The sequence below is a fragment of the Grus americana genome, chromosome 1 (genome assembly GCF_028858705.1).
Source record: "Grus americana isolate bGruAme1 chromosome 1, bGruAme1.mat, whole genome shotgun sequence".
NCBI classification, from domain to species: domain Eukaryota; kingdom Metazoa; phylum Chordata; class Aves; order Gruiformes; family Gruidae; genus Grus; species Grus americana.
In genome coordinates this window covers 65298675-65551289 of record NC_072852.1, presented here as the reverse complement: position 1 = coordinate 65551289, position 252615 = coordinate 65298675, and the positions used below count along the sequence as shown (strand labels likewise).

General features: G+C 41.7%; 1 protein-coding gene across 8 annotated transcripts; it reads right to left on the bottom strand.

The window, feature by feature from the left end:
• Positions 1 to 16296: 16296 nt before the first annotated feature.
• Positions 16297 to 247103, bottom strand: DGKI (diacylglycerol kinase iota). 8 transcript variants are annotated; one of them, XM_054808342.1, is made up of 34 exons: positions 246741 to 247061; positions 166414 to 166522; positions 155496 to 155591; positions 152200 to 152274; positions 149777 to 149833; positions 148465 to 148530; positions 141685 to 141756; positions 141160 to 141276; positions 134774 to 134869; positions 134398 to 134472; positions 133112 to 133207; positions 131204 to 131286; positions 129678 to 129738; positions 125722 to 125835; positions 125012 to 125149; positions 123731 to 123809; positions 119937 to 119992; positions 118997 to 119059; positions 118703 to 118776; positions 117106 to 117217; positions 114319 to 114518; positions 96880 to 96980; positions 87128 to 87207; positions 85269 to 85313; positions 79893 to 79962; positions 78337 to 78377; positions 76621 to 76748; positions 75922 to 76047; positions 56752 to 56777; positions 39911 to 39948; positions 38252 to 38372; positions 30779 to 30815; positions 28801 to 28900; positions 16297 to 27385 (listed from the first exon to the last, which is right to left on the bottom strand). In XM_054808342.1, the coding sequence occupies exons 1-34, from the start codon at positions 246929 to 246931 to the stop codon at positions 27269 to 27271; spliced, it is 3060 nt and encodes a 1019-aa protein (XP_054664317.1). In that variant the 5' UTR covers positions 246932 to 247061; the 3' UTR covers positions 16297 to 27268. The 8 variants fall into 8 exon arrangements, with proteins under 8 accessions (XP_054664317.1, XP_054664301.1, XP_054664310.1 ...); XM_054808326.1 differs by lacking the exon at positions 166414 to 166522 and having other exon boundaries at positions 246741 to 247103; XM_054808335.1 differs by lacking the exon at positions 166414 to 166522 and having other exon boundaries at positions 141175 to 141276; positions 246741 to 247103.
• Between the last annotated feature and the right edge of the window lie 5512 nt (positions 247104 to 252615).

Below are 252615 nucleotides of genomic sequence, written 5' to 3'. Positions count from 1 at the left end.
GGGGGGGGGGGGGGGGGGGGGGGGGGAAGGAAACCACAAACCAACAGAAAAAAAAAAAAACCACCCCAGCTTTTAATTTCAGCTTGGGCTGAAAGTGCCATGAGAACAACTTTTGTCATGGCGTTTCAACACTTCTGGTTGTAGTGGTTGCTGGAGTTATATCAAGGCTTTCATTTAGCAGCAGGCTTTTCCAACTTTTAGGTTCATTACATCCATTGAATAAGAGTGTTCCCCAGTCCACAGCTTAATTCAAAACTAAGTGGACTTGTTCCAAACTCCAGGCAATTTCTATGTAATTCCCGATCCCCAGAGCAAGTCTCTGCTTTGATTTGAAAGACTGAGCCCATTGACTGCTCGGGTCTCTGCTGAGGTTGCAGCTCACAGCTCCTGCTCCAGGTTTGCACAGAAATCCAGTTCAGATTCTTCTCCTGTTTCCAGAGGAATGAGCTAAAAAAGTAATTTGTCTGGCACTGTACACATTGCATCATCTAACACCTACCATCTGTGACAATGAAAAGCACTGTGTGGCTAGTCCCAGCGTGGGCAATTGCACCCACCTGGAGTCTTTCTTAGTAAAGTAAACTATTCCCTTCCATCCACACCTTGGCATCTTCTTTTCATCACGCAGTTATGTGTTTAGTCCTGGCATGGCTGTTCAGGATTTGCACCACCGGCAGATTTAATGACAGTGATGTAATTTAAAACAACAACTTTGATTCGCAGTGTAAAATGGTGGCTTGAGATGGAGAGAATATTCTTTCTAGCAGCTGGATGAGTGAAAATGAACACTCAATAGTACACTTCATCTTTGTGTCTCAGACTATGCAAAGCTGAATGGATCCTTGATAGCTAGCTTGCACCTTCCTGAGGGCTTCTCAATGAAATCCTGGCATCACGGTGCTAAGCACCACAAACATTGAACATCAAGAGCAAGACACTTTCCATCAAAAAACACCTGGTAGTGGTCGACACTTTAAGCCCTCGGAGTCTCTCTGTACAACCACAATGGCACATTTCAGATGGTCAATCATGTCTGAGTAACAAAGAGAAAGTAGGAAAGAGGACAAAGGCTGATCTGTAAGCTTACCTTGATTGAAACCAAAACAGATTGCATCAAAGTAGGTCAAGAGATTTCTTCCTTTCCTTACAGAAATCTGAGTCTTAGCTAAAACACTGAAAACTCAACATTTTCAGCTTTTCAGAAAACAATGGAAACTTTCTGCAGAAATCAACTGCTTTTCACAAAGACGTGCATGACGTTAGAAGCCTCATTTGTCCACTAAATTTTAGAAGCAATGTCAATAGACAACTTTTGACCAAATTTGCTCACAGCTTTTCTCCATACCTAGTTTTCCATAGCTCAGAAATTAATTTCCTGAAACTGAGTTTCCATGCACAGAAACTAGTTTTGTGCGATACGCCTTGGATTTTGATTCAGAAAGTCCAAAATAAAACTGTGGACGTGGTTAACATAGCTGCTCAGAGGACAAATTATGGTCTGAAGCAGCTATGACTGAAAAAGAAAGCATCTCAGCTTTCAACTGACAAAAAGTAAGTCTGTTTTAATGTTAATATTATTTCTGTCTCAATGGCACCTTGAGGCTTAACTGAGGTTTCCATTGCAATAAACACTGTACTAATACAGAAGGATATTCTTTGCCCCATATTGCCTGCTGTGTTTGATGCCATTGATATTAATGGAGTATAACACTTGAATTTCTTGACTGAACCTTTGCTATTGAGATGGAACTTGTAAAGACATAGAAGGAGGTGAGACGGTGAATACAGCAGTCTTGGGTGGACCAACGTAACTTCTCTTGACAAGAAAAAGTCATCAACTATATATTAATCACAGCCTCAAAGGTGCCTGTTGTGCTGGTTCCCGGTCAGAAAGAACAGGACAGTATGGAGAAAAGGGATTGATGGAAGATAAGCTATGACCATTTACTTGTCACAGGGATATTTTCCTTATTAAAAGAACTGTGAAGTTGGAGAGGTTTATCTCGAGAAATTCTCTGCTCTTTTGTCTGTCCTGACTTTGTTTTCTAGCCAATGCTTTAATTCCTGCATGATCTCTGGAACTACAGCCTAATCTACATTTCTTGTGACATACAGAAAAACATATACTGAAAAAATAGTCTTTGGCTATTACTTTTCTAGGCTGGACACTTGGATAACCTAGAAAGGAGAATTTGCTTGCAGATTGCCAGTGATACCTATTTTTAAAATCCTTGACATTTGTTTACAGCTGCTGGTTCCACTCCAGTCAAAAAACAGAGATGAGGATTGGACTGGCAGATGTAGAAGTCCAATTTCTACTTTCATGCATCCTCTTTACTACCCAAACCAAAGATTGGCAACCTAATGAAAGACAGAGATGGGGCTGAATTTTCTTTTAAGAAGGAAAAGTGAGGGTTAGGGCTATAAGAAGTTATAAAAGGACGAGGCTTTATGCAATTGGCTCCCAAGAAGCGCTTCACTGTTTTTGGTCCCACTGCTGAGTAGAATGAGGCTGTACTTTTTGAAAAGAAAACAGCACCCCTTGTGCACCAGTTAAAAGGTCAGCTCAAGCCGAGTTTGGTTTGTTTGCTTCAGATACACTGTAAATATCAATTTCTTTTTCTCGCCCTCCCTAGCCATCAGCAACAGCAGCTCCAGGAAGATGAAACGCAATTACAGGAAAGCAAAGAAGAGAACTCAACAATAGTTTAAAGATTTTTTTCACGTTTTGCTCCATTGTTGTTCCCAAGCCATTGAGCTGCCAAATCCTGGCGACTGAGTGCCTCGCATCCCCACTCCCGTGCTAAGATCAGATTTCCATTAGTGCTACTGAATTATTTAGTGAATGCATCGAAGATTGAAATCAACTACTTCTGAGCTGTGTACCTTCTCACTCTATCTTTCAAGTCCGCACAACGCCAGGTGTATTGTCACAGAGACCATCAATCCTATAATTAGAATAGAAAAATCCATGGACTTCAAAAATAATAATTCATACCTCACTTTCTAGTATTAAAGTAATCCAGTATATAAAAAAAATCAGATTTCCCAGATGTATGCAGAAGGCAAAAAGAGAGCATGAACCCAAAAGAGTTATTCTTTCATGCACATATGCTAAAAACCTTAAGATATTTGAAAATAAAGTCAGTGTCCCAGAACTTGGTCTTAAGCTTCAGTCACCAAACCGCGAATACACGTTGTAACTTTACACATTTGACTGATTCTATTTTCTACAAGGGGATTAAAGCTCTTGTGCTCAAAATTATTCATGTGCATACATCTGCATGTTGCAGTTTGAAATCCACAAATATAATGTGACACAGCAGGCCTTTCCAGATCCCCAGCATTTAAAAGACTGCCATTCATATGTTGGCTTCTCTGACTATTTTCTTCTTTTGTGCTGGCAATCCTGGGAATGGAAGTTCTACATATCTAGAATTTGAAGTCTATTATATATATATTTAAAAAAAAAATCTTAGCTATGGTAAAAAAATTTATCCTTTGAGTACACTACCACTTTTTTTTTCCTATTTAAACAAACATGTTCATTTCACTCCAGTTTTATTGTTTGGGGTGAAATACAAACCAAAACAAAATGTCATTTTATTTTGAAGGGCTGAGTAAAAGCTACCATTTTTGTTCTGCGTTTTTTGGTCACTATATATGTCTAGGTAAAAATCAAAGCAAAATGCAGAAACAAAATGTTCTGCCATTGAAACAGAACCAATACAACTGACATTTTGATTTGGTTTCAAACTTCTGGCAGAAAATTACTGAACAAACAGAATACAAATTTCCTTTTCAGTTTCTCTCAGGAAGAAATTGATTTGCTAATGTCTATTTTTTCTCAAGGGACTATACCCACGTGCCTAACTACTCTATGAAAGGACTGGCTTGAGAAGTAGAGAAGGTAGTATTTATAATCCCACCAAATCAGTCCTTGATACTTTGTTAAGATGGTCAGCTAGTATCAGTTGTAGTACTAAATAGCTTTCCCCTAGGCACTGAACTGAAATGGTCAATTTTATTCTCAGTGACAAGCCAGCGATAACAACTTTGAGGCACTAACTACATCGCGGGCAAGTGATTGGAGAATGAAAAGCATTCTGATCATTTGCCTATGAGCTGAATCGTAACACACAATCATTTTCCAGTTAAAATTATGATAACCACGTTTTGAAATACATAATCAGTACCTTTCATTCTAATGATGCTTATATAATTAAATAAATATTTCTTGAGATATTCCCTTAAGAATGAATTACTACTGTTGTGGGGAGCGACCATTAGGGCACTATCTGCATCCACAGTATTATGCAACCAGCACAACTCTGAGCTGAACGTATGAACAAAGAAGAAATTCCACTTATCAAAATGTTCTCTTACCTTTTAAAATGATTTGTTTGTCAACTTGTAAAGGGTTCACCTGTGTAATTATGATGCTAAACTTCACGTTTAAAGACAAATATAAGTGGTTTTGACAAGTGTTCCTTATGTGCAATCAAATGATGAGATGATCTCCTCAGTGCAGAACAGACAGCTAAATCCGTGATTATGAATTTTAGTGAAATCACAGCAATAAAAGGAACACTGGGAATATAATATTGACAAGTAATTATCAAACATGCTCAGAAATACCATTACCAAGACTTATTTATAGTGGGCTCTTCCAAGACATCAGTGGCTTAGCCTCAGTCCACACCGTTGAGCTCAGCAGCTGACTGTTTCAGTGGTTACAGTACAAGCTTGCATATACTAAAGGAGGTTTTTTTTCTTCACTTTAGCTAGTAGCACTCGCTGCAGTAAAGTCAAGCCTGCACTGAGACTGACAGTTGCTGAAGTAACAGCAACTCATCCATAAAGTAGGACATAATAAAATTCAGGCCCTAAAAACAGTCGCTCCCGAGGATGATAGGGTTGCAAAGCTCTTCAGGTGATAGCTTGCTAGCTAGCTATTTTCACAAGAGCATAAAATAAAAAGTGAAATTGTATTAAAGTAGTAACCTTTCCCTGCTACTTTTTTTTTTTTAGAAATAACTATGGCAAATGGGAAATTTAGGAGATATATAATGTATCGATATAGTCACACACACATATCATGAGAAACCAACATAAAGGTCTGTTGTTAGAAATGTAGGAACTGGAAGACGAATAGCTGCGCATGTGCAATGCCTCATTAGTTAATGTAATGGCCATGATTTTCCCCCCATAAGAACAAAATTAGGTACATCTGTTCTTAACTTACTGGCAATTTCTTGCTTGAGATTTGAGCCAGTTGCATGGCCCTCATAAAGCACAATACATCTTTGATGGAAATGCCTGTGGGATGCTGTTGGCTTCAACGTCAGCTTGATCTAGGTTTTCACGCTCAGGAGTTTAACAAAACATGGCATCATCATTCACAGACCTAGACCTGGACTGGTTGTTATTAAAAAAAAAAAATGAACACATTAAAACGCTTTAACATTCACATTAAAGATTTCATACTGATGTCGAAGTATGGGGGCGACTGTGGGCAATGCTAGCACTTCTTGCTAAATTATATGAGTTTTTCCCCAAAGACCAAGTTCCCAGCATTATGTGATTGCATTAGACACGCAGTTTTCAATAGCAGAAAGTGAACAAGCAAACAATGGGGAGAATGTCCTGATTCTTCCACTTCTGCTTTTTTACGGGAAAAGAACAGAATATAAATGTTAAAGGCTGTTAAAAAAATCCAAAGGTAATAAAAACATTCAGAATATGTGTTAAAATCTATAACATAAACTTATATATTATAATATATAATACATATAAATGTTTGAAGTTTGGAGCCTGAGATCTTTTTTTTCCACATTTTTAAATCTTGGAACTGTCAATATAGTGAGAAAGACTTAAGAAAATAGCCATACTTACATTACATGAATTTTCTTTTTTTTTTCTCCTCCAGCACAATCTTCACTTTTGCATATCAGGAATTTGAAGGGGGTAGAACACAGGCGAAGATATCTTCCCGTGCAGAATAAATTCTGATATCACTCAATCCTAATTTTAGGCTCATTTTGACAAAGCCACTATAGCTATTGCTCATAGTCATTTTGCCTATATCATTCATTTTTAGAGTGAAATTATGGAGATTTTAAAAGGAGGTGGGTCTGATCCAACATACTTGATTCTACTTTGAGGAGCAGGATCAGTCGGGGTAACTGTACAATCCACAGCTCTTTTGGTCTTCGGGCTTATTATTTCTACTGAGAAATGGATAGGAAGCAGGGTCTCATCCTCCGTCTTCTGAGATCCATCAGGAACTTTATAACTTTTGAAGATCCCGTGATCTTTTAGTATTATATATGCAGTATTTAAAACAAAGGAACACAATCATAGCTAAGGTCTGTAGCCCCTTTTGTCCTAATTTTAGTATTAATGCTAATTAGTGTACACCATTAATGATGAAATTATATTAATGGGCTTGCAGAACCTAAGAGGGCAGATGAACTTGTACTTCAGTAGCAATATTCTTGTTTTTTCAATTTGTTTTTCAACACTACGAGAGATTGCATATACTTCTACTTACAGTTCTTCAGAATTGTTTTTGCCGCCTCAGGCTATTCCTTTTCCAATTATTCGGGCTAAACACTAAGATATTGCAAAGTAGGCCTTTCCAGTTAGACTGAGCTCTGTCTCCCTCTCTCTGCATCTCCAGCCTCTTCAGCACCCTCTTTAAATAACCTGCATCCTTCTCTTTGTCTAAATGATGCTAATATAAGATCCTATTAGGACAGCGTAAATAATGCATATCTAGAAATTGCACCATTGTCAAGGAGTTGAAAGCAGCAACAACACAAGATTTGTGTTAGGAACCACAGTTAACTGCCTAAAGGCAGTATGATATTTAATGAAATGTTTGCAATATTTAACAAAATGCTCATGCTCCTGGTATAATTTGCTTATTTATGTTTCTTCCATCATATTTTTTCAGGAGGTAGAAAACATGAGTCTTTAACGAGGAGCTTGTATGAGTCTATGGCCCTGCATCACTACTGCTATCTGAACTTTTTCTTTAATGACATGGTTTAGACTTTTTTTTTTTTGGTGCGACATCTGTTTTGTTTCAGCTGTCTGGGGTAGGAAATGAGGAGCACTTTCATAGTTGGATTGCCTGTCTTTACTCTAGCATCTACAGGTACCATTCATTTTCCAGCTGAAATATTGTTTTGGAATGTTGTAAAATGATACTCCCTTTATGTCTCAAATTATTCCTACAGTGTTGGTCAAAAAACTGAGAAACACCTAATTTTGAAGCATAGTCATAGGACCAGATCTCAAGTGTAATTCAATGCTCTTTTTTTAATGTTTTTCCCCTGGTTGTTCTGATGATGAAAGAAGTGCTGGGAATTTATGACCTTGTTTAGCAAGCATGGGTTTTGTGTTTTATTTTATTCATGAAATTGAAAAGTGAAGATGGGAGAAGTCCCTGCAAACTGATACACTACCTGATCTGGCCAGGAAAAAGTCATCCTTCATGGAGTCCTGGTTTATTAACAGGGATAACATTTTTATTCAATCCTATATGAACCCTCACAGCTGGATTTTTCCTCACAGCCTGTCATACTCAGATTCATTCTGTAAGGAATGGCCGGATCAGACTGTAGGCAGACATGCATTCAAACTCTCCTTGCTGTGGCACCTTTTCTCACCTATGATTTTCCCCAGTAACATAATAAACCAGCCGTGTTAGTGAGTCAGAAAAATTACCGAGCATTTTGCTAGAAGATCTAGGAAGGGGGTTTAAGGCAAATTTTGCTGGGTTTACGGTTATTAAAGAAAAAAAACCAAAACACAACAGGTAAATTCATTGAAATTTACACCATCTCAGGCTCTGATAGCAACGTGTTCAGAAAACTTCAAGATCGCAGGTACTTGGATTCACTGAACATCAAACTATCGCACAAGATGTCACAAAACCGTTATTGATTCAAACTGTCCTCTGATTACAACTTTTCAAAATTCAAATCTCACCCACTAAGATTATTAAACAGAATTTGAGAAAGTCCAACAATACTGTTTTAATATTCAGGTGCTTTGTTATTTGGGACAGTTGAGAAGAGGAAGAGCATTGAATCTGGAACCACTTCAGAATACAGACCACTGTTAAGCTCAGGCTGTCTAAAAAATGAAGACAAATTAAAGAAAATGGAAAGTGATTTCCTGTTCCCTGTGTGCAGAATTACTTGACCAACATGGTGAAAACTCTAACATTCATAACTGTAAAAGTTATTAACCAAATGTCCTCTAGCTTGAAGAGGTCTTGTTTCCTACGTCTCATCCATGCTTAAGATGTGGGGCAAGACTGAACTGCTATTTTTTACCACCATTCTTATGCCAAATTTTGCACTATGACCTCTGAAAAGCATTTGCTTAAATAACATATGAAGCAGATTAAATCAGTCACTTGTACTCAAGGTTTGTTTCTTTGTGGTAGAGACCAGTTTTTCATGTTTTTTTACTGGTGGTAAAACTGATGGTTAAGAAAAGTTAAATCCAGCATTTTTTTAAATTATTTTTTATTTTTTTAAGATTAGTAAGTGAAATAAGGATAGTAAGTGGATAAGGAATTGGTTGGATGGTCACACTCCAAGAGTTGTGGTCAACAGCTCGATGTCCAAGTGGAGACCAGTGACAAGTGACATTCCTCACTAGTTGGTACTGGAACCAATACTGTTTAACTTCTTTGTCAGCAACGAGGACAGTGGGACAGAGTGGATCCTCAGCAAGTTTGCCAATGACACCAAGCTGTGTGGAACAGCCAACACACTGGAGGGAAGGGATACCATCCAGAGGGACCTTGACAGGCTGGAGAGGTGGGCCCATGCAAACCACATGAAGTTCAACAAGGCCAAATGCAAGGTCCTGCACGTGGATCAGAGCAATCCCAAGCACGACTACAGGCTGGGTGGAGAATTGATTGAGAACAGCACTGAGAAGAAGGACTTGGGGGTGTTGGTGGATGAGAAGCTAAACATGACCTGACAATGTGCGCTTGCAGCCCAGAAAGCCAACCATATCCTGGGCTTCATCAAAAGAACCATGACCAAGAGAGGGTCATGGTCCCCCTCTAGTCTGCTCTTGTGAGACCCTACCTGAAGTACTGCGTTCAGCTCTGGGGCTCCCAACATAAGAAGGACATGGAGCTGTTGGAGCCAGTCCAGAGGAGGGCCACGAAGATGATCAGAGGGCTGGAGCACCTCTCCTATGAAGACAGGCTGAGAGAATTGGGGTTGTTCAGCCCGGAGAAGAGAAGGCTCCAGGGGGACCTTATGGCAGCCTTCCAGTACCTGAAAGGGGCCTACAAGAAAGCTGGAGAGGGACTGTTTACAAGGGCATGTAGTGATAGGACAAAGGGTAACAGGTTTAAGCTGAAGGAGGCTAGATTTACATTAGATATTAGAAAGAAATTCTTCACTGTGAGGGTGGTGAGCCACTGGAGCAGGTTGCCCAGAGAGATTGTGGATGCCCCATCCCTGGAAGTGTTCAAGGCCAGGTTGGATGGGGCTTTGGGCAACCTGGTCTAGTGGAGGGTGTCCCTGCCCATGGCAGGGGGTTGGAACCAGATGATCTTTGAGGTCCCTTCCAACCCAAACCAATCTATGATTCTATGAAATAAATGCTGAGTCTAAGTTCAAGCCTCTGGATGCTAGCTGGCTTCTGTGTGTGTATGTGTAGGACATGAACTGGACACTCCCTGCCACCAGAGTTTCAGCCTATGTATTATGCCCACTCCCATCCCATGACAAACAGCAGCAGCACAGCTTGCTCTTCTGTCTTGTGGCTGCACCAGACCTCATTAGACTCCTTTATTCCATGGTTACACAAGAAAATGATGACATGAACATGACTGAAAGGTAGTGGTGGTTGAGGCCTGAGTCAGATTGCTGAACTGTACCTACAGCATGACACCTGCATAGGAACCTACACCTAATACACTTGTGGCAGGAAGATGAGGAATTACTTACCTGCTTGCCTGGAAATTGCATTTGCTTCTTCCAGTCAATCGCATTGCTTCTCCATGGCCACATTTAGGTAAGCATGAACACAGCTTTACCCTGGAGCAGATAATTTTTGAACTATTACACTTAGTTCACACTGAGATAAAATCATTATTTTGTTGTTGTTGGCCGGTACACTGGTATTTGAACTTGTGGGGTAAGCAACTCTGTCTTATTCTATGGACTAACAGTGGACACGAGCCCTAGACCAGGCTCTGTAGTGCTTTTCAACACTATGCTTGCTTTAAAAGGGACAGAAGAAAAACAAAACAAAAGAGAAAACATTTCCATATCTATTGTTTTAGGGGCTCAGAATCAGACTTTTGCCTGGTGTCATATGTATCAACGGAAAGAATGTGGCAGGGCTGCAGGCTGTCTCCTCCTTCTCCTCCCAGTGTCCATTTAAAGGCCCAACACATTTAAGAAGAACAAATCTGTTTCCTATTTTCTGCACAATAGGGATGCAACTTTTAGCTTCAGGGGACAAAAAAACCCCCAACAACTCAAAGCGAAGTGCGTAAGTTCATGAAACAAGCCTCAGCACAAGAGACACTGCAGAAACTAGAAAATTCAATAGGCGACACATAGTGCAATTAAATTTGCCAGATGTGAAGTTAACGTAGTGGGAGCCAGGAGACTTGCAAGTCTGTTCTTTTTCCTAGCAGTGGGTGATTTTTTTCCCCGTTTCCTGGGTGTCTTTGAGTAAGCGAAAGAAACCTCTCTTTAGCTGGCTGTGGTGTGTTCAAACCCTGACTCTACAACTCACACACATTTTGTGTTGCCTCAGGTTACCAAAGTGGGGGCAGTAACAGTCCATTCATGCTCCCAGTTCCTTACAGCAAGTACTTCTTTCTTTCTGTTTTTATATAAACCCAAGGAAGACCTTGATAGGACACACATAATGGTCCTAAACATGAGGATCTGACTCTGAGCGCCCTGACCTAACTTCAAAGCTGACTCTTGTTTGAGCATGGGGTTGGACCAGTTGTCCCCACCAACCTAAACTAGCCTATGCTTATATTTCATCGCAGTAGAAATTCAACATGTGTTTTAACAAGCAGACAGGTTTGTCATGAAAGTCTGCACATTGCCAGACCGCAGCTTTGGGATCCAGACAGCTTTCTGCAGTTCCTAAAGTCTTCTTGTGGGAGGTTACTCATGGTGACTCCCACATCCATCTTGGGTTCAGCAGGCTCATAGATCTCTGTACAGTTGGTGAGCCATAACCCATCTCTCACATTAAACAGGAGATGCAGTTAAGCCTATTTCTGAGGTGAGATATATAGAAACAGCAAAGACAATTTGTGAAGGCAATCAGTCATGCAGTGAGAGCTAGTCCCTTCCTTCCCACCCAGATAACTGCAGGTAGAGTAACTAGAGATTCTCTGACTTGGAAAGGCTTTGAGCAAGTCTCCAGTGGTGGCAGACCTGGAAACCTTGAGCAAAAAAAGTACTCCCTACAATTAAGAAGCTTGTCTGTACTCAGCAGAAGATGCTACATGCATTGCTTGTGAGCAGCCACCAGACAATATACCGAATTTGTAGCCTCCATCTCCCCTCCCTGTGAAACAATCCATCAAGTGTTGACTAAATGCTGTGGCTGCAGAACCTAAGTGAGCTTTCCTTCTACTTAAGTAGAAAAAACATTTCTTGCTATGTGTCCAAAGGAAGCTCATAGTCACCTGGTTTTTTTTGCTTGCATTGTTTCTGTGATCTAGTGAGGACACATAGCAAAGAGCTGCAAAAACCTCTCATATTGGTTGGGAAAGAAGTGAAGCAGCAACAGGGAGGTTCAATATGTCTGGGTAAGACAAAAGTGCAGATCTGAGACAATTACAACTAAGCATCACAGTCTGGAAGCAGAAAGTTCATTTCTGACACCAAAAAGCTTCCTCTCCCCAAGGTAAGCAAGAAAGAATCTAAAGCAGAAAAGCTACCTTTGGCCAGTCACAATCATGTTTCTGAATTATTCACCATTCCCAGGTCCTTATATCCAAGACCTTCTATAATCATAGAATCGTTTAGGTTGGAAAAGACCTTTAAGGTCGTCGAGTGCAACCATTAACCTAACACTGCCAAGTCCACCACTAAACCATGTCCCTAAGCGCCACATCTACACGTCTCTCAAATACCTCCAGGGATGGTGACTCAACCACTTCCCTGGGCAGCCTGTTCCAATGATTGACAACCCTTCTGTGAACAAATTTTTCCCCTCAGCCTCCCTTTCTCCAGACTAAACAACCCCAGTTCCCTCAGCCACTCCTTATAAGACTTGTGCTCTAGACCCTTCGCCTTACACATACATATAGTAAGTTTTACAGATGTCTTTTTTTTTTTTTGGATGACTGAGTTGAGACACTGAAAAAGGCTGTAATTTAGGAGCATCTGTGAATCTATATTCGGGAAAGATTAATATCGGTGTTTGCTAATAATTTTATTTTTTTTTTAAAAGGATAATCTAGATACTGTATTGCTGGCTTTTCAAAATCAGAATACAGAAAGTTATAGAAACTTTAAAAAATATCTTAAATGTGAGAAGGTTGGAGAGTATTAATATTCCAAATCAACCAGCGCCTTGTAATCCCAATTAGCCCTTATTCTCTTTCCTCCACATATGCACACAAATGCTTAACTTCCAGCTACAGATCTGACCTCCTTCGTTATTAAAGGGTGAAAAAAAGTCTCAAATGATCTGCAGAGAACTGCAATACTGAACTAGGTCTCCCAGGAGGAGATGACTTTTTAGAGATGGACACTACAAGTACAATTCAGCTTGACTAGAAATCCAGTGTAAAAATTTCACGGTGACTTGTGGAGTCACGCGCTCATGCGGCTACAGACATACTGCTCACACGGGTTTGAATTAGGGGAAATTACAAGCTTCAATCTACAAGCTGTCCATTGGTTTACCATAGCATGTCTCTGAATAGATACCAAATTTCAGACCCTCACTGCAACATTAGGTGGCACATAACTGAAAATTAAAATGGAAAACCTTAAGTGACTGGAAAGACTACGGAGAACTTTTAATAGCTGTGTTGCACTGAGAAACCATTAGTCATTGAGTGACCCCTTATTCTGCAATCATCTGATTCAACTGGACACAACTGACTATACCTACCCTTCTATCACATATTTGGTAAAAGGCAGAAGGGAGAAACATGGAAAAAGAATGGACAGCCAGAATAATGACCCCTTGTATTTATATGGAGCCTTGCATCCCAATATTACCTACTTCAGGGATGATAGTGAGACCCATTAGCAAAACTCAGATACTCCTGGAGCTAAATATGTATTCATAAATGGAGTGAGAAAGACCCGAGCTTGTTAGAATATCATCAGTTCTGTCAGCAAAGAAATTTATGTGATACATACATGCATTAACAGAAGCAGGCAGGTAATCACACCCTATTTCTAGCAAACACAATCCTCAGCCTGCTGGCTAATTATGTCAGCAACAAACCCCCCAAATTCTAGCCACCAAACACTAGTCTGAATCACATAACAGCATTGTTTGACTCACAATGGTTCAGGCTAGATGGAGCATCAGGATCCAAAATACCACTTACAGCTACCTTTGTAATCTTACTATTTCATTTTAAAATCTCTTCTTCATTCTCTTATCACCCTTAAAAAACCCAACCAAACAACAACAACCCCTCCAACTGCTCGGTGCCCTCCACCTTTTGTCCAGCATAACAGAACATCCACCTGAGCTGACCTACACCCACTCCTTGGTGAGAAGCTGCCTGCTTTCCTCTAACTTCTGCAGAACGCTGCATCCAAAAGCCAAAAACACTCAAACAAGGGTGACTTACCCTGTGCAGTTTCTTGCCAAGCCATTAGGCACTTTGGTGGCAAATGTAGAACAAACAAGGCTGCAGTCAAAAGTTCTTCTGACAGCAGTGCTACTGCTTTTTGTTAGCTCCCTGATTAGATAGCAAATTGATTACACATATTAACGAGGCAGTGCTTCACCTGGCTTCCTATCACACTACAGGTTGTCCATCTGAGTTTAACGCCCAGCAGGTAGCTCCTGTTTCACATCTGTGGGACACAATAATCTTTATTTTTCTGGGTCTCGGGATTCACAGCTCACCTTCCTACCTGTGGGATTGCTTGTCTTTCTGAATGAGAGCAGCAGGATCCACGCAGTTGACACACTCATACTTTAACTCCACGTTCACTTAAAATCGGTTCCTGACAAACACACGCACTCACACATCCCCAGTGCCGCTTAAGATTATGGACAGGTGGGGCAGAAGAAGAGAGGGAGCAGCTCTGAAAGTTTCCTTGCCCTGTGGTATGCTGCCGTGAGCTAATACGGCTGCAAATATAATACTCATGTATCAATATCAACCCTTGAATGTGAAAATATGAGACCCAACACCTTGAAATTATGGGACCTCTTCCAATATTTACCTATTTTTAAACTTAACAACCTTGGCAACATCTCTTACAAGCATCACTACCTAGTTTAAAAGATCCCTTGTGAGACAGAACCACATTTTAACTGCAGGGAAATACTGAAGTCACTTGGCTGCAGTGGAACTGCAGGGGTTTTGTGGGGTTTTTTTCCAAAGCAAATGATTCCTGTCAGGATTTTTTTTTTTTCTCCCAAGAATGGATTTTTTTCATTGTAGTTACGTTCCCACTATGAAAGGCTTAGCTTTTTAAAGAAACAGTTAAAAGTTATTACATTTCATATGTAAAGAAAGATTGCATGAAAAAGGGAATTCCCTAGCCTATGAGAAAGATATTTATATAAATGTATGTGTGTTTATATATGTACACATGAATTTCACCAGCTTTATGAAAGATTTTTGTAGCATAAGTTGGCTAGAAATCAGCCCTGAAGCAGCTAACATAGCTGAAAAGCTGAGGAACAAGGGCGAATTACAACGGATGAGCGAAGCAACAGTTGGACTCCCTTCAGAACTACATACATGTGCAAAGCCACACACATTCAAGAATTTGGGGTGCAAAACCAGTAGGATGCAAAGCTGTACTCTCTTTTTTTTTTTTTTTAAATGCACCACCGAGCAGCTTGGCCTGCAGGTGGTGGAACACCTCCAGATGTTGCTGTGAGGGCAGCTCTGAGCACATCAAAATCATCTCTTCTCCGCGGACGTTCCCAGAGAGCAGCTGGCAGCCATTTGGTGCAGCTTGTTACTGCGAAGGACCCCAGAGGAGTCAGCGCTTTGTACCACAATGCTGACGAACGTCAAAGCTGTGCTTGGTAGTGCTTTCTCGCTGTGCAGAAAGCTCCAGTGTAACTCATTACTAGGTTACATCCTCATCCAGCTCCAGCCAGTCCTGCACAGGCAGAACAGTTAGTCTTTTTAGCACTATTATTAGTAATAATAATATTCCTAGGCTGTCTGAGGCAGCAGGAAAAGGGGGCTTAAGGTATCCTTTAAAAGAGACAAGCACACAGCTGGCTGCTGGCGGCAGCAGCGCTGAGCATCAAAGGGCTTGGAGTGGAGGGAGTAGCCAGGACCATGTGCGAGGGAGGTGGTTTGGTGGCAGGCGCTGTCCCAGAGAGACAGGGCAAAGGAAACATGGCAAAATGATTCAGAAATACGATGTTGGGATGGGAGAGCAGAAGCAAGGGAACTGTTAGGAAATAACAACTTGCATGGGAAAGAGGTCACGAAAACTCGGTGTCAGAAATGGTGCAGAAGCTCCCGAGTGGGGCAGGGAGGGCAGCTGCTGAAGACAAGAAAGCAAGCAATGGCCATGATAGAAATTTCTTCAATCACACACAGCTGGGCAGAAACAAACAGAGCCATTATATGCTCATGGGTTAGTCTAAAACAGTGCTAAACTGAGAACCTAAGATAATTGGGGAGTGAATCAGAGAGTGTGCTGGAGAAACGGTTCTGAGACGCATAGCTCAGACCCTGAGGTGACCTATATGCTACGTTACAGTCCTGTTAATCTCTGCTGGATCTCTCCTGCACACGCTGTGCTGCACTGACAATCAGCTTACTGAGGGACTGAGATTTCCCTGGAAATATTAAGGGTATCATTAACCTTTTTGGTTACCATGAGCTTGAATTCAGCTTGTCCAGAGGCCTAACACTCCTTTCCCATCCCTCCCCTGCCCTGCCACGCACGCAGAATTTTGACCCTTGCACCCCTGTCCTCCACTCCCCCTAACTCTTCACAGCTTTCGAGTCACACCAGTCTTTTCACTCTGCCAGAAGCAGCAACGCAGCTCCACTGGCAAATAACACAAGGAAACTCAGCCCAGCCAAGGCATGCGCTTCTTCACGTTTATTCTGTACATTTCCACACAAGTCACAATACAGAAAAAGTGTCCAAAAGGAACAGTAACCAGCTCTTTCACTGTATACACATTTCCTCCTTCCCCCAGTTTAAAATCTCCTTGTTTAGCAACACAGTGATCAAGATACTCTGTATAAATAGGAAATGCAAGAAAATCAGGGAAGAAAATACTGTCTCACTTTGTTACAAAAAAACCCCTCCCCCTTCCCGTATCCCCCTTCACTGCTGATTACCTGGACCCTGATTCTCTGTTAAACATATAGCTTCATTTCATGGGTGCTGCTGCATGCCTCGGATTCCTTTTGCCAGCTGGCAGCCTCATGATGCACAGCTCCGGGGCATTATGCACGGGGTCAGGCAGCATAAAAGAGCCCTTTGTGATGTTATTACAACTCCTGGAACAGATGCGGGTTCAGATAATAGGATATGTACAAATACTGGAACTCTGGATGCCCATGAAATGTTGGCTGAATATGCACATTTGTTGTTTGGCTTTACTGCTCTGTTTGGGGGACGAAGCACATTATGGTGAGGTCCAGATTCTGACCTCTATCACACCATGGTTCACCAGGAGTGAATTCAGTGCAGAGGAGATCAGGATCTGTCCTTTATCCTTCCTCCACCATTGCCACGAAGCAGTAAGTGAATATCCACTACATAGCCCAAAGGAAACAGCCTTTCCATCCTGAGCCTGTTCATCACCATCCCACGTGATGGACGACTCCGTCTTAGCCCTGTTCTTTGCAGGCGACACTTCCAGTTCCCTAACTCTTTGCTACCTGTTTTCCTCGCTGGTTGATAAAGATCAATTTTCATCTCTCATTTGCCAAACGGCCGGAGGAGATGCTAAAGTGCCAGAGAGTCTGCTCCCTCAGATGTTTGGCTTCGTTCCCCAGAAACCTTCTGCATCAACAAACTCCAGTGGTGATTTCTGGGCAAAAGATTCTGTGATACCTCTATGGTAGGACAGAGCTGAGAAAAAGAGGTGTTTCTGAGATGGGCTCTCCCAAATGAAACACTCTGTCTCAATTAACTCAATATGATGGAATACAATTGCTCTAAAATTCAGCAAAATATCCTCTGGAGGGAGGGCAACCACCTGAATGCTTTCACTGACTGGAAAAAATCACCTGACTTAAAATTTTTAATACAAGATAGCTCAAACATGGAAATGAAGCATTAGAAGGGCAAACTAGCTCATTAGAAACTTGTCATCTTCCAGCACTCTTTACCATCTCAGTTTAAGCCAGCTAAACTAAAAAGCATGGGACAAGGCTACTCCCACTGCTCTTCAAAAAATGGTTCCAAAAGAAGCAGGATACTATATGGAAGCAACATTATAAGGCATGACAAAAACCTCATAAATAGTTACTATACAGCAGTTTTTGGCCTCGCAACACAAAGCACCTTACCTGTGTGTGTATGGGAAGGTGATAGTATCCTCATTTTACAAATAAGGAGACTGAAGCACAGGAAGGTTAAATGACTTACCCAAACTGACTCAATGACAGGGGCAGGAATAAAACCTCAGTCCCTTGATTTGCTGCCTTCTGCTCTATCCCTTTGACCACAGGACCTCCAGAGAGACATGCTGACGAATTATAACACACAGCACATGCTCTCCCTATTCTGTCACACAACCACGTAACACACAGTTAGACTTGTAAACTGTCATAAGACAGAAGCATATCATTAAAGAGAGTGATCATTTTTTGCATAACCTTTGTGTTTTGCAATAAAACAACAGGTCAGTTCTTGCTCACAATAAATCCCCTCTAAGCTAGCAGTAACAGTCTCATAAACCAGGTTCAGTCCTTATATACATTGCATTTTTATCAGCACACACTTGCAGCTTGATGAATGTTTGTGTCCATAGGAGAATCACGTTTCCCCACAATGCATCCTGGTTTTTCCCAGTGCAAGGGTGCAAAGCCATAGCTGTTGTAAAAGCTGTGCGGAAGCAGAGTAGCAGTAACAGTGGCACAAAGGCAGGCCTGTAGTTTGTAGCAAAATGTTCTGCTCACTGAGTCAGAGAGGACACTGAAACCTCCACAGACTGCCAGAAGGTTTGTGTGGGAGATGCAGAACACGAGTCCTCAGCTATATCATTGGCCAGACTTTCCACAATCTTTCAAAAGCCTCCTGCTTCCAAAAAGCCGGCTGCATCCAAAAAGACTGTCACAGGGTTTACAGCACAAAATAATAGCGGCAGAAGAAAAATAACCTTCGTTTCACACTGTGAAAGCACATTTTATCTTGCTGAGATTTGTACAGAGCAGTCATATTCCACGTTCCCCTCCCCAATGCGCTGCACCCTGACAGGCCAGCAGTCAAGGCTGGCAGCTCCCAAGTCCATTTGGAAAGGGATTTTAACCCTTGATTATTTTCTTTTCCAACAGAGTTACAGGGCACAGAGCATATGCAACCCACGGCGTGAGGGCAGCTAGAGAGCACCCATTACAAAGGGCATTCCCACACGGAGGCGGGAATCCCCATCCTGGGGCTGCCCCCTGCCCCGCACCTGGAAAAGAAACAAAAAGAGCTTGGAAGAGCCCTTAAGAAAGGAAGGCAGCTCCTAAGGGCTTACTGATGTCTGTATGTATTTTACACTCCACCTGGCACACGGTGGAGTGTCTGGAATAGGTAGCCTCCAAAGAGACGTTACTTTTGCCAGTAAGGCGATAGTTGGATCTGTCTGCACATAAAGCATCCCCCCCTTTCCCTTTCCCCAGATCTGTGAGGTGCAGCAGTAAGCTAGAGAGAGACAAAGCTCCCAAGAGCTGCTCAGTGCTTTGAAGGCTCAGCCACTTATTTTCTTTTCTCCCAAAGCTGTTGTATGATCAAAGGAGGCAGATGGAGGAGAATCACGCTGGAGTGACATGTAAATGGAATAAAAAAACCTGATAAGCCTCTGCTATCTCCCTGTGATTTTTCTGAGATACATACTGAGCAGAAAGCCATGCGGTAGCAGGGCCAGACATTTTGCACAAGAGACCAGCACACTCACTCACCAATTGGAAGCAGCTGACACTTCTTACACGCACGTCATGGAGCAACACAATCACATTTGCCCAGGCAAAGATTATTTAACGGGAAAAGCATAAAGGGAAGGAACATGAGAATAGACCCCTCAAAAAATATTTTTTTCCTATTGATATTAAAACTACACCTGAAAGGGTCGAAATCAACCCCTCAGGTGTGAAATATCCAAGTCCATTATGCTTCTCATCTGCTTAATCCTGAGACGTTACAGCTACCCTCAGAGGTACCTTTAGTGCTGCAGGTCCAACTCACCCCTAGTACAGCAGAATTTCAACATTCCCTGCCCATGTCTGGGCATGGCCAGAGGAGATCCAGACATCTATAACTGATCAAGCAGAAGTGTCCCAGAGGCAACCACATGAGCAGGATTTTGACCTTTCCAGTCAAAAATGAAGGTAGCATGAGCTAAGGAAAGTAGATGTGATCAAAGAATAAAGACTTCAGTAAAGAAGGTCTGAAAAGGACAGAGAAAAAAAAAAAGGGAAGGAAAAGCAAAGAGCATGGAAAATTTTTAAAATCAAATTTAAATAAAATTATGTTTCATTTCCTTCCTGCCATTAGCTGCCAGCAAGCTCACTTTTTTCTTAGCTTTGAAATGAATGTAATGCTCCCACATGCCATAGAGGTAAGGAGGCTTTTACAACAGAGGCAAGACGGCAGGAGAGAACAACACACAACTGCACCCATCTCCTATTAAAACAGGCACATCAACAACAGTTTTCCTATTCTGATCAAGAAAAGAGCCCCTGGGAAAAGGGCTGAAGTGGGGGACAGGAGAGGAGAGACACCTATTCACTTTGTTGCTTATAGCAATCATTTCTTTTGTTGTGGCGTGGTTTCCATTAATTTGGAGTGAAAACCTCCAGTACGGCTAAGGAACAAGGAGATGTCATTGCACAACTCGGGGTTCATCTCTCTTCATGAAGCCTCACGCTTTGCAAATGGAAGGGTGTGCCCCACCAGCCTGTGTGGGGATCCCCTCAGGAGCAGGAACGGGATGCCCCCTGCAGATGGATGACATAAATATTGGGAGCAGTGAGCTTGGAGAAGAAATGCACCCATATCACTTTGTTTAAAGTGGATACACCTAATTATGGTACATAATTACTCATTACAGTGATATTCAATAGCTAACCAGAAAATAGCAATGCTTATGGAAACCATTCTGTAGGCTCCCCATTCCCAGGGCCCAGCTTAGCTTTGCTTTTCTAATTTTGCCTTCTTTCGGTTTTTGTGTGAATGGCATACAGGAAAAAAGTCCTAGAAAAGTGGGACTATGTACTAGAGCCTAATTAGCCAAGCAGAAATCACTCTTGTCTGCTGCATCAAGCTCAAGAGCTTCTTGAGCTTTTTCTCCGTACCTGAAAACCTAACTGGTTCCCACAGTTCCTAGGCTCAGGACCTGGATTCCTGAATACATGTAGGAACAGGGACTGCCTTCTTCCTCTGCTTGGCCACAGGCTGAGGAAAAAATTATAATTGAAGGTCATTAAGTCAGTTGGAACCAGAAGGGCATTTTTCTCATTAAAATAAAGTGCAACACTAAGAAATGAATTGCTACTGTGGTTCATGCATTAGTAGTTAGATAATTGCTGCAGCACTTGTCATAACGGAGCACTGGATTGCCACCGCGCACACTTCGCTGAGTGGTAGGTTACACATCAAGCAGCCTCCTAGACAGGGACTAATTGAAGAGCCAGGTGTTACACTTTGCCAGCAAAAGGAGGCTGGCTCTAGATGAAGCAATTATGTATGTAGTACTATATTGCTAAAAGAAGGAGTGCTTATTTCCTGCATGTCAAAATACTGCAGCTTCTACGTACTTTGTATATGAATGCTGTTAACATATTGGTGAACTCTGAAATAGCATTCCCAAATCAGACTTCTGTTTCTAGTGGATAAGGACAAAATAATACAAAGAAATTTCTAAAGAAAGCATATCTTTTGCTTTCTCAGATATTCACCTTCTTGTATATGCGTGTCAAGAGAATCACTGCTGCCTTAGATTCAAACAGTCTCCTCCATGTAGGGAATCCAGGAGCATAAGCTGACTGCTTTTAAAGGGCTGAGCATCAAATTATTTCCTGAATTATAGATGTGTTTATGTTGAAACAATTGCTTTTGTTGCAAGGCATCCCCCTGCTTAGACTCTAGAAGTCGTCACATGCCACATCAGAATGAGGAGTTTTTAAAACAAGCTGCCTGTCTTCCCCGCTCTCTGGGTAACTAGATACATGTGTACTGCATAGAATAGATTGTCTTTTTTTTCTTTTTTATAAAAAAAAAAAAAAAAGCACGGTCTGAGAAACAAGAAACTGCAGCTGAGACTGGAATGTGGCACCTTATAAATAAGGCAGGAGACAAGATGCACTCTGATGGCTGAATACAGTAAGGTTATTCAGCTCTAAGCCTGCCTAATCACTGAAGTCAAATGTAATGAATTTACTGGTGTGATCAAGGCCTGCGGGAGGGAATTTTCCCCTTTTGCAGGAATGGCACCATACGTGGCCAGGAAATCCCTTGTCCAAGGTGGGGGCCATTGCTCCAGCGCACATGTACAGGGGACGAGAGAATGGCGCTCTCTGTGGGCACCACGATGGGCAGCGGTGCTGGAAACATGCTGGGGAAGGAAAGGGAGGCCCCTGAGCTCTGGTTCCTACAGAGGATCTCAGGTAGGCAGCCTGGAGAAGCGTGGGGCCATGGCACAACTTAGCCACGGTCACTGCTTGGACCGCTGGGTAGTCCATCCCTCCCAAGCCAGCTTTTAAATAGAATTAGAAGTGAGAAACTGCCCAAGTACTTGGCTTACTTTTGGGCAGCCCAAGCTAAGTGCCGAGCTGCTGCAGTCTGTCTGCAACCGTAACTCCTCAGCAAAGGCTGAGACATCCTGACCCCTCTGTAGTCTGTTTGCCCCAAGAGCTGGGTGCTGGGCTGGGTTATAGGTCCACTTGAGGCATTTCCACAGTGCAGCCATGATCTGCGCCCTGCACTTCCGAAGGGAGTTAAAGCACTGAAGCTCAAGACACATACTCCACATAAAATTCTGGTCTTCATCAATATGCTAGCAAGTCACTTTTAGCACATTACTGAGTCGCCATTGCAATCAACAGATTTGGACAGGCAGCTCATGGGATTTTAAAGCTGTAGCTATCCATTACTAAGAAAAATAGTTGCCTGCATTGTTGTTAAGAAAGCAAAATGAAAAGATGAGTACCACAGTGAACCCTGTAATACTGTGTCCTATAGCTTCACAGGTATCCAGAAAGGCACAGGTATATGATAAGCTGTTTCCAGGACTACTGAAATGACTGAAGACGCAATGTCACTTTGGCTCAGATTCACTGAAGAAAATAAAGAGAGGAAATAATATCTGATGAATGGAAATGCATAGACGTAACGGAGATGATAGAAATGTTACCTTCAACAAGCTTAAACACCATTCTTATAGAATACTTCTCCATGGATGTCAGTCTGGTGCAAAAGAAGCAAGAAGCGGGGGAAAGAACATAACAGACTTCAAATGGATCAGCACGAGGAACTGCTTCCTTCTTGGAGTACATGGGGTGCAAGGACAGAATTGTCCCTGGAGTGTTTTCAGGGCATTCAAACTCCCAGCATGTCCATACATTTCTTGAGTACTATTAAACCCCCAACAAGCTTAAGGCTACCAATGCAGCTTGCCCATTCCATAGCTTTTGCCCAGAGTCAGATCATCTCAACATGGTCTTGATATACTGAAAGGGTCAACGCATAAACACACCCCACAGGAGGCATCTGAGATGGCTGAAAGGAAATAGCCAGCTTCTAGGTGAGGTTGTGTGTTAGTGACTTTTACTACCACATGTGTCACCATCACAGCAAAAACAAAGACAAAAATGAGCAAAAGAGGCCATTAAATACTACTCAAACTTCCCACGGCCACACCACCAGAAAAACCATGTGCCCCATCTATTCATCCACAACATCACCAGCTCTGCAAATATAACTGGGAAGATCAATGGCAACAAAACATCAATTTTGTTCTATTTTCTTTATGTCTCTGGTGCTTCTATATGACAGTCCTCATGTAGCAGGGGACATTTCCTGCAGTCTGAATCCAGGCTACAGCACCATGAGTTGAGATTCAGCAATTCTACTGCTGCTGGGGAAAAGCAAGCGTGACAGGTGTTAATAAAAAAAACCTACAGAAATCTGAAAGTGCTAAAACACAGAAAAGCCATCACATGAAACAGCGAAAGAGCCACTGGAGTCTAAGGCCTGTTTTGTAATGGGCAAAATTTGCCTTGAACTGCTGTCTTACATGAGTCACTCAGCCTCACACCTCACAATACCAAGGGATGCTACAATTAGTGAGAACTGTATAACATCGCCATGTCTTTCATTTCATTGAAACATGAAATAAGAGTAATTGATGCTATTAAATAACAAAAGTAAGTTTATTTTATCAACGTTATAAATATTTTCTTTCCCTCCATTTAACTCCAAAATGAGATAGTAAAATCAGTACAATAGAACAATTCAGGAGCTCCTCAGTTCTACTGAAAAGGGTCCCCTTTAATAACAAATTAAAATGGAAAATGACATTTCGTCAGTCCAGCAACCCCAGTAGCTGAGCAACCCTAGGTACTTTGTCATTCAAATGGCACAGCTCTAAAAGTGTGCGCGCGTACGTGTGTGTGTGAGTCTATATATATGCATACTGATAATTATAAATATACATATATATAGTAATATACACACGTAAATAGACACAGCCACAGGACAGACACTTTTAGTACATCTAAATGTTTTACATGTAATTTAAGTGGGTTGTCAGCTGCACTGAAATTTGGAACTGGTCTGCACAGTGCAGACACGACGGTACTGTTACTAAGCTAGACCCGAAGTGCTCAAGAGATTCAATACGTACGTGTCACCTTTAACTGCTGGAGAGTCTGCATGCTTCTGGTGGCTGTCCAAAATCGAGAATCCCATGGCACTTGAAAAGGGGTAAGAAATAATCTTGCAGCATTCTGGCCCCAGATTGCTTCCTTCAGTGAACCAACTTCTGATACTCCTGGCTGTGTGTGAGCCATCACAGAAAACAATATACATGCTCTATTATCTACAAATACATCGCCAGTATCTAATGTATTATGTGTGCAGTGCTTTGGGACACCATGAATATCAAAGGCACTACCTACAGCCAGCTCCTGTCCTATCTCCAACGCTGGGGTTTATTTTAAGCCTACAGTAACTGCCTCCTACCGAGCACACAGCACGGGCAGCTTTCCAGAGGCACAACAGGCTCACTCTGATCATAGCATTGTACTCCAGCTGCCAGGGAAAAAGGCAAGCCAGACTCTCTCGTGTTCTCTAAGCTCCTTTGAGCAGTCCGAATGGCACAAAGGAGCTCAGGAAATCTGCCCGTCCTGCCCAGCTGCTCCAGAGCCAGCCCCTGCTGCGGCCGCTCCCCGGGCACGAGGGATGTCTCGCCGAGGGGAGGACCGCTGGGGACAAAGAGGGACCAGACCCAGCTCCCTTGCCATAACTCACATCTGGCCTCTGGAAGCTACCTGTGATTAGGGCAGGCCTTCGCCGCTCCACCTGCTTCACGGGACTAAAGGACCAGGGAGCTGCAACGGGCTCGCTGACCATCCTCTGGCCTCAGCACAGGACAGGACCCGGGCCCTGGTGTTATTGAAGCTTCCTCCGTTTCTCACTTCAGTAAATCAAAGCAAAAGGATATAATTCTTATTTTTCATCAAATATATAGAAATATTACAGCAATGTCTTTCCTCACAGCTGGGAAATGATGCAAGGCCTACAATGAAACCACAGCATGAGGATCTTCCTTGTGGAAATTTCACATACACCAGAATTATACTCTGATTTTTTATTTTAACAGTTGCCAAATTCTGTTCTAATATATACACATACTGATCTTCGCCACAAGCCCCTGGATGATTATCAAGGGAAGGAATTTGGCTTTTATATTTTATTTTTTAAACAAGAAAGGTAAAGACAGAAAATAAGACAAAATACATTTCATGTCGCCATTGATCTATAGATTACAAATATATATAGTTTCCTTCCAGAGGAAGAAATACTAAAGAAATATTTTGCTCATATCAAATGAACTTTTGAAAACAGAAAAAAATAAAAAGCATATTTTTCAGCTCCTCCCTCTCTGCCACAACAATTGCTCTTGTTTAACAAAAAAAAAAAAAAAAGAAGAAAATAATTGCATTCACTTCATTTCCACAACTTCTACCAAGGAAGAAAAACTTATCTGAATAATGACCTGAGTTATTTTCATGGTTTCCAAACTGCTTGTAATCCCAATGATCACCGTCTACCAGAGACCTACACCTAGCAAGGTGTGTGAAAACAAACACCAGTGGATCTTTCAAAACAAACAACAAAGCAAAATTCAGAAATCTATTGCAAGAATTATGCCAAAAGTAGGCCGTGAGCGTCTTCATGGGAACTGGTCAGATAAAGTGGAAGCTCTGCTGTTTCTGGCAGCTGAGTTGTCTGCAGCGACTGAAAACCTGAAGGTGAACATTTTGTGTATGCCTGTGTGTATGTCTGTTTGCTTTCTCTTCTTTTGTGGTTATAATCTTTGAGGTAAGACAGGGAACAGATGAGTAGAGAAGACACGGCTGACCTTTACAGCGTCTAAGCAACTTTACATTTCCGAGCCTATAGTAGGTAACGAGGCAAAGAGCTGCCGCTTGTCCTCCTCCAGTGGGATAGCCTCTCTGAAATTTTGTTCCCTTGGGGACTCAGATAGTTTACAAGTTCAGCCAAAGAAGGTTTTCCTATTCCCAATGCGACCGGGGCGGTGCTCATTCGTTTGTTGATGGCAGCAAGCCTAGGCTGACCACTGATGTTCTAGCGGTCTCCTTCCTACCTCCGGCTGTAATGCAAAGGGGACTGGGTCCATAAGTCAGTCCATCAGAACCCCCTCCATTTTGCACAGATCTCTCCCCATTGTAAACCCCATCTTTTCAAAAGTAAAAAATAGCTATTAACTTTTAGGCAGGCTTGAAATCTGAGCAGAACCAGGTTGGCCTTATACGCACAATGATGGTGTGGAGAAACCTGACTGGTAACTTTCTGCTCTGCCATGCAACATGGTGTATCCCATGTAACTCCTTTCCGTACAAATGACTGTCTCATGAAGATACCGTAACCACATACCCAGCAACAATGAGGAGGCAAAATTTTGTTGCTGCTGTAAATCTAACTGTGCCTCATACCCTAGGAAACAAGGCAATAGGCAGAGTCCTCTTCAAAAGTGAGAAAACTCCCTGGTGATCGAGCACTGAGGACACAGCTTCTGAGCGGACAGCAAGGGAGGGATAGGCGGTAAAAATGTTGGGTTTTTCCTAAGGGCATCCAGAGGTCCTCAAATTTTTTGCTACTGCCTGACCATTTGTGAAGACTTAACACAGAGATAACAGGTATTATTTAACTGATGAGAAGTGAGGGGAATGGGAGAATAAAAGGAATGCAGGAAACTATAGGGATGGAGGAGGGCCTGGGTGGGTGTTTTAATGTCCCAGTTTCGTTCCCCCACACCCTCTATTCTCTTTCCTTTTTTTTTTTTTTTTTTTAAATAAATTGTACAGATGAACATGGGAGAAGTTCATGCTACTTGCTGGAAGCAATAAAGGTAAATTTCCGTGGCCCATGGATTCCACAGACCTTTGAGTGTCTCGCCTCATCCATCATGGGCTAACTTATGGAACCTAACTGTTCCGTGGCAAGACTCAGTAGCCCTTAGAAACTGGCGGCATGTCCTCAGGTATTTTCCACGAGAGTGAGAGACACGTTGATTCCATCAGCTTCTTCTTCACATGATGCCCGAGTGCCTCAGGTGCAGCCTTGCGATTTTTGAGGATCCTCTTTGACATTTTCAGACATCAGACTGCTGTCTCCAGATCCTCGTGGGAAACCATTTGGTAGTTTTGTCGACTCTCCAGGTAGGAGGCCAGATCTGGGTCACCAGCTTGCTGAGCCCTGTCACGAGGGGTCTTACCCTACAATAAAGAAACATGAAGATAAAGTCTTATGCTAACATATGTAGAAGAACAGATGAAAGCATGACCCAGAGAAGGAAGAATAGAAGCAAATTTGGAGAATTTACTTATTTGTTCTACAAGTTGGTGTTAAGTCAAGTTTTTCTATCAGAGTCATGAGATTCTGAAGATTTTCAAAATCCTTGTGTGGTTTAGGACAAATCATGCAGTTCTGCAACAACATGCTATTTGATATATCACGCAGAAAGGCTCACATGCTGGAAGGAAGTGATTTTTCATTCTAGGGTTACAATCCCTATGTGAATGAATACAACACACAGTACTGTAGCTAACACTTGAAAAGTGCACTTCACAGACTACACGCTTTGCTAAAGATGTGCAGAGAGATGCCCAACATTTGAGATGAGTTCAATGTGTCTCATTCTATCTCATGTACAAATCATTCTTTAGTGCATCAGTTTGCTACTCCATTATCTGAGCTACCTTGCGAGTGCTGTTAAATTGGACCATAAGTCTTGAACCTGAACTATGAAAAATTATTGGAAACACATTAATGTATCTCCACGAAAACACTCCTGCGCCTTGGATTTCTGGACAGATGAAGATTAACAAGAAGCCACTTGTTGGGATTTCAGCTGTTGCAGAAATTACCTTTTGCAATGTACAGTATCTCATCTGAAAAAGAGATGCTCTCTCTCCCCCTTATAGGCTACCCCATACAGCATAACATGATAGGAATTGTTTTTGTCTTGCTGCAGCAAAGGTGCTTCTGACTCTGGAACCCAGAGATCCAACCACCTCTCAGCTGCTGACCGCAGGTTGCTTATGTTCAGAAATGCCAGAGGGGCATCTTCTGGACCTGGTTCCCAAGTGATCAGATTGTTGTATTGACAGAATATTCCTGGGCTTTAATTTTGCCTAGAAAACTTTCTCAGCCAAGCGTACACCAAGAGAGGGTTGTGGTTAGTGTCTCATCAGTGAGCACAGGGGCAAGCGAGGGCAAAAGAAAATGGTTAGCCATCCTCACAAAGCAAGGCAGCCACAATAATGAAGCCTCACAGATGCTATGCAATCACAAACCAAGGCTCCCCCAGGTGGTCCTTGCCCACAGGCCTCTCTTTTGACCACACAGGAGGAGGAGGATGCTGTGCCATGGCAATGCCTCATTCACACCCAACACACCAAATAGTTTGAGGCCAAGCTCACCATCGTGAAGATGACCCACGCTGGGGACTGAACTGAAGTTTCTTGTACTTGTTTAAATCAATACAGTTTTCTAAATAAAAATAGCTTGTTTAAAAAGAGCTGCTCTTGGCACACAAGAAGAAACCTCAATCATGCACACAGCGGGGACGGATGCTGATCGGTCTTGCTTGGCTGCAGCATTTTATAACTGGTTGACGGGGCTGGATTACCTTGGAGTCCGTCTTTCTCAGAGAGGCTCCCGCATCCACCAGGAGCTGGCAGACAGCACGATGGCGCTGGCAGGCTGCCTTATGTAATGCTGTCTCACCCCTAGACCAAAGTACAGAAACCAGCAGTAAGACACATCACACCAATGTACATTTACGAAGTATGAGGTGCAGAGGACAGACAGAGAAGGATGCTGTATTTCTGCAAGGTTGCCTCTTGCTGGCAGAAGTAGACTTGTGCACTCTCTCCCTGCATCTACATCCTTTGACTCAGTAGGAAAGCCTGCAATGCACAAATAGCAGACGAAGAATTTCTGAGGGATGGGAAAGAAACATGAACAGGTTTTATGTATTCAAAGCACCGAATGTCACTTCCCCATCCAATCACCAGTTCTGCTAACTGCTGCAAACTAGCCACCTTCTTATTTCACAGTAGGCAACACAGCAACAGTGGTTTTTTCTTCCTGCAATTTCTTTCCTCAACCTCATTCTTGGATGCATCCTAGAAAAATCCTGCCCATCAAAGCCGACTGGTGCACTTGCTGCCCTGGTTCTGATACTGTGCTCTCTTGGATGTATGAGAGCAAGAGCTGTGGTTTTGTTTTCCACCACTGGACTAGTGAGCTACTGGGGAAGCTTGAACACATGCTTTTTAAAAGAGAAGGCTATGTAGTGGGAGCAAATTTATTGCAAAGCTCCTCACTCAGACTAGGGCTATGTGTGATAGGATTCTGAGACTGACTGTAGTACCGAGGTTAAAGAAATCTATCTAGATTTGCCTACAAAGAGGAGGAAAGTATGCTTTGAGTGGGTTGAAGAGCTGTCCTTAATACTAGTGTCCAGCAAGTAGGGCCACTACATAACCTCCAAAATAACAAATGACAAGAAATATGTGTAGTAGGACAAATATTGCACCCACCTACCCAGAAAGTGAGAGTGCATAAAGGAATTTCAGCCTCAGTCCACGACAGGGCAAGTTGAAATATTAACAGACAACCTTGTAATGAATCTGCCTCTACTGCATGGGAACCACATTCAGAATGGGATACCATCTGCTTTTCTCCTGAGGATCAAAAGACAAATTCATGCTGCCAGTTACGGCTTGAACCTTCCCTTTTCAAGAGGTAGCGGCAGAGGGACCTTTGTAAAGGGAAGCCCTCATAGCCATGTTCACTTGCACTTTATTTCGGTGGCTGTGCTGTGCTACTGGATGAGGAGAAACAGGCAGTCCATCCAGACTCCATCACCCCTGGACTGCACACATGTACCTTGTGCAGAACCCTTCTGTCATTCTCCGTTCACAGAGGAGGGCACTGTGGGATGAGGAATGGTAGGTTTAACCCCTACGAGAAAGGCTACTTTTGCTTCCTATATATTCCATGTACTTCCCAGGATTATTCATGTTCTCCTTATATACTCTTTGTGACACCTTGATTATATAACAAGACGTAGAGCAGTTGGTAACTAGAAAGTAAAGTCTTTTTTTTTATAATAACAGAGGTAATCGAGGTTCTAACTACTTGAGATAAATCTTCAACTGTACAGGTTGTGGCCACTTGGCACAGTTAAGGCAGAGCACTCTGGATGAATCAAGAAGGGACTGAAGAAAAGGTGTACAGCAAGAAAAGTAATTTCCTGATTTCTGGAATTTACTTTTCATGTTGCTTCCTCAATAACTGGATTCTGGAAACATCAAAGCACCTTGCAGGATTTGTATTCCTCTAGAAAGATTAAGGAAGTGTGGGAAGCAACAGAGAGGAAGTCTTTTTTGGAGTTCAAGAAATATTTGTTTTAGTTCAGAAAGCCACATATGAGGTGGTTGCTGTTTGGGTTTAGGGGGACTTTTGTTTGCCTGTTTGTTTTTGAAGAGATGTGCCACTTTACCAGCTTTTTTTTATCTGAAAGTTTGCCCTTGAAAAAAACAAGAGAAGTCTGCTAGGGTAATGTATGTGATGTGAAGGGCAGAGTAGATTGTACTTACGTTTCACTGTCTGTCATGTCCAGTAATTCAGATGGACCTGCAAAAGACAGGCAGGTATGTCATATAGCATTTGTCTGCATGACTAGAAGAGTACGACTACGAAGAGAAGATTCCTGGTGCAAATATGTAAGAGAGGCCAACTGAAAGCTCAATTTGCACAAATACACCAAACTTCAAGGTAATATTTGCTTGTGCAAGCCTTTGCACTAGCAAAATTCTGAATGCACAGTCACTGCTGGAGTGTCAGCACCAGAGAGTAGCTGCCTCTAAATTATACTGGGAATGAATATTCATGGAGTTTATTTTCTCACTCTTCACCTTGCTCAATTAAGTGGTTCACATACGTACAGTGCATTGAAAATGCTGATATACTGGAAACCCTGATATATTGCAAGTTAAAATCTATTGTTAGTACTAGAGGGAAAATGTCATTAGGAAGTTGAAATTAGCCAAATTCCGTCCTGAATGACATCTCTGTGCTACTCCATTTAATAGCGTTATACAGAATGTAGATCAGGGTGGAATATTCCCAGCAGTCTTTATATTGATATGCAAATCCTGTACTCTACTGGTTAGCAATGATCAGGAGAGTAAGATTAAGAAAAAAAGAAAAGATTTTTGTTAAGTGGGACTAAATAATGCATTTATGCTAATGTTCTTTTGTCCTTGATATTCTCTACAGGCAGATGTTTATAGCAGCAAATTCCATCACTGAATTACAGTGATATGGAAAGGCTAGGATCTGGGTAGCATTTCAAACGAGAAAAACTTTTCCCTTTGCAGTCTGGCTTATTATTCTTCTCTCCACTGCTCTGGAGCATACTGCCAGATGGTATGGGGCAGTTAGCAAGGGGAACAGTGAAACTTTACAGGAATTTTCCTTCCTGTGCATGAATATTTCTCTTCAGCCCACTTTGACTTTGAAATTCAAGAGTCCTCGAGAGCTTACAGCAAATCTCACCTGAAACTGAGGAATTTCACACTACTTGCTTACAAAGGCCTACACACAACCTCTCTACACTTCTTTCACTCTGAGTGTGTGTCAGAATGGATGAGAGCAGCCTGTATGTCCCTCACTGCTTTTACAACATACGCATGCAGTATCATCAGGGACAGCTGGCTGCCTCAGCTCCTGGAGCTGCAGGTAGCTCCTTCACTTCTGTCATCATGAGAAAGGGGTGGTCAAAAAAGTAGCATGCTTAGTCCCCAGTGCACACAGCATTGCATACCTATCATGGCAATTCTCCAAACTCATTAGCCACTGTCAATTTTTAATGCACAGCACCCTGACTCTGCCGCCACGCATCCTCATCTCCGCACTTGGCAGTCGCGTGTTCACTCCTCCCTATCAAAAAGAAGAAACACTCAAAGCCCCTGAGCTCCCATAAGCATGAAGAAGGATACAGGGGGCTAAGCAGGGCCCCTTGTTAAGAGGAAAGGAAGATAATGCCTGAGAAACTAAAAAGAAAAGGAAAACAGATGAAGAAAAAGACTCCTTTACATCTCCCAGGAGAAAATCATGTTCTCTCAAAAATAGAGGCAATTCCCTATGGCTTGCTGCAATGCCACATCCCAGCGATAGTAACCAGGAATGGCCTGCAGTGTGTTAGAAAAGACACTGCCAAGTAAACTATGGATGGGACAAGGAAGGTTGTGATGCAAAGGTAGAACAGGGCTGGCTGCATTGGACATAGAAGTACTTGCCCTGGTAAGCAGAAAAAGGTGTTAAAACATTAGGAGGAAGGATGGAGAGAAGTTAGAAGAATATGACCTGAGAGGAAGAAGTTGGGGCAGAGCAGGTCTGGAGAGATGGGAAGCCTAGGGTGAAGGAAAACTGGTCTGGAGCAGGAAGAAACAGCTAGGCTAGGACAGAGGAGCTGAGCCCTGATGACTGAGCAGGCAGCCTGCGAGTACAGACCTCAGGAAGTGCCAGGTACATCCTGCCTGTGTGCAAAGGGTGCTCCCCTGGATACTGTCCCAAATAAAGCATTTCATGGGACTGCCCCGACTCCGTTCCAGTCATACGTAAGGGCCAGATACTGGGGTTAATGGATTAGCAGCACAACACGGTACCAGGATTCATTTGTTTCATTCTTTCTGGCCTATCTCTGAAGCTGGAATGTCCCAACTCACACACAGCCTGAGCTGCACCCTTTACTTCTTTATTTTATTTTCACTTGTGCTTCTCTTAAACCATCTCACGCCCTCCTCCTAATTCCCTTTCCCCTCTTTTTTGGACCTCATTTTTACATCAGTCTCCCTGGCGCTGCCAACCGACCATTCCAAATCCCCCTCTGCCCCGGGACAAAAGCTGCACAGATGTGGGAAGGGCTGGCACTGGGAAAGCTAACGGCACTGTCATCCTGGCCCAGCGGGGAGGCGGCTGTTTTACTCTGGGACAAGAGGCAGAGAAAGAAAAGGGGACCAAGGCGCAGAGAGAGAGAGGACAAAATAACCCAATAGAAATCCGGAAGGGAAATGCATGAGTGAGATTTCTATCAAGGAAAACAGCAGGGGGGGAAATAAAAACAAAAGATAGAAATGTGTGGAGAGGTGGAGGGAGGAAAAAAAAAAGGAGAGAGAAAGAGAGAGAGAGACTTGGGGGCTAAAGAATGGCAGGATGGGGACCGGGGGCGGGAGGGGGGAAGAAGTTCGCATGAAAGGAGCTGAAAAGCATGACGCACCGAGGGGAAGCCCAGCTGAGATCCCTCTCTTTCCTTAACATCTCCGATAGACTGTCTGTGTAGAATTATTAACTTTTTTCCTTCTCTCCTTCTGCGCCCTTTCACTCCACCAAAGCCTCTCTCCAGTTTCTCAGGAGGCAAAGCAGCCTGAGCTGGGGATGGGAGGAGGGGAGGGAAGGGAAGGAGACGCTCACAAGCAGCTGCCCTTTAGCTGAGCTCACTACAACATAAAAGAGAGACTAAATGACCATATTTCAGAGGTATTTCCAAAATATACAGCACCATGCAGTCCAAATGGCCTCCAGGCCCGCAGCACACCCTGCCCTCTCCAATGGACGTGGTTACAGCTACCCACAGGAGACCCACAGCCATTAACCCCTGCCGGTCCCTTGTCCTGCCAGTCCTTCACAGAACTGGGGAAGGACGGCATTGCTTTAAGCAGTAATATCAGACATTATCAGAAATTCTGGGTGTTTATCTGTCAAAACCCTCTTTGTTTGATAACTTGATTGAGATTGTTATCTGGGGGACAAAATTGTACTTGGTTCCTTACCTTCGAAGAGGGAATATTTTTAAAATAATAGTAATCTGCAAAGTCAGAACTATTTCAAGCCTTCCCCCAACTCCACATTCCTCATTTTTACCTGATGTGAAGATTAACAGTGTCTGTTTTTTACTGCTAGTGTCTTTTAGCTGAGAATTTCCACTGTAAAATAGAGGGCAGTCACATTATGAGAGCATGCCTTCCATCGTAACTGTCTCTCAACAACATTGACCTAAAATTTGGTAAAGCTGCTAATTAAAATAGATTATTTTATACCTTGTGCCTTCTAAGAAAACTGAGCTGTTTTCTGCTCACCCCTCACAAAAGTCTGGTCAGGATGCAAATCCAAATCCATTGATAGATCTTCACTCTTTACTTTGCAGTGCTAAGAGTAATGAAAGCATCATCTTTTTTACCAGAGGATGCTATATTATGGACCAAGGGCATTGAGGTTTGAGGTCACAGAAATGTTCAGGATGGGATGCTCTACTGACTGTTCCATCAGAAGTTCCCACCACAAACTCCTAAGGCAACTGTAAACACCTTTCCTCTCTTCTGTTTAAAATTAAAATACTCTAAATGAACTACTGAATTCTTGTTTGTCTTTTGAGTCTCTAGAGAAGAGGAGGAGATGAGGAGAAGGCAAACCTTGGAATGTCTTGTATAATGGTTATAAATTATAAATAGTTCAGAACTGCCTGATAAAGACTGCAAGCCAAGTTTGATTCCAAATACAGATGATGATTTAGGAGGTCCTTTTTGTAATGGAGCTTCTTAAGACTTCCTTAATTCTGTTTGTGTTAAGCACGTAAACAGTTAACTCTTCTCTAATGTGTATGCATTAGGGTGTGAGACAGTTGCTGACTGCAGCAATAAGCAGATGTGGTTCTGATACCTACTGAGTTTGGCCCTCAGTTTCAAGCTAAGTGTTCCCTTAGCCCAGCTACAGACAGATCTTAAAAGGTGACCCTCCTACTACAAGCAAAAGACCGCTGGTTTACAAAGGCAGTCTTGAACAACAGATAGGTCTGTGTATCTGCCCTTCCTGCACAGGGGATAGAAAGAAACTGTTTTGCAGGAACAGCAGCCAACACAACTGTTCCTGCAGCAGTAAGCAGCTGTTGTCCTCACACCCACTACATTGGTGCTTCAGCTGCTATTCCAGGCTTGTGCTAGTCCACTGCTAAGTCTCTGGCACCACTGCACAGCAGTCTCCTTGTGTGACTCATCTCTGCTTTTTCTACTTTAGGAAGCATCATTTTCCTCCCCTTAACATCTGAAATCATTCTGATCAAGATCACAGAATAACCTCTTGCTTTAATGTCCCCTGCATGTTTGCAGAAAGCGTAAAGCCGTCTCCACAAAGGACAGTCACAGCATCACTACAAATTTTTCCCTCCTTCATAATCCCAGTGCTATGGGCAGGGAGGGATTCCTCACTCCTGTATTGCGTTCGATTCACCCCACTGGTTTCATACTAGGCAGTTAAAATTCCTGGAATGGTGGGTTTTGTCTTGGTTGGTTGTTGTTGGTTTTTAAAGATATTCAGAAGATTTTCCCTGTGTGATTAATAATGGGTTTTCTGGACTGTGTGCTGGAGGGTATTTTGCAGTGGAACTCTTATTAATGTTAACTGTCTCCAGCCAAGTATGGGAGGCAGAAAAACTGCAGAGGAAGTATGGCTGGGCAGAGGTAATTGCCAGAACAGGAGTAAGACCCATTTTTATCCAGGGTGGATATCAGCAGAAATGAGAAGCTAGGTAGAGGGAAAGCCTCAGATATTAGTAGCATTGGATTGGGTCTTATACACTAATTAATGTTGAGAAGATGCCAGATGCCAGAGAACGCAACAGAAAAACAAGGACATTATGATGATGATGATTCAGCAAGAGAGCTCGTTTGTGACTGAGAAGTGCCCGGGGTAGAAATGAGTTTCATTAATTGCTTGGTGGGAGAAGAGAGGAGGCCTCTATTAGAGCATTGTCCCATGCACTCTCTGATCCCCAGAGAATGTTAAACAAACAATGCATTTGGAGAAGCCCAGAGGACATATGTCTGGAAAGCTGCAAAAGCTTCCTGCCATCCTTGGGGATAAAGAGGAGAGAGAGGAACTGAGCTGACATTTGCTCAACCTTCTGGTTTGTCTTTGTCTAACAGTCCGTAATCCCTCACATTTCTCCATTCACTTCAAAAATTCCCATGGATTCCCTGCTCACATCCTTACCAGCTTAAATGATCTCATTTTAAACCTTCACCAAAGGAATGGTAACTGGGTCAGACTGTGAGTAAGTTAAGCTATATGTGCCCAAGAATAATCCTGGAGAGGCAGCCATGACAGTGAATTGGCACAGGTCATGTGCACTGTGAGGTGAGACCAGAGGCAATAAGAAAATTAAGTGAAATTATGCCTGCCTACGGAATTCAGAGGCATGTATATGCACTGTGACTAACGAGATAGATAATCCAGAGAACTTAAATAGGAGGTAGAGTTAGCACTGGTAAGACTTTTTACAACTGGGGAGAAAACTAGCCAACACTTGGATATAAGGCCAACTGCACTTAGCTACCCGTATGTAGGTATCTATACATGAAAGACTAAAGGAGCAGTTCAGACCCCCTCAGTCAGGTACCTGGGGCACAGTTCAGCTACCCACACACAGATGTTTTGTGCCATTTGATATGACTACAGGCAGGCCTTAGGATGCATTTGGAATGGCAGGGATGCTTGCTTGGGCTCCAGCTGCCAGTCCAGTATGGGTCTCCTACAGGCCTCATATGTTATCTGGTAGACCCATGCAGATGTCCTGGATATCCAAGGGTAAATTACATTAGATAGTTATGTGTAGCTAAATGAATGAAGCACACAGGTAACTGTCAGCTGAATTGCTCGCTGGGCTGCACTGACCACTTTGACTAGGGTTTCCTTTGAGCTAGTCATGCTAGAAGTCTGCTGCTATTAAAGATGCCCTCCTCACTTGCATCTGCCACCGAAAGAGGACAGGTCTCTAGTATCTCTGTCATACAGGAGCAAATGAATTCAGTCATGGATTGAGTCTGTTGACAGTACAGAAACTTAGACCCATAAATTACATGACACTTATATGTAAACACCTAAACTTAGGAGTCAAGCTTGAGCTAAATCCCACTCCAGTTAACACAAATGTTAACAGATGGATTATTGCCTCTTCCTTTCCTGAGTTGTGCTTTCTTCTTCTCTCTGTACAATTTCCGCAGTAACTTTTGAGCATTAGCTGACATTTATTTCAATTGCCAGAGTCAGCCTCTGTGCTTAGTCCTAATACTACTGCTGAAATAATATAGCTGATTTTGATATCCAGAAGTCAAAATAGCCATTGATATTTTGAAGAGGGATCAGAAAAGAGTTACAAGAACGTTTAAAGGACTAGAAAACTTTTCCTACAGTGCAGGAGGCTGATCACTAGGGCTTTAGCTCTGCACGCAGAGCAGTGACAATATTACTGTACCACACTCCAGCAGCCAGTGAACAAGATTACGGTAGTTCAACAGACAGAAACTCCTAAATGTGACTGCCTCAAACGTACATAGACACAGAAATTGCTGCATAGCCTGCGTAAGCATGCCTGCAATCACATTACTGAAAAAGATAAAAAGAGTTGAAAAGAAAAAAGGGAAATGGCATGATTACAGCCTATAAATATAAATATAAAATGGACATCATAAATTGTTGTTATTGTATGGTCTTAGATCTAACAGAGACATAATACTGGAAGGTTGGAAGGGAAGCTAGGCAAATCCAGTCTAGAAATAAATGCACAGATTCCTAACCAGTGTGTTATTAGATACTGAAATACCACCAATGGTTGGATGGGTTCTCCATTGCTGTAAACATTTTAATGGAGATTAGATGCTTTCTACAACGTATGCTCTAATTGAAAAACAAATTCGTTCAGAGGATGCCTATACCAGAGGTTCCAACTAGAGCATCACGCTGCCTCTTCACAGTGCCCCAACTGATGCAACTGTGAAAACACCCATCCTTCTCAAAAGCCATCTTTATTTTTGTTTCCATACTTCCCTTTATCTGGAGCTATCGCTGTCATTGCTACTGTATTCCTAGCCTCCTGCTCACACATGCTGCAGGTGGACATTCTGCTGAGGATGACCACAGATGAGCAAGGGCACTTCCAGCCGCATGGCATGGTTTTACCTGACTGACGCTTGGCTGAAGTACAGCTGTCTGTGGCTTTGCCCACTGTGACTCACCATGCTCCAGGATGTATTTCACAATCTCGCCATGCCCAGTCTTGGCAGCATGGTGCAACAAGGAGCAGTGATCCGGTCCTTGCATTAACAAATTGGCTCCTTTTTTACAGCATTCTATGAACTGGAAAAAAAAGCACACAGAGAGATAAGATGGGAAGAGCAGAAAAACAAATACGCAAGCAAATTATTTACTAATCTTCATAGGAGGTCAGTACAAAATTGGAATAAAATGAAATAAAATATTACTTTAAAGCCATCTTTTAGGCCCCAATGAAAAAATAGCTGAAACTAGAAGTATCGGCAATTATATGGGTTAAGAAGAACAGTTGTATTTCCTAAACAATGAGACATTGCTACTCTACTGGCAACGAATTACTGCTTGCTAGCAATGCTTGCAAACCACTTCTGGTGAAACTGTTGGGATATTTTAAAATATATGTATTTGATAGAAAATTCTTGCTTCTCTACTGAAAATTCCAATTTTTCCTCAGCACATGAGACACACACTTTCTGACTAAGTCAGGTAACTCCACTCAAAAATCCACAGGGAGGTGGGCTTCAGCTGTCCCAGATCTCCCTTCCTACTCTCTGCCCCCTACCTGGGGATGGTGGAGGGGAAAGCACTACATGGGGTAAGAACAGGCAGAAAAGTGCAGCTGGCCAGGTCTCAGAAATGCTGCAAACTCTGGGGGGTTTGCAGTACAGATCACTGCAGAAAAGAGAGAGAGGATTGTGACAGTGAGGCATCATTTATGATGCAGTACATCTGAAGAAGGGCAAGAAGTTTCCCTGTCAGACTAAACAGGCAAAAAGTTTTCAAGAAGCAGAAAGGAGACAAAATTTTTATGACTGCTGGTTGAATAACTGCTCCCTAGATGCTGCAGCCACAAGCGCAAGGGTGGAGGTTTAGAAGGGGCATCTGCAGGCAAAGAGCTGGCCTAACAGTACTGTCATTTTTACAAATGGCTCCAAGCTGGCTTCTCGCAGATAAAATTGCAATCATTAATCACAGTACTCATCCAAATTCGAGGGCATGCTTTCAAATCCTGACTTGGCTACTGAAAAACGTAGCCTGAATAACTGTCAGACATGGAGCTTCAGACTTTGGGCACAAAACATTTTTTTGCATGGGTGCCTTTTCCTCTCAGTAACTAACAATACCAAGACACTACATGTTTTGAGACATCCATCAGACGATAAAACAACAAGCTGAGGTTTGTACTACCTGGTCTGGTGGTTGCCTAGGTAGAAAATAAGAAGTCTCTAGCAACTCTAGGGGCTTGGCCACCAACCTCAGTGCTGTAAAATATCCTTTACTGCGTAAGACTGTGTCAGAACTACGCTGCTGTTCAGTGTTGCATTTGCCAGTATAGTAATTTTCCTGTTAGTAACTGACACATTGCTCTGTGCAGTGCGCTATGAATCCTGGGCTGAAAGGTGCTGTTTTAACACCAGGTCCTATTCACTTGAATTTCATATCTCACCTGACTGATGTGTTCCCCTAATACTCAGGGTTTCCTGGAAAGGCTGTAAAATGGCACTTGCCAGCAGTCCCTACAGCAGTCTATTTATGTTTTGAGCAGAGGTGTGATAAAATTTACAGTATATCAGACCTGCAGAAAGCTGTGAAAAAGTGGACACTCAGTGCTCTGTACTTACCTTCAGCAGATCACCAGCTATGACTGCCTGTAAAAGTGCTGCAAAAAACAAACAGAAAACTAATGTTAGGCAGAAAGCACTATGCGTATAGCCTCACAGCTGCAAACACAGCTCACAGTATGTGCAAGTTAAGACCAATGCCTCAATCCACTTGCATTCTCATATACTATCAAAACCAATGCAAACCCTGCACTGTCAGGCAGGTGGAAGACTGTCCATGTTGCACGAAAGCTCTAGGGACATCAAGCCAGCATTTCCGATGCTGCCCTGGGTCTGTCTGAGTTTTTGCCTTGAGACACTTCAGGGACCTTTCAACAGTGTCCACAGGGTGGGCCCAAGTCTCTGGCACCTGAGCCGTCACTGAAGACGTCAATGTCAAACACAGAGAACCTAAAAGCATCCTCAGACCTCTCAGACTTTATTCATACTGATGATGGAGTGGTCAGTTAGTGTCAAATACATTGAGAGTCTCAAGTTGCACATGATTAGCTAGCAAAATAGAAATTTCTTAATAATTACTTGTATTACAAAGTATTTTGACATGCCAGTGGGCAGCAAGTTCCCAGGTTTGGCAGGCAGGGTCAAACACAGAGCAGGAGCCAGTCCCCACCTTTTTAGCCTTTGTAATTTAAACAGACACAGAAGGAAAGAGACACAAAGACAGGCAAAGTGAACAAAGGCTTACAGCAAGGCAGAACACAGGTGTGCACAGAGCCAGGAGCTGCTCACTATCCACTACTGTCTACCCTGTGCCCATTGAAAAGAAGAAGGAAGGCAAAAGCCTGGGACCGTATTGCCCTCTGTATAGGCTGCATTCAGCTAAAAACACCATGGTGGCAATAATCACAAACATGAGAAGTTATTACAAATCCACTGCTATGCGGCTATTTCCTCCTCTTTTCCTCCTCCACCCTATCATGATATATAGTAAAAAACAATTATGAATAATCTTTCTGAGAAAGTACTTACGTGGTTTTCATCTTAGAAAGCATTAAACATCTGCCTCAGTTCGTACTTTTTCAAGAGTGCCTAAGCCCATTTCTATCTTCGAGTCTAGGCAGTGCAATCAAGTTAAGCATTTGCTCAAGTGCCATCCTTGATAAAGATGCCAAAAGCTCACATAGGGAGGAACAAGAGGGAAAGAAAACCATAGTATAGCCTTGCCTCTGAAAAATAACACACAGGAAACTGCACAGTGTGAATTCCACCAGGAGCTTGTTACGGTTTCAGAAATGACAACACACCCAAGCTAAACACTGTTAAGAGGAGCGGCATGCAAAGACGACTCAACAAACGTCCCTGTCTTTGAAAACACCTGGGGTTGTACGTGGCTTCCTGGTCTCAGTAATGCCTCATGCTCTGGCCACACAGCAGCAGGAAAAGCAAAAACCCAGTCCAGCTAAGTTCTGACTTGGGAAAGCAGTAGCAGCAATTCTTGTGACAGTGGATTTAGGGCAGTTTTACAGTGACCATGAGTTAAACTAAGTCATGCAAATCCCCCCTGGCATCCGTGGGAGGGAGGGTACACAGATTTGAGGAATGGAAAAACACCAGAAGGTAAGAGCTAGAACTGGAAAAATAACATGTACATCTTCTCTTCAGATTTCATTTTCAGTGGTTTATGTCCTTTTTTTCCCCCAATAGTTCTAATAGTAGCTCAGCCCAAATTAATAGCAGAGCAGATTTTAACCCCTGTGTCATTCATTTTATCTTTTTCCTCCTTTTTTTGCCAATCTGGGCTACTACAGTCTGGACTTGTATAAATATTTCGCTCTCCTCACACACACGAAAAACAAATGAACTGGTGACACCAGCTTTTCATTGCCTTCTACATCCAGTGTTTTAAGGCACGGCTTCCCTGAATTTACTTCCTAAGAGGCAGAGATCCATTTTCTTATGCAAACCATGCTTCAGATTATCACAGAATCACAGACTGGCAGCGGTTGGAAGGGACCTCTGCAGATCATCTAGTCCAACCCCCCTGCTAAAGCAGGATCACCTGGAGCAGGTTGCACAGGATCGCATCCGGGTGGGTTTTGAACACCTCCAGCGAAGGAGACTCCACAACCTCTCTGGGCAGCCTCTTCCAGTGCTCGGTCACCCTCACAATAAAGACGGTTTTCCTCATGTTCAGGTGGAACTTCCTGTGTTCCAGTTTGTGCCCATTGCCCCTTGTCCTGTTGCTGGGCACCACTGAAAAGAGTCTGGCCCCATTGTCTTTACACCCACCCTTTAGATATTCATAAGTATTGATGAGATCCCCTCTCAGTGTTCTCAGGGCACACTGCTGGCTCATGGATAACTTGTTGGCCATCAGGACTCCCAGGTCCTTCTCTGCAGAGTGGCCTCCCAGCAGGTCAACCCCTAATCTGTACTGGTGCATGGGTTTATTTCTCTCTAGGTGCAGGACCCTACACTTGCCCTTGTTGAATTTCATTAGGTTCCTCTCCTAATTATAGTTGAGAAAAGTCAGGAGAGAGATCTAGAAAAGTATGAAGTGAAAAGAAAAGCCTGGCAAGCCATGACAAATCTACGTTGAGTATCCATAACCAGAGGTTGGTCTGGTGATAGGGCTATTAGGATAAAGCAGCTCTAAAACACATTCAACATAATTAGACCAATCTTTTCCTCTCTTTCCTAAGCCTCCAATCCAGTAAAGCATTTAGGCAGGTGCTTAGCTTTGAGCTAATACCATTCTTTTCACCAAGTCTACCTGCACACTTAAAATTAAGTGCTTTGCTAGAGTGGAACCTATTGCATAAATGAATACATTACAGATCAGCAAAACCAGCTGGTATAACAAGCAGATTAGACTACAGTAAAATAATTCGGTGCTGTAAGCCAGGATGCTGGAAAACTTAGAAGCTATAGAACTAGAAATGGAGAAAGGTTCTTTAGAATAGGGAACACACTTACATAAACTTATGAATATTGCTTAGCACACTAACCCCATAAACACAGATGGGACTCCTGGGCATATTGAGGAGGAGGGTGAAGACGGCAAAAATCACCTGGTTGTTAAAGAGGTGGTAAAACAAGCAAGCAGATGGCATTGACAAGAGAGAGCAGACTGAGAAATTGGACAAAAATGCTGTTAACGTGCAATGCCAGGCTAGCTTAAAATTAAAAACATTAAAGTGAGAATGGTTTTATTTCTACTGAGCAACACTGCACTATTGGTGTAATATATAACATGAATTATGCAATTGTTTTATCATATCATAAAATACCTTCAGGTCTTAAAGATGCCTCAAAATTGCTTGATTTCATAAATATTTAAATCAAGTCATTATTTTCTCAACTTCTCCTAAGACAAGCATTTGTCATGACTAATAAAAATGTTTTATTACCTTTTTCATTTATTTAGCAAGCAGATTCATTGCTGATGAAAGGTGACAGCTTGGCAAGACTGGAGACTGAAGTGCTCTGTCCACGGAACGAGGAAGCACTCAGTCTGCCGCAGTGGTAAACTCCCCAGGTTGTCTTCTCAGCGAAGCTCAACCCTCTCTACAAGTACACCCCTGCGGACAGCCCCTTCTCCATCACTGACCTTTGTGCTGAAACTGCCAGCAAATGTGTCAATCACTACCCAGGGTGATGGATCTTGACAGAAACAATTACCTTCTAGGATATGGACTGCTAGAAATGAGGACTATGGATGTAACAGCTGCTAGAGAATTACAACATTTAGTTTCCACTGGGTGAATTTTGAGATGAGGTTCTAACCATGCCTGTGGGCCAACTTACAAAAGAAACCTCATTTAAAAAAAAAAAACCAAACCACAAAAAACAACAAAACAAAAACCAAAACCCACAAACAAACCCACCCAAAAACCTCAAACACTTGACTTATAAATTAAATATTGAACAGCTACAAGTGGATAATGCACTTACAGAAAAACCCACCATGTTAAAAAGGCTGCTAATTGAATTCTGGTAATGCTGCAAGTTATTGCAGCTTGAGACACAGAAATAATACCTAGTAGTACATCCACACATGCCAAAACCAGCACCTTTCCTGTGGCCTGCATCACTCATGTTATTTCTATGCCCACTCTTTCTATTGGAAACAGCTATTTTTATTTCATATTCTAAAAATATAAGTTAATGAGTTACATTAAATATTTTTGTTTCTCACCCACAGAATTAACCTACTAAATTACAATTGCTCTCTGGTTCTGCATGTGAGGTTCGCAGCATTAAAACAGCACTGTAAAATCAGTCATTAAACACCGGGAAACAGATAACAAAGGAGTGAGGTATTCGTACCCAGTGACTTCAGAGGCTGCAAGATGCCTAGGAAGCCTCAAAGGGCTGTCTGGATGGTCAGAAGAGAAAATAACCCTGCACAGAAAGCAACCTGGTCTCTCTGCAATAGTTCCTGTTGCACATCTGCCTCCATGGACTACAGAAGTTCTAGGGAAAATGACGTACCACTTGCAGTACCTAAATTAAGAGTCAAACTAAAACAGAGAGGGGATCCTTCAGAATGGCATGATGCCACGAGACATGTCTGATCACCTGCGAGAAGGGCAACCAAACAAGGACAAAATGGGGAGGTTTCCAAGGTATGATACTCCTAAGGCCAGGCAACACTCATGGTCTCAGAAATTTTGGGAGCTATTTGTATAGCATACAGGTGCAACATGAGAACACTTCATAAATATGAGGGCTAACAAAGACAGACCCCCGACTCCAACGCATCAAAAGAAAACAGCAGGAGAGGGACAGAAGTCATCACTGCCATCTCGCTCACTTCAAAAGCAATGAAGATTCTCAGAAGCATCCTGAGTAAGGAAAACCTCAACCAACAACTACCCCTTCCCATCTGCCCTGCAGGAAAATTCCCTCCTGATGCCAAAGCTGCTGATCAGCTTAACACCAAGGACATAAGCAGGGCTCAGCACCAGGCTACTACCATGCCAGAATTTTGCTGCTAAAACACTTTCAGAGAGAACATGGAGAAAGAAATTCTTATAAACCCTTGTAGGTAACATCTCAGGATCACCAGGTTCTTTGTTTAAAGTAGGTTGACATGGAAGGTATTTAGTAAATTAGTTAAATAATCATCAGTGAACCAGTGAGAGGAGTTGGCTTTCACTGGACAGAATCTCAAAGAACAGTACAGTTCTGCAGTCTGCCACTGTCAGTGGTACAGAAGTGTCTTTTTAATTGAGTAAAAGCTATCCATAAACCATAAACATCTTCCAGAATTTACCAGTCAGATTGCACACCTGATCTGACCCTTTCCACATCATATTTGCACCCACTGCTGCTACACAAACTAAGCCACAGTGAATGCTGATAAAAATGTATGGCTACTTTGAAGCTTTCACCATCTGCAAGCAATTCTTTAGTGAGGGTCTAAGAACTGTCACTGGATGCAGCAGAATTATTTAAAACTATGTTTTAAAGTATAAGTACTATCCAAAGGAGTTGTCACATCCATGATTAAAAAGCAGCCAATTTGAGAGCAATGAACGAAATGCAGTGTGAGAGCAAAGTATCATCTGCAATAATTACATCTTACCATGGGTTAAAAAATACCAGGCTAACCATGCATCTGATCAGTGTATGACAGTGTTTAAGTACATGGGAAATTATGGCAGAATTCAACTACTATAACTCCAACAGAATTAGAGGTCTTAAAATCTTTAGCTCTTTCAAAAGATACAATAAGACAGCTGATGATCTGAAGTGATAAGGACCTTGTAGAAACCTCCTTTATCAGGCAATGCCCGAACTGTCCAGCCCTTTCTAAGACATAGCTAGCGCTCGGATTCAGCACTTGGAATTGATATGCCATCCGCATTTCAGTGCTGGATGTTTCTTACTGGTTAGAGGAAGCTAAGAAAAAAATATTAGACATTAGAGCTTTGGCATGGGGCCCCCAGAATGTGAGCCTCAGTGTCCAGCACTATCTCTTGCTAGATGTGCTCAGGGGAACTCTTAAGGAACACCTCATGAAATACTGCCTCACTCAAACCTTGCTGAGCTGATAATGAAGAAAAAACTGCAGCAGAAGGTGACATCATGAAATTTCTTGAGAGTTATTAAACTTAACTTGGCCTATCATTAACTTGCAGAACATTTCCAGCTCTTTGTTGCTGTTGTAGACTTTGTGAGATTCATAGAGTCAGAAATTTAAAGTAATTACTGTTTTACACATTGAGAAGTTAAAAGCTGACCCTGACTAGAAGAGTGCTTTTACACAGCTGGAGTCTTCTCAGCTGTTAAAGATCAACATTACAGAAATGATAAGAAAACAAGCCCTCGTTCTTAATTTCCCACTAAGTTTTATAGAAATCAATAATAACTTCTATTTGAATCACTCGGAAAGCTACGCTGTCATATGAGTGTGAAGTCCATATAGATTATCATTCAGAAATACATTCTTTTCTCTGTAAACAACAATTTGCTTGTAACAGCTTTGTACATTCTAGTAAAGATCAAATCTAATATGAAAAACTGACAGTAACATAACTTACCCAGAAATGTACAGAACTGACTTTTTTCTAGTCTAGCCATGATCTTCAACCTTGGCCTGCAATTGAAAGGGGTGGAGGGCACCACAGGGAATTGGTTTGTGGACTACTTCCCTTCCGAGATGACTACGAAAAACAAGCATCTAAGATATAGAGCAGCACATACACTTGACATTTATGAAGGGTTTGCCAGTGCCATAGAAAAGTTTTAGGGATCCATGGTGAAGAAAGGTTGCAAATCTCTGCATCTGAGCTTTTACAAACCCTTTTCCACTTCCCAATATTTAATCTGCTTTTAAAGTTACAGGAAAAAATCCCACTTTTAAAATACATATGGCCAAACTGTCTACATAACTGAGAAATTAAATTAAAAAATTAATAACGCTTTGTTGGAATGACTGTGAGCTCACATGTCTTTGATCTACAGACAATCTCAAGTCTCACTAAAGCTGATGATGCTTAAACATTTCTCTTTGAAGCTAAGCTGAGTGGAAGGAGCAATTAAATGTTTTTTTCATGTATTTTATGCACCTGCAAGTACTGGAAGCAACTACTGAAGATTATGAAAAAAAAGTAAAAGGAAGTTAAGCCTTGTGGGTTGAGGGGTCTCCTAGATGCTGGCAAAAAAACCCAAAATAAATGGTTAAATCTTTGTGTGGGTCTAAGAGAGGCAAAAGGCCAGCAAAAATAAAAACAACAAAAGCAAAAATGTCTACTATGCAGACTTGCTTGGACTCCTGCACAAGAAAAATCATGTCCTCTATGTTCACTGAAAAAGGGCTTTACATCAAACAGCCGTCTGCCTCTTACAACCAAATTTTCCTCCTGATAGAATGGGGCAAAGGTCCTTGAATATAGGCTAACTGCTTGGGCCAAAGAACTGCACCAAGCAGCAACAGTGCACAACTTATGCCAAGATAAGGACACAAACATTTGGTCCCATCATAATCATCAGGACTGAATTTTTCCCTACAGCTATGGACAGAAAAAGCTATGTTCAGAGAAAAAAAAAGTCCATTTTAATGAGAATACCGTGTAAATAGAGCCCATGTATGGATGGGCAATCTGCCCAATCCTAAAGCTTGGTAGTGCTATTTGACGGTAAGGCTCTTGAATATAACTGTGTCAGGTGTTAACCTCCATCTTGTTTTCTTTTTATGCTGATTTTTACCTCCACAGTGAACTAAAGCTGACATAAAAGAAAAAAAATGTTGCACCAAACAGAAGAATATTTTTGCACAATTTTTAAACTTGGGTGCTGAACAATCAAAATGGAACATCTTCAGCAAAAAGATGGCTAACAGACCAGGAGATTCAGTCTCACGTTTCAATGCTCAAGAAAGAGGTTGCATTATAACTAAACAAGGGGCATTTTGATGTGGAACTTGATTGCCTTAAGCCTGGAGACACATCAACTTTTAAGTACGGTTATAGCTTAAAAAGAAAAAAATATCTCACTAGCTATTTTAGAAAGTCTGGCCCTATATGTCAGCAACATCTCTTTCTAATCTAACATCAGCCATGAGAAAAAAGATGCTGGTGGCGTGGGAGCTGTCTGGCGTGGGAACGGGGAAAGGTTCTTGGACTTGCTAGAGGAGTTCTGCCTCAGCCTAACGACTGCATAAGAACCATGATGGAAATATGATAGCAAAAATACATGCAGTTTAGAGGCTTCCTGCCTAGAACATAGTATCTCTTGTGCTGGCTGAAGAAAAGGCTTATTGCTTTTTAACATTTTTCCAAAATATAACTAACTGCTGCCACTACCCACTGTCCTAAAGAAACAGGTGGTAAACAAGATTTCCCCACAGGATTTCAGGTTTGGGAAAGGTTTGAGCTTCTTAGGGAATCCAAGAGCAATAGCACCAGTCTAGGTAGCTCACGACAGCAGTGCTGTGAAGGACTACTTCCATGAAAGAAAACCAAATAAAGAGGCTGAGAGCTCAAAATGCTCCCAGGAGACCAAGGAAACCAACAGTGCGACAACCTGCTGCAACCAAAAGCTCAAGAGCACATCAGCTGAACAGCAGCCAGACACAGACGTCTGACGACTATTCAGCAAGGGGAATATTATGAAGGCCCGCACACAGGATCTCGAGCTAATCCATCTGTACAGGAAACCGTGTGCACAGGCACACATTCTCCTGTGCTTTGAGAGACACTTTTGAAGCATGCTGGCCCTCTGAATAAGTCATACCTCAATAACATCTATTTCTAGGATTGCACAAAGAGGTAGAAAACCCTTCTAAACATTTGTGGGTCGTGCTACAAAGGCACTGCATCCTGTGCAGATTCAAAGGAGAGAAGTGACACAGTTTTGGCTGCATCTGTTTACCTAACTTGGGAATAAAACAAAAATTTTAACATGCAAAAAATCATCCATTACTCAGGTGGTTATAAATATGCATTACAAACCTTTTCCTTTTAAGAATTTTAGATTCAAACAACACACAGCATCAAACCACTGTTTAGAGAGGGGAAGGAAAAAAAGTAAAAATAACCACACAGCCTTGCTGAAGGGAAAGAAAGGCTAAATTCTCACTTACACAGAAGTCCCTTCATACAACTCTAGAAGGATAAAGAGGCTTTCAAGCAGATGTAAATTACACTCAAGCTGCCTTGAAGGCCCCATTTGCACTGTCAGACTAGTTTAAAGGTACTTTGATGCCAATTAGAGTCCACCCTGAATTGTGTATGTGGCACTGGTGCTGAGCTGAGAGTGTAGTTGATAGTTAGGAGTGGAAGTATTCAGACCCTAATGCCGAACTTTTCCTGCAAGACCGTTTAACTCAGATTTACAAAAGGAAGGGATGACCTTAAAGAAAAAAGACTTCCTTTGTAAATGGTCCAAAACCCCAAAGAACAGTTGCAGATAAACTATGTACCATCTGGCAGACATTGTCACTTTTTTTCTTTCCTTTTTCCTTCCACCATTTTTATTTTTAAGCCAAGACAGGAACAATTAATGTCATTTTCAGGAGCTATGCGGGGGAGGAAAATGTCTCTGATCAAGCAAGAACACAAGGCAGGGAAGACTTTGGCTGACTAATGCAGCCACCTTATCAGTACAGTGGCATTACTTTGGCAGGAGGAGAATTCTAGGTAAAATAATTAAGCAATGGTTTATTTTTTATTTAAAAATAAAAAGGATAGCAAAACAAGGAGCATTGTGGGCCACACTGTTCCTCCCCCTTCCCTGTCTCAGTGGACCATTACTATGACAGGCACTCCTACCATACTCCCTTCAGGTTTTTGCCACTGCAAGGCTGGCTGCAGTCCCTTTGCCTGGCAATAGGTAATTAACTCTTCCTCAACAAGCTAGGGCTTCACAGTAGGACTAAATAATCTTAAAGTCAAGTTCAAGCATTTATTTGCTGGCCAGAGTCTTCAGTGGGTGGTGCACATTGTTTTCTCATTTTACTTTAACAAGTTGCCACTCTTACCTGACCATGAGCAGCCTCCATCAGAAACAAAAAACAGGAACGAAGTAGGTTGCAAGGTTACCCAGGGCTTCTGCTTGAAAATAGGTGCCCTGATTCAGACAACGCATTCCTTACTCCTCCTTCCTACTGAGGGGAAAGGAACAATGGAGGTGGCCATCTGGAAAGAAGTGTTTCCCAGTTTTCCTCTATTACTCATTCAGATGCCCACATCTGCCAGACCTCTCCCTCCCAGCTGCCTACTGACCCCTCAAGCCTGCTTAGATATGATAAGAGGTGGGATGTAGGCACCTTTTAAAGGTTTTGGGCAGAGAGGACCTTCCTCAGCCCTAGATAAGTGCTTTGACAGAACGCTGTCTCTTGCTATGGGTACCATGGGTCTGCATCGATGTCAGCCTCTGCTGAGCTGAGAAGTAAATGAACAAACTCAGAGCAGATCCCCAAGCAACTATTGGCTCAGCTTGCCACAGACATACTTTCAAAACACTATCCAGGAGGGCTTTCTTCCCAAAGTGGCTAATTAATCAAAATAAATACCTGCAGTCAGGAGTCCCCCCATTGTACTGTCTTTGATTTGTTCAGAGAAGGCATTCCAAGACATCTCAATTTGTTGCTAGGTAAACGGCTGCAACATCACCCTGAAGAATACAGCTTCTCAGCTGGAGCTGCACAAAACCATCACTCTCTCTTTTGAAGGAATGTAGTGTACAAAACAGAGGTGCTTTTTTTTTTTTTTTTTCCAAATTCTACCGGCACTGAGATGTTTGGGTTCATCTGTAGTACCCTGCTTGTCCTTTTATTCAGGATGGCAGGATGCTTAAAAAACTCTTGAAGAGAATGTCCCTTTGCAAACTATGACTAGCAAGACTAATGGGCAGTGGCTCCAGAAAGAAGAAAGGAGGTTGGGAGAGTGTCCTGGTTCTGGCAAGGACAGAGTTAATTTCACCAGGAGCCAGGACAGGTGAGCCGAGCTGGCCGGGGGCTATTCCATACCGTGTGACGTCACGCTCACCATAAAAGGGCCTGGTCGGGCAGGGGTGGGTTCGCTATTCCATACCGTGTGACATCACGCTCACCATAAAAGGGGCCGGTCGGGCAGGGCCGGTTCGGCGTGGCTCCGGGACGGGCTGAGCGTCCGGTCGGATCGGTAAATTGTTCTCTGTTGTCACCCACTGTGAATATCTGTTACCAGTGCTGTTGTTGACTGTTCCCCTCTCCCTTGCTGTCCCAGTAACCTGCCCTTACCCCAACCCTGAGCCTTTGCCGTTGTTTTTCCGTTCTCCTCCCCAGCCCGCCGGGGGAGGGGGGAGCGAGCGGTGCGTGGCACCCAGCTGCCGGCTGGGGCTGAACCACGTCAGGAGAGTGACATCCATGTTCCCACAGGCAGCCAGGGACAACAGGAAATCTCATGTATTGGAGGTCCCAGGAAGTGTTCTCAGCATTTGTGGTATTTCTGGGGCTCCTACAGTTATTTTCCTCCTTGCATGGCTTCAGACCTCGTCTCTTTAATGGAGCAGACAGCACTGGAGCAAATACCATAATCCACAGTACATTCTGCCTCCAAGGCAGGAGCAGACACTGCACAGCAAAGCGTTTTGCTGTAGGGGATGGAGCTGCCAATGCCTTCCATGCACACACTTGATCACTCCCTTCCTTATAATTAATACAGCAGCTCTCTCCATCTAGAGGGACAACTAGAGACAGAATTACACCTCCTGCCCCAAGCTTCCAGTTTGAACTTGGGCCAAGCAATCCCTGTGGAAAAATCTTCTAATAGAGGCTAATTTGAAGGTCACCATTTAAATCTACTTCACTTCTAATGCACTCCTGGCTCTGCACAAATCCCTCCTAAGGATAGGATATCCAGTCTGGATGACTCTAAGTATCATGAAACTAACATCTGCCAGAATCTGAAAGATCTTTGAGTGTTGCCATTCATCTTTCCAAGGAGAAGTATCATCCTTCATCTTTACCCTTTGTATCATATTATGATGTTGTAATAACCATCTCAAAATTTTCTCTTTTTAATGTATTTGTCGCTTGTCTTAATTTCTCAGTTGTCCCCTATTCCCTCATGAATTCGGAATCTATTGCAGAAAAAAAACCGAGTTCAATTAGTGCAAAACTTGCTAGAAATTATGCTGATGCAGCAAAAAACCATATCTGTTACAAGCAAATAAAGCAAAAAGCCCAGTTTCATGGGTTTATAGAAAAACAAGAAGAGCAAGTGACCAGAGACATAAATATTTGGAACCTCCTGTCTCCAGATCAGGATGCAACTCAGATGCGTAAGGATTAAGCACCAGGGTAACTGCCACTTGAGGTGCATTAGTATAGCCACTTAAAACTTTGAGTAGTTCCATCAAAGGCAATGTTCCTCTGTTTGAGGTTAGGCAAACAAGTGTTGAGCTGCATCAGCTCTAAGTTGCCATTAGATAAATAACATGCTAATGTCCACACACCGTTCAAGCACCACTCAAGAATTTGCTGGTGGGTTGGTTTTTTGGGGGTTTTTTTGGTTGGTTTTTGTTTTTTTTTTAGAAGACTGAAATAGAAACAGAACGCATTGTACTCTTTAAGAGCGTTTCCTTCAGTTGCTCAGGTGATGATGAAGAACAGCCAACTCAGTTACACAGGGTCACCAAATAATGGTAAAGATAACCCAGATGAAGCTAGACCAAGAGTGAAAATACAGCAGGTGCTACCACTCACTAACAGGAGAGCTGCCTGCCCTCTCCCTCATGACATCCATCAGGTCCTCTGTGGCCCTGCCAATTGCCCATTGTTGACTCTCAGCTAGTGCCACACCCAAAGACAGACCATTTTCCTCCAAGGTATGTAGCTGCACCAGGGCCCGCGTGACTGAACAGGTAGCCCTTCCATTTCATTCTTCACAGCCCCCACTCTGATCCCCTGCCTAAACTATCATGCTTTGGTATTTACTTAGCTTGTTCCATTTAGTCAGTCAGGGAATTTGGAGGTTAGGGGTTTTGTCTGCTTTTTTTGTGGTTTGTTGGGGGTTTTCTTAAATTAAAAAAAAAAAGTAAAGATAGATTTCACTCTTTAGTTATGTATTTCCTAACTACCTGTACCAAGAACAAAGACACAAACCTTCTAAAAATCTTTAAGAGGTTTGTTTTTTTTCTTTTGAAGTTTGGGATTGTCTAGCAGTACTGTTTGCCTTTTTGTGCCAGTTAAAATGGCTCTGGTTTGTAACTGATAAAGGTGCCTTTAATACGTGTCCACAACAAGGAGCATTGTGTGCTTTTACAGTCGTTCAGTAGATGCCCAGTCCCAAACAGATGGTGCTTTATCCTCACCCTCTCTTCAAGACAGCATAATGCATTGTCCTGTCAGGGATTAATGGAAGTGCTACTCACATTAGATGCTAATTCTGGTAGCAACTCTTTTACTACACTGCAGATGCTACAGCTACTGTTGGCAACTAATGCTTGAAGCAGGCAATCCACACTGGAGGAGAAGTAGGACGTTCAGAAACCAAAGTGAGGAGCACAATGCAAGAATCTATGCAGAATGCAACCTCATGTTCAAGGGGAAAGAGACATTTGAAAAGGAAGACAAGGATGATGGAAAGAAAAAAACACCGAGAAACAGTAGAAGAAAAAATGAGGACTGAAGATTAAAGCAGACAAAATCAATCAGGAACCAAATGGGAAGTTAAAACAAAAGTTCCAACACAACACAGAGAAAGTGTCTTTTCTCAGTAATGACAAACACATCCAATCATCAGAAAATCAGCACTAGAAAGGTACCCCATAATAGGGAAGAGCAGCTGACACACTGGACATAGAGTGATGCCAGTGAGGGTATCTTATTCTACAGCTGGATCTTGCCCCAAAGCATTATTGCCTTATAAAACTACAAATGAATGTTTAACATCTTGCATAGGCACACAGTTGAGTACTGATTATTAATGAAAATAAGAGTCTCAAAACTGGCTCCTGGATACCTACTCCAAGAAAAATATACCAGGAGAGGTCCACATAAATACTATAAAAGACAGGCAATTCAGAAGTTTTCAGCTTTCTCTTGGATCCTCTCTTTTTTGTTTAAATAAGAGATTTCAGATCAAAGACTAATTTGAGATGCTTCCACATATACATAAAGTGGACTGAGAAGCACCTAGACTCAAAAGAGCTTGTGCTACAGCACTTTTGTCACATTTTCCTTCTAGTATTGTGTTCATTTACCATGGTCCGTATGTGGCATAGTGGGGAGAGGAAATCCAAGTATTGGACCTCTTTTTGAAAAGTCACCAGGGCATGGGAAATCTTTTGTGTTTGAGAGAAGCTCCTACATATTTACATGGATGACAAATCTAGTTAGATACTCCACGGTCATTAAACACAAAACTTCTAATAACTAGCACTATCACATCACTAATTGGTCAAGGGAACATAGGCCTTTCGCTCTGCATTTCAGAGGAGGTTTCTTATGGGAGAAAGGGAAGAGGGGGAAGGAAGAGGCTATTCAGAGATGTTTATCAAACCTGAAAAGCCAGTCCCTGGCAGCAGATGGTAGATGGAAAACAGGAAGATTTTGTGAAAAACTAGAACAGTATAAAAATAGTGGAAAGAAGGAAAGCATTATGACAGCAGGAAATACTAAAGTTTAAAGATTCACAAGGAAATACATTTACACTGTCTGTTGCTACATTAATAGATAAAAATGGAGCAATAGAAGAAATGCAAGGGAAATGAAAAAGCAAGAGCAGTCTTATGCACTGACAAACAGCTTGGGTCCAGGACTTGAAATAGTATATTAGACCAGAATGTTTTCAAATTTCTTCCGAGGGCTGGAAAAACGGGGTATACTTTAAACTTCTCACAAGTCTCCAGGACTTTGTATTAAGAAGCTGTGTTCGTGGTAAAAAGCAGATGAACTATTAAACAAGAAAACTACCTCTGGTTCACAAAGTTAATGAGCTGTAAATCACAGGAAGTTGATAGGGTACTCCAGGAAATTAAAACTGTATACTTCTGCCACTTTCATGCTCTTATTTGTCAGGGGATTCACTGCTACCGAACACAAGGAATGGACTAGATAGGCTAGATATATCTTTGGTCTGACATGTTTGTCCATTTTTATGGCTTTCTTTATAACTTTCTTTACTAAGAAATGACACATCAAGGAGATGGAAGAGAATTTATTAATGACAATATGTTTGACAGCCACTATACTGGACTAAAAAGATCCTGGCTGGAGCCAAGGACAATGTGGGTTGATACCTAACTATTCACTCCACACTCCAAGCGAACATACTTCAGTGACACAATTCCAGGCTGAGACCTCCTTACATCTCCATTTGCAACAGTCCTTACCATTCCCCATCTGGACCTTTCTTGAATAATACTTATTGTATTGTCCAGAAATTTTGCTGATTGTGTAACTTCATACAAATTGAATGCCAGAAGAAGATAGATATTTATTTCTTTTGTCATCCAAAATAACATTCCCCATTCAGAGCTACATGATGAACTTTCTCCTCTCAGTAACAGGCTCCTTTTTTTTTTTCTTTTTTTTTCCTTTTCTCTCTCTCCATTCCTTGTGCAACTCTGCCACTGCAATTACCACCTCATTTGTAGTGTCCCTCTGTTTCAGTACCAATACAACCATAACTTTAAAGTACTCTCGAGGGATATTTATACCACCTAGCTCTAAGCACCTAAGTTGGTCAAGTTATTAACCAGCTAGTCACTGCAAACTCCCTCTTTAGTCCATAGGGAAAGATCAGATCCTTCAGTCTCCTTCAGAGCAAGCATATTACCACAACCTGCAATTCTTGCTACTCAGGCGATGAGATTTTTACATGTAGAAGCTCCCAGCTGCTCTAAATTCCATACCATGCTACTGTCCTGGTTTCAGCAGGGATAGAGTTAATTTTCTTCCTAGCAGCTGGTGTAGCACTGGGTTTCAGATTTAGGATGAGAATAATGTTGATAACACACTAATATTTTAGTTGTTGCCAAGCAGTCAAGGACTTTTCAGCTCCTCATACTGCCCTGCCAACGAGAAGGCAGGAGGGGGTGCCCAAGAAGCTGGGAGGGGACACAGCCAGGACAGCTGACCCAAACTGGCCACAGGGATACTCCATACTATATGACATCATGCTCAGTATCTAACTGGGGAGTGGACCAGGAGGTGGGGCAGCTCAGGAACCAGCTGAGCATCAGCTTCGGGTGGTGAAAAATTGTGCTGTGCGTCACTTGTTTTGTATATTATTATTATTATTATTATTATTATTATTATTATTATTATTATTATTTTCATCATGATCTTCTTCATTCTCTGTCCTATTAAGCTGTCTTCATCTCAACCCACAGGTTTTACTTTTTTTTTTTTTCCCTTTTCTATTCTCTCCCCATCCCACTGGGATGGGGGGAGTAAGCGAATGGCTGTGTGGTTGTTTTAGCTGCCTGCTGGGTTAAACCATGACAGCTACCAAACCGACTTTAGTGGTAACCCAAGATAACATGGGTTCAAGCCTTTAAAGCACTTTCCTCTGCTACAAAGGTGCTGTTCTATAAGGATCATAAGAGATCATCTCATCTTCACAAAAACCATATATCGTCCTTGAAGCCCACACATAATGTTCCATAAGTAAAGCCTTGTGCAGTTGTGTGGATAAATTGCAAACACTTGCAATAGTTCCATTTGATTGAGCAAGATTAATTTTACAAATAACTCAACACAGGCTTAACTTCTGCCAGCCCCAAATAAATCAACTAAATTAACAAGCACTTGATGTCTAGGGGTGAACTACATTTGAGCTACATCAAAGTTTCATTTTTATAAAGTAATTTTTCTCCACCACGACTGTGTTAAAACACAGCTTACTAGCTAATCTTTAGTCTCATTTTTAATATGCTATTAGTATCGATAAAACAGATCTTACCTTGATCTTCTGAAGAGACCGGTGACCTGGAATAAAACAACAAAGTCCAGTCAATCTTTGGTATGAAATGGCCACAAATAAGGTTCAGTGTCACTGCAGGGAATGGAATATGGAGAAATGTGACTGTTTTATTCTTTAGTTTTATTCTTTATTCCTTAGAAGAGAGGGCTGGAAGGCATCTGACAAGAAAAGAGCAGAAGAGGGCAGAGACGTACTCTAGCAGCAGGTTCTGCAGCCCAGAGTGGCCATATGGACTCATGTCCATAAGGCAGCTGTTAGCTGCACTGTTAAGCATTCATGCCAAGAGTTTCCACAGGTACTTGGCAAAAAACTTATCTTCTACCGTTACTGTTGGAAATAGGTGACATTACTGGTGAGAAAGTCCTGATCCTCCAGAGATTATTGACGGGACCATAATTAAGTGTGGGCCAGAAGAAAATCTCACAACTAGGGGTGGTTGAGGAAATTACAGCTTCATGGGAACTCACAGTCATTAAGTTAGCCTTTTTTCTTACCATCAGTCAAGGTAGTGGCTAGCATAAAACAGTGGTCATAATTAATAACAGTTCATGCCACCTTCACAAAAGCAACATAAACAGACCAAAAAAAAAAAAAAAAGGTCTGGACAGATGCCAGTACAGTAAAAAGCAACATAACAACAGCAACACAAGAGTTAGATGATACCCTAACCAGTGGCTTGAGCCTCTGATCATACACTCCAAGAGAGTGAGGGGTTATAAAACATAAAGGGACCTCTCAGTGCCCCTGCTGAATTCCAGAGATTTGTGTCACAGCTCCCATCGCTAAGGATCACACTTCTCAACCTTTTGGTCAGCACCCACAACAAAGGAACATAAAGAGGTGCAAAGTGTTTTTCCTCCATTTTTCCCTTTGCTGCACTAGCGTGGCTTAGCAAACCTGGCGCTAACTGTACACCCAAATCTGGGATGTACCTTGGTTATTTAGACCACATTGACAGCACACAGTGGATTCAACCATTGCCTCAGCACTTCCCCAGCAAAGATTTTCAACTGCATATATAGCCTTCCCACCCAGGTAACAATGAGTTTGTTCCCATGGTGAATGGGACAACCCATGCTTCCTTTCCAAGATATATTTAATTTCGCACCAATGTACAAAAATAACAAATTACTAAAGATTTAAAAATGTTAGTGTTGCCAGCAAACAGATCAAAGCTGACATAAGAAAAGCAGCCACAGAGGGGTGAAGGGAAAAGAAGGAACAAAGGGGAAAAGAGCACATGTGTATTTAACTGAGTCAGCAGGGCTGAGGGTTGAAGGCGGGGGAAAGAAGGGTTAGAAACCCTGGATTTAGAGGAATAAAGGAGCTGAGGAAGGAGTCATGATCTCATTCCGTAACAGGGGTCTGAAAATGAACGTTGAGGGATTATATGACATCAGAAGCAGATATGCAACTATGTAGATGCAAACAGGAAAGATGGAAAGAAAAGAAGGAAACTTTCCTAATGAGGTATGCAAATTTTTAGTTTTAAAAAAGAGAGATTTGCAAAGAAAGAGAGGAAAGAGTTACAGCACAGCTGGAGCAATGGTCACTGTGAAAGGAAAAAATGTGATTGCCTAATTAAGATTCTGACTGTGCAAGAAGCCAATGTGTCTGTATGGATCAGAATTAATTAATCCTCTACTCCCATTAAATCCTGTGATTGCTGCTGAACCTCCTAGGCATGTATCCTGCTCTGCTGCCAACCAGGCCAGCTCTGCCCTTGCACTTTAGCCATGTCTGCAGAAATACAGTAGGAATGCAGGTAACCCAGAGGGTTAGCAGGCATCACTAGGATTCTGTCCCACTGCTTTGACCAGTTAGTTACAGGCCTTTCTCCACAACCCCCAGCAGAACCTCTTCTGAAGGTCAAAACTGAACACAGTGTTTCCTACAAAGTGAAACAGTGCAGAACAGGCCATATCAAGAAGTGCAAATTTTTAGGTACTTAAAAATAGTTTTACATGCAGAAGTCATGACAGGTTCCTTAGCTCCCATATTCTGATTCTCTAGCCATTGCTAACACCATATCCCACAGCATCGGTAGGATTTATTCCTTTGTTTTGTTTCTTAATTACACAGTTTCATCACCTTTCAGATCTTTATTTGAAACAATAAAATAAACAGTAGAGATTATCCTATAATTTGGCTCTTCTTCATGCCTGGTAAAACAGATGTCATTAGTTCCTTAAAGCATCAACAACAGGAGAGACACTATTGGAATACCACTGCCTTCTCAATTAAAACATTGAAGGGAGAAATGAAAAAATACATCTGTGCATATTTAGTGTGCCCAAAATTTTCAAAATACTTGCTTTGCTGCCTGCCTTGAACACAGGGGCTGAACAGTAAGAAATGTAACAGGTTGCTACTAGCAGTGTTTTCATTTGAAAGGCTTCTTCAAGCATCTTTTGGAACTGCGTAGCCTGTTATCATGAGAAAATAAGGTTTATATAATCACAGCATCTTGATGTGTACATATGCACCTCTGCCTCACCCTAATAAAGCTTGAGCTTGTTGGCTCATTTCGCCTATCATTAACAGGGGGGGTTGGACAGCCAATTCCTGTTTTCACAAGGAAATGCAATAGCATAAGCTCAAACTTTCTGACATAGCTGCGAAGACACAAAGAGAGGTTTTGAATATCTCAGCCACAGGAAAGCCTCAATGAGAGCTTCCGCCACTGGAGATACCAAAGGTTCAACCACAGTAAACTAGGCTTCTTTTGTTACACTACTGACATAAAGTATTTTGGCAAAGAGTGGAGACAGCTTTCAACATTCTCCTACAATTTCAGGCCATATGTTTTAGCAGGGGGAGGGATTTTTCCAAGCTATTCAAGTACTGGCCTAACTACACCAAGGGGAGTCTTGCTTGTAACTATAATGTAAGGAAGTGAGGCTGCTGAAAAGTCTGCACTAATAGTGTTGGGCATTTTATGCATTGTCTGGTCTACCCCATGCTTATGACAGGCTCTAAGGGAGGAAAGAAAGAAAGTCTAATGACCTGCTCTAAACCACATACACTCACTCTGCAGCCACAGGGGGCTTTCCTGACAGAAAAAAAGATCCAGTAGATGCTCATATTTCCGGTCACACATCTTTCTCTGGGGTCTGTAAGAAGTGTGAGGGATATACTGTGGCAGCACTGATCACCAGACGGGTGTCCTGAGAAGGGAGGATTCTCAGCTGCTAACATCCACACAGTAACCGTCCATCTAGCACCTCTCAGCTGCCCTCCGAGTGTGATTCTAGCTGTGTGTTAGACTGTCGTAACGAAGCAAGTTATCATTCTCACAACCTCTATGACTTAAAAAAAAAAGTAGAGACAAGTCAGAGATACTTCAGAAAAACTAATATGCTGTCAAGATCTGTGGTCCCACCTGGGTCAAAACACTTTGCCAAATGAGATCTTGAAGAGATTTTCATTTGGTTAAACAAAACAAAGCAAATCAACCCCCCCAAACCTTCAGGAAAAGGTTCAGGCACTGCAATATCCTTTTCTTGGCCAACTCAGAATAGAATTGCTTAAATTTTTATTATTTTTTTTTAATATCAACTGTTACTTTTTCCTGTTTTTATCTTGGTGTAAAATTAACTTGTAGAAAGAAAGACTCATCACCCCCCCACACCTCCCCAAAACAGTAAAGGCAGGCCAGATTGTCTATGACTGGCTACATTTCCAGAATCATGAGATTAAATTAGCTCTTCAACCAACAATGCTCTTTTCCCATGTGTAAGTGTGAAAGGGAAGCCAAATTTTAAATATTTTCACCAAAGGCGTTAATCTGACTTTTATCCTGCCCTGGTTTGATCGATGCTTTATGAAGATCTATTGCTGTAGTGACTAGTTGAGGGGAAGACAAATATTACTATGGCGATAGGAAGGGGATTCAGAAGGAAGGAAAAGGGGAAGTATGTTATCATCTCCGGTTTCTTGCCATGCTGTTTATACTCCTCCTTTCACTACAGGTCCTGCAGTAGTGTTCTCCGGTTGCAGAGTGGCAAGCTCTCCTCAGAAGAGATAACAGCACTTGCAAGCCTCAGTCTACACGGGGAAGCTGCGCATTGCCTGTTCCACCACTCCCTGCACAAGCAAAGAAGTACCTTTTGTGCTTAACACAAAATGCAGAAGGATCTCCCAAGAAATTAAGTACAAATATTTAGAAATGCATAAAAAAGCCTGAATGATAATGTAAAAAGCCCCTACTCGTACATTCACTAGATGCTTCCAGCAAATTGGAAGACTTATGATACTGAAGGCATGGGACATGCCCACCTAAAACAGCACTGTGCCTCAGAGTTCATGGTGTGATCCAAAGCTCACTGGAATTTTTCCACTCACTCTTACAGGCTTTAGATCAATTGCTGGCAAAAATCTAATCCCAAGTATAGCCAAGAAAGACTTCAATATCATACAAACCTTCCCCAAACAGCCAAACACTCACAGCTATTTCCAAGTGCACTTGCCAATGTGCGAGCACTAGATTTATTCAGCACTGGAAGGGTGGAAGAGGGAATATTCATTTCCAAGGAGGGAAGGGCAGGGACTATCACAACTTTGAGCCCAGTCAGCTGAGGCTTAGGAACCTAGAGAAATACAGCCAGCCGCCAGCAGATGAATTCTAACAAAATTTCAGCAAATGGGCACATTATTCATGAAGACAAAAGCCTCTGGAGAAACAAACACAGAGCTGATGTAAAGGAGCTATTTTAATCAATAAACCTGTAGCAGAAACCATCTGCACCAGGCCTATTTAAATCCACCCATTTACAATTTAAAGGCTAAATAACAATCTGTGTGCAGCAATTCTGCTGGTTTTTATGACCATTCCCCTTTTTCCCTGCTTAAGCAAGGTATTTCTGCAAACTTTCTAATTCAGTCTGACAATAGCTGCCTCTGACGAGGAGAGGCAAAGAGCTTTCAGATTAAACCCATGCCTTCTCATTTTGTCTGTACATCTATTCATAACTGAAAGTGGCATTTCTATTGGGATTTATTTATATATTCTCTGATTGTAATCAAAGAAAATTTTTAGCGCATAAAGTATTTTTAAAATAAAGGTGAGGCAACCCCCTCATTCAGCAATCTGCACCAACATCTCTGGGATTGGCGAGTCCCCTGTACCCCAGCTGCAGACAGTGACTCCTATCTTACTGGCAGAAAGGCAGAACTGCTTGCTCTCCTGGTCCCTCAGCATCTCCTGCCTGGAGGAGCCCAATAACAGTTAAAGATAATACTTAGCCTGGGCGTTACCGTTTTCTGCTATGGCACTTCATGAAAAAAAAAAAAAAAAAGCCTAAGAATTACTGAGAGCTTCCCCACACTTCCACTTTGACCCAATACATGCCTGTCCTGGTTCTGGCAAGGACAGAGTTAATTTCACCAGGAGCCAGGACAGGTGAGCCAAGCTGGCCGGGGGCTATTCCGTACCGTGTGACGTCACGCTCACCATAAAAGGGGCTGGTCGGGCAGGGGTGGGTTCGCTATTCCATACCATGTGACATCACGCTCACCATAAAAGGGGGCTGGTCGGGCAGGGGTGGGTTCGCTATTCCATACCGTGTGACATCACGCTCACCATAAAAGGGGGCTGGTCGGGCAGGGCCGGTTCGGCGTGGCTCCGGGACGGGCTCAGTGTCCGGTCGGTCGGATCGGTAAATTGTTCTCTGTTATCACCCACTGTGAATATCTGTTACCAGTGCTGTTGTTGACTGTTCCCCTCTCCCTTGCTGTCCCAGTAACCTGCCCTTACCCCAACCCTGAGCCTTTGCCGTTGTTTTTCCGTTCTCCTCCCCAGCCCACCGGGGGAGGGGGGAGCGAGCGGTGCGTGGCACCCGGCTGCCGGCTGGGGCTGAACCACGTCAATGACCAATTCAGTGACCTTGACACGCTGGAGAAGAGGGCAAATGCAACATCCTGCATCTCAGGAGGAATAAATCCATGCCACAAGAGAGGCTGGGGGCCTAACAGCTGGAAAGCAGCTTTGCAGAAAAGGATGTGAGGTGTTAGCAGAGTATGAGTTGAACATCAGTCAGCAGAGTTCCCTGCAAGAGCACAGCCATATGGACGATGGAAGTGATTTCTACCCTCTACTCAGTACTTGTAAGACTTGAGAACAAGACAGACGTTGACAAACTGGACTGAGTTCCAGAAAGGGCCATGGAGGTGGTGAGGGTATATGAGGAGAGACATATGAGGAGAGACTGAGGGAGCTGGGTTCGTTCAGTAAGAAAAGAAGGCTCAGGGAAAAATCTTATTGCCGCCTTCAGCTACCTAATGGGAAGGTATAAAGAAGACAGAGCCAGGGTCTGCTTGAAGACAGAGGAGGAAGAAGCAATGGTCACAAGCTGGGATGTGAGAAATTCAGACTGGATATTAGGAAAAACATTTTCACTGTGTGGATGACCAAACAGGGGAACAGATTGTACAGAGAGATTGTTGAATCTCCAGCTTTGCAGACATTCAAAACTCATCTGGACAAGACTCTTAACAACTTCATCTAACTGGACCTATTTTGAGTGAGGGTTTGGATTAGATGACCTCCAGAGGTCCTTCCCAACCTAAATTTTTCTGCAATTCTGTGAGTCTCTCTACAAAGTCTTCTGATTTTACTATCCCAGCTTTCCTGCCATTATTTCCTCTCAAATATTTCTCATGCACAACCACCATGCTATCTCACACACGTGGGAAAATGCTGACCAACAATGCTCCCTGAATCTAAAAAATTCCATTCAAGTTATTTATTAATTTGCAGAAATTCTTTTGGACATGTTCTGTTAATCTGTAATGACGATCTGGAGAGTCTAATTTTTTTCTAATTCTGCTAAAGGCCAAGATCAGTACTTTTTCTAGCATCTCTGTAACTTCCTTCTCAGTCTTCACCTGCACATCAACCAATGCCTCAGGCTGTTCACAGGAACTCCAACATACAGGAATGTAGCTTGGTGCTTCTTAGGAAAACAAGGGCAGCTCAGATGTATTCCTTGCTGTCTCAGGCATGTCTGTGTCCCTTATATTGTTCCATATCTTTTGTCATTAACATCTAACTTATTATGTCTTACCCTTTCTCTGTCCACTGTAGAATGCTTTGAATGAAGGCTTGGAACACCACAATGCAGCTGTACCTGACGTTGTACTGACACCCAGAGGAGTTGCCTGGGAATTGCTGCTTAACTAGGGAATAAAAGGTTTTATTGCAAAATCAGCTGTAAACCCAAATATGCTTAACCTTGATTTAAAAAAGAAGAAGAGAGAGATATGTTCTAACACGTTCTATCTTGAAAAAGATAGTTCTACCTTGGAATCAAGGTCAAAACATGACCTAAGAAAGCTGGCTTGTTATTTCCTTGAAAAAGAAGGTATGTCCAAATGACCAGCAGGATCACTGTAGGGTGATTGTGGGTTGTTTGTTGGTGTTTCTTTTTTTTTTTAATACTTGGCCTCTCTTTCTCATATGTCACCATGTGACATCAAAATATTTCAGAGGAATGTAAGACATTCATTTTGAAGACGTCCTGAGCCCAAGCTTCTTTGAAATGCTATTCTTCCATTTCCAGATTTGAATTAAAATTTCAAAATCCTCACTGACCTACCTGTCAATTGCTTGACCAATTTGGGGTGTAAAAGGCAAAGGAAAGGCAGTAGCTGATGTGGTCTAACACTAAAGGAAATAAAGCGAGATCTAGCCACACCATGTAATACTTTGGCGAAACAACAGACTAGATGTCAAGGGACCAGATGCTGTTTGAAACTGCTCTTTATTAAAAAGACCTGGGGCAGGAACGAAAGGGGCTAGGTATATGCACTGCTTTAACATCCTACATGAAAAAAATAAATGTTAGGCACAATCAGGTAACAAATCATTTGACCTCTCAACAACAGATCTGTGTACTGTCACTTTTTTCCAGAAAAAGATTAATGTAGAGATCGTTTTGCTCTGACTTTAACCTTTTATTTAACCCAGAGAAAGGAATTATTTTGGTAACTGCAAAGCCATGACAGCCACACTGCAAGCACATCAGGTATACCCTGATTCAGAAGTCTCATCCCCACTTGGCCCTCAGGTTAGATGGAGATAAAGCACATCAGCTGCTTCGTATCTTGAGATACCACCCGAATAATCTTAAGTCAGTTTGGGTTTTTAAACAATCTAGAAGCTACCCTAAGTGGTGTGTTTGTTACCACAAAGCAAACCAGTTGCTACAGATAAATATCCTTTAGTGGTTTTGGGAGAAGAGAGACTGAAACATAGGAATCCCTCAGAAACAGATTCTTGCAATTATGTTCATAAATAAGTGGCCTGATTTTCACAAGTGCTATGCACTAAGCAATCCTCATTTGTTTCCCATCTTTCAAAAAAAAAAAAATCACCTCAGCTAGTGTGCATAACACACAGGTCTTTCTATAATCCTAGGCAGAGCAGAATTGCTGAGCTCTTTACACCCCTGCTATAGAGTAATTAATAAAGAATAAAACTTGTAGTGGGAGTTTCAGATATGGTTTTGAGCTGCCCTTTTAGACGCATGGCACAGAAACAAGAATCTGGGAGTCAGGGTTATGCTGGCTCCAAGCCACCTCTGGCTCTCTGATTTCAGCTCTTGGCATAATTTAGCCAGGTCCATCTGTCCCTGCTTGCCCACGGGCATCAACGCTGCCAGGAACCTCAGCAAGGCTCTGAGTTACGGCCCCGCTCCTCATGTATTTCCCTCCCTTGCACACACCTCTGTGCCAGAACTGCTAAATGCTCGTTCAGTCTCGGCTACCGAGACAAAGCTGTGGGTTTCAGCGCTCCTTTCCCAGTGCAGAGGAGCAGCAAGGCAGAGACAACTTTTCTCCCTCCCCATTTGAACGCTTTTAAGCTTTCAGAATTTTCTTCTCTCACTCGAGAAATCCTTTGGAAGGCATTTTAAGAAGAGACAGTACCTCCTACACCCCGACACATAAGCCCACATCCAGGGGACTAGGACGTGCACCCTAGACATAGTAAAGCAAGGGCAGCTCCCTGCAGAGCAGCCGTGCCAAGACGCACAACCTGGGAAACTTGTTCCCTGTCCCTCAGCAGTTCCTAGGTGAAACAGAGAATCTCTCCCCAGCCCAAACACACTAAACCCAGCCCACAATCACAGGTACTTTCTATTTCAAGCAACATTTTCCAGAAGAAATAAACCTCTTCCATGCACAACTCCACCAAGCAAAAACAGCTCACCAATATATTTTTCAAGCAGCCCTAGTGAAAAACCTCACTTTTTTGTTTAATGAGTCAAGTGAAGGCTCATGTCAAAATACTGCTCCCAGCCACATCCAAACACTCTGAACTTTGTGGGTCTAAAATACTAAACTGTAAACTTCAAAAGACAACCTATTTTCACATGACTATGCTATGTCTCTAGCTTTTTGTTGCACAGTATATTGATGCTTTCCGGTTTCCAGCCACAGATGAAATCCAAACATGCAGATATCCGAAGAATTAGAGAAAGTTAGCAAAGGTTTGACTTTTTGGAGTTTAATGCTGTCAACTCAGGCAAAGTAGTACTTCTGTGTCATAGTCTAGAGCAGTTATTTTACCAAACTACGTTTCTCTTCTCTTAGCAAGCCTGTTAAACCAGAACTTAGGAATATGAACAGGGTATTGATAAATACAGTCTGAATGCATATTATGAGATATCCTAGTGTGAAAGCTTGGACGCACTATGTGTGTGTTACATATGTACAGGACTGTTTCGTAGCCGTACCCTGAAGCATATTAGTTTTGGCTTTGATAAGACAGCTTGGTACTGAGTGAGAGCACATTAAGAACCAGTCTCTTCTCTGAGCAGATGGCAGCTCCTTATGGCAGGGACAGAGCACATGGACACAGGCTTGCTATTGCTGTGCAATGCTCAGAAAACTAGCATTGGGAGGGTTTGGGGTGTTTTTTTCTTACTTCAACTCTTATAAATAATACGTACACACAAATACAGACATACGTATTACCTAAACCTACAAAGTTCACTACTTTTCCAACTTTTATTGGACTGGAAGCCTGCTGTGCTGGAGGATATTCACCCTACATTTGTAACAGTGCTTAAAGCAAGCCCGGAAGAATACATGCTTGCTTTCTGTCAATCCTATATCACCCCAGTAAACCCCGTTAGCCCATCTTCCAGTGCCTTAAATGTCACTGGGGGCCATAGGTCTGCTGTTTTCCACCCCGTAAAGCTGAAGAGAAGGATATTCACATTCTACAGTGGCATCATCGGCTCCACTCTCTCCTCTACCCTTCTCTTGCCAGGCACAGTTACCACATGCCTGATGCTTGCAGGAAAGCAGTAGGCCCTAAAGATCAAATTATCAAATGTCATTTTCTCTCACCCAGCCAAATGGAAAACAAGGGTACAAGAAATGACTGTCTTGATATGTTCCCTGCCTTCTTTGCTGTAGAGCTGCTTTACTTCTCAGTACAGATTCTGCTTCTCAATCCAAGGGCTAAAGTAAGCAAGCAAGGATGGAAGAAAAGGGAAAAAAGGGATAAGGAAAGAGTTGTAACAAGAAAAGAGAAAAAAGAAATAACTCTACTGCTTCAGCCTTGGCTATCAGCCATAGAGTGGAAAGTAGATTTATAGCTGTTATACCACTTAAAGAAAACCAAGGCACCCAGCTATCTGTACTCTGTCAACATCAATTTTATCCTTTAAACACACTCCAACAAAAAAAAATTAGATTCCATGTGGAAACCTCTTTTTCATCCTCTTATCTACTGAAACTATTCAGAAATCATTTTCAAGCTAGGTGGTAGTTGACTTTTCAACATCCAGGTAGGAAGGTCCCTTTGTCAAGCACATGCGAATTCTGTTGCTTGAAATCACCCCAAGGAAAAGAGGAGAGCTGGACTGCTTGCATTTCCCTTTTGGAAAGCAGGATGTCAGTCAGAAGCAACATTTCTCTAAAGAAGCCAATTTGTAGTCTCATGGTGTGTGGGAGTGTTTTGCATGTCACTGTCTACCAAAATAATTTGTCAGCAGGGTGAATTTCCTCAGCTGTGCATCAGGTGTTGAGATGCTACAAAAATCATTAAGAGCCCTCATTTTGAGGGCTTGGGGGCAGGCTGGTGGGAAAAGAGGAAGCTAAAATCCCACCCAATCCACTCTGAGGAACTACATTCTGAATAATAAAATTATTTGGTAGTAAGTACTGATGAGAAAAAAAACCATCCTACAGGATGTACTCTATTTCCGCCACATATTGAAGGGGCAGAAACACAAACCCACCTCATCAGATGTGCCTACTGTTGTTAAAATCCCTTAGCAATTCAGGACCTCAACAGCAAAGGCTGGAGACTTAATTCTGGAAGAAAACAAACACTATTTGCATTGCAGTCACATACACAAATAAGGCCATACACATGCAAATTTAAACCAAATTCTGATTTCTTCCTTTTCCAATTACAGTTACCAAGAGCAAAAGCAAAAGACGATGTCTTACAGCTCAGTATTACTGGGAAAGTGGTTGCCAGAAGGATGTGTAAGTACCAAATACTAATGACCGTTTCAGAAATTTTAATAAGTAAAAAACATTATTTTTCTACACCTCAGTTCTTTGTAGATAAGGCAGGAGTAACAGTAGTGACATAAAAATTCTACTAATTAACAGGGGAAGAGGTGATTAATTAAGGTTTTCCATGTATTCAGTCACTTGCAGGCAACACCAGAAGTTGCTGAAAGCTCATGTTAAACAGTTTCCAGAACCATCTGATTCTCGCCATTTGCAAAGATCCCTCAGGTCTGGCGGGTGCAATCACCGTAGAGCCATGGCTCATCCCCTGACATAGCAGGGACAGTGTGTGGTAACACTTTCCCTAATCTGGCTTCCGTATCTTCAGATATTAGAGCAAAGTGCCAGGATCTTCCCATGCCCAGAACAGCCCTGAGATGGTACCAACATGGCTGACGTAACGCAAAGCCTCTTCAATGCTGAGTTGAGGACATCTGTTACTGTGTTTACCTCACGTACACAGTCTGTAGGTGATACACTTGGAATATATCAAAAACATATCTCATGCGGGCCAGTCTTTGAAAAGATATTTTGGTGCCAACATTCCTCTCCATCCTCTGTGATTTTAGCATTGTTTTCCTCTCTAAACTGTGTTCTTTTTTTCTGCAGTTGAGTCAAGGTGTGTCTACTAATCAGACATGTCCAGGAATCCCTTCTACTGGCTGTGACAGAGATGAACATCACTAGAACTAGAGACATCGCTTGGGGAAAGTGGACATGGATTAAGTGACAATGTGGGAGAGGCTCAAAACCAACTTGTGAATTAATGTTTGTCCAGGTAAAAGTCTTATTTCCAGTTTCATGAAAAATCATTTCTCAAATTCATATATATTCTGTATCTACAGCTGTACTTGAGGTTGCTGTATAAGCAACAGAAGGAAACAGAAAACTTCTAGAAAAATTGTAAGAGCTGGACACTCAAATTAGCTTCCAAATAGTAACAGATACCAGCAGCAGTAGCTGTCCTTAAAGAAATTTTCGAAATCCCACAGGCTGCAAAGCAGCACTGGGCACTAAACGAGATTTTTCTTTGCTGTCAATCTGGAAAGAGCATGAATTTCACTGGGAAGTATTTCTGTCTGCAGTGCTACAGTCTCCAGATTGTTCTTGTATTCAATGATTGTACCACAAAATAAAAATAACTATCCTGGTTTTGAGTAGCTCTGTACTGAACTCACTATACAGAGAAAATAAGAGATTCAAACTATTTCTGGAAGGGTTTGATTTTAACAGCATATGGATCTCACAGAGAAAACATGGTCCTTATTGTCAGCCAAATTCCACCATTTTTAAGAGGCTGAAATTGTTGTCTGGATGGCAAGAAATGAAGCTTCAAGACAAATTATTCAAGCAATGCCAAAATTTTGCTAGATTTTCATTGTTACATTTTAAGTCTTTAAGGGAATGAGAAAGGCCAGAAATATATCTTTTTAGAACTGCAGGCACATGTCTTCAAGGTAGAATTCCAAAGGAAACCAATAATTATTCCTTTCTTCCCCACTGAAAATATGCAAAAACAATGAAGGCGGCTAAAAACCTGAAGTATATGGAGAGAATTAATATTCACCACAGGAACATAAAGTATATGATATTCATTATGTACCACATCTGGGCAGTAGAGTGTAAAAAAAAAATTAACAGGTGCCGCCTTTGTCAAGAAAGTCTCCAGAAATGGGAGTAGGGGCAGATTTACAACAGCAACTGAAGAAAAGATCTCCTAATGGTGGATAAATTGTAGCTTCTAGCCAGAACGTGCACAAGATTTTAAGTGTTGTGACTATATCATGCTGACAATAGTGAGAGCTTTCAAAATACAGAACCAGACCCCACACTGAGATGCATCACTTTTTCCCACTCAGTCAACTTGCTTTCCTTCAAAACAATTTCTTATCCATTTGCTATGTTCTTATAATTGTATTTGGTTTTTTTGCTTTCTCCAAAGTACTTTCCGTATTTAACCCATGTTTACCTTCTTCTCAATCATTCGCAGTTCACTTTACACCACTTTTCCTCTTCTTCGAGTCCAAATCTTTCCTTTCACTAACACCTCCTCTGTTTTAATATCACTTTCATAGCAAGAGGTGGAGAAATGCTTTAGGCAAACCTTTCTCATGCTCCGCTTTAAGGTAGTAAGAGTGGCGCCTTACAAGGTATTTGTAAAAGCATCTAAGACAACAGAAGAGAAAGAAAAGGGAGAGCTGAGCATAAACAGACACTGCATTTTGTTATGCTCTAACTCTATTATAAGGACTACACAGGAGTGTACAGTGGTGAGATGATGATTTATGCCTTCACTCAAATAAGATTTATTTGAAAGCAATCTGTACTCATGGAGCCTCATCTGGGATTTTAAACAATGGAAAGTAATTTGTACAGGTGTAAAAATAGCTGGTTAAAACATACGCACTTCACTCTTGTGGCTTAATCTTATAAATGCAGCTTGAACTAAATCTGAACCAGAAAACTAATTCAGATTTTGCTATCAAAACACACCAGAGAGGACTACTTTGCCTATTTAAGAGCTGATGCTGAGTTTTCCAATGTAAGAATTTTGGGGAAACGAATTTTTCAATTCTTCACCAACCTTCAAAATTTTAAAGGTTCACTATCACTAGGCAGCTCCTGCCTAGCATGTTCAAATCCTAAGAGTGACCTCTTTATGTTTTCTTAACTTTCCCTAGAGGACCATTCCCTCTTCTTTCTATATGCAAACTTGCATCCCTGATGCTCTTCTCACCTTGTACCACACAAAAATTTCTCTTAAAAAAAAAAAAAACAACAAAAAACCAAACCACCTTATAACATCTGTACTGTCACACTGATTTCCTGGGCAATGATCTGATTCTTGTGTCTGAGTTAAAACGTTTGGCATCCAGCCTTTTTCTTCTTCCCTCACAGGAACTAGGTTATTATTGCCTCATAAAGCAGTGCCTGGGTGGTATTACTAGCTAATTAATGTCTATTTAGTGTAAAGGGCTGCAGCCACCTTCCAGGCCCTACAGGCATTTTTTTTCTTCCTCTCTCTGACAGGACCAGATGGTATTCTGGCCAACCTTCGCCCACCCTTCACGAGCCATGCACTCAATTCAGACAATGCATCTAGCAGCTTTGGAAACACATTACCATCACTGCTGGACAGATGCTAGAAGAGTGGTTGTTACTGGCCCAAACAATAGGAAAATTAATTACTTCAATTAAAAGATGTAGATTAAACCTCTACCAAGGTATAGTCACCTTTTCATTTTTGTATGCTGTTGTGGTTTTTATTTTTTAATTTTCTAGCTCTCATCACATAACAGGGTGACAAACACGTAACTTGGAAGAGAAATACACACCCAACAATGAATGGTTACGGCGGGCTATGAGGCAACGGTCATCCCCATCTCACTGCACCATTTGATCATAGGATAAATCAGGATGATGAACCCATTTATGTTCAAAGGAAGAGTCCAATTACACGTTTCAGTGGAGTCAGCCCAGAATACTTAGCTTTTTTCAAGATCAAGAACCAGTAGTCCAAGTAATTGTCTTCCTGTGGTTTTTGTATGCACCGTTCTCACTAATTTGATGTTCCTATTAAGCTATGAACTGCCCCAGCTCCTGGTTACTGCATCAAGATGCTGTTTCATGTCCTGCCCACTCCACACATTGGTCACACATCAATGAGCCATCAGAAAGGGAGCAAAACATGAAATACCATCAATAAAAATCCATCTGAAAATTAACTAACATTAAGTTCACTTAATTAAAAACAAAAGCATAAGTAATTTTCTCTCAGAAAGACCCCTGCCTCAAAACCATTACATTCTAATTACTCTTTACCCCAACAGCTTGTCATCAAAAGTAACGCCGAACATCATAATTATTTTTAGATCACATATTCTCTTCTCTACTTTCATCGATTGAAGTAATTTAAGGGATCTCTCTATTTTCATACTTTTTCTTTTTAGCTATACTCCTCACTTCTCAGAAATAACTACTTCATCTTAAATAGGTTTTTATTTATATATATATATATAGCGCGATGCGAGAGACACTCTAAGCAGTCTGCTGCCATGCTATGACCAGCTGTGGTCTAATCTGCTCCTAACATCTGAGGAGGGTCACTACCAACCTCTGTTTGGGAGAAAAATGACCATTGAGAAAACAGCCCCCATGGATCAACTGACGATACTTTCTCTCGCAGCAAGTCCCCTGTCACTTGCCCTAGTGGCAGGCTGTAGGATATAGCACTTTGAGCTGGAAGTGCTGCACAGTATTTTGGACTAGATGTAAAACACTGGAGACTGATGGCTCTGGGTGATATTACTAGCTAATAGTAATAAAGACCCATGAGAACTCCACGTGCAGGAGGAATCATCCCCTTTATGCTCTGCCACATTCCTTTTGGGGAATTTTCCTAAAATCCTTTCTGCAAGTTTTATGCAGAAAAATAATTTCTGAAGGGAGAAACCTCTGTAAAGAACCTGTGAGCTACTTCAGCTGCCAAAATATAATAGTGCTTTCTAAGATTTTCTTTAAAGTGCCAAGTTAGAAAGATTTTTTAGGTTGCAAAATCAAGCACCCAGAAGCTTGGAAATGCCAGAGCTCATGTCACCTGAGCATCGCACTCCAACCCTGTTGCACTCAAGCATTTTGACAACCTTTAATCACATTGCCACCTGTTACTTTCTTCTACTGGACTCTTGCCTCAGTGTTTAAGTAGAGACCTGCTTGATATCTTTTTGTATTTTGTATATGCAGTGCAGAGCCTCAAGATTTATTTATTCCACACTACCAAAACTGTGCACAGAATGTAAATGATTTTCTCCTAAGCATCTCTGACAGAGCCTCCCCATAGTATCCAAGTTTCTTGTGAGCATGAAATTAACCCTCACTGTGCTCCTCTAAGGTGAGTTTGCAATATTATCTGTATTCTGCAACTGGGCAAATGAGAGTCAGAAGGAAGGCAGGCACAAATTTTCCATTAATTTTAGTAATACAACCTGAGGCACACAGAAAGCCTATTTCTCAGTTTCCAGCCCTTCACTCTCTTTCAAAGTCTCCTTGTAATGGCCTCCCAGGAACCCATCCTACTTCACAACAGACATGTGTAGAATGACGAGCCCATTGTTACTGGCCATTTGTGAAAAGTTTGTTGTAAATCTGCATCATTCAGAAATTCTGTCAGGGAAATTGAGGGGAGAAGCCAGTCCTCCAGAGTAGCGTTTAACTGCCTTACCTGTAAAAATACCTTGCTTTCTCCACTGCAATTCCCTGCCTCATTTACTATACACCTTCCAGCTCGGCAGCAAATGAGGCAGTGTCTAAACATACTTCAGAGCTTACCCACCAGTATAATGAATAACCTGTATCAGCCCGGAACTCCAGATTCTGGAGAGAAACAGCCACAGACCATTTCCCCCATGCCCCTAACCCGTCTCACTCATCTTTTACCTATCTGCACCCCACGTCCTCCTCCTTTTTGTTACTCCCATTCTGATTTCCCAGACATCTGTATGTCCCCTGTGCTAATAATTGCCAACTCTCATCCCCTCGCCCTGCTCCCCAAGTTCCTGCACACACTCCCTTTTGCTTCTACTCCTTTGGCTCTTGCAACCTCTTTTCCTTCTTCCTCCGTACACCTTTTCCTGACCCATCTTCATTTGACGAGAACTGCTGTTTCCTTTTTCTCCTTGCTACTGGAGAGCAGCTGGAGAGCAACGCAGCCCCCCTTCCCTCAGCCTGTTGGGAGGCCTGCAAGCAGGATTAAGCATGGAAGGGCATAACTCCTCTGTGAGCATATGCGGACAGAAACTTTTGAAAGCAAAGCTCTCGAATCTGAGTTACCTGCAAAGTGCACGAACAACCTCATCAGCAGGGTAAACTCAGGAGTACTTTTCTCAAGACAGCAAAAGGCATCTCCCCGGTATTATGGTGACACTTCATTAAATGTCAAGCCCCCAAAACTTCATTCCACTGAAGTTCATTCCACTACCAGTACTGAAATGTCTCAGGAAACAGCTACTGGATTTATTTATTTTAAATAAGGTAATTTAAAGCAGCACATTCCTCACATATCTTGTCTTCAGAAACAACGGACTTTTTTGTTAAAGTTTTTCTTTTACTTAGAGAGAATCAGTCAAAGACTGAGTCTTACCATGAAAAATCTCAGCCAAAACAATTAAAGTTTAGAGAAGCAATAAAGAAAACAACTCCTTCTAGTAGGCAGTGACAGGTACACTTTACTCTGGGCAGTGCTACTTGACTTTTGTTGTAATTAATAAATCTACCAAACATAATTGTTCCCGTTAAGCAAACATTTCCAGTCACACTGATGTAAACAAAATCATTCTTCTTATCAATTAGAAGCTAGTCCACATGTTGTCACCATCACTCCACAGTACTTAAAAATGTCTAAAAGCATCATTTTTTCCCCAGTTCTGCCAGCTCCAAATTTCAAGCCCTTCCATTCCAGTCTGTGGAAAACTGAACCTGCATTCACCATCCTTCACATTGCAAAGAGCATAAAAACAAGAACTGATCCAGAAGCCCTCAGGGTAATGTGAGAAAACCAGGTGAGTGTCTCCTGGCAGTGCTACCCACGTCACCCCTTCTTACCATGGCATCTCCTCCTCCTGCCAGCAGTTTCCAGTTTGCTGGAAAGTTTCCAGTTTGTAGCCACAGGGCTACACAGCCTCCAGTCTACACTGCATCTGCCCTGGAGCTGTACTCAGCAGGCACCTTGCAGCCCCCTTCCACACACATCCAAGAGGGAAAGACAAACTGAAACAAGGACCACATGGTCACTATTTCTAATTTTTCTATACTAAGTTTTAAAACCCGTCTGTAGGGATCCAGATACAGTAGAACTACAAACATAAAGCAGAAGTGATATACACAGTTATACATTATGTACTTGGGTGGGGGGAACAACCCCAAAACACTAGAATTTTTCAAAGCCAGAAACAAGGTTGAGACAGGTACTTCCCATCTAAACTTTGGCAGCGATTATGGATCTACTGCTGTTTTTGAAAATCTAAAGTGAAAGAACCAAAAAGCTGAGAACCACTTTAAGTGGCAAGAAGAATAAGAGATGCTCTTACACAAATCTGAACATGGTAAACAGGATTGTGATGGTAGAAATCTCTTACATGGGGCAATTATCAGCAACAAAACCACTGTTTAGTCATCCTACACTGACAACCATATCTCTGGTTCAAGATTACACAAAAATGATTCCTTACATCTTTGAAAGTAATAGTAGAGGTTTCTGCTTTGTCACGTTGCATCAGAGCTACCATAAGTGTGAGTGCTTTGGTCTTTCTCATAACCAGTTGCCATGAAGGTTCCTTTAGCTGGAACTTCAGGCATCCAAAATACTGTATTTACTTTTGGAAACTTGGATCTAGGTTTATTAAGAGTGCAGGGTGCCCCAGAGAAAAAAAATAATAAAAGCAAGAACATATAATAATGGAGAAAGAGGAAGAAACAGAAGGGAGGAACAAAAGAGAAGAAGTAAAAGGATTTCTGTAATTTCAGCACATCAGCACAATTAAGCTTAAAGGAGCCACTAGGAGTTGTCTGTGGTGATGGTGACAGTGCATCATCAAGCAGAGAAATGCAGAGGGCTCTTACTGCAGCATATGTGTCTGGCTGGCGTCCTTTTGTTTGTCAGGTACCTCGTAGTGTGGGGAAATCTTGCCGAGGCCGCTGTCACTCAGCATCCTCTTTCGAACCGCAGGGTTCCACCGATCTGATATTCTAGGGAGGGAAGAAGGAAGAGAAAGGCATTCACCCCTCAGAAATTACCTCGTGTGCTCCACTTTGAAGCTGTCTTATGCTTACTGGTTCCCAGCATTTTTCAGCACATAACAAGCTAAAATAGCTTATTTCACTATAAGTACAAGACTGTTCCTAAGGATGAATAGGAGCATTTCTGGTCTGCCCAGAGGATGAGAAGAAACATAGACACTTCACTATCATTCTTAGGCACAAAGGACTTCAGGGCCTTATACAGTGGTATCAGAGCCCTGACCATGCAGAGAAGGGTTTGTAACTCCATCAATACAGACTTACAGCGGGGCAGATACAGTCAGGGGGTGTGAGGAGGTTAACAGGTGCCGAAGTCCATTAGCCCTGCTGTGTGTTCCAGGATGCCTAACAGAGCAGATGTCATTCCACTGTCCTTCTATCATTACCATGGCTGCATCTGATCCCCAGCTCCTCATCTAAGATCTGCCCTCCCGCATCTCCCAACCCTTCGGAAAAGGGGACCAGAAAAGAGATGCCCATCTCTAATACGGCAGCTGAAAGCCAGATCCCAGCACCACTCACCCAGAGGCCTGCTCCACTACCAGATCAGGCATTCCTGGTGGCGTCCCCACCTGCTGTGACATTACCAGCTCTGGGTCCAGAATAAAAATCTCGTCCTGCGAAATTTCCGTCACAAAGTGCAAATGTTCCTGTTGGAGTGATACAAGGAACAAATAATGAACCTGCAGCATCTCTGGTCTCTGAGAGCACTCAGCTGGCTATAGGAAAGCTAGGTGCACATCAGGGTCTCTGAAGAACATTCATGAGACTTTGTCTGTGTATTTATTTAAGTGCACACATGCACACACACTAAAACCAATGCCACTGGAGTCACCAATAAATACTTCATCAATTTCAAGCCAAACAAGATTTCCAACCTGCAAGCTTCACATTCACACAACACTTAAAAGGCTGCTACTCAGTGATTACGCCGTTCACCTGAAAAGTGGAAGTCTACCCCAAAAGCCAAGGCTTGCATTTCAAAATGAGGACCAACACCTATGGTCTGCCCTCCAGCGATGGCTGGCAGAAATTTTCATTGTTTGGGGGTACTCTCCCTGACATCCATTGCTTATTCATTCTGATTTCATATCTCCGTTACCAAAGCTCTTTCTCAGTCCCGCTTTTTTGTTATTGACACTGAAGGTTCATTGTCCTTCAAAAAACACTGCATGTGAGTAGGCCTGTCTATGTAGGTGAATGAGCAGGAAACTTCCCACAGTTTATGCGTTGGGACCATCATACAGTATTGATCTTTTCCCCACAGAAACACAGGGCAACGGAGTAGGAGGGAAAGATGACTGTTTGTACAGAGTCAAGTATTAAAGAAATGCAGAATAAGCCAAACAAAGTCACATTGCTCAGTTCCATCTGTAGCAGCATCTTCTTCACCCTTGCTTTGCAAATATTAAAGTATAACTTCATCAAAGCATTTATATGACCATGTACAAATAAGTCCCATGGTGGCTACATGCAGATGCTGAACCTGGGACCTCTGAACTGAAGCCACAGCTCCTTCTGCTTTAACTAAACCACCAGCTGCTTTTGCTAGGAAACGATCATATGTTCATGTGATTCAGAAACAGCTTACACAGTTCTCAGGGGGATCAGATACAAATCACCACCATGTGAAATCAACAGTTTGCACTTAATGTTGAGCCACTAATTGGCCTGTTCTGGCCACAAACCAGAAACACCAAAAGCTCTGTAAAATTTTCAAAGCGTCTTTTAGAAAATCTATTCAGATTGTCAAATCTGTACCACAAGCTTGAATCCTGTGGAGCTACATGCTGGTTTGGGGTTTCTTGGGAATATTTGATACCAACTTCTAACGTCACTTTAATTTCCACAGCTATTCCATGTCACACACACAGGATCAAGACTTCTGGTGACTAAAAGCATCAGTGAAAAGATAAACTCAAATACTCTGGTGCCACACAGATGCCCTTAGACTTGATAAGGATGACAAATGTAGATAATTCTGATCTGTACACCAGATTGGTAGTAAACAGAGGGGCAGATAGTCAGCAGATATAAAACTTCAGTGAAACGATGTGAATTGCATCAACTAAAAAACAGCCCAGAATTTTTTGTCTACTTTTCATGAGACATCAGTAGCATTTTAGAATACACATGAGAAATGGCAGATAATTCATTTTAACCTGCATCTGACATAGCTTTTAAAAAAAAAAAAAAACACAAAAAAACTATAGAAATGGTAACCAAATAAAGATTTACCTGAGATCTGTCAATGCGGTAAAAACGATCAGCAGAAGTTGCTGCAGGACAGAAAAAACAGAGCCGCAGTGAAGAAAATGGTCTGAGCAGAACTGCATGGACAAGATGGGCTGAGCTAACATCACTACCATGTAAGACAACCTCTGTGTCAGTGAAGTCACAGTGGTTTCACAAGAACATAATCCGATTCATTCATTATCTCCATATTCCTATCCCATTATATGGTGAATTTAAAGGTGAGGCTTAACAAAACAATATTCACTGAAATTATTAACTTGAAATAAATATTATAAAAAGTATAAAATGGTTTTCAGGCTCATAAAAAGAATTGATTACATTAAAATATGTGACAGAAAAAGCTGCATTGTTCTGATGAGAGTATAGCAAGCATATAATGAAATTGATGGGTCTAATAGGATTAATTCACATTTTGAATCTAAAGAACAATAACATGCTTTGGAGCTCTTTGTAAATCAAATGCATGGCCACAGATATTCACCCTGAATTACCAATACACTCAAGGAAAATTTATGCTACTCATGAAAAACATATGAAAATAGGGGAGATTGTCTAAATAAAGCACCTAATATGAATCTTGTCACTGCCAAATAATTTATATTACTAAACCCAGAAGTATTTTATCACCTACAATGTGCTTCATCAGCTGTGATTTTTTTGTTTCTGCTTTGCATTTAGTTTGGCCAGGGAAATCAGATTTGTTCATTCTGGATTTTTGACACAAGAGCACAGTGATGTAGCATTGTAGGTTTTGGCACTGCAAGGGAATATCAAATCCCTAAAGACAAAAACTGACTGCATCTACCCACCCGGCTTTCTCCAAAAACCAAACAGATTCTCAATATGGTTTTTTTATCAATTTCCCTCATGAGAGACAAGGAAGAGTGATTAGAAATTGCCAAGGAGAAATTGTTTTTGTTTAGAACAATATAAATTTCAGTCTCTCCATGGTGAAGCTTTTGTAAAAGCAGATGCCATCCATTTTAGCTGCTAATTCCAGTGCTCTGGAGTCTGATGTAAAGCCCAGATAAGCCATCTGCTTTGACAAAGCCTGGGTCAAATACAAGTGCAGCTCTCCAGGGAGTTACATGAAGTGCAGTCTTACAGGGAAAGGGAGGTACACTCCTGTCACCTAAACACTACACTACCTAGACACTATAGTACTTAAAGAGAAACCAGAGTGAAGAACACAGTTTACCAACAGCAGAGCGTTGCCACCACCAGCTGCACTCTGTGTCCAGGCAATGCCATGCAGCAAATGCTACTCATCACAGCACAGACAAATAAACCAAAACTCTAACCACCCTTAACATGTCCCCTTGGGGCGACAAAGCTGCATCAGATATTTTGATTGCTAGATGAAGGGCCTGTTTCATTTTTCAGGGGGAAAGGGGGGCACGCAGCTCCTTTTTTACCTGCTCAGTGTAATAAGAAGGAACAGTTGCCCCTCCATAGTAATACTCTCAGATGCACTATCCCTCACATGCACACCAGAAGCAAGCAGCATGCTAGGCACAAGAGAAGGGAGATGCACTTACCATCTAGGAAGCACCATCTAGGAGAGAGCTTCTGAACAGAAAGTACTCTGGGGAAAGAGCTTTCCTGGTCCTGGATAGGGCAGGGAAATGACATTAAAAAAATAACAAACTTTTTTCTCTAAAAAGGAGTATTTTCGAGTCTCTGCTTTTTTTCATTTTGCTCTACTGACATTGCACAATGTGCAAAACCTACATAACTCTCATCACTGTGAGGGAGGTGCGGCACTGGAACAGGTTGCCCAGAGAAGTTGTGGATGCTCCCTCCCTGGAAGTGTTCAAGGCCAGGTTGGATGGGGCCTTGGTCTAGAGGAGGGTGTCCCTGCCCGTGGAACTGGATGATCTTTAAGGTCCCTTCCAACCCAAACCATTCTATGATTCTATACCCCAAACCCACTGGATTAGCTTCTCACTGACATCAATGTTTGACTGAAATATAGAAAAGAGTAAACTGATATGGTTAGCTTCAGCCACATCCTCAGCTATCCCCTTCCCTTCAGCTCAGCAATACTAAAAAGCTTTGCATCAAAAACAGCTTTCTCAGCTATCTACAGCCCCTCTTATTTGTGGGGACATTCAAACAGAGAGAGGTGAAAGAGGTCAAAGATACATATCAGTATCAAACAACAGTCATGAACTCTAATTACTATGTTTCTTGTGTGCCTGTCACCTTCCTTTATTCTAGCTCAGTATTTTTACACTCGTTCCCTCCTCTACCAATCTGCCACTCAAAACAATTGCCCACTTTGCCTGTCTCTGGTGTGTGCCAAATGCACGAGGGTAAAAAAAGTGTTATCCTCTGCACCCAGAAAATAGAGTGCAGACCTGGGGAACGCCACCAGCCAAGCAAACGGACCTCCTACATCAACGTGTTCCTATTCTGGCTAAAAAGGCCTGCTCCTTGAGAGTCGACAGACATTACTTCAGGAACCAAATCAAATGACTGGGGAGGAATGAAGACCTTCTTCCTGAACCCTCACTTTTTCAGCTCTCACTGAGCTGGAGAGGTGAAAGGGATCTCAGAAAGCAGAGGGTGGTCATGGCTCTGCTCCATGCTGCCAGTGGGTGGCCATCCAACTTCCTAAAGCCACTGGGACACAATGTTTAACCACAATAGATTTGCACAGGACAAAATGCAACTGCATGGATCTCGGGCACACACCCCAAGTTTGTAGAGAGCCAGATTCTATCCTTATTTACATCTTAAGCAGTAAAATCAGCACATCTGCAAATTATGTAAATTCAGGCACATGCTAGTTCAAGATTAAACTTTATTCATCCTTCACAACAGAGCGGTATACCAAATTACAAGGCAAGAAAATAAAAAGTAGAAGCGATGGGGAGGAAAGGTACTTTTCAGAAAAGTATTGCTCTGCACAGAAAGCACAGAATGTGAATAATGTGTATGTACATATATTCATAACATGGGCATAGATTGGTGAAAGCAGACCAGGATACAATGATATCTCATTGGGACTTCTCAGAATATCACACAGGAGCCCAGCACCTTTCCCGACAGCAGGACACAGGACCAATGATTTTTGTATTGGGAATTGTGCAGCTATATCAGGTCAGTAGTTGTTTGAAGGTCCAACACCAGAAAGTAAAGGCTGGCATAACATTCCAAAAAGAAATTTCAGCCATCATGGGTTTTCAGTCAGAAGGGACAACAGACCTATGAACGCTTGACCCCGAGCATAACACAGAAATCCACCACTCCAGCCTGAGCTACAGAAGACCTTTTAGAAAGGCACCCAGCCTAAGTGAGATACTCCAGCTGGCACCATGTGCACGGTTTGAAGGAGGAAAGTGAGGCTGCTTTGTATACAAGAGAAAAAGTGGAGAAACATCAACACAAAATGAAAGTTTACGGTGTATCAGACACGTCCAACACATCTGAAACATTCATACAGAGTCTCAAAGGTTCATAGTTTCCTATTTATTTTCCTCTGTTTATACTGCCTAGCATTTATATCATTAAGAAAACCTGGAAGTAATGTATATTTCTTAGCAATTTATCTTACTGTTTTGCAAATCTGACATATTTCTAAAATACTTACCCAAGTAAACATGTGTGAGAAAAAGTTATGAAAAAAAATAAAGAATATATTGACAGAAAAATGGGAGTTTCATCAGTTCAGTTCCCCAGACTGCCCAGACATGTGTCAGTAAGACCATAACGAAGAAGCAGTTTGCTTTCTTCAACTGGGGAAAATCTCAGAATGCTGAAGTTGTCATTTCAGTCTAACGGGGTAAAACAATTTCCAAACTGGTTACAGAGCAAATAATGCCCTCATACATTAAGACGCAGACATTGCCCTTCGATTTACATAAAGCTATCTGACACTTTTTCAGCCACCTGAGAAAAAATGAGGTCACGCTGATGTCGTTCAGATACCCACAAGTTCTTAGCTTCCCCAGCTTCCTGGTCAGCAGGGCGCCTGCATGCACTATGTGTTGTTTTCAAGCAGCTTTGATGATTATTAGCATTTTGATGGACACTCGTTTCTCAGCCAGGTGAATGCATATCAGTGCCTGGCATGATGCTCCTACAATATGTTATTAATTTCATTTGGTATCATGACAGCTTTTGCAAGACTCATCTTATTAGCCTCTGCCTCTGGGATTGACTGGAACCATCTATTGCCTTTCCTTTCTGGTTATGGGGGACAGAAAAGCAAAGACAGCTCCAGAAAACTCATCTGCTGTCTCCTCAGTGCCCTAGAGTTTGGCTATAGTTCTGGCAACAGATCTTGTCCGAAATGGTACTTTGGCAACTTACAGACTTCGATTGACTAATATATATATACACACACATATATGTCTTCTGATGCATGATACCTGCATCTACAGCCACCCTGACAAAAACAAAACAGCCTCAATCCTCTTATATTTAGATGTTACTTGATCCCATAAACCTTGCTTTCATGTACAGGTTTTTGTCTCCAACCTCTCTACATTACAGGAGAGATGAAGACAAGGACAGCATAACATTCCATAAAGTGAACTATTTCTGCACATGGTGACCAAATGACATATCTCCATGGTTTAAGCATCAGAGTTAAAATACACCTGTGTCTTTCTCTAATATGGGCTTATGGAGTTGTGGGATGCTTAGGTTTGCTTGTATCATAACTGAGGTGTATGTGGGAGAGTCAAGGTTTTTCTGAAATCCACTAGGTTTGCTAATGTCTATGTATCTACACGCACAAAGCTTTGTGTATCGTAATATTTAGCCTACTCTTTAGGGAAAGGTGAGGACTGGGATACAAAGGACAAAAGGAAGAAAACATCCAAAGATAACGGTGAGTACTAAAAACGTAGATGATACAACGAGGAGAAATAAGTAAAAATTCACAGACCTAGCAAAGTACATAATGCTGGGAAAATGAAGATAGGGATAATGCTAGTAAATGTAAATTCAAGTCACAAATTGCATATTGTGATATGGTCCTTCCAAGACTTCATTATAGTTCAACGGCAGAACTACCTTGGGAAGTGTCAAGCCCATGAGAATGATATTTTATGAGCATTAAACTCATTAGAGAAACGAAACAGGAATGAAAAACAACTCTAGCATAATTTTTCTCATTTGCACCTGGGCTTGCTGATGTTTCTGCTGACTCCCCATGTTTTGAGCTGCAGAGGAATCACGCAAGAAACTGCATTAATGAGACCTAAAAGTACCTGTAACACCTTATTAGTAAGGTAAAAAGACAGTTCCGTCAACTCAAGTACCTTATCCATGTCCTTTAACCACTGCTTTTTCCCCTTTCTGTAATATGTAGAGGGATACCAACAAACATGGAACAAACCTCAAATTAACCTAACAAGACAGTTTGTAGAAATGACCCACTGAGAATAAGCCAATGTTTGAAGAATCCAGGATAAACACATATTGAAGACAAAACACAGAGGGGGATGCATTCAAAATGTAGCATCATAAAAAAATTGATACTATGTTAGGGATTTCACACTGATGTGCACTAAAGAAGATGGCTAGGCAATTAATTTATATACTGCTATAACTGCAGAGGTTAGAGCCAAGTATGGGGCCGATTTCCAACAATTCATACTCTCTTTTGGTCCTCCTCATACACACAGACTCAGTTCTTCATTTCACCTCAGGCAGTTTCCTATGCATGGAGCAGTCAGCAGCCACTTAGGTTAATTTATAATGAATGGAACAGAATAATACATGCTGTTTTATTAGCCAATTTTCTAGACACTAACATTGCTCTAAAACTGAGTTCCAGGGCAATGATTGATACAAATGTCAAAAATATGAGGTTAAAATTGGACAGGGAAATACAGAAACAAAGGCAGCTCCAGGAAAACATGCCAAATGTCATTTTCTCATAGTGTCTCCCTGCATTCAGCGCACTTACAGGCATTCTTGCCAAACTGGAATTCTGTGTCACCCAGGTAATCATTAAGCCCCAAGAAATTATCTGCAATTTCACCGCAATGGGTTTCCGTCAGCTGCATCTCTGTACGCTTTCTCAGTGAACCCGTTCCTGCTGATCCCAACAAGGGTTGTATTGTTAAATCTAGGAGAAGGCTATCAACACTGTGCAAACTTGTCTTATAATCCTAGGTGTTGTGTCAAGTCCCTCCCATATTTAGCGCAAGTCTCTGCGATAATGACAGATCAGCTCAGTAGTCAGTAGAGGTAGTCTGAGTTAGTTTACTCCCAATTTAAACACTGTGCAGCACAATATTTTACTGAAAGAAATATGCATTCTTGAACAGTACTTCCAACTGTAAAGGCAAGTTCTGTATTGTATAAGTTGTAGAATAAAGCTGTAAAATGCACAGAGAGACGAATTTTAAAAACTAGCCACCTAAAACTAGAACCTGTTTGTCACATGTAAAAGACACATTCGTGCACAGGTTGGATTAAAAAACTATTCTGAAGATTATGTTAAACTAAAGGTAGATGACTGTTGTGCACACAATTATTAAGAGGTTAGGCCTGCTAGCACACCTTTTTTCTCAGTGATAGAGTTTAGTGCTACAGCTGTGCAATATAACATGTTATTGTTCAGTTTCTCAGACAGAGAAACAATTTTCCTGTTGTCATTTGTCCTACAGGACACATTCTCTCATTCATCTCAGTATGCAAGACCATACTATTGCCATACCACTCACATCATCATGCGGTGCTAATTTTAAGGAGGATTCCATAAGATTTGCAAGGAAAAGTATTGTCCGAGGGTAAGCAGAATGAACCTCCAACATTTGAGGGTAATGGTAATCAGAAATTCATCTAACATATGGGTATCTAACGAAAAAAAAACCTGGGTTCAAATGAAAAGAGTGCAGTCCACATTGTTAAGCCTCTTTTTGTTCTGATACTAAAAGGAAAGCTTATCTTACCTGGTAATGAACTCTCTGTGTAGTAGAAGTTACCGACTGTAGGTCCTAGCAGTGAAAGACACAGCAGTGATGAAAAAAATTAAAGCAACAAGAACTGTTTGCAGTTGTACTATCTGAAGTGCTTGGGCAAACACAAATAATTTTGCCAGTATTTCTCACTGGTTTTAAGCATAGGAAACAAGCACCACACAATAGTCATGGAAAGCTCACTTAAAGTTTAGATTTACACGCATTTGGTCAAAAACACAGTTTTAAAAATATAGAGATTGTGTTATTGGATCTTTACCATATCACAAACCTATTGTTCCATGAAAACTATCTAAATTTAGAATATCATCAACAAAATGAAAGAAAAGATGCTAAAATATATAAATCTGTTTTTCAAATATTTCTGAGTAATTAATGCACTAAAGGAAACCACTGGCAGTTCTCCCTGTTTTAAGACAATCTCACATCAGCGAGGTCATATCAGAATGACCCTGGTATTCAGCAGGGTTCAGGAATCTAATTTATTTTAATAGAGATTTTGTCAAATAGTTTTAGCTCATGACATAGCCTACCAAAAAGCCTGGCCTACAAACTATAGCTCCCCAGTTGGCATGCAAGTTGGCAGAGTGCAGAAAACCTTGGCACCTCCATTCCCAGCAAATGGGTCTGAGCCAAATCAAGCACACACAAAAAAAGTCCTACAAACCCTGCAAAAGGTTGGAGAAACACAGTTCCTTCACAACCACTATGGGTAATGCAACCAGAACTTCTAGCTGTGCTTCCTCCAGGACTGGACAAGTACTCGTCACCCAATACTGGACATTAAGTTGCCTGAGCTCAGTATAAGATCACATTTGTAATCTGCTGAGAACATCATCACAATTATTTCATTGTAATTTTCCATCACCGGATACTTCAAATATGCATCATCTTACAATATGGCTTTATGTCTAATAATAATAGCCACACCTCAGGTGTGAATATTCAGAAATGCATTTGATGAAGGGAATCCTGGCTGAAATGCACGAAAGTGAAAGCCTGTAGTGAGAGACTAAGGCCCATATTCAGGTGGCAGGTGCACAGTTTCAAAACCACAGGGAAGTCAGTGGCTCCCAAAGAGTTCAATGGGAGGGATGAGGTTCATAGCTCCTATGTAAATTGGACCATATATTTAGAAACCTATGGAATGTCCTCACACTTGTAAATGTTGTTGAAAGAAATCAGTAAAAGATTAAAAACAGTCAGAGACAGCATCTTAATGAAAATCCATTAGTTTTGTCACTAAAGGCATACACACTTAAAATTATTCAGGTAATGGGGCATTTGGAGTCTCCATTTCCCAGGCTGTATTGTAGAATGAACTCTCCTGAGGCAAGGTGTTCAAGACAACAAGAGCAACATTATTATTAGCTGCATGAACATACATTTCTGTGTATCTGGAAATATCTAGTTGATATTTGTAGTGTTTATTGGTGTCTCAGATTACTCCATGACAGTATTAGAGAATGGCATTTGCATAATTAGACCCACTCGAATACCACAATGTTTATCCTTACATAACACACTTTCTAATCAGTAAGTTATGTAATTTCAGCAAGGTACATGGAGAAGCCTGGTATTCCATTCCAATTCAAGGAGAAGTAAACACATCCATCCACATCAATTCTGTTATCATTTAAAAGGAGTCAGTATGACTTTTCATTTCCTGTTTAGAAAACATTTTTCAGTGCTGCTCCTGCTTTTATTACCATATCATAACTATAGTTTTGTTTTCAGTGATAGACAAATTGCAACTATTAGACCTCTGCACTCAGAACTGAAAGAAGCATAATATATATTAATAAATGATCACTGAATTCACAAAACCTCACCTCTTGTAGACGATCAATGTACATACGACAGGTCTCCAAGTCACAATCTCCTCGTATAACTATAATTCCTAGAGGAATGGCTGAAAAATCAAAAACAAAGAAAAACCTCTTTAACTGAAGTCCCTTGAACTTTAAAAGATTTGCGATATGCTTCAGGGTTGGTTGGTTTATTGTTTGTTTGTTTGTTTTCTAATGTCCTCACAAAAGCTTTCTACTATCTAAATCATTTAAATGACGATCAGTCATTTAAAAGCAGGAACATATTATCCATCATTAGTTTCACTCATTTATAATTATCAAAGGTTTCAGTTTTCAACTGTCTTTCGTACCGAAGAAGCTAAACCAGATACAGTTAAATTATGTACTTCATTCTCTGATGTCAATTTCAATTATTAACTTCAGAGAAAGGAACATACCCCAGAACAAGAGTTTAGGAGGGTGCTCTTATACATTGAAATAAGAGAGTGATATTTCATTTTCAGAACTCTTAAAAGTATACAAAAATTATTTAAAGTAATGAAAGTCATAGCCTGATTTCAGAGAAAACCGTCCAGCACCATGTTATTTTGATGTAAGGCTGCTTTCAAAACAAAACAGACATTATTCCATTTACACAGAAAATTGACACCTCATCTCCATATTTTCTCAGAGAAGAAAAGAAAACTTGTAAAAATACAGCAAATAATTCCCCTCAGTTGAGGGCAGCATTTGTAATAACAGGGGATTTAGGTTTCCACAGTGATTCTGTTCTTGCAGCCAAAAATATCCAAAACTAACCCACAAAGAGAACAAAAGAGGGGAAAAAAGTATATTTGAGTCCGTAAGGAAGGTACCAAGAGAACTACCTACTAAGATCTCATTAAATAAAAAGAAAATAAGTGAAAATTTTTGAGTATCTGATTTTCTAAAACTGAATCACTGAATGAAGTTCTTTTTTCTCCCTGGAGGGTCTTTAATGAAACAATGGCCCAAAAAAGTAGGGGAGCAGGAGGAAAGAGATTTAAATCCTCATATGAAGTGTTCCAGAAGGAGAGCAGAATAGCAGCTCATAAACAATTTTGGTAACTGGATAACAAGAAGCAACATAAAGTCAGTGACAGTTCTGAGATAAATAGAAAAAACAATTGTGCTGCAGCCCCTCCTGCCAGTCAAAAGTAGTTGATTAAGAGGGAGAGAGATACTTATATACTGAGAGATACTTATCTACTGAGAAGCTCTTCATTCTGGAAAGAGAACAAGGCAGCACTGAAAGTTAATGGGGAACATGGCTCATATTTTCATGACCCACCAAGGCTAGAAGCACAAAGAGAAGCTCAGTAGTTTCAGAGAGGAGAGTAGGGGAGCACCTACAGCAGTCAAGGTCATCACGAGCCGCAGCGGCCAGTGCAGGGCTCTGGGCACACATCAGCAATGCTGCCAGCATCATGTTTGGAAAGCAATTTGAACAGCAGAATGGCTATGAACCCAGGAAAACTAGAAATGGGAAAAAATGGTGGTGGGGGGGGAGAAACAAGAACATAAAGAAGGGATAGGCAGTAAGACTAGGGAAAAAAGGAAGAGCTTGCACTTCCCCTGAAGCAACACTGACATCTGATAGTGATGCCAATCCACCTGCACGTTTTCAGAAAGGCCAGAAGGGAACAGCACTCATTGTGACCTCCCAGATTTTTTCATTACAGAACAGACTGAGACACAAGCAAGTGGAAGGAAGGTCAGTCGCGAGGTTTGCTTTACGCGCTCCGATGCTCTAGGTTACAGAGTGATTCTCTTCGCTTAATGTTTATTATTGCTTAACCTGCTCTGACAGGAGACCCTTAAGCTCTTTGCAGAGAGTACTTAATGCTATCTAGTTTCAATTCAGCAGATCCCTCTGCAGCCCTTACTGAAAGAAGCGTTTGTTAAATTCATTTATAGCTCTAAAAAGTGAATTGCAGCAGACACGACTACACTTCCAACAGCTACAGAGCACCAGGGAGCTACAGCACTGGCTTATAAACTGTCACCATAGATTTTGACTCTTTTCTATTGAATTCCTTCCTTCACAGAGGAGTATATGCACTTAATGGGGACCAGAGCTTTGACCTGCCAAAACACCACAGATAACACAGAATCAAAATGCTTAACTATCACTATTCATGACAGCCCAAAGGAGAAGGACCTTACAAACATTTGGAATTCTACAGAAATCCACCAAAATGTCTGAAAACACTAATATGCAATAGATAGCTTAGTGGTGACACATATGGACCTCATCTAATGACTGAAGAAGAAAGTCATGATTCACAGATTTAGTTAAATTATATCCCTTCTATTCTTGGTGGTCATAGAACAACTCTGGAATTCTGGGCTGAGTGACTTCATCCTTAAAAATAAATGTACAGCTTTTGCTGCCTGGAAATCCTGAATTATCATGACCTATGGCTTTTTGGGTCAATGGCTAGCTAAGGGATAAGGTGCATGAGGTAAGTCTCAAATGGTTCAATTCCATATGGTTCATACTCATTTGAAAAACCTTTTAAGTCATTACAGGATAGCACTATAGTATATGCTATAGTGTTGCTTGCCAAAGGCTTTTTTTTTTGTTGTTTGGAATTTTTTGTGGAGGTTTTTTTATTATTATTTGGTTCGGGTTTTTGCAAGACCCATTTGGCTTTCAGCAAGGAAAATGTTCACAGCCCTCATTTTTCGTCATAAACCACAGTAAGTATGCACAATGCACCATGCAGCCAAGATTTTCAAAGTGCTTCACAATAGCTGCTGTTTGAAAACAAAAGCAAATCCTTAATGATTGATAATGGGGTTGAAACTATGGGATTGATGCTAATTCTAAATATAGGGCAATGCTGTGCAATAGGGACAAAATTAGTTAAGTTATGATAAATCAGTTAAAGGCGTAAAGTTAACATGCATGGCATTCAATATTATTGTGGACACTTTCATCCAGGAATAAAGGAGCTTCTACTTTTTCTGAATAGCCCGCTGTGGATGAGGATGTGGACAGTTCGGAACAGTGCTGTGGGACACAGTGATTGCTAGATATGCCAGGTGAGAGATGGGAGGACAATGTTTTACATTGAGAGCACAGGCACTGCAGAGCAACTTTCTCATTCACCCACACGCTGTCTGCTCCTGCGAATATATGGATATATCCACACATGGGAATATGCCAAAAATAAGGGATAGTCTCAGATCATGAGCCAAGCCACAGCATTCAAGTGCCAGACATTTTTCTCCCGAGGCGCCTGCCCTTCTGGCCACTTGCATCCAGCTCCCAGTTTCTTTGTGCTCCCTGAATGATGAAAAGGACTTTGTCCAGGGAGCTGTGGATACAGGCACTAATGCTGAAGTGATGAGCAGCAGCTCAAGAACCCCAGGAGATGAGACAGGCAGACAGTTGCTTCATATTCTAAACCAGTACTGCAGAAAGCTTTGTGATCCTAGCAACACTAACCAAAATTGAATATCAGCAGGAGGAGGGTTGGGTAGATGCAGCAGTATGGCTGGCATGATGCTGTAATTAACTGTAAGATTTGTAGCGATTTCCTAAGTCCTCATGAAATTAGCTATGGAATTTATGAACAAAGACTAAATCTTTCACCTATTAACTGCCCATTATGTTGAATACCTAAAGCTAGTGAACTCTTTAATAGTACTGAGGACACAAATGGAAGAGGCCTGAATATACTGCGTATGGCATCATGAAGAAAAAATAAAATTCAGTTAACTTCCCCATTTGTTGTTATGAAAGGATTCAATTTATGATCTAAACACCATGATTAACCCACTCAAATCCCAAACAAAACAGCCTCAAGACAGATCATTAAGGTAGATGTGAATGCCAGGAAAACTCATTCTGAGTCTGACATACCTCAGGGGACTGGGGAGATTAGACATTGGGCTGTAAATGTTTAAGGTAGCAAATAAAGGATTCTCACTACTGAAGTTGTTATAAGAATGTCATTTTCCTGAGGGGTTTCCACTGATAGGAGAAACGTGAAGGACCAAGTAAATTCTTGGGAGAAAATTCTAAAATATTCAGGCATTTATATTAAGAGGTTTGGCTTTCCCGGTATGGGTTTAATACAACTGAGTTTGTACAAAAGGATTTTCTTACCACACAAATCTAAGCCATGTGTCTCGTCAGATCCCTTTTGTTTATTATACTGACAAAACCTAAGCCTCCGTAGGTTCATTGGTTGCTAGCACTAGTGGTCCACTTTAAAAATCCTCACATGTCAGAAGATAACACACAGTAGTTATCAGACTAAAACAGACCATGTTTGAGAAGGCAGTCATCCCCTCCAGGCTCTCAGTGACTTCTTCAATACCATGCCACAAAGAGGAAGAAGCTGTCCAAGTCAAATGAAGAGAGAACTTTTCCCAAACAGCACACAAAAGGGAACAGGTTATAGAAAGAAAACTATAAAGAGTTGGGAGTTGAAACTGGCAGGGAATGGATATTGCGACTAAGAGATGAAAAAAGAGGTCTGGCTGAACAGTGAATAAGGATTTAAGATTAGGAAAAAGAACAGGAAGCTGAGCTGTGAGATCTGCAGAAACAGATTAAGACATGCAGGAAGGATGTGTGTGGGATGAGGTAGCCAAAGGGGACAACCAGGACTGAAAAGGTAGGATGAAATCAAATTGGAACAGCGATAAGAAAAGGAAATGGGAGAAATAGAATACGCACAGAAAAATCTCATGGAAAAGTCTATACCACAAAGACAAACTATAGTATGATTTCCTGGAAAGTATGAAATGGAATTTAATATTCTTGTGTCTCTCCACTCCTCTACGGTAAATCTATATTTATATCTATTTGGAATACTGTCCGTCTCTTCTAGTTGAAAGGAGATGGCAAACTTACAGCTAACAGTTTCCCCGCTAGCTCAAAAGGCAGAGGACTGTGTTGAATGTAGATATGCCCCATGTGGTGTCAAAAGAGGGTAGATTTAGATTAGATATAAGGAAGAAATTCTTTACAATGAGGGTGGTGAGACACTGGAACAGGTTGCCCATGGAAGTTGTGGATGCCCCATCCCTGGAAGTGTTCAAGGTCAGGGGCTTTGAGCAACCTAATCTAGCAGAGAGTGTCCCTGCCCATGGCAGGGGTGTTGGAACTAAATGAACTTTAAAGGTCCCTTCCAGCCCAAACCATCTGTGATTCTATAACTCAATCATATGATATGAGATTTCAATGGTTTGGATTTACCCCTTCACCCAAACCCAGGCAATGACATACCCTGTTAAAGAAATGTTACTATGACTACAAAATCAAGAGCTCAAAGTCAGAAAAAAGCCAAGATTAAAGTTGCCTATTCGAGCACCTGTGTGTATATTCATTGTGCCACTGCCTTTAATTATCCGACCAAAGCCTGTGTTTTCTTCTGTTGGACTCTTGTGTCTTTCTAATCTTTGAATATGTGTGTGTGTGTATGGGTGTCAGTCAAAAGCAAGAAATGTAATTCACTGTGCTGTCTGGACAAAGCCCACAAGATCTCAGCCATCAAAAGGCAAACCAAGCTATTTTCTTTGACACGAGCAATGCCTTTGGGAACTTCCTCTTTGTTTCTGTCATTTCCGTTTCAGTTACAAACATTTATCAGTGGTTTGCATCTGTATACACCAGCATGAGAATCTGTGAGCTCAGTGGCAGCAGTTTCCAATATTTAACTCACTCCTGACTTCTAACCCCCTTGGTTTCATCTTGCTGGGTTACTTTAAGCAACCTATCCAACCCTCTCAGTTTCAGATCCTATTAAATCACTGTGACAGAGAAATGCATGAATTAGCTAATGTCTACACAACACATACTGAGAAAACAAAGCTATTAGAGCAAGGCAGTGACCTTTAAGCAGGGTGAAATTTAGCACACAGTCTGTAGGTAATGCTGCCTTTTACAGAGCTTCTACAGATAAGCCACCCATGTCCCCTAAGAGTCCTCCTGACAAATAAATGGCCATTGGTGCTTCCTTTACAGGATGGAAGAGAAGGTTTATAGCTACACACCCCATCTCGCCTAAATTCACCCAGATCAAAGTTGCTTCCCAACATGAGCACCTTTCCTTCAGTGGCTAATCTCCCCTGTCCTGACTCCATCTGCTAATTCAGGTTTCCCTCATCATACCACCTAGCAGGAAGTCCTTTGCTACCCTCTGCCCTTTACATTATGGATATTCATGATGTAAATACCAAGTCCTCAGTGTTGACCTTTTCTTCTTTTGCTAGTTGCTCAGAATCACGTGGAATAGTCTCCAAATTAACCTCACCTGCCATATCCTTGAGTTTTAAAGAGTCAGAATACATTTCATAGATCAAGGATTCTCAAACTGTGGTAAGTGCATTGCTGGTATGAGGAACCTACAGTATCTCTGTACATGTACACATCCCACATGACTCACAAGCTTGTCACTCCATGTACCTGATAAGAACTCCTCGGATGACCCCAAAACCCTCAGATAACCCACAGAAATTAAAGGCAGGGACAGACACATTATAGACATCCGGCTAGATATAATCAGAGACAGACAAGAATCCGAGGTTAACATCACATCATGTTACACCGGCCCCCACTCCCCGCCACACACACACAAAGCAAGGAGGCTGCAGAGAAAAGGATTGTTAGATTACAGATGGTTCAATTGTTATACATATGGAACTAAATTTTCTTCAAAAATTGCTTTTTAATCTAGTCTGCCATTTTATTCAAGAGGAGATAAGGAATGACTGCCTCTGTATAAAAGTGTGGGAGATCCAGAGCTGTTACAGTGCTGAGTTATATCTGATATTGCCACCATGGCAGCCGGGTATGATTCCTCCTTAATCTTAATGGTATGGAGCAAAGTAAGATTGTTCACCATAGCTAGGGCATACAAAACAACAAGTTAAGAGTGGTAAGAACTGAGATATTCTATTTAAAAAAAACAAACTGTGCAGTTACTGCTGATGGTGAGCTATTCCACCACTCCATCTTCATGGTGCAAATTACAATAGTGTTGGCAAGAAGGACTAAGAAGGTTTGAAGACCACTTGGTCACTAACTAGTTTGTGGTTGGTTTGTTGTTGATTTACTTTTTTTAAATATAATTAATTTCTGCATATCCATCCATTGTCAGGAATTTGTTAGTAACATGAAAAGGGGAAAATAGGGTGTCATAAACAGAAAGATTTTGCTATTTTAAAAATAACTCAATTGTCCCCCCACAATGCTGCTTTGGATCACACTTTCCTGCAATAACAGGAAATCAGAGAGATTGCACAGAAGATATGCAGGCAAGAGACAGAATTAAGGTCTGTCCATCTAGAAACATCAATTCAACTTACTTTTTAAATATGATAGTCTTGTTTATGGTCATGTAATGTACAACTATCTTACTGGGCAGAAGGTGGTGAAGCTGGTGACTAGGGTGACAAGTGCATGGGGCATGTATAGGGAGGTGTTAAGACAACTACATTTGCAGCAAAGAACATTACAACATAAATAAAATGCCAACATACATCCTTTTTTTAAGAGTGCATGGAAGCATTCATCCCTCCTCACTAAAGGATCAATAAGCATCCTCTGTACCATCATTAATCATCCCACAGACAATACTGAGATGCTGACAGAAGAAAGAATGAAGAAAAGAAGGAGCATGGGGAAGGAAGAAAGGCACAATTCAGAAACAGCATCTTGGTTAAATGCCAGCTGCAGTGACAAGAAAAGTAGAAAGCAACAGAAGGAGAATGGGCTAAGAGCGGTCATGCCCTTCAGAGGACAAAATGACATTCTTTAATTTCTCAGGAGGTTTTCAAAATGAGGTGTCTACCTCCAGCAGAGTGAAGATTAATCTTCATGGAACAGTTTGTATGGCGAGTTGTTATATGTTGGGAAGTGCAATTTTAGGTGAAGTAGTTGATAGAATCAAATCAGTATTTCAAGCAAAGAAGGGGAGTGAAATGTATTTACTGTGAGTTAAAATGATCCAGATTATTACACTGATGCCAAAGCTTTCAAAACTCTATTATGGAGACATGTAACAGGCAAAAAAACCATAACAGCTTCTTTGGTATTTTTCCTACAGGGATAACAGCATGACTCGTTATTAACTGGCTTCCTTCTCCTGTTCTGATTGCTGTGAGATTCTGGTTTGGTTTTCAAATGATTTAGGGAGCTAAAAATGCTTTTAAATCCTTGTGGGCAGGGAATGGATAGTGAGTATAGTATTATGGAATTAAGTTGTAGGTATTCTGCCAAAGGCTGGACAGATATGTAAATTGAGTTTCTTGCAAGCGTCTAGTGAGACACACGTGCACCTGAGAGCTACAGTCATGCTGAAGGAAGCTAACCTCAAGCACAGTAACAGGCCTTGTAGAAACAGGGCCCAATATAAGTGCTCTTGTATTTTGTTAGTGCACAAGTATTATCTGCATTTAAATTTTTCATTCACACAGACAAAATTTCAGCTGCCATGGAAATTTATTTATTTCCACTCCCCTCCTCCCTATAATCACTTTCTTTGGTAAAGAAAGAAGAGGCTCTTCTCCTCCTTCAGCACTTCCCTCCTCCCCCAAGTAACTTTTAGTGGCAATGCTCCATGAAATGATGTGTTGATGAGGACATAGTCTCAATTTAAACACGAAGCAAATTCTTCTCCAGCAAGCCATAATCCTCATCCTGTTAAAATTCTTCTCAGTCCAGTGATGAAGGCTTTGATTTCTTAAACTATGACCAAAATCCACTAACAAAAACTTCAGAAAAGGCTCTCAGGACCAATATTAAAATTTAAACCATTTCAGTTCTTTTGTTGCAATGAGAGCTGGTGAACTGGGAGAATAAGGAGGGGTGGGACTAGAGGAATGAGAGTGAAACAGTTTAACTATCTTCCAACAGTAAGATAAGCAAACCAATTAAAAGCATTGTCATCCTGTAATTACCAGGGCACTCTGTATTACAGAGGGAGCTGAAGCTTTGTTGCACAACAAAGTCATGCTTGTAATTTAATATGAATAATGAGCCAGATGCATGAACAAGACTATTAAATTATCACAAGCAGCCATGTCCCTCATTGAATAACGACTCCGTGTGTCACCAAGGAAAGGAACTCCATTTTTAAGTGTGGATTGTCATCATCAATGTTGCCAAAGCAACCACTGTCTGCTTTTGACTTCCCCCCTGAACGTGGCAATTAAACCATTACATGAGGAAACAAAACAGTGATTATTCTCTTACGTGGAAAACTGAAGGCTGTTAAAGAATAAGGGACTGGGGAAGCCAGATTCCTTTCCCCAGGATAAATGCACCTGTGCAAGAACCACGTTCAAGGTCAGAACACGTTCTCAATATGAAATTTATCATGGTGCTGCACTCAGTTTCAATTTGATGCTAATCATAAAATCCAGAATATCTTCATACACTAGTAGAAACCGAGCAGAATCAACAGAAAGACATGAATAAAAAAAACCAACTAGTGTGAAAAGCACTTATTTTACAGCAAATAAAATCAACTTGCAGAAGGCATAGTTAAATAAGAAAACAGGTGAATTCTCTATATATGCTCTTTATGGAGAGAGTATTTATATATAGAGAATATGTATGTGCATATGCACAGATAGATGAATATACACTCCACATGACTCATCCAAAATGCATGCTTGATCCTATGTTTGAGGGTTGTTATTGTTGTCTTGGTTTTGGAGGGTTTTTTGTTAGTGTAAGATTTACACAGAATGTTCTACCAAAAGCAGAAACAACCTGGCTTCTTCCAACTTACAAGCTTCCCGGAGTTTCTCCTTGTCGTAATGTAGCCCCTCATATTCTTGTAAATTAATCCTGTTCACTCTGATCCGCAGGCGATCTGGGATGGAATGAGGGCTGCAAAAAAAAGAAGAAACCTTCTTAGATGAAGCGTTCCATGGAAGAATAAATTGAAAACAGGATATGAAGTCATCTTAATCTTCTCTGAAAGAAGAAAAAGAGCCAGCCTCTTCAAAACTGGGCCGACTCCTCACAGGCCCAGCACTGCATTTAAAATTATGACTACCCACTGCACAACAACATAGACATTACACCTTAAATGATACGCAGGATCAAGAAGCCCATTTTCTGGCTGTGTGGTCTGGAATTGCAAAGGTTTTTCTCACTACCCCTCCTATCTGCAGTTTGCCTTTTTGTACATCCCTAGGGCCCTATCACAGTCAACAGGTCTGCCAAGCTGTGGTTCAAGACACAGATGCTTTCTTGGGAAGTCTCTCATGACAACCATTCCTCTGCCCATGAGAGCACGACCCTCATTCCTGGAGGATCCTCATTCAGCATCTCTGTTCTGGGAACCAGGCAACAGGAATGTGGCTAAGAACTGGATTTCCAAAGTAGTGAGTCCAATACACAGAACCCAGGAGGACTTTCAAAAGCAACTGGCAGTACAGGAACCTAATTTCTACAGATTTCATCCAGATTTAGAAACCTCAACCATCTATATAATTTTGAAACAGTCAGTGTGTCCTTATCTATAAATTTAAGTGTCCATATATTAATAGGAAGTTGCCCTGAAAAGCTTTGTTTTGTTTTCATGCTGACTTCCACCTTACCATAACCTAATACTTGATTTTGTAAGTTTAACTGAATGCTATGTTAATTAACGTGGCCACATTTGCATTTTCCCCTTTTAAAGAAAGATAGATAACCTGTGTTACTATAATACACAGAGCAAATGTCTGTCCTCTAGGAACTGGCCCCTGGGTCAGTTAAAAGTAAATTCTTCATCCTGTGCTTCCACCAAAAGACCATCTATTTTCTCTGTTTTAATCTAGTTAGTAACAGAACTCTGCCAGTGGTATTATTGCCTAATACACACACACTGCCTTTTAAAAGTTAAAATACTGTCCACTGCCATAAATATACAGTTTTGCTTCTTTCTTTGTCTCAATTGTAAAATATTTGACCTACAGCATTTGTACTGCTAGTGCTGACAAACCACATCTCACAAATGCTTTTTTTTTCTTTTTTTACTTTTTAAAAAAAGCAAGCAACTTTCTTTTTGGCTAGAAAATACTACAGACCTAACAAAACACATGGTTTGTGGCCATCTCTTTGTAGAGCCACTGGGTGTGCAAATAGCAGTTGTTTCAGTGTTAGCTTATTGCATGCTTTCTCTCTGTTAGTATAAACAGCTCTGTCACATCTAGACAGATGAAAATAAAGATTGAAAATCAAGTCCCAGTTTAAAAAAGCTCTATTGGCACAAGTACTCTTTGCCTAAAAAGTGATAAAGGATAATGAATTGAGGGTGCCTCCAAAACTGGAGTGTAAGACAACATGCTAGATGGAGCTGCACTGAACAAATTCACATTCTGAACAGGAGTTTCTATGTTAGTGATGAAAATGAGCCTAAGATACACGAAGAATAGCTTTGAAGAAATCATAAATGATTAATGGTGGCAGCAAGACTGGCACACTCAGAAGCATATAGGCTACCCAATGTTTTCCCTGTGCTGACTGACAGGGACTATTGTGTCAAAGCACCCCAAGATATGATCAAACTGCCCCTATTTAAGATAAGTTTTTGCAGTTTGATGACAGACACCTGGGATGGTAACTTCCAGCACAGCTTCAGGAGACAGCTTTCTAAATCAGGGGCCATTATATCATCCTACAGAACAGCACTTTCCACCTGCAGGCTCTACAGCTGGCTCAGCAACCTGGAGAAGATGAGCGCCTGCAAATGGAGGGGAAAGGTGCATAGATGGAACAAGAACATAATTGCACTGAGTCTGACACTTTTTTTTTTTCTTTCTTTGCCTTTTAAAACAAGTTTAAATGTCACATCACTAGCTGAGAAATGAACATAGTCTAAGGAACTATGTTCCCTTCCAAATTCTATAAGATGCAAGTTTCAAAAATGAAAATCATAGGAGATATTATTTTTAGCCAGGAAAATATAAGAAAATGTTTAAGTCAGAAAACATAGGAATTTAAATGCATAGTCTTTGACTGAGAGGAGAAAAGAAATAATTCACTGCATGTAGTAGGGTTCATGAAAATGACAGACTGACAGCTCTGAAAAGTGAAGTCTTTTATGCACCAGTACAATACAGGAAGAAGCTATGTTGCTTTTCTCAAAATGTTCTGCCACTGCACATTATGATGAAGGTAGCTCAGTCTTCCAACTGATCCGTTCACAACCTGGGGATCATTGGAATGTTTCAGGGAGGAACGCTTGTGAATTATCTCTACTTTGAACTCAGCTGGGAGGGAAAGGGATGGGGAGACGGGAGAATTCAGCTATTTATTTCTGTTGTAAGACTCAACCATGTTACAAAGACAGCCATCCTTGCTATGGGCTGAATTAAGCTCAGTCTAAACCCAACCCAATCTGTCGCTTCTCCTGAAACCAGAACCAAATCTGTACTGTTCTGTTGAAATCTTTGAGCAACCCAAGATGGAACTTTATAAAAAGTATGCTTTGCAATCCCCAGTTCAAAATAACCACTTGAACAAAAGCTGATACTCCTGTGCAGGAATTACTCAGCCCAGCACAGGGGATGTTTGCCCTCCAAAGCAGAACCACACCATTGCCTCTCCCTACTTGCTGTTTTCCATTTCTTCCTTGCTACAGAGCTCATCCATGCGTGATGCTCAGACTCTGCCCTTCCACTCTGTGACCCTGTGCTGTGGTGACCAGTGCTGCTCTCCATACTGAGGGAAAACAGTTTAATACAGGAACTTTGCATCTTCCCAAGGTAAACTGTAATTTTAACTCCTAACAGAAGTTTACCAACTCCTTTTTCTCCTTAATTTGTCCTTTTAGATCTTCTATAGCAGATATCTGAGTGATATTTGTCTTTCAACTACCCATTGCATCCCATCAGTCTGGCTCCCTCCCACCAGCAACCTACTGGTGTCCTTCACTGTGAGAGATGAATGTGTTTATGTATTTTTGTAGCTCTGCACTGTCTGTGCAGAATTTACTACAGCTACAAAGTCTTTAATACTTCCCACTCACAATTTCACTTCCTCTCCTTCCACACACTGGCCTTTGTCATGTTTGTTAGTCTATGGCAGGACAAGATGTGCCTGATACAGGCAACCAGAGACCAGCTATGCTCTATTGTGGGAAATACTGGGGACAGGGCAGGTAACCCTCTCCCCAGCTTCCATATCTCCCCGTGAGCTTGTCTCAGTCATACAATTGTTTCCACCTCCAGATGTTGAGGTGAAACAACTCCAGTAAGCCTGGGATTGCTAAAAAAAACATGGTTAATGAATTATTTTTTGTATGATCCAGAGCAATCATAATTGAATCAGAGGCAATTTTAAAAGCTGCTGTTTCAAGATTTCTGTTTGGTACTTATCCATCACTACCATGTTTGAATTTTCAGAAATCATAATTATTTCTAGAGTACCTCGTTTAGATAAGAGAGGAAGGAAAAAAAAAGGCGAAGGAGTGATGTAACCAAGTTCACGCATCTAATCTTTGACAGAGGTAAGAATTCAATAGGACTCTTCAGCCCAAAATTCAGTCCTCTATTCCCAATGTCATCTACCCATTCCTCCCCAAGGCTACCTTCTTTAAGGTAAAAGTTAGGTTTTCTATAATAGTACAGTGATGTTTTATGTTGCTTCACCTCCTCTCCTCCCCTCCCCGCCAAGTCCCCCCAAGATATTTTACTTGCAGCTGAAAACTGAATGCCTGAAAATATTTGGATGATTGTCTGAATAGTTATTATTACAAATAATTCTAACAACTGTCTATATTATATACAAAGATTTTTTTTTAAATTATCATCCAAACCCAAGACTTTTTAGTTCTCTGGGAAGATAACATAGGAAAAATCAGAAGAACTGTCCTCCTTTTATAGTGTTTTGCTCATAACAACTCATTTGGCATAAAAATACTAGGAAAGCTGTGTAAAAGCAATTATGGTAGGGCTTTTTGCTTCTCAGTTTCTAAGCACTAGTTCAAGCGTGAACTTTCTTGGCAAACATTATCAATTAATTAGTGGTAGACTTATGTCCTACCACACAACTGGCCTCATTTCAAACACATCATTGCAATGGATAATCTGGATATCTCATGAAATGGGGAGAGGAAAGAAAGACAGGGAAACAGAACAACTTCTCCAAGTTTATGTTTGGAGCCTTTATATCAAGGTGAAGGGATGGTCATGTTGACCCTATATATTCAGTGCTCGAGATGACCTGAAAAAGAGGAGGGGGGGATGTTAAGATTCATGCCAACATCTGTCAATCCTTGGTTAATTGCCGTCTATCTCCCTACAACCTCCCTGTGAGGACAGGATAGTATTTGGACACCAAGGGGAGAGAAGGACAACACTGACTTCTGCAGCTATGCTGACTCACTACCTAATGCCACATAAGAAAGAGAAACGTGCACCTTCTCTTTACAAATATTATTTCCTGGCTTGAAGCTGGTTGCAACCTATTGCATCTGCAGCATCACTTTCTTGAATCAAATTAGTCCTTTCACCTGAAAAGGAGAAGTGAGCAAGCCCTTTTTATTTGCTTGGAACTGGAGGAGGAAAAAGATCTAAAAATCAACAGCAAATCTAAAATATTTTTGTTGCTCCAGGAGCCACACACACACTCTCCAAAAGCACATTTTAACTAGAAAATATCTGAGAGAATTCTTCCCATGCTTTTGTAAAAAGTATAATTTTTTTGGTACATCAGTGCACTGTATATCTCCAAATTTGCTTCTGTGGAAAAAACAAGCACACCATCTTAAATGTAATGTATTACCTGAGGAGAAATAGTTCCTTTCTGGGTCAAGTGTGGGAGAGCAATCAGCCAGCAAGTGTCGCTTTCCTGTTCTCCTGTTTCTCCCTCATGTTCATCCCCTTTTTATAAAGAGAGGGCACTACTACTACACAAGCAAGCTCTGTATGTTAAAATGGCCTTTTGTCCATTGGAAAAGTTTAGCTTAGCCATAAAAATGTAACCTTGGAAACAGCAGCTTTCTATAGAAAATAAACTATGAGAAATAGGAACGCTAAGAAGTCCTTTCTACAGGGCAGAGCTTTTGTGTACTTAGCTAAATCCAGACACAGGTAATATATTCATAACTCAAATACATATATATGTATATGCATATATACACTCCTATAAATATGCGCATATATACACACACACTAAAAAAAACATTTCTTCAGTGACTGAAGTTCAATGGTTTTGTTCATGATTTATTTGCAAATACTCTCTTCTCTGTCAGAATACAGTTGTTGGCTGACATTATATTGTGTCTCACTAAATTTTATTACCTATTCAATATAGCTTTGGCTCTAAAATTCACTATGTGAATATTCATCCCTTGTGCTATCAGACTGGTGATTGACACCAGGGGATATTGTCTTCATCATCCAACTAATTAACTCGTTCATTCACAGAACTCATGAGCTCCATACAGAGCTCTATTTAATGCAGCTGAGCAAAACACTTCTACTATTGATACTTCTGTAGTAATAATCCATATTATTATACAAATCACACAATTCTTCTTGTTCAGACAAACTCAGCATATTCAGAAACCACAAAGACTAAGTACATAAGCATGTCCATGTAAAAGCTAATAATAGGGTGATAAATGTCACTGAAAGCAAACATTACTACAGCATTACTAGAAATGGAGGTTTATAAACACTGTATAAAACAACTTGCTCAGCTGTAAGGAAAGGAAGCAAAGCTCTCCAGATAGAGCAGCAGACAATTTATAAATAAATTTAGGGAGATTGCTGCACTGCAATTCAACCTAAAATATTAAAATTTCTTACACCTATTATTCTTCAACATGGTGTATTACATAGTCAATGAAAAGTAATTTAAAGTACAGATGAATGAATTCCATTACTTCCTAAAGAATCTAATTAAGAACCTCATTCCCCAAACACACCAATCCACAGAATTACATCCTAAAGGTCATATGCCCCATGGGACTATAAATGCAGATTCAGGTCAACTGAAACATTCTGTTCATTCACGTTGATTAGCTATAATGGTTTCATTTAAATACAAACCTAAATATCAATCTTCTCAAATCAGGAGCATAGATAGGCTAGTTTACCATATTGAATTTTATCTGATGAACTTTTGATTAGCATGGACCAGAAGCGCACATTCAGGGCACTATTAAATAGCAATCTAAATGAGCCTTGTAGAAAAGCTATGCACATTATTGAGTTGCAACAAACTATGAAAGAGTCTGCAGAGATGTTATGAAGTCCTCTCAAAATTATTCCACTCATATAAAAAAAAGTAATTTCAGTAATAGAGAATTATTTTATTTCCTTTTTTAGCTGCAAAATGGCTGAACAGTACAAGGAAATTGCATTACTTTCTATCAGACAAGCAGCATTTGACTTTTCCACCAGAATACAGAAGATCACCTAGATATTGAATAATTCCTGTTGTAAAGAATAGGGTATGCTTTCTGGAAATTTTTAAAACTTTTAGACATTCATTAACATAAATAATTTATTTATTATGTTCTTAAGTCTACCCTTCTGTGAGAAGATATCCATCTGATGATACACCAGGTTACACATCAGAATCAGAACCACTCTTTTTCATAGAATCATAGAATGGTTTGGTTGGGAAAGGACGTTAAAGATCATCTAGTTCCAACCTCCCTGCCATAGGCAGGGACACCCTCCACTAGACCAGGTTGCCCAAAGCCCCATCCAGCCTGGCCCTGAACAATTCCAGGGAGGGGGCATCCACAACTTCTCTAGGCAACCTGTTCCAGTGTCTCACCACCCTCATCATAATAAAAATATTCTTTATATCTAATCAAATTCTACCCTCCTTCAACTTAAGGCCATTACCCCTTGACCTATTACTACCTGCCCTTGTAAACAGTCCCTCTCCATCTTTCCTGTTGGCTCCCTTTAGGTACTGGAAGGCTGCTATAAGGTCTCCCAGACCCTTCTCTTCTTATCCATGCTGAACAACCCCAACTCTTTCAGCCCGTCCTCATAGGAAATGTGCTCCAGCCCTCTGATCATCTTTGTGGCCCTCCTCTGGACTCACTCCAGCAGCTCCATGTCTTTCTTGTACTGGAGACCCCAGAGCTGGATGCAGTACTCCAGGTGGGGTCTCACTAGAGTGGGTAGAGGGGTAGAATCACCTCCCTTGACCTGCTGGTCACATATCTTTTGCTGCAGCCTAGGATACAGTTGGCTTTCTGAACTGCAAACACACACTGCTGGCTCATGTTGAGCTTCTCATCCACCAACATGCCAAGTCGTTCTCCTCAGGTCTGCTCTCAATCAAGCCTGTAGTTGTGCTTGGGATTGCCCTGACCCACGTGCAGGAAATTGCATGTGGCCTTGTTGAACTTAATGAGGTTTGCATGGGCCCACCTCTCAACCCTGTACAGGGATAGGTCTTAGAAAGTCAACATCATGCTAGATAAACTGTTTATAAGGTAAAAGCCATTTTTAATACCACCCACCCCACTGCTGGAAGTTGCTTACCAAAGAAAAGGTATGCATTTGTTTCCCTCCTATGCCTGAACTATAGCATGTTTGGGATTCTAGAAGTGTTATCATCACCCCCACCACCTCCCCCCCCCCAAAAAAAAAACAAAACCACAAAACGTAAAAACACAGAGCTTTGACAGGAAAGAATGAGAAGGGCTTCTTTTCTTTTTTTAAATCCCTTTTATTCCGCCACTTGTTCAAACCCACAGAAGCAAATCCACACATACCTATTCTGAAACTACCAGCAGAACCTGATCTACTTCCACTCACCAAGAAAACACTTTTGATGAAGCTGTGACTTCCTCTTCTCACCCCTATTAATCATCCAGCAACAGGCAAGAGGATGCCAGCCAACTCACTTGGAGCACCAGCTGTTTTTCCTAAGAAACATGCTCCTACCTCCAGTCATCCACCAAAGAAGACAGGCAGAGCAAGCTTGGGTCCTGCCCTTGGCACTCCTGCAGAGCAACCTGATAACACTTCTGCCATGCCACCAGGTTTGATTCAACTGAGAAGACAGACTTCTAAATTATATATGCCCTAATCCCTATATCAATTATTTATGAACCCTATGAACCATTTCTTATGCTTTGTGTCTGCATAGAGAAAGGAAATAATAACAATAAACAGTCCAACAACTCTACAAAATCCAGATGCAAATTTCTGATTGATCTTCCAGAATACAGCCCACACCAGCCTGCACGCATACAGATTTCAATGATTCAGTAAACAGAAAAGGAAGAGGAAATCTTCTACTGTCCCTCCCTTGCAAAAAATAAACTTTAGGAAAAAATCATGCTCCTCTGGGGCATATTTGCAGTGACAGATTAATGAATTACCTATCTCCTAGAGAAGAAATAAACATGCAAAATTAATTAAATGTTCCAGTGTTTAGAACAATTGCAAGAAGGAAAGCAGCAACCAGAGGAGAAAGAAATTAACCTTTTGAGATCTTATTGGTAGGGCTTGGAAATGATACATTAAAAATACGTGTGTTTTTCACAGCATTTATCTACTTAAAACATGAGAACTACCACAACAGAGCAGAATCATCCAGCCTCTTCTGATGGACAAATTTCAGTGCTGCACAAAAGTCCTCTGCTATTTTAAGGCAAAGCTCTTGCTAAGCTCTTTACCTAAAAAAACACCATTAAAAATATAAGCTCCACCACATGTTTTTTTCTTCCATTTGATGAGTGTTACCCCAGATAAGCCAGGTTAACCCAACCATACTAAACTCTTTTGCACTTTCTTACTTCACACTTGCTTCAGCAAGTGCTTGAACATTTTCCTTTATAAAGGCTAGAGCCACACATACACTTAAACACGTGCCAAAGTGCCAGGTAGAATCCTGATCATCGTTTTCTTTCTCCTTCACCATGCTAGCTGTAGTTCTCTCGCACTTTACACTTCCAACCACAGTGGATTCTCCAACAGTAATGATCTCACTAAACAGAAGCCCACACACTAAACAGGACAAACTGACAAAGAAAAGATGAGATTCAATTACCTATAATTCCTGTAATGGAGAAAAGGTAAAAAATATATATCTAAGCATTTTCATCCTTACCTATGCATTTGGAGAATAGCTCACTAACACTTTCTCCCTTATGCCTTGTCTCCTACAATTCTTTATTAGAATCTCCTCCTATAGACAACACTCATACTCAACCTAACCCACAAAGCTGCTTCTGTTTGGCATTTGGATAAAACCAAAAAACTATTTCCTATTACTCCTTTGCTATTCACACAGGTTTTATATGCATACCTTGCTGCAATCATTACTCTGTAAACTGTATAAAAGAGTATACACTATTTACCAATAAGGTGATACTTGAATTTTCATTTATGTAGATTCTGTAATTAAAAAAATAAAAATCACAGTATATCCACAGTGCTTATTTCACTTGTAAGAGGATGGTAAGGGCTACATAAGTCAATTATGTTTTATTTTCCAAATGGTAATTTTTTTTCAGAACTCCTTTGCATCAACCACACAATGCAAATGTACTCTCACATGTGCATCCTTCTCATCTCAACTGAACAGCCAGCTGGAAAATGCAAGCCTTTACCTTCCTTTTAAAAGAGCCTCAATTAAAAATACAACACTTGTATTTACTTATGCACCCTGTGTAAACATTTGAAATGGATCACACTACAGTTCTACTGTCTCTGCAACAAAGACCATATGTGCCTAATAATTTTGGCTGCCTCAAATTCCCACTCATATCCTGCTGCAGAAAACCTGAAATTTGTCTAAGACAGGCTGTATCCATCATCAGGTCTTGGCAGAATCTGCCCTGCTGTTCAGTACTAACTAGAAGTCAGGCTCGCTCTTTGTTGTTCAACACAAAAAAAAAAAAAAAAAAGAAAAAAAAAGAACATTTGAATCTCAAAGCCATCACAGTCCAAATCAAATTTCCCTAATACCTCATGGGTTCTTATTTTAATTTGCCAGACACATGAATTGGCAGCCACAGTGCAGCAGCATGTTTAATCTATTTTTACAGATTTTAAGATACAGAACATCTTTGACTTACAAATTAGTTTGGGGCTCACGAGTCTCTCTCTCCCTGCCTTATCCTGACAGCTGATATCAAGTGAGACATTCAAATGAACAGTATCAAAACTTGAAGGTCATTTTCCAAGGGATATCCCTCAACTTGGAAACAATACACATTCTCCCAGACTCACAGCTTCCTTAATGTTCTGTGTAAGTAATAAGGCTTCAACTTTTTTCTAGAAGCTTGCTTAGCTACTGAATCAGTGAGACAAGTTATCTGTATTACTTTCTCTGTTCCTCAGCAGACTACAGCAAATATGATCCAGGAGGAAGGCACACTGAATTGGAAATCTTTTCTTGTTTGCAAAATAACAATGAAGAACTTGCAGCTTTCTGAAATTTCACAGAATCACAGAATGGTTGAGGTTGGAAGAGACCTCTGAAGGTCATCTAGTCCAACCCCTGCTCAAGCAGGCCACCTAGAGCAGGCTACCCAGGACCAAGTCCAGGCAGCTTTTGAGTATCTCCAAAGATAGACTCCACAACCTCTACGGGCAACCCGTGCCAGTGCTCAATCACCCTTACGGTAAGAACATTTTTCCTGATGTTCACAGAGAACCTCCTGTGTTTCAGTTTGTGCCCATTGTGTTTTGTCCTGTCACTGGGCACCACTGAAAAGAGCCTGACTCAGTCTTCTTTAGACTCTTTCTTGAGATACCTATAGACATTGATGTAATCACACCTGAGCCTTCTCTTCCCCAGGCTAAACAGACCCAGCTCTCTCAGCCTTTCCTTATAGGAGGAATGCTCCTTAGTAATCTTCATTGCGTATCACTGGACTGTCTCCAGTAGCTCCATATCTCTCTTGTACTGGGGAGCCCAGAACTGGACCCAGCACTCCAGGTCTGGCCTCACCGGTGTTGAGTAGAGAGTAAAGATCACCTCCCTTGATCTGCTGGCAACACTCCTAATGCAGCCCAGGATACCATTAGCCTTCTTTGCCACAAATGCACATTGCTGGCTCATGGTCAACTGGGTGTCCACCAGGACTCCCGGGTCCTTTTCTATAAAGCTGCCATTTGCTCTTAAAATTATTCAATCAGTTTTCCCAAATAACTCTTAGTATGTAGAACATTTTATACACCATCTATTGCACATGCTCAGTCTTTAGAACGGAGGAGTTTTGGTGGGTTTTCTTTTAGCATATACCATTGACTTTCTTCTATGGTAGAATAGGAATCATTCTTGGAATCAAGTTTCTGCTCTGAATACCTGGATTTATAGCTCTGAATTTTGTTATTTTCCAACATGTCTTTCAAATTCCTTTCTTTGATAGTCCTAACCTGTTTGAAAAGATATCCATCATAAGAGAGGCAAAGCAAGAAGACAAAAGGGATGTCAACACAGAGCAAAACATGGTTTTTTTGACTGAATAGTAAAAAAGCATTTCTGAAGACAAATGACACTGCCTGAGATGACACATTATATTAAGCTGGGGTTTGTTTTTTTGTTTGGGTTGGGGGGGGTGATGGGGTTTTTGTTTGGTTTTTTGGGGGGGGTTTGTTGTGTGCATTTGTTTTTTTAAAAATGTGAACACACACAGGTTTTCAAAATACGGCATGTTTCCATAAATGGGATGAATAAGAAGATACCAACATACAATGGTACAATGGTATAAGTATTCTTAAGTGCCAGTTCACTACATTTTAAAAAAGATGTTAGGCTTTTGAATAATTCAGCTATTGGCTAGCAAGTTAGTACAGTGGAGTTGCTGACAATCAAGATATTGCCAAGGTGTGTGTGGGGGGTCTCCATCTTCGACACAGCTGCAGACAACATGCTGCTACTCTGGGGGACTAGTTTCCTGCTTTGGTCAGCTCTATCTGAAGAAATGGCTGAGAGATCAGCTCTATCTGGAGATATGGCTTATGACTGAGTTTGTTCACAGTATATTTTTGATTAAAACCAAAGGATGGAAAGCTCTCATCTCAACTGATTCCAGGGATGGTGCCTGGTGCTTAACTTCAGAACTGCCTGTTGCTATGGATTTGACTGGTGAGCTGGACTCTTCACTGAACCTGGTCACCACCACCAGACATGCCCGGCTCACCTTACTTGGGTACTGTGGAACTGTGCCTTTGCTGGTGAGGCCACTGCCCTATGCCTGCCATGCTGTCACCTGAGCTCCTGCTTCCCACTTGTCACTGGATTTTACTGCCTCATCTCCTGGTTGAATGACACACAGGGTAACAGCAAAAAAAAAAAAAAAAAACAAAAAACAAACTATGGAACTTTGAAAGTAGAAAAAAGCCAGATACTCACACAGTGAAGGAATCAGGGGGAGCTGAAACTCTCCTCAGGTCAGCAGACTGCACTTTATGGATACTATAGGCAGGAGAAAATGAGTGGCCAGGAGAAACGCAGGGCACAGTGTGGACAGACAAGGAAAAAGGCAGGGGAGAGAGAGAGAAAGAGTGGAAGAGAAGAAAGAAAAAGACATACAACATTTAAACAGAAACAAAAGGAATGTGTCACATAAAAGTTGAATGAAGAGACATGCAGAGCTCCAAGTTCACACTAGGAAGCCAAAAGCAACAGAAGACATGCAAATGGAGAAAATCACTGCTACATGGCACACAGGAGCTTTCTAAAGACATCAGTGAGGAGTACCAATGACAAGCTAGGCACACGGCTATACAAGGAAGACAAGGAGCCCCAGGACTTGTTCCACAGGCACTGAAAAATTTCAAGGCAGCAGACTTTGGAAGCAGGTCCAGAAATGCAAACAAACATCAAAGCCAAGATCTGAATGGATGGAATTGTCTCCAAAGGTTGGTCAACTTTAGTTAAAGTTTAAGAAGAAAAATACCCTTACTGGAGATTTTGTATCCACAATGACAAATTGCTGTCTCCATTCTTCTGTCATGTACCTTAGGGAAACACGCATTTTATACATAGTGACTCCCAAGACTGACTCTCTTTTAGTGTTTATACTCCGATGGTCCCTCTGTTTCTCTAAAGTGTATGGAATATGTTTTATCTATAAGCTCTTGCCTCTTCTTTCTCTTCCATCATGCAGGACATTATTCCTCAACCCAAACTAAAAGCCAGTGAAAGCAAAATACTATCTTTTGAGGTTCAGAAAGTGATCATTAACTGAAACTTACTGAGCAGCACACTAAATGGTAGTTTCTAATTAGAAAATGATTCCTGGAAAATGGAACCACCGCTTCTCTTATTCGACACACATTTTGCTTATAGCTCACAAGAACCATATTCTTGGCTTGATCACAGAAAACCAAATAATATGTTGTCTCTTTCACATGTTACCAGGATCAGTAGTGGAAAATAGGAATGAGAACTTAGCCAGCAAGTCTCTTAAGGGAAGGAAAATAAGAACATAATCCAATCTTTTGCAGAAAAACTGAGTCTGCTGATCTGGCTGCAGCAAAAATTTGATTTGCTTGTACAAACAGAAGAGACATATGAGAAGAAAATAAACCCACCTTTTCTTTTCTCCCAACCCTGCTATCTGCCATGTTTCGATCCATAACCAAGAGTGAATAGCATCACCCTATCCTGAATATTCCTTGCACCTAAAAAGTTGCTTCTGGCTTGAAACACTTGATTGGATTGTTACTTATCTCCATTGTAGAGCAATGCATTGTAGCATGAGGAAGAGATTATGCCTGTGTTTGGACAGCCTCCATTAGAAACAAATTAGAAGCACTGTAACTGTATTCACCAAGTAATGATTTTCCTCCACTATGCTTCAACTCAAAATTTTAAAGTTATCAGAAGAGTACAAACCATAAGCAGATCATCCTCACCTGCTCAAGAGTAGTCATATAATCTGTGTGTCACATCAAAACAGCTTAGCTTTTAAGTAAATATTAAAAAAAAATGAATGCTTGATGAACAGTAAGAAAAAAGATCACTAGCTGCATCAACTAGTTCATGAATAGTTCAGGATAATTAATATACTGAGAATCTTATTTAAAGGCAATTCAGTAGTGAAAGATGAAATAACTGAATAAAATATTAATTGCCAGTACTTTGCCCAGTTATGACAAAATGCAGCACATTATATTTACTTGTTCCCTAATAGCTTTGATGAAGCTTTTCACACTGCTGCTGTCAACAGGGAAGGGAGGCTCCTTCAGTTTAAGTAGCCCCACAGAAACACTAGATTTTTATTCCTTAATTTGATTCCATGGCCAATCTTTTTTTACCTTTTTTGTTTGTTTGTTTGTTTGTTTTTTAAGACTAGGAAAGACTAGGAACTTTCACACTGTCAAAAATGCTGCTGAATTTTTCCCCACACCTTGAAAAAGGCAAATTATTCAGTAACAAATAAAACAAGGACTCTCAATATACAGGAGTTTCAACCTTGAAGGTCTGCATAGAACCACATGAGGCAGCTTGTGCAATTGGAAGGTGCTGGATGCACAAGAGTGGGAAAATGGAAGGAAAAACAGGTCAAACAAGGTCAGATCCCTTTTTCTCATATATGTGTGTCCTCTCAGAGCATCTACAGGTTTTGAAGGAGAACAGTTGCAATCAGGAAGATGGGCAATTCTTTCAGCCAGAAGAGAATCATGTTTCTAAAGCTCTTCCACTCCGATGTGAGAGAAGCATGAATTCTTTGTTGTTCTCACCCGGCTACATTACATATGGGCTCTTCAATTTCAGAATACTATTATTCCCTGGAAACTCAAGTGCATCCACAAGGCAAACGACAAACTCGCTATCCTCTCTAAACCCCCTCTCCTTAAAACCTCCAGAACAAAGGAGAACAGAGTAAGAAAACACAAACACAGTATAAGACTTTGTCAGATTAAGTCTTTTTCTATGTATGACACTGGACTAGCTAAAACTCCAAAGAGCATTCCTATTGCTCTTCTTATCTAGCAATAATAGCAAAGCCAAAAATAATAGCAACTCTGCATTACTGTGATGCGAGATAATTTTTTAATCACTTTCCTGGCAAGGAGCTCAAGAACAGCTGTCTAAAAGTTAGTGGGATAGCTCCAGACCCATTTACTTATCTCACACATCTAACATTCAGATGACAGTCATAAGAGAACAATCTATCGTGTTCAATCAAATATAAGGCTTTCTGGGAGATTTCAGTGGAATAGGGAGATATATTCCAGATATCCAGTTAAGAAATGTAGATAAACATATTTAATTGAAAATTTTCTCTCTTGTGAAATACTGCAAATCAGCATCATATTGAATGAACTTCTTATAATACTAAATGCTTCCTAGAGTTTAACCCTTACATTGCCATTTACTTTTTATCACATCAGAGGATTCGACTCCTGTCTCTCATTCTCCTTCAACACTTGAGAGCAAAGTACACACACACACAGAGATATATAGGTATAGATGTAGATATAAATATATACACACACCATTTCTGATATGTGAGGCTGAGACTAGAATCCCTGACAGATCATTTGTATTTTCCCAAGATATGGGTCTGCAGGCAAATATCTCAGCCAAATCAAAGTACTGACAGCAACGCAGTCTACCATAGCACACGGAAATCAAGCTAAACCACAAACAAGATCCTCTTGACAACTGACATATACTATGAATCTATATTTCCCTACCACAGTTTAAATTCAGATCTCAATATCCAAGCCTAACCATGCTAATTATGAGATCAAAATACCAGGAATTTTCATTTTGCATTTGCATTAGCCTCTCTCAGTGTAGAAAAAGACGCCCCAGGATTGCTCTCTGCTCGATTCTAGCTTTCGCAAATGGTTGAGTTGTTGCTGGATGAAATCGGGCATCACTGCCCACAGGCAAGAGTCTGCTATTCTTCACTGCACAAGAGAGATGAGTATACCATATGTATTTTCCAGGCAAATAGGAATTGCACGTTACAGATATGGGCTTCTACTGAAGCTTCAAGCATTAGTCTCAGTAAGAGAACACAGAGTGCTAAATTGAACAGGAAGATGTGGAAAGGAACCAGGGAGGCTTTGATTACATGAACAGATTGACAACCAGTGGATGACAAGAAGCTCTAAAGGGCTGGAGTCAAAGTTTGAAGTGAAGCAATGTCTGCCACTAGATGATACAGTTGAAAGACACAGGCAACCTTTAAGATACCTGAGGAGAAACGGTGTGCCTGAGACCTTGTCTGTTTTTTCCAGTTATATGGGTTAGTCTAATGAAAGATATTGCAGCTCTTCAGAAACCTTGCCTCACGTTACAGCTGCAACAGCAAAATCCCCCATCCACCTCCCCAGAAAAAATGAAATCCTCGGTGCATGGATGTTTGAATGAAACGCGGATCCTTGATAACTTTAGGCTTGGTATCTTTGTAGAAGGGACAGACTGTTTGGCTTCACTCTAAGAATACTTGACGAAAAACAGCAAAGGCACTTACTATGTCACTCATTTTAGCAGCGATGAAGGCCTTCTATATGAGAAGTACAATAATCAGCTCTACAAAATAATCTGAATTATTTTATTAGACAGACATTTTCACAGGACAAAATTTGATTGTGTGTGTGTGTTAAAATATCTCTGCAGTGCTTACAAATGAGGTTTAATTATGAAAAGGAATGTTAGCCCTGTCTTTTCTTCTTCACATGTTCCTGGTTTCCAGTTATCTTAGCTTTTCTCTATTCATCTTTAGACTACTCATTTCTCATTTTTTTTTTATACTGGAGCAGAATTCCCTACAAAGTGAAAACAGCCCTTTGTGGGCCTCCAGGTCCTTCTCCATAAACAGTCCCAGGCAGCCTGGTCCAACAACAGAGACTACAAGATGTCCTGAGTAATTCTTGATTATTGTAATTTGTTACAGGATCTCCATTAGAGGTTAAAAAGCAGTTCAATAACGTTGAGAAAATGAATCAAAAGAACTTCAAAGGCAAATGGCATACACATGCAGAACTGTCAGAATCCAGGAGGCACGCTACTGAGCCTGCACAAACCTCTCTAAATAACTGAAAGATACAACACCTTTCTAAAAGCAAGACAGAGGGTAACCCACAAGATAAAAGAATAAAAGAAAATCAGGTAAGTATTTACAATATGGTGGAAAGGGAGTTTAGGAGGAGTGAATTTTTTAAATTTTTTTTTTTTTTTTGGTAAATGCGCTGCAAGTCCAGTACATGCAAAATCCATGACTGAATATGCTGCCCCAAACAGGCCTCCTGCCATTAGGACATGCACCTATCCAACTCACTCATTCAGCAAAGGCATGGATGTTCTCCTCTTGCTCTTCTGCACCATGTTGGCTTGGTTCCTTAAGGAGATTCGAATGAGTGAGGGAGCCAATCGACATGGTTCACCATCCACTTGCATGGGAATAGACTTGTATGTTAAAAGTGTCACCTCACGGCACTGATGCAACCTCTCTCCATGACCACCCACCTGGAGAGCAGCCTGAAAAAAATCAACAAAACCAAAAAAACAAACACAAAAGCCAAAAAAAAAAAACCAACCATAAACAGGAAAGCCAAAAAAAAAGACACCTCAGAACAGATAGTTGAGGCAGTTGAATCCAAAATGCAGTTTTGGTGACAGCATCCATTACACAGCATTCCATTTGTAAGGCATTCTAATGAGTGACAGTGAATGTATTTTCACTCCAAAATTGCAAAGCAGGACTTAAAATTTCACAAAGAAAAGTGGTGGGCAACAATAACTAACCATACGCCTTGCATGTCTCATCACCTTTGTATATGTCAAGCATATTACACACACGTACAAATATGTACACACACATATGTGTATGCACAAATGAATATCTGTGTTTATTCTTAAAGTTTTCAATCTGTTTCGGCTGGTTTGTTTTTACATTAACAGTAATGCTACTAATTATTTCCTCTTTAGAACAACAACCCTAATTAGGTACATCTGTGAGACAAAAAATGATTTCCCCTTCCTGAACAGACTACAGTCCTTAATCCTTATTATGAAAGTTTACACAGCAATTCAACCTCAAGACTAGACAGGCTGAAAAGAGCAAGCAGAACCACCTTGTTAAAAACAGTTAAATATCATGTTCAAGAATTCATTTCAAAGACATGAAACAAGGAGGGCAATAAGCAAAGCCTTCAAGTTCTAAGCAGACATGTTTGGGCAGAAATGTATTTTTTTAATTTCTAGTGTGACTATTAACTCTCAACTATCAGATGCAGAAAAAAATCCTATATTAACGCACTGCTAACAGAAAGCAGCCTAAACACAAGTCAAGACCTTAATCCTGCTCTGTGCGCTCAATATTATGGATCAACTGATAATATCACAGAATCACAGACTGGTAGGGGTTGGAAGGGATCTCTGTAGATTATCTAGCCCAACCCCCCTGCTAAAATAGGATCACCTAGAGCAGGTTGCTCTATATGGTTTAATATGGCCAATAATATTCATAATAACACTTCTTATGAAGTACTTCTCTTCCTCAGTCTCACAGACTTTCTTGGGTATGATCAAGCACATCTGGGAGACATATAGAGCAAGTTAGGATTATATCAACGCAGTCTAGGGTTACAGTGGTTCCTCAGCATCACAACCAATGTAGACTTGTAGACCCTCAGTTCTGAACTAGGCTTCCTTTAAAGAGAAACAGCTGCTGAAAGGGACCTACTACTTAAATTCAGTCCCAGCTGAAATTGTTGGTAGCTTTGAGATCACTCTAGCTACTGTGAGTGGCAAACCCAAAAAAGATTCCAGCTGAAAATTGCCAATTGGTACATGCTAAATAGACTTTTGACAGCATTTTCAGAAACACACCCTAAAATCTTCAGACATAAAGTAACAAATGTTCATTCCACAAGATCTACTAGGCTAACACAGAAGTCTACTTACTTGTAGGTTTTTTCCCTAATCCACTAGATCAATTTAGAAAAAAAAAAAAAAAAAGACCAAAAAAGAATCCTTAACCTAGACTTCTAAAGAAAAAAATTGCTGATCAAGGTGACCTTTTACTTTTGCTTACTTTGAAGAACAAATATGTCCAAATTTCTCTTTGAGGAAGCAAACACCGTTATCATGGGTATTCACTGAATGTGATATGCACTGAGGGCAGGTCACACAACAAATAAATGTGTGAGTTTAGTGAAAACAGGCTTATCCATGTTGGTTTTAACCTAGTCCACACAGCAGCAAACAAAGGCCTAAGAGTATAGACTTAAGCATGACCTAAACAAACCTGCCAGGAAGCCCTGATATGTGCCTTCTGTTGGCCCCATTGTTCAAGCTGCAGTGCCTTAGGTCGATTAACACTAGCATGGGGATAACCACCAACTCTCTGACTGCATTTAATCATCCTCTGAAGAGACTATCACTGTGTTTAACCACTGTGATAGTAGGACACTAGGGTATTTACAGTGAGATTGATTTTATAGTAACTCAGCTTTAGTTCACTTTAAGGACAGCATTGACAGAAAGTGCACTGCTGAATTAAAATTGTTGGTGGAATTTTCTTTCCCTAGTAGAAGAAAAAGAGAGATAACATTTGTTCCAGAAATATTACTAAATTTTCACAATGTTTTTAGTGGGCATACGGAAAGTGTATGGGCATATAATTTTATATAATATTCCATGTTTGTTTCCTGTAGCCAGCTTTAAAAAAAAACACCTTTATGCCATGGATTGAAATACGCAAAAGCTAAAAAAGAAACAGCAGTAATTTTTTGACCATAGAACATTCCCACAGAAAAAATGTGCATACATGCTGTTTTTACTGTAATAATCTTACTGTTTAACTTGGGAGCCCTACACATGCAAATTAGCCATATTGTGCAGAGAGTACGTTTTTATTATTAAATAACACTTATTAGAAAACTACAATTTGTCCCCCTCACTTAAAACCTAATAGCAGAGCATGTTTTGACCTTAGCTGACTGAATATATGGAATCACAGTGGTTCAGTAATGAGGACAACTTTGCACTCTCTAACGCCACCAACAGAATTCACCACGTCTGGTAGCACCTGCAGGAAGGGGACCACCTGCAATGTACTCACCAGTGAGGCCATGGTGAACCCAATGACTTCAATGTAGCCATCATCATGGCGCTGAGGCTCAAAGTCTCTGTGATCTCCAGGGTTTCCCCAGGGCATTGTGCCAGCACAATACCTATAGAAAGAGGTTTGGAAAGCAAGCTTTGAGAAAGCAGTTTGCCCTGATGGGTCCTGACTAGTAGCCTGACTACTAGCCTGGTCTGCTGTCCTCCAGAGGTACCCAGATATCCATTCCAGGATTCAATTCAGGGACGATTAAAAGTTATGCTGGCAAGGACTGGACAAAAGGGAAAATCTGTCTCTTGTTTCCAAGCTGGTCCACCATCCATAAATGTATCCATCATAATCTTTAGGAGGTTCCTTTGTGAGAGGGAAATGGGGAAACACCAGGAAATAGATAACAGAGCAGCAGCACTTTGTTCTCCCCACTTGCTCTGCTTTCTGCAGATGAGCTGTTGAGCCAGAAAGCTGCTTAGCCCCTCTGCTAGGCAGGCATGGGGCTGCAGCAGCAACTCCAGCGTTGGAGCTCCATTTCCTCTCTCCCTGCTGGCTCAGAAGCTCTAACAGCATAAGGAATGCAAAACGTTTCATAGCTTGAGGAGGCAGGGAGAAATAAGAAGCAGGAACGGATGTAGCTGTGGCATCTATCTTTCCCACCATTAAAGAATGGATGTAAAAGTGATCTAAGAGTGATAGAAGGGGGAACTCTGGAGAGGTGACACCAGGTAGAAGCTCGCAGCAAGGGCAGTGCAGGACTCTAAAGATCAAGTGCTTCGGACTGCATGTGGAGCAATGTGGGTAGGTTGTTTAAAGCAGAGGTCTCCAAAGTGGGGTGTGTGCAAGGAAAATCCGCAACTGACAAGACACTTAGGGTGTGTGAAGAAAATATTTTTGTACTTTTAAAAAAAAAATTAAAAACCCCATTAAAATAGTGTTTGTGTCATCTTTATCACATCTTTTCTTAATTTCTATTTTTCTGTGTGTTTTATAATGTATGCAATGTATTAGTACAGTAGTAGTACAGGTATATAATTTATAAATATACATATATTGGAGTGATGATCAATTTTTTTTAAATTGATAGGGATGCACAATCAAAAAAAGTTTGGAGACTACTACTCTAGAGAGCAGGACATAAACAACTTTTAAGAATACAGCTGTATTTCTATTTGGGACACCTTCTAACATGTTAAAAACCAGCACTTCTTTCAACTTTTGGTGTTCCTTTACTGGAAAAATATTGATCCTTTCCCCTCTCCCTTTTTTCCCCACACTCTGCTTCTAATTAAGTGAAAGACTAGGCATCTGTTTCTTTACTACCTTGTTTGCAGCTTAGGTGCACAACTTTTGAAAGCGTGTTTGATAATCACTTCTACTACCTCTGTATCAGGATATTCAATATTTTAAAGGATAGTTTAGCTGCACCCTGAACTCTGATCCCATTCCGTATTGCTAATTATTATAAGCACCTAGCTCTCAAGAAGGCAACACAGTGGCAATACTCTTCCTGCACATCCACCCAGTCTAGGACAACTTGTAGGGTTTTGGTTGATTTTGGTTTTTTTTCTTTTATTACTCCAAGCATCTGTCTTGAGCTTACCTGGGTATGTTTAAAAACACTATACACTGGAACTTCAGCTCCTGGATCTTTGGAGTCAGGTCTGTACCATCACACTACAAAGCCAAAGTGACAGAGCACAGAGAAATTGCTGAATGGAGCCACAGACAAGAGAAGTGTTGCTGCTTTGTAACAACTTTCCCAAGACTTTCCTTGGAATGTGTTGCAAATGTCATGCTCAAAACTGAAAAGTAACAGAGCCATTAAACTCTCACCTCACTCTCTCTCCATTCCCCCCTCTTCCCACAATACTACGACACAATTTCTTATACTTACCACAACTTTAACATGCTTAGATAAATCTCTTGAGCTTCTTTGCAGAAAGTCTGTAAAGGCTGCCTGCAACAGAAATAAGTGCAGGAAGTCATCAGTACTTCTTCTCTTCTCTTTTCTTTTCTCATTTCTTATCCCAACGCAGAGCTAATTACCAAAGCACCATCTTTTTGTCAAACCTATTTTTTTTTGCTCTCGGAAGATATGATTTTTTTTAAATTTTTTTTATTTTTTTAAATCACGATACTTCTCCTTTTTTGAGGTTAACCAAAGAAGGTCCTTGGGCACCCAAAGATTTAAATACAAATTCTTGCTCACATATTTGTTCCCATGTTTAAGGCACATGGGTACGGTGGGAGTCATCATGCAGAATGGCATGCATTATCAATTTGGTATTTCCCTCTTAATGACTGCATTTTAGAAAAAAAGATTGTCCATGTACCTCCAGAATGCAGAATTGGGTAATTTTATTTGCATATTCACATATGAAAATGAATCACTCCAAATAGTTGCTCTCTGCCCCCACGCCCTGTGACCCTACATCCAAGACTACTCCTCAAAGCTGCAAACACACAGGCTAACACTTGGGGAATATCTCTGGGAAAGTCAAAATTAACGTGCTGCCCAAACCCTGAAAGAAGCAGAGCAATTTGTTGAGAAGCCTGTGAGCCAGAAGCAGGGGGAGCAAGACATCAGCAGTATTATGTCTAAAGGAGTATCATTTCTCTCGCCTGCTAAGCACTGCAAAACAACAGTGCTTTGGGCACTTTCCGACAGACACCTGTGTGTAACATTACCAGAAATTGTACATGTGCACTTTAAATTGCAACAGGCAAAATGAACTGACATGAGCTCCTGATGTGAGAAAGTGAGGGGGTAGGTATTTAAGAAAACATTAAAATATCTAAGTTTGCATCATTCTGTAAGATGAATCACAACTCACCCCTGCATAAAACATTTTATTTCTAAATCGGCTGTTGAATTTCTCTGGATTTGCTTCTGTGAAAGGATAAAAAAGAAAATTATGAACACCTTAATAAAACAAGTAGACGCCAGTGTACTTTCACATTCCCTGCTAGCACTATAGTGCTTTTAGCACACATCACTCAGTGAAAATGTTAACATAAATATAGTTTTCCTGTGTGAGTGCCCCATCTGTGCCATTATCTGCTGTGAGATTTCAAACATTGATATTGAATTCTTCCCCTTTCCTGTAGAGTGAAAATTGATGGAAACATGAGCAAAGAGGTAACAAGAATACAATCAGTTAATTTAGTACCTCTCAGACTATTTATCTTATGTTCCCTCAGTACCATTTGTGAGACTCCTATTTCTACCAATGCAGAACAGACCTCTAAGAATTATTAGAAATCCATGAAATACTAACTCATGCTTTGAAGCAGTAGCAAAGCATGAGTAAATTACAAGATGAAACAGACACTTAAATTCTGATGTGTTACAGAGGTACTGAGGAATAAACATCTCTACCCAAATATTCCTGTAGCAAAAAAAAGGGGGGGAGTTACTCTAAAACTATTTAGAGAGCTGTTTTATTTTGATTAGACTAAGTGATGGAAAATTGTAATAGTCCAGAAGTAATGCACATCTAATAGTTAATTATTCTCACTGTTAAAATGAATGTGGGTTTTTTCCTATCTTGAACTTTTCAGACTTCAACTGTCAACTGCTAAATCTTATTATACTTCTCTGTCAGATTAAAGAGCCCCCAACTATCAGATATCTTCTTCCTGAGTAAATACTTACAGGCAGTGATTAAATCGCCTCTTAACCTTCTTTCCGATAAGCTAAATGGAGCTCCTTTAATCACCCAGTATAAGGCGTGCTTCCCAGAATACAGGTCATTCTCGTGCTTCCCTGAGAACTGCTTTCCTAGCCTGTGGCATCCAGAGATTTCAGAAGCAGCCCTTCTGACACCGTATTCAGTGGTAGTACCAACCACCTATCCTTGCTCAGTAATGCTCTAGTGAAAGCATCCAAGTATCAAGACAGCCCTGTGGCTAAAGCATCACACTGGTGTGAACACTTCCAAATTCTTCTCAAATAACCACTTAAAACAATGTTTCTAGTTCTCTTTGAAGTCACTACTCTCACAATATAATACTCCATTTTGTAAGAATTAGCTACTTTGTGTTTCTTGTTTGATTGTTTGCCCAGCTACTGATTATCCGTTTGTTGTGCTGTGGGTGAGCCTGGAACACAGTCAGGGCTACCGCTTCTTCAAATGATTAATTTAACTGCATAAGTAAATCTCATCTCCCTCACTGAGCAGGCAGCTCTTTACAGAAAGTCTCAACACGCCATGCAAAGAAGCAGGAGGCTCCTGAAGGCTCAGTGCCTGTGCCACATGTTCTTTGATGTGGCTATCCCCTATGGCTCCGGGCAGCAGCCACCAGGGCACTGGCTCTTACGTGGATCTTATGAAAAACACTGACCGGAACCATAGCACCAGTTTAGAACAGAAAACGAGCTTTTCTGGGGTCAGAGACTCAGCAGTTCTTCAACATACTGAACTGCTCCTATTTCTGGCATAGCAGATGAGCATGAGTAGGGAGGAAGGACTCTTTCTGTGATGTGGAATACAGGCTAAAGTTGATTAGAGTGCAACTCTGATTGTAGAAGTAAATCACTGATTGCATGTCCAAGGCTCACTCTGTCCTTACCATTCTCAAGCCATCAAGGGAGTAGGAAATGGAATGTGTTAGACTGGGGGGGGGGGGGGGGGGGCAGTGTGTCGTCCTGCAAATGAATAGTCCTGTTCATTTGCTGAGGGATCAAACAGCACGTCAACAGGGATAAAGTAAATTGCATCTCTCTTGATCCACCAAAGCATAAGGATAACAAGGGAGGAAACTATGACTCTGGAAAGAGTTGCTACCCAGAACACTTCCCGAAGAAGGAGAGCTAAATACATTTGTCTTGGAGCCAACCCTCAAGGCTCAATCTGATTAGTCACAAGAAAACTGTAGAGGTTGTCATGGAAAAGGCCACGTTCATGTATAGGTTCCTCTGAGACATTGCAATCACTGCTGATTCTAAATATAACAGTTGACCAATTCCTATTGCATAAAATCCCCTGATAGGCTGAGAATTCAAATTAATCTAATTTATTGGTGGGGGGAAGAGTGGCGGGCATGGTGTTTGTTTGTTTCAGTACTGTATGTAATTACAATAGCTCCACATGAGCAACTGCATGCAACCACTTATCTTAATGGACCAAGTGCAACAGCCATGAAAGTGCTTTAAGTTTTGCTAAGAGTTTCTCTCGATTGACATCAATTATAAATGAGATGAGAATCTGTTTTGCAATGCTTAATTCCACATGAGAAACACAATAAAACTCACACACCAGCAACACCTCCAAGGCTACAAGCTTTTCCCTCCTAAAACACACAGGACTCATTTTGTGTATTTTAGCATTTGAGAGGGTAAGGAAGACACCAGCAGTAATGCCTTGTAAGAGCAGACACTTGCCCTATGAAAAGCTCTCCTGGCCACACATACCCACTCACAGACACACAGCTTGCTCTGCCAAGTATTCTTCTACCCATGTAAATTTTTAAAACACTGGCATCTCTGGAATAACATCCATTCTTTATAGGGCTCCATTACTTCATTATTAAGTAATGCCTCCATTAAGTGAGAAAGTAGCCATGCATTTCATCTATACAGCATATTCACAGTCACATTAGCAATGCATAGTGATATGCATTCATAAAAAAATTCATACAGCTGTCATCGTTTCGTTCCTGTGCCCTTTTGTGGCCCCTCATTATTATTCCTAAAGCTTGAAGCAGTCTTAAACTTTATTAAATATGCATTAGCTCATTCCACCATGCATCCTGCTCTTTATTTAGCATGGCATTGGAGTGCTATCTTTCCATCTTGAAAAAACACTGTGATAGTATGAAAGTGACGATAAGGGAGGCTGTCATTCAGAAAAAATACCTGCATATGAAGCTGAAATGACCAAAAGCAGAACACAGATAATTGAACAAGATTTGTTTAAACAAGCATGCTTGCCTAAACCATATACATGGAGCAGCTGACATCAGTCCAAAGCCCACCTGTTAAGCCACGTTTGGATCTATATGGGGTGGTATAACTGCCATCGGCAAAGGGACAAACAAGATGCTACAACAGCTCAAATTCCTGACAGTTTTGTGGACTTCATTAAAACCTTTCACTTGCACAGAGACACTCTGGCTCTGTACAAAGTCCAATGATATTATGCTATACTCATCCATAGGTAACAGCTGTTCAGTTTGAGAACACAATTATTCTCCTGCTACCCTGCTGCTTCCACAACCTCACAGCTTTTCTCTTCCCTCCATTTCCACACTGGAGGGAAAACTGGCACCCGACTTATATTTGTTTTTCTTCCTGCTCTTATTCTGACATCTCTGCATCACCATAAATTTCCTTTATATCTGTACTTGGTATCTCCTTTAGAAGATCAAAAACCTTGAAAAGCTCCCCTTTTAGCCCTTTTCCTCCAGTGAATGCCATTTTCCATGTACTTTTTTCATTTCTAAATCATTAAGCCCTTTGGAAACTTATGATACTATCACTTCCTTCCTACTTGTGTCTGTATCTTGGGTTTTTATGTTCCAGCTTTCCTTCTGAATTATAAGAACAAGATGTTAAATCCAACTCCCTTTGTAATTCATAAAACAACAGTCCATTCCCAAGGCTAAGGAAATAAAACATTCCCATTACCTCTAGATTCATGGAACTCCAGCGTAACATGTGCATCAAATCCAAGGCTGAAGTAATTATTGAAGACACTGAGTGGAAGCTGTAATTGGATAATAAAAAGACATGTAAAAATAACATGAATTAAACATTCCATGTCAGACCAAGAATTAACTACTTTAAATTTGGCATCTCATGAAAACCTAAGAAGAAAGTGGAATATATTAGGGAAATGTATGCAGAAGGTTGCTCTGAAGGTTAGTAATAGCTTGTGGAAGATGATCAGATACAAAAGCATAAAGAACACAAACATATCTACAGTGCTTTATAATCATATATGTATCTTTGTAAACACATCAAAGGGTTCCTTATGTTGTCGTTGAAATTTCCCATAATGCTGCTCCACTTAACACGTCAATACAAAGGTTTTCCTAATTACTGGCACTTCAAGCTCAGCATGGCGAATGAAACTCAAGCTGTTTTCTTCCTGCTTCATATATAACCGGGAGCGACAGAAGTCCCAGACAAGAAGCCCTAATTCTACTGAGGATGCATGAGGCAGGGAAGCATACATCTGACCTCTTCATCGTTACACACGCCCAGCAGGGCTGTGGGGAAACAACAGTAGCATCTGATAGATAAGCTGGAAGTTATAACTGAGAAGAGGAAAGTGGTTCACAATATTTTTATTTTTTTTATGATAGTAACACTTTCAACATTTCGAGTCCAAATGACATATCACTATAAATGTGATCCCCTCACAAAGATTTTCCCATTCTTCAACTATCAAGATCATATGGAGACCCACACACAAAGAAGTTAAATACAAAAATACACTACTCCTTGCTGTAAAGTAGGAAACAGTTGGTATCCATTAGCAAAATCAAAGGAATAAAATTCTACATCCTGTTTTTTAGATTTATATCTCTAATTTAGAAATGGATGGTGGTCACAAGGTTGCTTGTCCTGCCACCCCAGTTTAACTAGAGGAAAAAAAAAAAAAAGAAAACAACAACAACAAAAAACCAACAATGACCTTTCACATAAGATGCCAGGGATTTTTGCCAGGACTGGGTTCTTGAGGTAAAAGCTCAATGTCTGAGATTTACAAACAACAAATAAATGGCTGGTGTGTATTATGTATCATACACCTCTGGAAGCACTGACACAGGAAAAGAGCAAAAGGAAGAGATGCAAATAGAGAATTAAAAAGTTTTAGAGATTCCTCGCTCATGCATCTTATGGTGTAACCCAAAGACACTCTTAAGCATCCTATAGTCTCCCTGGGAAAAAGAAGGCTCTAACCTTACGTGCCCCATCCTCCAGCTCATCCTGTGGCAAATCAGGGTTGCGCTCAACCTGGAGATTCCAGCGGTCCAGCTGGACAATGGTCCCATCTTCTACATGGCACAGGATCTTGGACACTGGCTCATCTGTGTAACCCTGACAGCAGAGGGAGTGTCGCCACAGTGTCAGCCGCGGATAGAGAAAGCAAAGCAAGTCACTCCCCAATTACTTGGCAGACTTCCCTCCTTTCATAGAGGCCAGATCAAATGTTCCCAAGAATATCCCAAAATATTGCTGAATTTTGATATATCAAGCATTTTAACAAGCTATTGTTGAGGTACACAAGTCTTGGGCAGGCAAAGTAAGATCTTAAGGAGAGGAACTCTTAAGTGTATTTTCCTTGCCTGGAGTAACTCCAGTAGTGTAGTCAAGGATAAATACAGAGAAATAAAGTTTAAACTATGCTTAAATTAGAAGCCTGCATATCCTCATTACTTGGCCTCAGATACCAGGCAGATGCATCTATATACACTTTTATTACAACAACTACATCGTTAGTAATTCAAGATCCCAGACTGGAAATGGAAACAAACCATTCTGCCTGAGGCAGAGCTTGGACACAGCCCTGCCTGCTATATTAGCCAAAATGAAGTTTCACCCTACTAGACCACTAAATCAGACCAGCGAATTGAAAGCCTGAACATAAGGGTACCCCAGCCAGTGCTTACCCCACCCCAGTTGAGGGTGCGGGCAAGGTCATTCCCAGTGCCAAGCGGAAGAACAGCCACAGGAGGCGGGGGGCTGAGTTGCAGCTCATCAAGGATGGAGAGGATCCAGCCCACCTATAAAACAGGAAACGCAGAGAACTGTTAGTCAGGAAGATGAAAAGGGATGGGAAAATGGAGAGAGACATATTTTGATGGTATACCCTTTACAGAGAAGATCAAGTAAAACAAAAGGGAGAAGGAAAAATGATATCTGAAATTTAACTCTACAACTGCCCCATCTGAGGTTTCACCTTTTGGAGAACAGGTACAGCAGTTTTCATGAAGCTCCTGTGCAAGCAGCAGCAGTGGAATGTAAACACTGGCTATTTTTAACAGCACACAGAGTTACTGAGGAAAGAGAGAACGTAAGTTGCTGTTCTTTAAGCAGAAAATGAAAACACATAGAATTACACCTGGCTAAGGCTGCCTAACTATTGCTCTGAAAAATACTGTATGTAAAAATGAGTGAAGAATAATATGGACAATTTGAGATAATTTTTTAAGTGCCCTTATGCTCAAAGAAACTAAACCTTTGACAACTGTCATGGAAGAATACACACATTAAAACAGCATGGTACCTCAGAACATCCTGGAACTGGAACAGAGGCCCCAGATCAAGTCAAGCATGGACTTACTCACAGGTCTCCCATTCCCCAGAAAAGAGACCTTAGTGCTGAGTTATTTCACTCAGTGCAAAGCATAGAATATATATATTCTAGTCACACACACACAGATACATAAATAGAAGACTAAAAGACTAGAATAAAAGACAAACTCTAATACTCAGGGTTGAAGACTTTGGGTTTGAACAAGGAATCTGGCTCTCTTCTATCGTAAACAGGTATTTTAGAGAGCTGTTTCTCTCTTCTGTCCCTATTCTAGACTACATAAAACTTTTAAATACAAATCTAGCCAGAAGGAACAAATTACTGTAAAATATTTTGCTTTCATTAAATGGTAATTTCCAAGGAGGTAAAAAAGAGTTGCTGAAAATATTCTGAAACTTTTTATGACTGAAATTCTTACTATAAGAGGACTATTTCTTAAACTATTTCTCACCTTTACAAAAAGAAAAACCCTAATTAAAATCTGTGAAAGAACTCATGCTGCATTTTTAAATAAAAAAATAAGAAAAAATAAACATAAGATAAAGTTTGACTTTTTTTTTTTTCCTGATGCCAGTGTTCAAAGATGCAGTCCCTACTGGAAATGTGAGCTTTTAAATAAGACATAAAAATGAAATCCTGACTGCAGCTGGGCAGGATTTTTCCTCCCCCAAATATGGTGGCAGGAAAAATCCCCAACTCCCCATTACTATGATTTCAAATAGATTCTTACCCCAAACTGGGATGAAACTGGAGCTTCACAAAAGGCACCCAACATAACATGGGCATTGGGAACCACAGTTGGAATCTGAAGGACTGGAGAGGGGGTGGCCTGATAAATAGACCAACCACCACTCTATTTAGTATTCCAGGGTATGTCTTTCTCCAAGTCTCCTGAAGAACTTTAATTAAGTACAAATAGCATTTATCAGACACTTATTTATCATAAGCAATTGTACAATTATTAAAGCATTCATCTGGGATGTGAACCCACATTAGAGCTCATTGTCTGACAACAGTCATCTGAATCACTTACAACTCTGAACTTGGATGTCACCAAGTTCAAATGTTCCCAAGAATATCCCAAAATATTGCTGAATTTTGATATATCAAGCATTTTAACAAGCTATTGTTGAGGTACACAAGTCTTGGGCAGGCAAAGTAAGATCTTAAGGAGAGGAACTCTTAAGTGTATTTTCCTTGCCTGGAGTAACTCCAGTAGTGTAGTCAAGGATAAATACAGAGAAATGAAGTTTAAACTATGCTTAAATAAGAAGCCTGCATATCCTCATTACTTGGCCTGAAGTTACCTAAGTAACTCCATTACTTAGGTCTATCATAGGCATCATGGTAGGATTAAGTACAGTCCTTAAGAGATTTTCAGAGATAAGTAATCATCTACCTTTCAAAAATCTATCCTTCAGTATTGATAACAGGAGACAGAATAAAGAGTCCTGGTAACTTCGCTGGGGCCAGGACTTCTTAGAAAGTCTTTTGTCATTAGCCCTTTGTCATTGCCACTGACTCAATCCATACATCTGCACCTCAGCCTCCCACTGGTGCAAGCTGCATTACACCACCTACCACTTTTGTAAATGCTTTTAACTTATAAACAGAAACTTCAAATTACTAATTTATAAGTACAACATTACTATTTAACTTGAGGTCATTTCTAAACCTTGCACATTAGTTTTACAATCAAGGATGACAAAGACTTTTATTTCCCTGTAAACAGAAAACGCCTGCCTGCTTTGAAAGCAAAGCTTTCCACTTATGCCCTGGAAAGGAACAGCAAGCAGCGATGATGGGAAAGTTACAATAAGTTCCGATTCACCTCAATAATGCAAGGTAACATCTGGTCTCATTGAATATTCACCAAGTCCGTTTGAACCAGATTTTTCATTTCTAGATGTAATGGCTTTGGGAATAACTAGGTATTAATTTGCTTCAAACTGAGCAGCAGCAAAGGCAATAGCGGAGTGCTGCTCATACTAATGAGCAGGTGCTGCCACCTGTCGCTTACACTGCTCAAAGGGAAAACGATGGTCAGACTCAAATGTAGTTGCATTCATTTCTATTTTAATATTTTCAGGATGAAGATTTAATTTTCCCCTTATTAAAATATTGTCTTCCTCAGATGGAAGCTGCAAAGAATTTCAGAAACAGATTGAAACTCTTTCTGGCAGCCATGTCTTCTGCTAAAGCAATGCCTTGCAGGTTTCTGAAGGAACATTCACAATTCAGTAGTATCTTACTGTCCCAGGTACCAGCAAGACAGTAGTCAAATCATGTATTTTCTTCACTCTTGCAGAGAAAGCATTGGAATTAATAACCCCTACAGCTGGTGTTTTAGAAGAACCCACAGAAGCTGAACAGAAAGTTCCCCCAGAAATTCAAGCAGAGATGGGTTGAGTGTTGGTTCAGCTCACTACAAAAACAAACAACAAAAAACCTCTCCCTGTGCCCTAAATATCTACATATATCTATCCTGGCCAGCCATTGCACCTTGCAACCAATAATGCATTTTCCTTACTGTACTTCTGGTTACAACTGTTATCAAGTGTTATCATGTTTGGGGAACTGATCTTCAGAGTTAAAGGTCAGGTTGTCAACTATATTTTAAGCGCTCAGTGGCACAGACTGAGATTTACCTAATCACTGGAAAGAGTAACACAGTTGTAATGCCTCCATTACCAACTCTTGGCCTCCAGGCCCTGAACCACAAAACCTATCTCCAACTGAGGGTGCCTAAATCCTTTAAAGATCTGACCCTTTTCGCTTGTCCAAGAATGCACAGAAATTCAGTAGCAGAGAAAAATACTGACCCTGTATCTGCCAGATCCCAGGCTAGTAGTATGATGAATGCAATATCCTTCCTTACAGATGCTTTGTAAATAAAGTGGGGAAACTCACTTTCTTTAGGCACAGAGGACACCCTATTTGACTGCACTCAAACATCATGGAGACTATAGCAGGAAGGAACAGAATTAAGATATAATGGCCCCCAGACACTGACTTAACTTAGTAGACTCTCAGATCTGTGTAAATAGTGAGAGGAGGCCAAAGTTAATCTTTAGGGTTTTATTAAGCTGTTTTTATTAATCTTTAGGCATAAAGCAGATAGGATATTAGGATCTGACCCCATCACTACACAGGCCAGGCCACGCACAGAAAATCTTGGAAAAAAGTAGATTTCACAGGCATAAGATACGTTATCTGGCTCTGCGGGGATCGCAAGGTAGGGAACCCACAACTGCAAGAAATTTAATCTCTCGACAATGGCCGCGGGGCTGCCAGGCGCCAGCCACCTACCGTCCCGTCCCCGCCGCAGGCGAGGATCCGCAGGTTTGGCACTTTCCTGTACAGCTCCAGCCTGGCCAAGGGAAAAAAGGAGGGAAAAAAGGTCAGAACTATGGTGCAGGCACTTCTTTTGCATTTTGCTGAGTGACAGTTTAACCTGACGCTTATTGCGTTTTCAGATATTCATTACTAAGGGCATGGGTTGAGGCAGAAAAAAATAAAAAACAAATAAAAAATAAAACCAATCTCAGTGTTATTGAAAGCCTCATCAATGAGGAGGCATCAGCCCTAGCAGCTCCAGCAGCATGAGCCCCAACCCAACCTGAGCCCTGTGGCTCACTTCACATCTTCACACACACACAAAACCACGAGGATGTGAAATGGGGCCTTCCTCCGTGGCTGGGCAGCACCTCCTGATCAGTTTCATGTGTTCCCTTGCTAAATCTGAAAGGCCCAGATTCTCATGTTTGCTCTGGAGATGACAAAAATCTTTCATTTTTCTCTTATCCTAAAGCAAACAAATATAAACATTGAGATTTTTAAGCAAAATTTAATGTTCCTCATCAGGATTTGCTGAGCCACCATCTCTGAAGCATGTAGAACATGACGGCTCCTTCAGCTGGTAACTGCATTTCTTTAACACCACAGAAGGCAATAACATCTAACAGAGCTCTTTCTCTGGATACCTCATCTAAGATACCAACAGGAGAGGCAAAAAAAGCACCCGTTAAAAACTTGTTCCTTCAGTTGCATGAAAGAGGCATAATGAAATATCTCCCAATGGAGGAGGTACATTCACACCTAGAGACCTGAGTGACCAGAGGATCTAATGCTCCTTTAACTCCATTACACAGCTCTGAAAATTCTATGTACACTTTAAAGCTTCTATACATCATGAAGGGAGCAGCAGTGGAGGTGTTTCAGCAGGGAAAAAGGCTTGTGTGCTCTAGAAGTATGTATAGCAAATACTTGGACCGTTCTTACACAGGTAAATATTTGATTATCCTTGATTACTATATTTTTGTGCTGCCTAACTTGTGAAAGTAGAGCTGAACAGATGGTTGACTAAAGCAAGTATCCCTATTTCCAATACCATAGAAGGATGGTCTCTTAACCCTTAGCAGTGAGAATCATCCCTTTCTAAAGACAGGACCTCCATCCTCTGGAAGACACTTCAGAGCTATTGCCCAGAGAAGCTGGGTTAGTACTCAGCAAGCAGAGGTACTTGCATGCTGCTGTCATGTATGGAAATCTGGAGACAGCCTCACCCCATTGCAATGCTTAGCCACTAGGGAATAGTCAGGTACTGTGGGACCTGCACCGGGTCCGTCTTGGAGCCATCTGGAACAGTCTGTCTGGGAGCAGCTCCTGAGCTCTTCTCACAGAAGGCACCACTGCAGCCCACCCCACCACCACTACCAAAACCTGGACACGTAAACCCAGTGCGCAGTCTACCAATCTGTCCACGCTAGACCTTTGACTGCTTTCCTGATAAGAAAAGAATTATGGTCTGCAGCACTGAAAGCTCAAGAACTTACGCATCTCTTGGCCCTTCCTGAGAGAGATCAAAGACCTGGCGTGGATTCAAATACCACATAAACATTTGGAGAACCTTGGTGCCCTGGGAAAAATCAAAGGAAGGGAAATTATTATTATTAACTTTATGATTATTAGAAGTAATAGTATTCAATATTCACTATATTTGGACTGCTTTTCTTTCTTCTGTGCTTTACAAAGCAAACAAACCAAGAAAAAGACAAACTAGAAAGCAGCATAGCAGATGGCTGCTCTATAGAATAGCGACCCACCAATCTAGGCAGGGTGCATATATATACATAGAGAGAGTAAATTTAACAACACAAATCATTAATGGTTCATAAGAATAGGTATTCAGGGTCAGACCAAAGGTTCAGCTCCCACAGCAACCTATTCTACTTCTCACCAACTGCAACAAGAAACCTCTGTTATTCCATACCACCCTCTGCCATCCATGACAGCAAGAAGTTGAACAAGCTTGTGGGAAAAATCACCATCACATTGAAAAGTGTCCTGCACAACATTCAAGCAATGACATTGCTTTGACTTCCACCATCACCACCATGAAAACTCATAACTGTAGCCCTCTACCACCTAATGAAGCAGAAGCCAAGGACTCTGGGCTACACCTGTCCCAATACTGCCTCACCCAGTGCAGTGTGGCCAGCCCATCATCTAAAGATATTATTTCTGCCTTATCAAACTCTTGGGTCCATATTCCAGATACTTGATTCCCTTCCTCATGTTCTGCCCAGACAGAAAGTGGCAGGATCTCTTACTAGCAGAAGAGGCCTATGAACCCCATGGGGCCAGTTTGTACTTCTAAGTAATTCAAGAATACATTTCAGACATAGCCTGGGGGTGCAAGTCAGGAATTTTTGATAGCTCCCCCTTCTGAGGGATGGCTCTTCTGTCTGACACCTTCCCCTAAGTGGAGAACCAAGAGTAGTAGTCAAAGTGCCTAGGAAAATGTATAAGAACAGAGAAAATAAATATGATGTTTGCTGTAGGTATTCTCCCAGCCTCAGCTATTTGCAGTTTATAGAACTCTTGAGCCAGATCAGAGTCCAGGACTTTAGTAACTTTCAGGGTTTCCTCTTCCAAATCTCTCCTTCAGCCCATGTAAATTTTTAGCATCGACAACATCCCGTGGCAAGGAGTGTGAGAAGGACCAACTTTTTTCTTTGTTTTAAATCAGTCTCTCAGCAGTTTCACTTGATATCCTCCCTAACTCTTCTAACAGAGGACAAAGCAAGCAGCAGCTATGTTATTCTCCATGCTCTATAGGCCTCTGCTATATCTTACGTCAATCTTTTCTTTTCAACTAGAAGACCTTGTTTATCAAAAGGCACTCAAATTATTTGATATTCAAAAAGTGGGGGAACTAATCTGCAACACTTTCACTTGGATAAGTTTTAATTCCAAGAACCCTAAGAAAGAAGTCTGATGCATGATAATGTTAGTCATTGAAACTTGGTTCTCTATGGTACAGCACAAGACTAGTAATTATTTTTTTAAATGACATAGGAATGTGTCATTTCACACTCACTAATTTCACTAGGCTTTCCTAATAAAATTCAATCACTTTTTTGATAAAAGTCTAAGACTTCATTGGCAATCTAAATTTTCTGTGGAGAGATGAAGTCTTCTGAAAACCTCTAAACTACCATTTTAGACTCCTTTCAAGAATCTGAAGATAGGAATATGACTGCTCAAATGCTCAAGTATTCATTCTACCCATCCAATTCCACTGAAGTGGAAAGGGCATTCAACAGCAAGGACCTCTTTTAAGGACCGCAATTCAGTTGCATAGAGTTCTTCCTACCTGACTCACCAGAAACTATTCTCATTTGCAGAAACACTGCTGTTAAACTAAAACTTTGTGACCTGGATCCAGATGATGTTCTTACCTGATTCCCTCCACTTTTTGGATTGACAAAGACCAGCAGAGGCTTCATGAGTGGAGAGGAGATAGGCTTTATCACAAATGGCCGCCCCTTGTTATCCTGAGAAACAGAAGCAAGAAACAGCTTTAGCAAAAGCTATGTATGTTTCCCTGGCATAATATGTGCAGGAGACCCAACCTAGCTCTGACAAAACTACCTCAGGTACTGGAAACAGTATGGCCATGTTAATGGGGTACTCAGCTGGGACTAATTTATCCAGCTGAAACAATTGAATAACATAATGAGAGGGGAAAAAATAACTTCAGGCCAGCACAAAACTATTTTACTCAATATTATTGCCAGAAAAACAATTTTTCACACAGCGCTAATCATGTGTCAGATAAAGTGCTATTTCTAATATGAACAATTTTCCAATGAAAAATAGAATGAGATAAACTACTTATTTCATGAATTCCATCTAACAGACAAGTTGTATCAACACTTACTTGCAGATGATCTGCTTGGCCTTGCCGGCCCTCCCACTTTTGAACAAATGTCACAGGTCAAACATGACATTTGCCTCCCTAACCCTGCAGGACACCAGAGACCCCACTAGTGAGGGCACTCTCCTGGGCTGTGGCAGACACAGATTCAAGTTTCTGGCCTGCAGTTCTCCCAACACCCAAGTGAGCACCTTAATAAGAGAGCTCTGGCTATGCAGAGGCAAATCTCCTTCCACATCTCCCCATGAGGCTGTTGTTCATCTATATAACTAAACAACTAAGCAGGGTCTGGAAACAAGGTCTTCTATAAGCTGTGTGGTAAATCAAACCATCAGATCATCCATCTGTTTTCTCTCTCTCTGTGGCCCAATGTCAATTTTCACAAAAACAGAACATTTCCAATATGAGATTTCCTGAGGGAGGGAGACACCCTCAAACTGGACCAGATCCTTGCATCAGTGCACTCACCGTGGATTTCACAACCCCAGTTTCACACCCCTGCTCTGCCTAGTGGAAACCAAGGGTCTGAGCTGAGTCTCTTACATCCCAAGATAATGCTGTTTCATTAGGCTGCTGATCCTTCTGGAGTCTGGTATGTTGTTTCTTGAAAAAAAACCAACTCAGCAAATAAAACTTCTCATACAAGTTTTATCAAAACTAATCTCTTCTCACAACAAATTCAATAGCTTGGAATTTTCCAGTGGGAAAAAAATATATTAAACACTGCATTAAAAATATTAAACTTTAAAGTCTACATTAGACATTTAAACAAAAGGAGCCTGATTTCCAAAGCACTTGAATACCTACTTCATTGCCTCTTTTGCTGGCTTTTCTTTTAAAAGACGTTCTCTTCTTTCGCCGTGTTGAAGTCTTTAATGAGTTCTACATCAAAAGAAAAAAGAATACATGAAAAGCAAAACAAAATTTAGAAGACAGGCCCAGACAGAGCCCCTTTACGAAGCTCTTCCATGCATGTCCACTTGGAGAATGATAAGAGTATCTGGCACATGCTCGAGATTTAAATTACATGCGCTGCATGCTTTACACTTCCACACCACCGTTTATGGAGAAAGCCACACACGGAGACCAGACTGGTGCTTTGGAACTGGAAACTTTCCCACGCTGTGAGGGGGGCAAAAAGATCAGATGCTCCCATAGACTCACATAACACCACATGTTGTACCTGCCAACCCTCCCAATAGGGGTAGGAGACGCCCGTTTCCCCTTCGGGGCTCCAGTCTCCTGCCCAATCAGGCTCGTCTCCTGGTATGGAGACCACCTGCATAAAGATGCAATAAAAAACATGATAAATGAGATATTTTTCATGTTTTTTTTAGGAAAGAAAACAACAAGTTTTAGCTCTGGCAACCATTATGACTCAACATAACGCAGGCCACCATGTCGTATGATGCTGGCACTGTGGAGTCAGTTCCAGCCTATCAAGAAACTTGTGTAATCATCTGCTAAGGAACAAACTGAATTGTTAACATTTAAGGATTTGGGTGAGGAGGGTGCTTGTGGGAGTTTTGTTTGCGTTGTTTTTAAATAACAATATCACTTAACTACAAGGAAAAAAAACCATAAAACTGCTTGTATTTTTGCAGAACCTATTAAAATAGAACTTGCATAAATCTATTCTCCAGGCTGGCAATAGCCTGCTCAGTGATACTGAATCAAAAGGCGTGATAAGAACAGTCAAAAAAGAGGAATTTTATTTTATTTTTTTAATTATTTTAATAATTAAAAGTCATACCTGCAGGAAACCCTATCCCTTTCCATATGATTGAAATTTTGTATTATAGGAAATACTGTAAATATTTTCTCAGTATTTCAACTCTTAGTCTAGCCATCACCAGGAAATAAAGACAGGGAATTAGAAGAAAGTTTATTGATTTTTTTCTGGCTTCAAGAGGAGAGCAACATCCACTCAGCTCATCCAGAAGTTCATTTATGTCCTGACCCTATTCAAAAGTATACCACTACTGAAAGAAGTCAATGACCAGAGATCATCAAATCTGTAAGCAGTGACACCTGTCCTTAATCCTACTTGTTAACCAACATTTACAAGAACAGCTTCTAGATTCTGTTTAATACCCAACCACCTCATCCAGAATTTCAAGTCTTCAGTATGGCACACCAGACACAGAAGGTAATGTTTCCGCATCTCTGAGAAGTTAAGATAAACTAACAGCTCTCTAACTCAAATGCCTAAAGACACTGTCCTCTTTCACCGAGACCAAAAGAAGCGTGCTGTAGAGCACAAGGTCCCAAGCTTTTTGTCACCTCTCAACATTCCTTGTGCTTACTGAAAAAAGACAAGACAGCTCTGTGGAGCAATTACAGAACATTTGCCCTTTTAGACTATATTTTGAAAGACCATCTAAAGAAGTGTTTGTACTCTTCCCTACTCTGATACAAAGTGATCCTGAAAGCACGATAAACCACAAAGACTGCACTGACTATGGAAGTGCATCACCAATGTCATCTGCATGGTCTTTCATTGTCTTACCTCAGTAGTCAGACTGACTGCAGACAGAAGTCTTCATCTCAATATAAAGGCACAGGACATTACTCTCAAAGCTGCCTGAGAGTGGGGGCCTTAGCCTAGTTTCTCAGCCATTCTCTACTGAAGGATTCTCCCTGGAGTGGGGCAAAACACATGACAGAGAGAGGAGATCTAGTCTATCTGCAGTCTTGCCAGTTGTCTGCTGAAAGGTCACAGGCTTATCAAGCCTTTTCCCTGTGCTTAACCCTCTTCAGGTATAAAACTGAAAATACTTATCCTATTGGTAAAGTGCAGTGAATTCTGCTGGTAAATCACAGTCTGTAACCCAAGTTAGGTATTGTATGAGGTAAGTACTTAATTGTACCACTGGAAGAAGAACTGTACTTGTTTTTCTACCTCTACAATGGATGGACCTAAGCCCAGTAAAATTCTTCCGGAAAGGGCAAAGACAGTTAGTAAAAACCTGACTAATTTAAAATAATAATAATAATTTAAAGAAGGTTTAAAAGTAGTTGTCATTAAATCCCATTATAATATATACATTACATATATCTCTTTTATATATATACATATCTCTTTTCTTGCTTATGGGTGGAGTGGGAAGAGGCATATAACTATGTTAGGGAAACAGTTTTAGTCTAAGCCTCCATTCATTATTATAACATTTTTCGTTTCCGAACTTAAAAAGGCAATAAAATATGCTATGTCATGACTATGTTATTTCACTTTTTTTTAAACATGCCTGCACCTATAGTGTTAAGAGAACTTAAAGCTTTGCTACGATGATTGCAACTGCATGTCCATAGCAGATGAAAGGCAAAAAAGCTGCTTAAACATGTGTAGGTTCTCTTTGCAAACATGCAGAAGAATAACAGCCAAGAGTAATCATCAGTCTTTGCACATTAAATTGCAGAAATGGATGCATACTACCTTGTCCACATAACAAGGTGGTGAGTAGTTTGTAAACATATAGTGTTATTCAGCGAAGTACCTGATAGCAAAGCATACCTTTAAATGGGCACCATATGTAAATCCTAACTTGCCTCTAGAGAGGAAAGCTTTCCTTTGTGGATGTCAGTTTGGCCATCTTAAAGAGAGATTTTTGGTGTTATTGCATGGTCACTATAATTCTAAGCAAGCTTAGATAGATGAACAGAAAAATTGGAGTCCTTTTTCTATGGTGTTGGGTGGTGTGAGGGCCACAGACTATCTCAAGCAAATCCAATGGACCCTTTCAACCTTTTCATTTACAACATTTCAGCCTTCATTTTCAAAGGCTTTTAGCATGCTGGGCTTCAAATGACATAAATAATGAACAGCCTCTGGGAAAGCCAATCTTGACCATCTTCTAGCTGCTCACAAACCACAATCAGACAAGCCAGCTGCACTCAGCAATTGAGGAAATGAAGAAATAAACTCAGAAGTATAAACATTCTCTAGCACTTTTTCAAGGTCCTCAAAGGAGGAGAAGAAAACACCATGTTTACTCACCTTGAACAGAAAAAAACCCCTGGAATTTTACAGTTACTGCCTTTGCCTTCCCAAACAGAAAACAGACTGAATCAGCCAGATCCTCCTTATTGTCCACTTTTCTCCCATAACATAAGCATAGCAAATCCATTCCTAGAGCTAGCACCACTTGGGCAACCAAACCTCACCTATAACAAACCACCACCAGTCAACAGGAGTGACCTACTTCACAAACCAGGAGGTGGAATTGATTTGAACTCCAAGAAATCAGAGCTGGTATCAAAATGCAGTTAACAGAGTACAGAAACACTGGAAATCAGTAAAGAAGTTACAGAAGTGGCTCACATTACGAATAACATGGAATAGATACTGGGAGTTTTCCGTTCATGTAAATGGGTCATTACATACAGGGCTACCACCGATCCCAAAGCTATTTGAAATGTTCTGAATATCCTTCATCTTGCAATCAATTTCTTGCAAGAAGCGAAAGCTCCTCATTTAGAATGTAGGTTGTCAGCAGAGATTTGTCTTTAACGAATTACACTATAATGTTTCATTACCACAACGTTGCTGGTAATCAGAGGGGGAGCGTTCTCTTTATTCCAGCCCAATATTTGAAAGGTGGTGACCCACGTTGTACAAACTAAGCATGGAAAACCATTTTTGTAGCAATAAAAAGAGAAATAAAAATTAAAAATCAGGGCAAGGTTTTGCTACAAAAAGCCATCTTATTTGCTTAAAAGAAACAACCAGCAAACAGGATGAAGGCACCACTAAAATCAATTTCATATGAATAGGGAATTCAGTTCAGGAGTTGCCTGTGACCAATGTAAGTAGTTAATTAGAGCTGAGGAAATAATTTATAACAAAAAGGCTTCTAGTCAAACTTATTCTGATTGTGGAATATGTAAAACAGATTGCTGGCAAGGCATTTATTTGCTATCTGAATTAACAAAAATTTCTGAATATTTTGTTTGTATTCTGTGGATTGAATGCAGTCAATATTTGATAGTGTTTACCAAACATGCGTATAGGGTGAAGAGGGTCAAAATACACAGAAGCAGAGCTGGCCAGAAACAGCAGGAGGGGAGAAAATATTTCTAAAAACAAACAAGCAACAAAAAAAAATAAGGAAACAAGACTTCTGCCAAAAATCTGAAAACACATCTGAAAGATGGACTGGTATTTTCTACAGCAATAAGGATGCATCCCCCAGAACAAACACTGCAATGGGCGCTGTTAAGAAGTTTCATGGAAATATGCCCAATGTCTGTGCTAAATATCATTTTGATCTATCTAATGCTTCAATTACTCAATATAATTTTTTTGCATGCTACTAACCTCAAATTTCAGGGACTCAAGTCATGATGGAAAAGGAATATTAGATTGAAGTACTTCCTCTCCACTCGTGACTCAGGCACACAAAGCTAACATTTTCTTAAAGTGTAACATTTAAAACCTTTATTTAAAAGCGTTTTTCCTATGAATTATAATTAACTGGATCAGATTTATTTTTTTATTTGAACTTTTCTGAAAAATTAATGCACAAGAAGATTCTCTAAAAATATTATAAAGAAGGTACCCTGCTTTTACCAAATGCCAAATCAAAAGAAAATTACAAGTGTCAATTTTTTAAATTTTTTTAACTAAAAATTAAGTTAAATAAGAATTAAAAAGCTCAAAGAAAGGCTTCTTTTAGTAAGGTCAGACATGCATACATCTATCTTATCTTAATGTATTTTCTTTTTATTAAAATTAGCATTTTTGGTTTTAATATTCTTTTCCTGATTTTGGTTAAGAGTATGGTGACTACAGTGTACTGCCAGCTCACAAAAAGGGATTTGGTAAGCAATAAAATTATATAACTGATACAATAATCTTTCTTTTTTGTAAGAAAATACACTCAATAGCATATGAAAGGGGGTTTGGTTGATTTTTATTTTTTTTTAAATCGTGATTTAAAACAATTTGAATGATAAATAAATTGGAAATGTACTGGGTGAAAAAAGATTTCATTTCCTTATCAGACCTAGGAAGAGGGTAGCACCTCTGGCCACAGGAAGCTGGTTCTCCTATCAGCAATCTCCCTTCTCCCATGCATGTGGGGTTAGCTGTAGTTAAATGTTTAGGGTACAGGATGCCCAAGGACCCTGACAGTACCCAGTCTCCAAGTCTGGATTGCAACAGTTAGAAAGTCCTTCCTAGTGGTTCCCAGCCCAAGAATCTCTACCTCATGGATCCACCTCCAGACCACGAACCCTTAAAGTTACCAATTCTATGGCTAATGCCCAAAGCAGAGCTTCCAGGCAGTCTGCCGTGAAGCCCAGGGACCAAAAGACTTAAGACTAATGGGCCATACGGTCTCTTTAAGGACACAGAAAAGGCACCGGCCTCATTTATGTGCCAAATACCACAGAGGTGCTGAAAATTAGCCAAGAAGATTAAGTCCCTGCCAAGGACTCTTCAACAAGAGAAGAAAAAAAAAAAAAAGATTTCTCTAGAGGAGGCTGGAGTAAAACTAATAGTGAAAAAAGAGTGTGGGGGAAAAATGCAAATGCCAAAGAAACCTTTTTTGTCAGAGGAGAGGTGGACAGGGATCTTGCCACTTGCTAGAAGTGCCACTCACAAACCTGACAGTCATATCCCCAGACTGTAACTACAGACAGACCAGTGTCCCAACTCAGACCTTTTTCTAGTGCCATGGGACTATTCGTGTCTTAGTGCTTTGCTTACAGCCTGAACTTCTCTGCTTCTTGTTGCCAACCAGGACACAGAGCCAGAAAGCCCTGGGTTACTTCCCAAGGAAGTACTTGATAAAACCAGCATTGCTGTCAATGGAGAAAAATCACAAGAAAATGGGAGTGGGGCATTTCAATGTCCCAGACACTATTCATTTCAGAAAGAAAAAAGAAAAAAAAAAACAAAACAAAAAAACCCACCACCAAAGACGACAACAACAACAAAAACTCAACTTGTATCAGTGTTTCTGAAATAAAATTTTTACCAGCATTTCTGGCTCCCTGGTATGTTCAGAGTGTGTTTATTTCTTTCAGTTCAACCTGGAGTGAAAACAGACTTTCAAAGAACAACATACTTCTTGCATGATAGGAATCCCCTTTTAATTTTTGGCCAGCTCTCTTTTGGATACCTTCTCTCCGTGTTGTGTTCACCACAAGACAGGATACTGTCTAAAACGTATGACATCCATTACCAAAACTTCACGTGAATGTTTTTGAATAGTTTTCCCCTGTATTTGCTCAGCTCTATTTAATGAAACATGCTTGACTGCCTACAACACGGGATTTCTTGCAGTATGCTCGCTGAAGTCACAGTTAGAGGAACAAACCTGAGCTGGATTTGCTCAGAACAAAAGTCATGTTTGGTGCTAATTGTCCCAAACAGGGAAACCTACTGAAGGGCTGGATGGAGGGGCAGGAGGATTCAGGTTCATAATCATCATGGATGTATGCTGGGTTTCAGGGATAGAGGCAGGGTTGAACGAGCATGCCTTAGTGAAGGAGTACCGAGCGGCAAAGCCAGGCTGGCCCTGCGCAGCCATACAGCTTCAGAAACAGACATCAGCATGCAGTTACCTGAGGTTTCTTCACCTTAATGATCCAGGTGGGAGGCACAATGACAGCAGCGTGAGCCCCCAGGGAACATGGCTCCTCAATGTGATGTAGCATGAAACAGGTGACTTTATTATGAAACTGGAAGAGAGGAAAAGGGTAGAGTCAATAAGGAGGCCAAGACAGACATAGACAAAGGAGAGGCATAGAGAGGAAGAAAAGGGTGAAAACCTGTCACCCTTACTTAAAAACCGATCACAGATTGAAGACCACAGCCTAGTTTGATGCAGCTAAGTGTATCGAGAGCCCTTTGGCCCTCTGAGCTAGCAGCGGCAGGGCATTGACGGGAGGTAGCCAGCGACTACGTTGTGCAGAAACACTCTTCTCTCAGAGGACTTGTGTCAGCCAGGTTAAGTTATAGTGTCTTTGAGCAAAAGGAACACAAATGGCAAAACTAGGGATGATTCACAGAGAGGGAACCTCGAGAGCCAGGAGAAATTATATTGCTTGCAGTGTGGTCAGCAGTGATACTGAATATTGTCCACTTACCGCCAGCTTGCACCAGGAACAACTGATGGCCACAATCTCTTTACTATGGAAGGAGAATTTCTGCTGAAAGCCCTAGAATAAGCAGGAAAAATGATTACATTCCTCCTGACTACAAGAAAATTTACACCTTTAACTCTTGCTAGGTGACTGTGCTAGGTTAAATGAGTTCATTGCAGTCAGATACATTGGTTCAGCCTCAAAGCTGTTAGATACCAAATATTTTGAGGGGCATAAAATAATGACAGAATTGAGAGAAGGTTCAGCTAGGGCATTTTTACACGCACATTTTAAACATGCTTCTCCAAAATTTTATGCTTTTTCTTAATTTTTGTAGTTAAAAAGAAGAAAAGGGAGAAGCAGCAGAGAAGGTATGCCTATTTCAATAGATTTCTACAGACCTGAATAAGATTCAGATTTTTCAGTTGAACAGAACATTCTCTCATTGCAGTCTTTTTTACTCTAAATATGAACAATTTGAATTTTCCTTTTTTTTTGTCTTTGTTTTTTTGTTGTTTGTTGTTTTGGTTTGGTGCTTTTTGTGGGTTTTTTTCTGTTGGTTTTGGGTTGTTTCGTTTTGTTTTTTTTTTAAATAGAGTGGAATCAACTACAATGTCTGTGTGGAAATGTTCTGATTGGGAAATTTTTTATTGTTTTATTGAGCTGATTCAGATCAAAATCTTTTTAGTAAGTTCCAAAAAACCAAGATGGTCTGATTGAAGTCAAACAGATATAAAAGAAAATATTTTTTTATAGTTTTAAAGAAAAAAACCACCATTACCAGCAAATATGAGATTTTACTCTCCCATAGAAGAGTTTAGTGTTTGTAGAATGCAATTTCAGCAGACATATGACTTTGCTCTAAATTCTAAGAGCTGGGAAAAACCACTGGGTCATATACATCCTTCTTGCATATAGCACAGGCAACAACTGGTAATTGGAGTTATAGCCTGAAAAACTGTGTTCAGTTAAAGCTTATTTTAGCCACAGAAAAAATTTAGTTGGGTTAATGCCTGCAGAGATGGAAAGTCCAGAACTCCGTTGAACAGGTTGTCATAGTCACCGTCACTGCTTAGACTTCAGATTTGCGGTTGTCTAGATCCTTTATTCATTGGCTTCTATCAAGCCTCTCTACTTGTTCTGATTTCAGCTTCGAGAGAGTTAATTTTTCTTTCTAGCAGGTAGTATAGTGCTGTGCTTGGGATTTAGTATGAGAACAATGTTGATAATGCACCGATGGCTTTAGTTGTTGCTAGGTAGTTGTAGGGTCTACCCCAAGTCAAGGACTTCTCAGCTTCTCGCGCTCTGCCAGGTGCACAAGAAGTTGGGAGAGCACAGCCAGGATAGCTGACCCAGACTGGCCAAAGGGATGTTCAGATGTTCCCTACCATATAACGCCATTCTCCATATATAGCTGGGGAAGTGAGCCAGGAGGCAGATTTGCTGCTCAGAAACAGACTGGGCAACAGATTGTTTTATTTTCCTTTTGCATGTGGTGGACAATTGCATTTGTACATCACTTGTAGTAGTATTATTATTGTTGTTGTTACCATTATTATTATCATTACTATTCTCTTCCTTTGTCATCCTATTAAACTGTCTTTATCTCAACCAATGAGGGTTTGGGCTTTTTTCATTCTCCTCCCCATCCCCTTGGCGGGATGGGCTGGGAGGGGAGGCGTGAGCGAGCTGCTGCGTGATGCTTAGCTGCCGGCAGGGCACAATACTACTACACTACTACTACATTAAGTGGCCCATCACCAACCCAGTGTTTTCTAATTGAAAGTCTCTCCACCAAGTAATGAACTTGTGAGCCAGTTTTCTTTTCAACAAGCTGTGTTTTACCTAAATCTCCTACATGTGGGCAATGCACAAGACCCAGTGCACAGAGTTATAATAATCTGATTTAGTAATATCTAACAGGACATTTCCTCAAAGCTTCTATAATTAATGTCTTCCTTATCCTAGCTGCTGTGGAAATGAGCAGGAAGATGGACATCTGCAAGAAAAAAATGAGCCTATTAGTGCTCAGTGGAATGACAATATCAAGCACACCAAGAAGAAGAATTAAACGAACAACAAAAAACCCATCCAGAGATGCACTGGTTAAGTGAGGGACTGAGCTACAACCTGTCCATACTTGGCAGTTGAGGAGAACCCTATCAATACTCTGAAGAGGAGGACACTCTCCCTGTCTGCCCACTGTGCACACCGCAGCTACCCTTTCAGGTGTCCCCAGAACGTATTCAAACCAGCTTGCCAGATGGACCACACCACCAACTAAGGCCTACTCCTAAAGAAGCTTGTGTCACCTCTGCCTACAATTTTATATTTTTTTTTTTTTTTAAAAATTCTTCCCCTAATGCCTCAGGTTTTACATTCAGAGAAATGCAAAGAGTAGATTCTTCATAATGATGGCGATCTGGCATACTCAGGTTTAGTAACGGAGCGTGGTCAAGTGGCTTCACAAAGACAAGCCGGCCAGCCGCTTCTGGCTGCCATTCGGTGTGAGCACAAGAACAGAGTGACAGGATGATGATATGAGTACTGGAACTGAGGTCTGATGCTGGACAAAACCCTCTATTCTCAGTCACTTAGACTAGTGCTGCTTAATGTTTCTCACAAATCTTACTCTTTCTTGTCCCAAAGTATATTAAAAAAAATTATTTCAGCTGCTGATGGGCATGAAATGTTCTGTTTTGTTCTGCTTTGTAACAAGCAGGGGAGAAATTCTTCCTTCCCAAAACCTCCACTAATAAAACCTAAAATTCAGTACATTAATTCCACGGCCCACCAGTGGTGTTTTTTAACCATACGGATTGAGCAGCTTGTCTGGTTCTGGGTGGACCATTTTTCATTTATTCAGTAAGCCATTTGGCTTTTAGGGAGTCATTAGAGAAAATGATACAGCAATAAAAACTTATTAATGATAAGTAGCAATAAACCACCACTTTTGTTCCTCAAATTGCTTTAGAAATGTGAGCTAATTCTTCCTAAGGATACATGTTTGAGGTATGATAGCAATTATTTGAAAGCTAGCTTTACAAATAAAGGAACTGATGAAATAAAGTCATGTACTGCAGGTCACAGTGAGATTTCATAGGGACTATCAGGTTGAAACACCGGAGCCCCCCAAATTCCACCAGAAATCATCTCTTTTGCCTTCTCTCAGTGAGAAGCAAAACTAAAATTCAGCTATCTTGTTCCTAGGTCATACAAGGAGGTCTTGTGCTCAAATTTAGGAATTTTGGGATAGAAAATTAATTTCACCTTTGTGAGAACATCAGCCTAACCTGATTAGCCCTGATTCACTGGCACCCAATTCCTGTACAACACATGAAATCCCATGCTGGGAGCTGCTCCTGTGGAAATAAACAGTTGTGCATACCAGAGAAAATATATTTGTAGGAAAAGAGCACCTGCATCCCCAGCTTGTGTTGGTGATTACAATCTGTCTAAATAATTGGGATCAAAGACCATATTACTGTAGACAGCCATTCACACAAACAGAGTACATAGGGATTACTAGCTCCAACACGTTTTGGTTATATTCTCAAATGTGTTTATTAAAGAGTATTTTTACATCAGTGTTAGGGCTACTAATAATTTATCTTTCCATGTATTTTCCTATGATATTTACTCCCTTTTTAATGCTCTCAGAGAGATTCCAATGTAACATTACTTTTGGAGAACCAGGTGTTATTACAACTTGAATACAAACAGCAACAGAAGCACTTGGATGGCGATCTCTGCTAAAATAGTGGAGAACTAGAATTGCCTTTCAACTACTAGAAATTTCAATCCTGCCATTGTACACAGGGAAAACAGCCAGGTTTGCATCAATCCACAGGCCTTTAAAGAGACCAGTAAGAGGAAGAGATAGACACTGTAGCTGCACACTGCGTGTGTGTAGTGGACACCATAGAAAGTAGAGAGAAGTAAAGTGTCTGTTTAGCATGATGGTCCAGATGCATTCTTAGTCTCAGAAAATCCCTAAGCCGCTGGTAACTGGAAGTACGTGAAAAGATCACTCTGCATTCATCCTTAAGCTTCTATTACTGCACACAGTCACAGACTGGATGCTGGGCCACATGGTCTGAACGTTCTTATGTTGTATTATGTAAAGAAAAAAAAATAATCCCAATTTCACTGGTGATCCCAGGTAACAAACAGCTAATAACAGCTAAAAGCTACAAAACTACCTTTTTTCCCCACCTGCAAGAGGAAGAAATGAGTTCTTAAACATCATGAATAGTATAGAGAATGTGGTTTGGGAGCTTTTATTTACCACTGCTTCCAACAAAAGAGCTATGGAGCATTAGAAAAAACTAGTAACAGGTTTGAAACAATCAAAATGTGGTTCTTCTCACAGTATGTAGTTAAGTTTGGGAATTCCTTGCCAAGGGATGTTGTAAATGCTACAACTTTACAGGAACTCAAGGAGAGACTAGACAAGATCACAGGAGAGAAAGTTATCACACGCTGTTAAATATAAAGGCACCATTCCTGGAAATTCATGAGACAGAATTCGTTAGAGGCCAGGAGACTCTTTTGGGGATGCATCGCTAAACACCTGCCCCTACTTATGCTTTTCCATAATAAGCCACTACTGAATACTGGGCTCAATGGTATTTTGTGTTAAAAGATATGGCCATCCTTCTATTACAATCTTCAGTTCCAAAAATGGGGAAGCATCACAGCAAGTAGAGAGAAACGGATCGTTTGGTTCCACTGCACTCAGTCAGATTTTGAACAAGACTTTCCAGCCCCCCTCCCCCAGCACTGATTTCTGCATATGGTACTTTTGCAGTACAGCAGTGAAAAAATCCCTGGGAAGGAGAAGAGAACTGAAGTCTAGATGAGATCATGTACGTTGTATTTGTGCTAGCAAGTAACATGTAACAGTGGGGCACAAGCTCTGTTGGTACTGAGGACACTATACACAAAGATTTTCAGAGAATTTTATTTTTGGCTAGCTATAGTCTGGTCTTCTGAACTGAATGCTCATTAGTAGCCACAGACTTAACTTTCAATTAAGTTTAATCTAAAAGGAATTCAGTTCATTTGCTGCACAACTGCTCCACATGTGAACCATGGTAAGTGATGACAATCAGGAAAATTTCTTCCAAACTGCACTTCAGATCTGAGCTGCAACACTGACTTACACGTCGGTTCTCCAGCTCTCAGGAAGTGTCAATGACGGCACAGAAGGCACACAAAATGTAAAGCCACGCTAAAGATATTGGGGAGCATTAATTCCTTTCCACTGGCTTATGACTTGAAGCATGAGATAGAAATTAACACTTAGGATATACCCACTTTCTTTGCTCAAACTATTATTAATGATTATTAAATATTTAACCACCCAATTCCAGACATGGGATAGGACTAATATTACACAACAAGATCCACCAGAATCATTAGGTATTCCATGAATAATACTTTATTGCTTTAAATTTACTGCCATTCCATTTCAATGATAGTTCCCTTTTTCTTGCATGACAAGAAAATATAAAAGATGGTTCTCACTCAGAGGTGTAAGAAATGCAACAGCAGAGCACGAGACAGACAAGTATTTTGCTGTAATAGGAGACTGCTTGGCTAATAAATCTAATGAGATTTTTTTTCTTGTTATAATTTTCCCTAATCTTTTCTGTTTCTTGACAAAGAAGAACTCTACTACAATACACCCATGTTAGCCTTAACTGAATATTTCTTATTCAAGGGGAAAACTATGATTTCCTCTGAACTTCTTCTTATCAGTCAGGGCTGATAGGAATTTTAGGATGGATTGATCATGTTGCCCACATGAACGTACCCAGCACAGGTTTTGATATGATAGGCAGTAAATACTACCATTGCAAAATCCACTCCTAATGCCTCTAGGGGAGATCCAGGCCAAAATGGCAGAGGAGCAAGGCAATGTGACTGCAAAGTCACACCATAAGAACGCTGCATGTAAAGCACCTTGCTGCACTGTTTGCATGACACTTGCTATAAAAGGGTATCACATATTTATTGCATGCCTTGTTGCAGCTGGTAGCTGGTGATCTACATCAGTATTCAGATACAAATCTGATTTTCCTCTGACTTAAGTGCTGTGCCATGGAGACAAGACAGTCTTTCTTACCAGTTGACGTTAAGAGGAAGGCAAAAGTAGAATATAGTGCTAGAGAAAGGAAGTTAAACCCCTGTGTTAATTTAATTTTTGAATACCTCTCAACAGATTTCAGAGGTTCCTAATATTTCAGAAAAAGGGCCCTCAATAGCTAAGGTACTTCTTACCCCTTTTAATAGCTTTTTAGAAATAAACTTTTACAACCTATGCAGCAGAGGAAATGTGAAACAGTCTCACAAATCTTAGAGTCTGCTGGGGCAGAAATAAAGCAACAGCCTTTCTTTTCTCAGATGTCTGAGAAAAGAGGCCATCACAATTTTGGCACAGGGGACAGCACTGTGAGAACACGACATTGGCACAGGGTTAGCTTAATGAAGAAAAAAGCTCAAGGAGCCACAGCCCTCTTCCTCCTCGTTTTCACCAGCCAGTGCAGCGCAATGACCCAGGACACATGATGTGCTCATTCCTGCAGAGGCAGCTGCCTTTTCTCTTCCCACATGGGAATCAGGGCCTTTACCACTCTGCATATCAGGTTTGTCATTTTCTGCTTTAAGAAACACTCCGAGTGTTTAGGATAGAAAAATTTCAGTGACTAGAAAGACCTGCTGGCTACCTTGAATTCGTAAGTGCCCAGTGTTGTGCTTGTGCTGCACTGGAAGTCTTACCTTTCCACATTGCTTACATTTCCCCTCCTGCCTCCGCCTGTGCACCCAGTGGTGTCGGACAAAGTTCTGCAAAAGGAGGACAAAAAAATATGTTATAGGAAGCAATGACAACTTGAACTCAAAGGTACCATCTGTGTGAAACTCGTTTACAGACACCAAAGAAAAGGTCCCTTCAGCCAATGCAATCATTTCTGGAGCAAAATGCAGCAGTCCCTGTGGGAAACCCCAGACACAACCAAAACTTGCAGGAGGAACAAGGACGAGATGATGTTCTTTGTCCATGTTGAAATGTGGCCAGAACTACTCTCTCAGTACTCTTCTACAAAAAGAGGAAAGTTCATTACGTGACGCAGAGATAATCATCACCTAAATACAGAGCACAGAAGTGCCCAAACATTGCTGTGTCCAGCCACAATGCAGGGTCCCGCTCTGTTCTGCTTGCAAATACAGCCTCGTAATGCAAAAAATCACAAGTCAATGCAGGAGGGACGGGGGGGGGAGGAAGGAGCAGTCACTGAAGTAGTCTTTTATCCTTGTTTTGACTACTTACACCCTGGATGGCAGGAAGCAGTGGGCAAGAGATGAGAGGGTGAGCAGGACTGCTGCCTCCCTTTCTGCGCAGGCAAGGGGGTCAGAGGGGCTCTGCCTGCACCGTGCCGTTACACCGGCCAGCACCGAAGCGCCCGTGTGGCAGGGAATTGAGCTACCTCTGCTAAGAGCAAGCCAGGTGCCAAATTAACTATAAAAGTTAAGAGGTGTTTTTGAAACACTGGCTTCTAACTATGTAAGACAGATATCTAAATATATCAATAATAACAATAAATACCCAGCATCTTCAAAGGAGCTGAATTCATATAGTAGCTGGAAGCAAACCATAAGGTTTTTGAATGTTTGGGGTTTTTTTTTTCTCAAAAAACCTTAGGATACTAGAGATACTTGTAGGGAAAAAAAAATAAGAGAGAGGCAAGTGGAAGGAGAGGGAAATAGAGAAAAATGAAAAATACTAATTCAAAGGTCAGGAAGAAAAAAAAAGAAATGCTACCGCAAAAAAAAAAAAAGAAAAGAAAAAAGACAGAATAGCTGAATGAATGGGAAAAGAGACAACAGAGAGATGAAATGGTTTCTGTCTGTGTAAGTAATGGAGTGCTTCAGCTAGAATTCATTTTACATTTATTCTGGGGAGAAGAACATGTCCCACTGGGAACCAATACTCTAAGACTGCTCTGAATTTAAAAGCACTGCTGCAGCTCCACACCAGGTGGATCAGCACACAAATCAAATGAAAAGCAATCGTTGTTTGTCCATTACTTACTTCTCTTGGAGATCTGGAGCCTCCTTCTCGGAAAGTCGGTTTGCAGCGAAAATTAATCTGGCATTAAAATAAAGCTGTTAGAACTGAAAGTGAGTCGAGAGAGAATTTATTCCAATATGTTGACTTCCAAAATGTTTATTATCTATTAAATAAACTTCACTAGCCAAACAAAGTAACTTACCTGGATGCCAAAAAAATCTCTTTTCATATGCCATAATAATTCTCCTTGCTAGATCTCTACGCAGCCCTCATCTTCACTAATGCTATTGCTGCCTGCTCAGTTGAACTATTTAAACTGTCTTCCCCTCACCTAGAAGGAAACTGCTTCATCTGTTGCAATCAAAGTGGACTTAAGCTGAGGTCTCAAAAGTTAATAGGAGCTGGAAATCTAACTCCGTGAGACCTTTTTGCACATCCCAGCTTTATGTCTTCATAAACAAAATCTGTGGAGAAATCTTCCTTCACATGAAGAACGGTGCAAGTTACCCTAAATTTCTACCTTTTGCTTAGGTCAGGCTGCTTTTATCCATCTCCCCAGTCACAAACCATTTGGGGAGCATTGAACTGCCTCATGCAGTGCATTTCCAAGTGGGAGAGGAAAGGCAGAAAGAGGACAACAGGAACTTCCATGAACGCAAAACATTTTTAGGAAGATGAAGAGAAAAAGCATTTAACAAACGACAAGGGAATTCTTTGAGAAAAACCTCAAAATCTTTTGAGAAAAGAAGAGCAACAGAAATAAGAGAAGAGGAGATGTAGAGAAAAAAAAATACTGAAGAAGAGAGAGGCATGGGAAAAGACCAAAGGATATGTGAGGTAAGGATGTACAAAATGAAATTAATTCAAGCTTAAGCTGACTATCCTTGAAAGAATAAAATGCTTAAGGATACTGCACAGCTACGATTTTGTCACGAAGGTGGAAGGATTGAGCTTCCCCAAATTTAAATACAACTCTTCCCATGTAAGTTCTTCCCTCATTTAATAATGGCCTTCAAATAATAGCTCGAGGGAGATAAAAAAAGAGTAAAACGTAAACAAAATACTTATTACTTAAGAAGAAATAAAAGCCATAGCAATATTAGTCTTTCTCCATTGCCCTTCACCTGGAATTGCAATTTGTTGTTTCACTGCTGAGTTGTGCCAGGCTGGAAAGACCCCAACTAATATTTATTTTACTTACACCTTTGCAGAGAGGGCCAAACAAAAGACTTATGTACCAGTTTTAAACTCCACAGGGTTTAAGAGGGATGCAGGCTTCATAACAACCCTCTGCCAAGAGGTGAATTTCATGGTCTCCAGAATGGCATAAACAAGCTGAACAGAATGGGTTTTATCTAAGTGCTTATTTGCTTCAGCTGGTAACGCCACCAGCTCGCCGGGCTATGGGGAGTCAGCACTGCTGCTGATGAAGGAAGTCATGAAAAATTCACTGGTAACATTTTGTGCTGAAAGCATGTGCTAATGCTAATTTCACTGTGGGTAAAAGCATCGGGGGTGGAAATGGTACCTCTCCAACTTGGTATTATGGCAATCACTGTGACATTTGTCAACACAAGTCCAAATACTTGGAAAGGAAAAACTCTTTCCAAAGTGTTGCTGCTATAAATTTGTTATGCATCAACTTCTTTTATGGAGAACAACATTGCAAAACATATAGGAGTGAAAGTGAAGCTCTAATGAAATCAATGGGGAAATTCCCACTCATATTTCTTTACACATATCCCAACACGAAAGAAAAAGAGTGGGGGGAAATTTCTTTAACACGTTAACAGTTAGGCATAATGAAGAAAAATCACTTATGGGAAGAGAACTCAGTGACAGATATTCTATAGGCACTTGGGGGTAAAGAGGACTCCTTGAAGGAACTGAGAAGCAGGACAGATGCTCACAGAAATAATGGTACTATAAAGGAAAAGTTTGATGTTTTCCATTTTAAAAACAAGAACTTAACTTCTGGGTTTTGAGGCCAAACCATATAGTCTAGAGTAAACACAGTGAAAAATGTTCATAGTAGTATCTTATGCTGCGTTGCTTATAATAAATAGAGCTGTCATAAGATGGATTATGCTGGGTTTAGTTGAGGAATTTTGAAAGGCAAATTTTGTACATGAAAGGACACTGTATTTTCTAGCTTTAATTTTCAGTCTAGAAGTAGAGGGAAATTATTTTTTCAATCATAAAAATTGTGAAAGCATTCACTGTTTTTTTGTTGTTGGGTTGGTTTTTTTAATGGTTCACAGGGTTTGAAGAAATCTGGTTTTTAAAAAATGAGCTGGAATTTTAAGTCAACTTTTTAACAAATATATTGTCAAAACAGCTATGAAATCCTACTTTGACATATGGTGTTTTCCAGACTGAAACCTCAATACAAGAATTAAATGAGTGTTGTCTGCATCAGGCTCCAGAAGATGGCAATGTCTTACCTTCTCTAACTGCTCCATGCACGCATTGTGGACCACAATCTTGCAGGCAGCACACTTCCTCCGCAGAGCAGATTTCTGTAAGAGGAAAGGGTGACGTGTGTGCATGGAGGTGCTCTGTTCCCAAGAGGAAAAAAGTTAGCTGTGAAACAGAAGATGTTTCCTTATGCAACAACTTCCCTCCCCACCCCGCTTTGTGCTCTGAACTGTTCTGTATATTGAAAAAAGGTCTGAAGCTCTTCCAGTTAAGAATTGAACTTTATGAAAGACAGAGTGCCACAGGCTCCCTTTAGGTAGCAGATAAGGCTGTTACATGTGAAGATCATGGCTCTAAAAGGGAGGAGCCTATGAAAAGGATGGGCAGAGTCAGTGAAGAGAGAAGAACCATACGCGCAAATCAGACCAGTTTGGAAGAGTATGTCATTTCATGCTTAACATATAATATTTAATTTGATGGGCCTGACCATTGCCTTGCAGAAAAATACGTGGGCCATTTAGCAGAGAATGATAACCTTCTCACAGAATGTTGTTAAACGCTTATGAACTGTTACAGCAGGGATAAAATTCTCAGCCTAATTATGCTGGTTAGTTTTATTAATTTCAGTAGGACTTTTAAAATAATTTCCACTGAATCCCCTGGGCCAAAGCATATCAAAGGCAAGAGAATGCATCCAGGAGAGAGAGAATATATTTACTTTTTTTCTTGCATATACTTAATTTAATAAACCAGATGGAATTAATTTTCATAGAAGTTTAACTTATAGACCTGTGCTTGAGGGACAGTAAATTTATAAACACACAGTAAACTGAGATTGATTTGCCTCAGATTTTTGCATTCAATTTACTCATGTTCATTTAAATCTCTAATAAATTATTTCATTAAAATTTTCAATATATTGTAAATAAACTCAAGAAGAAATTGGGAACACAGCTTCGGCTCACATTATAGAATAATTATTATAATTTTACTGAGTCTCATAATTATGAGTCTTATAATTATCTAAATATACCCTAATTGTGCATGTTCACATGTATACGGAGCGTTGTTCTAATGTTTCATCTGAAGAATCCTGACGTATAACAGAGTAAGCTTTCATGTGTTTTGTGACTTGTTAACTTTAAGTATGTTTCTAGTCTCTGTGTTTACCAAGAGGAGTGAGACAACATCAAGGAATAGATCCTTAAGATGAAAAACTGCAAAAGCAAACAAAGGTAACACCTTACAAGCAACTATTGTTTTAATATCTTGCTTTTTAAGCTGTTCTAATGATTTGTGAATGCTGGTGGCATTGCAAGTAGTTACAACCATCTATAGTGAGAGACTAGTAAAAATTCAGACTATCTTTTCCATTACTTCTAACTTCTTTAATTCCTCATGAGAGGTCAGCTCCATATTCCAGAGATTATGCAAAGTCTGTGCAGCTACAGCTTAATTATTTCTCACCACTTCTCCATTGCAAACATTCGATCTTAAATAGTCTACATGTAAAAGAGCTAAGTCAAAGGCAGACCACACAGGCATAGAATGATGCTGTGTCTTCAAAAGATCCAAACTGGAGAAGCATTATCCTTTTGACAGATCAGGTTAAACTAACCACAACTAAAGTTAACTGATTTCCATTTCCATCTCTAGTTCTTAAGCTAATGAAACCCCCATAAACTGCGATGTGTTGTAAACACAGATATCGCTTTCCCCAAAGGGAACCAATATGGTAGTACCTAAAAGTACTGAGTCAGGTCAAGCAAAGGCCAGGCAATTAAGAACCGAGCAACTTTAAACTCTGCTGCTTCCTAAATATAACTCAACATCTCCAGGCCTATTGGCTGGAAAAGTTTGTCACCATATAAGATGTGTCCCTACATTCCCAGATAGAAGTGTAAGTCTAATTCACCAGCTACTGCAAACAGTCCTTGAACTCCTAGAGAGATACACCGCTAAAGCTAAGACACGGCCATGCAAATCATATGCAAAAATATTACTAAATTTCCATACTACTTTCAACGAGCTAAATCATAAGGAAGTATTTACTCATTTTTAGAAAGGCAAACTTCTATTAAGAACATAAGAACAGTCATAATGGGTCAGCCCACTCAGCCACACAAATCCTGTCTCAAGCTCTTGCCAAAACCCAGTGCATCAGGACCGATGGAAGTGCAGGGCAAACACACAACGACGCTTCTCTTGAACATCATCCCACAATCAGCAGCCTGTTACTGCTGGGACTTCGCTTCAGTACTCTTTGCAAGCAGGGATAGACTTCCCAGGCCTGGCCTTAACTTAGAATACATAAAGTAACCGATTTGCTTGAGAAGTTATGGGGGGATGGATATTAAATTGGAGCTACGGAAAGCACTAGTATTTTGGATCAAAGTGCCCCAGATACTAGGGGTGATTAGTGAATTAGCTTTGATTTGGATCAAATGATCTGATTTTTTTTTTTTTTTTAATAAAAGCAAAAAGGTGGTATTGCTAAAAGTCACAGGCAGTACCCACAAACGCCCCAGAGAAGAAGGACTCCCCTTACACTTTGCAGTCCGAGGGCCAGGATGTTCCCTTGAGCATTGATTCAAAGCAAGGGCTTAAACACAGGATCCCTGCTTTCTCACCAGAGTTCCTGAATATCAAGATAAGAGGGGTTTTTTTCTTCTCTTCTGCTGAAACAGTTTAACTGAAATTCTATGTGAAGAGTTACTGAAGCAAACTGGAAGTGACTCCCCAGTTAAAGAAGAGATATACACAGGTTAGAGATCTATCCAATGAAACTTTTTCATGCACAGCAGAAAAAGTTTCAGTAGAAGGCAAACCTTGAATATGCTCGAACAGGAGAAGGCAAACACTGAAATATGAGTGCAGTCGTTGGTGAGTGCATTCAAGAGTTTGGAAAATACAGTTCAAATCCTTGCAGTGATTAAAATCACAAAAATTTGATCAGACCCTACTGTCAGAGACCCCAGCAAGTGATATATTTGTGTATGTAAATAAAATAGGCTACTTGATTTGAACATTTCTGAAATATCTCAATATTCTAACCTTTTTTCCTTTACCATGTTAATAAAGCTACTCGTTACATCCATTCTCACTGTGTAAATAATCTGCATCACTCAAAATTGTTTGGGCTTTTTTCCCAAGCAATAAAGTATTTAACCAGCAGCCTTTTGCCCTTTTTGCATTCCTTCTGGAACACAAGCATCAACAACAGCAGCAAACAATTCAAGCTCCCAAGCATCTGAGCACTGTATCAATCTGAAGTCAGGCTTGTTACCTCAGAAAGAGAGAAGGAAATCTGAAAATAACTCACTGAGAATTTGACTTGGCAGCTTTCCTCCCCCAGGTAGCAGAGGTCCCCAGAAACATTTGTCTCCAGCCACAGATGCTCTCCGTTCACAGCATTTTCCTGAGAAAAGATGATTGTCAGTATGGTTTGTGAAATTCAGCCACGTGAGTACAGAGAAAAAAAAAAAGATCTGATATTCACCACAAATTTAGAAGAAAAAAAAAACAACAAACAACAACCAAAAAACCCCCACCACACAATCACGTGTTGTTTTATTTTTCTACAACACAAAGCCATACCAGTATTACCCTGGCTGACCACACCTGCTTAAAGGATGCTGATGATACAATGAATGATGTGTCGCCAATCAGAACCAAATTATTTTTGCGTACTGTTCAGTGAAACTTTGCCCATGTTCTTCCCACATGCTGCCTAGTTTAACTGGGACTCTAGCTTTCATAAGCATGAGATGTACACAGAATTTTAAAGAAACAGAAAATCAAGAGAGATGAAACAAAAACATAACTACTGAACTTTCAACTAGAGAAGCCCAAAAATTTGAGAACCAGGCCCAGAAGTGCAAAATAACATACTGACTATGGCTTTAGAATGATGGGTTAGTTTAAACAAGGAAAGCAAAAATGCTTTCTTTAAATTGGCTGGATCAACCCTGTACGTTTATGAAAACATCTACAAAACATTAAGTGGCCAGGAGCGATCAGACTTTAATTTTATACCTGAAAGAATGATACATTCAACTGAAAACACTCTCAACCCCAAAAAAACCTACCTAGAACACTGACAATTAGTAAAATTAGAATTAACAGGGTAACATCTGATTTTTCTTTGACAGCTTCATTTGACTAAATATGTACCTTAATTCTATAAAAATACTTGTTCTGAGGAAATTTGGTTGTGGAAAGACTACAGTTTTCACTTGATTGTAATCCTGGCTCAACTAAAAAGTCTAAGAAGTCTACTATACACTGTTCGAGCAAAGCGAATAAACAGGACTTCTGTTCAGCCAGAATTAGAGCATGATGGAAAATGCTCTGACAGTCTCTGACATTTGGTTCCCACACTGCAGAAGTCACAAATGATGACGTTTACCAAACAGATGGCGTCCGACAGCAGGATGCTCTGAAATAGCCATCTTGGTTAAAATAATTTATTTAAAATACCACTGACAGTTTCAAAGTGATGAAATGAGAAAGCTTCTCTTGCCATGCAGATTTCTGAGGTAATTCAGAGAAGCAGAAGTGGCAAAATCCTTTGCCTTCTGGAGTATGAGCTCATCCACGATAGCCGAGACCTATGCAAGTCTGCACATGGTGCCTACCACAACTATGGTTCTCACTTCAAATACACCAAAAGAACAAGAACAACAGGTTGGGTTTTTTCTGGTCAGAGGTCTACCTGTTCACAGGTCTTCTAACTTCATCAGAAATCTTCCCATTGATGTCAGACTCCATATTATCCCCCAACTCAAGGGGCTGGGTAAGAGTGAGACTTGGATTCCAGTCTACTGCCATTATACTCTGATTAAACATCGTTTAGTGGCACACCGTTCTATACCTCCATTTCTTCTCATCCTTTTGTCTGCCTGTCCACCTGAACTGTAGACTCCCTGGGACAGAGATTTGCCTAAACTGTACAGTTCAGTGCGTGATAGTTTAGGTGAGGCTTTTCAGCACTTTTATAATGCAAAATAGCTTTTTAAGGACTTGAATTAGCTTTAAGAAATTCTTCAAGCCTTACTCAGATGGTAAATTATTCAGATTGTAAATTCTTTCCCTTCAAGTTTATCCTGATATTAAAGCAATTTTCTCTGACAAGAACTTTATCAGTTTTACAGCGCTTCATGGAAGCCTAGTCACATCATACTAATAAAACGACTATGCCTCCAGTATTGCCCAACATATTAACTTCCTGTCTAGTTTATGAGGAGCCAGACAAGAGGACCAAAACGGAAGGATATAAGCTCATCAAAATGTGTTTGACCTGAGCACAGTCTCTGCTAACAAAATGGTGCGAATTCAACATTATAACCCAGAGCTAAATTTTATAGATTATAAAAGATGTTTAGGAAGGATCAACTCTGAAAGCTAAGTAAAAAAACCCAGACAGCTCCTGGGACATAATTTTTAATGAGGAATCAAAATTACATTAAAGAATAGATTAAACACCCCTTCATTCGGACCATGTCCACATAACTTGCCATCCAAGATTTCTAAAGATGAAGCGGCCTATTTCCATAACCTAGTTGAGACTGATTGAGTTTGTTCTCTGTTGTTCCAGACCGGATCACAGATTCATATGTCTGACTTTACATCACAGTATAAATAAAATCAGTAAGTAGTCTACAAGGATGACCTTTGTAGTTCATGATATGATAGAGTTCTGACAAGACTAGATAATAAAAATGTAAATAACCTGATCTGGTATAAGTGGCACACCTCCAGATACCTACTGCCACGAACAATTTCACAGCACCGTGTGTGAAAACTCACAATTTCAACTCCAGCAAACCGACATGAAAAATCTTCTTTCATCCTGAATCAGAGCAAAGAGCTGAAACTTCCCAAGATGAAATGCCCTTCCTCAAAAAGCTTTGCCTGTTGATTACTTTGTCTCAATAAGATCAAAAGGGAATTATTTGTACTTCACTGTTTTAAATTTTACAGGGCACTGTCATTTATATGATGAGACATTCAGTTGCAGCTTATGAAAATATATCAAGATGATATAGTCGAAGGAAAATGTTTTGCCCTTTTCCAAGCCCAATTTTTCATTCAATTCTAATAAGAATTTTTGACAAAAATCAATACATTTCTATGAAGAATTTTGACTTCAGCAAATCAGTATTTTCTACTCCAAAATTTACAGGCAGTATTCCACAATGTACTGGACAAAAGGGTACTCCATCTACCAACACACAAGCTGACAGAGGTCACCGGGACCACCTCTAGCATGAGCTCCTGTTTAACACAAAACTAAAGCACAGTAAAGGCTACATCATCACTTGTGTATTTAAACACAGATATTTTTCCACAAGAGTTTTGAGTTCAGCAACCTTTTCATAAATAATTTGCCAGTTTGGTTTATTTTGCACTTGATGTCTTTATGTTGGCTTTAGGAGTAAATGGCTACTAAAGAGGCAGTTGTCCTTTTTCTGTCCCTGACCCCTTAGATCCCAGTCTCGTGCTCTTGCCATTTCCCTCGTGCCAGATCTAGTGGCTGTGAAGCTACACATGAATCAGTTCAGCTGCTGGAAAAAAACAGATAACTCTTATCTACCAAATCAGCTAGACAAAATGACTCACCCCGTGACCGCATAACTGCTGGATCTGACACAAGGAGTGATAGGTTAAAGGTGGGTTCAGCGGGACCGATGCTTTTGGTACCAACTCAGTGTCAGAGCAGCTTAGCTGATCTGTCAAATCATGGTTTTAGGCTGATGTGCTTTGCTTTGACTTGCTGCGTAGAAAAGGGATAGTGTCCATCATCGTTGGATAAAACAGCGATGACTGAGGCCTAATATTCTGCAGTTAGAAAGAGAATTGGGAACTAACTCTGTTTCCTTGCCTGGCTTCGCAGCTCTTGTAAGTGTGTGAACTCAGTGTCCTGTGAAGAGAAAGAGCCCCTGCTCACTGAGGCGGAGGCAGCAGTGCTTTCCTGGCAGATGCAGCCTGCCTCACAGGGGACACACAAACTCAATATGCTCTCGCAGATGGAGACCTCCCATTTGATTGCTCTTGATCCGTTACCACCTTAATAGCAAACAAAAATAATTTCAGTATTGCAAACATTCCTTGCGTATAAAACAAAAACCACACACAGTCCCCCCTGAAGTGAAAGAGAAATAGGAATTCAAGGACTAGGAGTTTGGGAACAATGTAATTACATGTACGTGATCATAACTTGCTGTGCATATTTCACTAATTCAAGTAGGTTTCTTCTCTTAAGAGCCCCAGCATGGTTAAATGACAGAGCAAGTGTTACTATTTTTCTAAAGCCCTTAAGTATCTCCGTACCTCACTGTTCTTCAGGCTGCAGTCAGCATGGTTTCAAAAACAATGCAGATAAACCTGGGCAGTTTAATTTGCTGTGCCAAGTCAGCCCAACTTTCTAGTTCAAAGCAGCTGTAACTCCAATTGTAACAGGACAAAAGGAGTTCTCCTCCATTCCTGCCATGACTGGCGTTCTGCAAAAAATTATGCAAGCCAGACTTCTGAAATAAGCCATTAAGAAATTTTTCCTTTTGTTAACACTCCAGTGAGAAAGATGAATCTTCTTACAAATATGCATTTGGGTGATAAACTATGATTAGGGTAAAATGAGTGCTCATCAATCTAATTTTAATTTAATGCATTTGTAAGCAAAAATTATTAGCTTTAGCCCTTTTCTTTATGAGGTCACTATCAAACAGAAACAAGTTAGTTTCGATGTCTTTTCCCCAAATGTCTTTCTCTCATGTTTGGCTTGTGTTTTACCCTTAACTCTGAAATTCCAGAGTTTATAATGCTCATGTTGCAAACAATAGCAACGTCCCAAATGTTTTTTCTGTTGATATATATTCTCAATTTTAACTCCACCTTAGCACATTTTAATTTGGGAATATTCTTCATGTAGAAGTCACCTTTTCTTTAATTATTACAAATCTAATATGTGGACATAAAACATCACAGAGATATGGTACTACATCATTACTTCAAAAAAAACCTTTGAGATATGTACGCTCTGATGTTCAGAACTATTTTTGAGTGTTCAACTTTTAGGTCTAAGTTCACCACATTCTCTAGCATTTTCTGCCATTCTCCTTTCCCTCCCCATGCTTGCCAAGATCCCAGCATCAGTTGCCTACTTCTGTATTCTCTGCTGAGCTTTTGAAATTGCTGTTACCATCATCTGAAAGATCATCTGTATGCAGAAGCAGAATAACAATGTTTGTCTTCATGAAGGAGCAATGTCCAGATGCTATCAACTGAGATGATGATTCCCTATGTTCTCATGAGCCATTATTTTGGCTGACAACAGCTTAAATTCAGTCCTTTTGGCAGTTAGAAGGGCACCTTCTGTAATATCACTGCATCCTCTATACTGCTGGGAAAAAAAAATTAGAGATGGCCACCATTTTGAAATATGACAGACCTGTTTTTTCCTCTTTAGATTTCTCTAGAAAGAATATTATTCTCAAACCTCGATGAAAAAGAAACAGCAAAGTAGGACTACTGATCCTGAACACATTGCTTCAAGTGCCATCTGCACACAACATTTCAGCAATTTTTAAGTATGCATGGAGTTTGCATTCATCACGACTTACTTAAGTGGAACTAAAGCTCCCAGCACCTCTACATGTTTTTATGTGACTAATGGGATACCCACACCCCGAGGTTCTCCTTTCTCATGTGAGCATCTGATAATGTACATCTCTTTTCAACTGAATACTCAGTTTCCAATTACAAAAAAAAGTCTGGCAGACGCTCTAATATCGTTCAGTGTAGTATAGTTTTTAGGAAATGATGATACAGAAGCCAAACTGTTCACATGGAAAAGAAATATATTTATCTCGATGGGAAATATTTCATCATATGTAGAACACATATTAGCACATTAACATGCACGTTAATTATCTGAAGTGTAACGTATCTCTAGGCACTTACTGTCCATGAAAGTAAGTGGACAGCACTGCTGATTAATGCCAAAAAGACGCAGAATATAATGCAACAAGTTCATTGCAAAGTCATATTCACTGTGACATTATAAACACTTCTCATAGGCCACCTCACTGTCTATTTATACATACTCCATCAGTTTGTGTACAAGGATGTTATGGAAGACAGTGTTGAAAGCCTTGCAAAAGTGAACATAACAGCCATTGCTCTCCCCTCATCTACCAAGCCAGTCACCTCATTACAGAAAGCTGTCAGGTTGGTCAGGCATGATGTCCCCTCCATAAGTCCATGCTGACTACTCTCAATCACTTTCTTATCCTTAATATTTTTGGAAATGGCTTCCAGAAGGGTTTCCTCCATCACCTTCCTGGGAATCAAGGTGAGGCTGATCAGTGAGTAGTTCCCTGGATCCTCCTCCTTGCACTTCTTGAAGACAGGATTGACATCTGTTTTCTTGCAGTCCTCATGAACCTCCTCTGATCATCATGACCTTTCAAAGACCACAGTCTGGCCTTGCAATGATATCAGCATGCATCTCATCAGGTCCCATGGACTTCTATATGTTCAGTCTGTTTAAATGTTCCCTAACCTGATCATCCTCTACAAAAGGTAAGTCTTTCTTGCTTCAGCCACTGGTGTCAGGGGCCTGGGATTCCTGAAGGCAGATCTTACCAGTAAAAATGGAAGTAAAAAAAGGTATTAGGCACATTGATTTTTCCGTGTCCTCTGCCACCAAATCCCCTGCCCCTTTCAGCAGTCGCCTAACATTTTTCCTAGTGTTCCTACTGCTGCTGTTATGCCTACATAAACCATTCTTGTTGCCCTTCATGTTCATGTCAGATTCAACTCCAGATTGGCTCTGGCTTTCCTTACCCCTGTGAAATTAGGTAGTGCCCTCTACAATCCTCCTGGCTGGCCTGACCCTGCTTCCACCTGTTGTATTGGCAGGGGGGATTTGTTTGGGTTTGGGGTTTTTATTTGGAGGGGGAAGGTGTGTTAAAATATGTGAGTTTTGTCTGGAGCTACTTATGCATCCATGCAGACTTCCTGATGCTTTTGCTTGATGTACTGCATGTGATAATGGACTGTTCTCAAATACTGAAGAGGTGATCTTTGATTATCAACTAGTTTTCCTGGACCCCTTTTCTCTTCAGAGGCATATCACATGTTACTTTCCCAAACAGTCCCTTGAACAGGTCAAAGTCTGCTCTCTTGAAGTCCAGGGATATAATCCTGCTGTTTGCCTCATCATTACTATGGGCAAGTCTGCCCTGACCTTCACATTCCCCACCAGTTCTTCCTTGTTCGTAAGCATGAGATCCAGCAGAGCATCTCCCCTCATCAGCTCCTCGATCACTTGCCAGGAAGTTCTCATCAATGCATTCCAGAAATCCCCTGGGTTGCTTATGCCCAGTTGTTCCTTCAGCTGATATCAGGATGGTTCATGTTGTCCACATAAATATCAGGGCCAGCAAACACAAGGCTGCTTCCAGTTGTCTGAAGAAGGCCTCATCTTCTACCTCTTCCTGAACAAAGTATCTGTAGCAGACACCCACGACAATGTTGCCTATGTTGGTTTGCCCTCTAATCTTGATCCATAGCTCTTCACAGGCTCATCGTCCATTCCACAGCAGACCTTCAAGCATTCCTGCTTCTCTCACATATGAAGGATAACTCCCCCTCCATCCTCACCATCCTGGCCTTGTCCTTTCTAAAAAGTCCATATCTATCCATTGTGCCACTCCAGCCACACGTGCTATTGCACTATGTCTCTGTGATCTCAGTGAGATCATAGCCCTGCAATCTTCTGATATTTAGTAGAAAGTGCAAAGAACAACTTTTTCCTGCATGCTAAAATATCCTATGCAACTGAATAGGTCCTCTCAACCAACTAATTTTATAGAAGCAGGTAAAAGTAAAACCTACGAAACTGGCATCACATATTGCCAAATGCCAGTTTTCAACATCTATTCAAATGCATAGTTTTCTATTCTTATAAGATCTATAAGATTTTTTTGTGTCTTTAATACATATAATTTATGTTATAAAGTTATAATATTTCTCCTCTGAAGAACATTCATCTTGCACCCAGAGTACTCTGTGCATTCACAGAACACAATGCACAGATCGGTCTCAAGTTTTTTCATTGAACTCCAAGAATGGAAGCTGTGTGTCTTCAAATGCCTCTTAATGGACATAATCAGAGTTCTAAGGCTTGTAGTCATGGGCCATAAATGCCTACTAATGAGAAGGCAAGTAACTGGCATCAACAGACAAATGCATGATGGACAAATAAAATAATGAGACAATTTTGGCCAGTGGGAAGCTCAACACACTAATATCCTAGGTGGCTGTCAGGATTTTTGTAGGTACCAAAGAAAGCATAAGCTAGAAGGCAATACTTAAAAGGAAATTACAGGATGACTTTGCACAAAAGCTTATGACTGTTTTCCTTGGGAGCAAATGGCAATATGAAAATATACAAAGAGCTAGATCCACAATGGTACACAGGCACTGTATGAGGTGGCTCTGTACTTTAGAATCTGGGCTAGAATTGCTTACTTTATCTTTTAACTTGTAAGAGTGGCAGAAGAGGCTATGCATAAACATATCACAGGGACAAGAAGTTAAGGTGGTTCCTTTTTGGTAAGGCATATTCTGCATTGCCCTCTGGCTATAGTATCACCTACTCCAGAGGATATATTCTGTATGGCCCTGCTGTGAAAAGATAGCATTAAATTAGATAAAGCTACTAGTTAATTTGAATTAGATGTAGTAAATGTGATGAAACTGGGTATTTGTAAGAACGTGAAAGAAAAGAAACCTCAGGGGTGGTAGATAGTAACAGCAACAACAACAAAGCAATACTGTTTCTTATGTAAAGGGTCTTAAGAGACATCAGAATCATCAGCTCCATTTTACAGCTAGAGAGGCTAACGTACTGAGTAGCAAAACAATTTATCTGAGCTCGCTCACAAGGTAAGTGGCAGAGCAAGGAATGGAAATCCCACTCCCCAAATCAGTGTCCTGTTCACAAGATCATCTGATAATGGCAAATCACCCACAAGGAGTTATCAAAAGTGGAGACTATAGCCAGGGAATTCTTTCCAGTTATTACTGTGAAGATAACAAGAAGGAAACATTTTCTACTGCAAAGTCAAGTGACAACTTCTGTTCATGTCACTTAGACTTTGGGAAGGTCTCCCATCATGAGTCCTTGGAGAATCATCCTCAGAAATACTGAAGAGCGGAATGATATAGATGGGGATGCTACATGCACTGATTAATGCTGCCTTCTAGTGGTCAAATACAAAGACTTTCTGTCTGGCTCCAATACGTCTTAATCCAAACATCTCTTCTCTCTACCAAATACACCTCTGGAATTAAACATCAGTATTTAAAACTTAAGGGTTTTTTAACTGACCTTCACTACCCATTATAAACTTTGGTCTGTTTCAGCTTCTTCACACCTCCAAATCACCTCCCTATTATCTCGTTTACTTATACTGTGCCACAGATTTGAGAAATGCCTTTCTCCCCCACATTCACCGGTTATTACAGCTGGTCAGTTCAGGCTCCTCCCAGACACGGATGTCTTCCACTCACTATCCTGCCCCTTCCCCACATGCCATGGCATTGCCGCCTCCTCCAATCAAAGGAGAAGTAAAAGAGCAACAAGAAGTAAATCAGCAACACCAATCTGAGAGTGTGAAACGGCTGAGAAACTGATCAAAAATCTAAACTATAAGCCAGGAAGTGCAAAGAAACCACACACAATTAAAACCTAAAATCTATAATCAATATTCACCAACCTATAAAGTCCTGCAGTATTTATGTATTGGAATCACATGAGGAACCACCTGGTAAAATGAGTAGCAATTAACTTTGAAGAAGGGTAAGCTGTGGTTGTTGGGTTTGGGGTTTAGGTTTTTTGTTTTGGGGTTTTGTTGCTGCTGTTGTTGTTTTCTAAGTACAATTTTGAAAGGTGTTTAATTTAGCCTGTGCCTAATCCCTCACATAGGTGACTGATCCTTCAGATTTCTACTAAACACCACTGATGACTCAAAGCAGACGTGTTGTAATACCTTGCCGAATCAGGACCTGAGTTTTCCTGGAGGGAAAGATCAAGGTATTCTACAAAGCTCCTCCAAGAGGATTCCATGTAAGATTTCAAACTCATTTTAACACTCTTTGTTAAAATACAGTACTGTAGAAGAACACGGTAAATCTAATCCAGCTTCCTGCAGCACAGACATTTCATCCCCTTGAACTTTAAATGCAATAGCTGGGGTTGAAGCAGAGCATGCCATATAGAAAATCAGAGATAAACATAAGCCATATTCATCAAAATGTAAGTTACCTTCACCTAAAAGCCACTTGGGTGGCTGGTGCCTTGATACTTCTTTAAATGGGATGTTAGTGTGACCTGCTGGCTTAAGGCTTGACTTCTTAGCACATACCAGTGCGTAACCACATGGAACGTGCACGGGAATGGTTCAAAGCTGTGTCAGCGGAGGTTCAGACTTGACATTATGAAACATTTCTATACAGAGAAGGTGGTCGGAACAGGCTTCTTATAAAGGTGGTCAATGCCCCAAGCCTGTCAGCGTCTAAGAGGCATTTGGACAATGCTCTTAATAACATGCTTTAACTTTTGGTCAGCCCTGAAGCGGTCAGGCGGTTGGACTAGACGATCATTGTAGGTCCCTTCCAACTGAAATAGTCTACTCTATTCTAGACAGTCCTAAACGGACCATTTCTGAGTTAGCCCGGAAACATAAGTAGGAGAAGTAAGATGGAGGGGATGGAAACATATGCTCTCTGTGTCTACAACCCAGTTTGGGCTCAGAAGAAATCTACCCATAGCTACAAAGCATTGTGACCAAAGATTTCTACTACCTACTCTACAGACCCAGCCAACTCAACATGTGTCTTCAGCCTTAAATTTTGGCCCATCAAGCAGAGGTACAAAACTGTGCTGTGCTAGAATTAGATCACCTTTGAATGGCAGACCTTGTCAAGAAGGCAGGAAAAAATGTAGCCAGACAGTTCCCAAGCTGGAAAATCTGAACAGTTCTGTCCTGTTCTGCTCAAGTCTCCACAAGTTTTCATGTCTCTGCCTTGTGCTTTTTTTCATAATAGAAGTATATTCCTATTGACCAGCACTAATTCTGACAGCAATGCAATGTCTTATGTTGAGTTCAGGATGGAAAGAGCACTAGCCAGAGATACTGCTCAAATTAACTGCCAAAAAACCAAACACCTACAGTCCACTCTAAGGCCGCCCTTGGTTCCTTCACAGGTCCATTGGAGACTGCAATGTTGAGGGAATGCACAGGAGCCAAGTGCTGGAGGCCTGACCTGGAGATTGCTTTCCTGCAAATTGGAAAGAAAAAAAAGAAAAAAAACAAAAACAAAAAAACAAATAAATGGAGTGTATATCCAATATAATTTCCCAAAATAATTATCCACCCCACCCTTCTCCAGAAATCAGAAGAGGCAATACAGCATCTAATTTCATCTTGGGTGAAACGGTGCTCGAATGCCATCTCCTGCTAAAGCAGTTTAGGAAAAGAATAAAGTAATCTGATCACTGAAAATTACTGTTTAATGAAGATCAGTTACTCATCTGGCACTAAGCTGAAATATCAAATCCAGTGGACTACATATGGTTCCATTTGCCAGTTTCAGTGGAGTCCTCATTTGTTACACCTATTCCTTACGTTCCAGCTGAACTACTGAATCAATTTATGCATAATTCCAAATGGCCTTTATTGGAGGAATGAAATATGACTTTATATAAAAAGCACAACATCTGTTGCTTTTACTTCATTTATAGGCTGGGAAAAGTCATCCATTCAACATCGGACTACATAAAACAAGACATGGGGACACCACTTAGGAAGGGAAGTCATACACTACTACCTTTTTTGATCATATCAGCATCCCTCAAGGTATTACAGCTTCTTTCCACTTGTATTTCAAATCTCTCTCTTTGGTCCAAAATCATTCTTACAGCTCTTGAGGCATAGATATGGCCTCCTTCAAAAGTCACAGATGGTGACCAGAAACACTCCTGGAGCTCCACAAGTGCCGACAGCATATCCACTGCCTGTTTCCCCAGCAGCACCCAGCCCTGCCAGAGCAGCCTCGAACAGTGAGCCATCAGGTGGAAGGAAGCGGAGTACACTGCTGATGCAACGCTCAGCTGCACTTGGACAGTAGGTTTCATAAAGTTTCATAACATTATCACTTTTGTCATGGTTTAACCCGGCAGGCAGCTAAACCAACCACGCAGCTGTTTGGTCACTCCCCCGCCCCCACAGTGGGATGGGGGAGAGAATCAAAAAGAAATATAGGTAAAACTCATGGGTTGAGATAAAGACAGTTTACTAGGACAGAAGAGGAAGATTAATAATAGTGATAAAAGAATATGCAACAAGTGATGCACAGCACAATTGTTCATCACTCAGAGCTAATGCTCAGCTAGTTCCTGAGCTGCACTGCCTCCTGGCCAGCCTCCAGTTATATACTGGGCATGACATCGTATGGTATGGAATAATCCTTTGGCCAGTTTGGGTCAGCTGTCCTGGCTGTGTCCCCTCCCAGCTTCTTGGGTGCCTCCTGCCTTCTCGTTGGCAGGGCAGTATGAGAAGCTGAAAAGTCCTTGACTGCTTGGCAACAACTGAAATATCAGTGTGTTATCAACATTATTCTCATCCTAAATCGAAACCCCAGCACTATACCAGCTACTGGGAAGAAAATTAACTCCGTCCCAGCTGAAACCAGGAGAACATTGTATATTTTAGCACCTGATGGTGGTGGCCAAAACAATCTCACAGCTTCAGCTGCAGTGATTCAGAAGAGGACAAAACCATCTCAAGGAGAGATCTCCTTTTGTAAGCCAAATATACTCATCCCCCATAAACTGAAATGACAGTCTGTTTGTGTAAAGTGCATTTTTGTGATACCACTCCCACAGTGCAACAGCTATTTATAGCATCTCCTAATCTTACCGCCGTCCCAAGGCAATAAAGGTCAATTGAGCCAGTGATGACAATCTAGGTCAGCCATATGCTAAATAAATCTTTTCATTGCCCTGAAAATATACAGTGCAATATATATCCATAGTAAAGGAGCTTGGAAGCCTCATTGCCCCCAGTGCACGCCCAGAAAAATCGAGTGGGCTGAATCAGAATCTCTTTAATTCCCTTTCCTGTGGGTAGCATGAACAACTCAGCACATGAACATCAGCCTCTGATCATCCAGTGCCCCCTTTCCACTTAACAACGTGGGCAAGACATTGACATTAAGGGTTTTTTGCAAAATATTTTGCATTTGACTAAAATCTACTAGAGGGAAGAAGCCCAAGGAAAAGACTTTCACTACCTGGCAATCTATCAGGAGAGAAGAATTTAGCTAGAAAGATTTTATGCCATATATGCCAGTACAACATAAGCTACACATCTTCTCAATGAGTGGATTAAGGCCTTAAAGAAATAAACAATGACAAATAAATTTTAATTTTTTTTTTTTTCCCCCAGAAAACAGTGTCCAATATTTGGCAGTCTGTTTCCATGCTGTTTTGGGTATCAATTCAGTTATTAGTGCTTCTTAAACACAAGAGTACATTCTTATGTCTATTCATGGTTTATAACACGGTAATTTGTTTTGGTGGAAATGGGGCAGTATCACATTTACCACTCTGCATCGCTGCCAGTGATAAAGCAAACCTACTTAGTCCTGCCCTCATAACAGAGAAAGGTAGCGTCCACTTTGTGCAAAGTAATACTTGAGCAAAGGTGGTTGAATAATAAAGCATTAGCAATTAACTATTGTTTGATGAAAAATGCCAACATTTTCAGCCAACAGGGCTTACAACCCATTACTTGTCAAGCAATACAGCCTGTGAAGTTGCAGGCATCCACTAAGCAAATTTACTAAAGGAAAGTCTGCGATGAATATTCCTAGGAACAAATTTATCTGACCAGTCTGAGGACAAGGCTTCCAGATGGAAGGCAAGTTCAGCAGAGACTTAAAAGGTAAATATGCCTAATGAACAGCCACAGCTATCCCAGCGTCAAGCCTTGGATACTGTTTCAAGCCAGAATGAGAGATGTGCAAGCCTCCTGCAGCAGAACCTGAGACTTGGCCCACGTTCTTTTAAAAGCGAGCCGAGGCTGACGAGCCTTTTGCGGGAGACTTGGCACAGTTTTGTGCCAGCAGCCTGCCCTTCCCCTGCACGCCAAGCTGGATTTATGGCTTTGTCTGGAAAGCACACAAAACACAGGCATGACAATAGTGCCTTTTTTTTCAGGTTTGTTTTAACATAAAAGCCTTAAAATGATCTCAGGAACTGCAAATTGACACCAACCAGTCAGAAATGACCCTTGGGCCCAGAGTCAAGCTAAAAATGCCTACTCTTACACAGCTTATCAGAACTTTGTCTCAGAACAAAGAGACACAGCGTCAAAACACACTGCATGCACTGCAGAAGCCTTTTCCATGTTGGGTTTTTTTTTTTTTTTTTTTTAAAAAAAGAAAGATCAGGCTAAAGAGCAAACACATGGCCTTCTAACAAGTGTAAGGCAGACGAGAGAGGGGAAAATGGGGGGAAAGGGAAGGTAGCACAATTCTGAAAACAGAGCAGATGCTGAGTATCCAGGTGATCTGATCTCATATTACTGTAGCAGATTACATCATCTGGCACTTTTCCAATAGTAAGGTAACACAAGTGGCTTTTAGTTATCTTTCCCAGCAATTTCATCTCCACTGTGCTGAGTGCATGAATGAAAACACAGGCTCGACAGGCAGCCTTTCCCATAGAAGCAAAAGTAATCACTGTTCCCCTGATAAGATAGAGACAGAAAAAATGAATCTGTGCTTTCATGACATATTCCATTCTTCAAACTATAAAGCCTACAACTTAGTTAAAATGGGCACACCAGCCACCTTGCTGATGTAGCAACCAACAGCAAGGAAATGCTGCATCCTAAGTAGTGACCTACATTTTGATAATTATTTTTTCATATCCAGTAATCAGTAATTTGTAGTAGATGCTATTATCAACTTAGCTAACACACCACCATTGTGAACAAGTATGGGTGCCCATACATCTGTATGTCATTAAATATACAACGAACAAAAATATCTGATACTAATTCCATAGTTGATACCATTAAGAAAATTCTTTAGCAAAGCAGTTGACTGTCTTGGAAACCAAAAGCAATCAGACATTCAAGTTATTCAAGTATAACAACTAATTTTTTTAAAAAAAAAGCATTACATTTTCTTTTTCATTTTGCTGAAAAGTCAGGCGAGACTCAACCTACTTATTAGATCAAAGGATACATATTTGATTAGGGAGGATTTGAGTTTATATCCCAGGCTTTGGCTTTACTGAGCCTTTTCCTCCACCTAAGGCATATAAAAATTCTCCAATGAGTTGTTTAGATGGAATAGTTATGCCTGAATCCTCAAAGACCACAAAAGACAATTAGTCAATAGTATGCAGCTCATTTAAGTGTTAGAAAAATCTATTTGGAAAAGAAAGAGCAAGTTAGTGCTGCACACGGTTAACAGATTTGAGTGTCATTTTAGTCGTCACTGGTGTTGAAGTTGCTGCCTTTCCAGACTGGGGTTATTACTCTCCTTTCCATAGGGGCATGAGTTACTATTGGGGTAGTTTCCCAGCTGAAAGGTTGAGAGATCATAAAAGTGCAGAGACTGGCTTCCACAGATCCCATGGCCAGGACATCTGCCAGGAGAGAGATTTTTGGGAGTCTTTTCTCAAAGTTAATCCAGATATTTACCAAGAAAAGGACAGTCATTTGTATGACAATGTTTAAGTTACAATAGCTCTGCTTTTCTTTGAATAGGTAGATAAACCTTATGCCTACCAGCTCTCAGCTTTGCCAACCACAGCTTGAAAATCCCTGTACAAGGCCAGACAGTACCTGCACGCTGTATGAACAATTTATACGCACCCGAGTTTGTTTGGAGGTGGTTTCCACTCCTGCAATTTGGTGCTTATGAAAATCATGAACAAGATGTACTGGCTAAACTCTGGCATTATTATTTAAGTTTTCCCCACACATCTCTGCTGACTGCACAGTGCTCCTGCGACCTGCTGTTCCCACCTTGCCTTCCAGGCATGTAATGTTCTCCTTTCAAGCTGACCATGGGGCAATGACTTTCACTGCAACATCAAGATTCCCAAATTTTTTGCATTCAATATAGAAGGAGTCAACTTGAGTCAAATCGAAACAATCTGTCTGGTCCAGTATCCCATTTCTGACAATGGCCAGTGGCAGGTGTTTAGAGAAGCACTGGCACAAATTGGGTGATCCTTCCCCTGACATAGTCCAGCCCCAGCTTCCAGTAATCAGTAGTTTAAGGACTTCCTGAGCTGGAGGCTGCTTCCAGACCTTTGTGCCTAATAGCCTGTAATGGCTCTTTACTCTAGGAATGTGTTGGTTCTTCCCTGAACCCATTTATACTCTTGGTCTCCATTTATACTCTTGGTCTCCACAGCAGCCTATATAATGAGCTCCACAATTTAATTATGGGCAGTGTAAAGTACTTCCTTCTGTCTGTTTTAAAAATTCTGCTTGATAATTCAATTGCTATATCATATTGTGAGGAACAGCAAGTAATCATTTGCCTCTCTACACCTTCTGTGATTTTATGAATCTGTATTCATATGCCTCTTCATTCACCCTTCCCCCAACAAGTAGAAGCATCCTAGATGGTTTAGGCTTCTGCCGATACTGAAGATGTTCTATTGTTGTCAATGCTTTCTAGCTCGATTATATCTTTTTTTGAGGTAGGATTGCCAGAACTAGAACAAACATTCAAGATCTGGCTGCTCCAGAGGTTTAGCAGTGATGTCACCTTACTTTCTGCATTGTTCTCTTTTTTTTTTTTCCTTCCCTCATTCTGAGCCCTTTACTTGCCTTTTTATCACTGTGAGCACTGAATTAATCATTTCATAGCAGTAGTCACAATTATCCAAAGTTCCCTATCCTGAGTGCTAAATGCTAATATAAAGTCCAGACTTTAAAGCTTTTTTCCCCCCATGTGCATTATTTTGCCTTCATCGATCTCACATTTCAACTGCAATTTGCTGCAGAGTCATTCAGCATCGCAAGATCATCCTGTAAGTTTTCCACAGTCAGCCTGTGCCCACCCCGACTAATTGTGCAGAGCAGCAGCAAGCTTTGCCCCTCACGCTTTGCTCCCTGTGAGCAGCACTACTCCCATCACAGATCCCCAGTGGTCCCCCTCAGTAAACTCCTAGGTAAAATCAGGAAAACCACCCACCGATTGCTAACCACCCCATTGCTTGTTACATTTAAGCTGTTGTTTAATGACATGAAGATCATCCATTTTAGCCCTAGTTCCTGTACCAAAATCTTTTTTCCTACCTCACTGGAAGCTTTCTGGAAGCCCGTGTGCGCTCCCATGGCCAGACCACCCCGGTTCATGGGCCTCGTGCCTCTGCCAGCAATTTCTGCAAGACATACGAGTCCTGGCTTCCTTTGGAAAAAGTGTGCTGGCTCTCCTCCAGCACATCACATCCAGCTGTGTATTTACCAATCCTACATCTTATCAGCAGATCTACCAGTTTCTCTGATTAAAACTTGCTGCTGGGTTACCCCATCAGCACTCTGTGAGCCCCTGTGTGACCACCCCACTCCTTCAGGACTGGAGCTGGTTTAAGGGAGCTATTATAAAGCCCTCTCAGCAAATTCTTATTTGAATTCTATCAGAATACTTAGCAAAAATCAAACCCTAGAGATCAGTTATTGGCCCTTTTGTCAATGTGATCTTTAGCCTCTTACATTAACCTTCCCATTTTCCTCAGGTTTATCCACACAAATAGCAGCTCAGCCTAGGACACTCTCAGGCACCCTCAGCAGTAAACACTGATGCAAGACGTTCAATTAGCACTAAGAGAAACAGACCTTTCAAAACTCCTCATGAAATACTTGCTTATGCATCTGCCATTGCCTGCTGTTGAAGGAACCAGGGTATGGAAAAGCAAAGATCTGGGCATCTTCCCAGCCACTCAATATCACCACCTCCAAGACCCCAGCAGATCTTTCCTCCCTCTCTCTCAACCCCTCACCACACAGACCAGTTTGATAAAAGCTACATGGAAATTGGTACACCTCCACAAAACACTGCAACACTGGCCAGCTTTGCTTTCAGCCTCAAGCCCATCCTCCTGCACCTAATAGGCAGTTCAGAGACCCACCTGAAGACAATGAAACAAATTTCCACTAACAATCTTCCCAAGTACTTCAAACAGCAACCCCAGAGCTGAGAAGTAACTACAGTACATTAACTATCTGAGTAAGTTCTGGTAAGAGCATTCAGATCTATCACATAAAATACCATATTCAGCTTGTATTCAGGTGCAAGACCAGAGTCGCCTAGACTTTCTGTGACCATCACCTTGAGTAAAGTAACAAATCCAACAGAGACACAAGGAATCCTACAAAAGGAAATAAGAGGCAAAGCAAAAGGAGCATTAGACCTGCAGAAGGTTTAATGAGGGTAGCAGAGGAAGATCCTCTACCACATGATGTTGTCTTTTCTGAGTCAAAGAAAAAGTCAAAGTCACATGGAATTCTCTCTGATCTCCTGTAAGAGCTCAGACTTACACATATCACTGGGTATCACTCAGTTCTTGGTCTTACTTCTGCTTACTTGAGTTTGGGGGGTTCCCCCCCCCCTTTACTCTTAATTTATTCCCTAGATTTCTTTCCAAATAGGTTTAAATGTCAAGGAGCATTTATGGTAGACAGTAACTAAATTTTAGGACTAACAGCGTCCCTCCCAATCTTTTGTTTCAATGTGTTATTTCCAAAAATATGTACATAAATGTGGTGATTACTCTTAACACAGAAAGTGACAGACTTTGGAGGACTCCTTGCAGTAACAGAAATGTCAGCATTAATTTGTGTGAAGAGGAAAGGAAAAAAGTGATAGTTGGTGATGTAATAAAGATGAAGAGTATCTTTTATCCCTGTAATTCACCAAGAAAGAGACTAACAAAGGAGCCTAGGAAAGCAGGAAAAAAAATACAAATCCTTTCCTGAACTGTATTATTTTGCTTTATTTTTGCTGCAGTCAAAAATAGTTTGTTTTAGGAGAGTATTTTTATTTTTTTTTCTTTTAGCCTTTAGCTTTCAAAGCTATGAATACCAAGTCTGGAAGAGACCTTCTAGGTCATGAAATCTAGTCTTCTTTTAGGCAAACTTATACATTTGAATTCATAAAGTTATCAAGACCCATCTCAAATTTAGGCTGGTTGTTCCCTCTCTCTCTCATTCTTACTGAGAAGCTATGCCAGATCTCCACTCTTCTTATCATTAAAATCTTTTTTTGTAATGTCCGTCTGATATGCATCCCCTGCACAATCTTCCTTAAGTTCCTATTATTAGGATTTTTTACACTTCCTCCAAAGAGTTAAAATTGAACCTACAACCTATGATTTTTTTTATTGTCCTCCTACAGAATAGAAGGCACCTGAAAGCCTTGATCTCAAAATCTTTAAACCTTTGGGTCAAAACCCTTTGAGTGAGGTCATGTTAGGACAGAGCTGTGCATAGAAGCTCACATTTCAAAGATTCTGGAATCAATTGAGTAACTGGGATGATAAAATTTAATCACTGTCTTTCCAAGCAAACAATGAGAAATGCTCTAGGGAACTCTGAGCATAAATGATTTCCAGCTGCATCATAGACTGGACATCGGCATTACAGAAGATTGATATGTTTTCACTATTTCAGAAAGCAAAGGAAGTCTGAATGTGAAATATTTTCATGACAATACATTTGATCCAGACAAAATCATAGGATATGCAGAACCTGTATTCTGTAGTTCAAGTGTAGACGAAAATGATGACAGCAAATTGGATGGACATGACTACAGTATGATCATGCTATTTATTATTTTTTAATCATATACTAAAATAATATATACTGATTTTCAAAAGGGTGCAGATAGTCTATGTTTCTCTGCTAGCCAGAGGAAAATAAGAGAAGATTGAGGTCTTTTTTCTTTTTTTTTTTTTTTTTTTTTTTGGGGGGGGGGTGTACTTCTCAGTGGCATCAAATAATCTTCATGTGATCTGGAAGATAAAGAAAGGGAGAATATACAATACAAAACCAGGTGGAAGGAGGGCTAAATCCTCAGCAATTTAGAACAGCAGAGAAAAGATTAAGAGTTATTTTTATTTTTTAACATTAGTCTTGAAATGTCTTCTTGCTTCTCTGATGCTAGCACATTGCTTTCAAAAATAACCTATTTTAAGGTAATTTCTCTGTCAGACTAGGATCCTCCATTGGCATAAGCTGTTTACACAAGCTGAAATGTCATTATGACTCAAGAGCTATATGGCCTCACACAAACTATATAATGAAGTATTCTGATTTTCTTCTTTTCTACAAATCGAATACATGCCTCGCAGTTTTGCACTGTAAGCTTCAGAGAGTTGTTTCAAATGTGGATTTTTGGAACCTATTTCCATGCCCCTGAATTGTTAAGTGTCTTCTCTTTGTTTGTGTAGTCTCTCCTGCTTGAAAATGGAAGCAGTCAGAAATTCTCACCATCCAGCTCCACATTTTTTCCCCTTTATAAGCTTCCATTTAGCAAATAAGGGTTCCTTTTTTTATTTAAAAATAAAAGTCTTCCATTTCTGAGTGTACAAACAAAAATTGAAAAAGGTAATGAAGATCCATACTCACTAGTCAAGTGAAAAATACTTCAAGTTTTTTTTTTTTTAAACTAAGTTTAAAAAAAAAAAAGGAATATTATATTTTATACCAGAAGAATTTTTTTACCGTGTATTGATACAAGAATCAAATTCTCTTCTTCCAAGATGCACAAATACCTACGACTCAAGGAACGACCCAGAAAAAAACCAAGCTTTTAAACAATCCAAAATAACAATTTTTTCTAACAAAAAATTTTGAAGGCACACAGGACAAAAAAAATACTCTGTCTTCTGAAAAGGAAGTTAGACTTTCAAATTCCAGACAGAATTTTTACAGGAGGAAGAGATTCCAGATAACAGAGCAGTGAAGGGAGTTCAGGCTTTGCTTGCATAGTTCTTGGCAGCGGGGGGCCATGGAGGTGTGGAACCTACATTTACTTTTCATTAGGGTGACACTTGAGAAAGGCAGATAAAAAGTAAAACTACCATCCAAATAAATTCTATTTTCTCTCTAAGGAAGGAAGCCGGCAACTGAGATAAGACAAAACTTTTGTCCCCTAACTTCTCTCCCCAGGACTGTGTGAGATACAAAAACAGACCAAAAAAAATTCAACAAGTGCCTTTTTCTTCTCATTCCTCACCACAAAGACTATACAGTTCAATAGTGTATATTGCCGTGCTTGGAAAAATCTTGTTTTGAGCACCTGGAAAAACAACAGGCCCCTAATTCCTAGCAGGGCTGGAGGTGGCTAGGCTGGAGGACCACTACAGTGCTCCAACCACCTGCGCCTTTGTCCCCTCCGTACCATTGCTGACTTTCTTCCATTTCCTCTGGCACGGTTCGTACGCACCAGACTAAGCGCGTCCACCGCTTCCAACTCCTCTGTTTGAAACAGCCTGAAAGAGTTCAGCAGAGGGTGGAGAAAGAGGACGTATTGCGGTAAGTGAATAGCAGGTGAAGAAAATAGAAAGCAAGTGACAATTCCCCAGCAAGTCTGTGAAGCAACCTGTTCCCGCACCATCCCCATCCAAAGCTCAAATTCAATGATAAGGTTTTGATTACTTTTAACAAGTTTTAGGAGCAATGATTGGGGGCCTAGGATAAACTTTCAGATCATTATATAAGCCAAAAAAATAAACAAGGAATGAGGGTCTGGGTAGAAAATATAAATCATAATAAATCACCACCTTCTCTCCCCATCACTAACAACTGCCTGGCAATTCAGAAACAAGGAAATAAGTACACCTGATGTGACAATATTCCCTCTTCCTTCGATGCACCAAAAGCAGAAAACTTAACAGCTTAAAATAAACTTCCAGAACTGGAGGAGAAACAGAGCAGGGCTTGAGTCAGAGGCGTTAACCTCAGAATACCCAGTGTGTTTATAAAACATGAATTCATACTCATTTAGCCTTGAATAAAACATGAGTTGTCTACCAAAAATACTTATGTTCAAAGCTTATTCTTGATAATCAACTTTGGAGTTACGCGTAACCATTCAAAAAAATCAGTCTGTCTGTACCGAACCTTAACATTTCTGCCTGGAGGAGTGTTTCACATCAGATTAAGACGACAACATCGCCTGTGTCATGCAACATTACAAATCTCACCGGAATCACGTTGAGGGCCTGCTGCCTTCAGCACCCAGCAGCCACTAAAACGGTGCTGCGGGGAGGGTCCGAGGCACTCTCAGTCAGGAGGGAGATGATTGCGCTCCCTCCTGACCCCAAGGGACAGCTATCGCAGGGTCGTGCCTAGGTCTGAGCCTTGGAGCAGGAAAGCTTTCAGAGGGACACGGAGGCAGAAAAGTGCAGGCGGTACATCAGCTAGAGCAGTGATCTTCGTGACTGAGAAGAAAGTGGAGATCTTTGGTACTCATTAGCAGCTCTGCTGGATCTAATTAAAGAGATGCTGTAACTGGAGTCTTTTTTTTTTTTTTCTTTTGGAACTAATTTCAAAAATGCTCATTTTTCTTATGATCTGCCCTTTAAACAGTTTCTCTTTTTTTCATCTAAATTCTGTTAAAATATACATATGGGGTTTTTCTTCCTCCCTGTTGACTCACCAGTTGTATACAAGCAGGCTAAAAAAACCACCTGCAATACAAAGCACTGTCAAATGCACATAACAAGCAAACAGCAGGGAGGAAGATTTATTTTTCCTCTAATTTCTTCTTGGCTACAGCAATGCTGGGTGCTGCTTCTGTAGTGCCTATACAGCGTCAGGAAAAGGCACGGCAAGTTGCTGGTGCTCCTTCAGGGTGAGGTAAAACCTCAGACAGCATGACCTAACAGCAGCCTGCTCACTTCAGCCCACCTAGAGCTAGAAGAGATCTGGACATTAACCTCATGCAGGACATGTCACACTACTTGGACATTATTTTAATCTCAAAGAGATTTCGAGACTATAAAAGGGACTTGTAACACCACCCTGTTAGGTCTTGTGCTGGTGTATTATTTATTTGCTGAAGTCATTTGGAGAAAACGGTAATTTGAAATTAAGTCACTGAACAAGACCACCATGGGATCAAAGGAAAATATTATCTGTTTATGCACCGGTTTTGTTATGAAAGAAGACGACCAGCTTCTGAGGCTTCTTTCTATCAGTGAGCATTAAGATGTGAAGATGACTGACAGCATGGGAGATTAAAATCTTTTACTGCAAAATCACCAGAGCAAAAGGTATCAACTGTACTAACATCCTGCCCACTCTTACCCTGGAGCACCTCACCCTCTGCCCAGAAGTAACACTTGTAGCGGGGAGAAATTCAATCCAACTTTGACCTCATCTTTTCTTTGGGCTTTCAACAAGGGAGCCAAATGTCTTTTTCCTCCTGCACACAATAAAAATACACGTCCCCTAAGATTTGACCTGTGTGGGAATGCTGCCTCATTTTATGGTGATACATGACTAAACAGTCATTAAATCATGGTGTTTTCAACTAGAACTAATTCTTGCTGGATTAAAATCAGCAAGAGAAAGTGGACTGCTCATCATGCCTTGAACTGCCACTCTCTCCAGATACAGCATTATTAAAAGAAAAAAAATCCAACTCCTCTGAATTAAAACTAAGTAGCATTTTTCTTGAAAACTTGTTTCATTACATCAGCAACACCAAAAGCACAGTGAGGTACAGAAATAAACGTACTGTATTTTTCTCTCCGCTTATTTTAATGTCGCATCACCTATTCAAAAAGACACACACAGAGAGAAACCATTTCTTTAGATAGTAACCATCTGATGGATGAGATCACACCTTGACAACAAAATGACCATTGCTATAACAAACAGGAGCAAAAATACCCCCAGTGCTTTTTGTTGCTGACAGATAGAGGAGATGCCAGGCCAGGCTACCCACTGTGAGCTCGCTGCACGTGGATAACGCAGGAGAGAGAAAACCTGACCTTTTCTTAGCACGGAAATCCACACTCCTTTAGAACATCTGACCCACTGAGATCATAATATATATGTGGAAAACATCCAAGAGCAGGATGACTAGGTTACTTATGGTTACTTTTTACGCTACTTTCCCAGCACTCAAAAATGCACTGAATCACTAGGTGTTATGCTGATTTTGATATTAAATCTACTTTAAAAAGAGAAGTAAATTCTCCCCTCAAACTCCATTCTATACATCCCTTGAATAAATAAAGCTTTCACAAAATACTAACGGACAGCAAAGAGAGGTGGGAGAAGTATTTTGAATAGGGTGTACTGAAATAGTATCGTCACCCTCCTAGCGATATTCCTCTGCAGAGGTAACAGCAGAGCTCGACCAAACCAACCTGCGTGCCTGAGGACCTGACCCACAGTGTATGAGTCACCGAGGAGGAGGAGGAGAAGATGACTACATGCACACACGCCCTGTGTGCCACCACATCGAGCTGTTCCAGCTTTATTCTTGTAGCTGCCTTTACCAGAGCAGGACAGAGCGAACACAGTGAAGAAGATGAGAGAACATGAACAAATGCCATGTAGCAAAAGATAAATAAATAATGAAATTTTAAGGGGAGCACGCCCAATTTCTGCTCTAGCTAGGATTAAAATTTACTTCTTAGTATTGACTTTTGCTGCCCTTGAGGTGAACATAAACAGTCACTGCTAGTGATAAGGGGTGCCCACAGGGGAACTGGACTGCTGGTACGGACTGGGAAACTGCAGACCAGAACCACTGACAGCCGAAATGCGGTGCTGCGTGTAGAGCTGGCTAAGAGTTCATGTACCGACACAGCTACATCAGCAATGGGGAAAGAAAGGGGTAATCCAGTGCTTCCAAATTTTGCAAAAAGTACCTAACTGGCAAATTAAATACAACCACAAGACCCATCCTTGCCGGCCTCCCTCACAGCAGGTTGTTATGACAACTCTGCAGGCGATGCTACTTCCCAACAGCCGTGTTCAGGCTTTCAAACCATGAAGTGATACTGAAAGGCTACGAAAAGTTCTTACAGAGAAAAATCCTCCGGGGAGACAATTGCAACTACCCAGTAGGATCCTCGCAATTACAGGCTGATAACAGTCTGGGCAGCAAAAGAGGAAAAAAAAATCTCTCTTATGTGGGAAAGTAAAACAATCAGACAGAAATACAAAAATAAAGTGAAATACTCTTGCCGTCCTTCCACCCCAGATTTTCTTCAGTACCTTCTCTGTTCCCTGAAATGAATTGGGATGCCCACTCCTCCCTGATGCTTGGAGCTGAGCAGCAGCCTTGCGAGGAACAAGAGACCAGATCCTCCGCTGGCGAACACGGTGTAACTCTGGACTGCAGTGAAGCAATGCCACTTTGTATCACTGGAGGCATTATCCTCAAAGTAGTCGTTCTTAACTGACTAACAGTAACATACTAAATCAATTATTTAAAGGCAATACCAAGTGAAGATTGCATAAAAAATTTTAAGCACTTTCAGGGAGGATTAAAAAGAAGAAGAAACCTCTCCAAGGAAGCACAGAAACAGATAACTTCTATATATGGTGAGAGCTAATAAGACATTATAACCCACACCAAAAAAAAAAAAAAAGGCACAGAACGCAAAGACATTTTGTTTACCTGAGAAAATTGCACTAGTTCAACTTAAACGAATTTTTAAACTACTTCAGTCTTACTAGTGCAAATCAGAATGTGGTAATTACTTCCTCTTAATAATACCTTATTGTGATTGAGGTCAAATCTGTGCCCCTGGGACTTAAGGTAACCTAAAAAAACCCAAACAAACCTGCTAAAGGAGTGCCTACAGAAGAAGTTGTAGGTGGTCTGTGGCCATTCAGTTCACACCGATATACAAATCAAGTCTAAACTTCCCACTTCGTAAAGCTCTAAGCAAAATGTAACAGTAAATTGTATACAGTAATAAAAATCACACAATCTACCATACAATGAATGCTAAATCAGATTCTCATAGGTCCTCCAGAGCTTCCATCTATTTTGTTATTCTGACTGCTTTGGTTTTTAAGGCATCTGGTTGCAAAGAACAAATACTGAAACCACAGCCCATCCATAATGCAGCAACGCCTGCCTGAATTTGCAGAGAAACTGATGCAGTAATTTTGATTATAAAAGGGTCATGATTCGAATGCCAATGACATTACTTCAACACTGTTGACAATGCACTGCTAATCAAAGCATACGATAATAGAGATGAGGATGCATACCTACACGGTCTGTTTGAGTTACTGCTCATGTTGGGCAGGCTTTTAAAACAACATTGCTGGTAGCAGCAATACTGTGAGCTTCATTTTCTTGACAGGTCAAGATCCAACTTTCCAAAGTTGATATATGCTGCATTAACTGATGAAGACTGCAATTCTATCTAGGGGAACATGATAAACTTGTTCTTGTGGTCTATCATGACACCAGAAACCTTTGCTGGAGTTACAGAAGTACTACATGCAGATGAGAATGCATTACCTCATCAATAAAATGTTTCAGGAATTTTTCCAGAAGCAGCAGCAGAAAAGCAAAGAATAATTGAGCCTTGAGAGAAACTATTTGTTCTACCTTATGAGTTAATTTATAATGCCAAAATATACCATTAACTAAAGCAACAATTTGTTTGTAACTTCTTTTTAAGCTCATCAGTAACAAAAATGTCTTTACAGCACTATAAATTGTGAAATTTCATTTCTATAGAGTTGTTCATATTGCAGATTTTAAAATGCATTATAAAGCAGGGAGGAAACCAGCACTATGTAGATATGACCAAGAGATACTTTCCTCATCCATAATTTGTTTCCATAGAGGTCTGGATTTCAGAATCAGCCTTGGTCAGAGCAGCTAATATTTTCATCAGCTGCTGAGGATAAGGATTTTTTTTTTCTTTTAAAACAGAAATGAAAGGAATTTGCCATCATATCTCATGCAAATGACTACATCCTAAATTTAGAGCAGTATCTTAACCTTCTAATCTATACAAGACCTCGTTCTGGGATCGTGTTCACTTTAGTGTGTCCATCTTCACTGGCTTGAAATTGAAATGAGAAGGGAAAGCACTAACAATAGTTTTCTGATAAATACTTCTAGGGAGTATCTATGGGGAGAAGGGAGGGTATTTTATTCAACACTATCATACACATGATCTGTCTCACTAACATTACCTTCTTCCAAAAGCCACTTGAAAATGGATTAACTATTGAGCTAATCACCCCTAACTGCAGAGCTCGCCAACCTCATCTCTCCCCATAATTTCATCTGACAGAGACACTCTCAACAAAATGAGGCCAGAGTCTCTACAGAGGGAGCCAGACTAACTAGAAACTTGCAGAAAAAGTAGGTTGCCCAGAAGTAAGAGGTCTGTCGCAGATGCCCTGAGCTTCTCCCTGCAATCCCCACATTTAGGAATTTCCTCTGTCACGCTGAAGATCAAGTGTCAAGTCTGGTGCTAGTCCCCCTCCAGATGGAATATTTTCCCCCCCAGACACCTACACACCCCCTATGTTCTCATAATTTTTAAGAGCTGCCTGACATTGAAGTAAATGCAAATATGCTTGCCATCTTTGGTTCAGCTCCATATGTGATGTCCTATATTCAGGGAGCTCAAAGTGAAATTATGTTACCTTTCTTCACCAGCGAGGTTCAGAGAGGCAAAACGTGACTTTATCAAGGTTGCAGTATAAGAGGAGGAATCAGAGGGAGAAAAAAAAATATTAAAGCCACTGGTGAATCCAAAGCCCTTTCTGTGTTCTCATTTTACTATTTATAGGTGATATATCATGCAGGTATCTTGTCACATTTTAGGTTTAATTATCTGTGCTGCTCCTTTGACACTCTGGCAAGGGACATTTATACATTCAGTTCTCATTATTCCAAACAGGTTTTAATATTTGCAGTTGCAGAGTTTTCTGAAGGTTGTGACAGAAATGAACAAAGTTCAGATGCAAAATAAACAGGAACACCTTCTATGCAAGTGTAGAGAGAAAGAGAGGACATTCTTTAAATCAGAACAGGGATTTGACTTAGATGTGGAAACGATTTGGTAATTTGTAAGAGGAAGCAAAGGGATGTATAATGTTAAAAATCTTTAGTTGAAACAGGTTTCGCATAAGACAATAGGAACATTACCATTGACCTTGATTGGATCAGTATTTTATCCCTCAACTTCAGTAACTGTTAAAAACTGTAGTTTCCTATGCCACTAGTTAAGCCTTTTTAACCATATTCTTTGCCTTTTGTGCATTCCATCTTTCCATGCACTGGTCATAGCAACAAGTATGTTATAAAGTATTTTATTAGTCTTTTGCAGTAAATATACTGTAAATGCTTAAAATCTAAAATATATATCAAGCCTGAGCATTCGCAGTTTTAGAATTATATGTAAATATTCACTTATACTACCATGTGTCACATACTAAATGGCTACCAATATTGACCTACAGGGGAAAAAAAAAATATCTGCACAGTTACTGGCTTCCTTTAACACTAAACAGTGCAAAAAAAAAAAAAATTAAGTCATTTAGATTTAAATAAAGCTTGCATCAGGAAATCTGTGAGCATAATAATGAATTAGACAAAAATATTTTAGATGACCTTGTTCATCTAGCAGCTGAAGTAGAACTAATACTTCCAATACATGTTCAGGGATTTGTCTTGTCTAGCTACGGCTTTCAAGTGATGAGACTCCCATCTCTTCCCTTGGGCATCTATCCCACAGACCACCAGACCTCCGGGACAAATTCCTGGCTGTTGTAAACTGGTCTAGTTCCATTGGCTTCAGGGTAACTAGGCTGATTTTTTCACCAGCTGATATATTGTTACAGGATTACAGAGCAGAGCAAAGTTAAATGTCATTTTTATAACTGTCCACCTCATTTAACACAATATCTTTTAAAAAATTTCAGCACTGTAGGCTTCTTTGTTTTAAATGCTTAAACAAGAGAGAAAATGTTACCCAATAAATAAAGAACCTTTAAGATTCCAAAGCCATTTCCCCATGTTTCCATGGAAATGGGGACCTCGCTCCTTAACCAAGATGACATTAATGATCAGGTGCCTGGAGTCACACAAAAGAGGGAAAGAGGACAGAAATTACCAGCTACTCAACAGCACGTCAATCTGGAGCACAACCTCCCCGATTAGGGGTAGGACTTGATGCCCCTTTTGCAATCGCAAAGCTTCAGCAGAAACGGTTCTCACAGTGTTAGAACAGAGGAGGGTTGCTGCTTTATTTTTAATCTGGCTTGCTAACTAAGTTTGCTAACTATAGAAGTAAAACAAATAAAACAATGTCATCATCGTCTGAAGGAGGAGGAGGAGGAGGAGGAGGAAGAAAGGGCAGCTTTAATAAAAGCAACACTATAAATGTGTTGCTGTGCTCCAGCCCCCTCGCAATGTGTCTATATCTCAGTTTTATCTAGCCCTGCCACCCATGGCTAACTGCCAGGGACTAGAAAGGATCACTCTAGATTGCTGCGTTTGGGATTATCACCATTACAGCACGAGTTGAAACCAAAAATCAAGCTAGGAAAGTATACTGTAAATGAAAGACCCTGCTGTTAAGACCTGTGGGTCTAACAGCGAGTGGAAAGGAAGTGGAGATGTGAAATTACTTGCTCGGGTTCAATCTTTGCCATGGCCAAGACAAGAGAAGCCAGGTTTCCCCGAGACCCTCATCGCATCCCTCAGCCACTGGGTAGCACTGCCTCTGTGCTGCGCTGAGAAGACTTTCAACCCGGCAAATCTGAACTGCAGATGACCGAAGTCATACCCCTTTCTTTGTTCATTTGTGTCAGAGTCCTGACTCCCCAGCTGTCCTAACTGCAATATCATCATTTTTCACTAAGCAGAGCTAGAGCTTTTAAAAGGCTTCAAACGAAGAATGTGCAAGATCAGTTTTCACAGTGCCCACACAAAGGAGAGGACCTGGGCAAAGAAACATCCCCCACCACGCAAGTGCTAAAGTGTCAAGGAAACAATCTCACATACTTTGACCAGAGAAATCCTTCAGCATGCCATGAGATGCAAAAGAGGAAAAAGCACTGTGCAGGACAAAAAAAAAAAAAAAAAAAAAAATCTGTCACTCACACAGGTGTACATTTGGCAGAAATTATCTGCCAAATTACTATCTTTCATTGCATTGAAAAAGGATACAAAAATGCAGTATTTTCTGGTTATTCCTACCTACCTAAGTATTTCTACGTTGGATCCTCCCGTTCAATGCTGCTCAGAACGTGGATCTCTTGACGCGTCACTGGGACCAACCTCTTGGGAACTGCTGCTGAACTTTGATTTCTAACACAGAATTAATACCAGTAAAGTGAAATTCAGTTTGGATCTGTAAGCAGGCTTCCCAAACAGAAGTCACATTGTGGAAATGAAAAATCAGACCTCATTTATTAGTATGCTTTTCCAGGCATGCAAAGCCATAGAGAGACTCTACAAAGAAAAAAGTGTTCCCTTTCTCCTCCCAAACTTAGATCCCTAAAAGAGACTGGCTCCAAGTTAGTCTACAAAGCAGACCAGCCTAGGGTCCTTCGCACCATGACAACCCACGAAGTCAAGTGCTGAAGGTCTAGGGCAGTAGATCTAGAAGTCTTGGAATTTTTTTATCAATTCTGTGCAAAAGTGTGGGTTCCGCCTCAGATGATCTCAGGGCACCACAAGGTAGAAGGAATGCCAAAGGTGATTCTTTTGCACAGATTACAATAAAAGACTAGCAAACATTCAAGAATTTTTATGTTTGTTTGAACATGAAACTCTCAGTAGATTTCACTGTGAACCAGAAACAGAAAATATATGCAGAAGAAATATCTTATACACAGAATAGCTCAAATGCTACAGTGATTCTACACATTAATCTGGAAACAATTACCATTTTTCAGAATGCATATATTTACAGCATGTTGTAAAGAGGTAGAACTCTGAGAAAAAGAATAATTTTCAGAGTAGTATGCATTACATATGCATACAGTGCTACCTCCAACAAAAATATTCTGGCAAAAAAGTAAAATTTGGGGGACTCATGGTACAGTTGTGGTGTTTTCTTTCTTTTTATTTGAAATATGGTCAAGTCAAAAACCTCCACAGAGGTCCATCCACCAATCGGATTCTGAATCAACCATCATGCAAGTGATCAGCTTGAAGCCTAGTCACAATGAGAGTAAACTAACTATACGACATTGAAATAAAATTCTCAAGACAATGTGATGAAGTGGAGTTCTTAATGCAGAGGAAAAGAGCATTTGTTTTGGTTTAGACTGTACTAATCAAATCAGCAGTGTTTTGCCAACTTGGACTTCAAAACTCAGCTTTGCATAAAGACCAGGACTAGAAATAACTTTATGTTTTGGGTAAACTCAGTGATGATACAAAATGTAAACACTAAACACAATCTGTGATATTGATTACAGTAAATGTATGAATCATGGTGCTATATCTACATGTCAATATATTTTATGCTGTGATTGCCTTTGAAGCTAATATACCTGTAAATCAATTAAAACGTAACCAGCTGAGTATAACAACAATCAACTTCTTCGGTTTTTGCTGCATTTAGTATTTCAGCATCCTCCGGCATCTATTGATTTTTCTAATAGTGCCACTGTGATAGAGAAACAATAATATTTTGACTTTTAGAAATTAAAATGGAAACAAGATTATACTGGTGGCTTGTTCAACCCCCTACAAAAACTCAAGAGCACTGAAGGAAATCAAAGCTAGGCTCTCAGGCCATTACCTGAAGCCAGAAGACCCAGACATTCTTTTCCACATCTATTACTGCTTACTGGTAACAGAGCGCTGTGCTAACCTACCAATTTAAAGAAAGCTTATGGATGGTGTTTGCATCTTCTCAAAGCACTACTTAAAGGCAACAAATGGAGAAATTTCACTAAGCAGGCAAGACCAAGCATAATGTGAAAAGAGATGGAAAGTGGGTATAAAAACAACTTTCCCTTTCCTGTTCTTTAAGTTTTCTCTCCCCTGTGGTTCTGTAAGCATTAATTTTAGTAGAGACTTGGGGGTCTATTCTGGTACAGGATACCTCCAGAGAGGATTTTAAAACCACGTATAGGTAATGAAACAAAAAAAATTACCATATCAATTTACTTTAAAAAACAAGCGAAAGCAAAATGAGCATTAGTCTAGAATGGTGTACAGTTTTGGGGGTAAAAATTAGAAACATGCAGTCCATTATGGTAATCAGATACCATAGTTATGAATGTTGAGGGGTAAAGTAATAAAAGAGACCAAGCTGCTAATGACATTCTTGTCAGTTGTGTTTGGAAGACAGGATTTGTGCTACCAGAGCAAGAGTCTGAATAGCAAAGCAGTAAAGGCATTTTTTTTTTTTTTTTTTTTTTCCCAAAATAAGCTACTCTTCTTTGCATTCAAACTTAGTTTAGCTAACTGTTTTTGAAAGCCACTGGACAAATACCTCTCAAACATTCAATTTAAGTCTACACTGCAGCATGCTGTTCCCTATCGAGGTGCCAGCGCTTGCTCTGGCACTGGAGGACGTACAGACATGTCAGCACGACGCTCTGGCTGACATAACCCACCCTTGCCAAGAAGCCCAGAGTTGCTCTGTGGTAACACGGGTGTGCTGCACCCGGTACCAGCTGCTCATGCCTCTGCACCGCGCCGTGCCACGTGGCGTACACACATCAGCCACGTTGCACCTAGCTGCTGAGTAACCTCAGCATGGCCAGCAGAAACGGGCGCTCCATTTACTGCCCTAATCCCCAAAGAGACAAATCTTTGCTGTGGAGGCAGCTCTCTTGACAAGGTGCAGAAAGCACCTCCTTCCCTGCCCAAGCTCACTCAAGTGCATCTAGTGGGAGAGCAGGGGTGGTAATCAGGAACAGAAATAGGATGCTACAGGATTGGGCAGACCCAAAAGAGACCTCTTCTGGCTGCTGCGATATGTGCCACCGTTATAAAATGGCTGGAGAAAAAAAAAAAAATTAAAAATGTGTAACTTCAATGACACTACTGCAATGTAAAAAGAGATAAAATCAAATCAGGACCCATCAAACAGCCATACTGAGAAAAACTACAGCATTTACTATATCAATTGAAACTGTTCATAGGCCAGACAAAAATTCCCAGTCTAAGGCTCTGTTTTTAATTGCATGTGGGCTGCACTATCCTTTAAACACATAGGCTGAATTTTCCTATGATAAGTTGCTGCCTCAGGATGATGAAGTTTTTTCAATTTTTCCAGAAATACTTTAGCTTTAACCCAAAACAAAACCAGTAGAATACATATTGTTTATTTGGTGTTTAAAACACAAACCTTTTCTTTGACCTATTTTTTGCAGCAGTAACTTAAATTTGGCAGGGGATAGGGGCCTGACAGACGAGCACCTTTTGCTGTCCTTATGAAAATCCACTTGAACTTGCCCAAGGGGTAAGCCTTTGAAATTTCATACGCCTCGCACGCCTTCTAGAGTTTTGTCTGAACTAAAGAGCTAAACTGACCAAAGACCTGCACTGAGGTTCAACAGGCCTTTCCCTACAGTTGCCGCTCTGGGCTGCTAAATCCAGGTCCAGATGAAATGAAATTAAGGAGCCTGTCTCTGCTCTGCTGCCCATAATCCTAGCCACATCCAAACGGCATGAAAGACAAAGATCGTTTATGAAGACATGATGAGATACCAGAATCAACTTGGGCATACCAAGAACTAAAGCCATGCAGGAGAGGAGGAAAAATCTAGAACTGGGATATAAAGCAGGACATGGGGAATGGAGGTAAGGAAATCAGAAACACTTGGTAAGGCTGCTTATCCAAGGCAGACACTCAATGTTCTTGTATTCCCAGTTCATGAATGGGGCCAGCACAGCAGCCAGGATCAGGCAGGGCCACTGCAAAGAGAGTTCATGAATCACGGGCCACTTATGCTATGGTGAAGATGAGCAAGAAAACAAAACCATAAGGCCATCAGTAATTCCTCCCTCATTGAGCGACCTGAATAATGTCACAAGAAACAATAAGGAGAAAACAAAATATTGAATAGCTTCTTATTCAAACAGCAGTGGATGTCCTGTGCACAGAGGGAAGCAGGAATTCTGCGTAAAAACAGCGTGCAACTGTGTAATTAAAGACTGAATCATAATGCGTATGCGCAAGCGGGTAGGAAAATTAACATCCCGGCATTTCCTAATTTTTGCATGTTTGATTTTGCAGTCCTGATAGCACTTTTTCCATAGGGCATGAATGTGTGTCCAGTATGTAAACAAACACTCGAGGCTGTACGTCAGCCTTGTGCTCCCCAAATCGAACAGTTGCACCCTGCTGAACCACTTCCCTGCAGGTGGACCCCTCAGTTGGTGCACCCCTCAGCTGGTGCACTTGCATCACAGCAAGGACAGCAGTCACCTGGACTACTGCTACTGGGGAGAGAGCCCAAACCCACACCAATTTTATCTTCACTCTGGAGAAATACCCTGAAACGGAATTATAACAGGTCCATTTCTACAAGCAAAGGATTGACTAGAAAGGTAATAAATACAATGCAAACAGTAGGTAGAGCAAAAATAGCCTTTAAAAGAAGATTGTAGCTAGTGCACAAAGACTAGCACTCACAAGCAACTTGCAGTAACTCAGAAGAAGGGAACCCAGAGGAGAAGTCAGTCACTAAGGGAATAGGTTCCAACATCAAGCTGTCAAAGGGTTGTTGCAGCATCAGCGAGGGGGTGAAGGAAGAAAAAAGGAAAAATCTCAACACTGTCTCTTTTTTAATGGACTTAAATTGGCGGCAGTCACCTATCTCGGCTCACAGGCCATACTCCAGTTCAGGCAAGTTCTCCATCTTCCTCCTGTAACTCCTGCCTGCCAAGAAAACATGTGATAATGAATAATTGGATTCCGATAGTCTGGGGTTTGTCACTTGAAGCACTATGCGAGCAGTTCAGAGGCTGTTGATAGGCATTGTTTCCTTCTTTTCCACCTCAAAGCCAACACAGTGACTCGAGGACTCCAGGGGCTGACTGTACTGTGCTGTATTCACTTCCAGAAGAAAAGAAGGAGGAAGGTCACATTCTACATTTGGATTACCTATAGAAAAGCTTGCAATTCTTCCAGTCATTTGATATTAAGCATTATTTAACAATAAGCGAACAATGAATTTATTATATAGCAAGTTTTGTAATTTTCACCTCCTCTGCCTGTACACTGAATGTGTGCGGAGGAGCAGGGAGAACAGAAAATAGGTATCAAGAAACGGAACACCAGCACATCTTACAAATAGCTGCATTTCTGCTCCCACTCCCGGCTCCTCATGTTTCTGACCAATCTTCCTCAGGCAGCATGTCTCGTCCCTATCTGTCTCAATGACAACCCATCCTCAAACCAAGTTTTGGGGTACAGCGCATCATTCCAACACCCCCACCTTGCTGGTTCAACTAGGACTAGCTAGCAATCTCTCATTTGGGGAAACTGAGCTGTGGACCACATCAAAAGAGCATCAGTTAAGATCAGTCTTAGGAACAGAGCAGAGCAAAAAGTACCAGGAGAGGGGAAGGGAAATGACACACAACACAAAATGTCTGGCTAGCACGATCTCTTTATGTTGTCATAGGTGGATGTGCTTTAGTGTCTAGATAATAGGGGCATCTGTTTGTTCTCCCTCCTCCCTGTGCTTTAAAGCTTGTCTTAAATCCACCCATAATGCTGCCAAAACCACCCTGTGAAATTCAGCAGGTCAAACTAGATCACCACAATAGATGCACCTCTAGGGCTTTAGGTGTACCATGCATCCATTTCCTCCTTCCAACACACACTTTATGACATTAGCTTATTACCTTAAGACATACACACAGCAATATGTGCAATAGGCCAGCCAAGACTCCAGTTTAATAGATCACAGTTTGGTCTAAATCAAGTAATTACACATATTTTGCTCAGTACATTCCCAGCTAGTTTTTTCATATCTCATAGTATGCAGGATGAAGCGAAGAGTTTGCAGCCTTGTTGCCAAAGCTAATCAATCCTCCATACTACAATAACAAATATAATGAGCAACATACTAAGGAATGACAAAATATGTTCAGCAAGAATAAGAGTGTCTCCATGTTGCAAGTCAATTTTGTCTGAGATTATCTTAAGAAAAATGTATTTCTTCCTTTGCCACAGGAGCTATCAATTCACATTGGGGTATCAATTCTGACACAACAGTTTGGCTTGGTCTCCCCAGAAACGTGCCTCTGTTGCTGGTCTGTGTAGACTGCTTCAGAGGAAACACAAAACAGCAGTAATAGCGGGTCTGATTCTTTGGGACAGCTCTGTTACAGGTGGAAAAATCCCAGCACAACTAGAACATTCCCATCCCAGTTCCATCCACTAGCCAATGTACACCCTCATTGCTGAGATTTCCTTTCCTTCAGCATTAATTCAACCTGCTGCAGTTAATTGCTTTTGGGCTAGTGCTCTCAGCTGTATTTATTTATACAACCACATCCTACCACTAACAATTCATGCTAACAGTTGAACTCAATACACAAGTGACTCTGGCAGTCAATGCTACAAAATACTTTCTAGCAATACTTAATCTATTACCAGTTGGTTTCAGTGAGGGAAGCATGGTTCTACTAGAGTAGAGTCCTCATGAACAATTTGGTTCTTTTTCAAATAAAAGGCACTGTTTTGAAAGAGGTGTACAGTACAGTTTTCAAAAATGCCTAATGACTTGAAAACCTAAAGCCTTAGGAATTTAGTGCAATCACCATGATTTGGCAATCAAGCCTTCAGATTGAGGTCAGATGCAAGAGTCAAAAAGGCCGCAAGTCAAGACAAAGGGAGTCAACAGGAACACGCAGGGTGAGAGAGGAGGACAGGCTATGCCACGGGCTCAAGCCCAGCAGTGACCAGACAGCAGTATGACCTCACAGCCACTGTATGTCCATGTCCTGGAGAACCTGCTCTGGGAACAACCCAGGACAGCTCCTAACAGCTCCCAGCAACTCCACGAACTGCTGCGGAGTGCGCTAGGGAGATGCCAGCTCCTTGCCCACACTGAGACAGTGCATGGGGAGACCTAGTTTTAACAAAGAAAGTGAGACCTCTTAAGTTATCTAGTCATTTTTTTAATTTTTTTTTTTTTAAGCTCTTACCTGTGTCCACCTGGGAAAGCACCGTTCATCTAAAAGTCACAGGAGAACACACCTCCTGTGTGAAGCCCTGGCTTTGGATTCAAAGCGTTTCATTTAAGCCTGATCCTTATCAGCTAAAGTTACACTAAGAAAAATAATGTCAGTAGAAATATTAGTGTCCAGATTAATACTGTGAGTTTAAATTTCTATCAGAAGTTAAAGTGCTACAACCTCCCCTCTCAGCATAACCTTACTTTGCCAAACAATTTGTCTCCTTAATCACCTCTACTTCCTCTTTTCTTTGGAGCTTCCAGAAAAAAAAATTTAAAAACCTCAAAAACTGCCTAATATAAAGCCTTTCCTACTGCTTTTAGAAAAGAAGAAGAGCAAAGAACTCAAATATTTGCAATGGTAATGTGAATGAGAGAGAAACTATAAGAGCTACTTTGACATGTAAGATCTGTTGGAGTCCTAGCTGGTTCCTTTGGGCTGTTTCAGACAAATGAAGTTAATTCCATACAGGTTTGGTAGGAGAAGGGGGAGGATATTCTCACTGAAGAGACCTGGGAAAAAAGAGAGTTTTGATTTTCCACTTAGGCACTTTGAGCTCTAATGAATTTTTCACACACAAAAAAGTACCAAATACAGATATCACATAAGAGGTACGAAGTGCCTTTTTTCCCTCCCAAGAAAAGGTTTCTCATCTTTAATAGAGATACGTATGGAATATCTGACCTGTCAAGTTGATTTAAATTGAAATTAAATGCATTATTGGCAATAGAATATTTCTTGTATGTGATGTGTTCTTCCATATCAAAAGTGCTTTATAAAGCATGATTTAGTTTCCTTATAAGCCTCTTTACCAGCGCTCCCTCCAAAAACACGAGCAACTTGAATATTCCCCTTATTTTCATTACTTCACTCTCCTTGTTATCCACCACAAAGATTAGATTCTGTATCCCCTTATTTCACTTCCTGCACCAGTTTAAATCATTATCCTCTTCCCTGTTAAATCCCCTCTGAAGGCCTACTTCTCCGCTCTTACTTACAGAAAAGTAGGTAAGCATAGCTTTTGTTCTCTTTACCTAATTATCATGTGGGCCAAGAGTCAAAGCAGGGGAAACAGGGAGCTGAAGTATAAACAGGGTTGGAAAAAGGGGAACTGAGCACTTTAACAAAAATAAATCCAACGAGGCAATAGCTATAGAACCACATGCCTATCACTTGCAGCCATCGCTAACAAACCACACTGCTTGTACCAGCTTTCACCCCTCCCAGACCTTTCAAATTCAAAACAATGATTACATTTCCCTTTTTGCCTGGTACCGCATTAGCAATAAATTGCTTTTGTGGGAAAATATTGTTTTAAATACCTAACCAAAAAGATTGGAAGCAAGGAGGTATGTTGCTTTTTTAAGCGCAGAACTTTCTGTCAAAGTATCTATTTTCTCTCGGTTTGATGCATTACCTTATGATACATAATGTGCTGGGAGGCTACTTTATGCGCTGGGTACACCTCAGAAGGGTTCTGAAAATGAGCAGCCAGAAGGGCAGGTCCTTGTGTGAACTTACAGACTTTAAACAGAAAAGAGGGAACCCCATGTAATCAATCTTTCACATCATTTTCCCAGGTTGTTCATTTCAGGCAAATCAGAATATCCTTATTACTTGCATTATACTAATGACTAACAAATCCCACTCAGCTGGCACCCCCACTGTGAAGAAAAGAATTAAACTCCTCCAAAACTTTGTTTTCCTATATCTTAGATGAGAGTGATATTTAACAAGATCTACAGCTTTTCTTATTCTAGGCTGAGGTAGCTGGGAGGAAAACATCTCTCCAGCCAGCTAGAGCAACAAGCCGCTCATTCTCCAAGCCCTTGCTGCTAGAGGCCGAGAGGGGAGACGTGCCAGACAGATGTATGAGATACCTGAGAGCAGGCAAAGGACGCTGGCTGCTCCTTTGGCTGGTAGTTACATCCACGGATGTGTCGAGACCTGTTATATTAACCAAGTGCCACCCACTCCATTCCTCAGCTGCTCTCAGGACGGGACAGAGACAGCTTGTGTAGCTCCGGCCTGCACTGACCCAACGCTCCTATCTCCATACCACACATTACTTGCACCTCCAAAGGCCCCGTGTTCGGCTGGAGTCACCAAGCTGAGGGGGGGTGTTCCAAGTCCAACAATCCTGGTCTGCGCAGAGGGTGAGGGACCACTTGTTCCAGGTTAGAAAGGTCAGCCCTGGAGCCCACGGGGAGTGAGGGTGGCAGCCTTCCCCCAACACGCCAGTGCCAGGAAAGGCTGTGTTCCATGGACAAAGATAACCCTCAAAAGACCAGCACAAGAGTGCAGAATATCTCCTTGAAATGAACAATGAGTCAGAGACAATATAATCTGATCCCATGCACCTTAGTTTTGGTACTTTATACACAGCTATGAATGAATTCTGTTCTTCAGATACCTTGTTTTCTTCTCTCTCCCACATTTCTTCTTGTAAGGCCTGTTTTCCTTACACTTTGGTGGGGGTTGTTTTGTTTTGCTTTTTATTTTGGGATGGGTTGGGGGAGGGAGTGTTTAGATTTTTCCCTTCCCCATAAACGGCTTTGCATGGGCAAAGCAAAATATTTTTTCTTTCTAGTTTGCAAGACAATGAGATTCTTGAGATCAGAAGTAGATAGACTAAGGTACCTGGAAAATCACTTGAACCTCTCGAAACTTTTGTGTTCTTCATAGGAGCCATATACATCTTATCATAGGACTGAGGGGACCACCTTGACTTCTCCTTCAACCCCAGCTAGAACCAGTCAAAGAAGAAGTTCACACACCAGAAAAAAAAAAAAAAGCCAAAAGTCTTCTGAACTGGAAACTGTAGGAAAGAGATGAGGTTTACAACAAGCCAATGTTTTCTTTCTTTTAAACCGCATTACTCTTCCTTAATGTAACAGTCAAACCTCAGAGGACTGGTGGAGGGCACTGTGTACACATATACAGGAGCTGGAAAGTACTTTTCATTGTTTTTCCTGGAAACTATGTGCCAGCTTCTATAGAGAATCTCTTTTGGGCACAGATCTCTAGGATGCCACATGCTGAAGGACAAGTGGATATAAACTGAGCTCACTGAAGTCAATGATACTGCCTTGCAACAAAACCTTCACTACAACTTTGACCAAAAAGCAACTGCTGAACTCCTCACAGATCAGGTTTTCAGCTGGTATAAACTTCAACCACAGAACAGAGCAACATTAGAGCGCAGTGACCTGCATCATTCCGCACAGCTCTGCAATGAACACTAGAGCATTAGGAAACTGGGTGGCAGGGGAGGAATTCCAACTTCCATTCGTGATCTCTTGCTTTTCAAACACAGCAGAGATCTGACAGATGTAACCATTTCTCTGCCTGGCAGCTCAGCAAAATTCCTCCTTTTGCACTGATCTTTATGAAGTTTGAGGGACTTCCTGAGCATGGGCTACATGCCTTCAACTGCAAAACTAGAAGCATTTGGGTAACATGGATTATGTCAAGCTTAGTGAACTGTCTTTGCAGTTGCTAACTGGTTTTAGACTATTAAACCATACACAGGCACAGCTAAAATTTCAGCTTTCAGCACAAATTGAAACACTGAAACATAGCAGGAATCATCCGTAAAAAGATAGGCTCCAGAACAAAAGCTCGAGGCAGAAGTGGATTCATGTGTTTTGATGCAGAGTTTTGTAACACATATACATTTTTAGATAACTGGCCCCCACATAGTATATTATGGAGAGGAAAGGAATTAGGTTCTTCCAAGTAACATATCAACTAAGCTGGCTAGTAGGGAAATGCTAGGAGAGCATGGCAAGGGTGCTCTCCATCTCAGCTCAAAATTCACGCACAGTCCTGACTCCTCTGCGAGAGCAAGCACCTCCACATCTGTACCACCTCATGTGGATGGACATCAGCTCACTCAGCAGGCTGAGCCACTCTGAGCCAGCAGGACCCAGCAATCCTGCTAGTAGGGTTTTTGGATCAGCCTCAGTATCATGTCAACATGGTGAGCTGGTTTTCAAGCTCACAGCCTGTACTAGCTCAGGGCAAAGGGTACAATACTGTACCCTACTGTAGATAGACACTAAGACTAAAAGAACAATCTTACTGAGACAGACCAAATGTTTAACTAAGCCGGCAGCTTTTGCCTGCAGCCAACTGGTAATGGATGCTTATAGAGAGAGAACAAGAACATGGCAAGCACAAAGGTGTATTGCTTTCCACATCTCCATCTTGCCTTTAGCAAAGCAAAGCAGAGCTTCAGTCTCCTTGAGTTGCTTCAAATCCTCCCACTTCATGCTCAACAACGGATTTGTTTATTTGGTCTTTTAATACAAGTATGTTTGTCTCCATGACAAATGGGACAATATGTGGCAATGAGATCCACCACATAATATTGAATCGTGAGCAAAAATAATTCCCATTCTTTTAAACCTGTTTGACAAGTTTATTTGATGCTGTCCGGCTCTTACGTCATAGGAAAGAATAAATTCGCATTCCTTACCTGCCTTCTGCTTGCTCCTCATGCCATTCAAGCTGGTATAACTTTTTCTGTCGAGTCTTTTCTCATCCATAAACTGTTCTGTTTCACTGATCAAATTACTATTGCTCTATTTGCCTTCTCTGACTCCTATTTGCTTCTCTGAGTGGTAAGCAGAAATATTCACAGAATTATCTACAGTGACTACTAAATCTCTCTCTAAATGGGTAAAAACTAATGCACAGTCCATCCTTGCCTGAGATAACTGCAAAGTAATGCAGATGGAGAAAAGCAGCCCTATCAACACAGAATTGCAACCTCCATTTTATAGTCCATTCATTCACTACAAGTGATCCTTTTGCAACTCAGCAATTAATTCTCATTTTAAATAGCCTAGAGACAAGTTTCATCACCCCACAGTTTATTTCCTGTTTCCAAACAATTTCTAAGAACACATTTAGCAACAAGTGTTCTAGCTCCACTTGAATACCTGATGACATCCTTCCAGAACAAAAACTGATCACTTGCCTCTAGTCTTACTCTTTAATCAGTTATTAGACCGAGAATCTTCACCCACAGACCAATGCAATTTAGTTTCCTTTAGACTAAGAACAATGCTGTTCAGAGAAAGAAAAACAAAACCAAATGCAGATACAGTGTGTCACTCAGATCACAAAATAAACAGCTTTGGCAGAGGAACCAGAAGTAGTGTGACTAAATACTGCCACTTCAGCCCATCTCCAGCCTCGAGCAGTTTTCCAGTCAGGCTTAGGGATTTGTCTGCCTATCAATATTAAATCCAAATCCCTAGAAGATTCACAGTTATCTCAAAGCTCACATGTATTGGAAATAAAGTACTAGCTGCTCGCCCTTAAAGCTGTAACATACCACAGCTCTTGCTCATGGGTTAGTTATTGGTGGTCCAAAGAAGGTGGCTGTAAGAGTTTTCATAATTCCTGGAACGTTTCTGGAGGTTAAGGTGTGAGGGAATGACATGCCTTAGCTACATGCAAAATAAGTATCTCCCTTTCTCACAGATACAACTCAAATACTGTATAAAAACACAGAGGTAGCAAGCATTGCTCAAAGTTTTCTCTGTGTATATTTAGATTAAATAAATTTAAATATACTTAGATTAAATGCAATCAAAGCGTGCCTCAATAGCTGCTTCCACCAGACTGCTCGGACACTTATGCTGCCAGTTAATTCTGACACAGTAACTGCCCCACACCACTTCCCCAGTGAGGCCAGCATGTCCCAGGTGTCTGCAGGAGACTGGGAACAGCTGCACAAATGAGAAAAGAAGTGAAGATGCTCACAGCCCCTACAGCATCAAACTGGGTTGCTAAGGAGGATCCACCACAGAGACTTAAATTATTTTAGCCCATTAGTGAGGCTTCATGAGAAGCACTCACAATGAAGAAAAGAGTCTGGGAACTCAGCTGCATATATTTTTTTTTTTTATTCCTGCAATTCCCCTCAGTTCACTGGGCTGTGCAGACAATCATTTTCTATACAGCCCAATAGCTCCATTTGTTGTCTCAGACTTCTTCCAATTTCAAGCCCTGTAGACTTCAGTTCTGCATTGTTTCAAAAGAAGCATTGTAAATCTATTCAAATTCACACGCATCTCTAAATTAAAGTGCGCTTCTGAAGCCTTTCTCACCTTCTCCCCTTAAAAGTATCGGAATCTCTGATCTGAGAGGAAGAGTACAACTACAGTTCTTCTGTGTCAGTGATTTTGATCATAGAAAGGACAATACAGACTGAATTTTTTTTTCCATAGAAAGATATTTAAACAGCAATGCAACATAGTTACAAAACAAAAAGGTCCCTCTCCTATAGATGAAAGGCAAAAATTGTTGCTAGGACAGTTTTTCTAGTGCAAGCAGCACAGAGATGAAGCATTTCCTGGAAATTGTAAATAGGACATGACTGCAATAAAAAAACAAAACAAACAAAACAAAAAAGAAAGAAAAAAGACCACTGTGCTAAATAAAACAGCTATAACCTGGGTACGCCTCATGGAACAGAAAGTACCATAGTTAACTACGTTTGAATCCTAGCCCTTTGCAGAGCTGAGGTGAAATTGAGAAAGAGGTCCATATGTATGACAAATAATTTTTAAGAGAACCGAGCCTCATATTGACCAGGACCAAGAAGTGCTGGCTATAACTGATGCCCAGAACATTTGGATTTGTTCTGTGTTTAGGAATACCAAAGTTTATATCAGCAGAAATATTTTCTGAAAATCATGTCCTTCCCACACAAGGAATGGCAGAAGAGGATGCAACCTGGAGAAATGTCGGTATAGATCAATTCAAGAATTTATTGACTCTATAATGACAACAGTTTTGTATTTTCCTGTAGAATGTAATCCTAAACTGCTAAAGGTCTTTGTTCGGGTAAGGCCCTTCCTGTGCTATACAGGAAATAATCACATATTTACAAGTTCACCAGATATGAACTGATCCCTAATGTCAATGAGCTTTTAAGTAATAAATAGCAGAGAATCAATTTTGTTCTGTAATTAACTTTAGGTACATCTTTCACAGAAGTCACATCCCAATGCAAGGTCTGCTGGCACAGGGTGATTTATATGAAGACCCAAGGAGGAAAAAGAAACCCACAATTCTTTAGAATACCACTATGCTAACAATTTTACATGCTAATTTTCTCACCTAAAACATCCTGTAGAGTGCATAGTCCATATTAGGTGAAGCAGCTATACAGAAAGGTCGTCTGTCTACTTTGCTTTGAAGCAAATGAGATCCACCTGGAAATGTACATGGGAGCGCATAGGAAAGTGAACTGAAATATGTCAGGCAGTACATAAGTACTGCAGTGAGATGGCCTCATTTTCTGTCAAGAGAAGGGAAACCCCAGTGACATGCCTAGACCCAACAGCCTTCCTGAGACAGACCGGCGAATTGCCAATATTGCTAATGAGTCATCAAACCCATCCGTTTGAATAACAAGAGCTTCCCCTGCTTCTCACATTGCTCACCTCCCTGCCTTAACTCACCCCAGCCCACTGGAGTTAGTTCCCAGCCTCATCTCCAGGCAGGCGAGGAGGAGGATGCTCCTACATAGCATTTTTCCCTTTGGGCCGAGATTTTTGCCATCAGGAACTGCTAAGTGCTTTTTAGTACTAATTTGTACTAGTCGCACTCATTTTGACACCACCTGCTGAATACAACAACGTGAGACATATTTCTGTTGTAAGCAAAATCTCAGCCCGTACACTCATGGGGAGAAATTAAGTCGTGCATCGTCTGCTCTGCCTCTGTATCATGGTCTTCCCAAAACATCCAGATGCCTGGCTATTTCTCTCCTGGCAAGGGACCTATATCCCAACCTAGAACTCAGTAAAGGGTTAAATATATCAATCCCTACACTTTCTCCAAGCCCCCACACCTCCAATGCTTTTGCTAAGGGCACAATCTTCGGGTTTAAAATAATCTTTTCAAACCTGATTTAAAATAGCAGTTTCCACTCAAACACAGGGCCACGTGAGCTGCTCTCAGTTCCTCACAATTGCCTACATATTCACCAGAAACAAGAACAGAGGAGTGACAAAATAAAGCATTTCAGATGTTTTCTTTAAATCAAGGTAACAAAGACCTTTGGCAGTAGAGCACTGCACTCCTTGTAGGAGCTCCTCTCCAGCCAAAGGACTCCAATGAGTCATTCACAATTCAGAATGATTAGACCAACATTTTCTACCCTGAAGGCAAGGGAAAACCTTGAGTTAAGGGAATTTCAGTAAATATGGAAACACCTGGTGAGTTTCATTCAAGATCTGTGCAGGCGAGGCAAGAGTAGGAGTTAGGCAAAGGTTTCCTACCTCGGTGCTCCTTTTGATTAATTACAGTGGAAGTACATGCTTTCATTGACTATTTTAAAGTAGAATAAGATTATTACAGGAGAGACTGATCCCTGAGAAATTACAGAAGAAATGGATGAACCCAGATATCCACTTAAACACAGATTTCTTGTTTACCTCCTCTGTGTTCCTCAGAAATCCCTCCTCCTCTCTTCTTTTTTTTTTTTTTTTTTCCAACTGCAGTAACACTCTGTTTAGATATCCTCACCAAAATACCCATAGTGACTTTTATTCCTTGGAGAACCCCACAGCTTTAGAGCACAACACTATACATGAATTTAGACCATTTTTGCCAGCACGCATTGCTTGACATTTAGAGAACGTCGCCATGATACACAGTCCCTCATGCACTGAAATCTATTTGGAAATTTTTGTCGTCCTTTACAGTCTCTACCAAATACTTTCTCCTCTCCCTTTTTTCAAATACGAATTTACTGCAAATGAAAACTGCCCTGCTGACAAGGCCTATGAAATGCTCTGCTTCTTCAAAGAACACACAGGCTGGCAAACAGATGGAAATCTCCGCATTCAGCTTTATCTCTGAACGTGATACCATCATGCAAAGGAATCAACCCCTAAAGGAAGGGGGTGCTCAGAGCCTAAAGCCCATGGAGTTCATCTCCCTTGTTCAGCTGGATTTCCATTTAGCATCAGTGCTGAGAGCAGGGGGCTACGGTGGCATCCAGAGTTGTGAGCTACCCAGCGGCTCCCAGGATCCTTTAAACGAAGCCACAGCGCTCTGCGTACGCGTGCTTTCGTGTGCTGGCAGCATCCTGCACGGGCATAAATACTCATCTGGAGCTTTAAGAGAACAAGTCCTGACTACACTCATCTTTGAGGATTTAATTGCATCGGGATTTTTTGAGATTACTCAAGTGTTAGGAACATTTGATGATGCAGCCCACTGCACACAGATCTCCTAGAAATCAAAGAATAAGGATACCCTGGTGAGCTATGTTCATCCACCTCCAGGGTGAGATATAAAACATATGTACTACTTCAGATCAAAACAAACAGGAATTTAAGAACCTACTATCTAAAATGAGCATTTTGTTGGCAGGACAGAGATGAGAGCTGGCAGAAATTATACTCACTTTCTAATTGTTGTCACCATTTCGTGATACGTATTCCAAGTCCTGACACGTAACTTACGCAAAGGAGAAGTCTTCTGAAAAACCTAGTAACTCACGTCTACTACACTATACAGTCCTTATTCTGTGTTCATGTGTAATCACACGCCTGTGCAACTTCATTCTTACAAAGTCTAACAGGTGTAAGATTCCTCCTTTCAAATGAAATGGTAATTTGACCCTGGACTTACACGCAGCCAGCCATGGCACTACGCTATCCCGAGATTCTCATTCAGCGTCCCTGCACCGACAAGGCAGCTCGCTCATCTCCTAATTTCCGGGACGTTGCTGCTCCATTTTGGAGGCAGATCCTACACTGGTGCTTTGTCAATTGTCATGAACAGCTGCTGATTTTTCAGGATATATCACATGTCCTCATCAGTACCTTTGCTATTTCACACGTTATTCCCTGCAGCAACCTGAGATGAGTATCATCCGGTCTAGGTGATCTGTCGCCCCTTGGGTTCTCAAGTTGCTTTATATAAACCCGGCACATGCAGATCAAAACCCAGAGTATTAAGAGTAAGGAATACGGAGTAATGTTTTGTTTCTGATGTAACAAGTTTGCTTGCAACAAATATTTCCATATGAGGTTTAAAAACTTGATTTTAAATTTGATCGTACTGGAAAACTGAAGTTTGCCTTGAGATCACCACAAATGCACACAAATCAGTGCTTGCCATCTGAACCTGACTGCAAATTGCTGCTGTCTGAAAATTTTGAAATACGAAAATAGAATTAAGCTATGCTTCTCATAGATTAAAGATTTTCATCAGGCTTCCAGCTTCTTCACTGGTATTTCTGATCACTTCTCCTCATTTAAAACAAACAAACCCAAACCAAACAAAATAATAATAAAAAACAAACCACCCCAAAAAATCCAACCAACAGTAGCATGAATCTAGGTTTTGGGCAACCAATGACTGACACAAGTTTCCAGTGTAGAGCACTTACTACCACCATCTTTAAGGAGTTATGGCAAATTAGACTTTCAGTTACAGACCAAGTGGAAAAAAAAGCCTTCCAATTGCCTATACACTTGCAGTTAATAATTTGACCTGTGATACTACCTTTGGTCAGAGGACACTAAACTTTTTAAACGTATTCAGCCTAAAAACAACTTATGAAATGTTGACCATAATTAACATATACATGCATTTTAAAGATGAGGAAACAAGTAAACATGCACTATAAATACCATTTCCAAAATAAGGGAAATGAAACTGTCACTGCCCATTACTTACATTTTCAAAGTTAATTTGATGTAAAAAGTTCAGCAAATGCACTGACTTGAAAGGGACACCATTTTCAAAAATGACTACACACCCAGGCTCAGCAAATTAGCTTATCGGTCTCAACACGGGTATCCAACATGATTGCTTTTTTTTTTTTTTAATATGCAACATACTCAATTTTAAACTTTATGCACATTCAGAAATTACATTATTTTCACTAATAAAGTCAACAGCAGCAGTGAAGCGTTTATCTCCACAGGGACTAGCACACCTAGCTGTAGTCATCCAAACAGGTGATATAGGTAACACAGCCAGGCTTATTCCAAACTGCCAGACCCAGGAACATGTCCAGCATCCCCCGTTGCCCCTTTTCCCCAACAGTTACTCCCAGTGTTGCAAGGGGAGAGGGAGTCTCAGTTCTCTTTTTTTTGTTTGGGCTTTTCTTTTTTCTTAGGGTTTCAGCTTATCAGTAGTGCTGGACAAGCTTGACTGCAATAAGCTGACTAAAGAGCCTTCTGAAATCATGCATTCAGACAACATTGCTCTGCTAACACGCATGAAATCTTTCTGGAAATTGAATCCCAAAATGCCTAGATTTCGTTCCAAACATTCATGCTTTTCCAGGAGTTTATTCAGAATTTTCCAAGCTTTCGACTGCAAGATCGGTCTGTACATCCCATGAGGACCAGCTTTCCTCCTGGGCTCCTTGCTGCTTGGCTAGAGGCACAAAGGGAATACCTATGCCCAAGGGAATTCCTCATCCCTGCCTGCGTAGGTCTGCCAAAGCCTCAAGGGAAGGTTGGCAAAGGTCTGTGCTTACTAGACACAGTCCCCATGCTGAGAGAGAACAGTAGAGGCACAGAAGCAGAGATGAAACTGGAAAACAACAAATCACTAAACTTTCTAGTACTGAAGGGAGTGATTTCTAATTCCCTAGAGATGTTTTGGCAGCGGAAGGAGTTTGGGGTTTATCTTAGATGACCAATATATCAGTATTAATTGGTAGTCATTAGAAGATATTTTCTACTGGAAAACAAGTGTACTAGGAAAGGAAAGACTTTCTAAACACGAGGAATCCAAAATGAGGCACAATTCTCACACACATTAACACTTATTATAATTTTTCCATTGCCTTGTAGATATATATTAGATACATATTTCACTGAAAAATGACTGGTCAAACAAAAAATGTGACTTCAGAAGTCCAGTTCCTCCATGTGTGCACTGCTATTTTCCCTACATGGACAAGTACAAAATGTGAAGGACAACATCCTCTGAACGAAACCACAGCATCACACAGTTCTGCCAGTTCAACTATTACTGTGCTCTGGAGAACCTGTTTTCAAAAATAACCTGAAGCTTGTACGTGTCTTCTTGCAAACAGGATGCGAGCCTACACAAGAGCTGAAACTAGGGTTGGAAGAGAAGTTTTTTAATTGATTGTCTTCGTCAGATCAATCTTAAATTGCTAGCTGAGGGTGGAGAATTATTCCCCTGCCTCCTTTAGAAGTGAGAAATGAAAGCAATTTTCTGTGGTGGGAAAGGGAGAAAAAATTTTGGGTTTCATCAATACATGCCAATATGGTATTAATATAAACCCCTCTCTGAATACCTCCACAAGTGATCTTAAAGAGTCAAAAAGTCATTTTTCTGTTACAAGAAGAATAAAACGTACTTAGCAAAGAGTGCTGATTAACTAGTTTTTGTATAGAAATCTATCTCCAATTAACATGATGAAGCTCCTTTGCTTTCCTAATTAATGAGCATTATTCAGTACGAAACTCCTTTTTTTTTTTTTTAAGTGTGATTGATGAAACCAAGTGCATCTGAACAGCAGGATTCCTCTGGTCCATACTCTCAGTACAATGCAGAAATTGTTGTGAAGGTCACACGGGCAAATAACTTCCTGCCATTAGTGTGTGCCTGGAAAATGAGGGAGAGGATCTACAAAGGCAGATGGAGGGGGGAAAAAATCCAACCACAAAGCAAAGCAGAACGTCACAGGAACTAGTGAGACCTATAACTGAGCCTGATCTAAAGCCCCCTGCAGATGATGACAGTCTTTCCAGGTCCACCAGGAAGCTCTGGGTCAAACCCTCTGCGTTACACAGCAAAACTCTGCGTGGCTTTAGAGCCTGCAACAAACACACGACTTGAATTCCTGGTCCCTTGCTTGGCAGAGGCAGGGCTGTCTTTCCAAAGGCTGTGTTAACTTTTGAAGGGAGTCCTAGTCCTTCCTTCTCAGCCAGGAAAGACCCCCAGTCTTTGCAACACAGACCCTTTCAAATGGGGAGGAAAAGGTTATTCGTGGGCACCCAGAAGGAAGAAATCGCAACGCTCAGGTGTTAGAGCCACCCAGCAGTAAAGACTGCTACTGTTTTCCAGAGGCTAGTTCAAACATTCATTACCATAGCCTAGAAAAATAGCATAGCTGATGACTACAAGCAAAACGACTGGCATTTTTGAATGCATGCTGTGCCATCTGTCCATCCTTCCCAAGGCCCTTCCTCTCTCCCCATCTCAATTCTCACGCCATTTTCCACAGCACTGCGTGCACAGTACTGAACGCCACGAGCAAACGTGATCCAGCACAATCAGCGAACTGTGTTGAATACGGTGCATCTAAAAAAGCATCAGCAGATACAGCATCACGCACAATAACTGTCATTCTTCTTGTATTATTAGAGGAAGGAGATATGGAAAGGTTGAAACACATTCAGTGCTTGCAGACAGCAGTCAAACAAGACTGGTCATTATGTCACTGAAAAGCTTAAAATTCAACAGTTCCTGCAAGAGCCCACTTACCAGCTATCCAAGGAGCCTGGCACGCACAATTTACACCTGCTCTGTTTCCTGCTGCTTTTGCAAAAGAAATCCATGCATCCCACACTCATCACTTCCAGGAAAAGTCAAAAAAAAAAAAAATCTGAAAGTCCAGCACCTCAGAGAGGAAGGCTGGGTAGGAAAAGAGAGATGTGTTCAATTTCAGAGGAAATTTTCTCCAGTTTCAACTCATAAGCCCCCTCCCCTCCCTCCCACGACAGTATGCCAAAATGAATCAGGGAAATCTAAAGCAGGAGGAAGATAAGAAGAAGTATCAAAGGCAAATTCTTGTAAGAGAAATGGCGCTTGTGAGCTGGTCAGTATGAGTCTGCTGAAATGATGTATGGCTAGGTGGGGAGGGTATACGTGCACACACATGCACACAGACGTCAGACCCTTCCTTGGAAGTGGATTAGGTGGCAGATGGTGGCAGAACCTGAGCTGCTGTCGAGAGCAGAGTTCATGCTGTCCTGCTCCCCTGCACTTAGAGAGGAAAGCAGCAAAGACAAGCCATAAAAAAAAAAAAAAAAAAGGCTGATAAATGGCTGACAGTCAGCTTTGTCATTGGTAATGGGTGGAATGACATCCCTTCACTTGCTCCCTTCTCCCTGCAGAGTCCTCAACAGGCAAAATCCTCTCTGAAATGGAGACAAAAGAGGAAACAAACGTAGACCTGCAACCTCCAAGCTTAAGAAATACCGCAGGCTCAGTTTTTCATAGGGAAACTAGATCCTGCTATTACCAACCCAAATATCAGAACCTGGGACGGAGAAGGGGGAGAACACCCAGCTTAACATCTAGTAAAAGCAAAGGGGCGGGGGGGGAGAGAAAAACCCACTGCCTTTGATTGCCAACACAGTGAAAATAAATGAGGGAAATAACATTTGGGAGGGACGTAGCAGCTGAAAGCAGTCACAATGACTTTGTGCAGGCACCCCTGTTATTAATAATTATTACAGATAATAAGGGTTTTCAGGCTGAGCAAAAGGATCTTTTCCAGTTCCTAAAACCTCATCTCTCCCTCTCCTGTCACCTACCTCCCCTTTCCCTCTCCCCTCTGAGCACCTGCTTTACATAGCTTTCCTTCTATTATCATTAGCTTCATGGATAACTGATAGCTGAGCTCGTCCAGCTGCTGCTAAGAAAAGAACGACAAGGTGGTTAGACACACGCCTACTATAAATAGACACACAACATGGCCAGCGTTTGCCAACATCTGATGACGCCTTCCCTCCTGGGTCCTAAAGTTAGCTAGTTTCTGAAAGTCAGGGAAGCAAAGGAGAGCAAGGTAAAATGCTTTCAATTAATTTTGGAGAGATTGAAGGGATAAAAATAAGAGTGAGGCTTTATATTTTTATGACATGCTAAAAATACCCATTTTATGAAACCTTTGGCATAGTTTGCACAGCACAGTTTAAAAGCCTTTATTTTTTTTTTTTTTTTTTTTTTAGCAGCAACCCTGAAGCTCAAAATATTTAGCTGGTGCTGGGGTCTTGGCCGATAGGGCTGAAAGGGGTCACGAGAAGATCTCTCCTCTCTGAGCACAGCGTGTGGGAGCTAGACAAAGAATAAAGCAAAACTCCCCATTGCACTGAGCCCCAAGGTATCTCTGCAAAGCACAAGTGCTCATGCTCAGGAGCTCAGAGGGCGAAGGCTGTCAGTCGGTGAGCGCAGGGCAACCGCAGCACGGCTGGCAGGAGGCACGGGCTGCCTTGGGCACTGAGTCAGCAGCAAAACCTCCAGCCTCATCGCTGGCTGGTTCTGGACACTTCTAGGGCAACCTCCTGAACTGTCCTTGGTCGGATATGCCAGAGGTAGGCTTCCAGCTGGAAAATCCTTGGCCTTGCTTGCCTCATGCACCAAAGGCTGGGGGAGGTACGCTAGTCCACCATGCAGCTGCCTTTTGCCTACACCTTCCTGCCGATGACCCTACCCAGCGCCCCTTCCAGTCCTGCATATAGAAATTACCTTTGCGTGATTCGCCCAGACTCTCCGGCACGCTCACCCCACCTCTCGACTCAGTCTGCAGAGCACGCGTAAAGGACAACCCGCCTTTCAGAGCAACCTGCCTTTCAGGAGCCAGGTGGTATTTTCTGCCTTTGATCGGGGAGAAGTGCTGTTAGAAAGGATCCCTTGAGCATTTCTACCTCTGGCTGTGCAAGTCAAGCACAAGCCAGTCTCAGTGCATTTTGTCTTCCTTTTGCAAAAAGCTACTCCAACACAGCGTAGGATCCAAAATTACTTGCTTCTGGATTGGGGCAATTGTTTCTCTCTTTGTCTTAGTCATTGTGTCCAGTTGCACTTTGCGGATCATATCGATTTTTTTTTTTTCTAACGTAAAATGCTTATTTCTGGAAATTCTTAGTGCCTTCCCTCTCCAAACACTAATATAGGCTGTTTCTGTTTGCCAGATCTCACTCACCAACAGCCAACTAAGCTTCATCAGTACAAATAAGGCAAGCACTAGTTTAAAATTCATCTTGCCTAAGGAAAACAGCTGCAGCTAAGTATTTGCCCAAGCACATGCTGAGGTATCAGCACTGGTTTTGTCCTCTCAGTAGCCACCTCCCTTTTCAGAGCTGATGAACTTGCACACGCACTCAGGTCTTTCTCATTTGTTTCTTGGTGGTAATCTCAGGCTGAAAGCCATTTTAGACTGCAGGAGTAGAGCTATGCAAAAATAAGCAACTGTTTGTTCTAATTCTCAAAGATTAAGATGGAGAAAATCTGGCACTTCCAATAGGAGAAACCATTTGTCTCTAAATTTACCATGGCAGAGCTGTCATCACACATGGACAGTGACCAGTCATGACACAAGAGCAGTATCTCAGACCACAGAGAAGGGGAAAAAGAAGAGAACCTAAGCCAAGCCTCCGTGCAGCTCTGTGACAGGCAGCAGGCACACAGCAGGAATGGTGGTACAAAGCCACACAAGTTTGAGGGGTGGGAGGAGGACTTTTTCTTTAAAAAGCTCCAGAGATCTGCATAAGGTGGAGGTTTCATCTCGAGAAACTTGTAGCTCAAAGCTACCAAGAAAAGCTGCGTCAGGAGCAAAAGAAAAAACCTCCCTTTTATAAAATTGCTTACCTAGCCAGTGCTGGAGGGCAAGCACACTACAGGGGAAACAAAGAAGAAAAGCATTCAAACAGTTTTTCCTCTCACCAGCCAAAAAATACACACCAAAATGGAAGTTTTAAATATTTAACGTCCAAAACAAACAATAGAATTTCCCAAAACAAGACTGCTGGTTCAACACAAACCAGCAGCACTCACAATTAAGACAACAGAGGTTTTACACACAGCTGTACTAATACCAGTTGGGGACAGGTAAAACCCATTTAGTGATTAAAAGATGCAGGTTCACTTTACAGTAGCAGAGCACCAGGGATCAGGTGGAGAATGACTGACCTTCCTCATGTTTGTTATGCCTGCACGAAGCGGTTAACGCCACCAAAAGAGTGGGAGGCAGTTTAGCAGGGATCGGTGCCGGGAGTCTCAATAGATTATGCTATTATTTTGAGATTCTGTAAAAGAACAAATTAACCTTCTTTATAACTCTTGGCTTACTTTAATAGATTTAATGGATGTCATAGGCTGGAAATATCATCTTGCATTCCTTTAATTTCTGTACTGCTTGTCCTCCTTACAATGAAAAGACACTATTTGAGACCCGGGGCTGTGGGGGGGGTGTGCTGGTGCTGTTAACCACACGGTCAAACCCGCAGCTGCTTGACTGGTGTCTTGCTCATACACCCATGACTGAAGCAATCACCACCCTGGGATGAGGAATGCCTTTCCCACAAGCTTAGATCAACAGAAGCCATTGGGATTTTTCCACCTTTCCTTACAGCAGATGGTATCGTATGTTTCCGCAAGATCACCTGGGTATTTTCACCTCCAGATTCCCACTCCTGCAGGGACCCAGGAGGCTGGCAATGTCTAACATCTCTCTTGGTGGCTCCTTGTGGCACAGAATAGTTTTTCAAACGTTGTGCTGAAGGGCTTAATCTTGCTACAGGGATATAAGAGTTCCTTACAATTTGTGATACAAGAAAATTTAGACATTTTTTTCCCTACAAATCCAGACTGTGCATCTGTTATACGCTCACAGGGACAGGACCCAATGGCCAGCAGTCCCATCCAAGCCTTTACTTCCCCCCACTTTGTTTTTAAATCTCTGTTGTTTCTCACCATCCTTTCAAAAATTTAGAAAAGGGGTTTTTGACAGGCACACAACCCTGCACAACTCACACAAGCAGAAAGGCATTTTTTCCTGTAGATTAGCCAAAGGTGTGATTGATTTCCACTCACATTCCGCCCACTACTGAAATTCTGCGTTTCAGATGCAGGTCTAATATAACACCTTATTTTACTTCAAATAGGCTGAACACCCAGAAGTTACTACTAATACAGAATCCTGGTGCAGAGTACACAGAGCAAACAGGAGTGGAAGGTTTCCAGACAAAGGGAAAAATCATTTCCCAAGGAAAGGGTAAGTCAGAGGAGCGATGCACTAAAACCTGCTCCTGATGGTGACAATTGCAGAAGGAAATCTTCTGGCTGGAGATCAGAAGGGGCAAGGTGAGCGATCAGGTAGGATGAAACCAAGCCTGGGAAAGGGAAGCCTCACTTAGAAACTTAGTCATGCCAGTATTAAACACAAACTGCTCAGTCTGCCAGACTCTCTGTCTAGCTGAAGACCCCAGAGGCCTCACCTCATCCACCACTTGCTCTGTCAACTCAATCTTCAACTATAAATACTATAAATGGGAAATTTATAAAAGGTCTGGTAGGCAGAGGGGTTGAATGGCTGCAAGCCCCTCTAGAAGAATTCTTTTTCAGAGCTTTCAAACCGGAGCATGTATTTGGCACTTCCCTCTCTCTGACAGAGTTTGCCCACAAGTGAGTGCCTTGGGTAGGTATCATGGCTTTCCTGAATACGCTCTTTTGCGCGCAGACCAGAATAAGGGAGAAATAATATGCCACAGGCTATATTCATGAATTTATTCAGACTGCAGGATGCAGTGATGTCTGGCATAAATGGTGGCATTCCTAGGCACATCGCTATTGCTGCAAGAACTCTTATGGATTTGAGGAAGAGTCTCATATGCCCTCCTGTGTTTTGCCATTACTGGCTGGGCAGCCCAAGCTAACAGGCATTTCCCTATAGCTCTGCCTGCCACAACTTGTCACGGCTGCCCTGGGGCAGTCAAGACAAGCAAAAGAGAATGATAACAGGCTCCTTCCAAAGAAAGTTTGGTCACAGGACAAATTTTGAGCATTATAGGGTCATGTACTGTATGGTTCCGTCTGTCTGCCACTCAAGATACACAGATCACATCTGCTCCTGGAGGACAGCATCAGCTCCTACCACCAAATTCAAGGCTTTAAAGTCAGGCCTTTGTACAAATTACTCAAAAACATGTATGCTACCCAGTTCTATGTACACTAAGGGTATTCTCTGAACAGCAGGAAGGACTTAGAAACTGAAATTAAAACGTGCCCTGACCCTAAATTTATGTAGGAAATGTATGGGCAAAGGCAGTGTGGAGGACATTTTTCTTAGCTTGTCAAGACAGGCATACACTGTAGCTGTGGCCATTTCATTTCCTTTGGGAAGAGCATTTGTGCCCTGGCTGCCTACTTCTGTGAAGATGGGGCTTTTTACAAGGAAAAGCTGGTATGGGAGCTCACAGGAACATGTCTATCTGAGGAGCTCCTGATGGCCCAGTGTCTGCAAAGTAACACACTGTCTCTTTTGGCTTTTGTTTCTTTTTTGTCTTTCTCCTTTTATTTTTCCCACATTTTTTTTCTTTTCTAGCTTTTTTTTTTTTTGGTTGAGATTTTTGATGTCCACAACTCTCTCCAATTAACCTTGGCTCACACACACTTTAAAATGAATACTATGTATTTCTAAAACCCTTTGCTTTCCCTAGGTAATAGGACATTTTCTCCTCCTTTCCCTGCTCCTACCTTTTGCTATCCTCCCCCCACGCCTCTCTAATTCAGTATTCTCATTACACTTATTTTCTTTGCCTACCTTCCTTCTTCCACCTTCTCCATTAAACCTCCTCCCTCCCATTGCCTTACAAATCTCTGCCTTTCTTATCCAGTTCATTTTCTCCACTAACCATTCCTCCCTTCCCCTTTTATCCTGTTCAGTTCCTACTCCCCCATTTCTTTCCTACCCACACAGCATGCATTGTGCCTTTCTCCCCCCGCCCCAGTTTCAAGCCTCCTCATTATACTTCATTTTCCTGAATTCTATTCAGGTTCTTGTATCAGCCTTCTCTAGGCTCAAATGCTCCCTTCAGCAAGTTACTGCATATTTCCCATCTCCTACCCTTTTCCCTTCCCCATTCATTCCCCATCCACCCTCTCCACTTTTAAGTATGCTTAAAGGATAGGTCCACTTTTTAACACCTATGACCTATCAAAATTTTCTGATCAGGAATAAAGACCCTCCATCCCCCTGTGCTATTTAGATGCCTATAAGCTCCACGCATGCCTCAGTCCTGCTACACGCAGTCTTCTCTTGTCACTTGCTCTCCGTGTACTTTCCTAACCTGGGATGAACCGTATAGCTTAACCCTGGAGAGCCAACGCTCATGAAGCGAGGCACACGTTATACCATGCAACTCAAACACAACAGCTTTTTCTGGTGGGACAAGCTCACAACTTGTTATTTACTCCATAAATACCAAAATCAGCCCAATTTCAGATTTAACCAGCAAATATATTGACAGACTCCCTCTCACACTCTTGCCAGCATGAGCTGTTGCGTGTCTGTGCGTGTGCAGACCCCAGGATGAGCAGGGAACGCTGCCCTGCGTGTCCACTGCTCAGCAGTAATGTGAGCTCTGATGGAAGCTACGCCAACCACCAGTGCCAAAGGACAAATACAATTCTTTCTCAGCTTGAGGTGGTTTTTTCCAGTAGACAGGAGGGCATGGTTACAATGAGTTATTAAAAAAAAAATATCAAGAAAGTGAGATCAACAAACAAAATCCAATTAAGGAAATCACTCAGTCAGCCTCCCAGGGCTGGGGTTGATCAGGGAGCCATTCAGTAGGACCTCCAATACAGAGCCTTGAGGCTGTACAAATATGGTTATTTTCCATGCTGTACTGATCTAAACAAAAGCTATACTTAACCTCCTTCAGCCTTCTCTCACTCCCAGAATTAAATGACTACATGCTTTGGCATTTTAACTCCAAATGGAAAAACCACAATACCTGGTGAGAGATGTTGTTTTCAGCAGGAGGGCTGGCATCAAGCAGAGAACAAACACAAGCACCAAGCACCCAGGCTCTTGGAGCTACTACAGCACTGTAGCCAAAAATACAACCCCAAACAAAATTGATGTTTTACGTTTTCTGCTAAAAGAGTAAGCTTGTACATGCACTTATCCCCTCTGATTTTGAGATGAGATGATCTGAAGGCCAGAGGAGAAAGCTGCTCTCCAGGCTTCAGATCTGGGAGGAAACGTGGCTCCTAGGATCTCACAGAGCAGGGGTGACAACTAGACATCACATCCACATTAACTAATGCACCTTCTGCACTTGCCACTCAGCATCTAAGGTCCCTCCATTTCCCCCTCACCATCTGCCATCTCCCACTCCTCTTCTTCAAACCACACAGAGAGGGAACATAACTGAGGACCATCTGTAAAATACTCTGTCTCATGACTTTAAGGGCTAGCTAAACCAACATGGAGAATTCATCCTTTGCCTTTGGTGCTGGTTACACAGAAACATCGTTCTTCAGCAAAGGAGCTGCTGCTGCAGCTGGGAAGAGGTCTTTTTAATCCAAAGTGGTGGGGCCTTGTGCTAACCATTTCATTCCCCCCCCAAATCCTTGAGGTGCATCTGCTGGTAGCCAGTTGCCATAGGAACCCTAATCTTTCTCTGTTTTGCTTGTTAAATAAGCTGGCATCAATACTCTCCTTTATGGGCTGCTCAGTCCTCCCTTTAACCCTCCCTCCCTCCAAAAGAGATAAAAAAGAGATGTTTGACAGCCCTCCTTCTTCCCCTCTCCCTTCCTTCACAGCTCCTATGAGCTTTTAAAGTCCAAAATTCAGAATTTGGCAGAAGCAGCCACCATGATGCAGAGGGAGGGGGGCGTCAGGCCTGTGTGTTCCCTGGATTCAGCAGATAGAAGAGGCAGCAGAGCCAAGACAGAGAGCAACAGGTAGGGTAACACAGCTCAGGCGCCAAATGCTACAATGACAGGGACACCTAACCCAAATTATTTTAGATGAAAGCTTTCCAACACTTCCCATAACACCTGCAGTCCCCATCATCAGCCTTGTCCTACCTCACTACATTTAAGCAGTGCGATCTTAACGCCATTAGTGAGGGGACAGACCTGAAAAGGTGTTTCAAAGCTGTGAGCTGAAAATGGAAAGCAAAGCAAGCTAAACATACAAGAAACACCTAAAAGACAAGGTGCCTGCAGTGGCCTAGAGCTTTTAACATGACGTATAGTTTTTTTCCCCTTCTATGGACCAGAGATCTAGGCCAGAATTATGTAGGTCACAAGCAAACCTTGTTTCAGCTGGTCTTAATCCAGTCCTTAGAAGGTGATAACTCCCACTCAGAGACACCTTTTTTTTCTCCTCTTATGTATTTGCTTGAAAGAGCAACAAAGAACTGAAGTGGCAAGGGATGCTGAATGAAGGAATAAAGCTGTCTGGCTTTGTGTGCACGTGCAATAGAATCACAGAATGGTTTGGGTTGGAAGGGACCTCAAAGATCATCTAGTTCCAACCCCCCTGTCATGGGCAGGGACACCCTCCACTAGACCAGGTTGCCCAAAGCCCCATCCAACCTGGCCTTGAACACTTCCAGGGATGGGGCATCCACAGCTTCTCTGAGCAACCTGTTCCAGTGCCTCACCACCCTCACAGGAAAGAATTTCTTTCCTAATATCTAATCTAAATCTACTGTCTTTTAGTTTAAAGCCATTACCCCTTGTCCTATCACTCCATGCCCTTGTAAACAGTCCCTCTCCAGCTTTCCTGTAGGCCCCTTCAGGTACTGGAAGGCTGCCATAAGGTCTCCCAGAGCCTTCTCTTCTCCAGGCTGAATAGTCTAACCATTCTTTCCATCTCAGCAGGTGTATACATACACTAAATGCACAGATTCTGGAGCTGTTCCTACCCTCATAACGCTTTCCAGTAAGACAAATACCATCCAGAGAAAAAGTGATCCTATCATCTCGTTCATTTGCATGGAAGAGAAGACCTAGAAAATTAATAGTGTCAAGATGGGAAAGAACAGGCAGAAGGGGAATCACAAGAGGCTGAATTCCCTCTGCGTGCAACACTGAAGCAGGCTAGCAAACCAGGATCCTGTTTACCTGAATCTGAACTAACTAGGTAATCATTCATTCACACCACAACAAAAAAGAACCCCTCACTCCATAGCAGAGGATCATTTGGGCATACCCAGGGATCTTCAGTAGCTGTTCACTGGCATATCATGGTCCTCATGGAAGACTTTGCAGTGCTCAGCCTGTCTCCAGAGGATAAGGGCACAACTCTGAAAGCAGCTGGACTGATGATTTCTAGCTAAATCAAGACTGGGGCTGGCTTGCGTTTAGCTGAAGGATCCAGCAGCTCCGTCAAGTCAGGGCCAGAGAAGCAGCTGCTGTTACAGCGTGTTTTACTATTAGTTGCTTTATTGCTGCAGTTTGCACGTAGGTCCCCTGCTTGTCCAGCATGCGTGGATGCTCTTACATCTCTATTTAGCAGAACTGCAGCTAGGCTTTCCTCCGCTCTTTTAGAAATATACCTTATTAGCATCCCTTTAATTTAAATTCAGAGTTCAGGTACAATTCAGATGAAGACTCAAATATCCAACTCTACTAATGCAAGCTTTACCCACATTAGTCCATACTCTGCCAAACTGTAATCTCTTAGGATCTGGGCCCCCTTGACATTCCTGCTACTTCTCAGTCCCAGGAGGGTTAGAAATAGCACTCAAGCAGCACTCTCTGGGGATATTTATGAATGTGTGGTCAGGCCCACAAATAGAAAGAAGAGACAAGTGAGTAAAATAACATGAAGTAAAAGTTCAGCTAAGGTTCATTCATATTCTGGATGAAGATGTTGCAAATTCCTACTTTAAATGAATCTGTCCTCTGTCAGAAGTACCTTTTCCTTGATAAACATGGTCCTTGTTCTTCAGGAAAGCAATTTTTAAATTCAACCTAAGTTTCCTCTGCCCCCTCTACTTTGCTTTTTCCATTTCTCCGTGAGGGCTGCTTTTTTGAAGAGGTGCACACAGGAATCCCAAGTGGCTTTGCTAGCCCCTTTTTATAATGTATATTCCAGGCTGACAGAGTGCACAAATCAGCAGTAAAACCTTGTGGGGGTTATTTCTTCTGCTTCAATCCCCATGAGCCTCCCACCTCCAGTTTTGCTCGGAGATTCATAGCTGAACAACCTTAAAAAGAAACTAAGTTAAAACAATCAAGTTTCCTCTGAGTTTGTATCCGAACTAGAAAGAGGTGGCCAGGGGCTGAGGGGAAAATTGCGCAAGATTCATCCAGTAAGCATTAATCATTTGCTGTTTATTTGAAATTAGACTTCCAGTCACTCAGAAGGTTTGCACGCTCTATTTTCACAAACTTCGTGAGGCAAGCACCGTAATGAAATAAGTGGGCATTGCAAAGAGCTTGAGGGCTTCTTCGCAAGAGCTCGGCACAGCAATTTTCATTGCTTTCCCCTCCCAGCTCAGCCCATGCAAAATTTTCACAGGGTGCTCCTCAGTTTATGAATCCCTGCTGCGCTAAGACTTCTCTGCCACCACCCCCACTCCCTCAGTGACTCAGACTTATTAAGATAACTTCTCTTTTTCTAGTTCCTCACCTCCAACACACTCAATGCATTAAGCCACACACACCTGCACATATGTAAATTCCTCCCCCAAGCACCCTCTCTCATCCAACTTTCCTCCTACAGTTCTTACACTCCCCCATCCTGGGATGACGGAGCCAGTCAAAACCCACCCAAATGAGCTCAACCTTTATGTGCACCCCTGACTTCTCTCGGGCATGTCGTTGTGAGCTGACACTTGTAGATACCAGGACAAACAGGTCTGGGGTAGCAGTAAAGATCTCTTCCCCCAGCACAGCTTTCAGCTAAGTCAAGGTTTGTCCAATACAGAAGATCAGCCATGTCCAGGCACACGGTGGCAAGAGGCCACAGCGCTGTGCTGCAGCTAAGCGTATGTGCTACCTAAGAGGTCTGGGTCTGACCACAGTCATGGTGTGTATGGAACCTACTGGTTCCTTAGCAGGACAAAGCTTTGCCCCATGCAAGAAGAGAGATTTGTATATCACTATTTACCCCTGCTTTAAGAGATTTCAGATAACAAAAGCTTCTCATCAGGTTTTAGGACCAGCAGGTACCCTAATTTCCCAGCAGACTATGGGTGCAGTGGTACTTGGGTGGTAACTGTACATGACCTATGGTGGAGAAGAGAGTCCTTCCAGCCCCTGGGTCCCATTGCCTGTGCTGGCAATAGAAGGACCATGAGTTGAAAGAAACACTGGCACTGAAGGGGAAAATGGGCTTTGGCCAAAGGCAGGGATTTGCTCAGATTAACGTCTCTGCTGCTGTTCAGGGCTCTGCGCACACGCTTGCGCTTGCTTTTGTTCCTGCTTTTCCATGACCAGCAACAGGTGGGGAGGAGTGGGATGCGCGTGCGGAAGGGGGATGGGGTGGGAGCAAAGAACACGTTCCTGACATTCAGGGATACGTGTAGGGAGAGTTGTCTGGCTGGATCATAGAGGGCTTTGGGACTGGGGAGGGAGAGGTCTTGCTAAGCCGTGGGTCGCCTTGGTAGGAACAGGGACAGACTTCTAATTCTGGCAGCACCAGGTGGGAGTAGGGAAAACGGCTGAGAAGGTTGAAGCAGAAGGAGTGTACAGATCAGATTTAAAGAGGGAATCTGCATCCTTTGTACCAAATGTAGTCGCTCTTAAAATCATCTTCTGTCACACTTTTGTACTGATTAAGAGACTGTTCACTTCTGAAGCATAGTTCTCAGTGGCTTCATTTCATAACCACTGGCAAACTGCTGGAAACACCTGGAGTAAGGCAAACTGCTTCACTTTGTGTGCCAATGGCTTTGCTGTTCCGCTGATTTGTACAGCTGTTTGACATGCACCACTTCTACTGCAGCATTACAGGCTTTGTTAAGCAAAGACTTCCAGGTCTAACTGATCTGTGATATGCATAAGTGAGCGACCCTGCTGGAGACCTAGGAGAAAATTCGAACTGTGGCTCTCAGGTGAAAGATCCTTCATAAATTGTACTGCAACCCTTCCAACCATCTCCTCCAGTTGAACAGGTTTCCGATTTGCCCTGCACTATTCTGCTTTTTGGAAAACAGGAGTCAGATTCATTTTGTTCCTCACTCAGAGACAGACACGCAGCATATTATCTTCTTCTCCTCAGTGTCCTAATGTGCAGCATAAGCCTCACACATAAAACACCATCAGAGGGAAACAGAGCTAGGGAGAAGAGACATAGGAGAAAGTTGCACTCCTCTTCATTTTTTTTTTTTTTGTTGGGTTGCATATTTCAGACTCTGGAAAGTTGCTGGATTACTTTGCTCAAAGTAATGTTTAATGACTATAATTACGGGTCCTGATAATGGGACAGAACTGCACATTCACTATTCAGAGAGCAGTTAAGATGTCAGCAGTAACAGAGAGGCAGCAGCTAAGACAAGACACCTCATCTTTGAGCTTGAAGGTATCATTCCTGCAAGAGGAGATCTCAACATCTGGACACATATTAACCTAGGCCTCTGTCTGTGATATGTGCCAATAAGTGCTTCAGCTCCTGTTAATTATGGTGGTGTTTCTACAATGATGAGATTACTTCTCGTGGAGAAAAGCTCTCATCAGGAAATTGGTTCTATTGCAATTAACATCTTTGAATATCCAAATTTAACATCCTCCTTGAGCCTTCTCCCTTATTTCAGGAAGTTTGTGATCAATCAAGTCCTGAAATAGAGCTGGAGAGCTGGGATTCAGAGAGTGGGGAAGAATTGTATGTTTGGGGGCAGGAGGGTTAAGTACACAGCAGCTTCAAAATCAGCTAGTTGATATCTCTAGCAGCATTTCAATCTCCCATCCCCATAGTCATTACTTCCAAGAAAGCTACTATAATCACCATCACCACTATTTAAAGTCAGAATAGGTGACACATCCATTTCTGTGCCTCAGTCCTGTCTTCAGGTTCAGCTATAGAGCAGGATCTGAGACACAGACAGCCAAAAACAGAGAAAATATTCTTGTCCTCAGGAGGTTCAAACATCACCTCCCAGAACAATTAATGCAGCATGCCACACAACACACCTTTCCTCTCTCCTCACCTCTCCCCCTCCAAAAAACCCCCACAAACTCATCTACCCAGCCCCCTGAGCTCAAAAACAGGGGCAGGGAGCAGAACGAAGCCCCCATAATCCAAGGGGAAATGGTTAGTGACCTGTTACACCACTTAGATACACACAAGTCTATCAGGCCAGATGGGATCTCCAAGGGTACTGAGGGAGCTGGTGGAAGCAGTCACCAAGCCACTTTCCATCATTTATCAGCAGTCCTGGATAACTAGGGAGGTCTCAGTTGACTGGAAGTTAGCGGATGTGACGCCCATCTACAAGAAGTGCCAGAAGAAGGATCTGGGCAACTTACAGGCCTGTCAGTCTGACCTTGGTGCTGGGGAAGATTATGAAGATCCTCCTTAGTGCCATCATGCAGCACATACAGGACAACAAGGCAATCGTGCCCAGTCAGCATGGGTTTATGAAAGGCAGGTCCTGCTTGACCAGCCTGATCTCCTTCTATGACAAGGTGACGCTCTTAGTGGGTGAGGAAAAGGCTGTGGATGTTGTCTACCCAGACTTTAGTAAAGCCTTTGACACCATTTCCCACAGCATTCTCCTAGAGAAGCTGGCTACTTATGCCTTGGACGGGCGTACACTTCGCTGGGTAAAAAAACTTGCTGGATGGCTGGGCCAAAAGAGTTGTGGTGAATGGAGTTAAACCAAGTAGGTGGTCAGTCACAAGTGGTGTTCCCCAGAGCTCAGTCCTGGGGCCAGCTCTCTTGACTATCTTTATCAATGAACTGGACAAAGGGATCAAGTGCACCCTCAGTAAGTCCACAGACGACACCAAGTTGTGTGGGAGTGTCGATCTGCTTGAGGGTAGGAAGGCTCTGCAGAGGGATGTGGACAGGCTGGATCAATGGGCTGAGGAGGCCAACTGTATGAGGTTCAACAAGGCTCAGTGCCGGGTCCTGCACTTGGGTCACAGCAACTCCAAGCAACACTACAGGCTGGGGAAAGAGTGGCTGGAAAGCTGCCTGGCAGAAAAGGACCTGGGGGTGTTGGTCAACAGCCAGCTGAACATGAGCCAGCAGTGTGCCCAGGTGGCCAAGAAGGCCAACAGCATCCTGGCTTGTATCAGAAATAGTGCGACCATCAGGACTAGGGAAGTGATCGTCCCCCTGTACTCAGCACTGGTGAGGCCATACCTCGAATACTGTGTTCAGTTTTGGGCCTCTCACTACAAGAAGGACGTGGAGGTGCTGGAGCGTGTCCAGAGAAGGACAACGAAGCTGGTGAGGGGTGCAGAACACAAGTCTGATGAGGGGTGGCTGAGGGAACTGGGATTGTTTAGCCTGGAGAAGAGGAGGCTGAGGGGAGACCTTATCACTCTCTGCAACTACCTGAAAGGAAAAATTTCTTCATGGAAAGGGTTATCAATCATTGGGACAGGCTGCCCAGGGAAGTGGTTGAGTCACCATCCCCGGGGGTACTGAAAAGATGTGTAGATGTTGCGCTTAGGGACATGGTTTAGTGTTGGACTTGGCAGTGTTAGGTTAATGGTTGGACTTGATGATCTTAAAGGTCTTTTCCAGCCAAAATTATTCTATGATCAATTTTCACTTTCTATGGTGCTCTGTCACCCTGTCAGTCCCTACCTACTGCAGCTCCTCACAGAGCCAAGGGGAGATGCCAAAGGAGACAACAAAACCAGCAATGCATCTTGCTGTTCTTGCTCTGGACCACATGGCATCTGAAACATCCAGTACTTCCAGCAGCAGCCGTGCCATAACCTAACTCACAGGAAGGAAGCAAAAAAGTATTTCCAATATATGTACTTTCTGGGATGAAGGAAAACAGGTTTTCTGTCCCAGGCACACTTGAAGAAAAGCATATAGACCTAGCCAACAACAACTTTTTCTCATCTTGTACCACAAGAAAAAACCTGAACAGTAAATGCAATTACTTAATATCACTGACAACAACTGGGGGAAAAGCAGCCATACACAGAAAGGACCTAACAAGAACTTCACTGCTAGCTAGCTATTAAGCTTTAAAAATAAATTTCACATCCAATGCCATCAGAAGGCTAAATTTTATGGTTCTTAGGTCATAATCATGAAATAGGACTTTTTTTTAATAGTATGAGAAAGACTCAAAACAACTTTTGCTGTATTGTATTCAGTTATATAAAATTTGATTTCCTGGTAGATGATATTATACCTTCCCCAACTTTAAAAAAACTAACAAATACTGAGTGCTTATATACTTAGCTAGGCAAATCACTTTAACATAGAGAAATGCTATATTTGGTGAAATTAAAATAAAACATAATACCACTTTGGGTTCCACACTGCCATCTCTTGTCATAAGTGTCCAGAAAAAGCAAAAAACTTTCAGTGAAACTTGAAAAATAAGTATAAGAGGCACATGAGTAAGGTGCAGAGTCTTGGACCACAAGTTACAGCTGCTCTTACAGTCATTTACACCTATTCAAAAATCAACAAAACATGCTTTACAAAAAAAAAAAAAAAATCACAGTTGGGCAGTAAAGCCCAGTGCAGTGACAGCAGGAATCACCGGGAATCTGTTCTAATGGACACCAAATCAGACATGATATGAGCACAAAACTGAATAAATTAGTCCTGTAGGCTTTAATACAGAGTCAATCTTTGTTTTCAGTGGGGCGTACTGCTGAGACAGAGACAGGGAAAGACCTGGATAAAGGTCTCTTCAAAGAAATCTAAGAGGTAGAACAAGAGAAGGGGGAACTGGTGAGCTGATGGGTTAGAAAACCAGTGCACAGCATGAGGGCTTAATAGCTGAGGAGGCAGGGCAGAGGGGGCTTGTGATGTTCAGCCTGCCTGTGAGTGGGCCCTCAGGCAACCGAAGAGCAGCATCCAGCCTACTGCAGGGCTGCATCTTTCAGCTGAGCAGGCTAGAGAAGACAATGAAGTTATCAACTAAGTAACATTTATGAAGAGCTAACCCCAATATTATGACTCGTTAGTGAAAATTAGGAATGAATAATTGGGGTTCCCTTGTCCAAAATGCACATTCCTCTCTGCAACGGCTGTTGCCAGCTCATCACCCTGTCTTCCAAATCACTGTGGTGTTTCTGCATTCACAGTGAAAAACATCTTGACCGTGAGAAGTTACAAATAAAATTTTGAGGGGTTCTGAAACTACTAATTTTGGGGCTATCAAAACCAGGTTCACTTCAACAAAAGGAGGAGGAGAACAGGAAAGCCAGCTCTAGGGAATCCCATAAGAATTCCACTTACTGGTGGAAACCAAGTGGGGAATAGCCATCAGACATGAGCACCTGCTCATTACTCAGGTAACCAAAGGGGCAGGCGTAGAGGAAAGGTGGCTTTGGTGCACTGGCAGTCAGAAAGTAGCCCAGCTTTCCATGCCTGCTGCCAGCGGGTCGGCAGCAGAGAGTGCTTGCCACGTTCAGAATATTACACCATAACTGCAGGGGGAATGAGAACAGCAGAGATCACAAGCATTAAGCAAACTTCATTCTCAGGGCAGGTCAAATTTGGGTCCTCTCACCCTTGACAAAACCCCTCTAAAATTTTTGCACTCGAAGGCATAAATTCACAAGAGGTTATTAAAAGTGTAACATTATTCAGAGCCTGAGAAGTCCTCTGTCACACCCCAGCACTTCTAGTGTTCCACACCATCCGTCTAAAGCCACTTAGTCCTCGTCGACATTTAAAGAGAAAATTCCCCTTTAGCTCCTCGCTCAAATTGCCGTGACAGAAACCAACAGGGTGAGCCCTTTAACCTTAAACAGCATCTTTTGTTTCTCTACTACATAAGCTCTCTTATTGTACACATATGGACAACATGCTCACACACACACTACAACAGCTTGGACCACATAGACATATACACACAAGCATATATAAAAGCTTCCAACCTCCGTGTATTCCAAGGATGCTTGTCTTTCCACCGGTCCCACATCCCTGAGAAGTTCTGCCAGCTCCCTCACCTCCTGCCCCCAGCACGTAGTACTTGTCTTTCTTGCCAGCTGCAGGAGCTGCCCGGCACGATGGCAGGAAAGCAGTAGACCCAGGGAGGCTTGAGGGGTGCCCTGTGACTGCCCCAGGGTACTTCAGAGGCAAAAAGATGGAGTGGGGGGAAAGAGGTGGTCCCAGAGATGTCACTGGAACCACTGTCACATCAGTAGGCTCCACTTCCCTTCCCATTTTTTATATTTAGGTCAAAACATGAGTAGTTACTTATAAAAGGAAAAAAAAAAAAACCAACCACACAAAACAAACCCTAACCTCCTTGCCTTATTTTTTCCATGGCGGACCTGGCAATGTTTGAACATCAGGACAGCAAGTCAAAACAGAGCAAGCAAAACCCATACAATTTCCAGACCCTCCTGAAATCTTACTTTAAATTCAGGGACCACGAGCAGCAAGAGTTAGAGCAGGAAATAGTCCCTTGCCTTTGCCTCAAACAGATAACAACCACTGTGGCTTTGCTAAAAGCTTCAAGTGTTGTAGCCTTTCATAATGAGTAACAATGTCAGGCAAAGCACATAACACTCACCATTGTAATACAGTATAATAATAATACACTACCACAGTTTGCTGGTACATCTTTACAGGAGTAGGAAGAAGCTACTATATTCATCATGGAAACATTAGGAGCTTTGCTTACAGCTACAGAAGAAGTCAGAGTGGATTCAGGAATAAATTTACTTAATTTACAATGCACAGCTATAGTCCATCCCATGCTAATAGCAATTCTTCTGCTTTTTGTCAATATGTTATTTCTATTGGGAATTTGGACAGCTGTTTAGCTGGTTCATTTGCTATTTTGTGTCACACATCATCAGCTCCTCTCTGTTGGTGTTTTCCAGCGTTACAACTGAGGATTATCCCTTTGGGCTGATCGTTCTTTTTCCAAAAAGGTAATGCTGTGCAATACGAGAAGCAAGTATAACAAATGTGGAGAGGAAAAACCTTTCATAGATGTCTTTCAACTCTTTAATCTTTCCATTCCCTAAATGCATGCTTCTCCTTAACACCTACTGACCTCCTACCAAAATGGCTGAGCTTCAGTGCACACAAAAAGAAGTCTCCTCCCCACGAGGTGGTCACAGCATCCCACCTTCTTGCAGCTTGCCCGGGCTTCACCGCCCAAGGGGCAATAACAAGCCTCCACGGTCTCAACTCTCAAGCCCAGCTCCCAAGGCCGTTAAGCCAGTTCAGCCAGGCAGCAGTTCAGTCTTTCTCCTTCCTGGGACATCCCATCGCTCCCATTTTTCTGGCACCCAGTCAATCAAGGGACTCACTAACCTGGGCTTGCATCACTGACCTTCACCTTGAATAACTGCTGCTTCTACTATAAGTGACCAACCCAGGACACTGGGCACGATACTCCCAAAGAAGCACCTTTAATTTAGAGTGATCTCATCATTACTACTCCTTTTAACGCTTGCTATCATTTCTGCATGGAGATAAATAAATCCCCATCTTCTCTCAGAGACTGAGAGACTCTTCTGAAATATTTCCATTCAGCATTTTTTCCAAACAGCTTCTTTAAAATGTCTTTTTTTAAAACCAAAACTGACTCACCCTCTAATGCAAGACAGTCTGACTCACATTTAACACTTTGATCACCACGGCTCGTTTTGGTCAGCAACTGGCTTAGCCACATCCATGTACTACATGTAAGGGGAAAGAAAGGAGAAAGCGCAATGTACTTTAAACATCCATTCAGTTCCGGACCATTGAGAAATGCTCGGGATAAATCTGCAGAGAAAGGAAAATTGTTTCAGCACCCAGAGACCTATTGCAAATTAGAACAGAAATGAAATTTTTCAGCAAGAGACAGATTTACACTTTCATGTTCTCAGATTCAGATGAAAAGGGGGCCCCGTACAAGAGATAATTTGCTAGAAGGGTTTCTTTTTCTCGTTTAGCTTCATCAAAATCCTCATGATAAAACTGAACAGCACCACTTCAGCTATAAAATAACAATCCAGAAATAATTTCCCTTTTACATATAACTTGCGGTGGAATTTATTACTTAATACTTCTTAAGTATCTAAAAAAGGGACCTCTAAGAAGTGAGGCCCAAATTTAGGTCCAATATAAACTGCTACAGCTTCACCCATGGAAGTCCCCCGTTCAAAGAGCAAGGGCAGTGTCAACATCCCTGTTAGAGCCACACAACCCTGACCCAGGGAAGGCTCCTGCAAGGTGCATCCAGTTAAACCATCTACAGCGATTTTTCCAGAGGAATCCAAGAAGCTGGCGAGCAGATCTTATTGACGTTAATGGGATCTGGGAGACTGCTTGCCTTTAGCTTTCTTTAAAAGATCTCCAGGTTAGCCTCAGAGCCTTTGCCTGCTTGTAGCGGACTCATCTCTCCTACACACAGGCTTCTGGGTAACTTACAAGTGGTAATAGACTTCAGTCCCAACTAAAGTGAAAAAATATAAACTCACAATCTAGAATTTAAGAAGTTGTTTACTAGGTTTGAGTGAGGTTTTTTTTAAATCATCTTCTGATTAAATAGGATGAAAAGGGGATAAGAGACTGGGGGATAAGAGGGGGGAGATTTTGACATAGCAACTGGAAATTGATTTTAAGTGACAAAAGGCAAAACAGGCTTGGCTTATGGCCATGTTTTGGAAAGCAGGGTGCAGGGACCTCAAGACACTCATATAAACATATATAATAATGCATTCTTGCTCATGATTCTTACCTACATATCAACAGGCAGAAAAATTCCCCTTGCTTCACGTACTTCCTCTCTGCTCTGGCAGATGTTAGCACCCAGACCCACTGCACCCACATATTTTTGAGTTCAGTCTGTGTTTAACATCTCACGAGATCACGAAGACCCGCACTTTCAGCGGACATTTTTGCAGGCCCAGCAGGTAGGACCAGTCTCTAGAAAGCCCTCAGCCTGGAGGCAGAAAGCACTGCTGGTGTCCATCCCTGCAGCATCTGAGCTCTGCACGGGCAAGGTGACTTTGAGAGAAGTGGTGCTAGTCTACAGGTACTTCACATCCCGTTTGAAAGGAGCAACAGCCTTATCCTGTTCCCCACGCACAGCGGAGGCACATTCTAAGCTCTCCCGTCACAAGGGACACCTCCATCACCAGCCCCAGCAGCACAGCAAGGGCTTGGTGAAGACCCAGGCTCAGTTTTACTCCAGTATGAGGTAGCCGAAGGTCCAATTTATCATATGCCTCCACAGCTTGTCAGCTGCGTGTGATCACTCATGAATAATGTTCTCCTGCCCAGCTCAGAGGCACGTACCCGTGCCCTCTCACTGACCACGTGTCATACGCAGACAGGCACACGTCTCCAAGCCGCAAGCGAGATACACTTATCCAGTGCTTTACACGTACAGCAGTTACAGTTAATGTATACAAAGCGATATCTATCAGACCCGTCAACCCTCTTTATCTCAGGAATACTAACACGCCGCCTCCTTAGCACACAACATTAGCAATAGTCTGCATAATACATCTGCCAGGCAACAAAGGAGCAAACCCGGTTGAATCGGACCACCAGGACAACACATCGTCCATTCCCTCCTGCTCTCGCCAGGACGCTTTTCCTTCCAGCTGCACACCTTGCCTTTGTGGTAACTGAAAAGGGAGCTATGTGGTGCAGCCTGTTGAAAACAAACAAAATCCCTCTGATTTCAGAAGGGCAAGGTCTCTAAAGCCACATAGGGTTTAAGGGGAAAAAACGCATCTGAGAAGAAGCCGGGGCAGAGCGTGCTCCCAGATGCACCTCCTGAGCTCCCAGCAGGTGCCCACGAGCAGACATCACTGCACAGGCGGCACCAGGTCCCTGGTGCAAACCTCGGGGAAGCCTGGCACTGAACTGAGGTGTTCCCAGGGCGGCCACAGCCCCACACCTCCATACGGGTAGGGAGGAGCTTGTCAACCACTGGATAAGCATAGATGGAAAAAATAACGAAATAGTTCCTTGGGCATCACAGTCTCCGATTAACTGAAGTTGCATACCCAATGGTGGGCACGCCTCCTCAATCTGGAGGAGCTGATAAAATTGTTAGTGCTGTCTTAGCTATACCCCAAGGAATTACTATTGCGATCTGGCGAGAGACTCAACTAGATCATCTACTTCTGAAGAGAACCACCCAGGTCTAAGCAGCAGAGGGTTTTAGCTCCCTGCCGAAGCCCAGGTTGTAGCAGTCCATGCTGGCACCAGCCATCCACCCTGCTCTGGGCTTGTCATGGCACCCTGCCCACCACTTACTGCTCCAGGACTTGGGAGCACAGAGCTCCCCAACCTGCCTGCACAGCTTGGAGCAGCAGTGTTCCTACTTTGTAAAATACCTACCTTAGAGGACAGAACTAGCCAGAGGACTAGCTGCTCTCCCCAAAGCATTGCACAACAGCAGAGTAGGATCCTTGGCAAGTAGATCCTTTGCCTGAGGGCACAAGGGCAGATTGAGAGGAAACACTGTATATTGGGCTGCTTCAGTTGGGAGGAATGAAGGTCAAGGGCTTTGGGAGAGGAAAAAAAATAGCTGAAAACCTGTACTGCTCACTCAGCAGCAATAACCAGACGGTGCTATTCTCACTTCTCTTCATAAATCACAGCGAGGACCAACATCGGGGCAACGAGCAAGACATCTGGATGCCCCCAAAACATCAGGAGCCCTGTGTTTCTGCTCCCATATGGGCAGAAACACACATTCCTCTCCAGCTTATAAAAGAGGTACCAAGAAGAGCGAGAAGGAGGGAGACAAAGAGTTAAGGAAATGTCACAAGAGCCAAAACAAAAGCACTGACACCCCCACATTGTCCTCAGACAGTTTCTTGCCAGCGAGTCCATCCCCAGAGCTACCCGCAGCTATTCACACTACTTTCTGTCCCCTGTTATGTATTAATAATTCTTGTCGATGGCCCCTCTGCTAATACATTACTGCCAGAGCGGTTCAGGTCAGAGCAGTAAACAGCAGCAAGAACAGTTGAGCCAAGCAGAGCCTGCCTGGCTTGGAGGGAGCAAGAGTGCCCGAGAGGGCAAAGCAGCCAGCACAGATATTAACGTTGCAGGAGTAATTCAGCATTTTTCAAAATTTTGCTTTACAAATTGCATATAGTCAGCAGCATTGAAAAATTGTATAAGCTGATCATTTAATACAGTAGTTCAGATCCCACCAGCTTGGGCACAAGAGCCCTGTTTGTCTGATTTAGTTTGCTCCCTGCTAAGCAGCCTTCCTAGCCCTTACAGCACAGGCAAGAGGTAAGCATCAGATGACCTATCCTGAATATTTTGGCTCCAGGAATCCTGATTTTCCTGACACAACCAATTCCAAACAGACAAGCCACTATATTTGGAAGCACTCTCAAAAAGGCATCAGTTAAGTTCCTCCAAAGTTCATTTCTCCTTTATATATCACTATCACCATGTTTCCCATATTTATTTTTTATACCAGCTGCAGGGGAACATTAACTCTATTTGCACATAGTTTTCCATGCTTAAAAACACAACAAAAAAGATTCATGGAAGGAAAAAGTGTGGCTTCGCACCTAGAAAAGTCCACATGAGACAGGAGATCTGTTGCTCGTTCTAGCATCTCTATGTAAATGAGATTTCCTTTACACCGTAGCATCCTGATAGACCCCAGAAGCTTAGAGCAATATCCTTTTGGATGCACAACTGTTCCTTCAGTGCATATTTACTGGATTTATTCTAGCCCGTCAGTCTTTATTTGGAGCTATATTTTTATGCACAATACGGTAGCTTTCAGAGGAGGCAGGAGTTATTAAAAAGTTCATCTGTTCCAGCTGCTTATTCCTCACTTAAACTCATCATTAATCCTCTTTTTATGACACCATAATTGTCCCTATGGCAACCAGTTATGACATCACAAACAAGATTAGAATTTTAGATAGGGGAACAGAATTAGCGTCTTCGTTATTTACTTAGGTCCCCAGCGGCTGTCACGCCTGATCAAGTCGCTGGCCCGTGAGTTCAAGAACTCTTCTCAATATCCCACCAGCACCTGGTATTTTAAGGGAAGGCAGCCCGAAACACAAGCAGCGGCGCGTGCCCAGCGAAGGATGGAAAGCTGTATTGCATGGAGAGAATCCCCTTCCAGCCCCTGCGGGTCATTCTCTTGCCCCCGAAGGAAGGAAGCATTGGCAACTCTGGTGACATTCTGGGTACTCGGGAGTCAGATTTGCTACGAATGCGATTCATTTTCCTGTAAAAGCCTAATCCTGCTTTGAATCCCACTAAGTATTTCCCTTCAATGATTCGCTGCAGCAGTGAAGTCCCTATTAAATACACACCAAACAATCATGTATGGCAAGTAAAGGAAAAGCCCCTGAGCTCACTTATTTCTTCATATTTTCTTCTACTCATAAACTAAATAACTGCAGTCTATCACCTCTCTTCCTGCAGAACAATCACAAATACACTTGAATGCCTGAAGTGATTTACATTACCCTTCTCTAGTCTTTTTTTTTTTCCCCATTTCATCCGTACTTTTGCAAGCTCCCAACAAATCAAAGAATAAAAAAAAAGAAAAAGAACAAAGAGGTGAAATATCAGCCACTTAGGTACCATTCAGCACATCATCTACAATTAGAGGTGTCGCATATTCACAATAAAGGTGATTTGGCCCCATTCCTCCCCCCGCAGGTTTAGTTTGTGCCATTCTAGCGTGGTGAATGAGTTAGGGGAGCAGCAAGAGTTAAGCTAAGAGCAAAGCTCATCAAAAAAGGGGGCTGGCCCATGGAATAACACCAGGACCTGCACGGAGGCACCAGTTCCCCCACCTCTAATAGATGCTGCTTTCACCAACCAGGTCTGGCTTTGAACCATTAAGGAATGATCCTCAGAGATTAAAATAGTCATGGGCAACCCATGCATTTTACTTTTCAGGTAAAACTACTTTATGGTAGTTCATGGAAAACAGAACAAGTGTGCCCAGATTCCGTAGAAAAAAAGAGACGGAGAAGGCAAGAGATTTACTTTCATGTCCTGCATTGGGACTGAATCACAAAACAACTGCGTCCCAGCTGCCCCTGCAGCTGGCAGAGGAGTTCTTTTTTAAAGATGCAGTTCACAGCAGGCAAAATGGCAACATCTCTATTTGGCTGTAGAGCTACTGCAGCACTTTTAAAAATTTACATACTTGCCAGCATCCACTAAAAGAAGTCACCACCTCCACTTCAAACTAGATTTATCTCTTGCCAAAAAAAAAAAATAAAATAAAAGAGAAAAAAAATCACCAAAAGCCTCCCCCTGAAAAAAATAAATGCTTTTTACAGAAAAAGTTCCCATGTTTTCTCCCCCGCCCCCCTCCCCCCCCCCGCCCCCTTAATTTGGAAACATTTGTCAAACACTAACAAGCACATACATCTATTCATCCTATTTGTAGGAAGGGTCTACATAAAAACTAATTTTAGCTTTGTAAGACTGCTCTCCACAGATTGTCTGCAGTCGATAGAGATGGGCTCTTCCAGAGGACAATTTGGAGCCAGAGCCTAAATTAGGCTGGCAAAATGGTCCTCTGGAGAAGACACTCTCACTTGCTAATGACTGTTGAGGATATCAAGGGAAGGTAGCCTCCCCAGCCCAAAATTATCCTTCAAGAATAATTCTTCTCCTCATCATATTGACTTCTTCACACGTATCAGTACTCGCAATTTTTCCAGAGCCAGTAAGAAGTGACACCCACCATCAAGGCGTCCACGCAGGGACTGATTCATCACAGCAGAGCCATTAGAAGGAAATGCATTAGTCTTAATGGCAAGAACTGCACACTTACATGGTCTCTTCCCAAGAAAGATCTTAAATCCTGTGGGAGTCAGATGTCGGGAACAGCAAAACCAGTACAAGCAGACACTGTTCTTTGACTAGTCAGCAATCCGTTGCCCAGACATAATTTCTTATAACAAATGCTGGCTCGCTATTTTGTCTATTATTTATATCCCTTTCGGGGCTGTAGTTACCAACACCCTTCGGCCTTGAACAGAAGATGGCCATCAACGCTCCACATGTAGCCATGAAAAATACGCTGGCTCCATCTTTCTCCACTGCCCAGATTAGTTGGATGGGAGCGCCTCAGTCCTGAGAGCCAAATCTCATAGAAATTTGACTTCTACAAAACTCTCACCCTGTTGGCCCAAGCGCACTGTGGTGCAAACCCAACGACCAGAGCATGGTGGGAGAGACCACCATCCAGCCAGGATCCACCACCTTGGTACCCCTCCATGAGAGAGGGTAAATGCTGATCTGACTGCTCCATGGGTCAGAAAGGAGCAGCAGAAACAGCTAAAGAGCGGGTAAACACTTCCTGAGAACAGATGTCTTTTCAGCCCTAACATCAGAGATCACTTTCATTCTCTGTGTAAAAGACAAGAGTTAGTGTCCAGTAAGTGACTACTTGGGTTTTCATTAACCAGGTGCATTCTGCCAGTAACTGCAGAGGTATAATCCCAGGCATAGAATATACTCAGAGAGAAAAGGAAAGGAAAAAAACCCACCACCACCAACCATACACTTGATGTACATTCAGCTTTCAGACGTCCCTGGAGAATGACCTCCCTATTTAGCTATCAAAATGTGGATGGCCATCCACTACCCAATATTACCCTGATAATATACTTTAATCATGACATCAAGCAGCTCCTGCTAGCAGTCAGGGGACAATTCATCTTCCACGTTCAGTCAGTCTCTGGTCCTTCAGAAGAGGTTAAGTATCATAGGGCTGATTAACACTAAATGGGGTTATTACAACACATTTCTGTCATGGAAAATTAATCGTGGCCAAGATAGTTTCACAGATGCTACCAAATAACAACTTTCACTTGCTAGAACTCCGCATTTCCATGCTTTGAGAAATTCTCGTATTTCAAATCAAAACAAAGTAACTTTTCTCTTCTGAATCAGAGTTTAAAAAAAAAAAAGAACACAGCATGAAAAAATTCCAAGGAATTATAGTATTGTAATTGTTCTACATTCATATTATTCATATTATTCTACATCAGAATTAAAATGAATATGTGTTGCTTATCTAGTTTTTTGGAAAAACAAAAAAAAAAATCAGCATCTTCCCCAGAATATTTCAGTTGGAAAATATTATGCCAAAATTCTAAAAATAAAAACGTTCCACTGGAAATTTTCCAGCCGCCCTCCTCCACTATACAAGACTGGAATTACAAGGAAACGCATATGTTGTGGTCCCTTCACAAGTATTACCTCATAGTTTCGAATGAGTGAAAGGTCACTTTATCTTAAGGAACAATCATATATTTTCCTATTGCTGCTCTGTTTGAGCAGACCCTCCACAGAATGTCTTTGACATCTTTCTCGTGTTTTTGCACGCACCCACAGCTCAGCCTCGTTGGGCACGAGCCCCCCAGGCGCACCGTACCTGCTTGTTCCCACCACCGCCTTGTTTGTACACCTCTGTCGCTCGAGTCAGACGCTGACGCGCACTGTTGTGCCTGCGACCGCCTAATGCTAAGACGTTCTCATTTTGCATTTATCCTCCTATTATTTGTGTTTTCACACATAATAGAAGCCGCTTTGTCTGCCTGCGTAGTAAATTCGCCTCATTGTCTTACAACCTTGCTGTGAAAAGCTGTTTGGATTGATTCACAATAGGGCCAACATTTCCATCAAGCAAATATCACTCTCGGCACCTGACAAATTGTGACACCGTTTGCAGAGTGTCTGAATCAGAAACAAAAAGCTCCCGCTGGATGCTCGGGCGGGGGCGGCTGGGGAAGGGGCTACCGTGCAGGGAGTGGGGGCAACTGCCCGGGCAGGGCTCGGCCACAGCGAGACCTGGGAGAGCCCCACGCTTCCTGGCCACGATCCCCACGTTGCCAGCAGGAGTAGGTGGTAGAACTGACTTGCCAGGGAACAGCCTTTTGAAAGAGCAGGCTGCTTCTCCAACTGGAGGGGAATTCACATCTTTCCTTTTTCAGCCTTTGGATCAAATCGAGGGAAAGTTGGGTTACGATTTTCCACTCCAGCTTATTTCTTCCTCTTTTTCTTTCTCTCATGTTTCACATCCCTAATGGTCCGTTTCAAGCTTGGAAAAATTACTGTTATAAAGCATAACCTAGTGCACCCTAAGCACTTCCCACCCTCCCTTCCTTTCCTCATCTCTTAATTACTGGTGACCCACTGGAAATGCCTGGTCATCTGAAGGGTCCAAAAGCCTGACTGGGGCCAAAATGATCAAAACTTCTTTTTATGACCTCCAACTCCCTCAAACACAAGCAGATGGGAGAAGCAGGCACACGCCAGAGCTTCCAGACCCAACTGCAGGCCCACATCCACATCCTCCAGGAGACAGTCAGCTGCAGCTTTCACTTAGGAAGATGCACAGCTGCAGGGGATAGCAAAATAAGGTCAATGGTGGCAGAAAGGCAAGGCCATCTGGTATCTTGGCACTTCAAGGGTGAAAGAGGATGATCTCCGATTTTCAGGAAGCAAAAGACATGAGTAATCTCAGGATAAAGGCCAAAGACTGAAAAGAAAGTGAATTACCTTCTTTTTCTGCTAAGTCAGGACAGAGGCATAATCAGCGTGATGAAAGCTTTCCCTGCCGCTGCCTGCGCCACAACTCTCCGAGCAAACAACAGCCCTTAGCGATTAGGAAGCGAGGAGGAATGAACCCAGCACTTTCACAGCCACAGTTCAGCTCCCCCCCTTCCTTCCATCCCCCTCCAAAATCAGCCATTGTGTCCTCTGTTCCCGCAGAGGGACAGCAGGAGCTGTGAAAAGGAGGAGCCCCCACACCGGGGTTCAGCAGCTGTGCCTTATTCTTTGTCTGTATTCACTTTGTATGCTTGTTTTATTTGTATTCAGTACAAGACCAGGTACTAGCATGAACACCAAGCTCAAAGTTTTTCCTTCCAAAAAAAAAAAAAAAGGGGAATTGGAAATGTAAGCAGCTATCATATGGGAAGGTTGAGGATATTTTCACGCTCCCATCAGAGCTGATGGCAGAATTACATTTGGTTGGTTTCCTTTCGGCACTATGGAGGTAGGGGTAGGGACAGAAGAGTTTATTGCACAATCCAAAGATTAGGGAGAACAGACCATATTGCTCCACCAAAGGATTAGAGGAGGCTTTTCTTTTAAATTCCCTGTTATCTGATCTCTCACATTTTCACCAGATGTGAGGTGCAAATTGGGAAGAATGCATTACTTGATCTCGAATAGGTGACTCTGGGTGACTACATATGAGGAAATTAAAAATATTTGTGTCATACTAAAGATATCTTCCAGCTACAGCCATCAGAGGTAGCTTAGCTTTGTGTCTTTCAAAAAAAAAAAAAAAAAAGCAGAATTTAATCCATTCAAAATAAAAAGAAAAGAAATGAGAGAAAAGGCTTTTCTGAAACACATTCATTAAGGGGAAAGTTTACACACAAGCTCTCTGGGTCCATCCTGCCCTGGAGAGCATTTCTCAGAGTGCTTCCAGCTTGAAACTGCCCACAGGCTTGAACAAATGAACATGTGTAATGCTCGGCTTATGTTGCTGATGGCCATCACATCCCCAAGAGGTGTCTGGACAGAAGCTTGCTGTGGGCTGGGAGAGCCCCGGCTGTTCCCAGAGGAAAAGACATGCAGTATCCTCTCCGGAAAGCAGAAAAGCTGTGCTCCAGCCAGCCCTCCCTTCGGAGGGCACCAAAGTCTTCCAGGCCAGACTGTCCACAGCCATTCCTGCTAAAAGTTATGGGTTTTCTCCCTTTCAAATGGAGAATTGTTAGACTGCCAAACATGTTAGCAGTTTCTAAACACCACATAAGCTTTGCAAGGAGGCATCTTAACTGCTATATTGGTCTCAGTCCAGTTCGTAACTGCCCCAGCATCACAGCCAACATTGGTCATCCCTCCCACGGGCTGCTGAAAGAAGAGAAATGACGAGCTGACAAGGCAGAGATCAGGTAACCCAGCCCTCAGTAATTTCGCTGTTCACCCTGGATCATAACACATTTGTCAAATGATGACATGGCCCACATAAGACTCAAGGAAATGAAAAACATTGTTTTGCCATTTGCCATCCAGTTCGAATCAAGATTCGCAAGACCAAAAGAGAGTCCGCACAAGCATCACAACACTACTCTGTATCCAAGCCACTGTGACCGTACTCCAGCACTGTTTGTTACGCACCAGCAGGGCTTGTCGAGCACTTTTCAGCATTCCTTCAACACCCGAAAAAGCTGGAAAAAAAAAGAAAAGCTGAAAAACTGAAGGCGGCAACTGGTGCCTTCTCCTTTTTGCCAAAGGTTTACATTACATTGGCAGGAGAAGTCCAAAAGTGGTCTCCATTTTTATATCCAATTGCACATAAAACACGTATATAACCACTTTGCAACCACTGCAACATAGTCTGCCACCGCAGGGCTTGAAAGACTCCAGTACTGCAAATCTAAAGGAAGCAGCTTAACGAAAACATATTGATAGTAAAGAATCAGAGATGCAGCAATGGACTATAAAGCTCACACTAGCCTTGGAGGCAGGAAGAAACTGTTGGAGGAAGCTCAATAACTTAAATCTAACCTCGTAGAACGTGACACCCAGTGTTTATGCACTTGCATGTTCTTTGTTCGTTGCACCGTGCAGCACACGGCCCCAGGTACATAAACCCACACAGAGCACCGGTGTCTTGGCAGGAAGGTAGGGCAGCAAAGGCAAAATACAGAATGAAAGGGGAGAAAGCACAACTCAGAATTTCTGGGTTTCTTTATCACCGTAAAAAGTGGCCAGGGACAAAACAAAGAAACTACCTGCTCCAAAGCCAAATATACTGCCCTGCAAGCAAAGTGACAGTTGCAACTGTTGGCTACCTGCAGAGACAAAAATGAAAAATAAACAATAGCTAAGTTCTTCTTACTAATGAAAGACCACCCACAACCAAACGTGACAGCTGCATGGGTACTGCTGCTAATTCCTTCTTCAATGTCATTTTAAATCAGGCTAAAACCTGGAGGTGACTAGAGTGCGAGCACAAAAAGCCGGCAAGACACTGGTACTGGATATCCCTTAAGGCAATAGCATCAAAGGCACTTTTCTTTTGTTTCCTATCTAAATTCTCTCAATGTCTCAACTTACAGCTAACCTCAAAACTCATAATGAAACTTTATTCACGTCTTTGGCATTTCACTTACTTTCACAGGAGAGTCCATTGCCCTCTAGGGCATCATCTCGAAACCATAAATCAGGCTAACATCAGCAATTAATAACCGAGGACCTGGCCTAGCATGCACCTACACATGGCATTTCATTGCCTTCAGAGAACCTACAGGATGCAGTGCTTGAGTTGGAATGAAACTCTACGTGTTTTCACAACAAAAGGATATACTCCTGGGATCATTCACTAATTGGATAAAAGCATAAGAACTACCCCATTACCATCCCTAGAGGAAACTCATTAGCAACCTAATGAAATAAAGTGATGACAGGAAGGTATTTTCTCATCATCTTTTAATGCTAACAGGCTTCAAAGCCATTTTGCTTCCTCACCCTCTCCTATGGTGCCCAGAAACCCCATGGCACTTCTCAGAGCATCATAGGCAGTCCCCTCTCCTGCACATTACACAGCATCAGGGAGCAGTTTTAGAGCACAGAGGGATTCTAAGATGTTCAGCTCATCACCTTTGATGAATCTGTGCAATTGAAGCTTAATCCCTGCCCCACTTGGAAAATGTTCCCCAGTGGGTCAAGCTTCCTGATGAGTCATACAATTTAGAAGGCACATAATCCCGCTATTAGGGGTTTTGCTGTTTGTTTTTATGAAAAGCTAAACTCAGAAACACTTGAAAGAAATTAGAAATATTGAAACAAATTTTACAATTTTGAAATATTTTGAAGTTAGTGAAACTACAAATATTGATGTGAGTACTACATAAGCATAATGCTTCTTATGTCTAGATTAAATACGATAATTTCTTTCACCTCCTGTAAAAAATGTCAGATCATACCCCCAAACACTTGTGTATCATATAGCCCTGATCAGACATACTTTAGGCCTACATATTAAACATACATTCCTTAGTAATGGCGCGGGAGGAATGGAGAATGTTGTATCCATCTGAAGAGGATAACGTAAAGCAAGACAAGGTATTCACCCACCACATTCCCACCATGCACAACTACATCTCTCACCACTAAACGCCTTCCTCCGAGTCCTTGGACATTCAAAGGGAACCGGCATCTCTCCATCAAGAGCTCTTATATACAGTCAGACAGCCAAAGCCACCAATATTATTTATGTCTGCAATGCATCTACAGCCTACCTGAGGCTATAGGGCAGCCAACACCAACATTCCCCAATGCCAATGAGTAAACTCACTGCTGGTGGCATATTGCTCGGCAGCCTGAGAGAGCAGCATCCTACATCTTCTCATATCTCATGTTTATCCACAAAGGTACACAGGAGGAGCAATGATGCGTTAAGTTACTATGCCTCAAACCTAAGTACAATTAGACACCTCCATTCTCTCCGACTACATGGCCATTTGTCTACAATAATGGGGATTAGCGTTCGGGAGTCTGTAGGGCCAGTGAGCTGGAAAACTTTCTAGGTAGAAAAGGAAGCCATAACCCCTCAAAAAAAGGGTAGACAGACCAGATGATAAAATAGCAGCTTCCCACTATGAACTGTAAATTTTGAAGTTAGCTAAGCTTTCAAACGGCTGTTAAATGGAAGGGGATTCTGGTAGTGCCATTCAGAGCTGCATTTGAAAGGAAATCCAGGACTGAAGAGTTCAGGACCTCATCACCAAGCCTTTTTCTAGCATAAGCATTTCAAACCACCAAGCTTCCTCAAAAAGTGCAGTGTAGAAAGTACTGCGGAAATAGCAGGCTCAGTCCCGGAGTACAGACAGACTCAGCCCTGCACCAGCTTACTTTGCCAAGAGGGTAGTAGTTACTGACCATCGGTTCCTCAGAACCGGCTAATAGATCCTTCGGTTCCCCCTCAATCCCTTACCTACCTTTATGCTGAGCCATCTTGGTAAGGTAGTTGGAGGTGCCGAGGCATTCAGAAGAGCCACTTAATGCCCTGTGCCAGCCTCAGGTTACCATAGCTCTTTAAAAACAAACCCTCCCGTTTGCTCAATGTACAAATAATTGAGAGGCAAAACTTGGGTATATTGTACTCTAAACAACATGAAATTATAATATTCAGGCATAGCTGTCCTCTGCTTCTCCCTCCACTTTCAGGTTTTCTTTGAAAGTTGCAGTTTCGATTCTCTTCTGTTCCCCTCTCCTTTTAAGCTGGATGAGAGGCCTCACTCTTACAGCTAGGGTTGAGGATCCATTCCCACTTTGTCACACAGACTCCGTCTGCCATCTTAAATAAGTCGCTTTATCTTCCTTTGTCTCTGTTTCTCAAAGAGGATTTACAAAGAATCAGGTCCTACACTGCCTGCATTAGGTAGATATTGTCACTTACAGATTACAGCCTTACAGGTGGAAAAAGATGAGACAAAGTATAATGGACAAGTATTAGACTTTTTTGTTTCATGTTAAAAACAGCAAACAGCCCCTTCCTTGACACAGCACTGTCTCCTACTCCATTTGTGGGTCTCCTCTGCAGATGAAGATAGGTCTTTTGTAAGTAAGAAATAATTCTAGTGAAATTTAAAGTGAAAAACCCCACTTTGCTTTCTAACCACAGCCACCCCAAGCTCAGTGTTATCTTCAGAGAAGGATTCAGGCACAGTCTGGACAGGAGAGGCTGTGCAGGATCACAGCCAACCTGTGGCACGTGACAGCCACCACATATTAGACAAGGTGGTGCTGGCGTGAGCACCACATGCATCTTAATCTTCACCAACAAAATCCTCCCTGAATTCATTTGTAGGCAAAATGCAAAAGACAAGTTTCCAGGGAGGCAAAAAAAAACCCCCAAAAAAACCACCTTTATGAGCTGGCTGAGATGCTATCAACTTCCCTGTTGGCAGCGTAAAGGGCGTTGCATGTGCATCAGCGATGGCCTCACCAGAAGCTCCGCACCCCGAGAGACAGGGTTAAGGAAGAATTCAAGGGCTGGCACAACATGGGCACCAGGGAAGCAGTTCTACCCACAGGCCAGCACGTCCACACCGAGAGAAGCAGGAAAAGGGAAATAAAGAGTACAGTACAGACAGAAAGGAGAAATGAAACCAGAGAGACCTGGTGGCTTTAGATGGGCCTGCAAGCTCAGCTCTTGGCACGGCACTTTCCGTCAGACCTAAGACCTTCAGCAATGAGCAAACACATTAATATTTTATATGCATAAATATGTATTACATCCAAAGAAAGGACAGTTAAATAAAGGGAGAAAAAAACGCACGCCATACACTGGCATTATCAACATAATGACATCCCTTCATCTCACATTCCCGGGCATTTCTACAGAGTGTGCACTGAGGCTCCCGAACACTCAGCCCACCCTGGTACGCTTTCCTCGGCCCACACAGGTCCAGCAATAATTTAGTAGAAAATACAGATGGTTTTCCCACATAGCTACAACCTGCAAGACATGCAGTCCTCCATGCCCATGTCCTGTCATACACCTTCCCTCACCCTGAAGTTACTCACCGTGATGTCACCTTACCCATACACAGCCATCACATACCCAGCACTAACCCACGTGGAGGCTTCTCTAGACTCTGTACACGTGCATATGCACGTACGTGGTCTTTTAATGCACTCTCACGCGTTTTATTTCCATATACACCCAATCCCACACAGCTTTTCTCTGTTAAGAGTGACAAATGGTCAAATCATTCAAAAACCACAAGGTGGAGGGGAAGTTCAGACACTGGGGGCATACAGGTGAACAGTATCGTTGATTTAATGCATCACTCCCACATACAGAGATTTTTTTTTTAAAAAAAGAAAACAACAACTTTTCAGAGAGAGAGAGACATAAAAAGGAGCTCAAACTTCCCACATCCGTTTTATTCCAAGGCAAAGTTCCTCATCATCAGTTCTGTAACTAGAAGAGGTTGCCACAAAGCTGCGAGCCCCTTGTGCCTGATCATTGTTGTCTTCTTTCCCTTTTTTCCTTAATATCTGGGAAATCCTTTGGCTGATAGTGTTTCATGCACAGGCTGTGCTGGATTTACCAATAAAGAAGCAGGAAGAGCACAGAAGAGTGTGGCACATATGCATCACCTTCCCAACATCTTGGACAAGTTGCCAAATAAAAACCGAACCTATCAAAAGCCGGATGAAGCATCAAGTAAATCATTTTTTCAGCCCCATGACTGACCCAGGTAAGAAGAGCTGACACCTGCTCATTTATTCTAAAGGACTACCCAGAACAACAGTGGTTTTCCACCCCATCAAAATTACATGGCATCTGATTCAGTGTTTATCACCCAATGAAATTTTCCACCTGCAACAGTCCCAGGACAGTCTGAGTGTACAAGTCTGAGCTACACAACAACTTTACTATGCACTCACACAGGCTCCGACTTTCAAATCACCGGTGCATTTATCTCCTTCTGAGTACGTACGTAATTCCATTGCAGCTCATGCGTATCTTTACCCAGAGTTATCATTCACAACGTGTCTTTCGTAAAGTACTGCTAACTTGAGATACAAAAGGGAGAACATAAGACATGTTCTAAATTCAAAGACAGTCCTTTTACTTTGTGTGACCTAGATGTGTCGGTGGCCAGACTTGCAGCCACATCTCAAAGTCAGGAGGGAGCTTTAACTGTCAACCTGGCTGTCCCACGGTATTATTCTTGTTTCTGAACTATCCTAGCCTTTTTCTGCATTGTGCTCCAACACGGAACTTCCACCTCAAAGCCTTATAAATGAAAAAGCTTCATGAAGGCCCCTTCATGTACCAAATTGTCCAGTGATATCCTTTGGGAGAAAATGATAAAATGGTGATGGATGTTTTGGGTGGCAAAGTAACTTAAGTCATCACTGTTATGCGAGTGGGTGGTAACTCTGTACAGTACATAGCCGAAACTCTTAACAAAGACAGTTGCAAGCAGATCTTCCGAGATTAGGCTGGAGAGCAAGAATTATTTTCTTGACATTTGGTAGAAGATAAAAATCCATCCATCGTTTTCATGCAGAACCACGTCACTCATTTATAGAAATAAGATGTATTAAGATTCAAGGAAAGTTAGGTAAAAGAAATCAACACAATCAAAAAAATCAAAGGCTTGTGTTGGGTGTTTTCATTTTTACAAATGTCATTTGGCTTTAATTATTTATAATGCTTCACAGTACACTAGTAAATGCTGTCATATTTCATAAAATAATTAAGTCTTAGTAATAGGAGACACCTCTACCATCCTGTCTCTATTTAATATTTACTGAGAAGTGATGTGTGTTTTATGATCATTATCATGTCTATAAATAACCGAAGCAAAAACAAATGAGGATGTTTCCTATCCTTAAATTTCTGTTTTGGTCTAAGGCCCCATCTGTAGCACCAGGTACTTAGATCCTCATCAACAGTGACGAGACTTGTGTAATCAGGGATTTCCCAGGATTTCCCTGCCATAACTTTTTCCCCCCTTCAAATGCAGTAACAAAACCCACTCATAATTACAACTCCAGCTACTTTTTGCCACAACACATAAGCAGTTGTTGCTGGTGGTGCAGGAGGAGAAGCCAGCTTGATTCTTCACTTCTGCTCGCAGAAGAAGCACGCAAAGCACGTCCCGAACAGACTCGTTTGCCAAGTTGGAAACGACAGCAAAGGAAACTTAGGTCACCTATTTTAGACAGCGACATTTCTGAGCGGAACTGGACAGCCGATGGACACGGTGAGTTAAGAAAACCAGCGCCTCCAGCCTCTTCCATCACTAGAAGCGAAACACGTGGTTTCCCGCTCAGCCAAGCCACCTCACCCAAAGATTAACCAAGCCGCCAACCCGCTGCCTGTTAGCGGCGCGGGACTCCGAGACGATTCGTTATGGCCCCGCTTTTGGAAATCCCTGAGCCACGTACAAGCAAGAATCCTAAAGCCTGCCTGCCACCCGCTGCATCGGGCAGGATTTCTCCACTTGGTCAAAATGAAACTACATTTCTCTACATAAACTATTCCCTAGTGACAAGCGTTTGCCAAACGCCACTTGCGCTCTCACAACAGGACCATTAAAACTTACAACCATATTTTTTATTTCCAGTGCCACTAATCAAGATCCCCTGGATTTCTAAATAATAATTAATAAGAAATTAAAACCCATTTGGATTCTTGATTGTTTTAGTCGGTTTGATTTTTGTTGTGTTTGTTGTTTGGGGTTTTTTTGGGCGGAGGGGGGATGTTTGGGTTGTGGGGGTTTTTTTAATCTTTTACTATTTCTCTAAGCTTAAACAATTAAGTGACAAGACTGCATTTCAGATAAGTTTCCAGAGCTGCAAACACCTGCAGAAAACCTGCTGGATAGAGCTTTATTTCCACAGTTTTCTCTAGCTGTAGTTTTTTGTTGCAGAAATATTCTTGAGAGTCTCTTTGGTATAGTCTGAATTTCTCTTTATTTCAAGAATTCCTTTGGGAAAGCTACTTTAATCTCTACTTTAGCTAAAAGAGACCATTAGGTTCCTCACAGAACTTTGCAGTGACAAAATAATAAATATTAAAAGGAAAGAAAAATTTACCCAGTAGCTTTGTGTCACAATGTCTTATAAATATTCTGCTGGGTCTAGAGTAGTATTTACCCCTTACATTTCTAAGAACCAATCTGTAGAGAGCATTTCTCTCTAGCAGGGGTACCTATTCAATTCATCTTTTTTTTTTCTTTTTTTCTCCTATTTGCCAATTTCTTCACAGTGGAGTGGGAAACTGAACTTCTGGTTCTAGCGGTTTATTTAAAAAAAAAAAAAAAGAACATTTTTACATTTTTCATTTTGTGAGCCCATAGTTCAGAATTTAAGCAGAGAAAAGCCAAACCGTCTTTAAGAAACTTAGTCCCATATTTGTAGGGTAAAAAAAAAAAAGAGCCCTAAAAACTACTGCTTATCTGTTGGCATTCTGATGCGAGCATCCAACTATCGAGTCGGCTGGCCTCGTTTAAGTGCACGAGGCTGAAAAGGGACACCATTTCCCTGACCTCTCATTCAGTCTGCACAGGGACCGGCTCTGCGAGGCACCCCTCCCCAAGGGACCCACGCTTCCCATTGCGGGGCGGCCCTTCCCTCCCTGGCCAGCCCCGCATCGCTGGCAGGACCGGCGGTACCCACCACCTGGGCGCCGGCGGCAGCACCCCGATTACATCAGGCAGGGCAGGCGCCCCGTCTGCAAATTAAGATCCACTTAAGAGATGTGTGTTGGCAGCACGTACACACGCACAGAAACAGACACGCTTTAAACCCATTAGCTCACGCGCAAGCACGGATAAGTGGCATATCCCCACTGCGTACGTATACATAATTACGGCATATTACTAGAAAGAAAACAGCAAGCAAACATCTACTCTTAACGGAATGATGAGCTTTCGGTGCAGACAACGAGCTTTGTGAACATCGGTGCAAGGTGGGTACAGCTGGGAACACGGCAAGGTCAAGGGGGTTGCGGGGCTCCCTATGAGACGCACCAGTATTATTTAAAGCAAGCTTTTCCTCCTGATGGTTCAATATGAGAGACAAACATGCCCACGTAGGTATTTGCCACACAAATTCACGACATGTTTAATACAACAGTTCCTGCATTGTAAGCCACTGGCCACATCAGTACAAAACATTGTTTTCTGAACTACGTTCCTTGTGGTTTTGGTACAATTCTAGAGAAACCAACACATTATTTGTATGCAACAACTATGTCATCACCTAATTAGATGTGCATTACGATGAAAACAGTTGCTCTTTAGCAACAAACAAAAAGAGGGGGAAAAAAGATAATACTTTAAGTCAGATTCAGGCAAACCACAGTTTCATAATAGGGAGTGACTAACATAAAATTGTTACAGGAAATATTTTTCTTCTTCCTTTTTTCCTTGGCGACAATACTTTGGCCTCTTTTTCAGCCACCTGTTTCATTCCTTCGGTTGCCACCAATGGAATTTTTTACATGCATTTTCATGAATCTTTATTATTTTAAGCAAGTTCCAACTGTGGTGTTCTTTTCTGCTTGTATAAATACAGATATATGGGTGTATGTCAGTGTAATGCACCTGCATAGGGACTCCTAAATGAGCTGTTTGAAAGTCTGTATGATGCCTTGAATAACTTCTATCATACTAGCGGATAAGGGAGTCCAAGTGCCAGCATAAATAGATTTTCCTGCATATAATAGTCATTTACATTTACAAAGGTATTTCAGCACCATAATTTACTGAGAGAAATGGTAGCAATTTAAGGAGCCTGGGGGGTATGGGGTGTGGAGAGCACAGTGGAGGTCCTTTGTGGAAGTCTTCTACTCTATCTACTCAGATTGTTCTCATTATGGATAAATGAGGGAGTGCACATTACCTGTAGGAAACCAGCTCCCAAAGAAGAAAAGGTGTGGAAATCCAAGGATGCAAAGAAAATGTACTTTCTCACACATATCCTAAGTCACATAGAATGAGTAATATGCATCAAGAGATGCTTAAGAAAGGCTTTTATATCTAGAAGTTCAACACTTGCTATACGTTTGCCTAGACGAAGGAAAGGAGAAGCAGGAGGAAGAAGAGAAATAAACCCAACTTTTCCTCCTACGAGTGTTTATTATGAAACCCTCACAAACATAGACCATGTCGAAAGCTTCAAGAATAGCCACATCTTTAACACACTTCTAGATGATCTAAAAAACAGGACATTATAAACAGATTTTAATATCCCTCCCCAAAAGGGGAAAATGCCCAAACTAATGCAATAAAAATGAAAATGTATAGCCTGATTAGAAGCACCTCCAAGATTTATTGCAAGCCCCATGCCTTCTGTACCAAGAGCAGACGCGTTATCAAACCGGTCCCATTAGCAGTCACTTCAACAGCCCACCTACAGAATCTGCCTTTACCTGCAATAGACAACTTGCCCCTAAGTGGCACGCGCTGGGAAAACTGTCAGGATAGAGATGCAAAAGTGCCGAGTGATGACTGATGTAATGCTCTTTAGGTGTCTGGTAAGTTCTCCTTTTCACATCGCTCACCTTACTGAACGTAGTATGAATCATCCCAAACTTCACACTCACCAGCGAGACCATCAGCCCTTGTGGGGAAGTCTCCTTGCATACATGAAGTCTTATATAAAACTTCAGCTATGAAGAGCGTTTAATTACACCAGCTTTAAGCCCCACCGCATGCAGAGACTCAAACCATTACTAAACTATCTCAGATGTAAATTGACAGCAGGTCAAAAAAAAAAAAAGTATTACATGTCTGGGGAGATTCTGCAGCTAATTTACCTAGAGCTCGAGGCACTCTTTCCTTGCAGGGGTGAAATAAGTAGCAGTTCTGTGTTTTCTGCCCTCCCGGTTAAGAGGGCTCATCCCTAAGCAGACTAGCATACTGGTTACCGATGGTGTGCTGCCTCCACCGGGGCTTTGCAGCCAGAAAGAAGCCAGAATTAGGTAAGACTCAAGAACTTGTTGGCATGAAGCTTCTCAGACAGCAATTGCTTTCAGCAGCTGCTGATCATTAGCAGATCCTAGGCGGCAACAGAAAAGCAGAGAAGCCCCACCGCCAGTCCCTTCACACAGCTGTATTTACGGAAGGAAGAAATCCATTTATTTGCCATCAGAGATGTGCGATAAATGCACAGCCATAAAAAATACAAGACCCTGGTTATGAAAGTAGCACCCTGCTTTAGTTATGGCATGTCATATGGCACCCCGGTAGCTGCCCACTCACGGCCCTCAGCCACGCGTGGGGGCGTCGGGCACAGCAGCCCACCTATCTTGTCAACCGCTGGGGCTTACGCAACGGCTGCCGGCACGGGTGGGGAGCGGGTAGGGAGAGGAGACCCGCACTCCGTGAGACTTCTCACCGAGAAACCCCTCTCGGGAGCAGCGATGCCACCAGAAGGGTTTTTCCGATCCCTTTTGCGAGCGTTTGGAGGCGCCGGGAACACGGGCGGCCGTGCTTTTATGGCAAGGGCAAAGGGTAAAGACGGACCTATTCCTCCGGCAGCCGGGCACGATCCCTGGTTGTATCTCTGAGTAACTCTGAAGTTCACCCACGTACACCGTCCCCCTCCCCACCCGCCCCGGCGCTACCGTGCCGGAGGAACACCGCAAACCTGACGGTAGCGGCGGGGCTGGGGGCAGGTCGCTGGCTTAACAGAATGCCGATCTGGTGGGGGGCTCTTTTAGGCTTCGGGATGAAGGAAAAGCCCCCTCAAGCTCCAGGGTGCTGCCCTCACGCCGCTGCCCGGCCGCACCGCCACCGGACCCCGCCTGCCGCCTTCCCACCCGCGGGCATCCCGTGCCCGAAAAGTTCCCCCGAGACGGGCACCGAGGGCGCCCGGAGCCGGCCCCGCCCGCCCGGCACCCACCTGTAGGACACCTGCTTCCTGAAGGTGAGGCTCCGCAGCTTCTCCTCCAGCGACTCCTCCGCCGCTGACAGCCCCGGCTCCTCCGGGACCCCGGCGGCACCCGCCGCCTCCCCACCACCCTCGGCCCCCCGGCAGCCGCCCCCACCGGCCGCCCCCGTCTCCTCCCCGCTGGCTGCGGCGGGGGGGTTCATTGCGGCGGGGCAGCGGGGCCGAGAAGGAGGAGGGGGCAGACGGGTGGTGGCCAGCGGCTGGAGGCGCTGGGGGGCGGCGGCGGTGGCCGGGGGGCCGCTGCTCCCGGGGCCGCGGGACGCGCTGCGAGCCGCGGCGGCTGCAAATGGCAGCGCGGCCGCGCAGCATCCATCAGCGGCCGCACTGCAGCGGGGCATTGTGGGAAACTCTCGGCCGCCCCCCGCCACGCCCCGCCACCCGCCCGCCAATCGTCGCGCCGCACCCGCCGCCACGCCCCCCCCGCCGCCACGCCCTACCGCGCCACGCCCCCGCCCCCGCGTCACGGGCACCGTCGGGCCCCCGCAGAGAGCCGGGGCTGCCGGGCCAGGTTCTGGCGTCAGCCGTGCCCGGCTCCCTCCTCGCGTCACGTTGGCAATACCTCCGAGAGCCGGCTCAAGTGCCCCGGAGCGTCCAGCCACGGCCTCATCTTCTTAGCCGTGCTAGTGACTCCTAAACGTTCTTCCCCAGGCAATCTCAGTGCCACACGCTCAGAAGCCAAGCGCCCAACTCCAAAGAGACAGCTTTTGACACAAGCATCGCGGCGCATCTTACTAAAATAAATTGTCCTCCCGCCTTCTGCCCCCCCTTCTCCCTTTTGTTCACCGGGGGAGACTGAGGAAAACTTTCCGGGGAGGCATCAGCGGGGGACTATGTAGGCACATGAGCTGACGATGACAATAAGATTAAAAAGTACAGAAAAGGTCAAGGTCTGGGACTACGCAGAAATTACAGCAGGAATTATGGTCAGCCAGTGCTTTATTTTCTGCGTGCAAAGCTTCTCCAAGGCAATGCGACCCAAAATAGAAAGACTTAAGAAAAAAAAAGAGGAGGAACATGAACAACGACACTCTGCAGAGAAGGCAAACCCTACAGGAACGGCTTTCAGAACCACCCCTCCGCCACAGATGACTTCCCTCCGTGGCCTTGCCCTTCCTTCATCATCCTCGTGCCACAGCAGAGCCAGCAGCCTAACAGAAAGTCCGACAGGTGCCCAGCATCCAACTGTTGCAAAATTTTGGGTGTGAATCAGCCTTAGAGCAGTCAATGGGTTCTTTACACCTAATTCTTGCTCCTTCTCCAACCCTGTTTAAAGATTCAGCTTCTCCATACGTAGCATATATCGCGTTTCCATCCTTTGACTTCAGCCAATTAGCGTTTCCCTGCCCCTTGTTGGCAGTACAGAAGGGGGATGAAAAGTGGATCTTTTTACTACAGTTCAAGCATTTAAAAATTTAACCAGCTTTCAAAATTATATTCTATCCTTATGCACAAATGATGCATATATTATCTACATGCACATATGCTTCCTCCAATACATATATACATTTTCTCCCCCGAACCTCAGAGTACTTTTAGTGATTAATGAAGCACATAGAAAAAAGCATAAGTTACCAATGTAATACATGGCTTATTAGAAGCAAGACTAAAGCTCTTATGCAGAACTGTTAGAAGAAGGTCTGGATCCTGCTCTGAGCTGTGTCCAGAGAGATCTGCAAACCCGCACGGAGCTCTACTGAAACCCATCGATGCTCTTTCCATGCAGAGCTGGGACATCAGCCCGGAAGTCTCCAGATGAACTTCCAGGGAAATTAGCAGCTGATACTGCCAGTCAAAGCATCCAATTTAAGAACGTTTTTTTGGGGTTTTTTTTCAGAAAGAAACTAAACAATTTTGAGGTGGAACTGTCAAAGACCAGTTCAGCTGTAACCCAACAGGCAGCTTCAAGGATGAGGAGCAGTGCCGTAAGCCCCCCTCCAGCCATCAGAGGTATCTTTGAGGTTTTGTTGTTGGTGAAAACCATATGTTCTGTTGCTATGAGAAGATGCCAATGGCATGTGCAAGAAAAAATGCTTTAATTGCAAATTAATTTTGCGCTTGGAGAGCAGAACAGTATGCATCATCTCACAGTTTTATTCTTTTAGCCTTTGGTCTGCATGAGAACGGCCCTACGGCCTGTGCCCCAGCAAATCGCTCCACCTCCCCCAGAGCATCTGGAGCAAAGCCTGACAACAAATCAGAATTTCCTAACCCCCCCCTCCAGTGAACATCCACGCCGCTGAGCCCCGTCCTCCTCCTCCAGCATAAACCCTATTGTAGCTCCTGCTTGTCAATAACCATTTTGCCCACGTGACCACATTTACACTCTGCTCCAGGATTACCTGGTTTTCCTCTGACTGCTACAATTCGCATGACTCATTTGCAACACGAAGTGCTAAATTGACTTCCTATGCCTTTTTCTGAATATGAGCAATTATGAGAGAATCCGAGGCTCGTGAAGGAAAGCCCTGCTTACACAATTACACCTGTGGCGTAGCTGACAATTCCTGCGGTTTGAGAAAGGCGGCAACAGCAGAAACTTTACCAGAGCATCGCGTTTGCTCCAAGGCGTGGCTGCAGACATACCGCTGCATTAGGAGGGAAAGGATGAGCACAAAAATAGATTTTTTTAGCAGGTTTTGCCAGTATCTGGGGATCATCACGCTGGCAAAAGATGGAATTCCCATGGCCGGGATCTCATTTCGTAAGCTGGCAACTCGGCCAAGGGCTGGGTTGTCAGGTTAAGAGGAGCGCCTCGCATCACTCCGCGGTGACTCCCCTGCTCATCCGGGAGAGCTGACGAGCTTCACAAGGTGGGGAGCTCTTTTTCCTGGGTGGAAACGTCTCGCCGTACTGCATACCTTGAATAGCAGGGTGGATGGTGGGAATGAAAGAGGAAATGAGGAGAAAGGAAGGAATTCAGCCCTTTGGAGTAAAGCCAAGGGAAGGAGGTTTATTCCATTACTCACATGCCTGTTAAATCCCATTCTGAACACTCCAGTGCTGTGCGCGCTGTGGTAAGTTTTATTCAGAGTGGGAGGGACTAAGAATCCCATTCCTAATGGTAAAGAGATGGATATATGAAAACAGGGAGTGGGGAAGAAAGGGGTGAGGTAACCCTACTTGTTCTGTGTGCCAGGCTAGCCAGCGAGACGCCAGTCTACTTTGGATGGTCTATAGTCCTTAAGGTCATACAAAATTCACCCTCCAGGAAAACATACAAAAATACATATATTTATACACACGCACATGTGTATGTATGTATTTGCATCCCCCTTCCGCCCAATTTTATTTATTTTTTTTAAGACGTGACTGAACCTGCAGCCAGCTTCCCTTCCCAGATCCAATGCCGATAGATACGCCCACAACAACATTCCCTTTTGGTCAGCGTTTGAAGTTCAAGCAGAGCGCCGCTTATCCATCGGGTAACTGAGGGATGCTGAGGCTGGACACGGAGCGACCTCAGCAGATCACCCCGTTGGGCAGAACAGCTTCCCCCTGCAGCTCTGCCAGCGCTGGCTCCGATTAGCTCTCTGGCAACTTACTGCTTCCTGCTACATTCTTTTTTTTTTTACCATTTCCTAGCTATTTCGCAGTGCTGCTCCCCTTTCTGTGCGTAGGCTGCCATAGCTAGAAATATGCCCTGATTCCTGTTGCCAAGGTGTTCAGTGGAGGTGACAACAAGGGCCTGATCCTGGCTTGGAAGTGCCTCGGTGCTGTCCCTTCACAAATGCCACGGATCAAACCCAAGATTTTACCAAACAGGTTTATAAAAAGAGGGCTAACCAGGACATAAGCATTTCTTTAGACAGTGGAAGTGAGACAACCCAATAGACGTGGACTTAAACAGGTTATACAGCAAAGATAAGGGCCAGAACTTGTAATTTCCCCCTTAGTGGAGATCCACAAAAAAGGAATTTTATAGCAACATATAGGACTTGTGTAAATACAACTGAAGGTTAATTCCATTATAAAAAGTTAAACAAGTTATTCCTGGCTTCTGTGGGGACCATTCGAAGCCTACAGGAGGCAGCACCATAAAAGAGAGAAATCAAATCAATCACTTTTTGAAGCACAAACCGGAGGGAGACAAGACACACACGCGTCATTCATTCAACACAAAGTGAAACATGCTTTTATTTCTAATTACTACCTCCTCTGGATCACCTTGTTTTGGTTAATATCAGCATGCTTTACAGAGAGGAGGAAGCCACCGCTGGCCCCATTTCCCAGACCAGGAATCTGAAGCATGGAGAAGGGTCAGCCAGACTCACCAGCACGCCATGAGCAGGACTAGACCCAGAAGCTCATTTCCTCAGTCCCTATCCAGTGCTCTCCCTCTACAGGACACCTGCAGAATAATTTTATTTATGGCAAAGGTACAAGCTTTTACTCACAACTTCTAAGCTCCAAACTAATGAGGTCCATATTTCTAAAAAAAAACCCCAAACCAGGAAAGGAAGCACCAGTAATGAATCTGCCATGAAATACCTGCAGGGGTGGCAAAGTCTGCGCTGTCGTAAAACAGGTACAAGCAAGAGCTAACAGCAAAGGGTGAAGACTTACTACCCACACCACGCCGTGAGAGGCATTGCAAGCTGCGTTCGGACACTCTTCCTCCTGCCCTGCAATAGGAATCAGCCTCAGAAAGAGTATCAAAATTCAGTGTTGAATTCAGACAGTAACATGCTTTTCGAAGAACAGCATCTACCGGAGGGCGATAGGTAGCAAGGCTGACAGCTCATCTCCCAGCATTTCTCCATTGTATGTGGGTTTCTTTTTTAATCACAGACTCCCTGCAGCATCGCCTGCTGTACGATGCTCTAAGGGTAACGCTGAGAGGCGAGGAGATTCTTAACCAATCGTTTATCACCAGTCGGTGTTTTGTATGCTCGGAGGAACTGAGCTTAGCTAAAACTAAGGGTAACTTTCCCAATCGGTCACAGTCTAATGATTTTTGTCTAAAAATGTTACGTATGGCTTGATGCTGCTAACGAGTGCCCTGGATCAATAGTTCTGGCACGTGAAATTGCCTGTTCAGAAAGCAAGGGGCACCCAGCAGCAGCAGGAGAAAGACGGTGGCTGCGATAACCTCTGAAATGATGAGAGCAAAGGAGCAGGATGAGGAACTTCAAGGACAAAGTAAGGCCCTTTTCCCCCCACTTTCCAAGAAAAAGCACCACAGACCTTCTTTGTTCAAGTACAGAAACCAAATTTTGTGAGAAAGAGCTGCTTTGTCACCTGCTGTGACCGAGGCGGGGTTAGATAGTACGTTCTGGTGCTGGAACCGGGCTCTGCCTGGGAGAGCTGCTCTGCTACAGCACTGCACGGGGGCTGTGTGCGCGATGGGACAGACCACAAAGACTGGATAGGGAAAAAATAAACCTCTCATTCCAATTTCCTTTTCTTGTAATACTGAATGGTAGTGGGCAGCAAAGACAATCCTTGGGTTAAAAGCACCAGGGGAGAGCTTAGGAGAAAAGAGCCGGGTTGGGTTTTTTTCCCCCTTCACTGCTAATTTGTTTTTTGCTTTAACCTCTTTAGCCCACACCCAAGGCATTTCTGAAAATCCGCATTAGCCGCAAATTTAGTGCAGGCCAGGGTGTTCTGATTTTCATGGCACACTGCCTTCCACAACCTCTAAAGCAAGCCTTCTTTAAGAGGCCTTGAAAAGGAGGCACCAAACCCATCTGTCATGCTCCCATTTTCAGTAAAGCTGGAACTATTACTTCCATCGCTGGCGTTTCCTGCGGAGGATAAGCTCTTGGTTCCTATTATATGGATGCATGGGACTCACATACGAGTAGAAAACTGGTGTAATACAAATGAC

Excerpts from the sequence above, each read along its gene's own strand:
- DGKI (XM_054808326.1), bottom strand. The coding sequence starts at position 247,097 with ATGCTGCGCGGCCGCGCTGCCATTTGCAGCCGCCGCGGCTCGCAGCGC. Across the intron at positions 125,150-125,721 it reads GCACCCTCAACTGGGGTGGG|GGTTACACAGATGAGCCAGT; the intron begins GTAAGCACTGGC and ends CTCTGCTGTCAG. Across the intron at positions 123,810-125,011 it reads TGGAGGATGGGGCACGTAAG|CTTCCACTCAGTGTCTTCAA; the intron begins GTTAGAGCCTTC and ends ATCCAATTACAG.